Source organism: Macrosteles quadrilineatus, unplaced genomic scaffold (assembly GCF_028750875.1).
Source record: "Macrosteles quadrilineatus isolate MER2022 unplaced genomic scaffold, UCM_ALF_1.0 Scaffold_1__1_contigs__length_201487025, whole genome shotgun sequence".
Classification (NCBI taxonomy): Eukaryota; Metazoa; Arthropoda; class Insecta; order Hemiptera; family Cicadellidae; genus Macrosteles; species Macrosteles quadrilineatus.
Window position 1 is genome coordinate 175,074,646 of NW_026542594.1, and position 244,601 is coordinate 175,319,246.

Consider the following 244,601-nt stretch of genomic DNA (forward strand, 5'->3'; position numbering starts at 1 on the left):
AAATGTTTGCAGATTCTTTGATATTTTTTATGGTATAAAATTTCATTTGAACGATTCAATTGTAGTTTTCCTAATATGGATACTGTATTTAGTTTTGTATGACACATACATGCTAAAATAACCGATTGGTTAAAATCTGCAGAGAATAAAATTAATTCTCTGCTCTGTGGTTCAAATCATACTGGATTTATTGTTTAAACTACCATAGTGTAGAATGGGAGAATAAGAGAACAATTCTAACTTATCGGTAAACGGTTATCCTGTACTCAGACATGAGCTCATGTTTCCATTGTATACGATTGGTATATGTCTATTAGTTCTATTGTAGGAATATTAACTTGCACATATACCTGTATATCAATTAATAGAAGGTGCGGGATTCCTTCATTATACAATTTAAGTGTAAAAAATTATAAGGATTTTCGTAAAGGGCCCTATTTAGATTGTAACCTTTAAGATTTGTTAGTTTTCAGTATTGATTGCAATTGGCATTTGAAAGGGGGATTTTTAAGAGGTTGGCGGCCTCTTTAACCTTGCATTTGCCCGTTCACATAGACTACAGATCTGTGAGTGGAACATATCCAGCAAAGCAAGGGGTGAGCCGGTACAGTACAAAGGTGAACTGTACTGATAAAATGTTTGTGGCAGTGTCCTGGATCCGAACCCACTGCCTAGGGCCCGAAGTCCGTGGCGCTACCAACTGAGCCCTGAATTTGATCTCGAATTTGAATTTTGTAGATAGGCACCGAACAATGGTTAAAGCATTATCATAAAGCTTAATTACCTTATAGAACATGCTTGGGGATCTGAGCTTGAGCTTGACTTTGCATAATCCGGGATTTGTGAGGTTAGTGTTGCAGTGTCCGCTGAGAAGAATTCCTTTGGCCACCACCAACCGTGCCACGTATACAACGTTAAAAATAGCCACGGTAGTTCAAACATGTATATTCATATTTAATCACAATCATAAAATAACAATTTTAAAATAGTATATCCCCAAACAGTACCAATTTATCGTTTCATTAGTGCCAGTTGATGAAGATATTTTGATTCCCTTTGAACGCCCGAATTAATTCCCAATGAAAGAGGAATGTTACTTTTGAATCTAAAATTCCTGTCACATTTTAGATCTGTTCTGAATGAAGCTCGGTATCAAAACTGTTCGATTTTTTGTGATTGATTACCGTAAAGAGTCAAAAACATGTCTATACATAAACATAGTTAGGGTTTAAGTACCTTTTCATACATTGAAATCTTTCAGTAAATATACAAGTTTTTTTAAACTGCTTAGCCAGATTTAGTTAATTAGCCATATACATTATACGTTATTTACTACCAAATTAAAATTATGTAAGTTTTATCATACAACAGGTTACTCTCACCTGAGAGACATTTTATTAATAAGGGTCACCACATGGCTAACAATCCGAAGGTTATAGGCACTCACGCCTAAACCTCAAGTAGTCCCAATAATCCAGAAGCTCAAATATTATCCGCATCCTAGAGGAGGACAAATAAAAGTCCAGAAATGAAGTCGGCGAATGATTGTAAAATTAAACGTTGGGTTTTTATAATTTTAGGCGTTTTCAAAGAAAATCTATGATAACATTTTCTGTGATTTTAGATATGAATGTCTCATTTTTGCGAGAATAAGTGTAAATATTCGATTTTATATTACGGAATATATGCATACAGGGTGATTGATATAAGTGTGCCAGCTATTTTATTCGAAAGTTATAAAAGATATAACAAAATGTTAAATTGTAACTGCTTTGGATATTTATTTAAAAACTGTTGGTCAAGTTGAAAAAATAATTTTAGCCGCCATTTTTTCCAATATGGCCAACAACTTTGATTGTTTTAGAAAGTAAATGCATTTAAAAACGTTTTCATCTTCGACTTTTTTCTCTAAAGCTACTCGTTTAGGAGTTACAGCTTGAAGAAAAAATTACTTTCACTGTACATTCTGCATCATGTAGCTCCTAAACGAGTTCATTTAGAGCGAAAATGCAAAGAGTAAAAAAAATTTAAAATTGCATCTAGATTCTTAAAAGCCCATACACAACAAATTAGGGATGGACGGGTCTTGAAATTTCGAGAAATTTTCGGGAAATTTTAAATTTCGCTCTACGAGACGAGATTCTATTTGGTCGATATTTTTTCGAGACGAGATTTAAAAAAATTTTTAAATAAAAAAAAATGAATTGAAAAATTAAAAATAACGCCTACAGAAAGTCAATGCACCCGCAATACAGGAGCGTATAGATGTTGCGTTTCCTTTGTGAAGGCGTTTTTATTAAAATATTAATTTTTCAGATAGAAATATTGCTTCAATTGTTTTATAATTTTTTTTACATAGCAAATTATGAGAAGTTTTGTTAGTGTAAGCAGTGTGAGACATGTTTTACTACTGCAAACATAGCCAAAATAAGTCACTCAAAAATCATTCTAAAAATAACACAAGACTTAAAAATTATTACCTGATATGGCTACTTAACTAGTAATACTATTGTTTTAGATTTATAAATTTGATATTTTTCAAAGTTGAAATTCAAATTCAAATAGTTTATTGCCATTAAGTATACATGTCATACAATAGGCCGGGTCAATGGATATAATATACAATTCAAAGTACAATGTACAGAGTAAGGTGTAAATAGATGAACATGCTGTACTAATAAACTAATAATACTGGTTTTATATAAAGGTATTTGAGATGTATTGATAATGATGGCAATCAATACAGTACATAGTAAGTTAGGCCTTATTCATTTTGTTTTATACTGATGTTTTTATTAATGTTTTTTAATACAAGATTTTAAAAATGTTTGTCTATTTTTATTAATTTTGTATTCAACTGCCATAAATCAGTAGGTACCTATTTAAAAATGTTTAAAAAATATGGTTAAATGTGGAACGTGCATTTCCCGTTATGTATGAGAAGGGAAATCCCATCTCGAAATTTTATGAGAAATTGAAAATACCGTCTCTTCTCGAACTAAAAATCCAATCTCGTCCATCCCTACAACAAATATTGACTCCACAGGGAAGTTTGAAAATAAGTAAACTGTGTATGTTATGGTATTTTAGAATCTAGATGCTATTTTAAAACTTTTTTACTCTCTGCATTTTTGCTCTAAACGTACTCGTTTAGGAGCTACATGATGCAGAATGTACACCGCAAGTAATTTTTTCTTAATGTTATAACACGCTGGAACTCCTAAACAAGTACGGTAGCTTTAGAGAAAAATATCAAGGATAAAACGTTTTTAAATTTCATTTACTTTCTAAAACAGTCATAAAATTGAGGGTCTTCCTTAAGAAAAAATCAAGTGAGAAGGTTTGTTGATGAGTAAACGTGTGTTCAGCAATGTGTAACTGTATTAGCAAGCATCTGATGTATTGTGTGATGTTTGTCGCAAATATTCCGGCATGTAGCGCGTTGAATGGGGTAGTTTGCGTCAGAAATGCTGTGTAATAGTTTCTAAAAATATACAGTTAAAGCTATAAAACTAGTTTTCATCATACTGTCCAGAAATCATCCGTTTTTAGTTCTCGAAATCGTCGGAGAAATCATCGTTTTCAGGTAACTTCAAATAGGGGAAGAAAAACATATGGTTAATTTTTCGGTTCGCTGACCTCTAAATTTTATCCGGAAATCAACAGTTTTATTTTATATGGAAACACTACTACACAATATTTTTAGTAAACAACAGTAATGTAAACATTGATGACGACTTTTTATAACCTCACATTACGTGGTCTAATGTTATAACGATTAGAAGCTTATTTCCAAAGTATGATGAAAGTAGTTGTATATCACACGAATCAAAAGTGTATTTTTGGTACTTAATCGTATTTCCACGTTGCACCTCGTTTGTAAAACAAGATTACGTACCAAAAGAGCCACGTTTACTCCTAATGATGAAAAAACAAATTTTCTTGTAGAAGTCTTGTCGGCAAAATATAAAAACATAATCGATCATTTTTACTTAGAAAATTTACTTGATGAACCTTTTGATTATTTTATTTCACTGAAACTGTTTCTGTTTTATGGGGTCAATCGAGTAACAAATAACTAACTCTAAAGGTAATTCAAGTTCCTCAACATAAATAATAACAATAACATAACCTTAATTAATTGTTAACTTCAGCAAGTTACACCGCCGATCTTGCATAATGCATGCTGAGCGGCAGACAACAGCTCGAATGCTGTCAAAATCAGAGGAGGAGGGTCAAGTTTGTTAACTCTTGTTGGCCCCCTGATTAGAGGGAGCCTTTAAAAAATTGTACGCCACATGTTTCGTCATGCAACGTAAGGTAAGTAACCTAGAAACATATAGTGTTTTAGACTAGCTAGAAATTCCACTAGTGGTCAAATTAGATATCAAAAGACTTGGCGAGACACTTTTCTTATAACCGTAGAAATAAACGCACCTATGAGATGAAATTACTTCAAGTCTTCATTATTTATAAGAAATATGTTCAATAGACGGTTTTTTAAAGTATTTAAGTTATTTCGAAATTGTGTATCACTAATATAACGTTAACATTTCCCACTAAAGGGTAAATGTACGTCCATCGTATCTCCCCGACATCTATTGGAATTTATCAGAACTGTGACGTTTTAGTTTTAAAACACGCCACCAGGTGCACGTAAGTTACTACCGCCAGGGATTAACAACCACAGTATATACTATTATAGAATATAGACTATGGGCTACTGACTATAGACTATTGACTATTGACTGTGGACTATGGACTATAGACTATAGACTTTAGACTATTGACTATTGACTACTGTATTTACTATTGACTATTGACTATGGATAATGGACTATAGACTATAGACTTTAGACTATTGACTATTGACCATTGACTATAGACTATTGGCTACTGTATTGACTATTTTCTATTGACTATGGATAATGGACTACAGACTATAGACTTTAGACTATTGACTAATGACTATGGACTATAGACTGCAGACTATAGACTTTAGACTCTTGACTATTGACTATAAACTATTGACTATAAACTATTGACAATGGACTATGGACAATATACTTTAGACTTTAGACTATTGACTATTGACTATTGGCTATTGGCTATTGGCTACTGAATTTACTATTGACTATTGACTATGGATAATGGACTATAAACTATATACTATAGATTTTAGACTATTGACTATTGACCATTGACTATGGACTATGGACTATAGACTTAAGACTATGGACCATAGACTATTGACTATTGACTATTGATTATTGATCATGGACTATGGACTATAGACTATAGACTATAGACTATAGACCATAGACCATAGACTTTAGACTATTGACTATTGACTATAAACTTTTGACAATATACTATGGACTATGGACTATAGACTATTGACTATAGACTATAGATTATTGACTATTGACTATAGACTATAGACTATTGACTTTTGACTGTTGACTATGGACTATTGACTATTGACTATTGACTATGGGCTATGGACTATGGATTATATACTTTAGACTTTAGACTATTGACTATTGACTTTTGACTATTAACTATTGACTATAGACAATTGACTATTGACTACTATTGACTGTTGACTATTGACTATAGACCTTAGACTATTGACCATTGACTATTGACTATTGACTATAGACTATGGAGTAATAAATGCCCTGGAGTAATTTTATCCCATCGGCGCTTTTCTTTCTAAGGCTATGAGAAACATTTTTTGCCAAATATTTTGAGATCTAGTTTGACCACACCACATTAATTCATGTCACATCACTCAAGTGGAGATCTTCTTTGCAAAATGAGTTGGTTGAATTATTAACTGGAACACTAGGTGCATCAAGTGACAGGTTTTATAAACCGATAAAGCGACAAACGTCCATGAAAACGTAATTTCTTTCTAGTATTTTGACCTGATAACGCTGTGTTATCTGAATTGACGAATGAACTGCTATCTGGTGGAAACTGGTAAAGAACACTTCTGGTCTGTATTATCAACAACCGGTAAAATAATAATTACTACAATCCACAACCTCTGGTTAAATCTTTTCTTTTGGCAAAATAAAATGCAAATTGTGAAGGTTTTGTAGTAGATACACAGAACATAAGGTATTCTGTGGTTGAGGTAAACGCCCTCTTAATGAAAAGTGGAACCTTCATTGATCGGGTAACGGGTTATGGCATAATTAATTACATCCTCACGTTCGTGGCAAAGATATTGCTATCATCTCAGCATACCATTATTGTTGATTATGACGCATATACATACAAGCTGAGTGAGGCATTTTGAATGTGAGACAGAACAATACAAAATAAATATAATTGGAATATTTTGACCTCACAAATTTTAGTAAGTGACTGCTGTAATCGATTATTCCATATTTCACTCCTTGAATATTTAACGGGGATTATGCTAATGTTCTTGAGTGAAAAAAGGACTATCTAATTTTTGAATACATCAAAGACAATTTTGTATGAATTAATAATTCAGTTAAATAATAATCTAATGCACTAAAAGAGACCTTTGTACAACATTTTCCGTAGGATTCGTTGTTTAGGAGTTATAAGTGAAAAACTGAAAAAAGTGCAAAATCTTCATAGTTTTTTGACTCCCAAAACTTAAACAGACGTCAGAATCCGTCGCAAACTCACAGGACTCTTATTTGGGACCCCCAAAAGGTATTAAAACACTTTCCAGCTTTAGACGATTTTTTGGGGAGCACTCCCTATATTTGATCCAATTTGCCTGGACTATGGGCCCTAAGTCCGTGACCCTCCCAACTGAGCCACCGACTAACCTGATAGAGAATTTAAATTTATCGATGGAAAGGGTCAGTTGTGTCAGCTGTATCCACATTTTATTTTGTTTTTTTTTAAATATAATTTCCACCGGAAATATATTTTCTACATTCGTTTAAATTGTCTGGGTTATAAAAGAAAATCCTGAAATATGCTTTCTCGGGATTTCCTCTTCCGTTAAAAATAAACTTTTCTCAGCCAGCATGTTTTTAGGTTGAGCCTAAGAAAAGGCACACACGCTTTTACATTGTTTTGTAATAATATCATTGGAATGTTGAAATTCTTAACTTTGTAATAAAACATATCGCCCCAGTGAATCTGTATGTCAAAATCTGAATCTGAATCCTAACAAAGTCCACAGTAAAGATGCGATCAGTAAACTATAGTATAATTTTAATAAAATTAACTAATAGTGGTGGAGTGTTGTATTTGTGATGGAGGTTCTCCTCGTATAAAATACCTCTTTAAGATGTACAGCTTAACAGCTTGAATGATGTACAGGGTGTTTACAAAATAATGCCGGGACTTTAAACGGTCGTTGACCGGACACTATTCAAGATAATCAAATTATTTAAATTTTAAATTGAAGGGAAAAGAACAAGGTTTTTCTCATGCTTTGATATAATTCGGAATAATTTCGCCAATCTTATATGAGCGTAAAACTGGCAAAGTATGTACGCTTAGGGCGATCGGTAGATTTATCCGATGTCTTAACTGAATCTTTTTAGGCACAAAGACTCTTATTTTTTACAGAAAACACCGAGTGTTGATTTAGGTATGTTCAACTGAAGACTTCGTCGGGTAATCGATGTTTTCGGGCTTTTGGTGGAGAATTGTCAGATTTCTTCGACTATGTCTTCACTTATTTTTAGCCGGCCAGGTGAATGTCTTTTCAAAACACTACGGTGTCACGAAACTCGTTAACTGCGTCAAATTTCTTTATTATCAAGAAGATTTCAAGTTAGTTTAATTTAGCAATCGATATTAACTCTGATAACCACAGATTACACTCTGTACCTTCTGTTACGCCGTTTTTTTATAAGCCAACAAATTTGGGATGGACGGGTCTCGAAATGTCGGGAAATTTTAAATCTCGTTCTACAAGACAAGATTCTATTTTGGTCAAGATTTTTTCGAGACGAGATTGAAAAAAAATTTAAATTAAAAAATTTGCAATGACAAAAAAAGATTTTAAAAAAATGTTTACTGAAAAAAATCTTATTGAAAACTTAAAAAAAAAACGCCTGCAGAAATTCAATTCACCCGCAAAACAGGAGCGTGTTGATGTTGCGTTTCCTTTGCGAAGGCATTTTTATTTAAATATTAATTCTTTACATGGAAATATTGCTTCAATTGTTTTATAATTTTTTTTTACATAGCAAATGTTGAGAAGTTTTGTTAGTGTAAGCAGTGTGAGACATGTTTTACTACCTACTGTAAACATAGCCAAAATAAGTCACTCCAAAATCATTCTAAATACCCCCGCCACAGCAAACCTGCAGACTAAGCGAATTTCAACTTGCCTGATTACATTTTTACTCAAATATTTAAAATAATTAAGACATATTTATTCATAATTTAAATAACTTTAGATTTAATGAGTGCTTAGGGTTGCTGCTACGGGGAAGGTAAAAAGTGTTTTTTGACCATACGTCAATAGTATAAGATGAAATAAATAAATTTGCCGAATTTTATCAATATACATCCATAAACAAGTAAACTACAACAGTTTTCATTTTCTCCATAAGAATAACATAGGAATTTTTAATTACACTATTTTTGAATTTTCTCCGTTACCGTTAGGCACACAACAGCGCTTCAATATACTAAATTATTTATTTTTTAAGCTCTACAAAACGGTTTGAAAAGAAATTGCGAAATTTTTTGTTTTTAGGGTCAAAAATGGGAAAAACCCATTTTTACCCCATAAAACCCCCCATAAACCACCGTTCCCATGGTCCGATTATGCTGGTTCGCGAACTCGTTCGAATAAACGTAGGTTTACACGTTTGTACCAAATTTCATCAAAATCGGATCATTTTTGCTCGAGTTATCGTGCTAACGGACACATATATATATATATATGAATTTGAACGGATGGTGTTTTTGGCCTCTAGGGACCTCAAAACGAAAAATTAAATCGGTCCCGGGTCCAGGTCTTACCATGAGTACTACGGTAATAGCTTATTCCCTATATGGGAAATTCGCTAAAATGACACAAGACTTAAAAATTGTTATACTTAACTGGTAATACTGTTGTTTTAGATTTATAAATTTGATATTTTTCAATGTTGAAATTCAAGTTCAAATAGTTTATTGTCATTAAGTATACATGTCATACAACAGGCCAGGTCAATGGATATAATATACAATTCAACGTACAATGTACAGAGTCAGGTGTAAATAGATGAACATGCTTTAAATAAACTAATAATACTGGTTTTTATACAAAGGTATTTGAGATGTATTGATAATGATGGCAATCAATACAGTATACAGTTTATTGTTAAAATATAATTAGTTATGGATAGTAAGTATCTAGTTTAACAATTTGAACTATACACTAACTGATCACCATGTTTCCTATGCCGAAGAGTTATTTTTAATTAGTTAGGCCTTATTAATTTCTTTTATACTGATGTTTTTATTAATTTTTTTTTTATTATGTTTGTCTATTTTTATTAATTTTGTATTTAACCAGTCTGTCATAAATCAGAATGTATTTAAATATGTTTCAAAATCAGGTTAACATGTGGAACGTGCATTTCCCGTTATGTATGAGAAGGGAAATCTCATCTCGAAATTGTATGAGAAATAAAAAATCCCGTCTCTTCTCGAAGAAAAGGTCCAAACTCGTCCATCCCTACAACAAATATTGAGTCCACAGGGAAATTTGAAAATTAGTAAACTATTTAGTAATTTAGAATCTAGACTCTATTTTAAAACTATGTTACTCTTTGCATTTAAAAAAAATCTTTTGTTGGCCCCCTGATTAGAGGAGCCTTTAAAAAATTGTACGCCACATGTTTCGTCATGCAACGTAGGGAGAGATTTTCTTTTGTCAGTGAATGATATTGACTAGTTAGAAATTCCGCTAGTGGTCAAATTAGATATCAAAAGACTTGGCGAGACACTTTTCTTATAACCATGGAAATAAACGTGTCTATGGGATGAAATTACTTCAAGTCTTCATTATTTATAAGAAATAGGTTCAATAAACAGTGTTTTACAATATTTTAAGTATTTCGAAATTGTGTATCACAAATATAACGTTAACATTTCCCACTAAAGGGTAAATAAACGTCCATCGTATCTCCCCGACATCTATTGGAATTTATCAGAACTGTGACGTTTTAGTTTTAAAACACGCCACCAGGTGCGCGTAAGTTACTACCGTCAGGGAAATAAATCTGTGCACTCGGGTTTGGGCAAATATCTCTTAGATGGATTATCTGATTTTGCTGTTGCAAAAACTAAATATAAGCTAGTTTAAATATATTTTACGTGACATAAAAAACAAAATAAAAGAAAACAAACATTTTTTGCAAATACAATTTAACAAAAAAAAAACATTTTCTGTTTACCAGAAATAGTGAAATAGCCTAATTGAAAAATCTTAAAAAGTACAGGTTTTGAAGAACCTGAGTACTAAGTTTAAAATTAAATATAAAACAAACCACCGAACCAATCTTTCTGAAATTATTGTGACTTATTGGTAAGTGTATTGTTATAATTTTCATTTATTTTAAAAATTTTATTTTGATAGTTTTATGCTGCTGTTAGTTTTTAAAACGTATGCTAAACTCGTTAAGTATCGTTAGTAGTTGCATTTTAGTTTCAGCAATTTTAATGTATATTGTACGTTTCAGGTAAAAAGTATAGTGGTATTTTATAGAATGCTTGAGAAAATTATAAATATTTTAAAATTAATATAGGAAAGTGTACGATAAAACCTAAACACAGATTATAGACTATAGTGACGATTGACTATTGACTATTAAATATTGACTATTGACTATTTACTATTGGCTGTTGACTATTGACTATTGGCCATTGACTAAAGACTATAGACTATTGACCATTGACTTAAGACTATAGACTATTGACCATTGACTAAAGACTATAGACTGTAATCGAGTAACAGCTATATACTATGGACTATAGAATATAGACTATGGACTATAGACTATAGACTATTGACTATAGAATATAGACTATGGGCTATGGTCTATGGACTATAGACTTTGGACTATGGACGATGGACTATGAGCTATAGACTATAGACTATGGACTATTGACTATTGACTATTGACTATTGATTTTGGACTTTGGGCTATAGATTATAGACTTTAGACTATTGACTAGAGACTATTGACTATGGACCATAGACTATGGACTATGGACTATGTATTATATAGATCCATCCCTATTTAAATAACGGAAGGTTTAATGAGAGGGTTTGTTGATGAGTAAACGTTTGTTCAGCAATGTATAACTGTGGCAAGGAACTGAGCAAGCATCTGAAGCATACAATGTATTGTGTGATGTTTTTTGCAAACAGGCCGGCATGTAGCGCGTTGAATGGAGTAGTTTGCACCAGAAATGTTGTGTAACAGTTTCTAAAAATATATAGTTAAAGCTATAATAGTTATTTGTGTAACTAGTGGTGAAAGTGGCACTTTGCTGCACACGAGAGCAATGTTTACGCACGAGCCGCAGGTGAGTGCGGAATGATCTCGAGTGCAGCAAAGGCCTTTTTCACTCGTGTTACACATTATATTTTTCCTACAGTCACTATAAAGCATATAAATAATTAGTCTTTCAAACACTATACAACACGTTTTTAGGTTCAGCTGGCAACACAAATAGTTGTCCTAGAGAAAGTAGTACCCGCGGTCTGTATCACTCCGCTATTTTTCCTCGGTAAGAAATGTGTTCCGCGTTTTGAGAATATAGTTCCGTATGTTTTTGTAATTTGAAGTGGTTTCCGCACCTAAAAAAATGCTTTAAAGGTATATTCTTGTTTATTAAGATCGTAGGAATGTTTTAAAAACGTTTAAATGAAAAGTCCAGAAAGTTCAGAAATGCCTAAACTATAAACACGAAATGACAGGTTAAATCGTAGTTATAATAGTCAATCAGCTGCTCATAGTATTATTATCTTTAAGTGTTGCCAACCTATTTCCAAGCGTACACGGATTACGTGCATAATAGAACCACGCTGTTTTGTGTTGTTTCGTTGGAATCCTGATGTGCGGCAAAGTATAAACCGTACGGTAAAGTATAAATATGCAGCAATTAGCAGCTTTCTGTACTATAAACAGTACAAGGAAGCCAACTTTGTCGGGTGACTGTAGGAAAAACTATTTTTCATCATACTGTCCGGAAAGCAGCCATTTATAGTTCTAGAAATCGTCAGCAAATTCATCTTTTTTCAGGTAACTTCAAATAGGGGACCGAAAAAACATATGGTTCATTTTTCGGTTAGCTGACCTCAAACTTTTATCTGGAAATAAACATTTTTATTTTATATGGAAACACTATTAACTATACAGCAATTTTAGTAAACAACCTTAATGTAAACATTGATGACGACTTTTAATGACCTCACATTATGTGGTCTAATGTTATACCGATTAGAAGCTTATTTCCACATCATTCTGTGGAAATAAGCTTTATATTAAGTTTTATATCACACGAATCAAAAGTGTATTTTTGGTAATTAATCGTATTTCCACGCTCGGCTGCGTCTCGTTTGTAAAACACGATTGAGTACCTAAAGAGCCACTTTCACTCCTGGTTGAGAACTACAATTTTTCTTGTAGAAGTCTTGTCGGCAAAATATAAAAACATAATCGATAATTTTTACTTAGAAAATTTACTTGATGAACCTTTTGATTATTTTATTTCACTGAAACTGTTTCCGTTTTATGGGGGTAATCGAGTAACAAATAACTAGCTCTAAAAGTAGTTCAAGTTCCTCAACATAAATAATAACAATAACATAACCTTAATTAATTATTAACTTCAGTAAGTTACACCGCCGATCTTGCATTTACGCATGCTGAGCGGCAGACAACAGCTCGAATGCTGTCAAAATCAGAGGAGGAGGGTCAAATATATAAACTCTTGTTGGCCCCCTGATTAGAGGGAGCCTTTAAAAAATTGTACGCCACATGTTTCGTCATGCAACGTAAGGTAAGTAACCTAGAAACATAGTGTTTTAGACAAGCTAGAAATTCCGCTAGTGGTCAAATTAGATATCAAAAGACTTGGCGAGACACTTTTCTTATAACCGTAGAAATAAACGCACCTATGAGATGAAATTACTTCAAGTCTTCATTATTTATAAGAAATATGTTCAATAGACGGTTTTTTAAAGTATTTAAGTTATTTCGAAATTGTGTATCACTAATATAACGTTAACATTTCCCACTAAAGGGTAAATGTACGTCCATCGTATCTCCCCGACATCTATTGGAATTTATCAGAACTGTGACGTTTTAGTTTTAAAACACGCCACCAGGTGCACGTAAGTTACTACCGCCAGGGATTAACAACCACAGTATATACTATTATAGAATATAGACTATGGGCTACTGACTATAGACTATTGACTATTGACTGTGGACTATGGACTATAGACTATAGACTTTAGACTATTGACTATTGACTACTGTATTTACTATTGACTATTGACTATGGATAATGGACTATAGACTATAGACTTTAGACTATTGACTATTGACCATTGACTATAGACTATTGGCTACTGTATTGACTATTTTCTATTGACTATGGATAATGGACTACAGACTATAGACTTTAGACTATTGACTAATGACTATGGACTATAGACTGCAGACTATAGACTTTAGACTCTTGACTATTGACTATAAACTATTGACTATAAACTATTGACAATGGACTATGGACAATATACTTTAGACTTTAGACTATTGACTATTGACTATTGGCTATTGGCTATTGGCTACTGAATTTACTATTGACTATTGACTATGGATAATGGACTATAAACTATATACTATAGATTTTAGACTATTGACTATTGACCATTGACTATGGACTATGGACTATAGACTTAAGACTATGGACCATAGACTATTGACTATTGACTATTGATTATTGATCATGGACTATGGACTATAGACTATAGACTATAGACTATAGACCATAGACCATAGACTTTAGACTATTGACTATTGACTATAAACTTTTGACAATATACTATGGACTATGGACTATAGACTATTGACTATAGACTATAGATTATTGACTATTGACTATAGACTATAGACTATTGACTTTTGACTGTTGACTATGGACTATTGACTATTGACTATTGACTATGGGCTATGGACTATGGATTATATACTTTAGACTTTAGACTATTGACTATTGACTTTTGACTATTAACTATTGACTATAGACAATTGACTATTGACTACTATTGACTGTTGACTATTGACTATAGACCTTAGACTATTGACCATTGACTATTGACTATTGACTATAGACTATGGAGTAATAAATGCCCTGGAGTAATTTTATCCCATCGGCGCTTTTCTTTCTAAGGCTATGAGAAACATTTTTTGCCAAATATTTTGAGATCTAGTTTGACCACACCACATTAATTCATGTCACATCACTCAAGTGGAGATCTTCTTTGCAAAATGAGTTGGTTGAATTATTAACTGGAACACTAGGTGCATCAAGTGACAGGTTTTATAAACCGATAAAGCGACAAACGTCCATGAAAACGTAATTTCTTTCTAGTATTTTGACCTGATAACGCTGTGTTATCTGAATTGACGAATGAACTGCTATCTGGTGGAAACTGGTAAAGAACACTTCTGGTCTGTATTATCAACAACCGGTAAAATAATAATTACTACAATCCACAACCTCTGGTTAAATCTTTTCTTTTGGCAAAATAAAATGCAAATTGTGAAGGTTTTGTAGTAGATACACAGAACATAAGGTATTCTGTGGTTGAGGTAAACGCCCTCTTAATGAAAAGTGGAACCTTCATTGATCGGGTAACGGGTTATGGCATAATTAATTACATCCTCACGTTCGTGGCAAAGATATTGCTATCATCTCAGCATACCATTATTGTTGATTATGACGCATATACATACAAGCTGAGTGAGGCATTTTGAATGTGAGACAGAACAATACAAAATAAATATAATTGGAATATTTTGACCTCACAAATTTTAGTAAGTGACTGCTGTAATCGATTATTCCATATTTCACTCCTTGAATATTTAACGGGGATTATGCTAATGTTCTTGAGTGAAAAAAGGACTATCTAATTTTTGAATACATCAAAGACAATTTTGTATGAATTAATAATTCAGTTAAATAATAATCTAATGCACTAAAAGAGACCTTTGTACAACATTTTCCGTAGGATTCGTTGTTTAGGAGTTATAAGTGAAAAACTGAAAAAAGTGCAAAATCTTCATAGTTTTTCGACTCCCAAAACTTAAACAGACGTCAGAATCCGTCGCAAACTCACAGGACTCTTATTTGGGACCCCCAAAAGGTATTAAAACACTTTCCAGCTTTAGACGATTTTTTGGGGAGCACTCCCTATATTTGATCCAATTTGCCTGGACTATGGGCCCTAAGTCCGTGACCCTCCCAACTGAGCCACCGACTAACCTGATAGAGAATTTAAATTTATCGATGGAAAGGGTCAGTTGTGTCAGCTGTATCCACATTTTATTTTGTTTTTTTTTAAATATAATTTCCACCGGAAATATATTTTCTACATTCGTTTAAATTGTCTGGGTTATAAAAGAAAATCCTGAAATATGCTTTCTCGGGATTTCCTCTTCCGTTAAAAATAAACTTTTCTCAGCCAGCATGTTTTTAGGTTGAGCCTAAGAAAAGGCACACACGCTTTTACATTGTTTTGTAATAATATCATTGGAATGTTGAAATTCTTAACTTTGTAATAAAACATATCGCCCCAGTGAATCTGTATGTCAAAATCTGAATCTGAATCCTAACAAAGTCCACAGTAAAGATGCGATCAGTAAACTATAGTATAATTTTAATAAAATTAACTAATAGTGGTGGAGTGTTGTATTTGTGATGGAGGTTCTCCTCGTATAAAATACCTCTTTAAGATGTACAGCTTAACAGCTTGAATGATGTACAGGGTGTTTACAAAATAATGCCGGGACTTTAAACGGTCGTTGACCGGACACTATTCAAGATAATCAAATTATTTAAATTTTAAATTGAAGGGAAAAGAACAAGGTTTTTCTCATGCTTTGATATAATTCGGAATAATTTCGCCAATCTTATATGAGCGTAAAACTGGCAAAGTATGTACGCTTAGGGCGATCGGTAGATTTATCCGATGTCTTAACTGAATCTTTTTAGGCACAAAGACTCTTATTTTTTACAGAAAACACCGAGTGTTGATTTAGGTATGTTCAACTGAAGACTTCGTCGGGTAATCGATGTTTTCGGGCTTTTGGTGGAGAATTGTCAGATTTCTTCGACTATGTCTTCACTTATTTTTAGCCGGCCAGGTGAATGTCTTTTCAAAACACTACGGTGTCACGAAACTCGTTAACTGCGTCAAATTTCTTTATTATCAAGAAGATTTCAAGTTAGTTTAATTTAGCAATCGATATTAACTCTGATAACCACAGATTACACTCTGTACCTTCTGTTACGCCGTTTTTTTATAAGCCAACAAATTTGGGATGGACGGGTCTCGAAATGTCGGGAAATTTTAAATCTCGTTCTACAAGACAAGATTCTATTTTGGTCAAGATTTTTTCGAGACGAGATTGAAAAAAAATTTAAATTAAAAAATTTGCAATGACAAAAAAAGATTTTAAAAAAATGTTTACTGAAAAAAATCTTATTGAAAACTTAAAAAAAAAACGCCTGCAGAAATTCAATTCACCCGCAAAACAGGAGCGTGTTGATGTTGCGTTTCCTTTGCGAAGGCATTTTTATTTAAATATTAATTCTTTACATGGAAATATTGCTTCAATTGTTTTATAATTTTTTTTTACATAGCAAATGTTGAGAAGTTTTGTTAGTGTAAGCAGTGTGAGACATGTTTTACTACCTACTGTAAACATAGCCAAAATAAGTCACTCCAAAATCATTCTAAATACCCCCGCCACAGCAAACCTGCAGACTAAGCGAATTTCAACTTGCCTGATTACATTTTTACTCAAATATTTAAAATAATTAAGACATATTTATTCATAATTTAAATAACTTTAGATTTAATGAGTGCTTAGGGTTGCTGCTACGGGGAAGGTAAAAAGTGTTTTTTGACCATACGTCAATAGTATAAGATGAAATAAATAAATTTGCCGAATTTTATCAATATACATCCATAAACAAGTAAACTACAACAGTTTTCATTTTCTCCATAAGAATAACATAGGAATTTTTAATTACACTATTTTTGAATTTTCTCCGTTACCGTTAGGCACACAACAGCGCTTCAATATACTAAATTATTTATTTTTTAAGCTCTACAAAACGGTTTGAAAAGAAATTGCGAAATTTTTTGTTTTTAGGGTCAAAAATGGGAAAAACCCATTTTTACCCCATAAAACCCCCCATAAACCACCGTTCCCATGGTCCGATTATGCTGGTTCGCGAACTCGTTCGAATAAACGTAGGTTTACACGTTTGTACCAAATTTCATCAAAATCGGATCATTTTTGCTCGAGTTATCGTGCTAACGGACACATATATATATATATATGAATTTGAACGGATGGTGTTTTTGGCCTCTAGGGACCTCAAAACGAAAAATTAAATCGGTCCCGGGTCCAGGTCTTACCATGAGTACTACGGTAATAGCTTATTCCCTATATGGGAAATTCGCTAAAATGACACAAGACTTAAAAATTGTTATACTTAACTGGTAATACTGTTGTTTTAGATTTATAAATTTGATATTTTTCAATGTTGAAATTCAAGTTCAAATAGTTTATTGTCATTAAGTATACATGTCATACAACAGGCCAGGTCAATGGATATAATATACAATTCAACGTACAATGTACAGAGTCAGGTGTAAATAGATGAACATGCTTTAAATAAACTAATAATACTGGTTTTTATACAAAGGTATTTGAGATGTATTGATAATGATGGCAATCAATACAGTATACAGTTTATTGTTAAAATATAATTAGTTATGGATAGTAAGTATCTAGTTTAACAATTTGAACTATACACTAACTGATCACCATGTTTCCTATGCCGAAGAGTTATTTTTAATTAGTTAGGCCTTATTTATTTCTTTTATACTGATGTTTTTATTAATTTTTTTTTTATTATGTTTGTCTATTTTTATTAATTTTGTATTTAACCAGTCTGTCATAAATCAGAATGTATTTAAATATGTTTCAAAATCAGGTTAACATGTGGAACGTGCATTTCCCGTTATGTATGAGAAGGGAAATCTCATCTCGAAATTGTATGAGAAATAAAAAATCCCGTCTCTTCTCGAAGAAAAGGTCCAAACTCGTCCATCCCTACAACAAATATTGAGTCCACAGGGAAATTTGAAAATTAGTAAACTATTTAGTAATTTAGAATCTAGACTCTATTTTAAAACTATGTTACTCTTTGCATTTAAAAAAAATCTTTTGTTGGCCCCCTGATTAGAGGAGCCTTTAAAAAATTGTACGCCACATGTTTCGTCATGCAACGTAGGGAGAGATTTTCTTTTGTCAGTGAATGATATTGACTAGTTAGAAATTCCGCTAGTGGTCAAATTAGATATCAAAAGACTTGGCGAGACACTTTTCTTATAACCATGGAAATAAACGTGTCTATGGGATGAAATTACTTCAAGTCTTCATTATTTATAAGAAATAGGTTCAATAAACAGTGTTTTACAATATTTTAAGTATTTCGAAATTGTGTATCACAAATATAACGTTAACATTTCCCACTAAAGGGTAAATAAACGTCCATCGTATCTCCCCGACATCTATTGGAATTTATCAGAACTGTGACGTTTTAGTTTTAAAACACGCCACCAGGTGCGCGTAAGTTACTACCGTCAGGGAAATAAATCTGTGCACTCGGGTTTGGGCAAATATCTCTTAGATGGATTATCTGATTTTGCTGTTGCAAAAACTAAATATAAGCTAGTTTAAATATATTTTACGTGACATAAAAAACAAAATAAAAGAAAACAAACATTTTTTGCAAATACAATTTAACAAAAAAAAAACATTTTCTGTTTACCAGAAATAGTGAAATAGCCTAATTGAAAAATCTTAAAAAGTACAGGTTTTGAAGAACCTGAGTACTAAGTTTAAAATTAAATATAAAACAAACCACCGAACCAATCTTTCTGAAATTATTGTGACTTATTGGTAAGTGTATTGTTATAATTTTCATTTATTTTAAAAATTTTATTTTGATAGTTTTATGCTGCTGTTAGTTTTTAAAACGTATGCTAAACTCGTTAAGTATCGTTAGTAGTTGCATTTTAGTTTCAGCAATTTTAATGTATATTGTACGTTTCAGGTAAAAAGTATAGTGGTATTTTATAGAATGCTTGAGAAAATTATAAATATTTTAAAATTAATATAGGAAAGTGTACGATAAAACCTAAACACAGATTATAGACTATAGTGACGATTGACTATTGACTATTAAATATTGACTATTGACTATTTACTATTGGCTGTTGACTATTGACTATTGGCCATTGACTAAAGACTATAGACTATTGACCATTGACTTAAGACTATAGACTATTGACCATTGACTAAAGACTATAGACTGTAATCGAGTAACAGCTATATACTATGGACTATAGAATATAGACTATGGACTATAGACTATAGACTATTGACTATAGAATATAGACTATGGGCTATGGTCTATGGACTATAGACTTTGGACTATGGACGATGGACTATGAGCTATAGACTATAGACTATGGACTATTGACTATTGACTATTGACTATTGATTTTGGACTTTGGGCTATAGATTATAGACTTTAGACTATTGACTAGAGACTATTGACTATGGACCATAGACTATGGACTATGGACTATGTATTATATAGATCCATCCCTATTTAAATAACGGAAGGTTTAATGAGAGGGTTTGTTGATGAGTAAACGTTTGTTCAGCAATGTATAACTGTGGCAAGGAACTGAGCAAGCATCTGAAGCATACAATGTATTGTGTGATGTTTTTTGCAAACAGGCCGGCATGTAGCGCGTTGAATGGAGTAGTTTGCACCAGAAATGTTGTGTAACAGTTTCTAAAAATATATAGTTAAAGCTATAATAGTTATTTGTGTAACTAGTGGTGAAAGTGGCACTTTGCTGCACACGAGAGCAATGTTTACGCACGAGCCGCAGGTGAGTGCGGAATGATCTCGAGTGCAGCAAAGGCCTTTTTCACTCGTGTTACACATTATATTTTTCCTACAGTCACTATAAAGCATATAAATAATTAGTCTTTCAAACACTATACAACACGTTTTTAGGTTCAGCTGGCAACACAAATAGTTGTCCTAGAGAAAGTAGTACCCGCGGTCTGTATCACTCCGCTATTTTTCCTCGGTAAGAAATGTGTTCCGCGTTTTGAGAATATAGTTCCGTATGTTTTTGTAATTTGAAGTGGTTTCCGCACCTAAAAAAATGCTTTAAAGGTATATTCTTGTTTATTAAGATCGTAGGAATGTTTTAAAAACGTTTAAATGAAAAGTCCAGAAAGTTCAGAAATGCCTAAACTATAAACACGAAATGACAGGTTAAATCGTAGTTATAATAGTCAATCAGCTGCTCATAGTATTATTATCTTTAAGTGTTGCCAACCTATTTCCAAGCGTACACGGATTACGTGCATAATAGAACCACGCTGTTTTGTGTTGTTTCGTTGGAATCCTGATGTGCGGCAAAGTATAAACCGTACGGTAAAGTATAAATATGCAGCAATTAGCAGCTTTCTGTACTATAAACAGTACAAGGAAGCCAACTTTGTCGGGTGACTGTAGGAAAAACTATTTTTCATCATACTGTCCGGAAAGCAGCCATTTATAGTTCTAGAAATCGTCAGCAAATTCATCTTTTTTCAGGTAACTTCAAATAGGGGACCGAAAAAACATATGGTTCATTTTTCGGTTAGCTGACCTCAAACTTTTATCTGGAAATAAACATTTTTATTTTATATGGAAACACTATTAACTATACAGCAATTTTAGTAAACAACCTTAATGTAAACATTGATGACGACTTTTAATGACCTCACATTATGTGGTCTAATGTTATACCGATTAGAAGCTTATTTCCACATCATTCTGTGGAAATAAGCTTTATATTAAGTTTTATATCACACGAATCAAAAGTGTATTTTTGGTAATTAATCGTATTTCCACGCTCGGCTGCGTCTCGTTTGTAAAACACGATTGAGTACCTAAAGAGCCACTTTCACTCCTGGTTGAGAACTACAATTTTTCTTGTAGAAGTCTTGTCGGCAAAATATAAAAACATAATCGATAATTTTTACTTAGAAAATTTACTTGATGAACCTTTTGATTATTTTATTTCACTGAAACTGTTTCCGTTTTATGGGGGTAATCGAGTAACAAATAACTAGCTCTAAAAGTAGTTCAAGTTCCTCAACATAAATAATAACAATAACATAACCTTAATTAATTATTAACTTCAGTAAGTTACACCGCCGATCTTGCATTTACGCATGCTGAGCGGCAGACAACAGCTCGAATGCTGTCAAAATCAGAGGAGGAGGGTCAAATATATAAACTCTTGTTGGCCCCCTGATTAGAGGGAGCCTTTAAAAAATTGTACGCCACATGTTTCGTCATGCAACGTAAGGTAAGTAACCTAGAAACATAGTGTTTTAGACAAGCTAGAAATTCCGCTAGTGGTCAAATTAGATATCAAAAGACTTGGCGAGACACTTTTCTTATAACCGTAGAAATAAACGCACCTATGAGATGAAATTACTTCAAGTCTTCATTATTTATAAGAAATATGTTCAATAGACGGTTTTTTAAAGTATTTAAGTTATTTCGAAATTGTGTATCACTAATATAACGTTAACATTTCCCACTAAAGGGTAAATGTACGTCCATCGTATCTCCCCGACATCTATTGGAATTTATCAGAACTGTGACGTTTTAGTTTTAAAACACGCCACCAGGTGCACGTAAGTAGTATGTTTAATCTATGGTTACTACCTCCAGGGATTAACAACCACTGTATATACTATTATAGAATATAGACTATGGGCTACTGACTATAGACTATTGACTATTGACTGTGGACTATGGACTATAGACTATAGACTTTAGACTATTGACTACTGTATTTACTATTGACTATTGACTATGGATAATGGACTATAGACTATAGACTTTAGACTATTGACTATTGACCATTGACTATTGACCATTGACTATTGACCATTGACTATGGACTATGGACTATAGACTGCAGACTATAGACTTTAGACTCTTGACTATTGACTATAAACTATTGACTATAAACAATTGACAATGGACTATGGACAATATACTTTAGACTTTAGACTATTGACTATTGACTATTGACTATTGGCTATTGGCTACTGAATTTACTATTGACTATTGACTATGGATAATGGACTATAAACTATAGACTATAGATTTTAGACTATTGACTATTGACCATTGACTATAAACTATGGACTATAGACTTAAGACTATTGACTATTGACTATAAACTATTGACGATGGACTATGGACCATAGACTATTGACTATTGACTATTGATTATTGATCATGGACTATGGACTATAGACTATAGACTATAGACCATAGACCATAGACTTTAGAATATTGACTATTGACTATAAACTTTTGACAATATACTATGGACTATGGACTATAGACTATTGACTATAGACTATAGACTATTGACTATAGACTATAGACTATTGACTTTTGACTGTTGACTATGGACTATTGACTATTGACTATTGACTATGGGCTATGGACTATGGACTATAGACTTTAGACTATTGACTATTGACTTTTGACTATTATCTATTGACTATAGACAATTGACTATTGACTACTATTGACTATTGACTATTGACTATAGACTATGGAGTAATAAATGCCCTGGAGTAATTTTATCCCATCGGCGCTTTTCTTTCTAAGGCTATGAGAAACATTTTTTGCCAAATATTTTGAGATCTAGTTTGACCACACCACATTAATTCATGTCACATCACTCAAGTGGAGATCTTCTTTGCAAAATGAGTTGGTTGAATTATTATCTGGAACACTAGGTGCATCAAGTGAGAGGTTTTATAAACCGATAAAGCGACAAACGTCCATGAAAACGTAATTTCTTTCTAGTATTTTGACCTGATAACGCTGTGTTATCTGAATTGACGAATAAACTGCTATCTGGTGGAAACTGGTAAAGAACACTTCTGGTCTGTATTATCAACAACCGGTAAAATAATAATTACTACAATCCACAACCTCTGGTTAAATCTTTTCTTTTGGCAAAATAAAATGCAAATTGTGAAGGTTTTGTAGTAGATACACAGAACATAAGGTATTCTGTGGCTGAGGTAAACGCCCTCTTAATGAAAAGTGGAACCTTCATTGATCGGGTAACGGGTTATGGCATAATTAATTACATCCTCACGTTCGTGGCAAAGATATTGCTATCATCTCAGCATACCATTATTGTTGATTATGACGCATATACATACAAGCTGAGTGACATTATGAATGTGAGACAGAACAATACAAAATAAATATAATTGGAATATTTTGACCTCACAAATTTTAGTAAGTGACTGCTGTAATCGATTATTCCATATTTCACTCCTAGAATATTTAACGGGGATTATGCTAATGTTCTTGAGTGAAAAAAGGACTATCTAATTTTTGAATACATCAAAGACAATTTTGTATGAATTAATAATTCAGTTAAATAATAATCTAATGCACTAAAAGAGACCTTTGTACAACATTTTCCGTAGGATTCGTTGTTTAGGAGTTATAAGCGAAAAACTGAAAAAAGTGCAAAATCTTCATAGTGTTTCAAAAGGTATTAAAACACTTTCCAGCTTTAGACGATTTTTTGGGGAGCACTCCCTATATTTGATCCAATTTGCCTGGACTATGGGCCCTAAGTCCGTGACCCTCCCAACTGAGCCACCGACTCACCTGATAGAGAATTTAAATTTATCGATGGAAAGGGTCAGTTGTGTCAGCTGTATGCACATTTTATTTTGTTTTTTTTTTTTATATAATTTCCACCGGAAATATATTTTCTACATTCCTTTAAATTGTCTGGGTTATAAAAGAAAATCCTGAAATATGCTTTCTCGGGATTTCCTCTTCCGTTAAAAATAAACTTTTCTCAGCCAGCATGTTTTTAGGTTGAGCCTAAGAAAAGGCACACACGCTTTTACATTGTTTTGTAATAATATCATTGGAATGTTGAAATTCTTAACTTTGTAATAAAACATATCGCCCCAGTGAATCTGTATGTCAAAATCTGAATCTGAATCCTAACAAAGTCCACAGTAAAGATGCGATCAGTAAACTATAGTATAATTTTAATAAAATTAACTAATAGTGGTGGAGTGTTGTATTTGTGATGGAGGTTCTCCTCGTATAAAATACCTCTTTAAGATGTACAGCTTAACAGCTTGAATAGATGTACAGGGTGTTTATAAAATAATGCCGGGATTTTAAACGGTCGTTGACCGGACACTATTCAAGATAATCAAATTATTTAAATTTTAAATTGAAGGGAAAAGAACAAGGTTTTTCTCATGCTTTGATATAATTCGGAATAATTTCGCCAATCTTATATGAGCGTAAAACTGGCAAAGTATGTACGCTTAGGGCGATCGGCAGATTTATCCGATGTCTTAACTGAATCTTTTTAGGCACAAAGACTCTTATATTTTACAAATAACACCGAGTGTTGATTTAGGTATGTTCAACTGAAGACTTCGTCGGGTAATCGATGTTTTCGGGCTTTTGGTGGAGAATTGTCAGATTTCTTCGACTATGTCTTCACTTATTTTTAGCCGGCCAGGTGAATGTCTTTTCAAAACACTACGGTGTCACGAAACTCGTTAACTGCGTCAAATTTCTTTATTATCAAGAAGATTTCAAGTTAGTTTGATTTAGCAATCGATATTAACTCTGATAACCACAGATTACACTCTGTACCTTCTGTTACGCCGTTTATTTATAAGCCAACAAATTTGGGATGGACGGGTCTCGAAATGTCGGGAAATTTTAAATCTCGTTCTACAAGACAAGATTCTATTTTGGTCAAGATTTTTTCGAGACGAGATTGAAAAAAAATTTAAATTAAAAAACTTGCAATGACAAAAAAAGATAAATAAAAAAAATGTTTACTGAACAAAAATCTTATTGAAAACTTAAAAAAAAAACCGCCTGCAGAAATTCAATTCACCCGCAAAACAGGAGCGTGTTGATGTTGCGTTTCCTTTGCGAAGGCATTTTTATTTAAATATTAATTCTTTACATGGAAATATTGCTTCAATTGTTTTATAATTTTTTTTTACATAGCAAATGTTGAGAAGTTTTGTTAGTGTAAGCAGTGTGAGACATGTTTTACTACCTACTGTAAACATAGCCAAAATAAGTCACTCCAAAATCATTCTAAATACCCCCGCCACAGCAAACCTGCAGACTAAGCGAATTTCAACTTGCCTGATTACATTTTTACTCAAATATTTAAAATAATTAAGACATATTTATTCATAATTTAAATAACTTTAGATTTAATGAGTGCTTAGGGTTGCTGCTACGGGGAAGGTAAAAAGTGTTTTTTGACCATACGTCAATAGTATAAGATGAAATAAATAAATTTGCCGAATTTTATCAATATACATCCATAAACAAGTAAACTACAACAGTTTTCATTTTCTCCATAAGAATAACATAGGAATTTTTAATTACACTATTTTTGAATTTTCTCCGTTACCGTTAGGCACACAACAGCGCTTCAATATACTAAATTATTTATTTTTTAAGCTCTACAAAACGGTTTGAAAAGAAATTGCGAAATTTTTTGTTTTTAGGGTCAAAAATGGGAAAAACCCATTTTTACCCCATAAAACCCCCCATAAACCACCGTTCCCATGGTCCGATTATGCTGGTTCGCGAACTCGTTCGAATAAACGTAGGTTTACACGTTTGTACCAAATTTCATCAAAATCGGATCATTTTTGCTCGAGTTATCGTGCTAACGGACACATATATATATATATATGAATTTGAACGGATGGTGTTTTTGGCCTCTAGGGACCTCAAAACGAAAAATTAAATCGGTCCCGGGTCCAGGTCTTACCATGAGTACTACGGTAATAGCTTATTCCCTATATGGGAAATTCGCTAAAATGACACAAGACTTAAAAATTGTTATACTTAACTGGTAATACTGTTGTTTTAGATTTATAAATTTGATATTTTTCAATGTTGAAATTCAAGTTCAAATAGTTTATTGTCATTAAGTATACATGTCATACAACAGGCCAGGTCAATGGATATAATATACAATTCAACGTACAATGTACAGAGTCAGGTGTAAATAGATGAACATGCTTTAAATGAACTAATAATACTGGTTTTTATACAAATGTATTTGAGATGTAGGCCTTATTCATTTTGTTTTATACTGATGTTTTTATTATTTTTTTTTAATACAAGATTTTAAATATGTTTGTCTATTTTTATTAATTTGGTATTTAACCAGTCTGCCATAAATCAGTAGGTATTTAAAAATGTAAAAAAAAACAGGTTAAATGTGGAAAAAAAAGAAAAGCTAGAAATTCCGCTAGTGGTCAAATTAGATATCAAAAGACTTGGCGAGACACTTTTCTTATAACCGTAGAAATAAACGCACCTATGAGATGAAATTACTTCAAGTCTTCATTATTTATAAGAAATATGTTCAATAGACGGTTTTTTAAAGTATTTAAGTTATTTCGAAATTGTGTATCACTAATATAACGTTAACATTTCCCACTAAAGGGTAAATGTACGTCCATCGTATCTCCCCGACATCTATTGGAATTTATCAGAACTGTGACGTTTTAGTTTTAAAACACGCCACCAGGTGCACGTAAGTTACTACCGCCAGGGATTAACAACCACAGTATATACTATTATAGAATATAGACTATGGGCTACTGACTATAGACTATTGACTATTGACTGTGGACTATGGACTATAGACTATAGACTTTATACTATTGACTATTGACTACTGTATTTACTATTGACTATTGACTATGGATAATGGACTATATACTATAGACTTTAGACTATTGACTATTGACCATTGACTATAGACTATTGGCTACTGTATTGACTATTTTCTATTGACTATGGATAATGGACTATAGACTATAGACTTTAGACTATTGACTATTGACTATTGACCATTGACTATGGACTATGGACTATAGACTGCAGACTATGGACTTTAGACTCTTGACTATTGACTATAAACTATTGACTATAAACTATTGACAATGGACTATGGACAATATACTTTAGACTTTAGACTATTGACTATTGGCTATTGGCTATTGGCTACTGAATTTACTATTGACTATTGACTATGGATAATGGACTATAAACTATGGACTATAGATTTTAGACTATTGACTATTGACCATTAACTATGGACTATGGACTATAGACTTAAGACTATTGACTATAAACTATTGACGATGGACTATGGACCATAGACTATTGACTATTGACTATTGATTATTGATCATGGACTATGGACTATAGACTATAGACTATAGACCATAGACCATAGACTTTAGACTATTGACTATTGACTATAAACTTTTGACAATATACTATGGACTATGGACTATAGACTATTGACTATAGACTATAGACTATTGACTATTGACTATAGACTATAGACTATTGACTTTTGACTGTTGACTATGGACTACTGACTATTGACTATGGGCTATGGACTAACCAGAGGTTGTGGATTGTAGTATATTTTACCGGTTGTTGATAATACAGACCAGAAGTGTTCTTTACCAGTTTCCACCAGATAGCAGTTCATTCGTCAATTCAGATAACACAGCGTTATCAGGTCAAAATACTAGAAAAAAATTACGTTTTCATGGACGTTTGTCGCTTTATCGGTTTATAAAACCTGTCACTTGATGCACCTAGTGTTCCAGATAATAATTCAACCAACTCATTTTGCAAAGAAGATCTCCACTTGAGTGATGTGACATGAATTAATGTGGTGTGGTCAAACTAGATCTCAAAATATTTGGCAAAAAATGTTTCTCATAGCCTTAGAAAGAAAAGCGCCGATGGGATAAAATTACTCCAGGGCATTTATTACTCCATAGTCTATAGTCAATAGTCAATAGTCAATGGTCAATAGTCTAAGGTCTATAGTCAATAGTCAACAGTCAATAGTAGTCAATAGTCAATTGTCTATAGTCAATAGTTAATAGTCAAAAGTCAATAGTCAATAGTCTAAAGTCTAAAGTCTATAGTCCATAGTCCATAGCCCATAGTCAATAGTCAATAGTCCATAGTCAACAGTCAAAAGTCAATAGTCAATAGTCTATAGTCTATAGTCAATAGTCAATAGTCTATAGTCCATAGTCCATAGTATATTGTCAAAAGTTTATAGTCAATAGTCAATAGTTTAAAGTCTATGGTCTATGGTCTATAGTCTATAGTCTATAGTCCATAGTCCATGATCAATAATCAATAGTCAATAGTCAATAGTATATGGTCCATAGTCCATCGTCAATAGTTTATAGTCAATAGTCTTAAGTCTATAGTCCATAGTCCATAGTCAATGGTCAATAGTCAATAGTCTAAAATCTATAGTCCATAGTTTATAGTCCATTATCCATAGTCAATAGTCAATAGTAAATTCAGTAGCCAATAGCCAATAGCCAATAGTCAATAGTCTAAAGTCTAAAGTATATTGTCCATAGTCCATTGTCAATAGTTTATAGTCAATAGTCAAGAGTCTAAAGTCTATAGTCTGCAGTCTATAGTCCATAGTCCATAGTCAATGGCCAATAGTCAATAGTCAATAGTCTAAAGTCTATAGTCTATAGTCCATTATCCATAGTCAATAGAAAATAGTCAATACAGTAGCCAATAGTCTATAGTCAATGGTCAATAGTCAATAGTCTAAAGTCTATAGTATATAGTCCATTATCCATAGTCAATAGTCAATAGTAAATACAGTAGTCAATAGTCAATAGTCTAAAGTCTATAGTCTATAGTCCATAGTCCACAGTCAATAGTCAATAGTCTATAGTCAGTAGCCCATAGTCTATATTCTATAATAGTATATACTGTGGTTGTTAATCCCTGGCGGTAGTAACTTACGTGCACCTGGTGGCGTGTTTTAAAACTAAAACGTCACAGTTCTGATAAATTCCAATAGATGTCGGGGAGATACGATGGACGTACATTTACCCTTTAGTGGGAAATGTTAACGTTATATTAGTGATACACAATTTCGAAATAACTTAAATACTTTAAAAAACCGTCTATTGAACATATTTCTTATAAATAATGAAGACTTGAAGTAATTTCATCTCATAGGTGCGTTTATTTCTACGGTTATAAGAAAAGTGTCTCGCCAAGTCTTTTGATATCTAATTTGACCACTAGCGGAATTTCTAGCTAGTCTAAAACACTAAATCTTAAATGTTTCTAGTTTACTTACCTTACGTAGCATGACGAAACATGTGGCGTACAATTTTTTAAAGGCTCCCTCTAATCAGGGGGCCAACAAGAGTTTATATATTTGACCCTCCTCCTCTGATTTTGACAGCATTCGAGCTGTTGTCTGCCGCTCAGCATGCGTAAATGCAAGATCGGCGGTGTAACTTACTGAAGTTAATAAGCAAGTAAGTATAAGTAGTAGCAGCAAACCTAGGTACTCGTTAAACCTAATTTCAAATTTTATTGAAAATCAATTAAGACAAATGAAAATTCGCTTAGTCGCAGGTTTTCTGTGGCGGGGGTATTAGTTTTTAATACTATCACAGTAGATGGAAGAGTAAAATGTGCTGAAGAGTACAAACTTATAGTTTAGTACGAGGGTGTTTATTATACAGGGTGGTAAAAAAGTCCCAGGACAGTTAAATGTTTTAAAAAATAATGTAGATAGAGCTACAATACTTGGTACAAAGTTACAGGGCATAAAACTCTATTTTAACACATATTCAGTGATCCAATAACTCTTCAGGGGGACGGCCCACAAGGAGTTGGAAGAAAGTCTTAAAAGGAAGCATAGGTCAATATGCACATCAAATTAAAGGTCTTTTTTAGTAGAATACAATGCCGAAAACCGCACTTCAAAAGGTTGATCCTGCGCAAAATGACAGTTGTTCAAATATTCATTTAATTCACATTACTATTATACGCTTACTCCTCAGTGGGCATAGCCCTACTGTGTCCAGCTTTGTGGTATTGCTACTGTCCGATGTGTTGTCATCCTTCTGGTGTGTCAATCTGTCTAGAGTTAAGTCTGTCACATGTTAGTAGTCTTTAACCGAAGAGAAATTTCTCCGTATGATAGAGAACTCTCTGGACTAGAAGCAGTAAGATTAGTTTATAATGAATTTAATTCCTCAAAAATAGTTGAGTCAATAGAAACCAGGTTTTATATTTATTTAGTTCTTGTTAAAAATTTTATGAAACTATAAATTTAACTAAAATGTAATAATAGGCATGAAATGTTACGTCAAAACTACAATTAGGTCGATACAAAATTTTCTACTGATCGGAGAACCAATATAAGATGCATTACATTAAGAATTTTAGTACAATTTATTTATTTCATCGCAATTGTTTGGTGGCCATTTAAAAGATTAAAATCATTCTGCGAGAACAAAAACATTGAAATTTGAAAAGTTAGAGTCATTTTATCAGGTTAAATAACCTTTCCAAATAGTTTAATTTATTACCATGAAAACATTTTGGTAATTTAATTTAGCAACATTACTTCAAGTAATGATCATTACTCCAGTTGACTAGAATCGAGCACCTTATTGATTCGTTTTTAATTAGATTCAAAGACAATTCAGGTCCCTTCAATTCCCTTTATTGTAGTCCATTCGCGTTTAATTGCTTTGGGTGATTAATTAATTTTGTTTTCTAGATTAGATGTGATTAGTAAAACGTAATAGTGGATAGAAAATTCAATTATACAGTTTACATAAGTATAAGACTTACAATTATGATACAAACTTAAATTTTTGTTGTTTGAGTATTTTTCAAATGTCTTAAATTGCGTTAAAGCAATTATTTTTTATAAAATAAATTTCCAACAACTTAAACTTTTTCTATTAAAAGTCTCGAAACCACTCACATTAACTCGCGTTGATTGGAAAGACATCCATTCGCTATGGACTATGGACTGTGAACTGTGGTCTGTGGACTATGGACTGTGAACTGTGAACTGTGGACTGTGGACTATGGACTGTGAACTGTGGACTGTGGACTATAGACTATAGATTATAGACTGTTGACTGTGGATTATAGACTATAGACCATTGACTATTGACTATTGACTATTGACTATTGACTATTGACTATTGACTACTGACTATTGACATTAACCGGCAATGATTGGAAAGACGTCGATTCAATTTCCATTTGTTACACACAAACAGTACACTTGAGACAGCGACAAAAGGGGATTTATATATTGACATGAAAATGTACTCTGGTCTACTTTGTTGGTTAGATTTCTCATAATATTGTTGTGTATTTTCTCCATTAACTGACAACACCCTCCCACACTTCGGATTTTAGATGTCAGAGAAAAAGGCATTATAAAACCATTTTACGTGTCAAATAACAGTTTTCATGCCTTTTTTAATTAGTAAAAATCTAAAATAGGATTGTAGTTACCTTAATATAATCGTCATAATTAGTTCCCACACTCCGGACTGCACGCCTTTACTACTTCCTTCATCACTTCCTACGTCGCGGACCTGTTTCCCTCCATTCCCATAACATTTTAGGATTGTAGTTACCTTAATATAATCGTCATAAACAGTTCCCCCCACTCCGGACTGCTCGCCTTTACTACTTCCTTCACCATTTCCTACGTCGCGGACCTGTTTCCCTCCCTTCCAATAACATTTTTGGATTGCAGATACCGTAATCTAATCCCACACTCCACACTTCTACCCTTGACTACAATGTATCGAGTAATCTTCAGTATAATCTTTGCTCAATAGTAACAACTGATGCTTTTCCTTTTGTACTGAATTTTTAATTTGCTAGTATACTGTGTACAGACAACTTACAAGTCCTTTGTTTACTTTTCCCTTGTTATTTAGTTCAACCAACATGGTTACTTAGCAACCCATAAGACTAATGTTAAAAAAATGTGATTTTCAGTTTCATTTTTCTACGTAATTAGATTTTTGTTGGCAGTTCTAACTGCACTAAACTCGTTTTTAGGTCAGGAATAAACTATTTACAACATTTGAAGAAAATCGTCGGAGCCGTTTTCGAGATCTTGGTGCAAGCAAGCAAGCAAGCATACATACATACATACAAGCAAACATTGCTCGTATTAGAGTATAGGATATTGATTTATTTGTCAAATGTTAAAAGTTAATTGGAAAGGCTATACGTGTTTACCAAACATTTGATAGTGTGTATCGGACATTTACCGGTTGTTCATCACACAAAGCGGAAGTGTTGTTATCAGTTTCCACCAGATAGCAGCTCGGTCGTCAATCGAGATAAAACACCGTCACTTCCGGTCCAAATGCTGGAAGCACTTCCTTTTTCATGGATGGCTTTCGCTTTATCGTATTGCAAACCTGTCACTTGGTGCATCCATTGTTTAAACAAAAAGTTACCATGATTTATTTAGGAAGTAACGATATTGGGAACGATCTGTAGAAAAATGTAATAATGAAATCAGAAAGTATAATAATGAAAATATAACAATCTTTGTGATTATTTAGGTTTACAAAGAATTGCCTATCAGTTTCACTACAAATATCTCAACAAAAGTATTTTAGCAAGGGTTATAGAATGGGTTTCCTTTGATACTGACGTTAATCTTACAAGAGAACGAGATTTTTTATTGGAAATGTTTGTGTTTTAGAGCCCTTTCTTACAGCCTCCGTAGGGTAATCGACCTCAACGCATTATACCCTGGTGTTTTGGAGACAAACATCCCTTAAATTATTGCGATGATTTCAATTTCTAAATACTTTGTAAAGCTACACAAATTCACTCATTAACGTTTAATCTCTACCTTCATAATTCCTTTCAAACAAATTTAATCCCGTAAAACGTCACTTGGTATCTTTATATTGTTGTAGTTAACCTCTTAATATAGAGCCTGCCTTAGTGTACTTTGATGAGAACCAATTTTTAACAAAGGAAAACGTACAGTATGTTGAAAAACTATCATTTGAACGGTTCTTTTATATTTGTGAGTAATTTTTATTTTATTTTTGATTCAATATAAATTTATGGAAACTCTGAAATAGCCCTTGTAAGTTTAATGAGAAGTAAATATCCTTCGTAACAAATCCAATCTTATATTCTTCTTCTACATTGGATATTTATCTCTTTGAATTAATAATTCTTAAAGTGTTGTTGAGATAGAAATTAAGAAAAAAAAACTTGTTACATGAGAGATGATAGTTTTCTCTTTGCCTTAGTCTTTTACTCACTGCAGATTAACATGTAGCCTGTGCAAATTTTCTGTAAAATTAATTTTAATCACTCTGAAAACTTTGAGAAAACTTTATAAAAACAATCTAGATAATTAAGCATCAAAATGGAATAATACCCCCGCTACAGCAAACCTGACAACTAAGCGAATTTCCATTTTCCTAGGTGGATTTTCAATTAATCTATTTATTTAAAATTTAAGTTTAAAGAGTACCTTGGTTAGCTGCTATAACTAATAAAGTGTGTTTTTTTTTTATTAAAATATCAATAGCTTAGTATGAAATAAATAAATCCGGAAAGTTTGATTAAAATATATCCATAAACAAGCCAACAACAACATTTTACAATATTCTCCATAAGAAAAACAGGGGAATTTTAAATTAAAACTTTTTGAATTTTCTCCGTAACCAATCACCGTACAAAAACACTTTGATATACTAAATTATTTGTTTTTTAAGCTCTTTAAAAAGGTCTGGAGAAAAATTGATAAATTTTGTGTTTTAAGGGATAAAAATTTTAAACCCCGTTTCCATGGTCCATGCTGGTTCGCGAACTCATTCAAGTTTATCCTGCCTTACACCTTCAAACCAAATTTTATTAAAATTCTGACACAAATTACTCAAGTTATCGTCTGGACGGACACACATGTGGTGTTTTTGGCCTCTCTGGGGACATCAAAATGAAAAAGTAAATCGGTCCAGGGCCTAGGTCTTGCCATGAGACCTACGATAATAGCCACTTCCCTATAGGGAAATTCGCAAAAAGAATGTATAAAATATAACAATAACACAAGCTCGCCATAGACAGAAAAGATTGTAAAATCATAAAGAACAATTGCTAACACCTCTTGCAAATATTGACGGAAATTCGCATATTTATTATAACGCAACCGTTGGTTGAAAACCGAATACAGTGATTTCCCAATGGGTTTGGATAAATTTCAGGCCTAATTACTGCACCAACTAGTTACCTGTGGGATTATCATACATGTACAAATAGGAAAATTTACATTCACATTACAATATTGACTTTATAAAATTGTGCATTTATGTTATTTGTTTTTTTCGTTTTCTTGTTATATATAACATTTGTAAGGGGTTCCCTTTACAATTTGACAAATCTGTTACAGCTTTAACAAACTTTTGTGAATAAAACTTATTATTCATTATCTTTACTAGAACGATTTTCATGTGCATATTTAAACCAACCTAAGATTTATACCACAACTACTGTCTAATATTTGTTTTGCTTTTATTTATAATGAAGAAAATAAACATCAATACTATTTTAAACCTATCCAACAAAGTAGAGAGTGCAGTTTCATGTCAATATATAAATCCCCTTTTGTCGCTGTCTCAAGTGTACTGTTTGTGTAACAAATGGAAATGGGATGGACGTCTTTCCAATCAACGCGAGTTAATGTGAGTGGAGTCGAGACTTTTAATAATAACAAGTTGTTGAAAGGGTTCTTTCAAATTACATTAATGGTTTAGATGCACATTCATTCATGCAGGATAATTTTTAAATTAATCAAAGAAGTTTCAACTCTTTGTTGGAGGTTCATTTTTATGCAAATTCTTTATTTTTATTTCACGGTTCTATTAGGTTGTTGAAAGTTATGACAAAACAAATCTTTTTAAATATATACTCACGTATTTGAATTTTTTATTTTGGGTTGCTAATTTTGATGGTTAACGACCGCAATAATCTGTCAGATAAAGTTTCAATTCGTTTAATTAAATGATAATCTTATAATTGTTGTCACTAATCCTAAATGTTCTATCCACGATTGAGTTTTACAAAGCAAAACTTATCTTGGAAAAAAATAAACTAATTGCACTTATCTATGAGGTTATTAAACCTTGATTTTATACAATAAAGGTAGTTTAAGAGACCGAAATTATCTTTAAATTTTATTAAAATTAATCAAAAAGACATTCCGTTCCAATTAACTATAGTAGTTTTATATAACGTTTTAATGCAAAATTACATAATTAAAAACATTCTTGATAATAAATTCAACAATTCGGAAAGCTTGTTTAATCAATTAAAAGAACTCTGCCCTTTCAGACCCAAATTTATTTTCTTGTTGACTATTACTGTATTTTTATTATTTATTTTATTTTTTTTTTTACTTTTTGCATAAAGAAAAGTACTCATCTTTTAAGTTAAGAGCTATACGTATGTTGGCTCTCCAACCCATAGAAAATGTTACCGTCTTTGTTGTAGTTTGAACACTGTATACATGAGCACGTTAAATAATATCATGCAGATCCTTAGGATTTAGATCAATTCATGGTTTAAGTTGATAACTGCAACATTAGCAAAATACTTTTTAGAGGTTTGTTTATAGGCCCAATCATTTGTTGGGTCTTAATTTATTTTTCTAACTTCTTTCAGTAATAAGAGTTCTCTGATAGCATCTCAATCAAGTCAAAATTTGACTGAGAGTTTTAATATTTTTGTCCTAGATGGATGGAGCCATTACCTAAGAAAACGAGACCTTTCTAACAAAAAACGGCATAACAAAAGATACAAGCCATTGGCATTGGCTGAATTTAGCCCGACCCTTCTGGGAAGGTTTTCTTCGCTAAATCAACCACCTTCGTTACAACAATACGAATTATTAAAACTAGGACCTTACTCTTTGAATGATTATTATTAAAACACACCAAGAGGTGAGAAAAAAGTAATTTAAATTCATATAAATTTTGTTTTGAAATGTATTACCTGTATGATTTTTACGGGACTATGTTATCTGCAATTTTGATATAATTTTGTGTTCAAAAAATAGAATAGAGTAAAATGTTTACATATTGACAGTAGAAAGTTCATAGAGAGTAGAGAGAAGGGGCAAAGCTGAAGTCGAAAGTGATTAATAGCTGAAGGCAAATCTTAAGAGTCTATAGATGTAAAGGGATCTCTTGATTGTAACCTGAGGTGGTTTGAAGCAATACTCTCACTCACACTGTGTGTCACCTTTATACTAATACTATATCAAGTACTATTTATTTATACAAAAACATGTTTATGTGACAGTCCGCAGTGATAGAGTTATAAATGAAAGAAGAAGATATAAATTCAATATTAACACGATCTTTAACAGATCAATTTAAATATGATTCTTTGAGTAATAAAAGAAAGAATATTGCTCAGCAGGTTCATTTATGCAATTATTATTTCTGTATCTAAATTCAATGCTAATATTCACCCAATATCATATTATTCGCTTATAATAACAGGGCTGTCTCTTGCATACTAAAGCAAACCCATCACTTCTGCTTGTCATGGCTAACTTACTGAGTCTTAACACCAAACTTTGAAACCTATCGAAAGTTTCCATCCGTTACGTATCCCAACATATCCCGTTGAAAAAGCAAGATGATAAAATATAAACTAGGCGATATTTGGATTACTACTGTAGTTTTCAATTGATTTTTTTTTTTTATGAAAAATTCCCAATCCTATTTGCATCCTTCGTAAATATCTTAAAAAATAAATAACATATTTTTAAGCTATGCTGCACAATTAAAGGTTGCTGCAAAATTTCCAAATACTTTATATATTTAAATGGCCCTTCTTTTCCAATAGAGAATAAGAAAACCGTATTACTGTGCTTGTTTATATATTCTGATCAAGTTGGGCAATATCGTACTATAGATTACTATTAATATTAGAAAAAACCACTTTTTCTACCCTGTAGCAGTATGACTTACAGCATTCGTCAAACCTTCTTTTCTTCTTACTATTTCGTAAAAACACTGGTTTCAATTTTCTTTTAGTTGCCACTGCAGACTCTTCAAAAATAAGTGTAATTTTTAGGTTTCTTCATCAATCGAAATTTGATCTTTTTATCGCAAAGTGGTCATGTTTCTCGAAAGATATCTTCTCATATGCTTGTTCTGCATAGGTTCTTGTGACCTTTGCATACTTTTTACGGCACATATGTTAAATGTTTGAAGTACATTAATATAACTACTTTTAAGAGGGAGGTAAAACAATCCTAATTGAAAACACTGTTGATTCACACTCGAAACATAAGTCTTGGCAAATTATATTTGATCATTTATGAAACAAACTATTTAAGAATGCACTGTATATTCTTTTTATGGAAACTATTATACCTGATTTTATTTTATTTGACCTATGCCTGATTCTATTTAAAGAGGGAATACATAATATCTTTTAAAAGAACACGTTAGAGAAATATTTTACCAACAATCCAACCAGACAAGGGGAAATTCGCTTGGTTTACTGCAACTCGGTATTTTATTTTGGTAAAAGGGTTTTTCATATAATTTTTGGAAACTCTTTTTGTGAAACTCGTATTAAATATTTAATTTGGTTATCAGCTTGATGTGCATTTTTACATACTGTAGTTATATATAAGGACAAGGATTTGAAATTTGTATAACAAATAGGTGATTTTTCATTTTATGAAACATTGTAAATATAGAGGGATAATTGAATTATTATTTGTGAGATTAATTTTATTGAGTTTTAGCTGTACTATTTTCTGTCCATAAAACATCTAATGACTGTAACCGTTACATTTACCAAGGGTAAGCGATAAAGGTTATCGTCACGAAAATACCTTATGTATGGCGAGTGGATCATGAAATGGATTTAGTACATAACAGTATATAGAACCATGCTGGTGGAAGTTTTATTGAAAATTGACTGTAAGTCATAGGATTACCCCGTTAAAGAGAGTCAAAAGTGTGTACTAAGGGCATGTAACACGAAGTATATAATGTATTAAGGACACGGTGATCACCCAGGATAAGATGATTTTTACTACCAAGTGGCTGTTAAGGATAGGATTGGTCCAGTGGCACTTTATAAAACCTTTGGACACTCTTATTTTACACATCAAGCCTTAGTGCCTCTTCCTAGTTCCTTTGAAACAAGTTAAGTCCATAAAAGAATATAGCTCCTTTATTGGTGTTGTAAATCGTTTTATATTGCACTGACCCGCCTATCTTGTGTACAGTAACGAGAAACAACTTCAGCTAGTGAAAACATACAACGTTATCAAAGCAACTCTCTGAAGCTAAACTGAGCTAAACTAAACAATCTTTCGTTTGTTCCATTCGGTATTGTTCATCCCCAAATTGATTCATATAGACATACCCCCGCCGCAGCATACCTGCAGACTAAGCTAATTTCATTTTGTCTGAATTTATTTTCAATTAAATCAATTTAAACTAGGAGTACGCTCCGAAGTCACGTATGAGAATGAACGAAGACAATTCCTTGCTTACGAATAATCCTTCTTAATAGTAATGATTCTATTGTTTATCCAGAATCAGTTGCCAGCATCCAGTTTTGATTTCGCTTTAGTCCTACGTATATCAAATTAATAATTTTCACTAAAAGGGGTTTCGACTGTACTTGAGGACATTGAGGCAAGACCAAAAAAGGGGATTTTGCTTTATCATAATATGATAGCCTTGGTTGAAGGTCATAAGGCAGGTTAGAGAAAAGTATCAATAAAACAGGTAAACCAAGGTCAGAGGTTAGAACAACTTTGAACAACAGTTAAAAGGTAGGGAGACTTTGAACTTAAGTTCAAAATGCAGTTTAATTATGTGACAGAGAGTGATAAAAATCATGGTCTGAGTGTCACTTCTTTAAATAAAGTATTATGAACATAATTTTTTAACCAGATGAATTCTATGATGCACAACCAAACTGGTTCATGAACAAAATAATATATTTCAATGTATTACTGTAAAGACGAAAATTTCTTAATTCTGTTTAGAACTACAGAGTTTCTAGGCTGTAACAAATCCTACAATACTTTGATGTGTTTCATTAAAATAAAACTTTCCTACAGATTCCTTTAACTTAAGACTATATCTCCTACATCAACCATAAAAATTACAAACCAAACAACAATAAATAGTGACACTCGTTTGAAACTAATATTTTAAACTGTCATGTAATAAGGTGAACTGCATTGCGAACTGAATTTACAACGTTTATTTATAGACAGTTTTATCCTTGTAATTACAGTATATATAAATCCCAATAACTTTGTCTCTTGGAGCTCAATTATGAAATGAGGCAATAACTTTAACGCAAAAGAAACATTCCTCTTTCAGTTGAGATTAATTAAGATCTTCAAAGAAAATCTCGTTAGAAACTGTAACTGATGAAACACAGAATGAAAATCTCAATTAGACCTGACAAATGGAATACTGTAAATTAACATTAGTATTTCTTGGAATTACTGATATAATATACACGTTCAAACTTTCATGTTACTCACGGGTCGTACATGTATCTTTGTGGTAAGAGGGTCAGGTTTCAAATCCTGCCAATCACTGACATTTAAGCTGTTATTCCTTGACAGTTAAGGCAATATCATGACCCGATGATTGAGATACCCTACAAGGCTGCAGGTCCAACTTTATAGTGACAATTGGGAAAAGGAGGTAATTTAAAAGAGGAGGGCGTGATTTATTTTAGAAAGTTCACACGACTAAAGACATACAAAAGTTATCCAAACGCCTTCATTTTAAACTGCTCCAGGCTACTTAAAGGGATCATCTGTTTACTACTCAATTATTAACTGGATTTTACAGTTTTAAAATTGTAATTCGTTTTGATGTTTTTGTTATTATTTAGAACATTTTACTCCTTTTAGCATCATAGGAGGGAAAGAACATTGGCGTAATATTTAGTGATGGTGTCGTGAACAAATTAGGTCATTTAGTTTCACTGCATTATTTGTTTTCCTTTTGGTCTATCTTTTATATCTTTATAAATTACTGTAATTTGTTTCCCACCTGAGAAATATTAAAATCAATTTATTGCCGTATACAAGATATTTAAATTAATTAATTTAATTGTTAGAGGAGTCTTTGGATTGAATAAAAAAGAAAAATATTTTTGTGTTAAATAATTACTTTATTGTTTTTATACTCTGTATACGATATTTTGGTGTTATGAGACGCATTTAGTTAACAGTATAAAATTATTTAAAAACATTTGCTTTAAAAAACTCATTTCGTGTTTGTGTTTGGTTGTAAGACTGGGTTATTTCAGTCCTGGGGTGATAAAAATACCAATGTATTTGATCAATTTTAAGAACTCAGTAAAAATGTTATGTTCAATTTATACCGATTTCAGAGTTTTGCTTATTTGAAATCTGTTCAAGCAGATTTGTTGTTTCACCATTTCTGTGGCTGAACAAATATTAAGCCATTATTTAATATCGTGCCTCGAAATTCTCGTCTGTTTAATAAATTAAAAGTAGCTAATATCCAAAAATTAAATGTCCTGAACCGCGGGAGATAGGTAATGTTTGATAGTTGTTAAAACACAACACTAAGCCGGATATTCCCGCGCTTAGACGACTCCGTCCACAGTTTTGGCGGGATTTACTGGCTGTAAAACCGGAGCGTGTTTTGAGACAAAGAACGAATTTGTGCCAGGTTTGTACTTTTAATATTTGCCTGTATCCAGAACCTTAATATAATAAATATAATTTGGTAACAAGCTTGAGAAAACTCATTTCATTTACTAATCCGTAACAGTTCATCTAGATTTTTAAGAAAACCTTTCCATTTGAAAATAGTGATAATATTTCAGTTAAGCTATTAGCAGAGGATGCTTCGAGGTACTGCACAATATTTTTTAAGTTCATAATGAAAGATTTAGTTAAGCTACCGAAAAAATGAAAAAACAATATCTCGATGATAAAATAAAATCAATATGAAGGATGGGTATTACAAAAATACGAATGCAAGAATAAATAATTTTAAACGTTTGTGCTTTCCATCATTACTCAATATTATGGTTATATTTTTATATCAACATTTACCAGAAAAACAAATGTACACTAAAAATATACAGAAGCTTAATTTGTTACGTTATCAAGTAATCTACAGGTGCCGGTCACATTGAATAGTATGGGAATCCTGAAACATTATAACCCTATCAATAAATAAATGTCTCAAAGAAAATGAGACTTGGAACGAAATTAATATAATATGTGACATTAACGAATTACTCCACAGTAGTATGATGATGGTTTAAATTAAACACATTCATACATAGGTTACATTTACTATAGACACTGCATTTTTCTGACAAAATGTATTTTGTAACGTGATCGAAAAGAATTCAATTTCTCATTGTACCTATATAACATAGAATATGACAAAGATACGAATAAATCAATCATTTCATTTCATATATCCCTTTGAATTGATAGAAGCAATATCTCATGTGATATAAGAGTCCTAAATATTTCATGTTGGGAATTCCATTTATAACAAGTTTCTACTACATATCCGTGAATATCTTTACACCTCTAAATATCCAATATTACGTACGTAGCTTTATTTTCCGACAAGTCCAACTTACGATCTTATTGAAGTGTAATATTAAACCTGTGGAGATGGAGAGAAGTCACGATTAGCGAAAGCGTTTAATCTCTCTCCAAGGATTGAGAAAGTTTACCCAAGTGATGCATTATTAGGTGAGAGATCTCTTCATTTACTTGATTGTCTTCGAAACTCCTTTTTCAGGGTTGAAGATAAATAACCTTAATGTATCTTTGTCCTGTATACCTACATTGTCTATTGCCATTGAGATTTTGTTAATGGTTTTTAAATTATGTACATGCCTCAATCCCGATGCAATTACTATTTACCGGATTTATTTTTTATTTTCTTGATTTTTAATGTCTTTGACAGCATACCAAAATATCTCCGCCACAGCGATCAGCAGACTGAGGAACTTTCCGTTTTCTAATTGCAATTTAACTCCAATATATATTTAAGCATGTCAAATGTATTCCAGATTTAAATAAAATAATGGTTAACCAGTCCTTGGGTTTGCTAAATATTAACGATTGGTGTTTTTGGCCCCTTGGGTCCTCAAAACGAAAAGAAATTAAATCAGTCCCAGGTTCAGGTCTTACTATGAGACCTAAGACAATAGCTTATTCCCTATTACACAAATAATTTGCTACATAATATTGTTTTAATATTTTTTTCTTTTATTAGAAAGTGACCCAGAAAAACTTTAATCACTTTATTAACTTCTATTAAAATACCCCCGCCGCAGCAAACCTGCCGACTAAGCGAATTTCCATTTGTCTGAATTGATTTTCAGTTAAATATATTTTAATAACATTAGGTTTAATGAGTACCTAGGTTTGCTGCTACAAGGAAACTAATAAAGTGTGTTTTTGAGTAAAATATTGATAGCTTAGTACAAAATAAATAAATTTGCCAAGTTTGATCAAAATATATTCATAAACAAGCAAACTACAACATTTGACAATATTCTCCATAAGAATAACATGGGAATTTTAAATTTACAATTTTTTGAATTTTCTCCGTTACCAATAATTGAACAAAAATACTTTTATATACTAAATTATTTGTTTTTTTAAGCTCTTTAAAAAGGTCTAAAGAGAAATTGGGAAATTTTGTGTTTTGAGGGTCAAAAGTGAGAAAACCCAATTTTTACCCCATAAAACCCCCCGTAAAGCCCCGTTCCCATGGTCCGATCGTGCTGGTTCGCGAACTCATTCAAGTTTATCCCGCTTTATACCTTTGAACCAAATTTCATCAAAATCGGACAAAAATTACTCAAGTTATCGCGTTCACGGACGTATATATATATATATATATATATATATATATATATATATATATATATATATATATACAGGGTGACAAAAAAGTCTGGAAACGGCTTAATATCTTTTTAACTATATCCGTTAGAAAATTCAAACCTTTCACATCAACTTACATGTATAAAAACTACTTTTTCCAAGCATTATCATTTTTTTACCTCTACCAGGGGACGACCTTATTATTAATTATTATACCAGGAGTAGGTACAGAATCTTTAATGTAAGCATAGGTTGATATGCACATCATTTTAAAGGTCTGGTCAAGTGGAGTTCATTGCCGGAAACTTCGTCAAAAAATGTTCATCCGTTACAAAATGGCGGCTGTTCAAAGTTGTTGTGGAATATACCTGTACAGGCTTTCGTATTGGTAAATACTCGTATTAAACATTAGCTTGAGAGCTGAAATTGTATATTTAAGTCAACTAGCTCATAGACTAAGTTTATTCAATCTTCAAAACAAATTTAACCGGGTTTCAGATTTCACGGCTAATGTTGACTATGAATATTTACCAATACTAAGGCCTGTGCAGGTATATTCCGCAAGAACTTTGGACTGCCGCCATTTTGTAACGGATGAACCTTTTTTGACGAGGTTTCCGGCAATGAACTCCACTTGACCAGACCTTTAAAATGATGTGCATATCAACCTATGCTTACGTTAAAGATTCTGTACCTACTCCTCATGGGCCGTCCCCTGGTGAAGGTAAAAAAATGGTAATGCTTGAAAAAAGTAGTTTTCATACATATAAGATAATATGAAAGGTTTAAATTTTCTAACGAATTTAGTTAAAAAGATATCAAGCCGTTTCCAGACTTTTTTGTCACCCTGTATATATAAGTCTATATATATATATATATATATACATATATAAAAATATGAACGAATAGTGTTTTTGGCCTCTGGGGACATCAAAATGAAAAAGTAAATCGGTCCCGGGTCTAGGTCTTACCGTGCCACGTACGGTAATAGCTACTTCCCTATAGGGAAATTCGCTAAAAACAAGTTACTATGAAAAATATAAAAGATAAATTGCTAGTTAGCTGAAGACATGTTTTGCATAATACAACAAAGAAGTTACTAGGTGAAAACAGGAAATTTGAATAAATGTCGACGCTTTAATTATATTTTACCTCCAATCACAGCAACCTTCTCCTCTATTGGGTTTGTCGTCACCGAACTTCATAACAACATTGACTTTGACTCTGGATGTTCCGTATACAAGCTCTATCCTACATTAGATATGTCCAGTCGTTTCATACAATAACATTTGCCCTGCCACGTGATGTCTGGAAGCCCCAATCTCCCCTCAGTTCTCTTGCACTCATGCAACTATCAACATATACCCGGAACAATTAATTACCAACTGCTATTGCTGCTCTCAACTCTTAGCCCTGGAGTATATTCAGGTATTATTAAGTGACACATATTAAAAAAGTGAACGATTGAACATTCGTTAAGTGAACCGACTGTCGGTCCAGGTCCGCGTACGAGAAATACGCGATAGCTGGCCAGCAGAAGAAAACTCGTGGTCCACGTCAACCAGCTACGCTTTCTCAACGCTTCAGTTAAAAGGAAGGTACTTCATCAATCTAATTTTTATCTGTTAATAATTAGTGACAAGTTTATAATATTGCTCTTTTATAGTCCATTTGAACATTTTTTAAGTAGGCACAATCTTACTAAATCGTCCAATATCATCCTTGAAATAGCTTAGCACGTTTTGGACAGTTGTTCAGCCAGTGTTAGTTTCTGAACCGAATGTAACGCCTAGTTAGTAACTTAACTTTTACTAAGGAATTTGTTTCTTGACCTAATGTAACGCCTACTCACTCAGTTACAAAGGTTTAAAAGAGCCAAACAATCGATCCAGTTTGTACTAGTGTTTTTAAACTACTTCAAAAATGTTATCCAACATGTATTTGGGGAAATATTGATGTTGGTATAAAGTGTAATCATATCTGTCATGACATGTCTTAACCTCTACAATATGTGGTTACAATGGTTTGTTTGAAAAGCAATAACCAGTGCAACATCAATCGACGGCCACAAATTATCAAACTTACTTAATTATACCGCAGTAAATGGAAACCTCATGTGATGCGATACAAAGCATTCATGTTATGCTTCGAGATATAATCAAGACGTAATTGGATATGACAAGTCCTAGAACGCATGGCTGAGTTCACTACAACTTCAATGGAGGAGCAGCAAACTTACATCTCAATTACTTGAGTACTAGATAAAACTGTAGTAAAATTAAATTTATTGGTATACCTTAAAAGAGTCATGGTAAATTATAAAATGATCGTTTTAATTTGAAATATATTATGGCATTGGTATATTCACTTCCATCACATAACATGTGGTCGTTGATATGATTAATGTGAACCGATCGTTACAAAAGTACAATTTTAATATTTATTCACGTTATTCACGATAATGAAAAGTATACAAGTTGAATCAGACCACCCGTCCACACTCTTTAATGGTGTATCAGCCGCTTGTGTAACTCACTGACTCACTGATCAGGTATACAAATGTTTACCCACTTCTAGAATAGCTAGGGCTCTGAAACATTTTTAGATCCCTCTCGGTCCCATACCACCCGGAAAATCCAAAAAAGTTACATTTTCAAATTATAACCCTTCTAAAAGAAAAATCTTAAACCCCTCTTTTTTTAGAAAACACGTTTCTTTGAAACGGCTATAGCTCGAAAACGGTAAGAGCTAGACGATTTGAAAGGATTTTATGATCAGTAATTAAATTTTATACAAGACACTATCTGGTGTTTTCGAAAATCAAACGCCTCTATCTTGAAAAAACACCCTACTTCTAAAATGTTTAAACTGTCTTGGATTTTCGACATGTTTTTAATTAATTTTCGGAAATATATTTGTACTTTTAATCATCCCAACATTAAAAATATTCTTATAGTGTCATTTTAAAATTTTAACCCACTAAAAAGACTTTCAATGGTGGATTTTCAATACAAAATTCCGTTTTTTAACGCTTTTTGGGCCAAACCGTTGTGCACGGGTGGTCTGATTCCCCGTATAAGAGATAACATGCGTTTAACATAACTAAGTTAAATTGGAAACAGTTTTATTTTAACTAAAGTTTTTTTGCACAAAATATTTCCTACAAAATGACTTGATAATAAAAGTGTTTGAGGGAGTGTGCTTTGTGTTGTGCAGTTTTATCGTTCGATCAAAGAGACATGTTTTATCTAGGTGCAGTTTACTGTGCAGTAAATCGTGTATGCAAGCATAAAATTGTTTACAGTAACGTGTTTTATGTTTCCACCGCAGTTTTGAAGAAAGACATTTGTGGCAGCATTCAGACTAAACATGGCTGTTTCAGGTCCAAAGTTATGCAAAACTCTCTTGATTCTCTTTTGTCAATGTTTTCTCGTACATTTGCAAAATCCTTTGATAAGGAAAGTAGTCGGAGATTGTTCAGTTAATGCAATAATTACCATTAAAATACGTAGTCAGAAATAAATGACGTTTTCATATAACATATTTATATATAAATCGTGATCTTCTACACAACGGAATTACACAGCATAATTTGATTTGTATTTGCATAATCCTGTGTTTAAATGTAGCTTTTATAAACTCATTGCAATGATCAATTAGGTCGAAACATAAAAATCATCTCAAAAAATATTTTGTCTTTAACTATCGTCAACTTGTACTGGGAAGAGGCCGAATGTCGTTACCAGACACAGCACAAATGATAAAAGGTTCTTCTTGTTACGTTCTGTGATAATAATTGGAGTGTCGAAATCGCTTGCCTCAACAACTTTTAGGATGTTTACTGCTTTTGTAGTATGTCCAAAAGTAAACATACACATTATGTGCATTATGTAAAAAGTTCATTTGAAAAACAGCTTTATGAACACTGATTGGTTGGGTACCTGAGTGGTTATAGTGATCACCTAACAATCTAAAGGTTGATGGTTCGATCTTGAAAAAAGTCCGTAGCTTTTTGATGGTTCAAAACAGTACCCCACTGTTGATGATCTTGACTATTTGAATGAAATAAAATTAATTTTGCATTATTTCCCACTTTACATGTGAATAATACAAATTAACTTCAATTCAAATACATTTTTATTGGATACTTTGAAGAACTAAAAACTAATTACAGAGGTTAGTTTGCACAACATTAATTGTATTTGTGTGCCATCAAATCATGTAGTAAACACAGCGCAATCTGCCAACATGGCGAACATCAACAATATCAATACGTCTGATTGGATTGCAAGTGAATTGGTGATTTATGTTTATGGGGTGATAGGACAGAGCCAGTAATGGTTATTCCGGAAATTACTATAGGTTATGTTTATTAACAAATTTCGACGTTGTTTGTAACGCTTTCGCATTATATAACCTTTCTAATCACCAAAGACTCCATTAGCTTTATTTACTATAGTATACAAGAAACGATGTATTAGAATCGAACAGGAAAATACAAAGTTAAAAATAACTATAAGTGCAATCCGAAGTAACGTAGGATACTCATTCTATGTGAATTAAAGAAGAGGTTGTCGGTTTGTTCCTGATAAAGATGGCCCTGGTATGGAAACTTATAGCAAAGTTGTCAACATATGTTTTAAACTTTTGTTGCAAACTGTTGTGTGAACGCAGACTAGTTTAGCCTCTGTTAGTTTACCCTTGAGGCAATTTAAGCAAAGTCTGTTTAGCGTTGTTTCTGACGAAGATCATCCATTCTTCCAGCAGCAAGCCGGGCCATTTATTTTATTTTACATTCCAACGGACAGTTCCATTTTGATATTTGGGTATAATTTGTGTAATAACATACAAGATGCTAGTTATACATAATAGTTGAATGAGTAACAATGAATTAGTTAATAACCAAACAAAAATGGGAAACGGCAACAAGATGACAAAAATGACAGGGGCAAGCAACAAAACGAGTGAAAAAAACATAACAGTAACAACAAAACAAATCAATAAGATTTACAATGAATAACAACTTTTATTTAACAACTAAATGATCAAAGTCAGCTAAGTCCAATTACAAACCATCAAATCGTTACTAACGATTCTCAAGGTCGAACCTTCTATCTGAGCATTGTAACCACTTAACTATCTACTATTAGCGAATTTCCCAAATAGGGAGTCATTACCGTAAGTATCATGATAAGATAATTAGCGACCGATTAACTTTTCATATTGATGCCCCTAAAGCATTTTGAAATGACAAAATATATAGTATGATAATAATTTATAGTTCTACCAACATAAAGAGATAATCTTTTCATTTATTTCATTCATCTTTATTAAATTGTTAGCGTTCCAAAGTTAGTTCAATATCTTATCTTTTTTTTAAACGACGGGTTTAAGGAGGGGGAAATTTTCTTCAATGGTACATAGTGTACCTTTCCAGTTGGAGATTTTTGTTCTAGTCACTGTGAATTAGAAATGCGTCCGCAACAATAGGACAGAATTCCTCGACATACGTAAGCTGTGTCAGGTAAATTACATAGGGACACTGGGAGTTTTCATGTGAGAATATTTTGTGCACTCTTATATTAATTTTATGTATCGGTTGACGTCTATTTCAAGATGGGTGTGTTCGGCATAGTCAATAAAGAGTGCGCATTAACTGATTGATTTTAATTTTTTTTCCAAATAAATTGTTTTCACATAAACTATTAATTGTACTTTGATAATGCCAATGATTATTGTTCCTGATGTAAAATTAACCTTGTAACTTAAACATAAAACACGCTCAAAAACAGACTTCAAATTTTACATAGTATAAAATACTTGTAGAAACTCAATAATATTGTTAAGATGTGCAACGTCAAAATCTATAGCTTAGGAGCTTGTTGTTGCGGTAGTGGGTGAAATCTAATTAAAGCATCAATATTTAATGTAATTTCCTGTTTGCACCTTGATTACATTTAAATTACGTTAGCGACTTCTTTGTTGAATTATGTAAAACGTGTCTTCAATTAAGTAACAATTTGTCTAGTTTAGTATTTTATCACTTAAACTTCATATTATTAAATTAGTTGAAAATATCCAAGGTAATATTCAAATTAGGTTATAATTTTAAAACAAAATAAGTTAAAACCCCGTTTTTTCTCTTGTCGGTTTGATTGTTTTTAAAACCTCACGTCGTCCTTTTTAGAATCGATCTTTAATTTGAAATATTTTAAAACTGTAGCTTTATAAATTTATACCAAAGGGTAAAAAGCTGGTACTTATTGCTACTCTACGTCCCCATTAAATACCATAAACACTTGAAATACATTGTACTCAATTGTGTCATCACCACGAAGTAAGTAATAGCTATTTACCTTACAAGTGTAGTAAGAGCGTTTTTACATCACGCAGGTGAATGATGTGCAACGAGCGTAAGCGAGTTGCATAATTTACCGAAGTGATGTAAACACGCTCTTGCGTAACGTGTAACGTACAAGATTTTACCTGACCCGACAATATACAGGAGGTTACGAACAATATTTTTCATTATTTATTTCACTCATCTTCTATCAGTAACGTTCATTTACAAACAAAAGCTAGGTTAGGAAAATTCTTCAAAACATAACAATAACATTCAAGCGCACAGCTGATTTCTAGCGTTGAACGACGTTGGCTCCATAGAGGTATATTTTTTAAGCTAAGCACTCAATGTTATTTAAATGGGTTTCATTACATCACCGAGTGAGTTTTTTCAACTTTACATCACTCGAGAAGTAACGAAGTTATATACATCACGCTTGGGATAGGGAAGTTTAACATGGCGAGTTAGGTAAACGTATTTTACTTCATTTTACAAAGTGCGGCTTTGAAAGTCTGAGTAATACGTTCAAAGATTAACCATACCTACATCATGAGATTACAAGATCAGAAATGACCTTCTCGTCTTCAAACATTTCCTCTAGTTAAATGATGGGATGTAGGACTCTAAAAAGAGTTAAACCAAAAATCAATTAATGAAGAGATTTCTCAAATATGAACGCAGTACTTGTGTAAACTTACTCAATCGTCCAAGACATACTTTAAACGATTCTATTCCGGAATTCTCTCCAAAGCTAGTTTAACAGGAAGCATTTCAATAAGATCGTAAGTTAAACACGCACACCAGACTAGTAAGTATATGGTTCAGTATCAATACTTGTTATAAGTGAAATTTCCAACAAGCTATGTTCGATTGGCATATTTCACTATATTCCTTCTATCAATTCCAAAGGATATAAGGGAATGGAATTGTATGATCCGGGCCATATTTCTCGCGCCTTGCGTTTCAGAGGTGAAAATTGAAAGGGATATGGAACCCGGTACATCCAGGTTACAAAGGAGATTTTGCCAGACAAAACATACTGTAGAAAAACTATCTATGTTAGTATTTGTTGTATGCCAAATTATTTTTGAAATCCCCCCTGATCACGATGCATTAAGTGGAATTTTATTTAATCTTAGTTTCCTTATAGTATTAATTTAAAAAAATAACTTTCGTTAAGCTGATTTTCTGATGGCTTAATCTCATGGTAATCTCATGATGAATTAGATCTTAAAATTAATTCAACTAAATTAGGTTTTGTTTCACTCAATTCAAAACAAGTCCCGATCCATGGAAGGTGAAATTTGCCCTCACCATAAAGGGTTCGTATCGTATTTAAAAAAATATAAATGCCATATTTTATGCCATACAATAATAAATTAAAAAGCACACCAAATATGTTTTTATGGTTTAGGTAAATAATTAAGAATTTTTGCCTAGGTTAATTTGAATTTGTCATAACTTTCTTCTATTTTTAGAGGTTTCTGGGTAGTAGTTAACAGATTTTTTATGAAAACGTAATTTAACTTGAGCAGTTGTCTTAAGCTTGTTGCAAAATTGTATTTACTAATCTATGGTCTTGGACACAGACCAATAATGAAAGTACAAACCTTACATAACTGTGTTCTTTGTCCCAAAACACGCACCAGTTTTACAGACCGTAAATCCCGCCAAAACTACGGACGGAGTCGTTAAATGCGCGGGAATATCCGGAATTAAGTTGTTTAACAATTATCAAACATTTTACCAAACTCCCGCAGTTATACACATTCAGCTGTTTAAACATTAAAATTAGGAACTGAAAACAATTCTGAGACACGAATTGTCTTAATGTGTATTGTGCAAACTAAAATGGTTTTAGGGAATTAATTTATGGGTGTGGGTGTGTAACAATTTAAGTGTTCAATTGTTTCGTATTTTTGGGCGGGATGGAAAACGAGAAGTTTTTTCCGAAAATAAGTTCCTACCACTAACATGTTTAATTACAATTTTCAAAATCACCTAATCTATCCAATATGCTCTATATGCAATCGTTTTACTATGGTTATGTAGACCAGAGGCATTTATTAACTTTTCTATAAGTGAACGGTCCAAATTCTTGTTACAATCTAACGTCAAACTCTTTTTAGAAAGAATCATTAGTTTGTTGCCCAATGAAAATGGCATTTTGGCCACAAACTCTCATGGAACCGAACCCGGGACCTTCAGATTTGAATGCGAGCAATTGTAAACTTCGTTGCAAATATTAAAACTTTCTATTTCCTGGTTCTCGAAAGTGATTTTACTCTATGATATTTTAATTAAATATACAAAACATCAATTAAATCATTTACTTGAACTTGAAGCTCTTAAACCATTTTAAAATTTTGTTGGTGAGTTAGTATTTTTTTCATTTACCTAAACATATTTTTAACTTCCTTCAAACTCCAGGTAATCGATACAATCCATGTTTTTACCATGAGCATATCACTACATTTTATTTTAACACAGTGTCTAAAACTTCGTGCAAAAATCCACGTACTGGGAAATATTAAATTTTCATTACATAAATTAAAAAGGTAAAAATAAATGAGAATCAAATATGATCAGATACTTATTTGTAGGTTTCGAAATAAAATTGCCCAAAATGTTATGAAATTAAATTTTGAATTTCAAATGAAAATGGACTAAAAATATCTTATTCAAAAATAAAATTTTAAGGGAATTCGCTGAAAGCAAATTAGCTTCGAATGGCTATGTTTCGAAGGTTAAACAAAACTACACTAAAAATGATGGTGAATAATTAAAATAAAAATCCCAATTGCCTATAACTTGGTTGAACTTTGGTTGTAATTTTGGCGGGTATTTTGTCACTGCCCGCCAAAATGAAAACCCCGCACAGTGCCACATTTACACAGCGGGTGAGAATCCACCAGATTAACCTCCAACAACCAGCAATAACTTTTCCGTGGCAGGTAGAAGTGGAAATCCCCGGACAAATTGTTCCCTGGACAATTTATCTTCGTAAAAGTTAATTGTTGTAGATTGTGGCCGTCGTGAAAATTAACAGTCAAGGAAAACAACTCTCTTGGAACAACAATAGCTTATTTTTACGTTAAATTTAAGTTGACAAATTACCTTGCAGACATTGGTTTACGCAATATTTGGTATGTTTAGCATTTCAATTTTTCGAGTGGTTGGTCTTTCATTTTTAACATATCATTTTGAGATCAGAGTAAACTCATTAAATAATTTAATTATTGACTTGTGAGTGACTCAGCACTTCTTCACTCTTTTCATTTTTACAGCAAAATGAATTTCCTAAAAACCATCATTCATTGCCGCAGCTTAGAACGAATAGTATGAATATGCAACAGTTTGTTTGCAATATAACCAATCATATTTAGCGCATCTAAATGATCAAAAATAATAGATTAGTTTGAAAAAAATTTTAATGCATTGATTGCAATTTTAAAAACTCTTCTAACATCGCGCTCATATAAAATTTTACTCGAGTTTAAGAATGATTAATCAACTACTATTGGTATATTTATTTTATACTTTATTTACGGTTGCATAAAATTTACAACTATGCAATTAATCTCGATTAAACACTTCACAAGCAACCCAAATAAGCGTGCTTTCATTACTTAAAAATTCACATTCACGAGTTTAAGTTACATATTTACTTTTGTTAAAATCGGCTCTCTAATCCATTTGGTCAATATTTAGTCGTGGCTTGATAAATTAAATTACGTTTCCGTATTAATATTTTCTATTAAATTAAATTACATTTCAGTATAAATAGTTTCTAAACATCAGTTTTATTCATAAGTCAAAGTAGTTTGAGCAACTATCAAAACTAGTAATTTGTATACAATTATTGTGCTTTTTGACCTGTGGTGTTATATTGAACACACTAAAACGTGTAATTCTTTTTGTATTTTTTACGTTTAATTGCCTTGTTAAGTACTATAATCATCAATGACAGTAGTATTATACAGTAGTAGACACAATAGACAGTAAACAGTTATCCTGTACACGGACATGAGCTCATGGTTCCGATTGGTGTTGTCTTTTAGAGTTTAATTGTACGTAATTGAACATTGCGCATAGTCCTGTAAAGTTCAATGGGAGTTGTGGGATACCATCAAATTCCACAAGTATAAAGTTTGTTGATATGGATTTTTGTAAAAGAGTTCTCATTTACTAGGAAATATCAGTATTCGTACACATAAACTCCTTCTTATTTATTTTTGTATGGATTTATATATTTTCTTTGTCAAAAGAACATTCACACAGTGACTTTAGTCGTTGGACAGTAAAAAAAAATATGAGGAATGTTGTTAGAGAAGTTTTCTTTCCTCGTACATATTTTCACTTCTTTTAACACTGAACATTTTAAAATTAAATTTCAATCTGGTAGTGAAACAGAAAATAAATATTGTCATGCAGTTTTTAATAAAGTTCTCTAACATTAAGGAAGGTTCTGTTATGTTATGGAAGTTCTCTTGATCTAAAAGATCCCTACTTATCTACATATCTACATAATATGTGAACCAAGAACTTAATAGATACCAAACCTCCAAATCAAGCCATTATCATCAAGCTAAATTCATATGTGATTGGCTGGACTTGAACCTGGGACGCCAGAACAGACCTGTAACCACAACAACCAGATGAGACCTGTGTGCAACATTAAAACTATCAAGGAAGTTTGGACGTGTAATCATAATCAGCTGTGCTCACAAGATACAAATGTTAAAACAGAATATATTTTTCTAAATGAAGTATCAATATTCTGTTTCATTAGTTCCAGTTTATAACGAGATTTCGATTCTCTTTGAACATACAAATAAATTTCCAATGAAAGAGGAACGTTCCGTTTTCATTGAACATTCCAAATCATATTTTTTATATTAACTGTGACTTAATTATCCTATTAATAGGAAAGCATGTTTATTGAAAATATTTTTTCTCGACAGTAATAAAATAAATACTGTTGGAAGAATGCATTCAGAGCCTTTTTAGGGCAAAACATTTGTACAAAACCCGACTACATGTAATATTTTGTGAACAGATAAAATGCACATTTTCACACATATTTCCTCACTTCGTCACTTCACAAAATGGACTTTGACTCTACGTTTAACTAGAACAAAGGCAGGTTTTGTAATGCGATAACGTGAAATACATCCATGAAAAGGAAATGTTTCCAGCACTTGGACCGGAAGTGTTATCTCAATTTACGACCGAGCTGTTATCAGGTGGAAATTGATAAAACAGTCATGCGGTATGTGTGATAAGCAACCGGTAAATGTCCTTAAATGTATAATAAGCAATTACAGCCTTTCCAAGAAACTTAATGTTTGACGACTAAATGTAAATATCGAAAATGTTCGGGTTTTAGAGGTAAACGCCCTCTTAATGAGAAGTGGAGCATTTATTGATCGGGTAACGGGTTATGGCATAATTACATCCTCACGTTCGTGGCAAGGATATTGCTATCATCTCAGCATACCATTATTGTTGGTTGTGACGCATATACCAGCTGAGTGAGGCAATATAAATGTTGTACTATAGAAAGTTGATCATTCGAGAAATAAAATAAACTTTATTAGTTTAAATTATATTTAAAATCGTTAAATTTATTGCTAAGAAGATATTTAACCATGTTATTTTTTTAATATTACCTATAATTACCTAATTGAGTATAATACAATTACGTGTTAACTTTTGTAATAATGTTTTAAGTATATTATAATTACTCAAGTTGATCAGAACCAAATACCATGTTGATTAGTTTTTAATTTCATTCGAAAACAATTAAGGTCCCTTCAATTCACGTTATTGTAGATCATTATGGTTTAGTTACTTTATCGGTACATGTGCTAAGTATAACTTTTTCATCAGATGTGCTTAGTTGATTATGTTAGCTAATTATATTATAATTTAGGTTAGAAAAAGTAGGCATGCTATTACTAATTTTAGTTTAATTTTAACCAAGTTATGTTAAATATTTATACTTTTATAGTAATTAAGAAAGTGTATAGTAAGAAAATGTTATATACTTTTTAAACGCTACATTCATTTTAGACCCATCCGAATGTTTTAATATTCGTGTAGAGAATACAGCCACTGAAAATGCTTTAGTGTAGCTAGGCAAAGTTAAAATTTGCAACTCGAATTAAGAATCTAGTAGAGATATCCTTTTGAAAGGTATTTTCAAAACAAATAATTTTAAACTACTAAAAAATCTCTAACCGGATTATGATATACCGAAACCATTTCAGTTTGCTCAAGACAAATTAAGACGATCCGCATATCGGTTGTGTTTTTGGATTCCATCAAAGAAATTAAATAATATGAAAACAGGTTAATCATTTTAAACCGCGGGTGCTAAGTAAATTGTTTGATAGTTGTTAAAAGTTAACACAAAGCCGGATATTCCCGCGCATTAAACGACTCCGTCCGTTTTGGCGGGATTTACGGGCTTGTAAACCTGGCGCGTGTTTTGGTACAAAGAACTCATTTGCGCCAGGCTTATTTCTTTGGGTCTTAGTCCAGGATTTCTTTTGTAAACACACTAAGAAACCATCTGTTAAATTGTTATCAAAATTTAAGTCTGTTGATGTAGGACAAGTTAAATAATGTAAAATTCATTTAGAATATTTAAAATTAATACGGATGCTCACAAAGATTTAGAGATTGAAAAAAATCAGTACAACTTTCCATCAAGTCAACTCATCAAATCAGTTCTCCATTCCCCAAGCCTTCGCCCACTTCCCATCACATTGCCTACATGCAGTATCTCCTTTTTGGATCTTCCAGCAATTTAGGTGCAATACAGGGTGATTGATATAAGTGTGCCGGCCGTTTTATTCGAAAACTATAAGAGATATTAAAAAAAGTTAAATGGTAAGTGCTTTGGATTTCTTATTTAAAAAATTGTAGTCAAGTCAACAAAATTATTTTAGCCGCCATTTTTCCAATATGGCTGCCAACTTGGATTTTTCTTATGGAACACCCTGTATTTTATGATGTATTCTGGTAGAAAATGTAATTTTAAGACGATTTTATTCTTGTGATTTTTTTCAGAAACCTAACCGTTTCAAAGATAGTAATGTTAAAGTTTTGAAATTTCTGCATGAGAAAGAGTTTCGATAAAGGCCTAAGCAAGCATGTCAGCTGTTTTATTCGAAAACCATTCAAAATTTCACAACTTAAACCATTATTATCTTTGAAACGGTTAGGTTTATGAAAAAAGTCACAGTAATAAAGTCGTCTTAAAATTACATTTTCTACCAGAATACATCATAAAATACAGGGTGTTCCATAAGAAATATCAAAGTTGGCGGCCATATTGGAAAAATGGCAGGTAAAATATTTTTTTCGACTTAACTACAATTTTTTAAATAAAAAGTCCAAGGCACTTACCATTTAACTTTTTATGATATCTCTTATGGTTTTCGAATAAAACGGCTGGCACACTTATATTAATCACCCTGTATATAACAATCTACTACTAATTGCTATAGAAGAAAGATCCGTATGAAATATGAATGATATAATTTCCTTCCCTACATTTCTTTAAACTAATATCCCATGTGAGAATCGAGAGTTCGGAATGTTACATGTTGGGAATTCCATTGTGACAAGTCTCTTTTTTGCAACAGTGCATTTCCCAACACTTTTAAATGCCCAATATTTTAATACGTAGCTTAATTTACCGGTGACTACTTCGACATTACATTCTAATTCAAATGCTTAATATTAAACCTGCAGGGATATAATAAATAAAATAGTATTTTACTTCCTTTTAATACATGTTCCGTCTTTTAAATGTTTACAGCATAAACGTAAATATATAGTCATGTGATATAATATTTCTTATCAAAAAGTTATTTATTAAACACCTAGTAATTAACCCTAGGGTAAGAAATCTTGTGCCCGATGTAAGATTTTCCAGATTGACAGTAAGTTTACTCTTATAAAATTTAACTATTGCTTTATGATTTTTAACATCTTAACTCTTTTGATTTTCCTTAAAAAAATATATAATATACGAAATTTATGTACTTGTGTGGGGGTAGTTACATAAGTAAGTTTGTTCCTGTAAGTATTGCCAGAAACACTCACATCTGTACTATTATTGCCAACTAGTTGACCTATTTTATTTAAAAACTCTTAATAGTAAATAAGAGATGCTACCCACATTTCATACATATATTTTGAATAAAACTATTTTATTTAGTCAATGCGTACGGATACATTTAATCTGGTTCTTATTTAGACTTTACAATTTACAACATAAATCCTTTTCATAGACTTCCATGAGTTTACGAGAAAACTTTGACAAAAGAAAATCAAGGGAGTTTTGTATAACCTGGAACTGAACACAGTTATGTTCACAGTATGAATATATTTATCTCAAACATGTTTGTGGCTAGATCATCATACAACACGTAGCAATATTCATTGCGCTGTAAACTGCATCTAAATAAAATTATATATCTTCTTCAAACTACGATAAAAACAGCATAAAACAACATGACTGCGTTTCTTATAACTTAAGCAAATACAATATTTATATTTGCTTGATCGTGTAGCATCCTATTGCATTACTATTTATCTTACAAAATATTTATAAGTAAATTATTATGAAATAGTATTTAACTATGGCTGAACTACATTTAATATGAACCTAAAAAATATATTATTGTGTCGATAGTAATATTTTCCAATACAAATAATATGATATTAGTATTTTTCTATCAGATAACCTTTTACTGTGTACATTACGTTATAAAATCATCAGTTAAGACAGTGTAAAGCAATAACCTTTCCCACAACACGAGAAGGGGGTGATTATACTCGAGGCCAACCCTTAAACTAACTTTGCACTAAGTGTACAACTGGAAACATACGGTAAAATATAACTTGTAATTTTACTACACAACCGTCATAATGATAGGTTATCCGTATTAAATAAGACATCGAGAGGCAATAACCTTTCGATGTAACGTTGAGGATTTAATTATACTTGAGACTTCCTCCGAATCTTGACAGTATATAATTGAATCGATTTTTGCATTATCTCATTAAGAAAATGTTTGCAGATTCTTTGATATTTTTTTATGGTATAAAATTGCATTTGAACGTTTTAATTGACTCTGAGAATAAATATATTAATTTTGGTAAAAATTTTAGATAATTTTAAATTCTAAATACGGTAGTTTTCATAGTATGAATATAGTATTTATTTTTTTATGACATATACATAACCGAGAACCCACTGCCTTGGGCCCGAAGTCCGTGGCGCTACCAACTGAGCCCTGAATTTGATCTCGAATTTGAATTTTGTAGATAGGAACCGAACAATGGTTAAAGCATTATCATAAAGCTTAATTACCTTATAGAACATGCTTGGGGATCTGAGCTTGAGCTTGACTATGCAAAATCCGGGATTTGTGAGGTTATTGTTGCAGTGTCCGCTGAGAAGAATTCCTTTGGCCACCACCAACCGTGCCACGTATACAACGCTAAAAATAGCCACGGTAGTTCAAACATGTATATTCATGTTTTATCACAATCATAAAATACCAATGTTAAAATAGTATTTCCCCAAACAGTACCAATTTATAGTTTCATTAGTTTCATTAGTTAGTTAGTTAGTTAGTTAATGTTGATGAAGATATTTTGATTCCCTTTGAACGCCCGAATTAATTCCCAATGAAAGAGGAATTTTACTTTTGAATCTAAAATTCCTGTCACATTTTAGATCTGTTCTGAATGAAGCTCGGTATCAAAACTGTTCGAATTTTTGTGATTGATTACCGTAAATAGTCAAAAACATGTCTATACATAAACATAGTTAGGGTTTATGTACCTTTTCATACATTGAAATCTTTCTGTAAATATACAAGTTCTTTTAACTAGCCAGATAAAATTTAGTAAATTAGCCATTGTACATTAGACGTTATTTACTACCAAATTAAAATTATGTAAGTTTTATCATACAACAGGTTACTCTCACCTGAGAGACATATTATTAATAAGGGTCACCACATGGCTAACAATCCGAAGGTTATAGGCACTCACGCCTAAACCTCAAGTAGTCCCAATAATCCAGAAGCTCAAATATTATCCGCATCCTAGAGGAGGACAAATAAAAGTCCAGAAATGAAGTCGGCGAATGATTGTAAAATTAAACGTTGGGTTTTTATAATTTTTGGCGTTTTCAAAGAAAATCTATGATAACATTTTCTGTGATTTTAGATATGAATGTCTCATTTTTGCGAGAATAAGTGTAAATATTCGATTTTATATTACGGAATATATGCATACAGGGTGATGAAGTGTGCCAGCTATTTTATTCGAAAGTTATAAAAGATATAACAAAATGTTAAATTGTAACTGCCTTGGATTTTTTTTTTATTTGGTCAAGTTGAAAAAAATAATTTTAGCCGCCATTTTTCCAATACAAACTTTGATTTTCCTTATGGAAGACCCTATATTTTATAACTGTTTTAGAAAGTAAATACATTTTAAAAACGTTTGCAACCTTGACATTTTTCTCTATAGCTATTCGTTTATGAGTTACAGCTTGTTAAAACTAAGAAAAAATTACTTCCGGTGTACATTCTGCATCATGTTGCTCCTAAACGAGTTCTTTTAGAGCGAAAATGCAAGGAGTAAAAAGTTTTAAAATTGCATCTAGATTCTAAAAAGACCATAACATACACAACAAAATTACCTTTAAATCTTTGTCTACAAGACTAGATTCTATTTTGGTCAAGATTTTTTCGAAACGAGATAAAAAAATCCAATTTAAAAATTTTCAATAAAAAAGCTAAATAAAAAAGTTTTAATTGAAAAAAAATATTGAAAAATAATAAAAACACCTGCATAAAGTCAATGCACCCACAATACAGGAGCGTGTTGATGTTGCGTTTTCTTTGCGAAGGCGTTTTTATTTAAATATTAATTCTTTACCTAGAAATATTGCTTCAATTGTTTTAGAATTTTTTGACATTGCAGATGATGAGAAGTTTTGTTAGTGTAAGCAGTGTGAGACATGTTTTACTACTGTAAACATAGACAAAATAAGTAACTCCAAAATCATTCTAAAAATAACACTAGACTTTAAAATTGTCATACTTAATACTACTACTACTTGGTACTAGTAATACTATTGTTTTAGATTTATAAATTTGATAATTTTCAAAGTTGAAATTCAAATTCAAATAGTTTATTGTCATTAAGTATACATGTCATACAACAGGCAAGGTCAATGGATATAATATACAATTCAACGTACAATGTACAGAGTCAGGTATAAATAGATGAACATGCTTTAAATGAACTAATAATACTGGTTTTTATACAAATGTATTTGAGATGTAGGCCTTATTCATTTCGTTTTATACTGATGTTTTTATTAATTTTTTTTAATACAAGATTTTAAATATGTTTGTCTATTTTTATTAATTTGGTATTTAACCAGTCTGCCATAAATCAGTAGGTATTTAAAAATGTAAAAAAAAAAACAGGTTAAATGTGGAACGTGCATTTCCCGTTATATATGAGAAGGGAAATTTCATCTCGAAATTTTATGAGAAATAAAAAATCCCGTCTCTTCTCGAAGTAAAACTCCAATCTCGTCCATCCCTACAACAAATATTGACTCCACAGGGAAATTTGAAAATTAGTAAACTATTTGGTAATTTAGAATCTAGACTCTATTTTAAAACTTTGTTACTCTTTGCATTTTAAAAAAATCTTTTGTTGGCCCCCTGATTAGAGGAGCCTTTAAAAAATTGTACGCCACATGTTTCGTCATGCAACGTAGGGAGAGTTTTCTTTTGGCAGTGAATGATATTGACTAGTTAGAAATTCCGCTAGTGGTCAAATTAGATATCAAAAGACTTGGCGAGACACTTTTCTTATAACCGTAGATATAAACGTGTCTATGGGATGAAATTACTTCAAGTCATCATTATTTATAAGAAATATGTTTAATAAACAGTGTTTTACAATATTTAAAGTATTTCGAAATTGTGTATCACAAATATAACGTTAACATTTTCCACTAAATGGTAAATGTACGTCCATCGTATCTCCCCGACATCTATTGGAATTTATCAGAACTGTGACGTTTTAGTTTTAAAACACGCCACCAGGTGCGCGTAAGCTACTACCGTCAGGGAAATAAATCTGTGCACTCGGGTTTGGGCAAATATCTCTTAGATGGATTATCTGATTTTGCTGTTGCAAAAACTAAATATAAGCTAGTTTAAATATATTTTACGTGACATAAAAAACAAAATAAAAGAAAACAAACATTTTTTGCAAATACAATTTAACAAAAAAAAACATTTTCTGTTTACCAGAAATAGTTAAATAGCCTAATTGAAAAATCTTAAAAAGTACAGGTTTTGAAGAACCTGAGTACTAAGTTTAAAATTAAATATAAAACAAACCACCGAACCAATCTTTCTGAAATTATTGTGACTTATTGGTAAGTGTATTGTTATAATTTTCATTTATTTTAAAAATTTTATTTTGATAGTTTTATGCTGCTGTTAGTTTTTAAAACGTATGCTAAACTCGTTAAGTATCGTTAGTAGTTGCATTTTAGTTTCAGCAATTTTAATGTATATTGTACGTTTCAGGTAAAAAGTATAGTGGTATTTTATAGAATGCTTGAGAAAATTATAAATATTTTAAAATTAATATAGGAAAGTGTACGATAAAACCTAAACACAGATTATAGACTATAGTGACGATTGACTATTGACTATTAAATATTGACTATTGACTATTTACTATTGGCTGTTGACTATTGACTATTGACCATTGACTAAAGACTATAGACTATTGACCATTGACTTAAGACTATAGACTATTGACCATTGACTAAAGACTATAGACTGTAATCGAGTAACAGCTATATACTATGGACTATAGAATATAGACTATGGACTATAGACTATAGACTATTGACTATAGAATATAGACTATGGGCTATGGTCTATGGACTATAGACTTTGGACTATGGACGATGGACTATGAGCTATAGACTATAGACTATGGACTATTGACTATTGACTATTGATTTTGGACTTTGGGCTATAGATTATAGACTTTAGACTATTGACTAGAGACTATTGACTATGGACCATAGACTATGGACTATGGACTATGTATTATATAGATCCATCCCTATTTAAATAACGGAAGGTTTAATGAGAGGGTTTGTTGATGAGTAAACGTTTGTTCAGCAATGTATAACTGTGGCAAGTAACTGAGCAAGCATCTGAAGCATACAATGTATTGTGTGATGTTTTTTGCAAACAGGCCGGCATGTAGCGCGTTGAATGGAGTAGTTTGCACCAGAAATGTTGTGTAACAGTTTCTAAAAATATATAGTTAAAGCTATAATAGTTATTTGTGTAACTAGTGGTGAAAGTGGCACTTTGCTGCACACGAGAGCAATGTTTACGCACGAGCCGCAGGTGAGTGCGGAATGATCTCGAGTGCAGCAAAGGCCTTTTTCACTCGTGTTACACATTATATTTTTCCTACAGTCACTATAAAGCATATAAATAATTAGTCTTTCAAACACTATACAACACGTTTTTAGGTTCAGCTGGCAACACAAATAGTTGTCCTAGAGAAAGTAGTACCCGCGGTCTGTATCACTCCGCTATTTTTCCTCGGTAAGAAATGTGTTCCGCGTTTTGAGAATATAGTTCCGTATGTTTTTGTAATTTGAAGTGGTTTCCGCACCTAAAAAAATGCTTTAAAGGTATATTCTTGTTTATTAAGATCGTAGGAATGTTTTAAAAACGTTTAAATGAAAAGTCCAGAAAGTTCAGAAATGCCTAAACTATAAACACGAAATGACAGGTTAAATCGTAGTTATAATAGTCAATCAGCTGCTCATAGTATTATTATCTTTAAGTGTTGCCAACCTATTTCCAAGCGTACACGGATTACGTGCATAATAGAACCACGCTGTTTTGTGTTGTTTCGTTGGAATCCTGATGTGCGGCAAAGTATAAACCGTACAGCAAAGTATAAATATGCAGCAATTAGCAGCTTTCTGTACTATAAACAGTACAAGGAAGCCAACTTTGTCGGGTGACTGTAGGAAAAACTATTTTTCATCATACTGTCCGGAAAGCAGCCATTTTTAGTTCTAGAAATCGTCAGCAAATTCATCTTTTTTCAGGTAACTTCAAATAGGGGACCGAAAAAACATATGGTTCATTTTTCGGTTAGCTGACCTCAAACTTTTATCTGGAAATAAACATTTTTATTTTATATGGAAACACTATTAACTATACAGCAATTTTAGTAAACAACCTTAATGTAAACATTGATGACGACTTTTAATGACCTCACATTATGTGGTCTAATGTTATACCGATTAGAAGCTTATTTCCACATCATTCTGTGGAAATAAGCTTTATATTAAGTTTTATATCACACGAATCAAAAGTGTATTTTTGGTAATTAATCGTATTTCCACGCTCGGCTGCGTCTCGTTTGTAAAACACGATTGAGTACCTAAAGAGCCACTTTCACTCCTGGTTGAGAACTACAATTTTTCTTGTAGAAGTCTTGTCGGCAAAATATAAAAACATAATCGATAATTTTTACTTAGAAAATTTACTTGATGAACCTTTTGATTATTTTATTTCACTGAAACTGTTTCCGTTTTATGGGGGTAATCGAGTAACAAATAACTAGCTCTAAAAGTAGTTCAAGTTCCTCAACATAAATAATAACAATAACATAACCTTAATTAATTATTAACTTCAGTAAGTTACACCGCCGATCTTGCATTTACGCATGCTGAGCGGCAGACAACAGCTCGAATGCTGTCAAAATCAGAGGAGGAGGGTCAAATATATAAACTCTTGTTGGCCCCCTGATTAGAGGGAGCCTTTAAAAAATTGTACGCCACATGTTTCGTCATGCAACGTAAGGTAAGTAACCTAGAAACAGACACATAGTGTTTTAGGCAAGCTAGAAATTCCGCTAGTGGTCAAATTAGATATCAAAAGACTTGGCGAGACACTTTTCTTATAACCGTAGAAATAAACGCACCTATGAGATGAAATTACTTCAAGTCTTCATTATTTATAAGAAATATGTTCAATAGACGGTTTTTTAAAGTATTTAAGTTATTTCGAAATTGTGTATCACTAATATAACGTTAACATTTCCCACTAAAGGGTAAATGTACGTCCATCGTATCTCCCCGACATCTATTGGAATTTATCAGAACTGTGACGTTTTAGTTTTAAAACACGCCACCAGGTGCACGTAAGTAGTATGTTTAATCTATGGTTACTACCTCCAGGGATTAACAACCACTGTATATACTATTATAGAATATAGACTATGGGCTACTGACTATAGACTATTGACTATTGACTGTGGACTATGGACTATAGACTATAGACTTTAGACTATTGACTATTGACTACTGTATTTACTATTGACTATTGACTATGGATAATGGACTATAGACTATAGACTTTAGACTATTGACTATTGACCATTGACTATTGACCATTGACTATTGACCATTGACTATGGACTATGGACTATAGACTGCAGACTATAGACTTTAGACTCTTGACTATTGACTATAAACTATTGACTATAAACTATTGACAATGGACTATGGACAATATACTTTAGACTTTAGACTATTGACTATTGACTATTGGCTATTGGCTATTGGCTACTGAATTTACTATTGACTATTGACTATGGATAATGGACTATAAACTATAGACTACAGATTTTAGACTATTGACTATTGACCATTGACTATAAACTATGGACTATAGACTTAAGACTATTGACTATTGACTATAAACTATTGACGATGGACTATGGACCATAGACTATTGACTATTGACTATTGATTATTGATCATGGACTATGGAATATAGACTATAGACTATAGACCATAGACCATAGACTTTAGAATATTGACTATTGACTATAAACTTTTGACAATATACTATGGACTATGGACTATAGACTATTGACTATAGACTATAGACTATTGACTATAGACTATAGACTATTGACTTTTGACTGTTGACTATGGACTATTGACTATTGACTATTGACTATGGGCTATGGACTATGGACTATAGACTTTAGACTATTGACTATTGACTTTTGACTATTATCTATTGACTATAGACAATTGACTATTGACTACTATTGACTGTTGACTATTGACTATAGACCTTAGACTATTGACCATTGACTATTGACTATTGACTATAGACTATGGAGTAATAAATGCCCTGGAGAATTTTTATCCCATCGGCGCTTTTCTTTCTAAGGCTATGAGAAACATTTTTTGCCAAATATTTTGAGATCTAGTTTGACCACATCACATTAATTCATGTCACATCACTCAAGTGGAGATCTTCTTTGCAAAATGAGTTGGTTGAATTATTAACTGGAACACTAGGTGCATCAAGTGACAGGTTTTATAAACCGATAAAGCGACAAACGTCCATGAAAACGTAATTTCTTTCTAGTATTTTGACCTGATAACGCTGTGTTATCTGAATTGACGAATGAACTGCTATCTGGTGGAAACTGGTAAAGAACACTTCTGGTCTGTATTATCAACAACCGGTAAAATAATAATTACTACAATCCACAACCTCTGGTTAAATCTTTTCTTTTGGCAAAATAAAATGCAAATTGTGAAGGTTTTGTAGTAGATACACAGAACATAAGGTATTCTGTGGCTGAGGTAAACGCCCTCTTAATGAAAAGTGGAACCTTCATTGATCGGGTAACGGGTTATGGCATAATTAATTACATCCTCACGTTCGTGGCAAAGATATTGCTATCATCTCAGCATACCATTATTGTTGATTATGACGCATATACATACAAGCTGAGTGAGGCATTATGAATGTGAGACAGAACAATACAAAATAAATATAATTGGAATATTTTGACCTCACAAATTTTAGTAAGTGACTGCTGTAATCGATTATTCCATATTTCACTCCTAGAATATTTAACGGGGATTATGCTAATGTTCTTGAGTGAAAAAAGGACTATCTAATTTTTGAATACATCAAAGACAATTTTGTATGAATTAATAATTCAGTTAAATAATAATCTAATGCACTAAAAGAGACCTTTGTACAACATTTTCCGTAGGATTCTTTGTTTAGGAGTTATAAGCGAAAAACTGAAAAAAGTGCAAAATCTTCATAGTTTTTCGACTCCCAAAACTTAAACAGACGTCAGAATCCGTCGCAAACTCACAGGACTCTTATTTGGGACCCCCAAAAGGTATTAAAACACTTTCCAGCTTTAGACGATTTTTTGGGGAGCACTCCCTATATTTGATCCAATTTGCCTGGACTATGGGCCCTAAGTCCGTGACCCTCCCAACTGAGCCACCGACTCACCTGATAGAGAATTTAAATTTATCGATGGAAAGGGGCAGTTGTGTCAGCTGTATGCAAATTTTATTTTGTTTTTTTTTTTATATATATAATTTCCACCGGAAATATATTTTCTACATTCCTTTAAATTGTCTGGGTTATAAAAGAAAATCCTGAAATATGCTTTCTCGGGATTTCCTCTTCCGTTAAAAATAAACTTTTCTCAGCCAGCATGTTTTTAGGTTGAGCCTAAGAAAAGGCACACACGCTTTTACATTGTTTTGTAATAATATCATTGGAATGTTGAAATTCTTAACTTTGTAATAAAACATATCGCCCCAGTGAATCTGTATGTCAAAATCTGAATCTGAATCCTAACAAAGTCCACAGTAAAGATGCGATCAGTAAACTATAGTATAATTTTAATAAAATTAACTAATAGTGGTGGAGTGTTGTATTTGTGATGGAGGTTCTCCTCGTATAAAATACCTCTTTAAGATGTACAGCTTAACAGCTTGAATAGATGTACAGGGTGTTTATAAAATAATGCCGGGATTTTAAACGGTCGTTGACCGGACACTATTCAAGATAATCAAATTATTTAAATTTTAAATTGAAGGGAAAAGAACAAGGTTTTTCTCATGCTTCGATATAATTCGGAATAATTTCGCCAATCTTATATGAGCGTAAAACTGGCAAAGTATGTACGCTTAGGGCGATCGGCAGATTTATCTGATGTCTTAACTGAATCTTTTTAGGCACAAAGACTCTTATATTTTACAGATAACACCGAGTGTTGATTTAGGTATGTTCAACTGAAGACTTCGTCGGGTAATCGATGTTTTCGGGCTTTTGGTGGAGAATTGTCAGATTTCTTCGACTATGTCTTCACTTATTTTTAGCCGGCCAGGTGAATGTCTTTTCAAAACACTACGGTGTCACGAAACTCGTTAACTGCGTCAAATTTCTTTATTATCAAGAAGATTTCAAGTTAGTTTAATTTAGCAATCGATATTAACTCTGATAACCACAGATTACACTCTGTACCTTCTGTTACGCCGTTTATTTATAAGCCAACAAATTTGGGATGGACGGGTCTCGAAATGTCGGGAAATTTTAAATCTCGTTCTACAAGACAAGATTCTATTTTGGTCAAGATTTTTTCGAGACGAGATTGAAAAAAAATTTAAATTAAAAAATTTGCAATGACAAAAAAAAATTTTAAAAAAATGTTTACTGAAAAAAATCTTATTGAAAACTTAAAAAAAAAACGCCTGCAGAAATTCAATTCACCCGCAAAACAGGAGCGTGTTGATGTTGCGTTTCCTTTGCGAAGGCATTTTTATTTAAATATTAATTCTTTACATGGAAATATTGCTTCAATTGTTTTATAATTTTTTTTTACATAGCAAATGTTGAGAAGTTTTGTTAGTGTAAGCAGTGTGAGACATGTTTTACTACCTACTGTAAACATAGCCAAAATAAGTCACTCCAAAATCATTCTAAATACCCCCGCCACAGCAAACCTGCAGACTAAGCGAATTTCAACTTGCCTGATTACATTTTTACTCAAATATTTAAAATAATTAAGACATATTTATTCATAATTTAAATAACTTTAGATTTAATGAGTGCTTAGGGTTGCTGCTACGGGGAAGGTAAAAAGTGTTTTTTGACCATACGTCAATAGTATAAGATGAAATAAATAAATTTGCCGAATTTTATCAATATACATCCATAAACAAGTAAACTACAACAGTTTTCATTTTCTCCATAAGAATAACATAGGAATTTTTAATTACACTATTTTTGAATTTTCTCCGTTACCGTTAGGCACACAACAGCGCTTCAATATACTAAATTATTTATTTTTTAAGCTCTACAAAACGGGTTGAAAAGAAATTGCGAAATTTTTTGTTTTTAGGGTCAAAAATGGGAAAAACCCATTTTTACCCCATAAAACCCCCCATAAACCACCGTTCCCATGGTCCGATTATGCTGGTTCGCGAACTCGTTCGAATAAACGTAGGTTTACACGTTTGTACCAAATTTCATCAAAATCGGATCATTTTTGCTCGAGTTATCGTGCTAACGGACACATATATATATATATATATATATATATGAATTTGAACGGATGGTGTTTTTGGCCTCTAGGGACCTCAAAACGAAAAATTAAATCGGTCCCGGGTCCAGGTCTTACCATGAGTACTACGGTAATAGCTTATTCCCTATATGGGAAATTCGCTAAAATGACACAAGACTTAAAAATTGTTATACTTAACTGGTAATACTGTTGTTTTAGATTTATAAATTTGATATTTTTCAATGTTGAAATTCAAGTTCAAATAGTTTATTGTCATTAAGTATACATGTCATACAACAGGCCAGGTCAATGGATATAATATACAATTCAACGTACAATGTACAGAGTCAGGTGTAAATAGATGAACATGCTTTAAATGAACTAATAATACTGGTTTTTACACAAATGTATTTGAGATGTAGGCCTTATTCATTTTGTTTTATACTGATGTTTTTATTATTTTTTTTTAATACAAGATTTTAAATATGTTTGTCTATTTTTATTAATTTGGTATTTAACCAGTCTGCCATAAATCAGTAGGTATTTAAAAATGTAAAAAAAAACAGGTTAAATGTGGAACGTGCATTTCCCGTTATATATGAGAAGGGAAATTTCATCTCGAAATTTTATGAGAAATAAAAAATCCCGTCTCTTCTCGAAGTAAAACTCCAATCTCGTCCATCCCTACAACAAATATTGAGTCCACAGGGAAATTTGAAAATTAGTAAACTATTTGGTATTTTAGAATTTAGATTCAATTTTAAAACTTTTTACTCTTTGCATTTAAAAAAAAAAACTCTTGTTGGCCCCCTGATTTAGAGGGAGCCTTTAAAAAATTTTACGCCACATGTTTCGTCATGCAACGTAGGGAGAGATTTTCTATTGTCAGTGAATGATATTGACTAGTTATAAATTCCGCTAGTGGTCAAATTAGATATCAAAAGACTTGGCGAGACACTTTTCTTATAACCATGGAAATAAACGTGTCTATGGGATGAAATTACTTCAAGTCTTCATTATTTATAAGAAATAGGTTCAATAAACAGTGTTTTACAATATTTTAAGTATTTCGAAATTGTGTATCACAAATATAACGTTAATATTTCCCACTAAAGGGTAAATAAACGTCCATCGTATCTCCCCGACATCTATTGGAATTTATCAGAACTGTGACGTTTTAGTTTTAAAACACGCCACCAGGTGCGCGTAAGTTACTAACGTCAGGGAAATAAATCTGTGCACTCGGGTTTGGGCAAATATCTCTTAGATGAATTATCTGATTTTGCTGTTGCAAAAACTAAATATAAGCTAGTTTAAATATATTTTACGTGACATAAAAAACAAAATAAAAGAAAACAAACATTTTTTGCAAATACAATTTAACAAAAAAAAAACATTTTCTGTTTACCAGAAATAGTTAAATAGCCTAATTGAAAAATCTTAAAAAGTACAGGTTTTGAAGAACCTGAGTACTAAGTTTAAAATTAAATATAAAACAAACCACCGAACCAATCTTTCTGAAATTATTGTGACTTATTGGTAAGTGTATTGTTATAATTTTCATTTATTTTAAAAATTTTATTTTGATAGTTTTATGCTGCTGTTAGTTTTTAAAACGTATGCTAAACTCGTTAAGTATCGTTAGTAGTTGCATTTTAGTTTCAGCAATTTTAATGTATATTGTACGTTTCAGGTAAAAAGTATAGTGGTATTTTATAGAATGCTTGAGAAAATTATAAATATTTTAAAATTAATATAGGAAAGTGTACGATAAAACCTAAACACAGATTATAGACTATAGTGACGATTGACTATTGACTATTAAATATTGACTATTGACTATTTACTATTGGCTGTTGACTATTGACTATTGACCATTGACTAAAGACTATAGACTATTGACCATTGACTTAAGACTATAGACTATTGACCATTGACTAAAGACTATAGACTGTAATCGAGTAACAGCTATATACTATGGACTATAGAATATAGACTATGGACTATAGACTATAGACTATTGACTATAGAATATAGACTATGGGCTATGGTCTATGGACTATAGGCTTTGGACTATGGACGATGGACTATGAGCTATAGACTATAGACTATGGACTATTGACTATTGACTATTGATTTTGGATAGACTTTAGACTATTGACTAGAGACTATTGACTATGGACCATAGACTATGGACTATGGACTATGTATTATATAGATCCATCCCTATTTAAATAACGGAAGGTTTAATGAGAGGGTTTGTTGATGAGTAAACGTTTGTTCAGCAATGTATAACTGTGGCAAGTAACTGAGCAAGCATCTGAAGCATACAATGTATTGTGTGATGTTTTTTGCAAACAGGCCGGCATGTAGCGCGTTGAATGGAGTAGTTTGCACCAGAAATGTTGTGTAACAGTTTCTAAAAATATATAGTTAAAGCTATAATAGTTATTTGTGTAACTAGTGGTGAAAGTGGCACTTTGCTGCACACGAGAGCAATGTTTACGCACGAGCCGCAGGTGAGTGCGGAATGATCTCGAGTGCAGCAAAGGCCTTTTTCACTCGTGTTACACATTATATTTTTCCTACAGTCACTATAAAGCATATAAATAATTAGTCTTTCAAACACTATACAACACGTTTTTAGGTTCAGCTGGCAACACAAATAGTTGTCCTAGAGAAAGTAGTACCCGCGGTCTGTATCACTCCGCTATTTTTCCTCGGTAAGAAATGTGTTCCGCGTTTTGAGAATATAGTTCCGTATGTTTTTGTAATTTGAAGTGGTTTCCGCACCTAAAAAAATGCTTTAAAGGTATATTCTTGTTTATTAAGATCGTAGGAATGTTTTAAAAACGTTTAAATGAAAAGTCCAGAAAGTTCAGAAATGCCTAAACTATAAACACGAAATGACAGGTTAAATCGTAGTTATAATAGTCAATCAGCTGCTCATAGTATTATTATCTTTAAGTGTTGCCAACCTATTTCCAAGCGTACACGGATTACGTGCATAATAGAACCACGCTGTTTTGTGTTGTTTCGTTGGAATCCTGATGTGCGGCAAAGTATAAACCGTACAGCAAAGTATAAATATGCAGCAATTAGCAGCTTAATGTAAACATTAATGTACAACCTTAATGTAAACATTGATGACGACTTTTAATGACCTCACATTATGTGGTCTAATGTTATACCGATTAGAAGCTTATTTCCACATCATTCTGTGGAAATAAGCTTTATATTAAGTTTTATATCACACGAATCAAAAGTGTATTTTTGGTAATTAATCGTATTTCCACGCTCGGCTGCGTCTCGTTTGTAAAACACGATTGAGTACCTAAAGAGCCACTTTCACTCCTGGTTGAGAACTACAATTTTTCTTGTAGAAGTCTTGTCGGCAAAATATAAAAACATAATCGATAATTTTTACTTAGAAAATTTACTTGATGAACCTTTTGATTATTTTATTTCACTGAAACTGTTTCCGTTTTATGGGGGTAATCGAGTAACAAATAACTAGCTCTAAAAGTAGTTCAAGTTCCTCAACATAAATAATAACAATAACATAACCTTAATTAATTATTAACTTCAGTAAGTTACACCGCCGATCTTGCATTTACGCATGCTGAGCGGCAGACAACAGCTCGAATGCTGTCAAAATCAGAGGAGGAGGGTCAAATATATAAACTCTTGTTGGCCCCCTGATTAGAGGGAGCCTTTAAAAAATTGTACGCCACATGTTTCGTCATGCAACGTAAGGTAAGTAACCTAGAAACAGACACATAGTGTTTTAGACAAGCTAGAAATTCCGCTAGTGGTCAAATTAGATATCAAAAGACTTGGCGAGACACTTTTCTTATAACCGTAGAAATAAACGCACCTATGAGATGAAATTACTTCAAGTCTTCATTATTTATAAGAAATATGTTCAATAGACGGTTTTTTAAAGTATTTAAGTTATTTCGAAATTGTGTATCACTAATATAACGTTAACATTTCCCACTAAAGGGTAAATGTACGTCCATCGTATCTCCCCGACATCTATTGGAATTTATCAGAACTGTGACGTTTTAGTTTTAAAACACGCCACCAGGTGCACGTAAGTAGTATGTTTAATCTATGGTTACTACCTCCAGGGATTAACAACCACTGTATATACTATTATAGAATATAGACTATAGGCTACTGACTATAGACTATTGACTATTGACTGTGGACTATGGACTATAGACTATAGACTTTAGACTATTGACTATTGACTACTGTATTTACTATTGACTATTGACTATGGATAATGGACTATAGACTATAGACTTTAGACTATTGACTATTGACCATTGACTATTGACCATTGACTATTGACCATTGACTATGGACTATGGACTATAGACTGCAGACTATAGACTTTAGACTCTTGACTATTGACTATAAACTATTGACTATAAACTATTGACAATGGACTATGGACAATATACTTTAGACTTTAGACTATTGACTATTGACTATTGGCTATTGGCTATTGGCTACTGAATTTACTATTGACTATTGACTATGGATAATGGACTATAAACTATAGACTATAGATTTTAGACTATTGACTATTGACCATTGACTATGGACTATGGACTATAGACTTAAGACTATTGACTATTGACTATAAACTATTGACGATGGACTATGGACCATAGACTATTGACTATTGACTATTGATTATTGATCATGGACTATGGACTATAGACTATAGACTATAGACCATAGACCATAGACTTTAGACTATTGACTATTGACTATAAACTTTTGACAATATCCTATGGACTATGGACTATAGACTATTGACTATAGACTATAGACTATTGACTATAGACTATAGACTATTGACTTTTGACTGTTGACTATGGACTATTGACTATGGGCTATGGACTATGGACTATAGACTTTAGACTATTGACTATTGACTTTTGACTATTATCTATTGACTATAGACAATTGACTATTGACTACTATTGACTGTTGACTATTGACTATAGACCTTAGACTATTGACCATTGACTATTGACTATTGACTATTGACTATAGACTATGGAGTAATAAATGCCCTGGAGTAATTTTATCCCATCGGCGCTTTTCTTTCTAAGGCTATGAGAAACATTTTTGCCAAATATTTTGAGATCTAGTTTGACCACACCACATTAATTCATGTCACATCACTCAAGTGGAGATCTTCTTTGCAAAATGAGTTGGTTGAATTATTAACTGGAACACTAGGTGCATCAAGTGACAGGTTTTATAAACCGATAAAGCGACAAACGTCCATGAAAACGTAATTTCTTTCTAGTATTTTGACCTGATAACGCTGTGTTATCTGAATTGACGAATGAACTGCTATCTGGTGGAAACTGGTAAAGAACACTTCTGGTCTGTATTATCAACAACCGGTAAAATAATAATTACTACAATCCACAACCTCTAGTTAAATCTTTTCTTTTGGCAAAATAAAATGCAAATTGTGAAGGTTTTGTAGTAGATACACAGAACATAAGGTATTCTGTGGCTGAGGTAAACGCCCTCTTAATGAAAAGTGGAACCTTCATTGATCTGGTAACGGGTTATGGCATAATTAATTACATCCTCGCGTTCGTGGCAAAGATATTGCTATCATCTCAGCATACCATTATTGTTGATTATGACGCATATACATACAAGCTGAGTGAGGCATTATGAATGTGAGACAGAACAATACAAAATAAATATAATTGGAATATTTTGACCTCACAAATTTTAGTAAGTGACTGCTGTAATCGATTATTCCATATTTCACTCCTAGAATATTTAACGGGGATTATGCTAATGTTCTTGAGTGAAAAAAGGACTATCTAATTTTTGAATACATCAAAGACAATTTTGTATGAATTAATAATTCAGTTAAATAAATTCAGTAGTTTTTTACTATTCCCTTTTATTATTTTTCATAGATAGCTTGTGCTAAACTTATATTCAAAACTGCAACATTGTACCTTATTAATTTTGTTTTAAAATGTCATGCTCAGAGCGAATGGTGTTAATGATTTTTCGTATCAGATCTTTCTCTACTAAGACTGCGCTTACATTTATTTATGACTACTGTCTATATTTTAACAAAATGTTTTAAAAATCTTAGGAACGCATGTCGACACATTTTTAACACTTTTTCAGAGTTTCAACGGAAATTTATTTCTACAAGAAATGTTTAAGATACGTTTTCAGCACATATAAAATGTTTTCAAACACGAGTTCACAACAAAATCTTAAAGACCTGTAGTAAACAAAGATTAAAAAATGTTGTAAAAATCTGGTATAAACAGGATTTAAAATCACATAAAAATGTATTTGTGAAAAAACAATCTATTTGTACAAAAGTAGACATAATGTGTACTTTAAATAATACTTTTTATAATGATTGATCCACCAGCGAACATAAATTTATGATTCTACTAAAGGCTTGTTATTTGGATGCATGCTTCCAAAAATGTAATTGTAAAGTTTTTAACATTGCATTAAATCGATAGTTCATTAATAATTTTATAATGAGCTTATTGGCCTAAAGGATCTTTAACTGACACTGTGTACATTAGATCATCATAAAAAGGCACTGCTATCTGTAGGAGGTTGTCTGGGCCCCACCCACACATAAAATGTGTTAACACATGTACATCCTACTTGTAAAACAAAATATATAAATGACATCATTTTCAGTTACTTAAATTTTATTCAATCATCAAATAGCGTAGTTAAAACGTAATTTTTGTATTAATTTCTTCTTTTCAAGTGAATAATGTTGATTAGAAAATGTTTATCTTGTATCAAATACACATTGAGTCTAGAAATCAGCAAATCTAATATTACTTTCCCTGAAAACTTGCTTCATGGCAACATTGCTTATCTGACTTTTTCCAATCAAGTCAAATTCATACGGGCCATTCTTGGAAAATGCGAAAACAAATTAAATGTCTGACTAAAATGGGGAAAACAATCTTTCGTTAATTGAGTTCTATACTCAATTACTCAGTCCACGTGAGATATGAGAATTTGTCCCCCATATTATTAGCTATCTATTTTGTATGCTACCATCAAAACCAAGATTTAATCTTTCATATTTACTTGCAAGTTAAAAAACAATATTACAAGCTCTACATACAAGAATTCCAAAAATAATATTAGTAAACAAACAAATATAGGCCTAAGTAAACATTTCATTAATCTTGATAGTTCAAAAATAATAAACTTATAATTTAATTTGGAAATTATTTTTAATTTAGTTGCGAGTAAATAATAAATCATAATACTCCCCGTTTAGTTTAGTTCCCACGACAAATATAAAAATTCGTGGTTTTCAAGTACGACACAAAAACCTGGAAAAGCTACCAAGCGATTAATATGGATTATTATATAATAAATGATTATAAAAATGCCGTAGAAGCTTAAAAATGGTTTAAACTACGTTGAAATTTTCCTTTTTACTCCATTAACAAAGGGTGGGTACAAAATTGGGAAAACGTCATAAAAATACCTCGTCAAAGAACAAAGGTACAAAACGTGTTTGTAGCAGTCGCAAAATGATACAAACGTAGATACGTCTGCACAGTCAAAATCATTCGGTAAAGTGCAACGGATACATTAGGAGAACGTAATCGAATTAATTAATATATAAGACCGTACTACTTCTGGATTTATATGTTCTCTTTTAGCGAATTTCCCTATAGGGAAGTAGCTATTGCCGTAGGTGACACGGTAAGACCTAGGCCCGGGATCTAATTACTTTTTCATTTTGAAGTCCTCAGAGGCCAAATACACCATTCCCTATTTTTTTTTTCAAATCAAATCCATTCCATTCCATTAAAAAATTTTCTATATTATATACGTCCGTGAAGATAACTTGAGAATTTTACTTAAATGAGTTCGCGAACCAGTATGATCTGACCATGGGAATGGGGTTTAACGGAGGGTTTTATGGGGTAAAAATTGGGTTTTCTCATTGTTGACCCTCAAAACACTTAAGTTTTCCAATTTCTCTCTAGACCTTTTTAAAAGGCTTAGAAACAAATAATTTACTATATAAAAGTGTTTTTGTACGGTTTTTGGTAACGGAGAAAATTCAAAAATTGTAAATTTAAAATTCCCATTTTATTCTTATGGAGAATATTGAAAAATGTTGTAGTTTGCTTGTTTATGGATATATTTTTACCAAACTTCGAAAATTTATTTATTTTATACTAACCTATGCAAAATGCTCACTTTATTAGTCTCCTCGTAGCAGCAAACCTAGGTACTCGTTAAACCTAATTTTTTTACATATAAATTTTATTGAAAATCAATTAAGACAAATGAAAATTCGCTTAGTCGCAGGTTTTCTGTGGCGGGGGTATTAGTTTTTAATACTATCACAGTAGATGGAAGAGTAAAATGTGCTGAAGAGTACAAACTTATAGTTTAGTACGAGGGTGTTTATTATACAGGGTGGTAAAAAAGTCCCAGGACAGTTAAATGTTTTAAAAAATAATGTAGATAGAGCTACAATACTTGGTACAAAGTTACAGGGCATAAAACTCTATTTTAACACATATTCAGTGATCCAATAACTCTTCAGGGGGACGGCCCACAAGGAGTTGGAAGAAAGTCTTAAAAGGAAGCATAGGTCAATATGCACATCAAATTAAAGGTCTTTTTTAGTAGAATACAATGCCGAAAACCGCACTTCAAAAGGTTGATCCTGCGCAAAATGACAGTTGTTCAAATATTCATTTAATTCACATTACTATTATACGCTTACTCCTCATTGGGCATAGCCCTACTGTGTCCAGAGCTTTGTGGTATTGCTACTGTCCGATGTGTTGTCATCCTTCTGGTGTGTCAATCTGTCTAGAGTTAAGTCTGTCACATGTTAGTAGTCTTTATCCGAAGAGAAATTTCTCCGTATGATAGAGAACTCTCTGGACTAGAAGCAATAAGATTAGTTTATAATGAATTTAATTCCTCAAAAATAGTTGAGTCAATAGAAACCAGGTTTTATATTTATTTAGTTCTTGTTAAAAATTTTTAAGAAACTATAAATTCAACTAAAATGTAATAATTGGCATGAAATGTTACGTCAAAACTACAATTAGGTCGATACAAAATTTTCTACTAGTCGGAGAACCATTCAAAGAAGCATTACATTAAGAATTTTAGTACAGTTTATTTATATCATCGCAATTGTTTGGTGGCCATTTAAAAGATTAAAATCATTCTGCGAGAACAAAAACTTTGAAATTTGAAAAGTTAGAGTCATTTTATCAGGTTAAATAACCTTTCCAAATAGTTTAATTTATTACCAAGAAAACATTTTGGTAATGTAATTTAGCAACATTAAAGTAATGATCATTACTCCAGTTGATTAGAATCGAACCCCTTATTGATTCGTTTTTAATTAGATTCAAAGACAATTCAGGTCCCTTCAATTCCCTTTATTGTAGTCCATTCGCGTTTAATTGCTTTGGGTGATTAATTAATTTTGTTTTCTAGATGAGATGTGATTAGTAAAATGTAATAGTGGATAGAAAATTCAATTATACAGTTTACATAAGTATACGACTTACAATTATGATACAAACTTAAATTTTTGTTGTTTGAGTATTTTTCAAATTTCTTAAATTGCGTTAAAGCAAATTATTTTTTATAAAATAAATTTCCAACAACTTAAACTTTTTCTATTAAAAGTCTCGAAACCACTCACATTAACTCGCGTTGATTGGAAAGACATCCATTCGCTATGGACTATGGACTGTGGACTATGGACTGTGAACTGTGGTCTGTGGACTATGGACTGTGAACTGTGGACTGTGGACTATGGACTGTGAACTGTGGACTGTGGACTATAGACTATAGATTATGGACTGTTGACTGTGGATTATAGACTATAGACCATTGACTATTGACTATTGACTATTGACTATTGACTATTGACTATTGACTATTGACAATAACCGGCAATGATTGAAAAGACGTCGATTCAATTTCCATTTGTTACACACAAACAGTACACTTGAGACAGCGACAAAAGGGGATTTATATATTGACATGAAAATGTACTCTGGTCTACTTTGTTGGTTAGATTTCTCATAATATTGTTGTGTATTTTCTCCATTAACTGACAACACCCGCCCACACTTCGGATTTTAGATGTCAGAGAAAAAGGCATTATAAAACCATTTTACGTGTCAAATAACAGTTTTCATGCCTTTTTTAATTAGTAAAAATCTAAAGGTAAAGTGTTTTAAATTTAATTTTTCACAAGGGTTGCGATAGTACAAACTCCATCGAAATTTAACGAATACAAAAAATGTGTTTTATTATTTAAGTAGGTAAGTTTAATAAAATAATCTTTAAGTTAATATGTATCTTTGTTCATTATTAAAGAATATTTCTATTGGGAAATTTAAACTGAGTAAATAATATCATTTTTTGTTGGTCTATATTTTGGTGAATTTAGTACTCAGTCGGTAGTGCGGTACTGAACGTGCCACCTTTTGCTTTGCTGGATGTCCCCGAGTCCATACCACAGAGCAAAGAATAATATTCCTTGCTCTGTGGTCCATACGGACAGGCAAATGCGAAGTTGTTAAAAGAAACCACCATCCTCTTACAACAATTTTTGTTTCTGCCTGTGGAATTATTTTGTGAAAAAGATTAACATTACAACATTAAAACACGTTAAATAACAATATTCAAAGCGAGTGCTAGTACTTTTTATAGGCTTAGATTAAAGCCAAAGTTTAAATTCAGATGCCAAAATAGTTAATTTGTTGAGAGAGTACTCAAAGGTAATTATTTACTCGTAACGGAAGAATTGCCGTGGAGTTTAATTCACGTTAAATCTACATGATAATCTGACGAGAGCTGAGATAAGAGAAAATTATTAACAATGGTACTTGTAGTTGTTTTGTTTTGTCAGACATATCTCAACACCGCTTAAAAAACTACTGTAATTTGCATGTGCCCCGTCGCAATAATTGGGTTCACATAAAATGTACAGGTATAAAAAATAAACCTACGTGTCATATTAAAGCTAATGTTTTCAACTGTCTCAACAGATTCAACAACCACGACTCGTGCATAAGGTAATGTACGGTAACAAGTTCAATCATGTCACATAGACCACGTGATCCCTGATGGTTATGACGTCACACGTCGCTTATGAAACTGTTAATGCTGATGCTGATTGCATTTTCCCCAACCTGACTGAGTAGAGAAGATTAAACTTAGCATTAAATACTTAGCATTGCCTAATTGATGATTTTAATTCCGTTATAAATCTTAACTATCTACACTTCTAATGCGAAATTTATGTACACAAAAAGTATAGCTTTTGTTTTCTTCCCTCTTTAGTGAAAGGGGTGAAATAGTAGAGATAACACTATCGTTTAGTGTTAACTCCTTTATTTGTATATTTTAAGGTTTGAAGAATGGTGTGGATCACTTATAGAAGTGCATGTTTCAGTGGACACTGTAGTAAATAAAATGAATAGAGCCAAAACACACACCAGTTTTAGTGGATCGTAAATTGTGTCGACAAATTGGGCGACAACATCCTCCCTTACCGTAATTCTTATGAGATATGTACCTTTCTTGTACAGTCTGTAATGGTACTACCGCTAAGATCTACCCTAGAATCTAGAAATACAATAATATTAATTTCTTTAGTTAATAGCTAAATATAAATTATTAATAAATTTTATTTTTTCACTTGGAAAAGAATTCAGTTAGTTTGTTCAATTTAAAAATTTGCAGAAAGGCCTATGTAGTTTCAGTATTGAGTTAATGCGCAATTACTAAATTAGTAATAATTTGTAATATATTAAAATTAGTAATATATTTGATGTTTTCACTTGTAAAAGAGTTCAAATGTTTAATCACAAAATTTGCAATGTTATTTCAGTATTGAGTTCATACGCAATTACTAAATGAAGCCAATCTGTAATGATTGGAACCTGGTAACAATATCCTCATAATCCAATATTTGAACTCTGTAACAGCCAGTGTCCGGGGGATAGTACACATTGCAATTTACATACGATTAGTTCGAATACAATCATAATGTTGATTAGGGAAATTGATACTTGATTGATTTTGTAATTCTTGAAACAAAAGTTAATGTTTGTTTAATGATTTTTTCCGGGCTAGTAACGTAACTATTTCAATATATTTAAATGTCAATATTTTTCAATCATTACGGAATACAAGGTAAGCAATACAACCACTGTGCCTTTGTGGTCATTTATTCTACTTATCACTGCAACAATTCTAGGAAGCTTAACATGGGTAAACTTAAAAAAAAAACACAAACCACAAACGATTTCACGAAAATGCATAAGAAACCTTCTAGTGCGTAGAACAATATCCAATATCCCAACGTTCATGTGACTTTTCCCACCCATAAAAGTATTTCCGTGGCAGATTTCTTCTACGTGGAGTTCTTTTACTCCTGAAAAAAGGGGTTTAGTGACAGTCGATGCGTATACTTTGATATTTTAAGTCGGAAGGGAGAAAAAATTGAATTTAAAAGTGAACCAAGCGTTAAGTTAAATAATCTTCTGACTCTTTCGAAGTAGGTGGGTAGCTCAATTTCACAGGGTATCCAACGAAAATCTCCTCTTTTGGGGAAGCCCTTTGGAGGTAAGTGATAGGTAAGTTACTTTCTGGGGCAAGACTTCTGACTTATGTACTCATCAATACGAAAAATTTGATCAATATTACTTACAGTTTGTGTCCATTTTAACAAACTAGGAGATTTAATCATTGACAAAAGAAACATTAAAACAAACTAGTACCAGTACATCCTTTTTGTTACTTTCTGGGGCAAGACTTCTGACTTTTGTACTCATCAATACGAAAAATGTGATTAATATTACTTACAGTTTGTGTCCATTTTAACAAATTAGGAGATTTAATCATTGACATTGACAAAAGAAACATTAAAACAAACTAGTACCAGTACATCCTTTTAAGTCATTTCCAAAGTAAAGGTTGAAATCGATCATTCTCGAATTCTTGCCAATTAGAACGTTTCTCTAACACTGACAGAGAGCTGCTGTCAGATTGTTTTATCTCCGTTAAGCAAACTTTTGAATTATGTCCACCTGAAAAAACAGTGCTTGTGAATTCTGAGAACTTTAACGATTAAAAAGTGTGTCTTTCTAATTTGACATTTATCTCCAAACTTTTACATACAGTTGAAACTCTTATAACGTTGTTATAAATTATTTTTAGGTCAGTGGTCTAAGGAACGCAAACTTGATATAAAGTCAAACTTGAAAACCTAATGACAAATGTTGGCTGAATCGGCAGCACAATCAACAAAATAAACACCGGTTATCAAAATAAACACACAAGCACACAAATTAAATTAAACCTGAATCGACAGGAAAACAAATCAAATAGTATACACCATTTGATACTTAGAAACCATGTTTGTAAAATATAAAATAGTAGATTTAACTTACTGTTTATTATTTACAGTCCTTGTTAAATGTCAACTGTCATTTGAAAGTGTAGTGAGTATGATTATCACTGTCAAAGATAATTTATATGCACAGTAGGCTATAACATTAATAAAATATTCAACTTAACTGTAGTTGTGGATATAGGCACCTTGGGGTATACTTTTAAAGCTGAGTATTTTTTAAAGGAATAAAGATAAGGGTGGAAAACACCCAAGGGAAGGTCACTTATGTAAATGTTCCATACAAGTTTCAGGATAAAGTCAAAACCTTCTTGGCCAAGCATGAATATATGATATCAACTAAGTGGTCTACAATGTTAAAAGCCCAACCTTTCTACTGTGGTGCAATGTATACTTATTTTTAGAGAGTAGGAATAAAACTCTATGTTTATAACTATTCCTGTTGTTTTTAGTGCCTTAAATTATTCAGCTGCATAGGAACGTTATGGTATTTGGTTTTACAATACCTTTAATCAGTTTCAAATAGTAACATTCGTCGAAGTGTTAGAAGTTTTGACAAGTCATAATAGTAACATTCGTCGAAGTGTTAGACGTTTTAAAGAGCTGCCATTGTCAATCACTTCATTACAGGAATATACATTAATTTGGCTAGAATAGCTTTGTTTTCATTACGCGACAAACACATTTAACACATAACATATAAATAATTACTTTAAGTTTGATGCTACAACAATGAATTGTAACGTTGTGATTTTTTTTTATATTTTATTTTCAATTTTTACCTTTAAATCATAAAAAAAACAATTTTCATTACCTCTAAAATGTGTTTACTTAAATATATATATCAAATTTAGAAAAAATATTTATTTCATACTGTACCACTAATATTTTACTGATAAACCTCACTTTTTCTTCCTATTAGCAGCAAACCTCTGTATAAATTAAACAGGGTATAAAATCTGACATGTTTTTAAGGAAACTTTTACTTACAAATTCAAGCAGAATAATGGAAATTACCTCAGTCTGCAGGTTTGCATCGGGGATAATTTTATTTAGTTTTCCACTCACATGACAAACACAAGGTATATAAATAAGTCAGTTAAAACACAACCAATTTATTTGACAATCAGTGCGTAGCTAACAATGTGGATAAGATCCTGTTGACCAATCAACCTTCAGTCTTGGAGGTGGAAGTTTCTGTCTCTTGGAGTCGTTCATGGAGCTGTCATATTTTATTGGATGAATCGTTCATGGAAGCTTACATGCTTGCTCTTGGAGGTATCAGTCATGTTAAACTGTAATGCTCATTTTTGAAATAATTGTATAGGGAAAGCTCTTTGCTTGTTCTTGGAGAAATTGTTCATGGAAGGCTCATATGCTTTAACGCAATTTGTTCATGGGTGGCTGCTATGCTTTATCATATGAGTTATATTTAGGGAAAGCTTTCTTGCTTTAATCAAGGGAATTATTCATGGAAAAATGCTGGCTATTTTTGCTGGCTCGTGGAGGAAGTTTTTAATGTAGAAATCTTATTATGGAACAGTGTTCCAGTTGTTCTATAAAGGCATTTTAAATTTCAAGACAAATAAACCTGCTGGGAAAAACAAGCATTTATTTACAAAATGATTTTACAGTTCTATAATCAGAGTATTAAACAAATTTTTGGAATGAAATATGTTTATGAGACAGGTTAAGTAAATCTGTTAACTTATTCTTCTCCCATTTTTTACACCTTTAATTCAAGCAATTTGACTGTCCGATTTACTCATTTTTGGATGGATAACAAAGGTCGATTTGGTAAACTCCAACATTAAAAATAATGATTTTGCCTTTTGATGTCTTAAAAGAACTTTTCCTCCACAATTTTCAAAACTTATCGTTGTTATAGCATATACAATTAAACAAACAAATCACATTTTTCCAAGTAGTTAGCTATATCTCAGTAATGTGACTTTATTAACATCACTAAAAAAATGTTTTTATTGACAATATCAATCGTAAATTTTAACATTTACACCCATTCAACAAACAGTACTTAGTTTTATTTATAGAGGACAGATCGAGCAGTTACTTAGCAAATCCTAAGCAGGTCATAACCACTTAGATGTTTCACGTTATCAAAAGCCACTTGTCGAATATCCTAGAGTTCAACATACATTAATTCAATGCATTTTAGGAATAGGAATAATCATTCTAACAGTATTTAAATCTATAACATTTTATAGCAGAAAATATGTTGTATTTTGGGTGTGACTAGCAAAATAAAATTATTTAGACTTATTCATACACAACAAGTTTTAGAAAGAACACGCTAATCCTCCTCTTGAAAATATAATTTTGATGAAGTCAAAGTTCTCTAGATGACTTTGGTTAAATTTGTATTAAATGGTAATTGTTTGGGTAGCATTCAACAAATTGTGAATAAAGGTTAACTAAGTGATTCGATCAATATTTAAATGAGCCTAAGCAAATTTACAATGAAACTGTAGAAAACTACCAAAAACTCACTATTGCATTAAAACAGCGGTACTATTTTGTAAAAAAACCAGAGCAACGATAGTACAAATTGATGTCCGTACCAAATGCAACGATCATGCAACTTATGCCAAATCGACTCTACTTCACTAAATACCCTACGAGATCACTAAGCTATGCTAAACTACATAGAAAACAATACAAAATTAAGAACTAAAGTTAACAGGGAGGGTTACTATGTCAATGGAACCGTAATACTTGTAAACTGTCACGTTTTACATTATTGTAAACCATACAAATGAGGAAAATAAGTATCATAAAAAGATTATTTTATAACAATTGAAAATAAAATGGTGCTGCTAATACTGATACCAAAAATATATCACTTTTATTAGAAGAAAATAATTTTTCAGTGGTTAATGAAAAAAAAAATGAAGATCCAACTTTGATTTCAAATTAACTCATATAGTTATTTTATTCAAATTAACAATTAAACAGTTTTTAAAACGTTTTAGGAGGGGGGTTGACTTAAAGTAATTTAATTTAGCTAATGTTTTTGAAAATAGTTATTTAAAATAGACAATGGTATTTTAAACGACAACATCATAATGTGTTGACAAAAAATCAAAGTCAAAATGAGACATAAATGTTGAGATTTGTATTTAAGATTTCAAATAAATTAATCAGAGTAATTTCCTTGTTAGCCCTTACCCAATTCACATAGGTATTCAAAAGAAAAAACTACAGAAATTAATAGGTGATGCCAAGTTCAACAATTACCAATTTGTCAATTGGCCACAAATCTCCAATTAGAGGGGATCAGCAGACTTAACTCTAACATGTTCCAGTAAAACGAATCAATGTTCACAAATCCTGTCATTTTGACATTTCGTTACTGGCAAATTAGTCAGTTCTCTAGAATTTTAGACTTATTCTATTAAATTAATAATTTAATCATGTTTTTTTTTATTATTTACCTAATAACTAAAAAAAATAACTTACCAAGCACTCTATAGTAAAATAGGGATCAATTATTTTTGTTTATCTAACCAACGAGGTTGCTTGAAACGTAGGTAGGGACAAAATATAAAGAAAATATTATAACCCTACTGATCACTGTGATACTTATGAATACATTATGAATCTAACTTCACCCTCCCTTAATGAATATGGTTAACAAAAATGTTTTCAAGATGAAACCTTAGCCTGAGAACTGGAGGGGACATTTGGATATAAAGCTGTTTGTAAACAGAAATCTAACTGTACTAAATGTAACTCTTTGGACAAAGCACCATGCCTCTTACTTACTAATAGGTAGTGAAGCAACATCCCCTCCAAATCTTGGCTAGGTGAAATCGAACATTTTAATGACAAAAACATGCAATAAACTAACAACCGAGCCAAATAACCTACAAAATACGCATGCTCTGCATAAAAATTCAACACCGACTTAAACAGTATTATCAGGCAAAATATTGTACAGGTTACAAATATGGTACATCACAGACTGAATTGGTTGACGTAAAACCACGACTGTATTCGATCTTACACACCATATTTTGATTCAATAACGGCTGAATATTTCAACCTGAGCCGACGATTTCACTTTTGATTTTCTAGAAACAATAACAATAATTCAAAATAAATCATTTCAATCGTCTTAACATTCGTATAACAAACACTTTACGATACAATCAAAATTGTCACTAGTGAAACGATTGCAAAAATAAACAATTATAACTAGTAAGGGTGAACAGATTACAATAGACTAGTAGAACAATGAAAACTCGGTAAAACAAAAAGTATAGGCTAAGCTGGTAAAACTAACAGCTGGAGATATAATATGTAAACAATCATACTTGAAGATGGTTACGACATAAAATCAGTTTACAAAATAATGCTTTGCATTGAGTATTGTATTTAAATTCATTAAGCTATGCTCTATGATATTGAGTGTATAATAAGATAAGAACCACATAGGGAGGGAACAACCTAATCACTATGAATTGTTTATGAGGAACACATTGTTTTATGTAACGGTAAACAATATTCTGTATTTAGAAAACTAACATAACAAATCAGTAAATCACAAATACAATTGACAAAATAAATATGATTTGAAAAATCATGTAACTCTACTAGGCATATTGTTTAATTTTAGCTGTTTCTAGATATTACATTTTTGTGCTTGGAAACGTTTATGTCTTCAACTCACACAAAATTCTTTACAAGATGATGTATACTCATTATTGACTTTAACACACAACATGCTTGTTAAAAGTATAAAAAATAATAATGAACAGATTCCAACAATAATTAGTAACAATAATAGTATTTACGTGATAATATAAATAACTTCAAATAATTTCAACAACAATAACGGTAGAATTGTAAAACAAATAAGTAACAATTTAGTGCAAACAATGATTATTGCTCGGCAGAATCTTTCAGACTTTTCTGTTGCTTATGACAAAGTTTCATTCAACCAAACACCTAAGTATCGAACACCTTGACCAGACAGTCTGTTCAAAACTGTACAAAAATAGTTCAAGTGTCACTACGATTATCTACGGGCGGAGGTTTTGCTTCAACTCTCAGGCAACACTTGGGAAGCGGTAATCGAGGGTAAGGTGTCATTCACCGGGCTATTCTCCTTCTCCTTGTCTTCTTCTTCTTTGGCTTGGCGCTTTTCAATTTCTGCTTTGAAATTTTCAATGTCTTGTTGGCTGAAACAATTCACAGCTCTTTAATATTGAATTTTCTCCACAAAATGGAAAGTTAATATATTCTTTTAATGTTGTACTAGTTAACATGTATATTAATCGCAAATAAAATTTTAAAATATAATACAGTGAAAAATCTTAGGAAAAGAAGTTGGAAAATGGGAGTAACATGCACACAATGAACTAAGGTATCTGTTTCAAGCAGCATACGTGGTTGTCAAAGCAAAGCGGAGGTTTGAGAATGAACTGGACAGGTAACAAGTAGGAGATATGTTGATGCAATAAAACAAATATGAAAGGAAAACCTGGATAGTTGAAGGACTCCTAAAGAGGTGGAAAGGTGACAAATTCAAAGACATGAGAGTGATACGAGCTGATGAATAACACACAACTTCCAGAACAAACCTAAACAACTGCATAATTCAACCACTTTAAAGGGCAGCCAGAAAACCCTTCTACGCCAAAAAGAATTCACCCGAACATGACTTTAAATTTGCAATCAACATATCACCTGTCCTATGACGCTGTGAGGTTCTCGATAAATATTTAAATAAAGAATACTGTCTCATCTATTGTCTACATACAGGTTAGGAAGAAGCATATGCAATCGAGGTTCCAAGTACTTTCCTAGGTATAAAATCACCATAAGAGAAAGAGGAAGTAGTATTTTTGTTCCATTGGCTCACCTTATCTGTACAAAGAGTATTCCGTTGATGACATTGAGCATGTCCAGGACACTGCCCATGCTAGGAGGCTGTATCTGTATGGGAGGCAGTCCCACTCCTGGCTTGCCTGTGTAGATCTCATTCATCTTCTTCTGAAGCACGACTGCTTGATGTGTCAAGTGTCTTAGACAGTCTGACGACTCTTTTGTCTTTTCATGGTCTTCTCCAAGCTGCCAGACAGAAAGGTTAGTGTCATCAGTTGGAACTTGTTGTACGGACATGTTTTGAGGAAGGTTTAATTCCACTACTGTGCAAAGTAGGATTTGTAATGTTTAGTTAAAGTAAAATTAATAACTGTCATTAACATACTATACTGAAAAGAAAAATGAGTATGAACCAGAAAACAATGTAATGAAAACTCAAAGCCTTATGCTAATTCAAGAGTTTGTTTTTTTTTTTTGTGGGAAAGTGGAAGAGATAAACATTTTGCTAGCTCAACAAAAATATAGCTCTAGAACTTTCTACACATAAAATGGTTACATTGTGTTACCTTATGTTGTGTATCCCTAAGGATCTCAACTTAATTTTGTTTTTAATGCAACCTAGTTAAACTTTATCCCTCTTCCCCCTAACAAAACTTTTACAACAAACAGATATAGTCTAGAAGTGTTGGAAAGTATATATTTATTTATAAATTAAACATAGATCATTGTAAAATCAATTCTCAACAATACCAACATCATCACGTTCAGCTAACAAGACAAACTAACTGTGCAAAATACTTTCAAACTTACTACTTCCAAAGACTCTAACATTCGGCAGATAAAACCCAGCATAAATGAAACAATTTTCAGCTAAACCATGGTATTCTAATGTTATTGATGTTTTGCCATATTTCTCACTCATTCCTTTCTTGATGTGTGGTACATTAACTAATCTATCTGCGATATACAGTCAGTGGTGTTGTTGCACCAACATAGCTATGCTGCAAGAATCATTTGATCAAGCAAATATGAATCAACATAATCAAAACTGACTGAGAAACCAATTGACATACTGACACCAAGTTTGAGAATCATGGCACCAAAAGACTATTGAGCAGAAAATTCGAAACAGAGCCTACCAAGCTACAAGACCCACCTGTTGCTTGTAGATGGCGTACGTCTCCTTCTCGTTGTTGAGCGCCGAGCGGAAGTCTCCCATGCAGCTCTGTGTCCGAGCCACCAGATGGTAGCTCACCGCCACCTTGAGTGACTTGGTGCCATAGAACTTGATGTTGAGTGCCAACGCCTTCTCAAGGAATCTCAGAGAGAGTTCGTACTCTCCCACGGCGTGAAGGATCAAACTGATGTTGCTCTGCAAATCAACAAAATTGATAGATCTTGTTTCAATACATCTAATTGGAATAATTAGATAACTTGAGGAAAAATTAATCGAAGACTTCAAATATATGAAGGGTTTCGTATTGGGGTATTGAAGCTTTTATAATGCAGTTCACATTAAACAATTGCTACAAAACATTAAAAAAACTATATTTAAGTTTTGTCTAAAAGCCTAAAAGTATTGTAATCACCGCACAGAACACAAATCAGGAACACAAGATTTTCCCAAATGTTAACAAAATTCTCTAGAATAATTTTGCTGATCAATCCCCTATTTCTAATTCAGGTAGTTCCAACGAGTAGCACATAAACATTACTCTTTAACCCCAAAAGGTAAAAGTCATAAAGGCCACAAACTAAAATCAATGGGAAATCAAGGAGCTCCTAGAGATCCTTCTGGTACAGAGAAATCATTCAATCAAGTACCTTCTTATCACAGCTGTACACCAGCCAAGGCGGTTTTTTTCCATTTGATGGAACATTTTTAAAGTTTAACAACTGTTAATTTTACGCAACCATAAAGTGTTAAACTCAAAAATCTATTTCAAAACACTCAGTTTTAACACAGAGAAAAAATATACAGAGAATACACGCTTATGGGTTATGGGACCGTGCGCTTTCAGCTCTGGTATGGTATGTTAGGGTGAAAATATACTTGTGACGAACAAGGAAAAGCCTGAACGGTGAGCACAGTACGGAAATTCCTATCGCACAGGGTTTCACCATTTGTAGTATATGAGGGCGAGAGGAGTCTTTGCCCTTGATACCCAGCACTTGCACTAGACACCACTTTAGTGTACCATTGAATGTTTCCTCTGTCTTACTTCTGTGATTTCAACCTAACCAATACAGATGGTAACTTACATCAAGCAGAGCTATTTCGGGGTGGTTCTCGCCACACACCAGCTCTGGTATGGTATGTTAGGGCAAAAATATACTTCTGACGAGCAAGGAAGAGTCCGAACTGTGAGCACTGTACGGAAATTCCTATCGTACAGGGTTTCACCATGAGCGTAGTACATGAGTGCAAAAGGAGTCTTTGCCCTAGATACCAGCACTAGCGCTAGACACCACTTTAGTGTACCATTGAATGTTTCCGCTGTCTTACTTCTCTGTGATTTCAACCTGATCAATACAGATGTTAACTTACATCAAGCAGAGCTATCTCGGGGTGGTTCTCGCCACACACCAGCAGCGCGAGGTAGCGAGCTCGGTACAACAGCTTGAGCGCAGTGCTGATCTGACTGTTGGCAAAGCAGTATAGAGCCAGGTGGGTGTATTCAGTGATGGTGTAGGGGTGGTCGATGCCGTTGACTCGTTCTGACATTAGGACGGCTTTCTGCTGGTAGGCCATAGCCTCCGCATGGTCCCCCATGATGTAGTTCAGTCTTGCCAACATCCTCAGGCACTGCAATAACCATCGCAATAGTGTTAATTTTTAGTTTTAACTTGTTTTTAAACAATGATTTTTCAACCTGGTTTATATTCTGAATCTTGAGAATCGTTGTTCAAAAGATTATTTGGCGATTATTGTACAATTAATTTGTGCCTAGTCAAAAGAGAATTCATATCACTTCATATAATTCATAGAATCATATAATTTTAGATTTATATTCAAGAAAAGTCCTCAAATAATGGGGATAAGCTTGTACATACTAACTACCCCTAGATCTAAAAATTTTAATTTCATATAATTTAAGAAGCAGATAAAACATATTAACACTATACTTCAGATATTACGGCAGGATAACATGCTCAACTCAAACTTACTTAACTGAACACTTCTTTGATTTGAATTGAAGGGATTCTCTTTCACTACACTTAACAAAGTCTCCCAGGGAACGAAATACCGTGTGGTGTATGGCCTACCTGTACTTCTTCTCTGGTAAGCTAATAATAAATTTCAATAGCACATAGTTGAGACTAGATACCTGTGCGATCTCCGGATGCATTGCTCCGTAGACATTGTTGAGCAGGTTGAGGGCCTCACTGATCAGTTCGTAACCCTCCTTGAGGTAACCCTGCTGTATCTTGCTCTGTCCTGTCGTGTAGAAGTTGAACGCATCACTTGCCTGGCAACAAACATCCTGCTTATCAAGACTGAGAGCAGAACCACTTAAGAAGACATGAGTTCGATACATAAAATCCAAACTGAGTAATCTGGTAATTTTTAAATTAAAAAAAAACAATGTTCCTTTTTGTTTAGTAGCTGTTCTGCTTTCTACCGAGTACAATTAAGGGACGTTAACGTATTGCATGGCACAAAGAGTACCATTTATTTGTGAGCCTCACTACATTATGCGATTGAGCGATTGACTACATATCCAATATAAGATTATCTAGTGCAAGACACTGTGGTAGTAGGATTTACTCCCCAACTCCAGAAGTCGGAAGAAAAATTATCTTTAATTTTTTACCCACAGTAAACATTGGGCTACACTAGAGCTTAAATTTAGTTACAGCATAGCTAAGGAAAGTATTTTTTGTCATTCAAATAACAAGATGAAATTGTTTAGTAAAATGTTAGTCTAGTTGGCTAGACAAGAGTTGAGAAAACCTAATGTATCAGAGGAACAGAAGCTAAATAAAGGCACTTGTATATTTATTTAAAATATATGGATTTGTAAAGTTCACTGCACATGCCTTACTACTATACTCAATAGTGAATTTTTAAGAGTTTTACAACCCCTGTTCCATCTGGCAAGCAAGTGGAGAGGCGGTACTGTACAAGAATGAATTATGATAATTTTTATGTGGTAGCGGGACACACAAACCGAGATAATTCTGGCTTGTTTTTAAGGTATACCATGATACCAACTGAGCCACCAACTCACCTAGTATTTGATTAACAACCAAAAATATTCAAATATTACAATACTTAACCTGCTGAAGTACTGACATATTTAATGCTGACGTCTTTATTTTATATTATGTAGCAAAAGCATTAACTCAGACTTACTCTGGGATTGATATGTTTTACAACAGGGAAGATGTTGATGATATCTTCTTCGAAGAAGGTCAGTCTGTTTTTGGCATCGAATGAATATTCTCTAAGTAGGATCTGGATACCAGTCTTAAGGCAAAATGATCTGAAAACAAAACTGGAATGAGTAAAGAAGAAAGAGAAATGTGTTGCCAGTAAAACAGCAATCTAAAATGAATACAAAAGTATATTGTGTGAAAATAGTTCAGATCCAATTGTAACAGCTGTTTTAATCAACTATAATTTGTACAAATTTTGTAATACTGCGCATAATTAACTCTCATTGGACCATTTTTATGATCTAACTGCAGTCTCACCACAAGGTATGGCGTAACAAGATTTTACTGTATTGACAAACATAATTTTGCCAAATTTAGTCAGGTGTCGGTAAAGGTAGCAGTTCCTGATAACCTGAATGGTACAGAACTCTCTTTTTAAAGAGAGTGACAGGACATAGAATAAGAGCCAAGGAAGGAGATGGAAAAATGAGGCGAAGAGGGATTTAGAAGACACATTAATAGAACGACACAATAACGAGTGAAGATAATGTTTAGGAATATAAGATGGAGTGACTTGGAAATGAATGGAGTGGAAGGGGATAAAGTGAAATAGGCGTATTCATCCCAATTAATATTACATAATGAAAAGAAAGAAAATGGAGAACACTACTACAAATGTTGTAGGTAGGATGGAATCTACCATACTTATGGGATACGCCTATATGGCAAGTGACTAGGTGGTAGGTGTGGTTGTTATCAGTCTAAATTAAAAGGGCACAAACTGGTTGGGGGAAAGATTGTTTGTAAGTCTTAATTATTTAAACCAAATCCTTTACTATGAATGAGATAGTTTTGGCGACAACCAAAGCCATCGTAATCAAAGACAGAAGACATTTTGAGGGTCGAGGGGGGGTTTGTCAAAGTCAAGTATGGTTAGGTCTGACCAAAGTCTAGTCCTCTTTTTTGATAATTATGTGCAGTGAATCAAGCATCTCTGTTTTTAATTTGTATAATGAGGGTGAACTGAAACGGTTTGGATTGGATATTGATTTTTAAATTAAATTACGCTAGAGAATCTGAGCAACATAAAAACAGTTTGTGGTCTGATGTGTCTTTTCTAACATACTGCATGTTTAGTAAAATACCATATGTTATGTTTAATAAGTTAACTTTGTTTTTGTTTACAATCATTGTTATTTAGGATTCATTTCAGAATACACCTATTTTATTTTACACATCTTTTATTTAATATGTAACAGTTTGGCGACGAGGAAAACCAGTTTTTAATTTTTTTTACATTATATTTTTTACAATTTATTTTCTAATATGAGTGACCTAAGTAACACTGAAATTTTGACTGATTTAAAGAAGATTAGAGTAGTAGTGAAGGGTCAGTTGTCTAAGGCTGAAAGATGGCTAGCAAACCTACAAAACATGTCAAAAGAAGTAATCAAAACCAGGATAACAACAATTGAAGATTATTGGGAAAGATTTAATTCTGTACAACAATTAATAGAAGAGAAAACTGAAGAAGTTGAAATTGAGAAAGAAATAGATTACAGAGTAGAAATGGAGGACAAATATTACAAGGTAATGGATGAGTTACAAAAACGTATGGGACAGCTTGCAGAACTACAAGTGAACATTCAAAATATTGTGCCTAGTACATCAAATTTGTCTTCTCCACAACGTCGATCCACTACTTCCTCAATGATTTTCACACCATATCAGGAAAATGGATCATTCAAGAACTTCATTCGTCGATTTGAGATATTTCTATATCTACATAGCCAAGAATTGGAACCAAAGGATAAAGTGTATACAATGCTACATGCCTTAACGCCACATTTACATCAGAAGCTGTATGATTTGTGCGCTCCTGAAAGTCCTTTGGATAAAACATATGCTGAATTAGTAAGTCTTTTGGCGGATTATGTTGACCCTAAACCTAGTACTTGGGCCTTACAACACAAATTTATGACAAGAACACAAGAATCTGAAGAAACCGTAAAAATATATTCCGTTGAGCTTCAAAAGTTATCTTCAGACTGCGACTTCAACTGTAATAATTGTGGGAAATCAATTGCAAACACATTACTACGCATGCAGTTTATAAGAGGTATTAGCAATTCAGACATAAGAACAAAATTACTACAAGAAAGATCTGCTTCATCGTTTCAAGATGTAGTGAAACTTGCCTCCATCATGGAAATGGCAAAGAACGAAAGCCATATAGTAGAAGAAAACATTCATTCAAATGAGAAAATCAACAAGATAGCAGGTAGGCCTACAGAAACAAAACCACCCCATTTTTCTACTACTTGGAACAAAAAGTTAATGTCTCCATTTGAACGCCTCAAAGGTAAATGCTATCGTTGTGGATCACCTAGACACAGGGCACATCAGTGTAAATTTATCGGAGAAATATGTAAGAAATGCAACAAACAAGGGCATATTGCTAGCGTATGTTTGGGCACAAAACAAACAGAAATTCATTGTACTGAAACTGACAATACTACAGACTATTATAAGGAAGAGAAACAAGAAGTTTTTAAGATACACAACCAGAATGCCGGTAATGACAAGTTTATGGTCGAGATACTTATTGAAGGTAAACCTGTGCGGATGGAGTTAGATACTGGAGCAGCAATAAGTATTCTACCATACTCTACCTTCAAAAGTCTCAACATAAATAAAAAGATTTTCCACACAAACATAGAACTAAGGACATACTCAGGCGAAATAATCAAACCCCGGGGTGTCGTCTTTGTAGAATGCACTTACAATGATCAGGTGTTTGTTGGTAAACTCTACATAGTGAACCAACATTTTGATGCAATTTTCGGAAGAGAATGGATTAGAGAGGTCAAACTGGATTGGGCAGAACTTAAAACAGTTAGAAGCAATACTACATCTACTGCACTCGAAGATCTTTTGGATGAATTCAAAGAATTATTTGAACCAGGAGTAGGACTCATACCTCACAAAAAAGCACACTTACAGCTTGTTGAAGGGGCAAGACCTATTTTTGTGAAAGCTCGTCCAGTCCCATATGCACTAACTGAAAAAGTAGAACTCGAGTTGAATCGTCTGGAAGAAGCTGGAATCATTTCCAAAACGGACAAGTCCGATTGGGGTACTCCAATTGTACCTGTAGTGAAGCCTAATGGTAACATACGAATATGCGCTGATTACAAGGTTACATACAGTAAATAAACAAATCAAAGAAGAACATCATCCAATACCTCGGATCGAAGATATTTTTGCTCAAATGAATGGAGGACAGTTGTTCTATACTTTGGATTTAAGTAACGCTTATCTCCACTTGGAAATGGATGCTGAGAGTGCAGAAATTCAAACTTTGAGCACTCATAAAGGACAATACACAGTTAACAGACTGATGTTTGGTGTAAAAGTTGCTCCAGGGGTTTGGCAAAAGGTGATGGACGGAATCCTTCAAGACCTTCAAGGTGTTCAGTGCTTCTTCGACGATATAATAATTCAAGGAACGTCATCAAAAGAACTACTAGAAAGACTAAAGCAAGTGTTTGAGCGTTTAAGGAGTCAAAATTTGAAGTTGAACCGTGACAAGTGCAAATTTTTTCAAAAGAAAATTGAATACCTAGGACATATTATTGACGCCACTGGAATCCACAAAAGTAAGGATAAAATCACAGCAATTACAAATGCACGAAGGCCTCAAAACATACAAGAACTCCGATCTTTCCTAGGGCTTGTTAATTACTACAACCGGTTTGTAAAGAACTTGTCCACTGTTTTAAATCCTTTACATAGACTTCTAAAAAAGGGGCAGTCATTCATATGGGACAGTAAGTGTGAAGAAGGTTTCCAAAACATCAAGAAAAGAATAACAAGTGACACAGTCCTTTGTCACTTTAACCCAGACCTGCCATTGATCCTTGCAACTGACGCTTCACCTGTGGGACTTGGAGCAGTGATATCACATCGTTTCCCAGATGGAAGTGAAAAGCCTATAGCTTTTGCTTCAAGATCATTGACCAATGCTGAAAAACATTACAGCTAAATCGATAAAGAAGCCACAGGTATATACTGGGGGTTGAAGAAATTTTTTTCTTATTGCTACGGGCGTCATTTTACACTCATCACGGACCATAAACCATTAGTGTCAATCTTCAATCCCGACAAGAGCCTACTATCAATGTCAGCTACGCGACTATTCAACTACTCCCATTTTTTATCAGGATTTAACTACACAATTGAATTCAAGAGAACTGGTGATCATGGAAATGCAGATTTCCTCTCAAGATTTCCTGTGGAAGATTCAAAATTTACAAGTATTGACCAGTTTGGACATTTTCAAACAAACCAATTGAACACCATAACCATCAATCCCAAAGAACTGGCCGAAGAAACTATGAAGGACACATATCTAAAACAAATTGTGGAGGCTCTTGAGGAGGGTCAATCACTAGAGCCATTGGGATTTCAGAAGGATGCCTCTTCAAAGGGTGGAAAGTAGTCATCCCAAATTCCCTCAAGAAAAGAATTCTCAATGAACTACACTACGGGCACATTGGTATAGTAAAAACCAAAGCTTTGGCCAGAAGTTACTGCTTTTGGAGAGGAATGGATAAAGACATTGAAAACATGATTGCTGTTTGCAAGCCTTGTCGGGAGAAACAAAATTCTCCAACGAAAGAGATCAATCATCCTTGGGAACCAGCAACTCAGCCATGGGAGAGAATACATATAGATTTCATGGGCCCAACAAATGGACAACAATTTTTAATTGTTGTTGATGCCTTCTCCAAATGGGTAGAGGTAATACCTACAAAAACAGCAACTACCGATTGGACTATTAAGGAGTTGAAGAAACTTTTTAGTACTTTTGGTCTTCCAAGCCTCCTAATTTCAGACAATGGACGAAGTTTCACTTCTCTTACTTTTCAAGAGTTTCTTAAGTCATGTGGAACTCGACACAAAACGACTGCTCCGTTCCACCCATCATCTAATGGACAAGCTGAACGCTTTGTACAAACAGTGAAGAAGATGTTGAAGTCGATATTAGATGAACCTGGTACACTTGACAGTAAAATTCACAAGGCGTTAATTCAACTCCGTCAAGTACCAAACTCAACAGGAAACTCGGCATACTATCTCATGTTCAACAGACGAGTAAGAACATACCTCAGTGTTATGATACCTTCTAGAATCGAGGACTCAAAAGACAAACCTAAAGGTATAACACGCATATTTAAGGTGGGAGACCGTGTTCAAGTGAGAAACTACTACAAGGGTCAGAGAAAATGGAGTTTCGGAAAAGTTACATCAAGAGATGGAAATCTACATTACAACGTTGAACTGGAGAACGGAGTAACATGCAGACGACATGTAGATCAAATGCTGCGGTCAAGACTTTAAAGGGGGAAAATTGATGTGTCTTTTCTAACATACTGCATGTTTAGTAAAATACCATATGTTATGTTTAATAAGTTAACTTTGTTTTTGTTTACAATCATTGTTATTTAGGATTCATTTCAGAATACACCTATTTTATTTTACACATCTTTTATTTAATATGTAACATGGTCAAAACTGAGGGACATATATGTAAGTACCTGAGTAATGATATCTTCTGAAGAGAGAAGTGTTCCAAGGTGGTGTCCATTGTGTCGGTGGGCAAGTCCCAGTCGTAGTACGCCTTCAGCTCGCCCCTGATCTGTTGAAAGAGGGACTTGGGCGTCAGGTTGGCCCACTCGTTGCTGTCTGACGACAACAGATGGTTCATGCGGCCCTTGCGTTTGTTACGCCTTTTTGACGTTTTACTCTGTAACTAACGCATTCGGAAATTTAAAGATAAGTAGTATACAAAATCAAGGTTTTACACAATGTAAAATGATCCGTTGTAGTTCGTTTGACAGCTGTTTCATACACAATTTGTGTATATTAATAGGTCCAAAAACATCAAATTATGATGAAGTGCTCATATTGAGTATGTAACAGATTCACACTAACTACAAAGTGTGCTTCATTTTACAGAAGCATTGGGCCATTAAACCTTTATTTTGCTTAATTTAACAAGCTAGAGGCTATTCCACAAATTAGTATCCAATGACTACTTAGCAACACTGAGAGCTAAAATGAAGCAGCGAACTAACCTACTTAAAATGTTGCAATTCTGATGGGCTCAAAATATAAACAAAATTCTCTTATTTTACTGACTTTATGGCTGATCCCAAACAAGCATCGTCTGGTTTGTCTGCACAAAACACCGCTTTGAGCTACTGCTCCGTTAAATAAACACTAATCTCAACAATACAAGTACTTACTTCATCAGCAGCCTGTACAGGGTGTGGCATCTGACAGGAGGAGAGGAAACAGTTGAGGAAATGGCTGATGGCAGCGGACAGACACATTAACTCTGTGCTCTGCAACGTATGAAAAATATACACAATTAGATAAGCTACAAGTATTATTAGATAAAATGTATTAAAATGTTAGGGAATCTTCTTTTTGTAGGATATACACATAGCTTTGTGTACTTATTTAATACATTGATGTTTCATATGGTGTACACGCCCAAAATTATTTTACTAATTTTTAAACTCCTAGAAGTTTAAGGAAGTTTGACAGTAGCTCTAACCGCTAATCACAAATTCACAGGTAAACAGCTTTAGAGTAAATTTCTCAGTTGATTGTCATGCTCGCAAGACACATTTCCTATCTAAAATTTGTCTCTTTTGATCTGATACTGGTTTTGTTTTAATGACCGATTCAGACCGATCATAATGCAACAATATTTATTTTACCGTGTTTACTTTGTTTGAGATGTACAAGAGTATATATTTTCAGAGTATATTAGAAGTATCTCAGGTAGAATACAAATTGATAGAGGCATTAGAGTCTTTTATAAAACCCTGACATAATTTCCCAAACAAAAACATAAGACTAAGATGGGCTGGTTCAAAATGCTGAAAGAGACGGGAATTTTAAATGGAGGAAATACAAAACAATGGATTGCTGAGAGCTAAGTTTTGACACAAGTCAAGAGGCTTAAGTCAAGAAAATCTTGATTATCTGCTTTTCAGGTTTCTGATCTTCTTTCTTATCCGATGACTAAAATAAGTTAAATTTTGTGCTAGTTCTGGGAGTTACAACCGTACAGTGTACACCGTAGCAGATGCATAAAAAAACCCATTTGCCACCCCTTTTGCTACCAGTAGACAGGTAGCTATTTATTATCTCAAACTTAATAGTTAGAGTAGTGGATTTTGTATGTTTTTATCATTTCCTAGTGTTCTGGTTCTGTTCATTTTTGAAGTAATGTTTTCTCAAAAGAAAACAAACTTTTAAGTCTTGAATAGATTTGACAATGAAAAAATGTTATTAATTTGACGATGTTATAGCATAAAGTTTTCTTTTATTACTTTCCGTATTATTTGACCTTGCCACAGCCAGTTTAGGTCAGATAACAGAGATTCCACAGTACCTGCATGTACGTGGTGAAGACATGTTTGGCACTGCGTGTGATGAGCTCCGCCACAGCTATGTTGTGCAGATATTCCAGCTGGTTCACCTTACTCAGCATGTTGGCTATCTTGCCCAGGTAGCGGATGTTGATACCTCTAGTGTGCATCCCCTCGGACAGTGTCACTCCGTCCATGGGCGCTCCCGAGTGGTCCAGGCAGTCTCGTATCTGACATCAAGCACATTTAGTAAACCAAATCAAATCACATTATCTGTTATACGGTCACACAAACTTGTAATCTGGACCAGAAAGGTGAAGAGTTTGAGAGATGCCTGTAATCTGGGAAAATATCAACAAATGTAAACCAAGACTTGATATAGCTTGAAAAAATAAATACGCTAATTGATTTGTTGATTGATTTACGATTATGGTTCTGATTAGCAGACTGACTGGTTAGCATTTAGGTTAAACTCGGTTGTATTGCTCTCTAAGTTAAGTCCAGAAGGCCTGCAATTATACAGTGTAATTATTGAAGTTTCAGGGTTCTTAAGTTCGCCACCAAGGTTGCTTGCAAGGTTGTTAATAACATCTGGTTCCGAGAAATTGAGAAAATATTCTTTATAGAATGGCCAAGAAACCTGAACTCCCAAGTTATAGGGCTGTCCAGATTGCACGACTTTACTGTGAGTGTTTATAGAAATATTTTTCAAGAAATTTAATCAGCAAATAGTAAACCTTTGGACATGAGGACTAGTTGTTATTAATCAAATTATCTTTTCATCATACTGTCCGGAAAGCAGCCATTTTAGTTCGCTAAATCATCTGCAAATTCATAGTTTTGGATAATTTCAGGGAACAGAAAAAACCTATGTAAAAAAATTTTTTGCTAACCTCAACATTGTATGAAAACGCTGCTAATCACACGATATTTTAAAGTTATGTTTGTAAACAATAAAAATGTAAAATTGATGACGACTTTTTATAACCTCAAATTATGTGGTCTAGTTTTGTAACGATTAGAAGGTTATTTCCACATGATGAAAATAGTTGTTCACCACACGGAGCGAAAGTGTCGTTTCGGTACTTAATTGTATTTCCAAGAGAGGCGCACGATTGCTTATCAAAAAGAGCCACTTTCGCTCCTAGTGATGAAAACTACTATTGTCGATAGTTGACTAACACTAAACATCACTTACAAAGGTAGGTATTTGAGCAGTGACCAGGAAGTCCGCAGCATCTTTGACCAGTTGCCGCTCCTTCTTGAGTGATGATCCGTCAGGGTCGGTGTGTTTCACTCCGGGAGAGAACACGTCGGGGTTGAATCTGATGTCAAACTCAGTCTCCTTCAGCGATCCCACTGCTAGAGCCGCCTTCTTCACTATTTCTTTGGTGCTTTCTTCCACTGAAAAAATTATTTTATCTGTTGTGACATATTACAGGTAAATATAACTAAATAAACACAGCTTACCCTCAATGGCAATTGTGATTATTTTTAAGCACGACCATCTTGAGATGACTATCATTGGGTGTGCTTGGAAGTACACTTATTTAGCCATAATACTTTGATAACTTCATTAATATTGTGTCAATTTGGAAATAACATTCGACATGATGTCATCAAGAGTATTATGGATAGTTTAATCACTGAACAGAGCCTAGCCAGTTTATTTATATTTCCTACAAGACAATAGCTGAACTTTCTGTTAAGGAAAAGATTTTATTTGTTCAGAAACAGGATAATCTAAAGAGGTCAAATTATTAGACTTTTGATGAAGATAGTGACATAATCTTGTTTAATTAAGCCCAATGTTAATTTACGTGAAGGATGATGTAGAATGGGGATAAATGAAATGTGTAGCTTTGTTACGGACTAAGATCAGCTGTTTTTGTTTTTCAATTGTCCTGGAAAAAACAGCTGATTAAAAAAAATTAATTATCAAGGCGAGTATCCGATTCTGACTATTCTCAACATCAATCAACTACCTTCTGACCATTAAACGAGCACCAAGACTTTAACAGCATTATCTTATAACCACTCGGCTACAAAAAAATCCTCTGTTTTCAGAGGAATTTTGACTGCAACATTTTACTCACATTCTTGTTTTTCTCCACTGGTTATTGAGTCTGTTATGCTCTCAACAATTTTCTTAGCTTCGTCTGCTTCCATAGGATTTTCCTCTGCAACTTTTTCTACTTCTGCTCTGGTTGCCAATTTGTTGTCAATCGCCTTAATCTTCTTATCTTTTTCCTACAAAACAGTTTATAGTTGTGAAACCAATAAATATTCTCAGTTGGGAATTAATGAGAGAATGATTAAGAAAACTCTTTACTTAGTCTAAAAATATTTAAAAATTTGAAATATCCTGCAATTCAATGAAAAATGTATTTGGCAAGCTTCAAGAGAATTCTCCAATGTTTACTTAGAAAATCTTCCTGAATACTATCAATAGTCCATTGTAGCAATGTTCTTTCTACATTCACACTAAAGGCTTTTTTCATATGACGCTCATTAGTCCAGTGTTTTGATTAATCCGACACTGCTAAAGATTTGACTTATCGGATTAGAAAGTACCTACAATATTACGAGACAGAATTACACTGCTTTGTACCTTTGACTCCAGTTCCTTCTCCTGACTCCTAGCCTCTCTCTCTCTCTGTTTCTTGGCTCCCAGCTGCTGAAGATGGAACGCTGCGTACTTGATGAACATCATGTACCTAGATCTGTCAAAATAATAGTAGTTAAGAGATAATTCTAGGTAGGCCTACAAGTTATACATTAATGATTGATTGTATTCTAAAAAGATTCATTCACCAAGCCGTCACACCAGCACCAGAGACTCACTCATGCCTGCTGCACAAATAATGGATTTTATCTCTGGAGGGTAAATAAGCGCCTGAGTATTAGTCAACCTTTACACTCTTAATCAAAATTTTGCAAAACTACCATTGCTGTTGATTAGTCATAAGGTGAGACCATAGATCAAACATACTCCCTTAGTAGAGTTCTCATCCTTATGTAACGGCTGAAGCCAATTCATATTTAGTTCTATACGGTGCACAGTAGAGGATTATTTTAGAATTTGTTTCTTGTTATTTCAGACATTTAAAACCTTGTTTAACCAAATAATACGATCTAATCATAAACAATAACCCGTCCCCTAATTAATTATATAACCAAACAGTAAGCACAAATCAAGAAATAAACCCTAAAATAATAGAAACAAAATTTTATTGACACTAGCGCCCAATCCTAGACACGAAAAATGAGTTTCAAAATGTACAATGGTATGAGAAGTCCACTTGGTTGGTTAGTCTATGGTAAGACACCGTACAGTAATCTGCGACTTTAAACACCTCAGCTGAATATTTACATACAGTATGACTTTTTTGATTCATCGGTAAAACAAAGTACATAGATTAGTGTTCTACTGGTTTTAGGAGTTTCAGTATTTTTAGTACAACTTTGTCCTCAAATATATTTAGAGGTAATAGCACACTACACGTAAAACTAAAGATGGTTGAATTATTGGATTCATGGATGGGTAGAAAAAATCTCACTTACTCAACAAAAGAGTCGATGAGTTCCTGCCTCAGACAGCAAAGTTTGTGTTTGTGTTCGATGGGAAAGCCGAGAGCGGTCACTTCTCTGCTTAACTCTTCACCAGGCAGCTTCAAAAAGTTCACCTTCAACAAGACACAACCATTAACATTTTTATAAATGTTGGCGGCTTCTTTTAACCTTGCATGCCTGTTCACTTAGGCTAAGGAACGTATTCAGCAAAGCAAGAATTGTCCAAAATGTGTTTATCGGACTCATATGGTAATCCCACACTCGTATTCGTCTGACACAGGAACAACCATACTCATCCAGTAAAAACCAATTTTCTGGACAAGTAATGCACTATACTATTTCTTAACATACTCATCTCTGACATGTTGAAGACTTACGTCTGGGGGGAAGGTGCGCAACAAGTCCAGTATGTAGTGTCGGCCGTCGTTGCCGATGATGCCCTTACACTCCACACTAGAGCACAACTCCACCTCCTCCGCCTTGTCATTCACCACCTTGTGTGGAAGGATCTTGAGCTGCTGGGCGGCCTTGCTTAGCTGTAAATAAATACAGCAATATGATTCAAACAGATGGTTTGTGACTACAAAATATTATCAACGAGTCTGTGTGTGACAATAAAACACAAATGTGGGAACACTGCCAAAGATGGTGACGACCATAAACGTAAACACTGTTAGTGTCACAGATTTATGTTACTATCTGGAAATTAGCTAGGTCAAAATGGTACATCAAGTTATGATGCAAGTAATAATGGTTATCTCTGATTACGTTACAAAGAAAAATAAAAATACAGATAAGATTCATATTTTTGTAGGGGGAATTGCCTTTTCTAGGAATTGTCACCTTTTCTGGGCTACAGTAAAGGTGAAAAATCCAGCCACCGTTGCATAAAATATGAATTGGTCCTTTAGACTGGGCTCTATGGTGCTTTGTTATTAGTCAAAAGAGCTGGCTGCTTATCATTGTTATAAAATGTATAGTTTATTAGAATTTAATATATGCTAGGTGGAATTTCACTCAGTAACTTATTAAGAGTGCTCTTTACTAATGCTAAATGTGCCAACTAACTCACCAGTTCCATATATTTGGGGTGTGACAGTACAGTCTTGCCAAAGTCTATAGAGCCGTAGACCACACTCTGTTCCTGCTCCCTCTCCAGTATGCCAGGTATGATGCTCTGAGCTGTAACTCTGTAGCCCCGGTAGTCTATGACCACGGTGCCCAGAGTGTACAAGCCAGTCAGGTCTACAGCACTGTAAACTCTCACACCTTGCAGATCGTTCCTCTGAAATATTATCAACCATTTAATACATTTTACTTTATGCATTGAACAGAATCTGTATGACTAAACAACTTGTAAATAATGCAAAATTAATCTGATTGATATTTCTAAGTTATAAAAGGGCAAATGAAAACAAAGTGATTGTAAAAACTCAAAACACTAAACTACAGTATAACCTTCTTCTTACCCGCTTAGTTCAAACTGCACATGATCGCAAGAAAGGCTACCTGCATTTCACAAGTATGTGGTGCACTTTATTTGTAGCCAAGTAAACAAAATAAACTTTACCGGATTGCAAAGTCACCCTATGTCTATTGCTGTTTGGACAAACAGCTGTTATTGATGATTGAACTCCCTTCCTTTTTGTATAACACTGTGTAGTTTACCATCTTCCACACAACGTCTGGTTTTAAAGCTTCAAAGCTTGTCTATTCAATCATAGCTTTACTTTTGTTGGCCCTGACATTTTTAGTGCCCACAATTGTTCGGTCCCGAGATATCCATATTGAGATTGAATTAGCCGTAACAAGGTGTCCACCAGTTTCCTTAGACAAAAATCTGTGACTATCTGTGGTCTCATTCACTGTGGAATTGGTAGTTGAGCTATAATACAGAAAATTCCTCTGGAGGGACTTAAATGTTGCAAGTTTGAAAGGCTTCGATTTAATTTCAAACAGTGACTTTTGCAACCAACTAGTCTTATCAGTAACTTTTCGGTATGTGAGTCGGTGGCTCAGTCGGTAGCGTCGCGGACTTCGGGCTCAAGGCAGCGATGTCGTGGGTTCGGATCCTGGTCACTGCAACTAAAATTTATCAGTACAGTTCACCTTTGTACTGTACCGGCTCACTCCTTGCTTTGCTGTAAACGAGCCACGCACGGGCGCTTAGTCTATGTGGACGGGCAAATGCAAGGTTAAAAGAGGCCGCCAACCTCTTTTTTTAAAAGAAAAAAAATAAAAAAAAACTTCAGTGATTGGTCGAGACCCTCTGGGCTTGAATCGATGAACCTTACCTACGGTTGTGAACAAGTCTTACGACGCTTTAGCAGTTACTATCAATAATCTTAAAAACCCTGTTACAGGTGATTAAAAAAAATTTTATAAAGCACTGATAAAAGAGTTTTTACAAATAATAATAGTTTTTTTACTCACCGGAGCAACAAAGGCGGCAGCGTCCCCGCCAAGTTCCTTGTAGTGATCTCTCACGTCGAAGCCCAGAGAGAAAAAGATGTTGTTCCAGATGAACATCTGCATCTTGGACTCTTCGCCAGGGTTGATAGCCATCACGTTGCCGTCAATGACAGCCATCGCACCTCTGGTGGCTCCGGCCACAAAGTCACTGTGAACCTGCAACCACACGATGGATGTGAGAAGATTGGCACAATCTACAATACTTCCTTTACTAATGGATTCTTAACCAAGTTGTGTGTTTCAAACACCAGAAAAAGAGATATGTATGAGATCGACCGTGTGGAATATGGGTAATGAAGTGATAAAACAAATAAGGAAGAAAACACCAAATATCCAAGTTTGCCATCCAGTTCCATAGAACATGTATTATAAATGGCATCCTAAACACATAAGGATACACAAAACGCTCCTTGACTTTTTTAATTTGTTCTTAATATTTCCATCCTATAAATAATTATGACTACGAATACCATGAAGTAAAAAATCAAAATACCAGTGTATAATAAAAGGCATTAATTAACAGAAATAAGACAAATGTTCTTTGGCACCTACTTGAGTGTCGTGAGGACAGTTGGACACTTCCCACACACAATAAACAATAAATACAATCTTTTCAGTAATGTTGATAGCTAAATTCTCCCCAGCCATCAACTGCAAGATAATAGGAATTAAATAAAGACTCCCAAAGACGAGGTTAAAACATGAAGAAACCAATATGAGAGAGTTTTTAGAACCGATGAAGAAAATGTGCATGATAGGAAGAAGTGTAGGCAACTTTTTTGATAGTGGCAAACTCGTTCTCAGGTAAAAATGGCCACAGCATTAAGAGAAAGTAAGTAGATGAATAAACAATATTAAAATTACCAAATAGAAACCACAACTTAAATTATCTTACAAGTTCACAAACAGTTCCGTACCTTGAATATCGCCCTCTCTCTAAGCAATCTCTCTGGCAGGTTTTTGCGAGGCAGCTCCCTCGTAGTTTGTAACTCCTCGTTCCAGTCTCTCGTCTGTCCAGGGATATGTTCTTCATAACCAAGCTTGGACGAAAAGGCTACAAAAAAATATTCAAGTTAAAAGGGTTAAAATAAGTTTAAAAGGTCCTTAGGATTTACATTTTAACCTTGGCAGTTTCCCATTAAAAGTAGTACCTAAATTAGCACAATTGTACCCTTTTAGTACAAAACGTTTTGTACAAAAACGATTTTGAGCTTGTTGCATGCTCCCAAAATAAGTTTGCTCTCTGATTCTGCACTATGAATTTAATCATTGCCTGCAGCAAGGTACAAAAAAGGCAGGTTTGGGAATCTTATTTAAGTTAGGGCCCAATTTTTTTCAGCAATTTTTGGGATCTTAATATGAAAATCAGTGACTTCCAGGACTTCAGTGACCGGTAGATACCCTGTAAGCAAGTTAAGTATACAGTTAACTTACTGTCCTCAGCCCGTATGGCGTCTACGGTGTGTTCGGTGAGAGGAGAGGCCCATGCGTACACCTGGTACGGAGTCGCCACTCTCTCAAAGGGGTGGCGCTGAGTACGTTTCTTCTGTAGGATCGCAAAGTTGCGTTTGAACGCTGGACTCAGCTGACTGAGTAGTTCTATCAGAGAATGGCACAAGTGTGATGGCACTGCAGGCTTGGCATTAAACTCTTCCTCGGTACATCTGCAACAAAACGTCCAATATTTATGAATGAGAATTATTGAGTAAATATACTAGTGAGATTTGAAGGAAGGTCCTATAGCTCCGATTCTTATTAATTCTAATGCTTCTGAAGAATTTCAATTCCTATAGGTCCAATAACTAAACTGAAATAATGTTTTAGTTCAAAGAATAAAATTATTCATACAGATCCGACAGTTTTTAATTTATTTTTATTTTTACGAACTCCATAGCTATTTTCAAATATTTACTCAGGTCCGATAGAAGAAGCCAAGAACACTCTTGTGGTCTGAGAGGTGGGAGGAGCCAAACTGTGTGCAAGTACATACAAATGATATTACAGTCAACCCCAGACTATACACACTGTCGATTAACCATGATCACCAAAAAATAAATAATGTATTAATTATGCAAGTTATATACGTTATAAAACGGCAACCATGATGTTTAGCCCATCATACATTTTGTGGGTGTTTTAATTTTTGCTATTACTAAGCCTATACATGGGCTCTCCAAAAATTTAGTTTTGTGTGAAGCAAAGTCAAAAGGTAGCTACAATATATGTACCAACGTTTTATATGAGCTTTACTATGCAAAACCATACAAATTCAATGTTGGTTATTTCTTGGACATTTCAGGTTTAATTTGCATTATTCACGATTCTCGGAATCTACTCACTGGTTGAGGAAAAAGCCCCTGGTACAAGCTGTGATGTGGTAATGTTTGTCCTCTAGTGTTACAACATAGAGGTACATGAGATCACCGTGCATCTTACGATAGCCCGGGGGTGGGTTCCAGCCTGACGTCGTGAGCACCTGAAAGCAAAGAACCAATAAGTGACACAATTTCCAGAACAATTTACCTCACAATTTAGTTAAGATTTAAAACTTGTTTCATAATTTAGAACCTAAGTTTTGTATGCATTAGGAGTAGCTGAATTGTTGATAACCATTAAATATTAGAAAATAGATAGAAGAGGCCGTTACTATTTTTGAGCTCTAGATAGCTTCAAAATTAAAAAGGCCTAAATTTAGATGAATTGAGCCTTCAATACAGTAGAGTCCCGCAAACTCGGCGTAATGTGGACTGGAAGGGTGCCGAGTTTGTGAAATGCCGTGTTATGGGGAACTAGGGTTTAAAAGAAAAACAATACAATTTTTAAGCTAAAATTAACTACCTCTTTTATGTATATTTACATTTCAAGTTAGTATTAAGTCATCAGTTGTAGTACAACAAATCATTTGTACGAGCTGAGAATGATATGACTTGAGCTGGCTTGAGTCCATGTTTAACTCGGACTCAAAAAATCACTAATTTTCTGAGCCAGGTGATGGCCGAGTTATCCAGACTGCCGGGTTATCGAGTGCCGAGTTTGCGGGACTCTACTGTACTGCGATATTAATTTTTTACCGAGCCAGACTGACAAACTAGGTCACCTTTGAGTAAACTACAGCATCTTTATTAGCAGAAACAGTATTCAAAAATCAACAGATAAAAGACTAGCTTTTAGTAAAATTGCACTCTGTAAAAGGCTCATTGAATCGTATTAAATAACACCCCCGCCGCAGCAAACCTGCAGACTAAGCGAATTTCAACTTGCCTCATTACATTTTTAATAAAATATTTCCATAAATAAAACATATTTATTCCTTATAGCATTAGATTTAACGAGTGCTTAGGTTTGCTGCTACAGGGAAGGTAAAAAGTGTTTTATGACCATACGTCAATAGTATAGGATGAAATAAATAAATTTTATCAATATACGTGGGTTATCCAGAAAGTAAAGAACGTTTCGTTATGACGCCGCTAGGCGCGCGCCGATTTTGTACATTTTGGTATGTGCGTACTCGGCAACTCAGTCGGCATCCAGCCGTGACAATTGGAGCATTCTAGCGCTGCCCGTTTTTTCACAATTTCAACTTAAGATGAGCGCTGCAATAAAAAATCCCGCCAGTTAAGGGGTGCGGTCAGTGAAACCGTTTTTTGTTGGCATTAAACTTAAAATCGATAGACATTTATCGCCAAGGGTATGAAGTTTAAGGAAACAAACGTAATGATTGAAAGTTCTGAGAGAATGGTGCATTCAGATTAAAAATGGCCGATCTGACACTCATGAGTCATGACGAAGCGAAGGGCGGACGCCCGAGCATTAAGACTGATGGAACTGGTCGCTAAAGTTGATGAAAAGGTTCGCAAAAACCGCCGATTCCCGATTACGGGTCTTTCGCTTTGTTGCGTGACAATTTTAAACAACAAAGTCCGTGAAAATTGAGGAGAAGTTTCGGTTTTAAGTGTTTTCCAACAAAAACCGTATCACTGACCGCACCCCTTAACTGGCGGGATTTTTTATTGCAGGGCTCATCTTAAGTTGAAATTGTGAAAAAACGGGCAGCGCTAGAATGCTCCAATTGTCACGGCTGGATGCCGACTGAGTTGCCGAGTACGCACATACCAAAATGTACGAGATCGGCGCGTGCCTAGCGGCGTCATAACGAAACGTTCTTTACTTTCTGGATCGCCTAAGTATATCCATAAACAAGTAAACTACAACAGTTTTCTTTTTCTCCATAAGAATAACATGGGAATTTTAAATTACACTATTTTTGAATTTTCTCCGTGACCGTTAGGCATACAACAGTGCTTCAATTTACTAAATTATTTTTTTTTTTTTAAGCTCTACAAATTTATTTAGATTTGTTATAAAGTCAAACCTATTTGAGTATTTTTCAAAAATATAGTTAAATTAAATCATCAAAAGAAATCAAAATATGTCTGTAATCAAGTAGCTAACTCAAGGTATTAATTCATGCTATGCTTTATGAAAATAAATTTCATCATCGATGTGCTTTACCTTTATACATTGCGGGCCCTTCTGCTCCTTGGCGAATGGCTGGAGAGGCAGCAGGGGACGTTCACGACAGCCAGGCATGATGTAGTCTGGCGGAGTACAATCCACACTCTCTGCTCGGCTTTTCTTTTTTTCTGCACAATTAATTTCATTTTTTTAAATTGTACACTTGATGAAACTGAATAGTGTGCACAGAAAAATCTGATTGTGGTCATAACCCCAAAAGAATTTCTGGATTGCATTGTGATTTAGATCAAAGGCAAAATTTTCTGATTAATAGACATACAAAACATCATACAAAAATATACATAGGTCGGTTTTTAAAGTAGGCGGTATGTTTTACCGTTTTTTAGCAAAAACTGAAACCAAGAATTAAAAACATGTCAGTTTCGGTTTATTGGTTGGTATGGAACAATTATTCCACAATATTAGGAGATGATGATGTCGGGAGATGATAATGAAGTCCCCAAGATAAAAAAGAAAAGAATACTGTATAGGCTGTTTAAGTACAGGATCGCGTAATGACATCTTCGCGACATATCATTGGAACAATGATGATATCTTAGCGATCCTGGTAGATGCTTTCAATTTTTCCACAATTAATTGTAGGATAAGATGATGAGGTATTTGCCATCGAGGGGGATGTTCAAGATTTTGGAAAACAAAGATGATGACTTTGCCATTGCAGAGTGTTTGTGAATTTGATTCTGATGCAGGAGAAAACGAAGATGATCTTGCAACTGCGAAAGATGTTCAAAATTTGGTTGTGATATAATATTTGGTTTAGAGGATGGATCAGGATGGTGCCACGATCACGAATCATTAGTCATTATTGTAACTACTGTTAAAATATAAGTGGGTGGTTATTTATTTAATTAAAACCAAAAATAACCAACAACCAACGAATTGAAAAACATACTTAGTACAATAGATGTAGTATGATTGCTAGGTACAATTTGACATGTACCTAGAATGTCACCTTGAGTGATGATGTTGAGAAAGGACAGAGAGCTGCAGTCCACTCCGTTGTAGGCATCAGCCGGGTCTAGAGACTTGAGCAGATCACGTACATGTCTCACATGGATCCTTGCCTCTCTCATGGTGTACGGCTCTTCTACAACCTGTAACATGCTTTCTTTGCAACAACAGCTTTTTTATACAGTCCTCATTTAGCACTGTCTTAGTCCAGAACATGCAAAATTAGTGAGGACTGTAACATACCATTAGTAAAAATCTTAGCAGTTCCAACATTTGCTAAATTTTTACTAGTTTTTTACATATTTATAACATACAGTAGAACCTCTTTAATCTGAACCTTCGTGTCCGAACATCTACTAATTTGAACGCCTCATTGCTGTACTCTATTCTGTCTATTGAGTACAGTAGTTCTTTATTGTATACTGTATTTTTTTATCATTGTTAAACAAGGCAGAATCCATGATCGCAGCAAAATCACTTGTGGTAATTTTTTCACCGTCAATCACGAATACATGGTTTTTCGGTTTTTAGCAATGGCCAATAATCTAATCTTCTGCGGTGTTGTAGAAATCATCGCCTATCAGAGTAATGGAAACATCATCATTGTCTTCCGTAATCGCGGCAAAATGTAAAATATATCCTATGGTCTCTTATACTACACTCCTGCTTTTGTTTTTCAAATACTCCTCCTGAACGGATGAAGCGATCTGCACGAGATATCATCATCGTCTCCAGCGGTCAGAGGATCTTATTCGTACTCTGAAGTGCGGCAAAAGCATGAAATCACGCTCATATCGCAATTTTTTTCTATGATGACACGTTCTGCAATGGCTAATGGTAGTAAAAGCTAGTCCTATTATCTGTAAAATAGCCTAAATTTCAGAAAATATCCGACTGGCGACTATCAAAATTTTCAACTAGATCCAATTTGTGTTACGGTCTGAAATGATTCGGGTACTAAAGAGTTTTACAGTACACTCTCAGTAATCCGGCAGATATAGGACCGTGATACTCCCCAATTACTGGAACGTCATCAATAAAAACACTTAAAATGCACAAAACAATTGATTTATTACCGCTATTGTTGCGATCCCGGAAGACGAGGATAACGTTTCCGTCGATGGTGGACGTATGAGATCATCAAAATTTTCCCGCTATAGCGGAAGATCATGATAATGTTCAAGCGACGGAAAAATGTTAATGAATTCACTGTGATTGCCGAAGACCACACCCGTCAAAAGACTCCGGAATTACTGGAGTGCCAGAGTGGCGCAGTGGTGGATTTTAGAGTCTACTGTACTGTAGTTGATAAGTGTTGTTAGTTCAATAGATTGTTAAGTCTCATCGATGGACAAGCTGTCTAAGGCTTTCTCCAGCCAGGAGACTGTATTGTACAGATTCAAATCCTTTCTCATTCAAGTCTGGTGTAGAACTCATAAGCGTTCACCCGTCTGTTGCAAAGCATTTCGGAAAAGGTCCTCATATGATAAATTGAGGATGCCTCAGGTTGATGAAATTAGTGGATCCTTTGTTAGTTGCACCATAAATTTGATACTTTTTACTAATCCTTACTGTTTGTTAATTTTTTTTAGGTCTGAAAAAAATATAACGGGAACAGGACCGAAACAGATAACAATGAGTATAATTTCATTGTTGATGTTAGCCTCCGGATTACGTTGAATATGAAAATTGGTGTAAATACCTGCTTCTTGTAATCCAAATTGTTGCTTATGACGCAACTAGTTTCGACTTATCACGAAGTCATCTTCGGGCGTCCAGGGGATGTCAATTTTTGTTCGTAACCGTGACCATGTTCGTGTATGAACGTATGTGTGTATTGACGACCTTCTGATGAAGTGAATTGACATCCCCTGGACGCCCGAAGATGACTTCGTGATAAGTCTAAACTAGTTGCGTCATAAGCAACAATTTGGATTACAAGAAGCAGGTATTTACACCAATTTTCAATGAGTATAAATAAATTAATGAAAAATCCGTAGGTTTTGAACGGTTAAGACTGACATAATTATTTGATAATAGCCCTAATGCAGCACAAATAGGATTTGCAAATAAGATTCTAAGCTTGAATTCTGATATGCAAAGAAGTAAATCAAGTTTTTAAATCAAGGTTGGTACTGATCAGAATAACACAAATCAAGACAAACTCTAGTTTGTACTCTTAATTAAATGAGCTTGGCTTTATTTTCCAAAACTCAACTTTACTTGTTCAATTTATTAACAATAAAATTGAGCAAACTCAATTTTTCATGCTAAATGGTTGAGATCAGAACAAGATATAACAACTGAAATGCTCGTGGCTCCATAGAGAGTCATTTGTTAAACTATAAAAGTTTTTCACATAGTTATGATATTGATTGAAGTTAAAAATAGAACTTGGATAATATAAAAAAAAACTGCTGCAGATAACTGGATAGCAAGAGCCACCACTTAGTTCCTCTGTGCAGTTATGATAATTTCCTAATGAGATAACAAACTGCAAGGCCTTGAGCTCAGTACAGACTACAGAGTAATGCCAGAGTATTACAACATCAACAACTTCAGCAAATCTTATGACTGATGGTATACTTTGAATTGTTATTGAACTAGTAGAAACAGAAGGGAGCTGCCCAAATGTAGAATTTAGATATTTAGAAACTAAAAGTAGTGTAAGGTATGGCTTTTAGAGAAGATATTTTTTTTTCAATACAGGGAAAATTTATATTGTTTGACATAGCTACAACAAAAGGTTTAAACTAACTGTATCCGTCAAGTGATACTGGTTTGTAGTTAGTTGACTACAGCTGTTTCATGTTTATATTAACACATCTTCAGGTCAAAATGTTGCATTGATTTATTCCATAGAATAAAGGTTTAAAGTTCACAAAAATAACACATACAAGTACACGAAACATTTAACATTGATATTTATTGGCCAACACACAAATACGAAAAATGTGTAATAAACATTGGACAAGCACGGCACCGGTAGAAGGTAGGTCATGACTAGTATTACTAGTGTCATGACCTACCTTCTACCGGCGCCATACGTGTATGATGTTTATTACGCGTTTTTGTATTTCTGTGTTGGCCATTCTATGTTAAATGTTTCGTGTACGTGTATGTGTTATTTTTGTGAACTTTGAACCTTATAACGACCATTTCACTTTAAGACAGATACAGGTAATTAAAACCTTTTATTGTAAACATCAGTGATCCAGAGGCTATACCATAAAAATGACACAGCTACTCTTTTTGTAATCTAGATAGGTGAAGCTTAAGGTGAGCACCAAATCATGGCACTTACATAACATTACTTAGGAACTTAGGTTTCACTACCGCTTGTATAACATTTGTTTTTTTTTTAGTTTGTTTTGACAAAACAATCTCAAACTAAATCTATTACTTAATGATGTGACATAACATAGCCACATAGCACAATGGACCAGAGGATATCTTTCCGTTCAAATCTTCCTTTCCAAAAGTTGTTGTGTTTGTTGTGCCAAGATAAGACTCTTTCCCATTCATGCATGTTCGGTATCCAATCTACTCCTTAGTATAATTTCAACTATCCTATAGAACTATCTTTAGAACTCTAAAACTATCCAATTCTGAACAAATTATTAATTGTAATTTTATTCTGAACCCCAATAGTTATCTAATTATCCAGAACAGTACAGCTCCAACAATTGATGATTATCCGAATTGTTTACAGAAAGAATGTTAATTAAAGAATGCAGAAGCAATGAGCGAAGCAAAAATCCTGAACCTCTCGTGCGGTATCCTTAACATCATCATCGTCTCCTGTAGTCTCAGAAACATTTTTGTCTTCCATACGGCTTCAATAGATTCGGATAACAAGAGTTCTACCTTATTTTGTATTTTCAAGCCATTTTCTAGTATTGTGTGGTTCGAAAAATACCAAACACACCCAACAATACTTAACAAAAACAAAATTGTTCATCTTTCACATATAACTTCAAACCACTTTTCTCCCCTTACCTTGATTATTGATCCCTCCTTGAGACCCTCGATGTTCTTGAGTTCTGCAAAGTTGTCCAAGGTGTTTCCGTCCAGCTGGAGGGAGAAGCATGTTCTATGACACGTGTCTTCACGGTCCATCAACAGCTGATGTATCTCTTGCACTAACTCCATACTGGACACCTGCACAACACAAACACGTCACAAAAAGTACTCTGATGTTATCAATATTGGTCAAGTGGATAGAGCAAAAGGTTTGTTGTTAGTGCAAGGACTTACGGCTAAAATGATTATGGACAAGAGGAAATTCAAAATAAAGGTTTGTTTCAAGAGCGAGTACTAAAGCGAATCAATACTGGGCAATACAGGTTAGAAAAATATTTTATTGGTAGTACAAAAATGTTAAATAAGGAAATGTTTAAACTGCATTTCTAATGAGATGCTCTGGAACAGTGTGTAAAATACCTGGTTCTTCAAGTTTAAAAGGGCATTTAACCTATTTTATTTTGAGTGGATACATATTATGTTTTAACTTGTAGTAACAGTAGTTCTACTAGTTCCTAAACAATTTTTTTGGAGCAAGCTGGTCTAGTGGTTAGAGCGCAGAACTTCGGTTCCTGAGGTCCTGGGTTTAAATACTGCCAAATCACCAATGGATTTTATCTAAGTGATAATGCCGCAACTCCTATGTCTAGCCCAAAGTAATGTGAAAAACAATTCCAGGCTCGTGCCTAGTGTCCTAAGACAAACAAAAACTAGTTCCTAAACTGTCTAAGGCTTTTCAATGACCTTTCATCATAAAGATTTGTCTGCATTACAAGTTGATATGTTATAACAGCAGAAATCCTTGAATTTCAGAAACCATGAGTAAATGGATTAGAACTAGTGTTATAGTTAGTGTGAATGCCAGTGGCTTCAAGGAAATTTGAACATTTTGACAAGGATTGAACGGATCACTTTTTAAAATAAATTCCAAGCCTAACCTATACACTTACAACACAACCTTCACTAGAAAAAAATGAAAGTACAAAAAATAAACCATAGTAAATTAAGTATTATTGCATTTCAACACATTAAAATAGAGCAGTTTGTTCCAACAGACTGTAATATAGAATTTGAAGTACACCTTGTTAAAATTGTTGTAAAGAAATAGATTTTTAAAAGCTTTTTTGTTCAAAGTTTAATCCATCAATCATTACTTGAAAATAAGTCTAAAACACATTTTGTTCAAGCCATCTTAACTTGACTAAAAAGACCCTGTAAAGAAAAGTAAAAACAAAATGAAACTTATATTTTGAAAAGCTCTTAAGTGGAAGAATAGTTAAGGATGATCAAATGGGTCATGATTGATATCTTATGATTCTCCTTTGTCACTGTTTTTTAAGAACCTCGGGTTTATAATTCCATTGTCCTTAGGTCAGTTTATTTATGTAAAACATCATAGCCTATACACATTTGGGAGAACAATGTAAATTGTTAAGATATAATGAGATAAGATAAGATAATTTATTTTCCAAAAATAACAATCTTAGTGATACATAATGGCTATGGAAAACCCATACTAAGGAAAAATAATTATATGTATGGCAATTTAATAAAACTATATTTTAAGATAACAATTTGTAACAGGATATATACAAATTATTATAAAATGTTTAATTTGCTTGAAAAGAATAATAATGTACAACTTTTTAACAGTCTTTATCTCTATCTCTTTAAATTTCTTTATCTTTATAAGGGAATATAAATTAGGAATATAGACTGATGTTATTAAGAGGGTTTCACCTGCCGCCTGGTTACCACATAAACATGGTCCTACAAAAAAGAACCTTGTGGCATTATTAAAGTGATAGAGTTAAAATTAACGGTAAAATATTCACAAGATCCAAACTATGCCCTGGATGAATTGAAACTTCGTAACTGTTTCTTTAAGTATTAAAAAATTAATTTTGAAAATACTTAAATATAGTCTTTTTCACATGTGATTTTAGTTTCTAAATAGGGTAATAGTTCAACATTAATTTAATTTATCCCCATCCATTGCAAGCTCTGGTATGTTAAGAGCACAACAAGCACACAATCATCGAAAACAAATTAGTTTTATTGTTGAGAGCTTGTACCGTAGAGGCATGTTTAGCCGCCATCTTGAATTGGCCGGCTAGAACCCACTTAAGGCTTAGGTACATAGTTGGGACATTTTACAAGTTTTTGAAAAATAAAAAATAAGAAGACAATTTAATTTTTCCAATTTTTACCGAAAACATTAAATCAGAACAAATGTGAAATCCTTCACCGTTGTGCAAGATCCTGTGCAGAATTCAAAGAATGTTTTAATGATGCAGCAGGAAGCCTGACAGTCATTTTGTAACTGGAATGTTTACTTGCGGGAAGCCTAGTTCAGTCAATTAGAAAGGTTACGCTAGATTGTAGCTCTCTTGCTTGTCTGTGTGTGTGTTGTGTGTGAGTATATGTGTGTGTTTGTGTGCGTATGATAATCCTTGTCAGTGTGTTTAAAAGATAACCAAATCCCCCCACTCATAGTCAACCTGCTTTACTGTGTAAGGAATGTTTTTGATCTGTTAGGTTTTATTTTAGCAAAACCATTTAATGAAAATGCCACATTAGGCCCTAAATAAAATGTCTAATATTTTATGACAAATTGCATTACATAAATCGATTAAACTACGTAGTGTGTAATAAGTTTGACAATCTGTTTGAGTCAATTTAGAAGAACTATTTCATTCAGTGAAACCTACCACTTTTTACAAACATTTTTATATCTCAGAGCAAATGACTTCACATAAATCTATGTTGGTGTGCAAGATATCTGGTAATCTGATAGGTTTAAGCTAGTTATTTTATTTTATGCTGTAAAACTAGGTACCGGTACCACTTTTAATAATTTTTTTCATAAAACAACTTAAGGTAAACCTGCATTACTGAGGGTCTGACTTAGGGGAGGTACGATTGAGGCATTAGTTCAAAATTCCTCCATGAACAGCGCTGTAGTAGAGAGCACTTTGGCAATGAAGCACTAATCGCTGAATAGTTCTGTTCATAAAATAAAATTATAAATGCCTCAAATTCAATTTTATTATTTTTTAATTATAAAATTAAACTATCATAACCTAACCGAACTAACCAAACTTGCTGATAATAAAATACTATAACAAAAGTTTAGTAATAGAAAAAATAATTATGTTTAAAAAAAAACTAGAAATTGCTCAATTAAATTTTTATAATGACTTAATAATAAAATTAAACTGTCATAACCGAACTAAACCAACCAAACTTGCTGATAATTAAAAAATCTTGGACAAAAAGTTAATACTACCGACGGGATTCGAACCCGGGACCTTCAGCATATCAGTCCGGCACGCTAGCCTCTAGACCACCGAGGCCGATGGCTTCAGGTCGTATTGTTACGCTAATGGCGTTCCCTCAGCTAATAAGAAGCCCACAGCTGTCATCGTAGCCTCTTCTATACCTCCCCTGAGTAAATACCCATTACTGAGTAAGGAAAGTGGTTTGGGTTAGTATAGAATAAAATGTAGAACACTCGTTTATGCCATGAAACTACCAGATGTTTAGTATCAAAGCAAATTACATTATATAACTCAACATTAAGTAAGAGAGTTTTTCGATCTGTTAGATTTGATACAATTAAACATAACAATTTATTGAGATCAAGGTGCAACTGCCACTTTAAATAACATTTTAAATAGTTTTTTGTTTTTTTTACACTTCTTAGAGACATTTTGAATGACATCAGTACTAACACTTTTCTAAGGATAAGACATCCAAACCCTCAAATAAAAAAAAAATGTACAAAGTAAAGTTAGCCTTTGTAAATCTGAACTAATTAAGGCCAAGCGTCTGTATTAATGAATGTTCAGATGAATAAATTATCTTAGTACAAAGAAAGGTGGTATTATTGTGTGACTTCTGGGTTTTGGACTCTGGGACTCTTGGAATTCTGGGCATGGGTATAATTGTTACATATTACAAATAGAAAAGCTTGACTAGTGTATTTATAATTTTAAAATACCAACAGCTGATAGATGCTAGAAAATGTATTTCAGCCATTTTTGGTTGACAGTAACAATGGCAACAGCAAATAGAATCATAGCCCAATCCCCTCAGGTCTTTCCACACACTTGAAAGTTTTGATTCATTGTACTCAAAAGCCAAACAACCATGAGTTTGTTTACAATGAAGCATTCTTATCTGATCTGCACATAATTTTTGTAATCAACCCTCAAATTTGTATCCATACCAATAAATTTCACACCAATGAGGTCCGGATTAATTAAGGATTATTGTAGTCAGACAATAAAACAGCTGTGAACATTAAACATGACGTATTGATCATTTAACCAATTACCCTCCCTACCCAGGGGTCATGGAAACTTTTAAAGAGCAACGCCAAAAAACCGGGGGGGAACGAGCTGGCGTAGTGGTTAGAGCGTCCCTGAGGTCCGGGGTTCGATCCCCGCCAAGTCACCAATGGATTTTATAAGTGATAATGCCGCAACCCCTAGGTCTAGCCTGAAGTAATGTGAAAAACAATCCCAGGCTCGTGCCTAGCGTCCTAGGACAAAAAAAAACGCCAAAACCCAACCTGTATATCAAATGCCTCGGTGCCAGGGCTGACAATCTTCACCGTGAAGCCCATGTCTTGGATGAACACAACTTCAGCCTCGTCTTTCTTGTCTCCTCCCTTTTCATTGGCTTCCGTTTCGCCCTTCTCCACCTCCTCAGTTCCATTGCAGTTGCCGTTCACTTCTGTCACCCCGTTGGTTATTGGTGTTCCCCCACCTTCTTTCGTACTTTCTTTTTCTTTTTCTGGAACAAAAACGTAAAGGTTTATTTATTTATACACCTTGTAGCTTCCTTGTAAAATCTTACTCTGTATGACGCATCAGTCTTAAAGAAATGAATGGGCCAATCAATCTTTTTGGACAAATTCTTAGAAGTAAAAAACGGATAGTTGTGAAAATGATGGAAATTAAGTAAATTTATGATCTAAATTATTTTACTGATGTAAAAACATATCTTTTTGCTACACTACTGTGGAATGACCTATTTTTGTTATACATGTTTATCATTTGCAAAAATTCATCATTACATTGTTTACTACGGAAAAATAACGTTTACTATCTTTTTTTGGATTTTGCCGACGTAATTAAACAAAGATTTGTTATTGTTTTGTCAACTGTACAATTTCCATCAACCAAAACTGTACAACCAAGGTATAACTTTAAATTGAAGGCATAACCTAAAAAATGTTATGAGTTTTGTAATGTTCCTAACTGTAATAAAGAAATATCTAAGGTCTGTTTTATAAGAAAATAATTAGTCTTTGTAGTGTAGCAAAATTAACGTTTAAAGCACAAGTGAAAGTGGGTCTATACATATTCTCGACCATTTAAAGGGCTTGATAAATCTCACACTTCAAACATAGTCTCAAATATGTAATGACTCACTTCCTACTCTTGTTATGAAATATACTATTACATTATAATAATGCAAAATTAAGTTGAGTAACTGGATAAAAAATATAACTAACTGGTAAAATGTTACTGTTGAATTTGATAAAAATGTTATAGATATATTTGGATCTTAATGTTAATTGGACTGTATAGCTAATAATTTACATTTGTATCGTATGACCATAGAATGCACATTAAGAAAAAAGGGGGATAACAGGAAAAACCTTAAATTCTTTAGAAGCTTAGGTGGAAATGACCATCGTTCACTATTTTTATTCGAAGACAAAATTTACGGCGGTGGATGCCGGGACTTGTACAAATTTACAAAATATAGCATGAATATATTTAAGTTAATATTAAAAATTTAGTGGTTCACGTCAAAGTATGTTGACTCAATTGACTTTATGTGTATGGTATATTTTTTTATTAAATATCTTAGAGATAGGGAATTGTAAAAAAATGTTGTCTATTTGAAATGGACAGGGTTTGTAGCAGATATTGGATCCATTATGCTTTCACTTAGGTTTGCTTAACAAATGTCATTTAAACCTTAACAAGAAATATGAATAACTATTGTAAATATCTCATCATAAAAAATTGTATTTCATAAAATAACTCAATACTCAAAGTTGCAAATTAAAATCTTTAAATTAGAGGCTAAGTAGCAAAAAATTGATAGTAAATCAATATACCTAATAACATCAGAAACAATATTAATGGTTTTATAAGCTGTTAGTTTTCCGCTGTGTTGGTCAAAGTTCAGCCTCTTTTCCGATATCTCATTGCTACACTAAAACAAGATAAACTCATCTATATCAGAGAGGGTCAACTATTTGTTTCCTTAGTCTACTTCCACAAAAAACTAGACAACTCAGATCTCTGGCGTTTGAATTATCAACCTACACTACTGCCTACTTATCTTCTTTTCGTATTGTAGTTTGAGTAGGATATTCTTTTAAGTTTTAATAAACTAGCTAAGTAGCTGAGTTTAGTGCTCCTGTATGGAATCAAAAGTTGTAATGGTTTTCGAAATTGGAGCTATCACAGAGAAGTACGTAAGAAGTAAGTAAGATACAGAGGATAAATTCAATTGTATACTTTAGTGGTGTCTAGATCAAATTCTATTCGTTGTCCCAATCTGCTCTCCTTTTCCCCCTCGCCATCACGTACTACAGAGTTCACGCTGTGTGAAGGCCCTGTGCGCAACAACTTCTGTACAAAAAAGCTAAGTGTGGCCATTGCCGTTTGGGCTCTTCCTTGCTCGGGAACATATCAGAGCTAAAAGTGCTCGGTTGTCCCATAAGCTTGTTACCTCTATATCTTACTTCTCTGCGGGGCTATAATTTATAAGGTTAGGCGAGTAGTTATTATGTCTTCAAATCCGAAGATTGCTGGCAAAATTCAAAATGGGATCAGTTCTGGACCTAGATGCAATTTGTCTTTGGGCTGATAATAATGCTATCCAATAAATGTCAAGGATTATAATGGGTAAGCGGTGGGAGTAACTGTGAGTTTTTATGGCAAAAATCACAAAAATTGCAATAATTTGTTAAACGTAACTTTTACAGCATTGTAGGTTATGTCATTTTGTCCATTTGGGGTTGCTGTCTACTTTGTTGACAAAATAGGAATAAAAAATCAATCAATAAAAAATTCTTAGGGGTTCAAAGAGTTAAGGTTGTTATATTTCATTATCCTTACACTGGATAAACTAACAATAATGTTTAGGCCTAACCTCAATCTTAGTTCTTCACTCTATTAATTACTTCACTACTCTAGTACATTCTTTGGACTATTTACTCTTTTAATCTTGATTCTTAGGCCTACCAATAACCAACACTCAAGTCACAAATGTTCTTATAATAATGACCGGCTTATTCAATAATTTACTTGAGATTTACATAACCTAACCTAGTTTATAATCTGTTGTTACTTTCACTGTGTCATAAATGTAAACAGGTTGTTTGTGTTTAAGACCGATTGCTGTTTGTAACTACTCTGATTGGAAGGATTATGACTGTCAAACTGTTAATATAGTATCTGTCCTGTACTATATTCATCTATCAGCACTATTTAAAAATTAAATTTCCGTTTGTCTTTCTATCAGGCAAAAACCAATTGATCAAACTGGCTGGAATGTTGTACAAAAGCTACTGCTAATAACCTACTATAAATCTATCTACATGATTATCAAAATGCAGTACAGTACTATCTAGGCCTATTCACATTTTGATATCAACCAAGAACTCTGATCCTGAGCTTTTAGTGTTCTAAAATGGGGCTTTTGAAGGTAGAATTGATTGGTTTTCAGAGCAACAAAATTAAAAACCCACAACGTTTGCATTTGCTTTTATTTACAGAGTTCAATTAGACATGCTTTAATGTGTCATCTTCTTGAAAATAAATATGGTGACATCACAAGTTACCATAGGAAGTTGAGTACAGTTTCCGCACAAAAGAGTTGTGTCGCTTGTAGTTGTATTGTTCACAAATAAACTTGCAGGTGTGGAGGGGATTAACCAATCTTATTTTGAGTCGGCTCAGTAGGCCTATAAATTCTTTGCAATTTCTGGCAATTCCTTGCACTCTAAAGCACTAGCATACAACAATTTAAAAAATTTGCCTTATATATTTTTTTATGGTTCTGATAAGAATTTTGTATAAATAAGTTCTGACTTAAGTCAATCTGTAAAACAGCTGTAACTTAATATTGTTTGTGAATGAAACGCTTATTTTGACGGAACTTAGATCAATTATTTATTTAGGCGAATTGATGTTTTTAGAACTGAACACTACTGGTAAACAGAACGGAAAAATAGCTTGCCACTATTCTTTTCCTACACTTTTCCACATATCCACTCCCCTTTAAGTTTCAACTTCTTCTGCATACCATTCGTTATAGCCACAACCAAATGTTCCTCAATTGCCTTGAAGTTTGTCCACATCTTAATGTCTTGCTGAGGACGCCCAAACATTACCTTCATATCCGTAACCACTGCAAAGCACTCAACAATACTTCCAAGTGAAAACACAGTCAAAACTACTTGAGAACTTCCATAGAAACCCAGATTGCCTTCCTCGTTTGTGTCTAGACCCAATTGATTATTGAATTCTCTATACAAAACATTGGCTGACATTTTCAGGTCATATACCATTATATTCTGCTGCACTGAAAGTCCTTTTCTTTTTAAGAAATCTGGAATTTCGTCTCCTTTTAGGTGTTTGCTTTTTGTTGCTATATGCGTTAGTTGGATGTAGTCCAATGTAGAAATGATTATTTTCCTTACACCTCCATAGGTGTAGTCTGTTTGAAAAACAGATTTTTCTGGTGTGATTTTCAGAGCAATTTCTTCCTTCAAAGTTTCAATTTTCTTTGATGAAGTGTAAGAGTCTGCCAAATGACTGCTCAAGCCGTAGTAGTCACATGCTATGAAAGGTGGCAGAGCTGTTAAGTACAAGAGGTAAAGAAACATCATGTTTTAGTTTAGTCTCTGGTAGTCATAGTTAACTGACTGCAGCTGAATAGGCCTGCGTCACCTTTGGGTAGATAATTATTCTAATTGTGATCATTATTGTTCAGTAGCATTTAGTAACTACCGGTATTCACTATTCAAGCTTTTGGGTGAACAGTATTAAACAAATATTTTAAAAATTGAATAAAATAAGAAAAAAATGACACTACATTCATAATGTATGAAAGGGTTTGATTGCTGTAATCAAATAGATGTATAAATATTTTTTGCTGAGATGAAAACCGAATCAACCATCAAAAACTGTCTTTTAATGGATATACGTTTTCTTTGAAAAATACTGTAACACCCCACTATTATTGAACTGTTCAGTTCCAATGCATTGGAACAAAACAAAATTACTGCTGTTTTGCTTGAGTTTTGTACCCTAAATGGCAAACGTTCTGTAGTTTTTTCCTAGTTGTTGATCTGACTAGAAAACGTTTATTTCTTCCAAATTTTGAACAAAATAAATTTTAGTAGTAACTGTAGTTTAAATTTTAAAACCAGTTTAGGTAGTCAAATAGGTACCGTACCTACTTCAAATTGTTTAAACTGATTTTGATTTCTTTAATTTCCTTATCATATTTTTTACCAAGTAAAATTGATAATTAGAGCTAGATAGTATACTTCATCACTAGGGCAAAAAATTACTCTATTTGACCCGAGCTTAGGTTTTACTATCGAGGCAAAGCCGGGGTCGAAAATGAGGGAGGGTTAAAACGACACTTTTTGCCTGTGTGATGAACTATATTTTTCGTCATATGTGCACCATTATTTGAACAAACTATGTTCCAAAACTAAAAGAGTTTTAATTTAAAGATATCCTCTCAAAACTATTTCTAACTTGTTTTCAATTTCATTTGCTAATGGAAACAAGCAGCTGTTTAGAAAATGATTCAATCGTTTCGTCTATTATGATTAAGTTAGTGTACTGTACATTAAGTTATACTATCGATATGTCCAACTATTTACAATAAGGCAACAATTAACTAGGTACAATAGATTAAACAATCGATGCATGCAATTGTTTACAATCGAAATTTACAACTGAGTTGACAACGGCTGAGTTTTACTCCCTAACAATGCTATTTTAGACTTGCAATGCATGTATTAAAAACAGCTGGTTTTGCTGCAGTATGACAAAAAAGATTTCACAGGGTTTACTTACTCTTGGAAAAACTATTTTTGTTGCCCATTCTTATCTATTTTTTTTTTTTTTTTCAATTAAAGTTTAGAAGTAAATTTGCAATACGTTAACAACAACAAAATGCTCAGCTATCATGCTTACTATATTCAAAAACATTAAAACATATACCTTTTAAGTCTTTGTTTTCAGTATTTTCTCAAACAAAGAGTGAAAGTTTTCCCGTTTGCTAATGTTTAAGTATGGCATGTAATAGGGTTGTTTTTATCAAATTTTTTAGACATATTAATGTTCTTTGGTTAGGTTATCTGCTATTGGGTGTTTATTGTTTCTTTTTTTTTTTGTGACATTTGATGTGGTTAATTAATCACTTCTAAACACATAACAAACATCATCAGTGAAAATTAAAAATTATATGTTTTATGTTAAAAATAAAAACGGAATATGTGACATACAAATAGAAATACTCAACCCGGTAATTGATCAAAATTCATTTTTCATTTACTAAAAAATTCTCAGATAACTTAAAACTGAAAAAAAGATAACTCTCCTAGCAAACAACTGCAAAGCATAAACATAAAATGTTAACAAAACAATTCCAAACCATTACTCATGAAACAATTGAGAACCAATTAACACAATCTGTAAATAAGATGTCGGTAGTCAAAAGACAAAAGACAAATTTCTGTCATTAATCACGAGTGTGAGGTGTACTCATTGATGTTTTGAATGGAGTATAAAGGCCTTGGTGGGCCAGAAATAACAGAGCAGAGAAGTTTAAATTTGGCCGTCCACAGCACATCACCGAGTACAATGTCTCTTCTCGCCTGGGATTGATAGGCTCAGCCTACTGTATCGCGCCTGCCTACTGATGGGAAAAACCCAACAACCATTGTCGGGGCAAGAAAAACATTTAAAGACATTTAATTTATAGTTGTACGAATTATAACTATAAGTAATAAAATAGAATTGGTTTTATTTTTCTTAGGCACTAAAACGGAAACAAACTTATAAAATAGGTTCAATTTATAGTTTATATATGGAGTGGGTTTCATTTTTCTTGCTCTTGTTTAATTTACTGTTGATTCAATAAATTCTGGATTGCATGGATATTGGTCTATTTTAGAAATGGGTACGAAACTTTTTATTTTAATTTTGTATGACTGAGTGAGAGAGAGATTAATTTGGTCATGAAATATTCTAAGCAAGATGGGAATCATTAACTCAAACTTTAGGTAACATTTTTCTGTACCGGTATGAAAAATTATTAGTTTGGAAATATATAATGTAGGCCTATAGATGTATAAAAATAGGACTCAGTTAATTAAATTACAATAGACGGTACGTATTGTTTAAAGACTGAATAAATGACTATGAATATTAAAATATATTTTTATTTTTATTCTGCATTCCTAAATTTAATAGGACACAATGTTCTAATACACCTATAAAGTTTAATAAATCTACGTATGCATAGCTGAGTCAGAGAACATTACTAAATCTTTCTAATCATGTCTTATTTTGGTCAAGCATTCTTATCATTCTCATCTTCTATCTGATTACAGCCACTGGCTTTCCAACTGCTTGTAATAATAGGGTTCGAATACATTGACTTATATTAAAGACTGTAATATGTCTGTACCTAATAATACCCTTTTGGAGAATGCATTGAACTAAACACATCAAAAGTGTTGAACAGTAGTAAATGGTTAAAAATGTAATTTATCATCCTTTGCTACAGCAGGCTAATTCCTAATAATACTCCATTTACAATAAACCTTCAAGACTAATCAAAACGTCCAACAGCTTTGTATTTTTTTCATTCCAACAGCTTCAGAATAAGAAACCATAAACTGAAAGCCACACCCTGTAAGAATAACATTGGCTTAGTGAGTAGTGTACAAAGATTTACTGCTATGAACATCAGAGGGTTGCATCTTGATCTTAAAATATGATCCTGGATTCAAGAACGCCAATAAATTTATGTTTAAAAATAATATTGCCTAGCAGGCAACGTATGGCGTTGAACACTAGAACATTATGTAAAAAAATAGGTGTAAGTTACAATAAAATGTAGTATGAAAAATGGTTTGTCTTTATAAAAAAAATCACTTTTTGGTTTGTAAAATCATTTAAATATGTCTTGTGTTTTACTTATGTATTATTTATTAACCGTTGACGCAATGAAAATGAAGAAACTTTGTGTAAAATGTAGAAATACAATCATTTAGTTTACAACCACTACGCACGGGACGATGGAGTAATCTCCGAAGCGGCCTTAGTGCAATAACATACCTGTCTGGATTAGAAAGACAGTAAGCTAAACTAATATTTTATCTACTTTATTATTTTGATAAATTTTGGTTAATATCCTTGCTTCAAATAAAAAATTCTCGTTTGTAAAAGGGGAACTTAAACAGAAATATTATGTCTGTCTAGAACATATGGTTTATTTAAAGCTTATCTGTAGCCTATTTGGTTGAATAAAATTTGAATAGTGTTTTTGGCTTAACCGAGAATAACTTATTAGAACCAATAAGAGTAGAGTGGTATCCGAATAGTACTAGATTTTAGCCTACTATTTTTTTTTTTTTTTTTTTGTATCTATTAACACTGAGGTAATGACTAAGCCATTTAGGGAAACATTCTAAAATTCATTTTATCAAGAGAGATGAATATAAGCCTATACCAAAGCAAATCAAAAAATTATATTGAGCGTTTAACAACAATAAATAAAATATGTATATTTTACTTATAAGTGTTACAAAAGGTTATCATAGTTAGATAAACAGGTTTGCTATCTAAAAATTAAAACACTTCTTGCATAATCATTGACCACTATTCTAGCGTCAGGCCCAAAGTGCACCGGAACACTCACTATTTATTTGTGAGATCCAGTTTTTTGGGAATATAAAGTTATTTAGTACACAATTTAAGTCTCTAAACATAAGAGCCAGAATTTTTCAATAAACTACTTAGAAAACCCTTTACCTTTAACTGGGAATGCAGTTTGATCTATATCAGCAGGCAATTAGGCCTTATTGAGAAAATTGAGCTACCCAGAATCCTTGGAGTTAGCTAAAATTTGAAAAAAACTTAACCTCTAAGATTTCAAGGATTGGGGTTAATCTGAGAGGATTTTTTCCCAAGGGAGATTTAAGTAACTTATTGTTTTCTCACATAATCTATTCAAAATCTATTCTTTTTCACCAAAAAATTTTCGTACCCTACAGCTTCTTGTAGAGTGAAAATTAGTAAAGAGATAGATCTTTCTTCTACATATAGCCTAAACCTATCTTTTTCATTTTGGCTCAATAACTTAAGATTGGTTCACAGCATTACTACATCACAAATTGCTAAAGTACCGGTACTGGAATTTATACCTAGGTGGAGTGCAGAAGACCTGAGCCACTTTTTTTCTCCTCACTGTTACGCTAATGCTATTTGAAATATCTGCAGCTTATGGAAGCGGGGGCATGGTACTATCCTCTACGTAGCTTACGTATAGAGAGCTTTTGCCTGAGGTGGTTGTGGTTTTCGTTTAAACACAAGGTTAGTATAATACAGGGTAGTTTAATAGATTAATGTATTCAATTTTTGTTGTTTATATCGAAGCTATAAAACAGAAAAACAAACTACAACCATAGAAGGATTTATTATTAGGTAGTTAATACTACGCGAAATGTGTTCAAATTGACCACCATTAACCTGTATAGTGATATAGCAAACTTGCAGACTGAACTACAACTGTCATTGTTTTATCAGTAGGCCTAATAGCAGCAAGCTGTGATGTTGTCTTGTACAGTAATTCGTTGATTGTAGCTGGTTTCTGTGAGCGCGTTCTGGGAACACTGACCGGTACACCGGTGCGTAAAATGCGTCGTTCTGGGAGACCGGTGAGTTAACCCAGCAGACAGCTATTTCCTCTTTTTCCTCCACCGATGCAAGATTTATGCACCGGAGAAATTGTACGGTGCATAATACACTGGCGGCCTCTGATTGGTCAGTTTATTGGACAATAGTATGCAGCAACGGCAAGATAGCGGGTCCATCGAATAATGTTCTTCAGTTTTATAGGTTACTAGCTGTAACCCGCGGGCTTTGCCCCGTTTAACTTCTTAATTTTCAAGATTATCTCGTTCGCATGGCTCAATCACGTCCTGGTTGAAGTTTGTTCGCTACGCTCACTCACCTTTAGGTTGGAGCTCGTTCGCTACGCTCACTCACCTTTAGGTTGGAGCTCGTTCGCTACGCTCACTCACCTTTAGGTTGGAGCTCGTTCGCTGCGCTCACTTGCCTTCAGGTTAGCTCGTTCGCTACGCTAACTCGCCTCCAGGTTGAAGTTCGTTCGCTACGCTCACTCACCTTTTGGTTGCAAATTAGCTGTTGTCATAAATGTAAAAGAAATAATAGTGCTGCACCCTGTTGGTAATCCTTGTAACTTTAATGCTATTGAACATCATAGAACAGAACCAACTTGTTTAGTTGAAACAGCTGTTAAGATTCAATAATTCCATTTCTCATAAGTTTAACATGGGAAACTCCAGAGCCACTGGGGCGGAGCCCGAAAGGATTTTTGAAATAAGAATATGCCTATATGTTAATCGGGAATGTGAGCTATCATCATGCCAAATTTCAGCCCAATCCGACCAGTATTTTTCGAGTTTACTTTTCCCATACACACATACAGCAACCACCTCTTTTTTATAATAGTATAGATAGATATTACGTAATGAGTGAATAATTTATTCTATGAGGGGTTATAACGTAATAAGTGAATAATTTTCAAATAATTTATTCTGTGAGGTTAAGTTTGTTTGTTTGAAATATTATAAAGTAAATAGTAGGCGGATGTCTAAATTATAATCCAATGTGTACCTTAAACCGGTGACAGTTCTGGGAAACCAAGACTCTTGCCCCAGGGCGGAACTAGTGAGTAAGTCACCGGTTAATCTGCACTAGTGCACCAGTACATGTTCCCAGAACGCGCTCTGTATGTACACTTCATTCTTGATAGTCCCCCATAAGTTGAAATCTAGCGGTGTTAAATTTGGTGACCAGGGAGGACAATTAACAGCAGAGCCTCTGCGACCTCCACCAGAGTCAGGACTCTATCTTTTTTAAAGTAAAACATTTAATTGCTAAATAGGAAAATCCTTGTTCCGAGCATATCAAGGTATACCTGACCAGTGATGGTATCATCAAAGAAGAAAGGGCCAATCAAACCATGTGATGAGACGCTGCAGCAAACATTAACCCAGGGTAGATTTACAGCTTTTTCTACACGAACATGAGGATTGTCAGGGGCCCAGTAGACAAAATTGAGACCGTTAACAGTCCCGTTAAGCGTAAACTGTGCCTCATACGACCACACAAATTTATCATCAAACGCACTGTATCAGCAAGTGTACAGACAGAAACCAGCTAGCCTACAATCAATGAGTTACGTGACAACATCCAGCGTCCTGTACTGTTATTATTGATGAACCAATGATAGTTGTATTTCAGTCTGCAGTTCCGAGACATCACCTATACAGGTTGATGGTGGCCACTAACTCATTTCAAGAATATTAACTAATAATAATTGTACTATGGTTGTAGTTTGTGTTTCTGATTTAGGGCCTATAGCTTCAAATATAGGTATAGCCTACAAAAATTATTATTAGGCTATACAAGTTATTGTTGAAAAACCCTTTTATATTAAATTAAGATCAGCTAATATAATCTAACCTAACCCAACCTAGATGTTAATTTTTAAAATCACATTTTATGACAGAAAGGAAGATAGGTTAAGTACTTTATACAGATTTGTGATTGTTGCATTTTTGATATTGTTATTTTGTTGTTTTTCACCCACTATATTTCAATTAAGTGCAAAAACAGTCTGGTGGTAGCATAAATTAATGAGTCCGTTCATTATAACCTAAACTTTACCTTCCTATTCTAACCTCACTTCGAAACACTTAATATAATCTTGAATCCGCATAAAACCCGACCTACCTTCCCACATGCCTCAATAAGAGCTGATTATTTGGTTTCAAAACGAATTGATTTCATTACGAATTAAGTTGAGTAGAAACAGCTGGTTTTCTCTCTTCACTACTCAGTCCTCAGTCTAAATAGGTACCTACCATTTAGACCACACCATATTAAGTTACCATCATTACCGCTCAATGAACCTTAGATTTGTAATCTTAACCTTCGATTTACGGCCACTTATGTAGGAATCTCTCCGACACAAACTGATTGCATTTTTGGATTCAGCGTGAAAAAAACTGTAGGCCTAAGTAAACATTTAAAAATTACATCATATCCCAGTGTAGCCTATATATAGTAAATAATTGCCAATGTTTAATTTAGCTTAGTATACGGTACGGTAAACAATAAGTAAATTAAATAAAGTAACATAACTCGTGTTCTAAAAATAAACGGACTAAGTTATGCTCTTGATAGGCCGCACATAGTGGTGAAATGTGCTGAAAACTCACAAACTTCAAGAACCTGGAAACCACAAGGTAAACTTACAAAACATCACCTTTCAACTTGTACAGCCTGTCAAACTAACACTTTATCAAGAATTTGTAAAAATCAACACCTTTTTAACTGATTTATTGGTTTTTGTTCTTCCCCTCATCATCATCTAGACTCTCTTTATATGCATTTAGCCTACTCACTATTTTTTACGATAGCCCATTGGACAGTTTCCCTTATAACTTAATTTTATTTCAGGCAATGGTAAATTAAATTCCACCGAAAAAAGTGTGTTGAGAATTCATTAGTACTTTAGAGGCAGCAGAATAACTTATAAGTTAGGCTACACACACACACAGTTAGCCTAGGCTAAATAGAAATATTTAAATTGATTTTGTATACCAAACATATATTTTTGAACATGCTATTTCATGAATGCAAGGATTATTTTTAGGGTGCATTTATAAGACTTGGTAGAAATTGACTTTTGTGAGCCACTTTAACAAAGAGGACATTTGTGAGTCTGTTGCTACTTTCTGCCCGGCATAGAATAGGTGCAAGTGTTTCGTTTAAACAGTAAGCTTAAATAAAGAGTATAAACTACGACTTAGTAAGATATTTCAAACACCCTATTCATGATGAAAATCATAATCATACCGGTTACATCATCAAGGTTACAAGAGAATTTAAATTAAATGTAGCTTTGTAATGGTTCGTATTATTAACTGTACTTACTTATATTTGCCTTAGTTAATCCAATATCTATCCCACTATCGGACCCGCCATCGGAAACACCATTTTCAACAGAAGATTCTAAAGCCATAATAGTCAAATTTTCACGCACAAACGATTAGAACTACAACCCCACGGACAAATCTTTGCAGACTACGCTGCACACATGTGCTTTTTTTTGTAATCGGGGAAACAGTTCTGCCACTAGACGTTGCATCCTGGGATATCGGCAGGTACAGTAGTTTATTCCATTAACTAACAAAACAATAATAGAAACAGCCAAATCCATAAATATAACTTTAAAAACTGTCTATATATCGGTAACAGATCAAATTCTGTCCTTGAGTTAAATTTAAAATGAAAAACCTGTAAACTACATTGTTCCACTGATCCCAGGATTGCATAAACAGTGCTGCCATGTGTTGTTGGTTCAATAATATCCCAACCTCAATGAAAAGTTTGTCATACTTTTCTTATTTATTAAATATAGCTATTAAAAATAAATAATTATTAGTTTTAAAATGTCCCATAAGCTTTAGTTCAAGCTAATGAGTTTTGATCATTGTCAAAATCAGAGGCATTTCATAAAGTCTGATAGCGGATATCACATGTTTGTTATCAAATCAGCTGATTCCATTCCGCGGGAGATTCAAAAGGTGTGACACCCCGTTTGCCTTTGTAAAGTTTTGTTTTTGTATAATGCTGAGAGCGATAAATTATTAGTCTATTTTCTTCTATATATATAAAATCCAATTTATGTTTATTTGTCGTTTATGGACTCCGAATCCGCTCGACAGATTGTAATGAAACTTTCAGGCAGTATTAAGCTTTATTTAAGGATGGTTTGTGTGAAGTTTTGGTGCAGATCCGTCAAAAGGGATCTGCCCCAGTGGCTCTGGAGTTGCCCATGTTAACCTTATGAGTACTCATATTTAAATGGAATTAAAGAATCTTAACAGCTGATTCAACTAAACAATTTGATTCAGTGATGTTCAATAGCATTAAAAAGTTTTAGGTTTACCAACAGGGTGCAGCACTATTATTTTTCTTAATTTATGACAACCGCTAATTTGCAACCAAAAGGTGAGTGAGCGTAGCGAATGGACTTCAACCTGGAGGTGAGTTAGCGTAGCAAACGAGCTAACCTGAAGGCAAGTGAATGCAGTGAATGAGCTCCAACCTAAAGGTGAGTAAAGAGTAAGTGTAGCAAACAAACTTCAACCAGAACGTGATTGAGCCATGCGAACGAGCTCATCTTGAAAATGAACGAGCATTTGACATAAAACCACATTAGGACAGGAGACAGGACAACGTTTGTCGGGCCAGCTAGTTACTAGTTATAATCATTTGCATCGCAAAAGTGATGCACACAAGCAGGATTCATTACTTTAGGCCGAGTGCTATACCCATACCTCTTTTCTAGAATTGGAGCATCTCAGGTCTCATAGGTGCTCTACAACCTGATTGTAGTACTCTACAATCAGGCTACAGTTATTTATGTTCAGTAAACGTAAAGCCGGGTTTTCCTAGGCGCGTAGTAGGCGAGCGGAGAGAGGAACGCGGAGAGCAGACTCCACTTGTCTTAGGCAATTTAATGTTACTGTTTTCCTAGAAGCGGAGCGGAATGCCATGTTAATTTCAATTCCGCTCTCCACGTTCCTCTCTCCGCTCGCCGACTCCGCGCCTAGGAAAACCCAGCTTAACACTGTAAATTTTGCCTAAACGTACCATTTTGAAGAGAATAAATCTAGTAAAATTTTGATGTTTTAGTGAAGTAGTGAAGGCTTGGTAAGCTACATACAGGCAATATTTACGAGTCCGTTTTTTTAAGTAAGGGCCGGTTTAGCGTATATCCGTATTACGCCACAACAAGGCTCATCACCAGTTACTGGCATCATTTGTTAACAGAATGACACAAATTTCAGCTCTTTAGCTAGCATGGACGCTTCGCTGTGTTTTTAAAATTTGATAAACAATCAAATTTCCTGCCGCGTGCAAGGTAAGGTCAGTGACACGTTTTTTATAACAAGAAACATACCTGATGCTGACATTCATCGCCAGAGCTAGCTGAATGTTTAAGTGCTTGCCCATTCAAAAGCTTGCTGGTATGATCCTGAGAAAAGTTAGTTAGTTAGCTTTTTGATTGTTTGAAACTGGGCCCAGCTGTTCCTGATCATTGGGCTTTTAATATAATGATCCTGAATTATGAAACAGCTGATATTAGTCAGTAACAAACAAAGCTACAAAGATCATCTCACACCATTCTACATTCATATTTGGGTTAAATGATATCCCATCTCAATTGATAATGATAATGATGATGATAATAGTTCAAACACTTTGCCCTTCTTCTCCTGTATCTTTCTAATCATAAAACTTAGTATTATGTTCAAATTCAGTGTTCGAAAATACAATTTATCGCACACACAGGGCCATTTTAAAAAAGGGGCCCAAAGGCGCAAGAGGGTTTAGTTTGATGGGGACTTAAGGAAGAGACAAATTCTCCCACGAGGAAGGGGGGAGGAGTGCAATTATCGCTATAGAACTCAAGACTGCGTTCACTGTTGCACTTACTCTATGAGGTGGTTTTTTTAACCTGTCCAAACTTTGGGGTACCTCCTGCAAGTCAAATTCAGTGCAATCATTCAAAGGTTTCAAAAAGTTTCTTAGACATTTTCTACAAGCATTTGGTATGTTTGCTACTGAAGTTGGGATAATGATTGTTATAAAAACTTAGATTTTGATTGCCATCCTTCCTGGAAACCTTCTTACCCTCTCCAAAGTTGAGTTTGTGTCTGTCTGCTGCGCTATATAAATTTGATTTCAATACAACATAACTACTAATACTCCATTCACAAAATTTAGGCGGTTTTAGGGGAAGAAAACTATCCCCTCCACGTCTTGATCCCGCCATTAAAACATAGCTCAACAGCTGATATTTGTCAACCAAACGGCAATCAGCTGAAGCTGAAACATACATTAAGAAGAAAAAAATAACTTCCCCCTCACACCGCCTAAATATTGATAATTGAAGCAAATTCTCACAAGAATATTCTACTAGGATATTCTTAAGTCATGTGTCTAGGGATGGCAACAGTCAATTAATATATTGAAATAGTAAATTGTATAGCCTGGGTTCCTATGTCTAATAAAGAATTAATTTACCTGGTTGTTTTTATGTGGTATTCCCAGATTCAAGAACAGATAATTAATTATGTTGTTTATCTTTTGATTGCCAGGTTCTTGATGAAATAATAATGTGTAGCTCTATGTACATTTCGCCACAAGTGTGGCATCCTCAGGAGCTGTGTATGGTTTCTTCTCCGATCACTATCACTTAGTCACTAAAAACGCACTATCCTATTTTATTTACATTCACGGGTGATTCACATATCGTGCGTTTTTAGTGACTAAGTGATAGTGATATGAGAAGAAACCAGACACAGCTCCTGAGGATGCCACACTTGTGGCGAAATGTACATAGAGCTTAACATTATTATTTCATCAAGAACCTGGCAATCAAAAGGTAAACAACATAACTAATTACCTGGTTGTTGTCACGTTACAACCACCTGGGGTACCGTAGACCCCTAGAATATATCCGTGATAGCGAAAGTCCGAAAGATGTTCAATTTTTCACTGGGTACATCATGTGAATACGATAATGTGTTTACCATTCCTTTGCGATTGCAGAAAATGACAATTTTATCTCCTTTTCAAAGCAACCTGATTTTGATCCTAAAAATGTCAAAATTTTTTACCCAGCCCAAATTAAAAATTCTGGCTCTCAAACCCCTGGTATTATTATTAAAAATTAACACAGAATTATTTATTAGATAGTCCAATATTATCTTGATTTATTCGCCGTTCGGATCGTAGAAAACAAAGGCTCGCGTTCATCGTGTATTTCTAAACCCCTAAGCTCAGCCACTGGAGAATAGGAATAGAAGGGTGTTTTTAAAGTGAGCCGCCATGGGCCTCATAGATTCTGAATACGGCCTTGTGCGTGTGCAACACACAGGGTCAAGATAATCACTAAATCTAACACCATCAGGTAAAATAAAAAGGGCAACCACGTTAATATATTTAATAAAAATCTTTATTCCTTGTAGAATTAGTTTTTAGTTAGTAAAAATCTTTGTAAGACTAGAATTATTGTACATGAATAAGTTACAAAATATTTTCTGTACAAGCAATGTTTCAACCAGCATTTTACAAAATATCTAAGGCTAATGTTTTTTAATTGTCTTTGATTACCCCCTTTCACCCAACCCCTTATTTAGTAAAAACAAATTTATAAATTTAGTAAAACCAAATTTATACAAGTCATTTACATAAAGGCTTGCAGTCACAGGTAGTTTGTAAAATGCTGATAAAAATGAATACTCCAACCATAATACTTCATTAAATAAATATTACGAACATAAAACAAAATATTGCGTAAAATAAATTATATAAAAGCTATACCATGTTTAAACACCTAATATTGAGCTTTAAAGAGGAAGAACAGGAGAGGAGTTTTTAAACAATCAATAAATAAGAATAACATGAAACCATAAAGTTAAATGCAGTTTTGTGCTACCAAAAATACAGTTTTCACCACACTATGATGTTTTTGGCTGTATTACATACGTTAATTGGTGGCTGAAAGTTACGTTTTGCTGGCGATGCCAGCTGTCATCATAAATTGGGGACCGAGCAGGTTTTTACAGGCCGGGGCCGCAAAATCAGCTGTCCGCTTACTTACTTAAACATGAATGCATTTTAAATACACAATCAAAATCCATAGCATTGCAATAGAATTGTGTTATTGTCACCGTTGCCTAGCAACTATTTATTTTTATTTTTGCTGATTCCTCAAATTATTTCTTCACATAACCTTAAAGTTGTAGTTGTGTTGACTATCAGTGCGCATTATTATAGTGGTGAATAGTGGTAATATGGTATAGTGTGGTGAAAAATAGCGTTCGTACCACGGACCGAAATGGTTTTGCAGCTCTCGATCGATTTAAGTTCTCGACTTCGTCTCGAACTTAAAAACTATCTCGAGCCGGCAAAACCTCATTTTCGGCCCTTGGTACGAAATATACTATTTCAATTTATACTCGATTTCGTTGTACAAATTGTATATTACATAGTAGGATATTATTGTTCACAAAGGCAAAATGTTTTATAAGGTCAAACATACCATAACTGAAAGACAAGAAAATTTCAATGTACAAAACCCAAATAAATTGTATGCCTTAAAAATGTAATTTTTTGGTGTTGGATGTTTAAGTGTGTAGAATAGTTATTTCATGATCAATGATTTGAAGTGTTTTCATATTTGTTCAAAATAATTAGTTTTTTTCCAGATTTTGCATTATTATCGTGTTTATCCAACTTTCTTCAAATTGGTTAACATACAAATTGTCATCAAATAAAATCTGAGGTCAGACATATTAACTCTTCAGTAGTTTTAATGATATCTCCAGCGAGAACATTATGTTAATATTTTAGTGAATGGAGATCAGATACACTAGTACAAAAATACATACATGGGGTTTCAACAGCTTAATTGTTAGTAGGGCCTACAGTACGTAACCCCGATAAAAAGCTGTGACTTAGAAACCTTTTAAATTGAAATCAATAGCTTTTCAGTGTCTTCTGCGAATAAAAAAATTGGCATTTTCCCCTCTGTAATAGTTCAATCAATATTCAAAAAAATATTAAAATAGAGGTATGAGTTTTGGTTGGACCACAACTGGTTTCAAACCTAAAGGTCCATTTTCAGCTTGAATATCGTGCTACTAAATCCTCTTCTTACTGGTTATTTTTCTTCTGTATCACTATCACATCTTAGGCTAAAGCCCGCATCTTTCTCATTACTTCAGACTAGGCCTACAGGTTCTAAAAATAAAATCCATTGGTGATTGATGGGATTTGAACCCCTGACCTCAGGGACTGAAGCCCACGCTCCAACACTAGGTTGGCTTACTCCCCTTCTCACCGAGGTTGTAAATATTTATTTGACAACAGTGAAAATTGTATATCAACATAAAAATCTGTATTACATCAGTGGAACCCTTGATAACAAGCGTAATTTTAAAATAGCCTTGATTAAATGATGTTGCAAACCTTGATAACAAGTTGTATTTCATTATCGCCATGAGAGTATTGTTAACGAAGTTCAACTGTACTTAGCCAAATACTTATTTTATTTTTCATGTTTTGGAGTTTATGATAACTCTTCAGAACCCCAGTGATGAAGAGTATTCAACAGCATGAAGTTTGACTTCAAAATTATCATTCACAGAACTTTTTAAACTCTTTATCTTTAAAATTCCCTTTCCTTAATGAACTGTTGAAACCATGGCCTGTTAGACATTGTAGAAAAATTGTTTTCCCTCAATAAATAAATACAATTGTTGGCCGACCAAAACTAAAAATCTCAGAGGGTACCGTAGGTATTTTAACCTTTTTAAAATCATTGACTTTTTGCCCCCTGTCGTCACCATGAATATTTCTGTCTATCAATTGAATGTCATTATCCAAAACTCAACGGTACAGCTTTGTACACAAGAAATCCGCTCAAATCCAAAATCAAAATACCAACTCAGCCAACAGCTGTTAGCCTACTAAGTTATCTACTCCGGAGGTCTCTTATGCTGACTCCAGCCGTGGAAACACTTAGTGAAACGTCTTGACTCTTTGTTCTTGAGCGTGAGGAACAACTTGCGAGGTTTATCAGGCTGTTTGGCTCTCATGTGTTGGATGTAAACCTGCAAAAGTGTTATGTTAGGAGGGTAAAACAAATAATTGGAGAGGTCACAGTGAAGGTTGCCCTATTTCCCCTTTTTTGTTTGAGATAGGGTATAGAGGTCTAAGGGGAACAACCACATTTCACCTAGAACATTTTCTCATCCTAAAAGAGTGCAATTAGGTGTCTAGTTGATATTAGGCTAATAGACAGCTGCAGTGACCTATCAAAGAACAAAAACACTGACAGTATCTTTTCATCACACTGCAGCAATAACAGCCATTTTAATATTTGCGTTACAGGTCTACAGTAGCTCTTTTCTCTCTAGAACGTAAAACACTTTTTTGAGTCTAGGGAGCAAAATTCAGCTTTTGTTAATAAAGTTGTAATCTTTAATTGTAAGCAATCCCATTAATCACAAGTGTGTATCGATTGTTTTCATCAGTTATAATTTGTAATAAAAACAATGTTTATAAGAAACATTTATTTTAAATATAACTGAGTGAAAAATTTTCTTTGAAAAAAGAATGTAATATATAACAATCAAAGGTGCGATACTAAACATACCTGTGCTGACTTGTAGGCTAGCTTCACCTCCACTTCGCTGCATTTTGATCCTAACCACATGAACACGTGTTCTCCGTTGTCAAGAATCATTATGTCATCGTCTGCAAGATCATCCTATAACACAATATCCTTATTAATAATTCCTTTAAAACAGAGAAAAAGGCATACTAGGGAGATAAGGAACCTGTATACAGATTATGATGTAGTAGCAAACGTGAAAGCAAGGAGAAAAAGGTGGGCAGGATACACACTACAGAGAGAAAGGGGTTCAGTATTAAAAGAAGCAAGCATATGAAACCCAGAAAGGAGACGGCCATTAGGAAGGCCCAAAAAGAGATGGTGGGATAGTGTCTACAAGGACGTCAGAGAAGTGGGGGCAGCAGTGGAAGAGGCAGAAGATAGAGAGAGATGGAGAGCAGTTGTTGGTGTGGCCAAATCCCGCCTTGGGCATAAATGGCCATGGGAGTGAGTGAGTTTTAAAACAATGGTTCCCAGCTGGTGGTCCGCAGTCCAAAGTCGCTCCACGAGAAACTAGATGTAAAGAGTAACAAAATAATTGTTGAATAAAATTAAATTGGAAAGAAAAAAGTTTAAATAACAAATAACACATGGCAAATGTTTTTAATAGTTTAAATCAGTTTTTCAAAGTTACACTGAAATAATTGCGACAAACGCAAACTGTGTAACTTTATTTGCATTTTAAATTTCTAAAAAAAATTGTGTAAAATTTTTAGAATGACTTTGCAATGAGAACATTTTATATTTCAATTTAATGACAAAAACATAATTTTTGCTCAAGAGTTTTAAAAAGAAACATTACGTTTGTATTCTTATAACCTTGTAACGTTGTAAAAAATTAGTTTCCATCTAGCAAATGGAGGTCCGTGATACTTTCACTGTCACATTATGTGGTCCACGGATCCCAGCGAGTTGGGAACGGCTGCTTCAGAACATCTGTATTACTTTCTTGAATGGCACATGACAACATAAAAGATTTTCTAAAATATAGATACTGGTAAAGTTCTTACATAAAACGAATAGACAAAAGTTACTGATTCTGACACCACCTGCGGATATAGTAAAGAATTGGTTCATTCATGCAATAAAGTTCTTACATAAAACCCATAGACAAAAGTTACTGATTCTGACACCACCTGCGGATATAGTAAAGAATTGGTTCATTCATGCAATAAAGTTCTTACATAAAACCCATAGACAAAAGTTACTGATTCTGACACCACCTGCGGATATAGTAAAGAATTGGTTCATTCATGCAAAAAAGTTCTTACATAAAACCCATAGACAAAAGTTACTGATTCTGGCACCACCTGCGGATATAGTAAAGAATATTTTCATTCATTCAATAAAGTTCTTACATAAAACCCATAGACAAAAGTTACTGATTCTGACACCACCTGCGGATATAGTAAAGAATTTGTTCATTCATGCAATAAAGTTCTTACATAAAACCCTTAGACAAAAGTTACTGATTCTGACACCACCTGCGGATATAGTAAAGAATTGGTTCATTCATGCAATAAAATTCTTACATAAAACCCATAGACAAAAGTTACTGATTCTGACACCACCTGCGGATATAGTAAAGAATTGGTTCATTCATGCAATAAAGTTCTTACATAAAACCCATAGACAAAAGTTACTGATTCTGACACCACCTGCGGATATAGTAAAGAATTTTTTCATTCATTTAATAAAGTTCTTACATAAAACCCATAGACAAAAGTTATTGATTCTGACACCACCTGCGGATATAGTAAAGAATTGGTTCATTCATGCAATAAAGTTCTTACATAAAACCCATAGACAAAAGTTACTGATTCTGACACCGCCTGCGGATATAGTAAAGAATTTGTTTATTCATGCAATAAAGTTCTTACATAAAACCCATAGACAAAAGTTACTGATTCTGACACCACCTGCGGATATAGTAAAGAATTTGTTTATTCATGCAATAAAGTTCTTACATAAAACCCATAGACAAAAGTTACTGATTCTGACACCGCCTGCGGATATAGTAAAGAATTTGTTTATTCATGCAATAAAGTTCTTACATAAAACCCATAGACAAAAGTTACTGATTCTGACACCGCCTGCGGATATAGTAAAGAATTTGTTTATTCATGCAATAAAGTTCTTACATAAAACCCATAGACAAAAGTTACTGATTCTGACACCACCTGCGGATATAGTAAAGAATTGGTTCATTCATGCAATAAAGTTCTTACATAAAACCCATAGACAAAAGTTACTGATTCTGGCACCACCTGCGGATATAGTAAAGAATATTTTCATTCATTCAATAAAGTTCTTACATAAAACCCATAGACAAAAGTTACTGATTCTGACACCACCTGCGGATATAGTAAAGAATTTGTTCATTCATGCAATAAAATTCTTACATAAAACCCATAGACAAAAGTTACTGATTCTGACACCGCCTGCGGATATAGTAAAGAATTTGTTTATTCATGCAATAAAGTTCTTACATAAAACCCATAGACAAAAGTTACTGATTCTGACACCACCTGCGGATATAGTAAAGAATTGGTTCATTCATGCAATAAAGTTCTTACATAAAACCCATAGACAAAAGTTACTGATTCTGACACCACCTGCGGATATAGTAAAGAATTTTTTCATTCATTTAATAAAGTTCTTACATAAAACCCATAGACAAAAGTTACTGATTCTGGCACCACCTGCGGATATAGTAAAGAATATTTTCATTCATTCAATAAAGTTCTTACATAAAACCCATAGACAAAAGTTACTGATTCTGACACCACCTGCGGATATAGTAAAGAATTGGTTCATTCATGCAATAAAGTTCTTACATAAAACCCATAGACAAAAGTTACTGATTCTGACACCGCCTGCGGATATAGTAAAGAATTTGTTTATTCATGCAATAAAGTTCTTACATAAAACCCATAGACAAAAGTTACTGATTCTGACACCACCTGCGGATATAGTAAAGAATTGGTTCATTCATGCAATAAAGTTCTTACATAAAACCCATAGACAAAAGTTACTGATTCTGACACCACCTGCGGATATAGTAAAGAATTTTTTCATTCATTTAATAAAGTTCTTACATAAAACCCATAGACAAAAGTTATTGATTCTGACACCACCTGCGGATATAGTAAAGAATTGGTTCATTCATGCAATAAAGTTCTTACATAAAACCCATAGACAAAAGTTACTGATTCTGACACCGCCTGCGGATATAGTAAAGAATTTGTTTATTCATGCAATAAAGTTCTTACATAAAACCCATAGACAAAAGTTACTGATTCTGACACCACCTGCGGATATAGTAAAGAATTTGTTTATTCATGCAATAAAGTTCTTACATAAAACCCATAGACAAAAGTTACTGATTCTGACACCGCCTGCGGATATAGTAAAGAATTTGTTTATTCATGCAATAAAGTTCTTACATAAAACCCATAGACAAAAGTTACTGATTCTGACACCGCCTGCGGATATAGTAAAGAATTTGTTTATTCATGCAATAAAGTTCTTACATAAAACCCATAGACAAAAGTTACTGATTCTGACACCACCTGCGGATATAGTAAAGAATTGGTTCATTCATGCAATAAAGTTCTTACATAAAACCCATAGACAAAAGTTACTGATTCTGACACCGCCTGCGGATATAGTAAAGAATTTTTTCATTCATTCAATAAAGTTCTTACATAAAACCCATAGACAAAAGTTACTGATTCTGACACCGCCTGCGGATATAGTAAAGAATTTTTTCATTCATTCAATAAAGTTCTTACATAAAACCCATAGACAAAAGTTACTGATTCTGACACCGCCTGCGGATATAGTAAAGAATTTTTTCATTCATTCAATAAAGTTCTTACATAAAACCCATAGACAAAAGTTACTGATTCTGACACCACCTGCGGATATAGTAAAGAATTTTTTTATTCATGCAATACTATACCAACCTGACAAAAGTCTGAACATTTTTCTGAGACGGTGAAATACCCCTTCTCGTTAGAACAGCGGAAGAGTCTGGTGTAGTTCATGAAGTCTGCATCTGTTTCGTAAGGTTTACGACCTCCGAGTGCAACCCAGAAGAAGTTATCAGGCTCCTCTCCTTCGTTGAGTACTTGCAGAGTGATCCATGGCTGTGATAAAACAAGTAAGTTAATTCTACTTTTAGAATGTATATATTTTATTTATTTTTATTATGTTCAATAAATTTAATCTATTAAGGATAAAAATATTGTCATAGTTGTAAAATATGAAAACATAAGAGAAAACTACAAGTACAATAAAATATGGGTGGGTAAAAAGTTTTTACCATAGCAAGGAGTTTTGAAAATTTGATTGAAATCAGCTAATGTGAATCGCCTGATGAAATATGAATATCGAGTTATCATAAGTAATAGTTCTGAAGAAAACAGTTTTAATTATTGACAGAAGAGCTCAAGTAGTTAGTTTAAAAAATAGGAATGAGAAAAAGTAAATATAAAGACATAAGCAATTTTTTTTAATGGTGTTTGTCACTTTTAATATATTTTTTTTCTTAGTTGATGGAAATTAATTACAGGTTAAACTTGATAAAGTGAAAGATTGGTTATTAAGTAATGTTGATAAGTTTTGTAGCTAGTTACAAGGAAAATGGAAACAACATTGTAATTTCTTTGAACACTTTTTCAGGAAACAGAATGGATTAGTTTGGATTAGTAGGTTTCTGAAGTACATAAAAAGTTGAAATCGGAAACATGAGTTTGAGTAAGGGATTCACTTCGAAATTAAGTTTAAACCCGTTTTAAACCATAGTTATCGAGTAAACGCGATTTCTTTTACTACATGCATAAAAAATAAATAATGAAAGTATGTTACATATTTATTTTCAAACATGTTAAGTATGTCATATGACACAACAGTTTTAAATATTTTCATATAAGCCATAGGACCAACAAAACAGAAATGATTGGATCGTTGGAAAGCCAAAGATCAAATAATTTCTGATGCTTGAAGAATTTTCAGTAAAATAACATTTAACCTTTAAGAATATTGTAAGTTACAAAAAACAAAAATACATGAAATTTAGTAAAATCACATTTATTTTATTCCACATCACTTACACCATCAGTAGATTTTTTTTGCTGAAAAAAGTTACATAAGCATGAATAATGTAAACAAGTATTTCAAACAGCTACATCAGCACATAAATTTTAGCGAGGTAAACTAGCAAAACCTAAAACAGTCTATAGGAAACATAAAAACCTTTAAGTTCACACTACTTATTTATTTTGAACTAATAATTTGATAGAGAACGGTTAAACTAACTAAAAAACAATTACAGTTACCAACACAAATAATTGGTTTTAGTTTAAATATTAAATGATGTTATAGGTAACTACCTATGATAAGATTAAGGTTATGTTTAAAACACCTTATTGATCTAGTCTGACTTGTAAACTCTCTTCACTTTCTCTACACTTGACAAAGTTCCCCAGGGGATGAAATATTGTGTGTTTAGTCTCTCTTCTGTATATTCTATGGCCTACCTGCACTTTTCAAGGTAAGCTAGCTGCTATCCTCCTAATTCTACAATTTAAATGTTATATTATCTTAATTAAATTACCTCATAAAAAATTATATTTCAAATAAATTCTCAAACTAAACAAAGGAACCCTTCACAAAATAAATTATCTTCACAACTATAACAATTACACCTGCAAACTTATGGGTTATTAAATTATTATATAGCCAAATCTGCAAATGCTGGGATTCAAACATGGTCCTATAGCCTCTAACACCAGGTCAGTTAATACTAACTAATGTTGTCCTATGAAAATTAACTTCAATCATCTAAATCATTTTTATACCACACAAAAATTAGCAATAAATAGAAACATAGTTCCTCTCATATAATATCTCATATTAAATCTGGGACAACTTACATTATTGAACATTTCATCTGCGATTTCTTCAATGAGTCGTACATCATCAGGATTCGCTTTAGAGCCGAGCCAAACGTAAACAATACCGCTCTCTGTCTCCTCGTCACTCTCAAACGGGACCTTCAGGATATAGCTGGAAACATACAAAACATCTAAATTTAGTAGTTCAGAAAAAAATCAAAGATTAGACCTAATATACAAATTGGGTGTACAGAAACAATGATGAAAATACAACTGCTAGCTACATATAAAACTTTATACCCACCCACTTACTAGTGGTAGTTAAGATCAGAGCATAAATAAATTAAAATATCAGAAGATCAGAGGTAGTATACTTAACATGTGTTAGAACACACACCTTAAAAATTAAAAGAGTTTTTATTCAAAAAAATAGATATTTGTATATTCTTGTCAATTGAAGAGAAGTAATGTTCAGACCATTTGCTTTTTCATAAATTTTTAAATTGTAATTTTAGGTTACTACCCCTAATTATGACGCTTTTTAATCCAGAGGTAGTGGCTACCTATCTCTATCATTAACTTAAGATACTTCATGTAGATTTCATATTCTATTCTAATAATGAACAATCTTTTATGAGCGTTTCATGGTCTTTACATGTACTGATATTTTCAACGAGCTTCCTCTTAATTTAAATTGCTGTCGGCATAAACATTGTTTAAATTTTGTAAAATGAAGTATTTGTAAGCTGATACACGAATAAAAAAATACAGCAATTCAAAAATAAAACTAAAGCTAGGGAAACAACCCCCCCCCCCCCCCCCGCATCAGATCTTATTCAGATCTTGTTGCAGCGGGGTGCGGTTCTCTAGAGGACCGAGGAGTTCGTGTTGTTGTGCAAGTGGTTCTGTGAGAGAAACTTGATGTCAACACAAAGTCTAGGAAAACACTAGTCCGTATTTGTCTGCGGTTAGGTCTAAAAATGCATTGAACGCCGCACCCCGCAGCTAGGAAAAGGCACCTTAAGTTGTATGCACTTGCCTTGGTATCACTAGGCCTAAGTGTGAAACTGTTTTTCAACCACAGACGAAGGACAGGTACTCTGCTAGTATAAAAGACGTAAAAGGACATACCTAAAAATACTACAGAGAAATAAAAAAATAGGCCTTTAAAATTAACTAACAGAAGAGCGCAGGAGATGATTAGGATTTTGTCGCAATCACGGCTTCTGCTTTCTTTGATTAGTAACTATTCATTTTAAAAGGCTTAATTTATCACAGTAGAAATGTCAGAAAAAGCATAGTAAAATTATAATCCACCAATAATTTTGACATTATATTAGTGACTCACCAGAAGGCAGAGTTGAGCGAGGTTGCGTCAGGTTTGATTTGCACCAGTCTTGTACACAGCGGCCCTCCGTTGGCCCGCAGATGGTACAGCTCCACCGGTAACGGAGTGTTCTTCGGCCGAGGCTCTTTGCGCTTACCCAGGTGGATGATCATTTTGCGCTTGAAGTGTGCCAGAAACTTTAAGTTCTCTTGCTGCTGGTGCAACCTAACTACATCCAGGTTCTCGCCGAACAACTCCTTGAACTTCTTCTGCAACCTGTGAAAGGGAGAGTAAAACTTTAAACAATGATGTCTATAAATTAAGGTCTCTGTCTGCTAAGATGATTCTGCCTCAAAGAGGGGTATCAACTACCACTAGGGAGGTAAAGAATAGTGGTTAGATGTAGACTAGCTTGCTGCATAAAGTTGGAAGCTCGTATGGATACTTTATTCGATGGCCAATCAATAAACAATTTTAAGGATTGGCAGTATGGCTTACTAAAGAAAATTACAGAGATAAGGACACTGAAATATAAACCCAACAAAACACTGATATTTTGACCTATTGCAGGGACCAGGCTTGAGTAGACGATCAGATAATGAGACACCTCCAAAGATGCATTTGATTGCTGGATAAATCTTAGATTTAGACAGTAAATTAATATTGATGAAAGGGATAGTTTCTATTTGTAGATATTTAAGCTCCCACACTATAGTTTTCTTGCATAAGTATTGATTAACACTGTGACAAGCCATTGCCATAATTTGGCATCAGTATAGGTCTGTATTTTTGTTTTTAGCCAACAAGATAAAAGCCATAACTTTCCGGTGTGTTTGGCAGAATTTTGACATAGTTTGTGGGCAATAAACTGTGATTGACAGTGTTAACACATCTTTGTTCCCATTTTGTGCATCTACTAAAATATCAATGTTACTTGCTTTGCTGTGGATGTGCATTGTGCATGTACTGAATTTGAACTGAAATGTAATATTGCATAAAAAACATTATTATTGTTTTCTTTTAAGAATAGTTTCTCAATTAAATCTAGGGATGGACGGGTCCCGAAATTTCGGGAATTTTTCGGGAAAAAAATATTTCCGATTATCGGGACGGGATTACATTTGATTCGGGAATTTTTCGGGACAAGATTTAGTCTGATCGTTGGTGATTTTGCTGCTTCGCAAGTGACGATGATGCCGCTATTGCGAGAGATGTTCACGATAGCTCCTCGAACGCAGGACACAAAGTGATTTCGACGATCGCGCCGTGATCGCGGAGTCATAACGACGATCCCGCCGAGATCACGAGTCATACTGACGATCACCCCGTGACCGCGGAGTCATACCGACGATCACGACGTGACCGCGTAGTCATACCGACTATCATGCCGTGACCGCGAGTCATACCGACGATCACCTGGTGACCGCAGAGACCAACCGACGATCGCGCCGTGACCGCATAGTCATACCGACTATCATGCCGTAACCGCGAGTCATACCGACATTCATGCTGTGACCGCGAGTCATACCGACGATCATGCCGTGACCGCGAGTCATACCGACGATCACCCCGTGACCGCGAGTCATCTCGATCACAAGTCACAAGTTTCTATAGGTACCTGTAAACCCATTTTTTGGTTTTTATAGATCAGTGCCACAAACGATAAAAATTGATTTTGTTTGTCTTTTTTTGGTAACTGCAATACTCAAGACTTTCTTTTTATGCATAGAAAAAAATCCCGAAAATTGGGAAGGAAATAAAAATCCCACCCCGTCCCGAACTAAAAATTCAATCCCGTCCATCCCTAATTAAATCAAAGAAACCATAATACTTTACATCTGTTTTTAGCCTTGTCAACAATATCTCCACGCTCCTAGCTCAGTAATCCCAAATTGATATCAATTAACTGCCAAAGTTTTAATGTATTGTATTACTGAATGTCCACTATATAATAAATGAAAGAATTAAATAATTGAATATCTCCGTCAAACAACGTTGCTTGCAAACGACAAATTTTGTGAAATTGTGATTTTCAAAAAACAATTATGCAAATTACAAATGACATGCTTTACTGTGTGGGATTTTTGTTTTTGAAAATCCAAAGGTTGGCAGCACTTGCAACGATTGAATAAACGTTAAACTGACTGTGTTGTCATCGGCACAGCTAGAACGTTTGAGTGTTTTGGTTTTCTGAAAATATTCAACTTAGTTATTTGCGAACTGTTAGACGGAGCTATTCAATGATAATTAAAGTTGCATGGGAGGTGCAATCGGCTAACTCACGTGAAGGTGAACGTAAGCCAGCCCATGTTTGAGGCGTCTCTGCCTTGCCAGAAATAGACGACACATTGATGATCTTCTTCAGGAGGAGCGTCGTCTGCTTCCCCCTCCCCCTCCACCGGCACCCAGTAGCGGCAAAGGAACACATAACAGTCCTTGCTGTAGAAGTGGCCTAAGGAAGACAAAAAACTGACGTCAAGAACATAAAAGACAGAAATTGTTGACATTGCAACTGTTATGAATAGCATAAAAAATGTGTGTAAACTCAACATGAAATCGATTCGGTGTGTTTGATACCAGCCTGTTCAATCAACATAAACCAGGTGAGTTTAGCTAAGGGCCTATTAAAAACAAAATCTAAAGAAAAGTAATTGTTCTAGATCTAGTGCAGTTATGATAATTAAATTTCTTAAATTTGGTTGGTGATAAGTTAAGTACTTGTATTTTAGTAAAACCAATGGTTATCAAAGATAATCAAATAAGTGAAAAATCAAATCAAGCCATTAGTAGAGGCATACAACAACAGCTACTACGTCAGATATTTATTTAACACTCTAAATTTTAATTAAATAAACCTACTTCTTGTGTTAGAACAATTCAGTAAAATGGTATATTGAATCTGACAATATCTATTTGATCTCGCATCCAGTGTATCCACACAACCAAAAAAATAATCCCGCTTACTGGGTCAAAAGATCCCATTTAATCCCTCTTTTAAATTATGGAAAATTCCATTTTATCCTGCAAGATTTTTTTTGTTTAATCCTAAGTGTTATGTATGACATATCATGTTTGATTTTAAATAGTTGTTTAGACATCTATCTATATATATAATACGCTAAGCCGATTTTTGTAAACAGAACTCCTCCCTCATTTTTAGACCGATTTTGATGATTAAAGTGCCAAAAGAATGGTCCTGATCTGTAGTTTTGCAAAGTGTTTTTATTTTTTTGAAATCTTAATTAGTTCGGGCTGGATCTTCCATCAAAGTTGGATTTCCTCCCATAAGATTAACATGGGGGAATCTAAATATTTAATTGGAAACTTTGTCTCCACTAATTTGAGAGAACGACTGGGTGTAGAAACTTGGTAGGGGTGTCCAAATAAAGGTCTTGGTCTATAGATAAGTTATCAAAAGAAAAACGTAATAAATTCCCTTACGGCTCTGCCCCAGAAGCCTTTAAAAGATCCCTCCAAAGATGAGTTTACATTTTGACTATGTGGATAGTACTTTTTAATGAAACAGCTGTTAATTTTTAAATTGTATTCTAAACAACACTAATTTATTGAGAGTTACTGAATTGTCCAAAAGAAGTATTTGCAATGTTATTTTCTGATTTTAAAATTTATCATTATTCTAGACAGATCATCATATGTTCATGAGGTTATTGCCATCATTGGAAAAATCTTCGATTGTGTAATACAATACAAAATAATAAGTGTAGAAGTGTCTTATTAGCTTTAAATGCAACCCCACAACCGATTTCTAAAAACTATTCTAGAGGGTTATTCATTGGCACAGAAGTACGATATGAACTGACGCGTCGTGACAATGGAAAGATCAAACTTACACTGTAACGGATGAACCTCCCTTTGAAGTTAGAACGTGTTTTCTCAACAGATATTTTTCTCAAATAAAATCATAGATTAATCTTTATTACACTGATGAAATCGCGGAAGTTTTTAACTACAAAAGATCCACCAATACGATTTTAATACTATCTAAAGGTTCTTCCAAAAGAAGAGATACCAGTGAACATACTAATAATAACTCCGATGACGTACGGTATGGGATATATTTTATTCATTGAATGTTAAACCATATTTGGAAACTAACGCAATTAATATCATTATTGTTTTTACACTTATTACTCTCTAAACAATGCTAAATGCTCAAAATATGTATAATTTCACTTAATTTATCGCAGTTAGATGAATTAGCGCAAGCCTTGAAAGTAACCATCGATTTCGACGGGTTTCACCTAGTTGCTATTATATTTTGCTACAGTAGTTTAATACAATGGAGATAGTTTTTTTTTCTCTAAAATTAAGTAGAACAAAAATTAAAATAGACGTCATAGCCAAAAATGCCGTTTTATCCTGCGACTAGTTTTAATCCCGCTCATGATCTAAAAATCCATCCGGAAACACTGCATACAGCTTCTAAATCGTACACTACTTCTAATGAAGAAATCCCACGTTCAATCCTTTATAAAAAGATACATTAGTTTTACAGTTTCTTACCGACTTCTTCCTCTGGCAGCCGTACAAACTTCTTGTTGATCGTTCCCTCTAGGACAAAAGACTCCATTGCGTCCAGGTCGTCGTTCCAGTCCTCCATCAGTTGTTGTGCCTCCGTCACACTCATTGCAGGTTGTCTTGGAGTGAACAAGGCTGCCAAATCAGCCTGTCAGAAATAACATTGTATTATACTATCATTAAAATACTACTTTTTCGTTTGAACTTTTATGAAAGAGGGTTTAAAATTATAAAAGCAAATGAGCGGTATCAGCAATCTGTTCACATACTTTCTCAGATTGGCTTGTTAACAAACAGTGGGAGTAACTGTGATATTTTATAGGGAAAATCTGAAAAGTTCCAATAACTTTTGAACTGTAATTTTTACAGCAATTTGAGCTGTACCATTTTGTTTAGAATTAAAATGACCATAACATACTAAATTTTAATCAAAATCGCTAGAGCCACTCCGTTGAAAATCTGATTTTTTAAATATTCTACAAGCTTTCAAGTATGAACAAATCACCATTAAAAATTCAAATTCAAAAAAACACTAAATGATTGATAATCAATGGGAAACGTAATGTAAATTTACCTTATGGTTGCCAGGTTCTTGAGGAATTAAAAGGTTTGATGTAAGTTTTGTCACTTGCGTGTCAACCATAACTTTAACCTATTTTAAGTATTTTGTTTCTTGAAACTGGGAAAAATACACAAACTTAACACAAACTGAAAACAACAAACTTAAAAATTCACATTGTTTACCTTTGTTTCTTGTTGTTTAGCCCACTTAGTGAGGTCAGCTCCTGTCTTCTGTACAGATTCTGCTGTTCTTGTGAAGTCTACTGCGATCACCTTACAGTCAAAGATAACAATTAATAAGTGTTCTCTGTTAAAAGGTGTTCTCAGGAAAAAATATGGTTATGGAAATCAGTCATACTATTTACCATACACTATCTTGTTGCTTTTGTTTGATATTTTTTTAACTGAACAGTATTTTTTTAATTGATATATGTTTGCTAATACTAGGGTTATTTTATTTTAATAAATTCGATTAACTCATTTAATATTCTACTCAATGCATTTTTACATTTGAAACTGTACTTTACATGTTTTAATAAGATGTATTGGGAGGTTGAAGCTTACTGCTTTGAATTTAGGTTTTTCAAATGCAACAACCAGAGGTTCACTGTGGCAACAAAAGAACAAACAGGAAAGTATAGAAATAAGGAAGAAAAATAGACACCCAACTAACGCATTTGAGAAAAGAATTCCGGGCAGTTCATAGCAAAACATTCACAAAACATACAACTTCATATTTTGACCCTTCAAAAAACATACCCAGCCTTAACTCAACTCTGAACAAGACTCCCGAGAGGTACATATTACATAATATCTGAAAGTCTGTTGACTGAAACTGTGTCAAACTCTTTTCTCAGATTATTTAGATGTTTATATTTTATTGATATTTTTCCTCAAAAAGTAGCATTTTCTCAAGCCTGCTAGCTTTTCCTCCATGAAGGTGAAAAGTATTGGTAACACAATTAGTCTACAATAATCAACAGACAATTCATAATTCTGTACTCATGAAACTTCAAGCATTTGCTCACCTCGTCCCAGCCGGTGAACTTGACCTTGAAGATCTGTGTCTCCGTCCCCTCTTGCACCCTGGTGACCAGAGCGTGAGACGGACGGTCCATCATGTTGAACAACTCATGAGACAGCTTCACAGCAGCTGCTCGAACTAGCCTTGTAGACTTCTTACCAAACCTGTCACATTGGATATTGGATTGGACATAATTATTGTTTGATTAAATGATTTTTGTATACTCCATCTTATTTGTGGTGAGTGGTAAGTCTAAGATCCACTTTCAAAGAGCCTGGATCAGATAGATATTAGATATCAGTGCTTAAATATAAATCAGAATATCGTAACTTTATATCACCGCAATTGCAGGAAATATTTAGGATTATATACTACGAGGGACAGTGATTATATTCCTTATATTCCTGCAAACTCAAAGGATGTAAACAATATTGCCACTATTGAGGAAGACAATGACGACGATGTACCTACAATGACAGGTGACAATGATGATGTCTACACAATCGGAATAGTTATAATGATATTCCTGTGATTCCAAATGATGATTATGACATCTTTACAATCATAGTTGAAGATTATAATATCTTCACAGTGGTAAGTTACTAAATTGATGCCTCCGCAGTTCAGGGAGAATATAATTTTATCAGAAGATGATTGTATCCCCCCCCCCCCCCAACAATTTGACAATGATATTTCCGTGACCATGAGTGTCGATGGGGATGTCCCCATGACACGATCATCTTGTCTCTGCGACCCCGGGAAATGATCGTTTTCCCCCAAAATTGCGGGTGACATTGATGATGTATCCAAGGTATTCACGATTATAATAAATGTTACAATTTTGCTACGATAACTGGGATCAATTCCATCAGCAGCTTCCAAAAGCACGACTTAAACTCTCAGAGAGATCAAAAAGCTTAGGATCGCACTAGGATAATGTGAAGGTATTGATATTTGTTTGCAACTAGAAGAGGGAGAACTACTTACCATACAAAAAGATCAAGGTAACAATCAAGTATGTAGACATTCTTGCTCTGCAGTAGTGTATGGTCCAGCTTGTTGTGTGTCAGCTCCACCTGAGGCAGTTCTAGGTAGCCCATCCCCAGCTTCACCTGGTACAGCCGTGGTGGTGCAATCTTGTAGTCATCACTGACATGCTCCTGTACACATACAACATAACCTCAGTAACTGTCTAGTATGTAGACATTCTTGCTCTGCAGTAGTGTATGGTCCAGCTTGTTGTGTGTCAGCTCCACCTGAGGCAGTTCTAGGTAGCCCATTCCCAGCTTCACCTGGTACAGCCGTGGTGGTGCAATCTTGTAGTCATCACTGACATGCTCCTGTACACATACAACATAACCTCAGTAACTGTCTAGTATGTAGACATTCTTGCTCTGCAGTAGAGTATGGTCCAGCTTGTTGTGTGTCAGCTCCACCTGAGGGAGTTCTAGGTAGCCCATCCCCAGCTTCACCTGGTACAGCCGTGGTGGTGCAATCTTGTAGTCATCACTGACATGCTCCTGTACACATACAACATAACCTCAGTAACTGTCTAGTATGTAGACATTCTTGCTCTGCAGTAGAGTATGGTCCAGCTTGTTGTGTGTCAGCTCCACCTGAGGCAGTTCTAGGTAGCCCATCCCCAGCTTCACCTGGTACAGCCGTGGTGGTGCAATCTTGTAGTCATCACTGACATGCTCCTGTACACATACAACATAACCTCAGTAACTGTCTAGTATGTAGACATTCTTGCTCTGCAGTAGAGTATGGTCCAGCTTGTTGTGTGTCAGCTCCACCTGAGGGAGTTCTAGGTAGCCCATCCCCAGCTTCACCTGGTACAGCCGTGGTGGTGCAATCTTGTAGTCATCACTGACATGCTCCTGTACACATACAACATAACCTCAGTAACTGTCTAGTATGTAGACATTCTTGCTCTGCAGTAGTGTATGGTCCAGCTTGTTGTGTGTCAGCTCCACCTGAGGCAGTTCTAGGTAGCCCATTCCCAGCTTCACCTGGTACAGCCGTGGTGGTGCAATCTTGTAGTCATCACTGACATGCTCCTGTACACATACAACAAAACCTCAGTAACTGTCTAGTATGTAGACATTCTTGCTCTGCAGTAGAGTATGGTCCAGCTTGTTGTGTGTCAGCTCCACCTGAGGCAGTTCTAGGTAGCCCATCCCCAGCTTCACCTGGTACAGCCGTGGTGGTGCAATCTTGTAGTCATCACTGACATGCTCCTGTACACATACAATATAACCTCAGTAACTGTCTAGTATGTAGACATTCTTGCTCTGCAGCAGTGTATGGTCCAGCTTGTTGTGTGTCAGCTCCACCTGAGGCAGTTCTAGGTAGCCCATCCCCAGCTTCACCTGGTACAGCCGTGGTGGTGCAATCTTGTAGTCATCACTGACATGCTCCTGTACACATACAACATAACCTCAGTAACTGTCTAGTATGTAGACATTCTTGCTCTGCAGTAGTGTATGGTCCAGCTTGTTGTGTGTTAGCTCCACCTGAGGCAGTTCTAGGTAGCCCATTCCCAGCTTCACCTGGTACAGCCGTGGTGGTGCAATCTTGTAGTCATCACTGACATGCTCCTGTACACATACAACAAAACCTCAGTAACTGTCTAGTATGTAGACATTCTTGCTCTGCAGTAGTGTATGGTCCAGCTTGTTGTGTGTTAGCTCCACCTGAGGCAGTTCTAGGTAGCCCATTCCCAGCTTCACCTGGTACAGCCGTGGTGGTGCAATCTTGTAGTCATCACTGACATGCTCCTGTACACATACAACAAAACCTCAGTAACTGTCTAGTATGTAGACATTCTTGCTCTGCAGAAGTGTATGGTCCAGCTTGTTGTGTGTCAGCTCCACCTGAGGCAGTTCTAGGTAGCCCATCCCCAGCTTCACCTGGTACAGCCGTGGTGGTGCAATCTTGTAGTCATCACTGACATGCTCCTGTACACATACAACATAACCTCAGTAACTGTCTAGTATGTAGACATTCTTGCTCTGCAGTAGTGTATGGTCCAGCTTGTTGTGTGTCAGCTCCACCTGAGGCAGTTCTAGGTAGCCCATCCCCAGCTTAACCTGGTACAGCCGTGGTGGTGCAATCTTGTAGTCATCACTGACATGCTCCTGTACACATACAACATAACCTCAGTAACTGTCTAGTATGTAGACATTCTTGCTCTGCAGTAGTGTATGGTCCAGCTTGTTGTGTGTCAGCTCCACCTGAGGCAGTTCTAGGTAGCCCATCCCCAGCTTCACCTGGTACAGCCGTGGTGGTGCAATCTTGTAGTCATCACTGACATGCTCCTGTACACATACAACATAACCTCAGTAACTGTCTAGTATGTAGACATTCTTGCTCTGCAGTAGTGTATGGTCCAGCTTGTTGTGTGTCAGCTCCACCTGAGGCAGTTCTAGGTAGCCCATTCCCAGCTTCACCTGGTACAGCCGTGGTGGTGCAATCTTGTAGTCATCACTGACATGCTCCTGTACACATACAACATAACCTCAGTAACTGTCTAGTATGTAGACATTCTTGCTCTGCAGTAGTGTATGGTCCAGCTTGTTGTGTGTCAGCTCCACCTGAGGGAGTTCTAGGTAGCCCATCCCCAGCTTCACCTGGTACAGCCGTGGTGGTGCAATCTTGTAGTCATCACTGACATGCTCCTGTACACATACAACAAAACCTCAGTAACTGTCTAGTATGTAGACATTCTTGCTCTGCAGTAGAGTATGGTCCAGCTTGTTGTGTGTCAGCTCCACCTGAGGCAGTTCTAGGTAGCCCATCCCCAGCTTCACCTGGTACAGCCGTGGTGGTGCAATCTTGTAGTCATCACTGACATGCTCCTGTACACATACAACATAACCTCAGTAACTGTCTAGTATGTAGACATTCTTGCTCTGCAGTAGAGTATGGTCCAGCTTGTTGTGTGTCAGCTCCACCTGAGGCAGTTCTAGGTAGCCCATTCCCAGCTTCACCTGGTACAGCCGTGGTGGTGCAATCTTGTAGTCATCACTGACATGCTCCTGTACACATACAACATAACCTCAGTAACTGTCAAGTATGTAGACATTCTTGCTCTGCAGTAGTGTATGGTCCAGCTTGTTGTGTGTCAGCTCCACCTGAGGGAGTTCTAGGTAGCCCATCCCCAGCTTCACCTGGTACAGCCGTGGTGGTGCAATCTTGTAGTCATCACTGACATGCTCCTGTACACATACAACATAACCTCAGTAACTGTCTAGTATGTAGACATTCTTGCTCTGCAGTAGTGTATGGTCCAGCTTGTTGTGTGTTAGCTCCACCTGAGGCAGTTCTAGGTAGCCCATTCCCAGCTTCACCTGGTACAGCCGTGGTGGTGCAATCTTGTAGTCATCACTGACATGCTCCTGTACACATACAACATAACCTCAGTAACTGTCTAGTATGTATACATTATTAGGGGTCTGTGGGTCCTCATATTTTTGGGTCGGGTCGGATCAACAGTTGGCCCCAAGGTATCAGTTTGGGTCAGCAAAAATTTGAGAACAAATTCAGGTCGGGTTGAGCCGAGCTTTTATTTTTGTGATAGCAGAAAGGTTCTGAAATGACGTACAGTAGAACATTTATGATTTTACAGCAAGTGTGGGTGATAGTCAAAGTTTTGTCACTATTAGAGATAATGTTTTTGCTGTAACTGCAGAAGACGTTCACACTTTTGCCTTGCCCAAGATTTTCAGAATTTTGCTAGGACACCAGAAGATGTTTTTGATTTTACCGTAACCGTAAATGTTCCCGATGTTGACTGTGGAAGACTTTCACGATTTTGTAGAGACCACAGAAGAGGTTCTCGTTACTACCGTGACCACGGGAGATGTTTTTGATTTTGCCGTGATCATGGAATATTTTCACGATTTTGCCGAAACCGCAGTTGATGCTTTTGTTTTCGCCATTACCACTGAAGATTATCTCAAATTTGCCATGACTCTATGTTAGTAGGGGAGGTTTAGATTAAGTACTTTGAGTTTCTTAAATTCGGGTGATATGTAGATTATTGATTGTTGAAACTAATACTTACAATGACTGGTTCCTCTGGTTTCATGCCATCCTCCTCGCCAAGTGCTCGCCAAAAGTCACAGCTTTCGTCGTTCAGCGTTTCCATAATTATCTCTGCCTTATTCTTGCGTTCATTCTTGTTAATCTTTTCTGCCAAGAGCCTGGAAAAAGTACATAAAGGTGTCAATAGTAAAGTGTTGTAATTAATTCTTCTATTGAGTATCTGCAGCCTGACAGCTATATGATTACAATAAATGTTAACCTTACTCTTATTATTAAAAGTTAAAGTGTAGATTTTACATTCAAGCTTGATCATTCTGTGGTTGATAAGTCAAATTAAAACTTCCTTGCTAATGTCTAGGAATCTCTAATAATTAAAGATTCAACAAATTAGATTGTCATTTATAACTTTTTCGAATTACTTCTAAATTTTGTTACCTTGCTTTTGACTTGAACGTGTTTTTTGCCCTTTTGCCGTACCACATGAAGATTTTCAAGCCGGTATCAAGCAGGAAGACAAACCGAGGATCTAGAGACTCTGCACAAACCGGAACCGGCTCCAGATGGATTCCGGATGTTCCGGCACCATGGACTCGGTACAACCTTATGTTGTAAGCCTGTAACCAATGGCTAAGAGTTAGGTTGACTTCAATCAATTTTAAAATATGGAATTGGGGTTTTACTAAAGGAAAACAATTTTATCACAATAATTATAACTAGTGTAACTGTTCATATATTTAATTATCATAACCCAATTTCTGTTCACTAGTTGGCTCGTTTGACTTTCACTCACCACATCCTCCACGGTGTAGAAGCCGCTGGACGTTCGCCCTCCCTCTATGTACACGATCTCCCCGGGAAACAGTGCCAGGAACTCCTCCGACTCGTCTGCTTGTTCCTCGCGAGCTGTACGACACTCGGCTCCCAGGAAGTTGCGCAGGTTTACAGCGTGTATTGCGGCACATGCTCGCTTGTCCAGCTGTTTGTGAAACAAATAAATTAATATGATATATGACATCACTTAGGGTGTATAGTAAAAAAAAATGATTGTTGAACTAACGATGATCTTTACAAAATATTTCATTTCTGATTGCATTCGTCCCCCTAGTGAAGCCGAAATCATTTCCCTAAAATCGGGTATCAACATTTGGTGTCTCATGTACTAGTTAGCAATCTGGGAAATTCATGCAGTCTGCTAGGGTAGCTGTAGGGGGAAGGACATTTTTGTCAACCATGGCAATTAATAAAGGGGAAAGTAAACACAATTTTCATCCTGTTTCTTGTACTTGATACTAATATTTACAAAACATTTCCGCTAGTTTCTAGTTCGAAATACACTTTCACATTACTCCAGGCTAGGCCTAGAGGTTGCGGCATTATCACTTAGGCAAAATCTATTAGTGATTGGTGTGATTGAGCCGGAGTCCGGTGCTCTACCACTAGACCAGCTCGCTTCCCTATTTACAATACAGTTCAACCACATTATGTTTACCGCCTTTGAGTCACATTTTACATAACCCGGACTACTTTGCGATAAATAAACAAAAAAATTAGTTTAATATGCATTTTGACAGTGCAGTTGCTGTATATGAGTAAGAGTGCGTAAGGTGTGGTAATGTTACTGCCGTTTTTCCGCAGTTACCAAAACGCACCGACGGTTGACTGTAACGCTCCATGCAGGTTTGGTGAGTCATTGTACTTGATTTATTAATTTACTGTTATGTGTAAATATTTTTAATTTTTGTTAGGTGTAAATAAAAGTATTTTTCACTGTAGTTGAAACTGTTATTGTTACTATATTTTGATTTTTTCTGCTCTTTCTCGTGCTAACAGGGATTTTTGCTTTGTCGAATTGGCCTCGGTTGGTCCGACTTAACTAGATTGTACTGTTTAATAGAACATTTCTAAGACCATCACTTTTGTACAGTAACGTTTTTTAGACTAGGTTGGCAGCACCTACCGTAGCTTTCTCGCCGATCCAAAAGTAAATGTGCCACTGCAGATTTTCAGATTCATCCTCTGACGTTTTGAGGACAATGTAGCAATCACCCTCGTAGAACTTGCCATGAGCAACCTAGAAAAATTACAACTTTTTTATACTCTATGATATTATATAGCAAAGGCTAATCAAGAAGTAATGAATTGTACAGTAAATAGTCATAATCATATTTATTTACAATCATTTTCAATACAAACAGTAAGTCATAGCTTGACACAGCATAATTAAAACTCAAAATGTAATTAGCTTAATTTATATTTTAGCTCATTTGATAAATTATTCTTCTAGTGAATAGAATGGATCACAATATTAGCTGGAGAAAAGAGATTTTTAATAGCAATAACAAGGTGTGGTAAGTAATGCAAATAAAGAAGAGTTTACTATTTTGCAGACATAATGTAGTAATGAGATGTATCCAGTCAATTTGCACCACTCCTTCAGACAAGACACTGATGACTTCTTGAAATGCACAAATGAGAATGAGTCTACTGTATACAACTGTGAGTTTTCATTTTCAAATAGTTATTTAGCTTATGGACTACTTTATTATACTTAAAATGGTATATGATACCTGCATATAGTAATCCTTTATTGCTATTTATACAAATAGTTTCGGTTCTTCTGAACCATAAAAAATTAACTGTGTTCAAGACAAACAATTAACTTGGATCTCTAAGAGAGCAACCAGAAACTGAATAAACGATTTACGATAAGTCTGGAGTCTACAAAATAAATTGTAATGACTGCACTAACTACTATATCGGCCAGACTTCACGCTCATTTAAGAAAAGATTCAAAGAACATTTGTCCAGAAATACAGCAGCTCCCCAAACATAACATTTTTCAGAACATCTAGTTTTAAATAACCACAACTATTCAGATATCAATCATAATATGGATGTTTTACATTACTGCTGTACCGTTTAACCAGAAACACATTGGAAAAGTTTTAAATGTACAGAGCAGTTAAAACCGACCATCGGAACGATTTGAACGATAAACTTTTCTTCCAATCCAACTATATTTATAATACAGCTATTAGGATACTGGAGGGGAACAATGAATGAATAAGCATGAAGCTGTGATAAGAAGAGAGAGACAGACATCATTGACCACCTAGACCGCCAGTCTAGACTTTACTTAAGCCTGATGAAGGTATTTGTAAATGTTCCTTTGTGTGTTTCGTTTATATTTGTAACCGTATATTTATTCTATGTTTTCGTGTCTCGTATAGGTTTTATTTATTGAACTCTGTTAAAGACCTTCAAATGAAGTTATCACCTGACGCCTTGAGTCCTAATGATGGTTCAGAAGAACAGAAACTAGTTGCCAGAACAGCAACAAAGGATTACTATATGCAGGTATTGTAAACCATTTAGTGTAAGTTTTCATTACCTCCTCTACTTGATTGGGTAGAAAGTTTTCTATTTCCCAGATGGTCAACCCAGGCATCTGACCAGCATCCTCATCAAACAATTCAGAATAATTGATGGGTGGCTTTTCCAAAGCTTCATCCCATCGCTTCGGCCTGCGTAGAAAAAACACATTATACATATTGTTACTTGATAATAAAATTAGTGTGTTTATTGATATCAGAAAACCGTTAGATATGATGAGTTAGATTATGATCTACTCTAACTAAAAACTGTAAAACCATGAGTACTATGACTTTGAATAAAACGTGTACTCATTCTATGGTAAAAGTTCAGTTTTATCGAATTTCCCATATTATAACCGTATGTCACATGGCATGACCTAGCCACGGGACCAATTTACTCATTTTTGGTCCCCATAGGTAAAAAACACCATCCATTCAAATTATAATACAGTAGACTCCCTCTTATCTGGACACCTTTTAACCGGACATTGGTTTAACCGGACTACACTCAGCGGAAATGGCATCTCTTTAACCGGACAATTTTTATCAGCACATCGGTTTAACCGGACTAGATCGGCAGGAAGTGGGCGGTACTCAAACGACCGTTCTCGTGGGAAAGATTTGAGACCCGTGATCACGTGTCTAAACACAATGCTCTCAAGTCAAATACCCATTTAAACGGTCCGTTTTTTAACGAGTTTTTAAGGACGTTGATTTATCCGGAAAACCCATTATCTGGACTGGCGTTGGTCTGGAGGAGTCCACTGTATATGTATGTCTGTTAGCACAAAAACTGGAGTAAAAATTATTAAATTTTGATGAAATCTGTTGCAAGTTTAGAAAATGATTCTTTACATGAAAAAAGAAAAAATAGTCATATTTATTACTATGTGCATGTAAAAAATATAAGAGTGAATTTTACGTCACACCACGCTAAAAACGCAGTTGCGTCATTCTATGTTTTTATTCTCAACTTTCAAAATATTGTTACATCACAGTAATAAAACAAACTATATATCAAAATAAATGTTAGAATTTCCTGTGTAAAATCATACCAGAAGCAATATCTAATACAAATACAGTAATGTTTTCTTTTGAAACTTAGCAGTCAATAAAATTGATGCTAAAACGACAAGTGACTAGTCGTTTGCCAGTTGAGGAAATAGTTTTAGAGACTAGGCAATAGTCGTTTGCCAGATGCAGGGTTAACTGATTTTCTTGAAACATTACTTTTACTTTAACTAAGTAAAATATCCAAATATTTTGATGGAACGAGTAAAATTACTTACTTGAGTGATTCTGCTTTCACTTCTTCAAGAGTTTTCTGTTTATTCTTTTCTTTTGCAATGTCTTTCATTCCCTGTAAACAAACATGTGGTGTTTTTTAATAATGATTTATTTGTAACAGTCAAATAGATAAGGAAAAATAATTTTAAATTAGATAACTAAAAAACATAGTTGTATTCATTGGATTGTCATTTTATTATTCTTTACTGATTAGAGACTATAAGAGTCCTAATGTCATACCTCCTACTACTCTTCCTTCGGAGAAAAAGACCCTGCAGTTTTAAAAACATTGACTTGTGTTGCTAATTAGGTCACTAGTGTCTCTGTGTTGCATAGTTGGCATTTAATTATTCTTTACTGATTTGAGACAATAAGGATCCTAATGTCATATACCACATAGATACCTGCAAACCTTATTTTATGGTACTACAGTGTTTTATGATTTTCAGAACAGTGAAAGGGTCGGATTATCTGAGGAGCTTAAGCCGGGTTTTCCTAGGCGCGTAGTCGGCCAGCGGAGAGAGGAGCGCGGAGAGCGGACTCAGCTTGTCTTAGGTAATTTAATGTTACTGTTTTCCTAGCAGCGGAGCGGAATGCCATGTTAATTTCAATTCCGCTCTCCGTTGTCCGCTCTCCGCTGGCCGACTCCGTGTCTAGGAAAACCCAGCTTAAAATGTCCAGATTAATTGCTCAGCTGAAATTTATTGATTAAGCTTGATTGCGGAAGACAATGATAAGGCACCCGTGACCGCAGGAGACGTTTAATATTTTGCCACGATTGCGGAGGATGAGGATAAATGTTTCCATGACCACGGTGACGTACGATGATAAATCATTTACAAAGAAAACACCTCAATATAATATTCTTATTTCTTTGCCAAAAGACTGTTTCTTATATAGATAAAATATTATATAGTCAGATGTTTTTAAATTGTTTTTGGTTAAAAACAAATAAGAGTTTTAGTTGTTGTTTCAATGTAATAAAGAAGATGGTTTTTGTTAACACTTATTTTGTCATTTTTTTTAATGTTTAATCGTCCGTGATATCAAATCAATTGAATCACGTATATTGACGATATCAATTGGCGACCGTGACAGGACTTTTTATTAAGAAATGACAAAATTAGGAGTTGAAGATTTGACAACTGAAATGCTAGAGAAAGGCCTGGAAGAAAGTGAGGAGAAGGAGACAGGAAGCAAAGCCTACGAGCTTCGACCACGGGTAGGACGAAATACCCAGTTGGTAGAACAAATATCACAACCTGACCCGGTGAGTACTCTACTGTCCAAAATTTCAGAGAAACTAGATATCCAATCTAAAAAAACTTGACACACAGTCGGCAGATATTAATAGTAAAATGTCATCATTTATGGAACAAATTTCTCACAACTATTCAAAATTAGACAAAAGAATTGAATCATTGGAGTCAGATGTTGTCGTGACCATTGATAAAATTACAAAATTAGAAACAAATTTCGATGGTAACTCTGATAAATTAAATGAATTGGAAACTAAAATTGATTACATGGAAACTAAATTTCACAATAAAATTCAAGCTATCGGAACACAGATATCCTCACAGGAAAAGACAATTACTTGGAATAATCCAGAATACCAACCATCATTCATGCCTGCTGTGGATCCCAAAATTATAAAAGACAGCTTACCGGAATTTCACGGCAGGTTAGAGGAATGTCCCACAGCGTTTTTAGCTACTAGCGAGTCTTTGTTAAAACGGACGTGTATACCGTCAGAAATATATCTGCAGATTGTGAGCCAACAGTTGAGAGGCAGGTACTTGGTGGCAAAACATTAAGGGTCTAAGTCTAGAATGGGACACATTCAAACATGAGTTTATGCAGAGATTTAATTCAGAGGCTGTCAAAGCATTAATCACTAAGAAATTCTTGACGGATGTTCAACCTAGTGGCATGAGAGCTGGGGCATTTGTTATTCAAAAGTTACAGTTGTTTAAGAGAATGAATGATGGTGGGAGTATTGACGAGAGTGTTACTTATATTATGGAACTTTTACATGATAAGATTAGGTCTCTAGTTAAGGTAGCTCAACCAAAATCATTTGACGAACTCAGGAGTATAGTAGCAAAGCTAGACGAAGAGGTAAGCTTTTATCCCTCAAAAACCAGAACTTCGAACCCTGATAACTCCTTTAAATGTTATCAATGTGGGCAAACTGGGCATGTGAAGGCCCGTTGTCCGGAAAACTAGACCAGAACCGTTCTAATAGGGGCGAGAATGGTTCTAGAAGAGTTTCTAAGTCCCAAAACTACCAGTCAGAAAAAACTTATATTGGTCAAATTTCTAGTGAGAGTGTGGGTAATCCCCGTCCGGCAATTTGTATACAGATTGGTGACAAATATTATACTGCAGCCCTTGATACTCAGGCATCACATTCGTTTATTGGCATGACGGTGGCTAAATTGTTAAAACCTGTTTGTCCAGACGGTGTAACTGCTGTCAAAGGTGCGGTACAAGATATAAATTACAAAATCGAAGGATTTACTTTTCTTGAAGCCAAATGTTCTCAAGAATCTATTCACATTCCGGTAAAAGTGATTAAGGATTTAATCCCGGAAATCATACTAGGGCATGATTTCCTTGTTAAATACGGTGTGTTGATAGATTACACAGCAAATGAAATATTTTTTGACATTAAAAATAGAGTTAGATTGGGATGGTTAGAGGACAAACACTTTGATTTGGGAACAGAATTAGAAAACAACGTTTTGGATGAACTGAAAACGGGAATTTTGGATCTTAATCAAAGAACAGACTTGATTAATTTACTCAGTATCTTTCCAGAGGTAATTACAGACAGAATTGGGTTCACTACTTCGGTAAAACATATGATCTCTTGTAAAGATAAAACACCTGTCAAACAGAAACCTTACCCTCTTAACCCTGACAAACGGAAGTTTGTTATAGAAAAAGTAAAGGAAATGGAAAATCAAGGACTAATTGAACCGTCATCTTCAGGATGGGCTTCACCAATAGTATTACCCAAAAAGAAGAACGGAGACTACAGACTTTGTGTGGATTTACGTCAAGTCAACAATAAAACTATTGCTGATGCTTACCCAATGCCTGATCTACGACATCTGATTAAGCAAGTTAGTGGGGCCAAAGTATTTAGCACTTTAGATTTGAATTCTGGCTATTGGCAAGTAGAAGTAGAAGAATCATCTCGGCCTATGACAGCTTTTTCAACACCAAGGGGACTATATCAATTCCGTGTTATGCCCTTTGGATTGAAAAATGCCCCAGCAACATTCATGCGTCTGATGGACAAAGTTTTGTCAGGTTATGTTGGTGAATTTTGTCAAGTTTATTTGGACGATATACTAGTTTACAGCAAAACATTTTCTGATCACTTGGAACATTTGGCTAGAGTATTAGAAAGATTGAAAATTCATGGACTTACCTGTCAGGTGAAGAAATGTCACTTTACGTCCAACTCAGTAGAATATTTGGGTCATGTGTTAACAGACAAAGGATTAGAGAGGCAAACTGAGAAAAACAAGGCTATTGAAGAGTACGAAAGACCTGGTACGAAGCGTAAAGTTTGACAGTTTTTGGGCCTTTGCGGTTGGTACAGTTGTTTTGTACCTCATTTTGAATCCAAGGTTTCACCTCTAACTGACCTTCTTCATCAAAATAAACCTTTTAAATGGACCGAGACGGAAGAGAAAGCCTTCAGGGAGATAAAGAGATCCATCTGTGACTCTCCGGGATTAGCTTATTTGGACCCCAGTCGGGAAATATGCTTACAGACAGATGCCAGTAATGTAGGTCTTGGGGCTGTTCTCTTTCAAGAGCGGATAGAAGGAGGCAAGGATATCATTGAATATGCAAGCAGGAAACTTTCCCTTTCTGAGAAAAACTATTGTACAGCTGAAAAGGAAGCTCTAGCGGTAGTGTGGGCAGTAGGAAAATTCAGGGGGTATCTCGAGGGAAGAAAATTTAAATTATTCACTGATAATTCATCGCTACAGTGGTTAAACAAAGTATCTGGGACCAAGTCAAAACTGATGCGATGGTCTTTAATGTTGGCTGATTTTGACTTTGAAATAAATCACGTCCCAGGAGAGTTAAATCAAGCCGCTGATAGCTTGTCAAGAAACCCGGTAGACAGTGGTGAGATATCCAAAGAATTCATGGAGAGGGAAGTTCCAGTCCCAATGAAGTTAAGACAGATTGAGCCTGTTCTTATGGTGGCACAACGGGAAAATTGTGACATTGACTTGGAATTGGTAAAGAAATGGCAGAATGAAGATGCAGCTTGTAGTAGAATGAAATCCTAGATAACCAAACGTTACACTCATTCTGAAGCTGTCCCATTCCAGTTCAAGACATGCTATGAGAACCTTCGCTTGGAAGACAGTTTACTTATGTACAAATCTCATCTATCAGAATCTTCTCCTGTGATTGTAGTTCCGAAGTCTCAGGCTATAAGGATTCTAGAGAAGTACCACGACAGCCCTGAAGCTGGCCATCCAGGACAAGACGAGACCTACACTTCGATTCGGCGTCGTTTCTTCTGGGTAAATATGCATCGGGACATCAAGAACTACGTCCAATCCTGCACTATCTGTGCCTGTACCAAGGCTAACAACCAAAAAGCTAGTACAAGCATGAGAGGACGTCGGCCACACCAGCCGTGGGAGGTTGTTGCTCTAGATCTTATGGGACCATATCCCAGAACATCTCGAGGGAAGACTGGAATTTTGGTGGTGACAGACCTTTTTACCAGGTGGGTCGAAGCATTTGCCGTTCCTGAAGCTACGTCGGGAAGAATTCTACAGATCCTACGAACAGATGTCTTTAGTCGTTATGGTTATCCACGATGTCTTCTCACAGATAATGGCAGTCCGTTCACGTCAAAACAATGGTTACGGAATCTAAATGAATGGGCTATTGAACACTGGACAACGCCAATCTACCACCCTCAGGCAAATCCTACTGAACGGAGAAATCAGGAGCTTAAGAAGCTGTTTAGGATTCATTTGTTTGACAAAGAACATACCAAATGGGATCAACACTTGCATGAGTCTCTCCTTGCCATCAGACAGCGAGTGAATCGCGTCACAGGCTTCTCCCCAGCAGAACTTTTTCTTGGTCGGGAAATAAAAAGAACTGGGGATTGGAACTTCATGCATGAAAACTCTCCTGAAACTATGAATTTGACTGCATGGCATGAAGAAAACGTGAAACAAATCAAACATATGAATCGACAAGCTGAAGAAAGTTCGAGGAGGGAAGCTGAGAGAAACGATGTACCTGAAGAGCAGGACCTGAAACCGGGTACGTTGGTTCTTCGGCGAAACCATCCCTTGAGTAGTAAGCTTAAAAATGTGCATGCAGGGATGGCACGGAAATGGCTTGGACCTTTTAATGATAAGGCACCCGTGACCGCAGGAGACGTTTATTATTTTGCCACGATTGCGGAGGATGAGGATAAATGTTTCCATGACCACGGAAAACGATGATGATGTTTCCGTGATCGTGGGGGATAAACAAGAATTTTGCCGTGATTGCGGGAGATGATGATGGTCTCCACACAATCAGAACCAATAGTAACGATATTACTGCGATAACATTGTTACCAAAAGGCGATGGCACGGATTAAGTGAGGAGTCGGACTAGCCGAGGTCGGATTAGCGAGGTTCTAATGTACTACATAAAAACTAAAAACATTTAGGTATCAATTTACTTTAAGTATTTTCGCCTGATCAGAGTCTGCCTCTTCATGATCCCTTCGTCCTCTTCTGAGTCTCAGTTTTCTGGCAATAGGATCTTTGCTGGCTCCTGAAATGTTAAACGTTATTGTAAACTTTGTTTACAAAAGTATATAAATAGGATAAAATTACATATTCAAAAGATAATACTTTTCAAAGATTGTAGGAAGGAATATAGCATACAATTACAAAGTATATTTTTCTTAATTTTTTTCTGCATATTTACAAAAATAATATTTTATAAACTAGTGGATTGAAAACTTTACTTACACAGCTTATACCAAAACTATAAAAATCAAATAAATTCTTATTTTAACTACCTAATACCTTTCTAGGTTAAAAGTGCTGCCAGTGAAAATGAAATATTTTAATCGATTTTTTGTGTATAGAGTAAATTTAGTGTTTCTGGATTAGACTCTTTCCCATTCAGGTAGACCCCCACATAAAAAAAAATTAAAAATATCTACGACATTAGTGTAAACTTATAATCAGTGTACCAGAAGAGATCTTTCATTACCAGTAAAATAAAAGGAACACATATTATGCTTAAAAAAATATTCATCTTTAAGTCATTAAAAACTAAAAGTAAAATACAAGTTTAAAATTGTCTCCGTCCACAACTGACCAGTGACAGGCGCCGGGGCAGGTACTGCAGCGCCGGCTAGTCTCAGCTGGTTCTGCAGAGAGAAGTCAATGTTGTAGAACTCGACGCCGGCGCCTCGCTGGGCCTCCACAGGCTTGGGCGGCATCACCAGGTCGTTGTTGTCCTTCAACTCCAGAGTCTGCAGTTCGCTCAACAGGTGAACTGTGTCTGGCAGAGTGATCAGACGGTTGCCACTGAGGATCAGCTTCTTGAGGGACCCGCACCTGCGACAGGGAACTAGTGAGTGAGAGGGAATTGTTTTAGCGAAGAAGTAATGAGTGAACGCTGAGTGAGAAATCATACAGAGGCTTTAAAAATGGCTTAAAACTTAGTTTCCACTTTTTTTGCAAAATTCCAGGAATGTGAATGCAGCAGCAAGACTCAGTTATATATGATAATCTGTTATAACATTTTTGGAACCCACAGGGCACAAAAATTGTGGTGACCAAGTTCTTTTGCGCAATTTTAAAATTTTGTGAAGGAGTTCCATGTAATTATTTATTGTAAAACAACTATTTTCACAGATTTTGTTGTTGACTTTCCCATCAGTTCAACAGCCACACTAGGCCTAACACTAATCCTGATTGTGAAAATTTATTCGGATATTTTTAAAGTTTATTCTCTACTGTCTCACACAGTCTTCACTCATTCCTCCTTTGTCGTAAACATCACAAATCTGGCCATAAATTTCAATTTGCTTTTGATTTGTTTACAACAAAAACTGATCAAAGAGCCCATCTCACAACTGGCGGGATTTGCAACAACAGAGCTAATTCTAACACTCTACTGCAGACAAAGTACGAGAAATATGATGTATACGTTCCCGTAACTGGATGCATATTGAATGTAGAATACTGAGAAGAAGTAATGGGTTGTGAAGACAAGACACAGTTGGGGTACACAAGTCTAGTGGGAAAAGAGTAATGTTTGACTACAATGATTGACTGTCAAGACTTCGACGAGTCTATTCAAGACGAGTCCTTCTTTGTTCGGGCGAATTCATGTTCCAGCACTGACACAGAGCTCCTTGTCATCAACGCAGCGGTTGCCCACTGCATGGTTATAGAAAGCCAAAAGATTTGTATACTCAGCGACTCTAAAAGTGCATTGCAACTACTCAAGCAATATAAACCCTCAAGCTACTACCACAGAATTCAAGAAATCTTTCATCTCCTGAATTTGTCCACAGACAAGGAGATTTGTTTCCAATGGATACCAGGTCATTGCGGACTGCAAGGAAATGAGAAAGCTGATATAATTGCGAAGGCAGCCACCAACATGCACCCTATACCATCTAAGGAACTAACACTTACCAGCTGCATAGCCGCATCTCAAAGATTCTTAACACAAAAATGGGTAGAGAAGTGGAAAGATGAACCAACTGGTCGCCATCTGTATGACCTGCTCAAGGAACCCAACAATACAGACATTTACAAAAACTTACCAAGATCTGTGTCAACATTTGCCTCAAGAGCTAGAACAGGGCATATTGTAACCCAATCATATCTCTTTCGCTTCCAACTCGCTGAGTCACCCCTGTGTCTGGTATGTCAAACGGAAGAAGAAACGTTGCAACACATCCTCCTTCATTGCACTCGCAAGTTGGATATCAGAGATGAGCTGAGGAAGAGACTCCAACCTGACTGTACTCTTGGACGAATCCTAACTGATCCCACCTACTGGAGACTGGCCAACCTTGTATATGAGAGACACCGTGCGGTCGGCATTACCTGAAGCTGGATGCACGTACCAAGAAGTAAGAAGTAAGAAGTAAGTATGATTGACTGTCAACATTTCTGACCTGGTGTTGCATTTTTTGTTGGAGAACTTTCAACAATAACACCTACCCCACATAGGTGCAAAACTAGTGAAATCAAGCCCCCAATTGTAGGAGTGCTGGATACCACCTCATGCTGTTGTTGTATTTAAAATGTTCAAATTATATCTACCAAAAAGTTTGTACCAATACTTTAGAAGTTGTGTGGGGCGAGTATTGATTCCCCACAAAAATTCCTTTAAAATTCAATTGGCGGGCAGTCTGCAGTGGTGGACATTATATTTGACAAAGACAATCCTTTACTGTGAATGGTAGTTCCAAGGTATAATACACTTGCATAAAAGTATTAAATTAAGATTTACAGCCTCAGAATAGCTTAGTCACTTTCAATCATACAAATAAGTTAGATCCTTACTACACAATTTGCTCACGTTTTGGGGTGTGATAGGTCATGGAGGCTAGGGAAACCCTAATCCCACAAATCTTTCCTCTGGTAGTGCTGCTCCCTAGGTGAGCTGTAGTAGAACTATGTCTCCAAACATTGCCACACAGGAAACTGCTTATGGCCTTACTATTGATTGGAATGGAATTTAAATACCGTGATTTCCCACAGTTAAAACGTTCCCTACCGATTGCCGCACTCCTCTGTTTCTGAATAATGAGTACATTTTGTAGCTAATTTGTTAACACATTGTTTATCATGACCCACATAACGGCAGAAGATTTGTCTTTATTACTAAGAATTAAAATATCTAGGAAAATTACACAGCATTGTGAGCTAGCAGTGAGTAGCAGTCTACCATACACATACAAATTGAATACCTTTCTTTAAACGCTAACTTAAATATCCAAGCATACCTGCACAGTCCCTCAGGGATCATTTCCAAATGGTTGTTTGCTGCGGAGAAGACTTCTAAGTTTACTAGTTTTCCAATTCCTGATGGAATACCCTCAAAGTCCAGCTGGTTGTTGTTCAAGTAGAGCCGACGAAGTGACGTCAGCTTGCACAGAGATGCAGGCAAGCTTGTCAGCTGATTGCAGCATAGATTCAGCGTCTCCAGCTGTTGCCAGACCTCTGTATGCAGCAATCAGCTGGTTTAGTCATCAGTCAAAGAGAGTTTACATACAATTAATTAAAGCTAGACTTTAAGAGAATTTAAAATAAATCCCTTAATAGCAAACCCCAATATGATTTACTAAAGCCATTTTTTCAAACATCCCTACCATTTCTCATGCAAACAAATTATCATTCCAATGTAAACATATTTTACATTTACCTTCCCAATATTCCTATACAACTCTTAAAAATTTAGAAATTTCTATTGTTGTTATTTGTTGAATTCCCAATGAACGCCTATCAACCAAAATCTGGGCTGATATAATTAGGAGATTTTAGGTTTGTTGGGGGGACAAGGAAGAGAAAAATTCTGCCACAAGGTATGTGGAGAGGGGCTCTGTTTTATTATATATCAACCCATTGCCCATCACATGAAAACCGCAGGCCTGACCAATATTGTCAGGTATTCTGATTCTCCCAAATCTGTCTCTCTTCTCATCTATCATGTCATACTTTTAATTATTCATTACTTTATTTACCTATTATTATTTCTATAGCCCACAACTCTTAAATGTATTGTTAGTGTATTTGATGTTCCTGTTCAGGGGGAAGAGTGGACCTTTGGTCTAACTCAGGGCAGGTAAAATAAAGAATTTTTCATTTGTCATTGTCCTCAATGACTCACTGCCCATATATTATATTATCATTAAATCTACTTACTTTCATAATTTTACTATTGACTTTTCTAGATGTTCATCTACAGGAAACCATAATTGCGGTGGATGCGGTAACACAAAATACAAATGCCCAAAATGATGATATCAAAGATTTTAAAATGAAATTTTATTATTCTACTTAAAATTTGAAATACCTACCAAGAGCCATGGCCAACTCAGTAATACAGTTACTACTCAAGTTTAGTCTCCGTAGTGTTGGTAGTGTGTAAAGAGCATCAGGTACCTGAAAACGTTCAAACATAACCTTAAAATACTACATTTATAGCAAAGTGAAATTGTAACATAGGCAACAGATTACACAAAGTGGAATTTTTTTTCCTAGGCCGCTAGGCACGAGCCCTGAATTGTTTTTCACATTACTTCAGGCTAGACCTAGGGGTTGCAGCATTATCGCTTAGACAAAACCCCCAAGAACAGAAGTCCCACACTCTAACCACTAGACCAGCTTGGTCCCCGCACAAATTGGCGTTAAGAAAATATGTTATCACTGCCAAGAATGTACGACCTCAACAGATTCCCATGAACTCTGATTTATAGCAGGAAAAAAACTTATAATTTGGTTAAAACCCTTAAACGGTTGCAAATTAGCAACCCTGATCACTGATGCTTAATCAATAACAGCTACACAAGGCATCTCATTCCATCCTTCAACCATATAAATTTTAATACATAAAACATTGAGTTGCCGTCTTAACAAAGAGTCATTAGAAGAAATGTTATACCTTAGGAAGGTTGTTGAAGCTGAGGTCCAGATCCTGCAGGTTTGTCAACATCTCAAGACTAGCAGGCAAGTTTGCCAGTGTCCTCTGAGTGTTTCTCATGTGCAAAGTTTCCAACCCTACCAGGCTGGGCAACTGTCTGTCAAATAAATACCAAAGTTACCTATTGTACACTTATTATAGAACCAAACAATAAGACAAGTCACATAACTTTTTAGGATTTGATAAACAAAACCGATAGAATAGTCAGCGGACCCCAAAAGAGAGTAATAATCCCAGGGAAAATAACAAATATGAGAACAAATTAAGAATATTAGGATGTGAAAAGATTTATGAATATCAGAAGAGATTCTCAAATATTAAAAAACCATTTTTAGAACATGGATTCACTGTTACACTTCCTTTGGCAGCAAAATCCTAGGCTAGGAAGTATATATTGATAATCTAACTAACTGAGGTTCTACCATTTGACTGACTTACGGATACTGAAGTATTGATCCCTTCTTTAACCACCAGCCAATTTATTATTCAAATAAAATAGTTGAGTGAGCCACTCACAGATCCATAGTTCTATTTTATCCCTTAGTTTGATAGGTTGATATGACATAAAATATCATTTAGTTTGTCCTTAAAGATTGGGTTAATGGGTTGGTTAAAAAAAAAAATAGCCTATTCAAGAGAAATCAGGAATCTGCATGGGCACACTGTCGGTGACTGGACTGAACTAGGCTACATTAATTTGTTTTTAAAACTGGCTGCACCTACAACATAGGTATGTTTCCAGTAGACTCCCTCTTATCCGGACTCCTCGGGACCGATGCCAGTCCGGATAGCTGGTTTTCTGTTTAAACCGAAGTCCCCAAAAACTCGTTAAAACAGACCATTTGAATCCATACTGTATGAGCCAATAATGATTATAATGTATTTAGACACGTGATCACTGGTCTCAAATCTTTCCCACGAGAACAGTTGTTTCAGTACCTCCCACTTCCTGCCGATCTAGTCCGGTTAATGAGATGTCATTTCCGCCGAGTGTAGTCCGGTTAAACCGATGTCCGGTTAAAAGGTGTCCGGATAAAAGTGAGTTTCTGTACTGTTGTATCCATAGTAAAAAGTTCTACTTTACCCATAACCAAAATGGAAATATTAACCTAATAATTTAATATTCCTAGCAGGCATTGAATTAGGCTTATCGAATATTGCATTTCTAAAAAGGCTATGTATGTTTCCGATTCTATTTTTTTGTGGAGAACACATTTCAACCTAAATAATACCACACATGAGTGTAATACCACAATCCCAAGCCCGTTCATACATACACCCATAATGGTCTATGTTATGTACATATGTTTGTATCAAAATGTTTCTTTTCCGGCTGTTTAACGCAGCTGCTACATCAAACTAGCCAAGATACAATCAAACCTAGTGCAAAGGGGCGCTGATTATGGTCTAAAGGCATTCTCAGCAAAGACTATGGAAAGATGTGAACATTTACCTCAGTTGGAAGTGTCCCAGTGGGTTATAGTTGAGTATCAATGTTTGAAGGTTGGCAAGCCTGCGCATCTGAGGTGGTAGAGTCTCTAGCTGGTTGTGACTCAGGTCCAGGAACAGAAGATCCGTCAGGTTGACAAACAGAGTGTTTGGGATTGCCGTAATGCTGTAAACAACACCCAAAAGTTCAATTTTTTTTTGTGAGTGAATCGTAAATTCCTTGACTGAGAACATATAACAAAACTTGATAATACATTTTCTTTAGACTCTTGTACAGATTTGTTTGGTTTGTACTTCAGATGGTTCTAACCTCTGCGCAGATAATTTAAAACAATCTGCTTTATCCATAGCCACAAATAAAAAATGTAATTGATGACCCGAGTTGTTTAAGGTACAGTGGAACCTCGATCAAGACCTTCAATAACAAGTCACCCTTGATAGCGAGTGTCTTTTTCAAATCCCCTTGGATTCATTTTATCCGTCGTAATCACATGTTATTGCAAACCTTGATAACAAATCGAAATCATATTTAATAATCCTCACGAGAGTCTTGCTATCGAGGTTCTACTGTACTTACAGGCATTATTGCTGCATTATCAATTGTGGTAAGTAGTAGAGCGTCGATTGTACAAAGCTTGGTAATCCGAAACGTCGGTTAACCAAAAAGCAAATCACCGGTATTGCTGTGATTGAGGCGGCGATTACCAGAGTCACTGAGACCGTCACCAGCCCAAACTGAAATAGTTTTTCTTGATTACCGATTACCGTTATTCCATTAAGTATTGGCAATGGCAAAACAACTTACATGTGTAATGCCTATGAAGATTGATAAAACAAACCCAAAACTGTAGTCAAGTAGTTATAGTCCTCACTTACAAATCAGAAGGTTGCTTGTTGAAACCTGAAAAAAAGTTTTTAGACGGTTTCTAGATTTTGCTGTCCTTAGTTATTGGGCTCTTAATAAGTAAATAAATGGTACTGACTGGAGAAACTTAGTCAGTAAAACATATTTTCAACACTCATCCTTCACCCATCTTTACTAGCTCAAAATATGCACTCTGTTGAGTAAGAGACGTACAAATATAACTTACCGGTAATCTAAAAATAAACAGAACAAACTCACTTGTTGTGACTGAGGTTAAGCACCAGTAGGCTCCGTGCATGTTCCAAACCCTGAGGAACCTCTTTGAGTACGTTATGGCTCAAGTCGAGCGTCGTCAAATCTTCCAGGTGGAACAGCTCGGCTGGTATTCCTGAGCTTTTGACTCGGTTGTAGCGAATGTTTAGGGTGCGGAGTGAGGACAGTTCGGTGAGTTCTCCAAACAACTTTTCCAGAGCATTGTGTGACAGGGAAAGGTGCTCCTTGAAACAGAGAATTGCTACTTCAGAAAGAGATTACAAACACTTCTAAGAGATGGTTTAGCTCTTAGTGTTGGATAAAAGAAATTTTAAAATGCATTGAAAAATTTGTTTGGATGTGCGTAGCTCACCCATTTCAGATGAATCTAGGCCTATACTATGAAATGAATGTTTTACTGAAGGTCAAAATTATAAGGAATTTAGGGGTCGACTATGCCGTAAAGTGACTAATAGTTATCTAGTCTATTTACTTACAAGTTTCATCAAGTTCCCTAGCTCTTCAGGAATTTGATTCAGGCTGGATCTGTCCAACTTGAGCCATTGGACGCCAGACATAAGTCGTACAGAATGAGGAAACCTTCCATCCTGAAACAATATTTATTGATTAGCTACGTTAAAAGCTCATCTAGGCTAAATTTTTAGAGCCTCCAATTTCGGAATAAGTTTTTCAAAATTATGTAAACTCAGCTGGACTTCTCTCAACAGCTGACAAATTAACAAGAATTAATCATTAGGTGGTTAGATTTAAGCCCTAGATAACAGGGATGAGCATCAACAGCTGATGTTTTATGTAGGAACATTGAGGTTTTACTATCGGTGTTCGATGGTTTTTTACCTTGATAGTAGGCTACCAATGTTTCTGTCGGACATCAATGTTTTTGCCAACACTGTAGAGATTGAAGTTTTTTTTAAACTGGACTGTTTGGTTTTGATGGGAATTTATAGGCCCCAATGTTGGTCTTCTTAAAAAAAATAGGCAGAATAGGGGTTTTTTTATCCATTGAGACTCCAAAATTGTTGTGAACTGGACTACACTTAAGCAAGAGTGGAAGGAGGGTGGAGAGAACTTTACATTGTTCATGTTCTTATTCTTAAATCTACCAAAAACCAATTTTTTTGTATTCAATTTCAGTGGCAGCACTTCCGACCCTGCACTAGCCACAGACTATAGCCTAATCAATCAGACCGATATTTCGTCCTGCAAAAACAACAGAGTTTGAACTGCCAATGTAGAACGTCTCGCTAAGTAGCTAGGTTATAGGTTATAAGTTATGTTAATTAACTGAGGCAGAAAGCAGACACAAAATCAAAATAAAATTCAATTATCGATGTTTTTGTGACGATGTTAATATATGTATAGATCGATAGTTGATAGCGGATCAACCTATTGCTCATCCCTACTAAGTTAGATAATTTTATACCGGTAATTAACTCAATAGAAAAACGCAGACAGTTTTTTTTCCCTAATGTAGGCTAGGCCTATATCAAAAGATTTAAGTACTTCACAATATTTTTTAATGTAGACAGACACAAGCTAAAAAACTTGAACTCAACCATGTCTTACTTACACTTGAGGATTAACCTATTGGTCCGTTTTAACTGTCAAGTACCGTAACTTAACATTATGACTATGAAATAATACTGTAAATTGTGTACGGTACACCGACAGAAGAGTTAAAGCCTATTAGTCCATTAAGGCTAACTTTTACAAAATTTAAAGATTTGGGTGCAGTTCCGCTGAGAACCTGTAAACGATTAGGCCTATCGATGTCGATTTCAATATAGGGATTATGGTTTGGTGCGATATAGGATACATTACTTAGGCTATTTTAAACTTAGCTTCTAAAAAAAAATTTTCCCTAGAGACATTGAATTGAGTTCTAAAGGCTATGAACTGTTTACGTTTAAAGACATACAATTAAGTAAGTTAATGGTCTGTTAATGTTTTTATTGGTGTTTAATAAGTTAAATAAAATTGCGTAAGCGTATAAATATTCATTCAAAAACTAAACATATTTTATGGACGTTAACAAAACAAACATAAACAAAACTTATTGATATGATTACTGCATTGTAAAAATGTATCGGTTCTTTCATTTTCAGTTGTACAAACTTAGGATAAAACTAAGGAAAATAGAAATCTTTACACTCTGCGGAACTGCAACCGAAGATTCTATGAATAAGTTAGGCGTTAGCCTTAGAGTGAACTTTTGAGGTTACCACCATTTTAACCAAACAACCAGTGTACCTACCTAGGCCTAAATATTTAAAAAGTGTTTATTTAGACCTAGGGCTAAGCGTGACCTGAACTTATTATATATTCAGATAAAACCATTAGTATTCCACTAAAAAAAGGCCCTAGGACTTCAGGCATTCTTAAATTTCATAAAGTTGGTGTCCAAATATTACAACCTGTAGCTGCTACAGTATTAAGATTTACTCACACTAAAATCATTTCGACTGAAATCTACGCCCCTGACAAATGGTAAAACTCCTGTATTTGCCATTGCTACGCAATTAAATCAACACTAGGACACTAAAAAAACATAGTAATTTTTAATAGCACTTCACATAACTAAAAATTAAAACATAACCTCAAATAAATTATCTCTAAAACAGAAACAGTCTGAGTCACTTGACTGTGACAGATTGAGATTGGGTTTGATTTGGTTGGGTACCGTCAACGTCAAGGGAGAATGGGTTTTAAAATCTCATGGAGGCAATGATTTTGTAACTTATCGTCATACTATAACGTCATACCACAAAAAACAATGCCGATTGACGTTTTAAAAGTTTATAATCCATCCCAATCTCATTTTACCTATTTTTTAGTTATGGTGATAAGATATTTACTTCTATGTGCTCTGCTTCTTCGCTGAAAACTGCGCATTGTGCATACCTTCAAACGTGTTTACCTTTTTAGAATTAATTAACAAATTAATTAACAGATTTACAGAGAAGTAACTGGCACGTTAATGCCCTCTTCCTGATCATGAATTCCAATGTTAAGTCACATTCACATCTTGGTTGGTATCCAGAAGGACACACTATCTACCTCCAATAAACGTTAGGCTGCTTCTGCTGGATATTGGAGACGAGCTTATTTTCCACCGTATATAAGGCTCTAATGGCAATCTTCTATAAATATGCCTCATCGTCAATTGCTTAAAATACCTACTTTGTATGGTTTTAGTTTAGATGAAAAGTATTAAAATATTAAAGTTTCTGCTGGCCCGTCCAGAACTTAGAACCATAGACAAATAGAATAGAACCATAGACTAAGCAACAAAGGAGTATGATTTATCTATGATAGAACCCACTCGACTTAGTTTAAGAGGAGATACATATACAAATACACGAAACCGACAATCGCAAACAATCGGAAACTGGACCCAGCTGTTCCTGATCATTGGGCTTTAAATAAATTATCCTGACTAATAAAATCGCTGATCTTAGTCAGTAACAAAACTACTCAAGTCATCACACACCATTCTACACTCATCCTTCACTCATTTTTGGGTAAAAATACGCACACAGGTGGCGTCCCTGTCTCAATGATTGATAATTTATTTAAAAAAATTTATAATCGTTATTGCCTGATAAGTATCCTCGCAGGGGAGCTCCTCACCTCCACTTACCCTCAGTTGGTCCAAGGATTAGATTTTTTGTCGACGTCTATATTTGGCCACTGATTAATAAAAACTACTGATTAATAAAACACTGATTAAAAGTGCAATAATTAGACTTCTTTTCTAGTCCAACTTATTGTCAAGCTGATATAGTTTTCGAATTTATCAATTACTAGCAGAGCACCCGTCCTTCGTACGGGGTTGGCATATAAGTATAAATTGCTATTGCAGTTATACTCAAGCTTTGCCTTTGCAATGAGGAACAATTTGCTTCTTTAAATTTACAGTTTACTATAGTATTACACATCTACCATAGCCATAATGTTCTACCAATACCTAAACAATAAAGAGAACATTATCAAAAATTCGCAAAATATCACAAATGATTCATGAAATTAAAAACCTAAAAACATAACTGTAAACAATCCTACTTTGACTGTTCTCATTGCGTATTACAGTTTTTTGTTGCTGTTTAGTTAAAATTAGCTGTTTTCATAAATGCAAAAAAATAATAGTGCTACACTCTGTTGGTAAATGTTAAAACTGTTTAATGCTTTTCATATCATAGAACCAACTTTTTTAGTTGAAACAGCTGACAAAATACTTTAATTCCCTTTAAATATGAAAACTCATAAGGTTAACATGGGGAACCTCAGAGCCACTGGGGCGAAGCCCGAAAGGATTTTTGAGATAAGAATATGCCTATATGTTAATCGGGAATGTGAGCTATCATCATGCCAAATTTCAGCCCAATCCGTCCAGTAGTTAATGCGTGATTGAACTTCAAACAAACACACAAACTTTCACATTTATAATATTATAAGATATAAGATAAGATAAGTACCGCATCTTAATAAGATACATGAAAAGTTTGTTCCCTAACGGCGTTTTTATTTCAAGAGCTACCCCCACATAACATACATCAAAACATGCGCCTAGGGTGTGCAGATTTACAAACTGCCTTTTACATTTTCAAATAAAAATCGTAATACTCGAGAGAATTAAGAGTCGTGATTGAATGACGATTGGTATCTATCTGTGCTTCTTCCGAAGCCAGTATTTTAAATAACTTTTAAATAAGAACGATCGTTGGTTTCATAATATGAACAGCAGGCTAATTTGAAACAATCAACTAAAATACCGTAATTAGATCCAGATTTGAAACAAAGTTAAAATACCTCGACAAGTAATAAGTTTGCTGTAGTTTATTTAGACAATTAGCTTTACATAGCCTAAAATTTACAAATGTCTTTAATCTTAGCATATTTCATCAATTTAATACTTTATCTACCCAATTGAGGATTTGGTTGATTTTAAGCTTTTATGGTATATAGCTTGGTTAAGTTTAAAGCTACTGGTGCTATGTGGAAGACAAAAGTATTTCTTAGATTTGATCTGCACGAATTTGCATACCTATATAATTAACTTATTTATCAAGTTTGAAAAAAACGATTTATTTACATGAGGATTATTCAACACGAAATAATTCAAAATTTATTCTAAACAAAACAGTTTCTATTTTTTAATCTTCTTTATTAAATAATAAATATCTTAAAGACTTTTTACAACAGAATATTACGTGATAGTTGAACTGTATTTAATATTTTGAAAATATGAAATTGTGTTTATACAGAACAGTTTTATACCAAATGATTGGTATATGAAGTGTGTAAGCTGTCAAAAAAATATATAAAAAAATGGCTGGGTGGCTCAGTTGGAGAGTGCTCACCTACCTAACAATAAAAAGTTCACCGGTTCGATCCTGAGAAAAGTCAGTAGTTTTTTATGGCTCAAAACTGGACCCAGCTGTTCCTGATCATTGGGCTTTTAATAATGATCCTGAGTGAAGAAACAGTTGATCTTAGTCAGTAACAAAGCTACACAGATCATATCACACCATTCTACACTCATATGTGGGTTAAAGTTGGTGTACTATTTAAACCATCTCAATTATATATATTTGATAATTCAGTGATATTATATATTCTATTCAATATCACACTTTTCTATAACTTCTTGTCATTGTTGTCACTATGTACTAAAAATGTTTAATTTTAAATTCAACAATATTTTCACTCATATATTTTTGTCAAAGCTTGCTCAAATCCTATTTTTGCCTTAGCTTTTTCCGGGTCAGAGGTAAAAGAGTCGTTGATAACACGATGTTTATTTACCAGTATGACTAATGTTTATGTTACCAAGAACGCTGATGTGTTGGAAGGGGGTGGTGGGGGAAAGTTGATGGAGGGGTGTGGCAGAACTGCGTCCGTTTTGTAATTCCCTCTCTCTATCCATCCAGTGTCAGTTAACACTTCGACGGAAATTCAACTCAACAGGTGTGCCAACTAACTGCCAAGGTAACAACAATGCATTCTCTGCTATCTTGATTAAGCGGTTGTTCAATAATTAGCTGTAATTGATGACGTATTGGTTTCGTATTTTTATTGATGAATAAAATGTCTATGCTCTGATTTACCAAAGTGTTCTTACACAAACGTCAAGGCACATAAAATGCTAATAAAAAAATTGTTTTTGTAATTGTAAAACTAATAAGAAATACTATTTTATTAATTTCTGTTTAAGAAAGTTTTATTGAAAAATAGAACAGTTTTTTACTAAAATATCGGTCTGTCAAGAAAATTATGTATAATGTATAGTTTTGTTATAAAAAAAGTAACGCCGGTAATAAATTTAGCGCCCACATTTTTCACATAGGTAATACGTAATTAATTATTTTAACTATTTCCGTGAACACATCGTTAGGTATGTCGAAACAACTTATAACAAATGCATACAGATAAGTGTGATTTTGCAAATAAATGAGTATACTGTATATTTTAAATTTAACTTGAACATAAAACCAACTGATTACCCACCGTTAAACAACATAATCGAGGAATTCACCAATTAACTCATTATCGTAAAACTGAGTAAATAAACGGGTGTTTTAAATTTGTAGTACGTGCGGACAAGTGTTAAAATTTGAAGTCTTATATTTACAAGTTTGTTTGTAGCGGATTATAAATATAGATTGACAGGACCTATCCAAAGTTTAAACGTGTGCGTTAAATGTTAAATATTTATGTATAGATCGCTGGATAGATAATCAGTTCAGGCCTACGTTTGTTTTGGCATAGTTTATTTTTAGTTATCACCCATATTGCAATGTGTAAACTATGTAATTTTACACATACCAGTTGAAAATACATCCTATGAGTAAATAAATGTCTGTTTGGCATAAACATATATTTTTAATATTACATTTTAGGACATAATGTATTTTTATTCAGTTGTGTCATATGTGAGTCATCACACCGACCGGTCTGGTCTTCGACCTTGAACTCAACTTTCTCGTGTTTACAATACCACCTGGCATTTCCCCTCGAGGGATCTTCATCCCGAATGTGGGAAATTCTTTATACCTGCGGGATAAACTTGATATAATAAAAGATTCGAACTCAGCAGTTTCAGTGCAATGTCTAAAAATTAAAATTGCAACTTTATTTTATGTATGTATTATTTTAAAAGTACCTACCCGTCCTTCGTACGGGGTTGGCATAAGTGACACGTGTTTGCAGTTATACTCGTGCTTTGAGTTTGCAATTGGGAAGAACACGGTTTTGGAACTTTTGGTTCTTAAAATTCAAGTTTTATTGAGAGGTATTTTTGATTGAATATGAGATACGTCGTGTTATACTAGAAGTATAGAATAAATAAACACATAATTTCATCTAAATATTTATTTTAGATATTTCAAGAAGTACTTATTGCAGTCCGTTTCACTTATAGTTGTAGTATTCGTGTTTAGTAACCTATTATCCTCCTTACATTAAATTAGCATTTAAATCTACAGGAATATAAATTTAAAACATTATAAAATCGTAAGAGTTTTTTTTTTGTTTAATTGGTTGTTTTAAATCGAAGTAAAACATATAAACAATGTTTAAAATAAGAATTTCAGTTGTTGCAACAAAACTGTAGAGTATGCATACAATTTACAATCCATTTAAAGCGAATCTTAATCTTTGGTTCCGTATGTTTCACAAACGAGATAATTTTAAGATAGACGTATGTCTCAGGTAAGTTGTCCTTCAAAATTCTGCGTCCACCAATGTTTATTGGTGTCAGCTATTTGAATCCATTGTTTAACAGTTAGTTGAAAAATGTAAAAGAAGTAGATAATGAAATTCCCTATTTATTTCTTGTAGTTATTTGCATAACTATTTGTGAGTAAAATTATTTATTCCATACAAAAAGTGAAGGAAACTTATCCGATGAAATGACAAAATCCAAAACAATTAACGTGAGAAACTTTACTTCACAATCTCATTGATCTACAGTCGCTCTACAGTCGTCCATCGTTCTGTGCTTTGTGCTGGTGCTCTAGCTAGAATCTAGGTGTTCTGTGAAGACCAGGGTCCGATGGTCCGATCCTTGGTGACCCTGACCGCAATTAGAGCCACGGGACAAAGGAAGTGGAAGTTGTGGCCAACCGTGACTGGAGGGAGTCTGCTCACGCATCACACAGAGTAATAAACTACGCACGCGTAGTCTCCATAGAGGAATAACGGCTGGAGTTTGCATTATAGTGCAAAGAGATTGAAAATCTACCAACAATTGTATTGCTAAATCTTTACCTTCAAGATGGAGATTTTTTGAATGTTTTCTGCGTCGGACGGATATGCGTGATTAATGGGAATATAAACATTAGACAAATTTGGAACTGTCAAATTTCAATAAATATACTGACAATGAAACCACTTAATAAATAGGAAGATCCTTATTCAAATTATGCATAAAACCACCAAGAACTAGTCACGTTAGCACCAGATGTTCATACACGCCTCCCTCCAAAAAGACGTTCGATTCCCGCCAATCCCGCCCCAAACGTACGGTTTAGTGATTACCGTACTGTGTTACATGTGGCTTGGAAGGAAATTCCACAATCTGATTGGAGATATTATGTTACGTTTATTAAAGACCTTCGGGTGGAAAATGGGAGCAGAATTAAAAATTCAACTCTTGAAAAAGGTGTCATTATAAAATAACTGTTTTTGTGATTGTTGTTATTCAATGTGAGATATTATCACCATCAAGTACCATTGTTCTATGGCGATTCATAAAAATATATCTGGAATTGTTTGATGTCAGCCATGATATAATGGTTGTTGTGGCACGGGTGATGCGCCAATGTTATGGAATGGTAAAAATAACTAGAACACAATTCACAATAAACACTGTTTATTGAAAACTATAAAGTGGATATGACAATAGTGTGCTGTATAATTGAAAGTAATGCACTGATTACTATATTCGGAACATTAACTATGAAGCGATACGCGGAGGGTTCTGCCTCTCACGTCAGGAACGCTTTCACAGAATGGATAGCAGGGGCCTGGGGTTATCCATTGTATGTGATGCTACGGAAACTTTACTCGAACGTCTCGACAATGTGTACTGGCCCCAAACACAACCCTCGCCCTAGGGACGAAATCGCAATTCAAGGGACAGCTAGGGAGGGTCGACCGTATTGTCCCTTACAGAAGGGCGGTCTCAACTGTTTTTCTAGAAGCGACTAGTGGTCCTAGCCGAGCGAATTTATTTGATACTTAAAAATGCTGGACAAAATGTGAATCATGACAATTGTAACTATTTTTATTTTTTAGTAGGCCTAACATAAATATAACGAAACGAAACACAATATATAAAATATACACAGTCACTCTCCTCAACAAAAGTAGTTGAGGTCAACAAAAAAACTGGACCAAATTCCCAAGCTCAAGATTTGTTCAGGCAAAAAGTCTGAAATCCTACAGTGGTAGCAAAACGGGAGTGCCGATGGAGACCAGGTCAAGTCCCCTCAAACGCACGCACCCCCACAGGTCTCCATCGGCACTCCCGTTTTGCTACCACGCACTTGACAGCTCTTGCAGTTATAATGGAGAAGGTTGGCGGTTGCATATACAAATGGATAATATCTCTTCAGGTCAAGGAATCAGATCTAACGCAAAACTTTGGTACTGGAATTTACAAATCAAATACTGTAGTGGAATAAACTTAGTAAGTTTGGCTAAAATATATTTAGTTGTTAATGTGTGATAAATGTTAGAAAGTTTGCATTGAAGTCGATCCCAAAGAGCTTCGCTCAATAATTTGTCATGGAGATGTTTGTTTTTTGTTTCCGAAGTTTTTGTTCGAAGATAAAGAACTACTGACGGATGACAAATAGACCTAGTTAAAATGTCCAACGATCTTATCTCGGAAGTTCTTCAAGTGTGTTATCAATAGATCTCCAATCCGAATATGTCAACAGCTTGAAGTGAATCATCTGTTGACGCCATAGAGCACATGGTTGACGCGATTAACATTTTAGCTAATTCAAAGTCTGCTAAGTTAATTATTTTTTAAACAGAGTACTTTGATGAATTTTAATTTTGTCTCTTCAATCTTCAACTAAGATCATTCCTCTCAACCTTTAACATAAAGGCATCATGTTTTGAGTAGACCTAAAAGATTAAAGCGGAATTCAACGCTTCATTGTAATGTGTTGTCGGAATTTTTAGTGTTTTTAAATAAATGCGAACAATACATATGGCTGTGGCGGTATTCTGACACGAGTAGTGTGCAGTGTGCCGTACATGGTCTGGCAGTCTGGCAGCAGCGATATAGGAGGCCGTGACATTATTACATGTGTGACGTCACCAGTCGGCCTCCGTAGGCCATGCTGGTTCATCAACATCAACATTTCGGTAGTCGATGTATACCGCAATAAGAAAGAAATTGTGTGTACTGCTGGCAAAAAGCTCACCATAATACATCAAGGTACAATCGCCGGGTAACTAATATAAACAACACATATCGACTGTGAAGATACCTACATTTAGGGGTCGTTGAAAAGATTTTATAACTAGGTGGCGTTCGCAGAGGCATCCACAAAATTGAGCGGAGTCATCAAGGGTTTATATTATATTGTTTTTGCAGTAATACCAGTCGTTTTTAATGCATGCGTTGCGGGTCTAAAGTAGCATTTTTACTCTTTAGGAAGTAAAAATAGTTTTTATCCTCTATGGAGTAAACTCAGTTGTAAATTACTATTATAAACGATTGCATGTATCGAAATATGTATCGATTCGTGCTTCGTAATTATTTTAACCTACAGTCTACAGTCTCTTCCCATAGTGTTTTAGCATTGCAGATACATTAATCCATTCCCACACTCAACACGCTCACCTTTACTACTTCCCTCACCACCCCCTACGTCGTGTACCTATTTCCCTCTCTTCCCATAGCATTTTAGGATTGCAGATACATTAATGTAATTGCCAAAACAGTTCCCACACTCTCCACTGCAAGCCTTTACTACTTCCTTCACCATTTCCTACGTCATAGACTTGTTTCCTTCCCTTTTCATAGCATTTTTGGATTAAAGATACATCAATCTAACTGCCATAGACGGTTTTCACACTATGCTCATACTTTACTACTTTCTAAGCCATTTCCTACATCGTGGACCTGTTTTCATCACTTTCCATAGCAATTTAGTATTTTAGATACATTAATCTAATTGCCACAAACATTTCCCACACTCCGCACTGCTAGCCTTTACTACTTCTTTCACCATTTTCTATGTCGTGGGGATGCTTCCATCCCTTCTCATAGCATTTCAGCATTGCAGATACAATGCTATACGAAAACTAGTGTTGCTCGAACGACTCGATTCAGCACCTTCTGGTCTGCACCTTCTGGTGCAGCGATTCTGGTCTGCATTAATCTAACCGCTACAAACGGTTTCCAGTTCCCACACTCCACACTGCTCACCTTACTACTTCCTTCACCTCTTCTTACGTCGCGGACATGTTTCCCTCTCTTCCCATAGAATTTTAAGATTGTAGATACCTCAATCTAATCGTCATAAACAGATCCCACTCTCCGGACAGCTCACCTTGACTATTTCCTTCACCACTTCATACGTCTCGGACCTTTTCTCTCCCTTCCCATAACATTTTAGGATTGCAGATCCCATAATCTAATCGTCATAAAAAATTCCCACACTCCAGACTGCTCGCATTTACTACTTCCTTTACCACTTCCTACGTCACGGACCTGTTTACCTCCCTTCCCATAGCATTTTATGATTGCAGATTCATTAATCTAATCGTCATAAACAGTTCCAACACTCCGGACTGCTCGCCTTTACTACTTTCATCGCCACTTCCTAAGCCACGGACCTGTTTCCCTCCCTTTCCATAGCATTTTATGATTGCAGATACCTTAATCTAATCGTCAAAAACAGGTCCCACACTCCGGACAGCTCGCCTGGACTACTTCCTTAATCACTTCCTACGTCGCGGACCCGTTTTCCTCCCTTCCCATAGCATTTTATGTTTGTTGATAACTGATATCTAATCGTCATGAACAGTTCCCACATTCCAGACTGCTCGCCTTTACTACTTCCTTCACCACTTCTACGTCACGGACCTGTTTACCTCCCTTCCCATAGCATTTAAGGATTGCAGATACCTTGATCTAATCGTCATAAACAGTTCCCACACTCCGGACAGCTCGCCTTTACTACTTCCTTCACCACTTCCTACGTCACGGACCTGTTTACCTCCCTTCCCATAGCATTTAAGGATTGCAGATACCTTGATCTAATCGTCATAAACAGTTCCACACTCCGGGCAGCTTGCCTTGACTACTTCCTTCACCACTTCCTACGTCGTGGACCTGTTTTCCTCCCTTCCCACAGCATTTTATGATTGCAGATACCTTAATCTAATTGTCATAAACAGTTCCCACACTCCGGACAGCTCGCCTTGACTACTTCCTTCATCACTTCCTACGTCGCGGACATGTATCTCTCCCTTCCCATAGCATCATAGGATTGCAAATACCTTAATCTAATGGTCATAAACAGTTCTCACACTCCGGACTGCTCGCATTTACTACTTCCTTCACCACTTCCTACGTCACGGACCTGTTTACCTCCCTTCTCATAGCATTTTATGATTGCAGATACCTTAATCTAATCGTCATAAACAGTTCCCACACTCCAGACAGCTTGCCTTGACTACTTCCTTCATCACTTCCTACGTCGCGGACCCGTTATCCTCCCTTCCCATAGCATTTTATGATTGCAGATACCTTAATCTAATCGTCATAAACAGTTCCCACACTCCGGACTGCTCGTCTTTACTACTTCCTTCACCACTTCCTACGGCACGGACTTGTTTTCCTCCCTTCCCATAGCATCATAGGATTGCAAATACCTTAATATAATGGTCATAAGCAGATCCCACACTCCGGACAGCTCGCCTTGACTACTTCCTTCATCACTTCCTACGTCGCGGACCCGTTTTCCTCCCTTCGCTTATAGTTTTTGGAATGCAGATACCTAAATCTAATCGTCATAAACAGTTTCCACACTCCAGACTGCTTACCTTTAGTACTTCCTTTAGCACTTCCTACGTCACGGACCTTAAGCTAGTGTCGTCATTTGATTATATTTATGATTCATACAGTTTCTGTTCTAATATCTGTGGAATAATGCTATCAGCTATTTCTTTATCTACTGCATTCAAAATTCAACAGCTGATCATATGTCTTTGTTTATGTGTCAAATACTGCTTCCATAAGGATTACATTGAAACTTTGAGACCCAGTGGGGCGGATTCCTGAGAGTTATTTTTAACGCCATATAGATGTTGGCACTCACCGATATGGTCTTTATCACCATCCAAAATTTGAAAACGATTGATTCAGCCGTCTAGGAGGAGTTTGCGTATTACGAAATGCAATAAAGTCGACGTATAAGAGCTTCGCTCGCTTCGCTCGCTCCGCTCAACAATAAGGATTGGTACATCTAATTGTGTCGGTTCAATATTATCAATTATCAATTATCAATTATTTAAGATGGGGACGCCACTATGTGCGTATTTTAACCCAAATATGAGTGAAGGATGAGTGTAGGATGAGTGGCGCGATCTTGTAGTCTTGTTAGTGACTAAGGCCCCCATTTTATTCCAGGACCAACACAGAAAGGGGTCTATTCAAGCTTTCGCTTCCATGATCGATTATCGCAAACTGTAAATAAGCTAAAAGAGTTGTTAATGATCAACATTACGGGCTACTTGACAAAGTCAAAGTACTTCTCAATGAATAAAAAAAATGCTCACCTTCTGCAATTGTAACTAAAGAACAACGTATAAGTTAGAGAACATATCCCAAAATACAAAAAATAATTAGTAGCCATCAGTGCATTTATTTGGGGAGCGAGCTGGCGTAGTGGTTAGAGCGCGGGACTTCCCTGAGGTCCCGGGTTCGATCCCCGCCAAGTCACAAATGGATTTTATCCAAGTGATAATGCCGCAACCACTAGGTCTAGCCTGAAGTAATGTGAAAGACAATCCCAGGCTCGTGCCTAGCCGCCTAGGACAAAAAAGTGCATTTAAAACCAACTGGACATGAAAAAAGTTACATTGTTCAAAATTTATAAAAGGAAAAAATGTCTTTTGTAATTTTCAAAGCCAATGCTGATATGAACAATATTGTACGATTGAGATGCAAATATCTGGCAGAGAGATTCCTAAGTCATTCATTAAATCGCAACAATCAAAGCAATTATTCATTGAGCACTTAGCACAATGTTTCAGCGACCTTTTGAAGTTACATTCATGTTGCGATGTAGTTGACATGAACATACTGTTAATTTTCTCATTAATATTCTTGTCGTATTAACATTCCACTACGCGTGCCATATCGTGCATAGTAACGCATGTGTTCGCATATTTCATTGAGCTGGCGCTCGTACGGTTTTATTCTCGGAGATGACAACATAAACATTTCTATTTCGAGCGCGTCAGCGTTTAAATGACCAACTGGACCAGAGTCGAGACTGGACAGTCACACGACCCGTTGAATATATGAACTGGTGACTTTTGATTACATTGATTTCAAAATCGTTAGTGCAGTAGAATTTGTTTACACGAAAATTTAATTTTATAGAACGACCTAAACGTAGCTATTGAAAGTGGGTATTTATGGCATTGGTCAGCCTTTAAATTGAATTACCACGACAAAAAACGCACACTGTTTACAATTGCACTAATCAACTTTGTTTACAATGAAACAAGAGAAAATGAATATCGTAGACATAGGATGACACATAAACAATAAGAGCACCACAGGAAATTTTCAAAGGGGTCAACCCGATATCTTGTTCTAGGGGTTGGTCAAAAGAACCTCCCCTTTTGTAGTTGGTCGTGCATTAGTTGCGCCAAAGAGTTCCTTAATTGCACCAAGCCCTCAAAGGGTCCAAACATGATCCTTAGTTGCGCCAAGCTCAAGCCCGGTAGGGATGAGTTGCCGGCAGAAGGAATGTATTTGGGTGTCATCCTAACCTATCCTAACCTAACTTAACGTAATCTAGCTCAACCTAACATACTCAATCATACGGTCAAATTTCAAAGTGAGCCGCCACTTAGTGGAGTTAATGACTGTTTTCATCCCGTAACTGAATGAAAAGTAAATTAATTTTGTTAAACTAAGGGTTACAAATTGAGCTTTGTTTTCAAAATCAATGGTGGCAATGTAACTATTTTATACCACGTTATACTATATTTTATACTACGTTAATCTCTTCTGCGTCCTTTCCTTGTTCCGAAGCACGAGTGTGCAACATGAATTATAAATAAGTCATATGATTTTAAATGGAAATTCCTGTTAGCCGTACGGTCTATTTTATGTCGTCTTAATCATCGAACGAAGATAATGTTCTTATGGTTCACAAGTTCAAATGTAATGATAACTTCAGTCAGAGAGGGGGGTATGATTGAGCTGTGAATCACAAATCAGCTGTTAACATTTCAAACATGGCCGCTGGCGCTAGAATGCAGGTATGCAACTTCCACGTCTCTTATCTTATCAACAACTATCTGTAATTTTGCAAGTACTCTTTTGATTAATAATTGGTAAAGTACATCTATAAAAGACAAACCAGCATGAAATAATATATATTTCCTGCAAATTTACATTCAACATTTACAATTGACACATACATGTTTCCGGATTGATATCAAAAACTCCATTTAAATGTAGATGTATTCCATTTTTTTTTTCAACTAAAGTTTTCTGGGTTATTTCTGTTAGTTCATGCATTGTTTGTTTCTGAAAAGGGGAATCTCATAAAGCGGAAAAATATTCCATTTCGCCATCCAAATTCAGGGCTATAGATCTCTAGCCCTGATCTAAACTGACAGTATATTTGTTGTTTTTTCGAGTGTTTTAGGGGCTCGGGGGGGATTTGTGAAGCATAATTTTACTTATGACTTCTTCTACGAATATAATTAATTGTATGGGTTTCTTTTGCGATAAAAACACATCCATAATTGTATCACACCCAATGAATGTTTTCCGATAGTTATACGAGATAATTGAATCCTGCTATTTATGTTAATTAGGTTACACTTGAAATTGCTAAAAATTCTACATATCTACAAATCAGACAACGTTATCCCCATAACATATTTTACTAACTTTTAAAACTCGATATTAAACGTTGAAACTTGACGTTATAGGTTGTTTGTCAGAAGCTTGAGACACGCCGTTGGCGCCAATGTAACATTAAACTTCCTGGAATCGATAAACGGAAGACTCTTAAGAGACAACGCCCCTGGGTGGGATAGTGGTCTTAAAACAGAGCGTAGTAGAGAATGAAATTTACTTTGGGGGCCTGAAGATGTAAATAACTAACAGTTGTTTGTAAAAGATAAAAGGCTACCTGTAAGAAAGGAAAAAATGACTTATCGTGATGGGTCTAAATATACTACTGCATAGGATAGCATTTTTGCTGTAGGTACATAGTTGATAATTATGTTGTAACATTGTAGGATGTGATTAATAAATTTCATGTTACTCAATGATTAATGTAAGAGAAGAATAGGTTTGTTAAAGCTAACAGTAACACTTTCTAAACCATTGATTATAACTCCATTTAAATTGAATCAGCTGTTTAGCAGAGTTAAATTAGTCAAAATATTAACAGCAGACGTAAAATTTAGGGGTTTCCTTTTGGTGACCAATCAATATTTTACTTTTAAACTCCCTAGTCCCTACCTAAATATACGTCTGGCCAAAGCTTTAATGGTCTGTTGATTATATGTCATAGGAAGAAAAAGATATAAATTATGCTTCCATGGCAGAGTTTTTAAATTGTTAATACCAGAATGTATTAGGTATATGTAGGTACACATCTAAGCAGGCATACGTCTACAACCACTTCTTAATTATTAGTTATTTTTCGTTAGGTTGCCCTTGAAAGTAATTAAGAAACTAGAAACATTTCCTAAAAGTATCTTAGGTAAAGTACCACTTTACACACTTCTCAGGTTACATCTATGTTGTAGGATGTGTAGAGGGGAGGACGACTATTAACAATGCTGTGTTTACCGAGTTATTTTCGAGCATATTTGACCCGACTGTACATGTAACGCTAGGTACAGTCACTACACATTATGACAAGCAGTCGCTTAATCATGTTAACGGGCGTTGATCAATGATTCATCCAAGAATCTAAGAACTAGTTTAGGTGGAGATGTATTAGATAGCTGTTATCTGTCGCATCAGAAACAATTCATCCCTATTCATGCTTCTTGGCAATTTAGAGTGAGTGATTGTCAACGGAATGCAAAAATAAATCGCCAAATTGATTCCGAGGAACATCAAAAGGTATGGTTCAATCTTGGAACCACTTGATTACTGCTGCTTAGTTTATATTCCTCTATGTTTATTACTTACTCCATGGCACTTCAGCCCTTCTCTTAAGTGTCGGTACAATTAGCTTGGACAATGCTTAGTCATCCCTATACTGCACAGTACACTCTCTATCCTTCCTCAACCCTTATCCGGCTGCAAGTTGCAATCGACCAAGCCTCCTCAAAGATATCCTGCAAATCTTGCCATTTTAAAAGCCCCTCCGATGGTCCCAGCCTACAGATTACTTTAGGAACCCTATGATTCTCTATTTCTCTATCCTCATAACATGACCCATTCTATGTATCTCTTCCTTCAGGCTCAAGGCTCCATTCTGCTGCACTGCACCACAATATTCTTCTCAAAACAAAGATTTCTCAGTTAGAATATTGACTTTTCCATGTGTCTTTTATGCCTAACGTGTAGTAGAGTAACTTATTCTTTATTTTACTCCTTCACTTACATATTTCAAACCAAAATTATCCTCTCTGGTTAGGTCATCCAGTACATAATCTTACGTCCCCACTCATTCGTGTCCTTTCAGCTCCTTGAAATATTCCATCAACGCATCCTTCACTAACGTTTTTGTTATCTATATTGTTCCCTTCTTTTCAGTATCTGATTGAAAACCCTCACCAGACTCTCCAAAAACCCGCTAGATAAATGTTTATATTCCCTAGATCCCTCTCACCTTTTCCTATTCCTCATGCTTTTAATGATCAAATTTTCTTCCACATTTTCATTTGCCTGTAGATTTCTTGTTGCCAATACGTTTCCTCTTTTAATTCTATGTTTTTTTTTGTGTTTTTGCAGATGTCTCACACAGTAACGGTGACTCGGACTACGACGTCCACCACGACGTCAGCCATCATCCTCAACACTGGCTACTGCAAAACAGCTCCAGGCCTCCTCAAGATTGCAGAAGTTGTGAGTAATGTTATGTATAAATTAAAATGTCTGCCATGTCTGAAAACTGAGGAAATATAATCTGGTTCGATCCTGAAGAATTTTATCATAGGAAAATTGTCACTATTACTGCTGATCGGCTGGTTTAAACTCTACAAGAATGTTTTACCAAGAACAAACTATTTTCGTTGAATGTGTTGAATTTTACGTGAACGTGTGGTGTTTATTATGTTTATGGTTTTGTCAGATTATTCAAGCTGTGGGTAGTAGTAGAATAAATTAACCAGTTATTCAAAATAATTAGCTGTAATTAGTTACGTCTAAAGCTCACGCATAAGTGTATGCTGTACAGTACGGTAACTTATTTTAAAAAAGACAACAATATATACTCGGAACTTTTTGAAACCGTGTTCTATAAACCCATTTTCTGCAGAAAATACATCCAAAAAACTATCGTACGTTTTTGACACTTTTGAGCCAAAATGAGACAAATCCAAATATTCTCACTCCATGGCTCTATCAGCTGGTTACTGTGTTGTTGTGTTGTGGAGGCAGCTGTCTGTGACCCAGATCTGAAGAGGCACGCCATTGGACGACCTCCAAACATCAACCTCGGGTCTCGCAGTGATGTCATCCCATCCTGCGACTCCAAGGAAACTTGACAGTTTGGGATTTTATGTAGAAAGTGAAATGCCAAATATTCATACTAAGCCTACAGAGTGTATACAAAATCCCTAGACACGATTTCGTAAATATAAGGTCAAATCCATAAAAAAATCGTGGGTCTAAAATGCCTAGTTTTCTGTCTGTCTGTATTATATTTTTACATAAATCCGTAACTTTTGAAGCATTAAAACGATTGGCTTCAAACTTAATATAGAGGTAGGGTCTAAAATCTCAATGGCATTTCATTTCTTAAGTAAAACGTAAATTCGATAAATTATCTCGAATTATATTTTCTGATTGTACGCCACGTTGAAATGGGTTAGGTTTGGTTTATATCCTATGTGAACATTCTGTGACATTCCAAAATTTACTCTTTGAACCTTAATCAACACAAGACCTGCTCACACACTCTTAAAGTAACAAATACAGATTTGCATTAGTCATGATCATGTCAAACATAATATATCTTTACGTCTAAAATGAAAATAAAACAATTGTGCTTCAAACTAGATTTACGAGTGCCAAGCTTCTTCGAGCGACACATTCACGGACACTGTAGCAACACTTGGCCAAGAGTATTTTTTTACTTGCCTTTTGAAGCGGATGACCAAGTCCGGCTCCAGCTGAAGGGATTAAAAAGTGTAATGCCGTTGTAATGGAAGTGTCTCGGAATGACGTTGAGTGAGATGGCATTATGTGAATTGTAACGTAGTGTATATGAATGAGTAGGTGAAGATTGATATTGGCACATTTTGAAGATGCACATTTTACTTCTTCGTCAACTTAAACCAATCCCTAGTTGGAGTCGGAACATAGCTTATCTTTCTCTTACGTCTTGTCTGCAAGAAAGTCATGACTCTGCATCATGGCCGACCTCAGCTGATAACTTATCAAAGCGGAAACGCACAGCAAGTCATCAGCTGATAGTGCGAATAGTGTATGCCACAGAGTAACGAGAAAAACAACAGATAAACTAAGATATGTGAAGCAGTGTAGCAGTGTCGCATAACTTTAACTGTGTATATTTGAATGCTTTGGTAGCAATTTAGTTAGTATTGTATTGCAAAGTATCCTGAACCAAACTACTCAATTAATACAACCGAAAAAGTATTTCATTTGTATTTACATATTATATTTTCTCCCCAGTAGATTTAAAAGTGTTTGCTGATATATTTGAAAAATAACTTTTTGAGGCATAGATTTTTATATTATTATTAAAAGGTTTGATTTATATTTATATGAATATTAAACTAATTCATCGATTTGAGCCTTCCAATGTTTATGTACGTATGTACACAGACAAGGGAAACAAAGGGAAACACTTTTATTTCCTTAGTCAATGGTATGTATATTCAATGTTTTATAGTAAAATCAAAAAGTGGGCACATTGATAACTATTCTTAATTAAACGTAAACGAATTTCCTAAACATCTAAGAGAACTATTCGGCCATTTCACAGTATTTATGATGTAGAAAATTATTTAAGAAATAGCCAATAAACTACTGAATGTATGTGTACATAGCAATTCAATAATACTAGCTGACCTAGCATGGAAAAGGGAATTTCCTGCATATAAAAAATACATAAAAACCCGAAAAATTAAATGGTATTTTAGTGTTTTCAAATGTTGGAACTTTATTTTTCAAAATCCATTCTATTCTTAGAACAACAATCGTTGATTAATGTTCACAGATGCTTAAGGTTATTTAATAACAACCATCGATGAATCGTCATAATTTATTGAATTTTGCATTGGTTTGTGATATAATACAGAAACATTAAAATGTAAAAGGTTTAGATCATAAACAAAATAAATTACGTCACTGACCCGAAAGTAAACATGTTTTTTTTTATTAATAATTCAAATAAATAAATAAAAAATACCTCCTGTTACAGCTGTTACTGCAAAAAAAAAAAATACCTTCGGGTCAGTGACGTCATTTGTTTATGTTTGTGATCCATACGGTTTCTGTTCTAATTCGTGTGTGCAGTAGCTGAAAAGCTTTGATTGTAAAACAGGTGATGAATGTGAGAGGAAAAGACTGATAACGGGGTGGAGGGGTTGAAAGGTCATTGACCTGTGCACGTGGACAACCCAACCTGCCCCAGTTTTGAAATGGGTCAACATTGGATGCGTCCAGAAATACGCTCTAGCTGGGACTGAATAAACCATTGTAAACAGAACACCAGCAGCCGATAACGCTAACATAATCTAACTGTTGACTATTGTTTAAATTGTTCCAAACTTTGAAAAACTATTACATTGAAAGTTAACAAAAATAAATGTTTTTAGCATCCGATTTTGGAAAGATCTTAGCCCACAGTTTTTAATTTACATGTCCTCCTGTTATTTACATTTTTTCAAACCAAGTCAAACACATTTAGAACAGTACAATAACAATGTTGCTGTAAAATAGTTTACAGTATTTTTTTATTAAATCAACACATTTGTAATTTAAAAGTACCTAATAACGCCTGTAATTGGACACTCCAACCGATATCAATCACTATTACAATCTTTTAGTCATAAGTGTAAATAAATTATTACAAGTGTTATTTACAAGACATATTTTTTGTACTTTCAGGTAATTTAATAACCCTACGATCCTGATAAATAAGTTACAGTATTTATTATTGTTATCAACACGGAATAAAAAATCAACGAATAATGCAGTTTACTCTAAATACAAATTACAAGTTTTCAAATCTTGATTCTTCTAAATACACTGGTTCCTTTACAATATCAAACTATGAAAGAGTTCTACGCATTAAAATTTACCTCACTAAAATCGCCTTGAGAGTCATGCAATTTTAGGTTTGATTTCATTGTGTTAATGAATCCTTAATTACAGTAAGTTAAATAGGTCAGCTGTAAGTATAAATGTGGGAAGGCTATAAATTAACCACCACTAAAAATATGTCCAGGGACTGACTGAGCATGCAACAGCTGTTTGTGGTTCACTGACATGTCAGCTGTTGATTGCTTTAGCCTATTGTTTAGAATTAATAGAGGTGAATGACACTTTTTTCCACCCAATACAAGATTTTTAATTTAAAAATTAATTCCATCAGTTTTAACTATTTAGTTTGAGGTTTATATATTTCAAATATTTTTGGTCTGTTGAAATTTACATTTTTTAACAAGAGAAGTTTTTTTGTATAAATAATAATTGTTTATTGTGTTACAATTATTGTGATTGTGTACAGATTACAATTTACAATATATAAAGTATTTGAGCCCTGAAACAGCTAAACAGAAGCCTATTTTGTTTTCACCAGCAAACCAGCTTTTTCATTGGGTACATCCTGTAAAAAATATGATTGTCTGTTGTCTAGCAATATTAATATATTGGAATGATGTTCCATCCAATATATTGGAATATATATCCAATATATTGGAATCTGTGTGGTACCTTGATTTTGCAAGTAGAAATCAGTAGAGCTTAGGAACATTTTTTTAGCAATACCTGTTATAATAGAAGTGTTTTTATGTTAGGACGGATGTGAGAAGCAACCTGTAAGGATGGATGATTTTGTTTCTGATTAGTAATCTGTTAGAATGGAATGTTTTCAGTAGCAATCTGTGGGGATGGAATTTTTTTGAATAGTAATCTGTTAATGGCACAATTGTTATAAGCAAACTGTTAGAAATGAACTTTGATTAGCAATCTGTGGGGATGGGGATGGTATGTTTTTGTGAGATACAATCTGTTGGGGTTTTGAGTTTTTTGTGAGACTATCATTCCATTAGAAACTACCAATTTGTTAATAGTCTTTTTAGAAAAATCACTTTAATTTTTCATATTATTTTATTCAAATACTAGTTCTGCCCAGTCAGTAAGTTTCCTTATTTAATTGTGTCATTAATAGCTAAATTGATGAAATATGATTGTTCTATCAAATATACCCATGGATAAAAAGATGAACAGTTTCTACAATGATATTGACATTCCTTCAGGGTGTGCATGAAAAAATATGGTCTTCAAAATATGCATAATTGTTGGTGCACCCATTTGTATTTTTTTTATCATGAAATACAGTAATGCAAATACAACCCTCCCCCCTTATGTACACCCCCTAACTTTTAATACACATGACAAGGGATTTTATGGATGGATTACCTTTTGTACACAATTTTAAACAGGAGCTACTTGGCTACATAAAAACCTCTTAATAACATTAGTTTTTTTTTCTTTCCGCATTTCGTTCTAAACTTTGTGATCTGTTTGGAAGTTATTTCGTTGCCAGATTTCGTTCTCACTGCGTAATCTCGTTCAGTTTTAATTCGGTAAGTGAACTTTTATTCTATTTATTTGCAATACATTAACAGATTATTAATTTTATACTTTTGATTATGCTCTTATAATCTCTTTACAATAGTTTGGAACAAACTTTGTGACAATGATACTTATTTTCTAACTAATATAAAAAACTTGATGCTTATCTTCTGCCTAATCTAAATTATTGGTCAAAGCGTCTAAATTCTCTAAAAAACTAACTCAATAAGTATAAACTTAAAATACATAGTTTTCAAAACTAAATAACACTTTTTGGAAAAAAAATTTTTACTAAACAAATATTTTGTCTAACGACTAAATTACCTATCCAAGCCATTGTAGCGCCTGTTTAAAATTTCTTGACCCAATTGAAAACTGGGAATTTTTTACTTCATGTTAAACCTGTAGATATTTTCATCCCAACTTTAGCATGTTTTTTGCATGTCGGACCCAAGAAATTTCCCAAGTAAATAGTTCCAAGTAAATCCCAAGTAATATAGTTTTATAAGTGAAGCAAAGTTCTCTTGCACTTTTGAAAGAAAAATAATTATTTATGTTTAATGTTGATAAAGCAATCAATATGAATCTATGGATAATATTATAACAAATAGCTTCTTGGTTTTTTTAAACATATATTATAGCAAAAAAGTTCAATACTGTATAATAGACTTATTTAGTTTTATTAATTTGCTGCCAATATTTTGTAGAATAGTAGAAGGTTGTACTTTGGTTAGGTTGGGTTAGAAATGCTGTTAGGTTATAGTCAGGTTAGTTTTATCGGTAAGGAACACTTTTAGTTTATGTTGGGAACAGTGTTAGGTTGGATTATTATTAGGTTAGGAATACTTAGGTTATGTTGAAGTTAGGTTCTGCTAGGTTGGAAGTTAAAAAATATTGAAGACACATTTTTTTCAGATTATCGGACTGGTCATCTTCATCCTGATGAACATCTACTCCGACTACTTCTACTTGTACTCGCGAGGGTTCACGGAGCACATGTACCTGTTCCTCGTAGTGTTCGCCTGTCTCGTCTCCAGCACTTGTCTCTTCCTCTCGTGTTTATTCTCTCTCTCAACCTCCTCCATCATCTCCAAGACTCTCTACGTGAGTATTCACGGAACTTGATTGATAAGAAGGGAGAACAGTGATAAACAGAAAGAAGTTGGTTGAGTTGTTTGATTTTGGATATCGTTTTGCCTTGTTAACAATGTTAATTCACATATTTACTAAGTACAGTAGACTCTATTTTCTTTGGATTAATTTAATTTAGATTTTTGATGGTTTGGAAGGTCACTTGCACATGTCACACACCACTTTACACTTTATCCATAAATAAACAAGCCGTTCATTAGCGCTAATCGTAAAATATTTGTTCTGTATTTTCTTCATTCTTTTTGAGAAGTCAACTTCACAACACAACACATAAGTATCTTTTTACACCCAAACCAACTCTCAAATTATCTACAGTGGTGGTTTTAGGACCTTGTCAAGGGGGAGCTACCGGGGGTTTGGAATAAAAGAAGTTTGTGGGTACATCCCTGGAAAGTTTGGTATTTTTAAAGCTGTTTGGTTACTTTCTAAAGCTATTTAAAATTTAGATCACTATCCAAAAACCTTCGTTACGTTTTCAGAATGAAATATATGTTTTCTTTTTTTTTTGTCCAGAGTCCAACGGGTTGCTCTCCCTTAGAACCGTCAATGAGCACATAGTCAATGAATGTATTCTTACCATACCGTTTTTACTAAAGAATTTGTTTTGTTGGTCACATATTACACGAAGAAGTGCTTCAATGGCACACTGCCTTAAATTTAGCTCTGTGAGCGGGAGATATTTTTTACAACTACAAATATTATATTACTTATTTTTAATAATAATTATTTGAATGTTTTAATTTTTTTTACCTCACAGGACAAACATTTTTTGGGATACAGGTAACTAAAAAACAGTGTTTAACAATATATTTCCTACTTTATCAGTTGCTTGACCTGTTTTTCTGTTACAGGAGTTCACCTACCATGGAGTAGCTTTCTTGTTGTATCTCGTCACAATGATCCTGTACTTTGTGAAGGACAGGAACAATAGGAACACCCATCACCCCAACTCCACTGTCGGGGTGAGTAGGATCACAGAGAAGTGAGGTACAGAGGAAACACGCTTATGGGACAACCGTATGCTTTCAGCCCTGGTATGTTAGGGTGGAAAAATACCTATGACAGGCAAGGAGGCTATGGCCAAACGGCGAGCACTTTGAGAAAATTCCTATCCCCCAGGGCACAGGGTCTTCCTCCACTAAAGAGAGCGTTCTAGTACATGATGGCGAGAGGAGCAGTACAGGACTTTTCCCTAGACACCAGCAATAGTGCTAGACACATTTTAAGTGTATCATGGGGTGTATCCTCTGTTCCTTACTTCTTTGTGGCATGATTATGATAGAAAGTACAAAACATACGCTCGCCAAAAAATCAAAATCTTGAAACAATTACTCAATTTTTTTAAAGTTTTGGCTGTCAATCTTATACGAGGAAGTAATTAACATGCTTTTAGAGATCATACAGGGCCGTACTTATAGTAAATAATAAATAAGTTTTTAGTTTTGGAACTTTATTATGTTATGAGATATTGTTGTTTATTATTATATGTAAAAGTTAGGTTGAAAATTTAAATTAGTTCCATGAATTAGTCACGGAAAGTAGGTAAAAAACTTAAGGAATCAGTTGACCTGGGGCCCATTTCATAATAAACTACAAGTTACAAGTTACAGCTTGTAACTTGTAATTTCCATTAGATTTGCATTGGGCGATCAGCTGATTTACTAATAATATTAGTTTGTACTTTATTATGAAATGGGCCCCTGGAGATCCACTTTCTTTAGACTCTTGTTGGATAATTGTTCTAAATTGAAACAAGTGTACATGAAAACTATGTTTTAATGTAAATCATAAGTGGTGTGTAAAAATTAAATCTGCTTATATTTTAATGTCTAACTTGATAAATGATACAACAGAATCTCTCACAACCATTGGCTTTGAGACTTGAATTTTTAACTATGAAGTAAACAAAACTTTAAAAGTCCAAATAATTATAAATTTCAAATTCTTTTGGAAAACAAAATTAATGTTGTAAACACTGAAATTTTTTGAAAAGATTTGGAAAAACCCAGGTTTCTTTGGATTGTTGCATGGATATTAGAATAGAAGTACGGGTTATAAACATAAACAAATGACATTACTGGCCCAAAAGTAAACATGTTTTAATTATATTTCAATGGAAATGTCGAAAAACTTCCAAACCAGCTGTTACGGCTATTAGTATAGACATTCAGGCCAGTGGCATCTGTTTCTATCCTATGATCCATATACCGTTTCTGTTCTAATATTTGTGGATTGTTGTAAATTTTGGTTTAAAACACATGTTGTAAACCCCGGTGTAAACATATAACGTAACTAAATATGTTGTTGCTTTAAAAGTTAGAATATCTTGTTTAAGTAATTTTGGTTAAGAATTTTCCTAACTATCTCAAATGTTTTTTCCAGGTTCTGGGATTGATCATGGTGGTTTTGTACCTTGCCAGCACGATCCTTGCTTACCGATCCTACAGAGGACCTTAAACAAATCATCCATCCATCCAAAATCAAAACTGCAACTTCTTTTATAGAATACCAAACTTCTAAAATAATTTGTCATCACAAATTTAATATTATTTTTGAGAATTTTTATTTACTGAAAATTAGTTTAATTTGAATTATTTTTTAACATGCAAAATTCATTACATACCGGTACTTTTAAATGATAGTCCCTATTCTTGGTATTGTTTACTATATAACAAGAAATATTAAGCATCAAAATACACTCATTAAAATTTAGAAATATACTTATTGTCTTTAGTATTTTTTATTGTATTAGAAATATACTTTTCATGTCTTAAGCTTATTTACGTGGATAATTAATCAACAAGGGTGTAAGTGTAGTCTTTGACTAGGATCATTCAGAATACCCTTGAGAGATTAACGACCTATTTTGGTTATTATTTTTGTCTCATAAAACTTAGTTTATATTTTAATATATTGTAATTTTAAAGTGCTTAATGTGTATAGTATTTAAGATCTGATTATTTATAATGATAATTTTATATTAAGGTAATGTCCTAAAGGATTTTTAATTGTACTTATAAAAATACACTGTTATTGGCACAATGTATTTTTTTACCAAGATTTCTTAGTATCACAGTTGCGTCATAATCCTAATTATTAATAAATTATTCCTAATAAATATATATTTTTTACAGGAGAACAATTGTTCATCAAACACAACTGATTTGTTCTCAAATCAAATCAAAATTTGTTAAAAATGTCTTCCTATTTTACTTATATTTATTGCTTGATAACTGCCAAATGTTCCAATGAAGGACGCATTTATGCCTTAGATAAAAATTTACGAGGTATAATGTATAAAGTCCTAAGTATTAAGTCTAACAACTTGAATATATCTATAAACTGTAGTATATTTCTTTTCATACATTTAAAAAATTTTAGGAGGTATAAAAGTAGGCAGAGTATTTAATCAATCACACTTTAGAAAATATTTTTTATGTATTTAAAAATTAGTCATGCTAATACTAATAATTTATAGATGTTAACTACATATATTTTCTTTCATTATATTAATGTAAGTCTATTGAAAAAAAAAATCTATTTAAATAATTACTTTATGTGCATCAACTACACTGTAGAATAATTAAATATCTAACTTTAATATACATATTGTTATAAAAAGGTTTTGAGCTTTAGATGTAGTGTCACAACTCATATGTGTATTACTGATTAATAATCATTCACAATAAAAATGCATTGCATATATATTTTTTTAATTTATTTTTTCATTTAATATACCTATTGTACAGCTATTAACAATACGTACAACTTTGCATGACCATGAGATAGGTTTGTGTTCTTTTAAGAGCATAAGTTGTTCAATGTGAGTGGGTGACTTGTACAATGGGTTAATTAATTTTAAGATGACATAACATTTTACGTTAAGCAATTGAAAATCAGATCCTTGGATTTTTTAAAGAGAATTCCAGTTTAGAGATTGATTTGCCTTCCAAAAAGAGAACCATACTTTTTGTTTACTAACTGAACTCTGAAAAATGAGGACGCTTGATGAATGACCAATTATATTGTGTCTGAAAAGAATTGAACTCTGACTTCCATGAACTGAAGTCACCTATTCAAACAACAATATCAACGCTTCGCTTGGATCAGCTGTAGAGGAAGCAATCAAAATAATCAAAATCTAAACTTTTCTGTTTGGCCTTTTTTTTTTTTTTTTTTTTTTTTCTTTTAACCTTGCATTTGCCCGTCCACATAGACTAAGCGCCCGTGCGTGGATCGTTAACAGCAAAGCAAGGAGTGAGCCGGTACAGTACAAAGGTGAACTGTACTGATAAAATGTTATCGGCAGTGACCAGGATCCGAACCCACGACATCGCTGCCTTGGGACCGAAGTCCGCGACGCTACCGACTGAGCCACCGACTCACTAAACTTGGCTCACTTTCCTTGGGGAATGAATATTAGTCTGATGACAGTATATCATATACCTTAGATTTACCTACTTGATGAGTCACTTACTCACACAATCGTTGTATCAACATAAATTTTAGCTACAGAGTGCTAAGGTGCTAAGGGAGGGCTTCTTTTAATGACAGTATTTTTTACTTCAACAGTATGTCAAAATGGACATTTATTCTATACGTTCACAAAATATAGGTGGGTTGAGAGGAAGCGATTCCAACCCCTCCTCCTCACCCTAACTTTAAAAGAACAACTGACAGCTGATATATAAATTACGCTAAAAGTGATGGGGGAACCCAAGAAAGCTTACTAGCGTCTCAGGTGAAACTGAAAACTGAAACTGATGAGAACCTCTTCTGCGAAGGAGTCTTAACCTAACCTAACCAACCAAACTTGCTGATAATATAAAACAGATATAAGATAAAAATTGAATGAAAGTTTACTAATCGAAAAAGATAGTTTTGTTTATAAAAGAAAATTATAAATTTCTCAAATTCTAACAAAAGATGTACAGTTAAGAAGTAATCACATTCTAAGCAAAATTTTTGACAAAAAGGTTAGTGTCACCAAAGGGATTTGATCTGGAAACCTCATGGACACCAACCCAATACTTTATCTACTTTGCCACGAACACCAATGGCTGCAGTTCGTATCGTTGCGGTAATGGTGTTACCTCAAGAGAAGAGAGTGACGTCACGCTCCCCACTCCTTCGCTTAAGAGGTTCTCATCGGTTTCTGACCAGGAATACAAGCGGCTATAAGAAAGCTTCCCCTTAAACCGCCTAAATTTTTTGGAGGGAGTATAGTCTCTCATTGTTTTATTTATGTTATTCACAGATTAAGTATACATTAAAATTAAAAAAACCATTAGAAGTTCTCTCTACTATCCTTATTTCTCCAAGGCTTAGCATTACGTCAATGTGTGTTTGTGGCTATTGCCTTTGTAACTTTGTGGCCTGAAATCCTTTATATTTTGTAAAATAAATTACTTTAAGTCAAGTGTTTACTTTTATTTTTCACCCCAGTGTTGTGACGTTGATTTATTGTTTATTTCACTCTTTCAATCTTTAACTTGATTATTTTACTAATGGTCTACACCTGTTTTGGATAACTTTAATTAGTCTCTTTTTTGTCTAGCAAACAAATTATTACAGTTAAAGTTGGACAACAATTTGAAGCAACAATGACAGCCTTAGGCGGGTTACACACCGGTGTCGCGGATATGATGTCGCCGATATTTTTCGTGTCCGCGACATGCCCCTCGAAAACCAACCTATGTTATCTTATGGAGCTTTACACACCAGTGTCGCGGACACGTTGTCTGCGACTCGTGTCGCAGACGCGTGTCTCGAGCGAACCAACCGGTCGGTGTTTGGACAGACATGTCTCGTGTCTCTTGGGCCCGCGCATGCGCAGAACACGTTTCTAGTAGTTTCGGCGCTGTCACTTGGTCTTGGTACTTCTGTTTTGTTTTGTGAGTTGAGTGGTGGGTTTACTCGAGTGGTGGTTATATTATACTAGAGTCAATGTGAATTGACTGGACAACTGATTATCCTTCCAATAAGGATATGTCTAGAACGCTCTTCTCATATTTACTCTTCGTCGTCGTCTTCGTCTCCGTAGCATCAGCAGCAACAACACACCATCTTCTTCAGAGGATGACATTATTGAAACTGATGAAAAACTGAACTGATTCCCTCTCATGTCGCCAGCACGTGTCCCTTCTCCCATGGTTGCATTTTATTACATGTCGCAGACATCATGTCCGCGACATCAGAAATATCGGCGACATAATATCCGCGACACCGGTGTGTAACCCGCCTTATAGTGATAGCATTGAATAAATTTATTCAATTATCAATTGTTGAGATTGGGGTGCCACCTGGCTGCGTATTTTATTTTAACGCAAAAATATTTGTGTAGAATGGTGTGAGATGATCTGTCTAGCATTGTTACGGACTAAGACCAGCTGTTATTAGCCAGGATAATTTATTTACAGCTCAATAATCAGGTACAACTGGGTCCAGTTTCGAACCATCAAAAAGCTACTGACTTTTCTCAGGATCGAACTTTTGATTGTTATGCGAGCACTACAACCACTCAGCTAGTTTATCCAGCCAGTTCATGGCGAAAGCACATAAAAAGTGCATTTATGCTTTCTTGGAATAGAACCCACATAGTTAATGTCTGTGAGTAGGTTTTCTACTTTACTGAAGGAATGACTTTTAAAAACTTTTAATGTGAAATTCATAACAAACTTTTAGGCAGTTCTTTCTTCAACAAAACATGAAAAACTCTCGCCAACATTGAAGTGGAAGGTATCTTAAATCTTTGACTATTGATACAACTAGACATTCTACTCCCGTTGCTGCAGTTTCATCAACTACCTCAGCAACAGGAAATAAGGTAGAAAATAGAAGGTACTACAGGTCTCTGTGACTGGCTCAGACAACTATGTTGTTTTTTAATGAAAGGTTAGCTACAGCTGGTCCATATAGAGGCTGGGTTGTCTAATTCAGTATCTAGAAGTCAATGCATGGATACAAACAAATTATTTCCTGATGGGGTTTGAATATGAGACTGGTGTCTTGAGTTCTATTTGTATAGAAAGGCCAATTTAACTTTTGCTGGATTTGCTTCTTTACAACATCAGCTCATAATAATGTTTTTGTGTACAGTATTATTTGTGTCCCCCCGTGTATATCAATGTACTTACAGTATACGGGGTTTTTTAAATTACGTACACTCATCAGTATCCACGCTATTGGTTTTTTTACATTTTGTAAGGGAACAGGCTGCTGACTAAGATCATCCTACTCGTCAGGAGCATTTTTCAAAAGCCAAAAATCACACAACTAACAACTCGGAAGTTATAATAACATGAAGATGTTCGGAAGTGTCAATATTTCACATTTGTCTCGTTTGTTCCAGCTGCTAGGCCTGGCTCTGTTCATTCTCATCACTGTCTACTCCGACGAGTTCCGTCTCTTCTTCCATTCCTCCATCACGAGCCATCTCTACCTTTATCTCGTCTCCTTCGCTTGTTTCTTCGGCAGCTTCTGTCTTCTTGCTGCCTGTCTCTTCTCACTTGGAACCTCTTCAATCATCGCAAAGACACTGTTTGTAAGTACAGTATTGTGTTACATATTGCTTTTACAGCAGTGATTATAAAAAAATTAAAAAGTCCAACCAAATGGATGAAGTTTGAATTAAATCTGGAACAACTCTCAAACAAAATTGGATTTAAACCTTAATATAGAATTTTGGGTGTTTGGGCAATTGTTAAGAAAACAAGTTACACTTCCTTCTAGGAGCATGACTGATGTTTTCTCCTAATGTTTAATTCACTGGTTGATTTCCTACAAATTGTAAGGGTCCATGTAGTGTACGACATAGAATAGTAAAGGATTACTTCATGTTTCCGCGCTTGGCTTTGTCGCAGTTGTAAACCACTATCACGCCCTGAAATGAATTACTTTCAAGACTATTAGTTAAATGTACATATCACTCAATTACAACTGATGATTCAGAGCAAATCATTAGTAATGAATTTCACGATAATTTATCTATTTTTGAGCCTGGAAACAATAAACAGAATTTTTTTATTAACGACCTACTATGCAGATATTCAGGAAAGAAACATTTTCAATAGAATACAACTGTTGGTACTAATGGAAGTTTTTTTGTTCCTTTACAGGAGTTTATTTTCCACGGCATAGCGTTTCTGCTGTACTTGGCCACCCTAATTCTATACTTTGTCCAAGGACGCAGGAATGACGAACACCCTTACGCTACAGCTGGGGTATGTATTCAAATGTTATCTCCCTAAATCCAATCCATCCATGCAACTAGCTTGTGTCCATTCATCCAAAAATTGTACTACAGGGTTATTCTAAATGATGGACCCATTTTTTATGCTTTATAATTTTTATACTATTAAACTTATCGCTATAAAATACACATCAAACGAAAAAGCAACTCAAAGAGTTTATGCCTTCCAAAGACACATCATTTAACAATATCGATCCAACAGAACTGTAGATTTAATTGTACAAAGTTAAAAAGTATTCTCCAACTTTTTTTACCACTAGAAATTTGGAGGTTACTTGACGTTTTTGCAAATAACTTTTAAATGGTGAGGAAATCGACCAAAGTGGAAGGTAATATTCCGAAAGAAAATAAAATTTCCTACAATCTAATATTATGCATTTTTTGAAAATACTCAAGAAAAGTACCAAAAACTGCCTCAAAATAAAAAAAAAATTAAAATCCCCATCTTCAATTGTAGACAATAAACATAGCAAACATTAAATTTCACACTTTTTTATTTTAAGCCAAATTTAGGCTACATTTATTGCGCATTTCCAAGATATGCATAATAGTAGATTGTAGGAAATTTTATTCTCTTTCGGAATATTACCTTCCACTTTGGTCGATTTCCTCACCATTTAATAGTTATTTGCAAAAACGTAAAGTAACCTCCAAATTTCTAGTGGTAAAAAAGTTGGAGATTACTTTTTAACTTTGTACAATTAAATCTAAAGTTCTGTTGGATCGATATTGTTAAATGATGTGTCTTTGGAAGGCATAAACTCTTTGAGTTGCTTTTTCGTTTGATGTGTATTTTATAGCGGTAAGTTTAATAGTATAAAAATTATAAAGCGTTAAAAATGGGTCCTTCATTTAGAATAACCCTGTATAATAGAGAAGTAAGATACAGAGGAAACACTCAATGGTACACTTAAGTGGTGTCTAGGGCAAAGTCCAACACCACTTCCCTCACCCTCACACATTGTCCCTCACCCTTGCAATGCTCATGGTAGAGGAAGACCCTGTGCAATAGGAATTTCCGCGCAGTGTTTGCTGCTTGAGATCTTCCTCGCTTGTCACAAGTAGATTCACAGCACATAGGCCTACTAGAGTTGAAAGTGCACGGTCGTCCCATAAGCTTCAGAAATCTTGTCTCCTCTATACCTTACAATGGTATTCCTCTATGGTACAATCCACCTCATCCATCCACCTATCTGCCCATCTTTCCTTTCCATTACTTCATAGAAAAGTATTGACTACTAGTTTGGTAATGTAAATCCAAGCGTACTTAGAGACTCGCCACCAGCATTATCTTAGTACTGTTGTCTTACCACATTTCAGCTTTTAAATATTGTATGTATTATAAATACATTTAAGATTAAAAACCAAACATAATATTTAATTACCCCCTATAATATTAGGCAGGAGATCCACTCTGAAATTTTGGGGGGATTCCCCCCTTTGGGACCGCTACTCCATATATCTGTGCGAGTACTCTGATAAAATTTCACACCCAACCGACCATAAAAAACCTTGGTTTTTGTATCTACGCCTGAGAAGGTATGTTTTGTCTGTGGATATGTTGGGGCCAAGACTCGAATCTATCACTCAGACACCAAAATCAGAGATGTGAAATATTAAACCAACAACACTCAACTTTTATAAAACATCTCCAGTTAATTTAAGATAGTATCTAAATTGATTTATAACAATTTTATGAAAAATATCCAGGAAAACAATCGTCTGGAGTCATAAACATAGATTGAAACAACAACATTTAAATAATACAATTTATGTTTGGAAACTGTTGTTTGTAAAATCATATTAAATTACTAATGAACGTGTGTTGTATTTTCTCCAGATTCTGGGAGTGGTTCTTTCGCTGTTGTACCTTGCCAGCACAATTTTGGCTTATCGTTCGTACAGAGGCGTCTAAACATTGAACAATCAACCACTAACCATCATCACTATCTTCATCAGACATTTTATTGTTTTGCACATGTTTTCTCTATAAGTCTTTTTATATGTTGTGTAATCATAAATGGTGAAACTTTGGTGAAATTTTTGAACCAGCCAAGATTTATGCCAGTCAAGTATTTATTTTTATAGTTTATTTTTACAAAAAAAAAATGTATAACAGAGTTGATATGGAAAGTCATAGAATATAGTTATTTTTAAATAGATCTGAATCCTTATACTAGCACTTATGTAACCTTTGGAAGCTAATTCTTGACTTTAAGATGGTTCTTAAAAATGTAGCTTAAATACAAGGTACTTAAGTTTTTTATTAGTTTTTGTTTATCATCTATGTAATGTTAATTGTTATTGGACACGTTATTTTTTAAATTTAGCTGTAAGTTATTTTGTTTTCTTTAACACTATTTGTTGTGAATTAAAATTTTTGTTAGTGCTTGTGTATGCCTTTCTAGTGTTTTCTAGTTGTATTGTTTGGTGCGGTTTATTATTTACTCAAATTCCCATTTTATATTGAAATGTTCTTAAGTCTTGCTCATTCAAATAGAACAAAAACCTAACATAACTTTAGGTTAAAAAACAAAGAAAAAGGTGGAATAAAAATGAAAATCAGACATTCATTTATAAAGCACAAGGGTTATAGTTTGTCTGGGATATTTAATCAATGCAGTAAGGTTAAAACATTATGCAATGTTTGTAAGTCAGTTAGATTAACTATTTTACTATAGTTCGGCCGCTTAGAAAACGACCTGCGCGCTAATGCTAATGCAAACCAATGCTGGAAGAGGTCGCTTTCTACGCGGCCGAACTATAGTAAATTTCAATGAGTGAACACAATATTACCCAAAATAACATAAAACGTGATTAATGACTTCAAACTACAAAGGCATACATAAGGTATAATTTACTGTTGATTGTTTAGCAAACGTTTTGCTTGGGTAAGCTTATTGTCATTGTTGCCAATCGTACATCAAATAACAAAATATAAGTGCTGTGAATTATTTTAACATGACATTTATTTAAATAAGACTGTTTACGCCACCATAAAATCTCTAACTAACGGAGAGAGGATATTGTTGTAAGATACCATACACCATCCCAACAAAAATATAATATTTTTCAAATCCAGGCACCAAAATCAAATAGTGTAGGAAAATTGAGACAAAAAAAACTAGGTACGTCAATATTAAGAAGTCTTCTTCACACATTTATTTTAAGTAAAGAGATACAGTAGCAAAAATTATGAAAAAAGCAAAGGATTGGTATTTGATGCTTGCATTAAAAAATTGGTGCTAAATTTTGCATTTAGAATAGAATATTTAGAATTATATACCTTCTATTTTTAACACTGACTGCTACTCTACTGCCATTGTTGTAATAATAAACATACTGAGAAAAAGCCTATGTCCGTTAATTTACTTGTTTGTTTCCTTTGATGATCTGAAACTTGTGGTAAAACATGTAACTATAAAAAAAAATGTATGCTAGAGGGGAAAATACAAGCACGCAGTGATTCTAAAATTGTATATAATACAAAATATACAGTTAGACACATTTATATACATATACAATCAATTCACAAAATCGTTAATACTTACAGTGAGTTTTAAAATTAATCAAACTATCCATGTTGTACAGTACTTAGCTTGAAGTTTGGCCCACGGGGCATTTTTGGCAAAGCCCTTACGTCACATATCTCTGTGCGTAGTTAACTTCTGTAGGAGCTCTCGATTGGTCAAGTATTAATGATCTGAAACTCCACATTATTTCAATTGTAATTGTTTTTATTGCTAATCTGAACCATAAGATCTAATAATAAGACAAAGAATTGCTGTCTATTATTCTATTGTTCTATTAGTCTATTGTTGTCTATTGCTGAGATTTTTAGAAAAATTTATTATTTATTGGTAGGTAGTAAAGAACTTTTATCCAATAAATCTTCAAACTAGTCCAAATTTGTTTAACCATTTTAAGATGTTAGATATGTATATGCTCGCTAGCCTTTCATAGGATTTTCAAGAGATTTAAAAAAAGTCATTAAGAGTTGATAAGAGTTTTGGTTACTATTAAGAGTAAAATGGGAGCCAGGAATGTATAAATTAAGACATGGGTTTACAGCAAAAAAGCAAGATGGTTTGGGCATGTAAGAAGAATGCAAGAGAGAATTCCTAAGAAAAAAGAGTTGAGGAAGGAAGGAGGCAGAGGAAGGAAGGAGGCAGAGGAAGACTAAGAAGAAGGTGGATAAATAAGATGAAAACGGATGTGAAGAAGAAAGGAGACTGATGGCATATAGAAGAAGCAGGGGAACTGTGAAGGGATAGAAAAAGATGGAAGAGGCCTCAGAGACAATACCTAGATTTGTAAATAACTGAAACAGGAGAAATGTATGTATATGTTGGTGGGCTAATAGATTAAAACTTACAGAAAAGTCAATTTGCTCATAATCTGAAGGTTCTCTATGTACATGATACGCAAATTCTTCTTCACCTCATGGCTGACTTGTAGATAAGCTGTGGTTGATGAGATCTCGTTGTTCAGTCAGAAACGAGGTGATGATGCCGTCGATAGGCTCGACACTTCTCGCCACTTGTCTCTTCATTGCTAGTTTGAAATCTTCCTTAGCGCCCTTATCAACTCCTCTCGTTGAAATGCGCCTGTGGCTGGACAAAGTTTGTGAAATTGAAATGAGTAAATGCTGATAGGTAATTAAAATAATACACAACACCCAGAGGTTTTTGACAGATTCAAATCTTGTACAGAGACGGTTTAACTTGATAAGATTGAGCGTTTTCAAAACTTTGTATAGTCCAATAAGGGCAGCTAAAATATTAGACACAGAGCAGTTCTTGGCAAATGCATGGCATGAAGCAAAACACTTTAATTAGGCTATTTTCACAACAACCACGGGGGATCTGAGGGTTGTAAAATAAACACTAGGGAAGAGAATGATTCAGAAATTTGTACAAAGTTGTGTTTAAAAAGTCATAATTTTAAGCACTTTAATGGTGGCTCTTCCTCGTTGATATTACAACGCTTTTTAACACATAAATGCTAGTCTTCATGTTTCTGTTGATTGATTGTTGATTCCTTCTATCAAAAACCTAATCGTTCTTCATCAATGCGTCAAATGACGATTACGATACTAAATTTTGAAATAACTTGTTAATTTTCAGAGGAGTTTACATTCAGATAGTTTATTGTGTGTGTAGTGATTTGTCGCTTAACACTTAATGTATACATTTATATATTTTAAGCTACAGGGTGAGAGTATCTATCTATCTATATATTAATAGGCAAGCATGTTTCTTTAAAACCATTTTTCTCAGCTCATGTGCATCACAGAGAAAATCTACGCATACCGTTAGAAAGATATTTTCCTGTAGAAGTGCAGAATCCCTTTGACAACTAAAATAGGCTCAAATATAAGCACAAAAAATGAATTTGGAATTTAAAAAAATTAACATGGGCTTTATGGGGTGCCATGCTGGTAACAAAATAACAACGAAATATAAACAGAAAATCAAAACAAATAGAAGAAAATCCAATCACATGTTTTATTTACAGCGTGGAGTGAAAATAGAGAAGCCTGTTCTACCTCTACATTCCATCCCCATGTTAACGTTGTCTCCAGTTTTGTAATTAAATTTGTCGTAGTTGATGTGAGCCACCAACAGATTGCGCTGATCTAAATGATTAATTTCTGTTGAATACACAATGTTTTTTACTAAGTCAAACTGTTTGAATGACTTATTATGAGCTATAGCAACTCTTATGACCCATCAACTTTGTCAGCAACAAAAAATAAGGTAGACAATAGAATTTAAGAAACGCATTCGTTGACTTGCTCACACAACTACATGTTTTTTAATTAAAAAATGGCGACAGCTGGTCTATATAGATGGAATGTCTACTTCAGTATCCAATAGTCAATTTGTGTACATCACATGTTTTTGGTCGAGTTTTCGACCACTAGACGACCACTAGTACAATTAAATAAGAAGATCTATGAAGTTTTATTACTGACTACGATCAGCTGTTTCTTCAGTAAGCACCACTGGACCCCTACGATCAAGGATGGCTTGAATTGATCATTATGCAAGCACACTTACCACTGAGAAGACACTAAAATAGTAAACAACTTGCTACTTCATATATTATACTATTCCGTTAAAATACTATCCCATCTAGGTCAAAAGTTAAAAGAATCAAACTGTTCTCCACCATATTATTTGTTGTGTTGACAGCACTTACTTGAGCATCTGGTTGGAGGAGGGAGGCAGAATGTCAAGAGATACATTCTCTGTGGAGAGCAACATAAAGTCATCCACGATGTCTGGTAGTACAATGTACTTGGTGAACAAAGCATACGTGAAGCTACCTGGACACACATAATACTAATGAGCTTAAAGGATGAAATTTACCTCTCCTGGCTTTTGGTGTAAATATTTGTTGTGCTCCTGATGGAGGTAAAACACATTTGTTTATATGGTACATCTCAACTTTAAGCCTAACATTTAGCATGAAAGGGGTTGATGTATAATTAGTAAATATTAATATTAGTTTTAATATATTTGACCTATCAGATTAAACATTTACTGTAGCTTTTTAATTTAAATTTTCGTGAGCAAAGCCATCACAGGTTTACTAGTACCTTTGACTATTAATACAACAACTAGACATTCCATCCCCATGTTAAAGTTGTTGCCAGGTTTTTAATAAAATTTGTCTTAGTTGATGTGAGCCACCTACAGATTTCGCTGATCTAAATTACAGTAGACTCCCTCTTATCCGGACTCCTTGGGACCGAGGCCTGTCCGGATAACAAGTTTTCCGGTTAAACCGACGTCCCCAAAAACTCGTTAAAACGGACTGTTTACTGTGATATTCGACTTAAATTTAGGAGAGCATTGTATTAAGACACGTTATCACTGGTCTCAAATCATTCCCACGAGAACAGACGTTTCAGTACTGCCCACTTCCTGCCGATCTAGTCCCGTTAAACCAATGTGCTGATAAAAATTGTCCGGTTAAAGAGATGTCATTTCCGCCGAGTGTAGTCCGGTTAAACCGATGTCCGGTTAAAAGGTGTCCGGATAAGAGGGAGTCTACTGTACTGATTTCTGCCGATTACATGACGGTTTTTACCAAGTCAAACTGATGGAATGACTTATTATGAGCTATAGCTATAGCAACTGTGATCCAGCAACTATGTCAGTAACGAAAAATAAGGTACAAAATAGAGTTTTAGACACTAGCACAATCTGTGACTGGCTCACACAACTACATTCTTTTTTAGTAAAAAATTGCCGACAGCTGATCCATATAGATGGGATGTCTTCTTCTGTATCCAATAGTCAATGCTAGTAATAAATATTTAAGACAGCTATGACACCAGCAGTATACATACTCCTGATCCTGATCCTCTTGATGACCTCAGCCTGCAGAGCTTCGTGTTGAGGCCAGTCCAGTTGCATCAGCACCAACATGTGACCCATGGCGAGGTCACACTCCATGGAGATGGTCACCAGGTTCCTCTGACAAACACAGTATTTACCAACACAAGTGAAGGAACAAGAACATCTTCCTTGAAGTCGCAAGACAACTGTTATAGGGCTTTAACTTCATTGGATTATTGTGAGTGGCCACAAACGCTTTTTGATATATTATACACAACAGATTTTCTGTGGCAGCTCTAACATAATACAGAAAATCAATCAGGAGATTTTTCAATCATCCATATTATTTTACATATATTGTTTGGAAACAGTTTGGAACTTCATTTAAGGGGGATAGCAGCTAGTATACCTTAGAGATAACACAGGTAGGCCATAGAACACAGAGAAGACATGTAAAACACAATATTTCGTCCAAGGGGACTTCGTCTAGTGCATAGAGAGTTTCTGGCGCACACCGCTGGGAGCGCCGTGTAGTTACGTAGCATGTACGTTGTAACTACATTGCGCTCACAGCAGTGTGCGCCAGAACTTATGGTAACACCAGCACGGCTGACAGTCTATATTTAATTCTTTTTGTCTGTGATAGAGTTCAACCATTTTGTGAACTCTCTTTCCCTACACTTGAAAAAGTCCTGGGTACAAAATATTGTGTGATTTTTGTCTCGTCTGTGTTCTATGGCCTGTATTTCTTCTAAGGTAGCGAGCTGCTATCTCCCTTTATTCTGCAATTCAAAATCCTGTCCTAGAGCCTTTTTTAAAACATAACTGAAACTTATTTTAACTTGAAAACATTATTTTAAGGGGAGAAAGGTCTCTTCTTCCTACCTTACCTTCTTGGACTAAGCCTAGGAATGCCTCTACTGAGTTGCCCTTCATAACCAAGTCTACATTACACAATTTCTTAGGGTAAACTTACTACTGGTACTCCATTCACAAACTATAGGCTGTTGTAGGGGAAGCAATCCCCCCCTCCACCTTACCCTACCTTTGAAACAACAGCTAGACAGGGGTAATAAGCTCAAAGCATCCATCAGCTGTAACGACCATTTAGAAAAAAGTAGTGGGGGAACCAAGAAAAACTTCCCTTAAACCACCTAAATTTTGTGAACGGACTAGAAAACTTGTAATGCTTATAAAATAGTAACAAGCACATGTACGTATGGACACTCACCCGCAATGCTTGTATGAGCAGTTTGCAGCAATACTGCAGAACAGGCAGTCGTCTCAAAGGTAGGAAGTGAAGATGCCTCTTCTTGCCGTCCCGCAGCCCCGCAGTAGACAGTGTGCCGGGGGGAGAGTGGGGCGGCCAGTGAGAGTTGGCTGAGAGGATGTTGTCCAGCATCTTCTGTGGTGACAAAGTGGCATTACATCACTTTCAACAGCTTGTTATTTTTGTTGGTGAATTATTTTGTTGGTATATTTTTAACTACAATACTGATTGTGATCTTGAATATACAACTAGTATTATGTCACTTCACAATGATGTAAACAATTTGTTTCTACCTTTATGTATGCATTGAAATGGGATCTAGATTTCAGGTAGGTTATTTGGGAAAATTCTATTCCAAAAGCCAAAAATAAGGCCTGCAAAAGGTCACAGTGGTGTAGTGTGGTGGGAACAGCGTCCCCATTCAGCTTTTCCCAAAAACCATATGTTAATAGGTGACCCAAGTTCTTTTTCTAAACAATGGTAAGCATTCCCTTCCACTCTAGAAAATTTACGACTACACCACCGATCATACCAAAATCTTACCAAATACCAAAAACCATATAACTAAAACAGAACAGACGATAATTTGACCATTTGTACTTGGCTCGGGAATACATCAAGGAAGAAGAAATACAGTATACACAGTATATACAGTACAGTATAACTGAATAATATAAAAAATAACCCAGGTAGTTTAATAGTACGTAAACAGTTAAAAAACTACACATTAAACTTGATAGTTTGCCTTCTAAAGGGTGATGACTTTTTTCAATACGGCTAATCTATTTTTTCTGATGAAGCCTTTCTTAGCAGCCAGGAAAGGAGTACTTTCTAAGGTAATATGTATATCTATCATCTCTCTCTCAATGTAAAAAAATATTTACGCTTTTTCTCGTTCTCTATAAAACTAATTTTTTTTTTAGTTTTTAAAAATGATGACCTAGATGATGTTTCATCTGTATTAATATTACTATTAAGAGATGTTTTGTTCCCATAAAGTTCAGGCTACAGTAAGTCAATGACACTCACACTATATTGCCCAAGGAAGAAGTGGGTGGATGCTAGTCGCAGGCTGGTCTTGCGTGATGTCTCGTGTGAGTTTAACATCCGCAAACACTCCTCGTGACTACCCTGGTACAGAGTCACGTCTTGGAGGAAACCTGAGATCCACGGCTCCAGTCCGAGGGTCTGAGTCAACTTGGCGAACTCTGAAAATTACACTAAGATCAAACGCTTTTCAAGGAGAGCAGTCAAATTTGGATTTCACACTCTCATTTGCCACTTACCTCTCTCCAGATAGTCACAGCTGTACAGTAGTTGCCAGCACTGGTAGGCGAACATGAAGTTGGCAATAACAGATGACTGGGCAGTGTCGCCAACCGTCCAGTGTGTGTTGGTGAGATCTTCTGGGTCGAGTTTACGCATCTTAGCGGGCGGACCATCGGCTCCTACAGCTGCTGGGTCAGATGCCACAACCCCCTCCACTAACACCATCGAACTGCCTGACACTGTAAAACAGGCCAACATTCATTATTCAAGCAAACTGTGAAAGGTCAAGTTATCTGAACAATTTACAGAGACACACAGGGCCGTTGGTGAAAAACTTGATTTGCACGAGGTAGAACTGCAAGTACTATACCAGTCAGCCATTAGTTGGACCACCAAGCTCAAACAAACTCATCAAACAAGGATTTTTGGTGGGGCTGCAGACTTTAGTAAATCTAGGCCCTATCTCCCTATCAACATTGAGTTACACAACTCCTAATATAATGTTAACATTTATTTCTACAAACCAGGATCCAAAGCTGTGCAGTAATCATGAAGGCAGTACAAAAACAGTAGAATGGTACAATATAACAGCTGTTGTCCACTTTTAGGCTGGTCCACATATTGACGTCGGAAAAGGACAATCTTTTGCCAGACCAACTCTTTGTTTCTGAAAAATAAATCATAGAAATTAACCATCAATAAATATAACATAACCGATTTAATCTCAAAGTACAGGAGTTTTAGTTTAATACTTTTGCAGTTTGTTAGTTTCGTACTTACCTTTTCTAGTCGTAACTCCTGTACTTAATTAAGAATAGTAGATTAAGTAGATAGTTGTGAGAATGTAGTTTAATAAAATATGTCACAGAATTACATAATACTGATTATATTAAACTAAGTCCAGGTCAATATTAAATTCAATCCAAAATCAGCATCAGCTGCTAAAGATTAGCTGAAAACATGGCTTGAGGAAGAAATCAAAACCTCGTTTGAAAAAAATTGTAGCAAGTCAAAACACACTTGCGACTATCTAATATGTTAGGTCCAGCAGTATTCTTGAAACTTAAACTATTGACAATTTTTCGGCAGATAAAATTAATTATAAGAAACAAAAAACTTGACTGTTTGATACAACCTGATAGTCCTGAATGGATCACTAATAAAACTATCCACCTTAAGCTATTTCTCAGCCATAGATATTAATTAATGTACATTATACACTGTAAAAATTAGTTTACTCCAGGTCTCCCAAGAGTAGCTATATGTGAAACACATCAAAATAGGCTTCATGTTATCTAAGGCCCTTATTACACCAGCTAACTGGCTACTCAGTCTGTCATGGGGCATTGATTCTTATGGATGTTATTACTCGAAGGTAGCCAGCGACGTAGCAACATTTTATCGACCGACTGGCTACCAAGCCCCATCGCCACAACGGTCGCCACTGGCTGTAAATCTAGAACTGGCTGTAAATCTAGAAAAATTCTGGCAACTAGGTTTGGTATCCAGTGTGTCGCCAGCTACTGTCACTGGTAACGTCACAAGGCTACCTCGTGTAATAAGGCTGAAATAGGACGAGGCTCTTGTTATACTCATATTAATAGGGTGTAACGTAAATGTTATTAGACACAAACACTAACTTACATGGGCAAACTGAATACGTCGCTCAATTCCCAGTTGAGTTTTCTTCCGACCATTTCCAAGACGAGGAACAGGTTACCCCACGGCTCTTCTATAATACATTCAGAGGCTGGCAAATCCTAAAAACATTCAGTTTAAAGATGATAACTTTTTTATTAACATGAATACTTAATTGAAACAACATTTAAGAAACTATTTTACCTGCAGCCGTTTTTTAAAGTAGCCGTTTCAGTTCAGTTCCTAGAATTGAAAAGTTTCACATAACAGTATTGTTTACTTTCATAACAGCATAGTTTTACTCATAACAACACGGGTAACGGACCAATGAGGTTCAAGGATTGAGAGAGAAGAAGTAAAATTGTAACTATTCGAACTTCAACTAATCAGCTGTTCAAGCCAATTTAATTGTTGAGTGGTGCAATTAGTGTTTGGTACAATGTTTCGTTGCATCACTGACAGTGTCAATGAGAGGTTATAAACTAAAACATAACCTCTCTTAGAAGTTATAAGTAGTGATTTTTAGTAATTAAAACACTGTCGTAGGTAAAGTAGTGTAAGCAAATCGCGTAAATAGTGTTAACGTAATCGTTTTGTAAACTTTTATAGAGTAAACAAACTATGATAAAGTAAGGAAGGAAGAGATTGGAAGAGTGTTAAAAGCAGCTTATGGAGAAGGATGGAAAAAATAAAACTAATGCATAAATAAATCATGTAAAAATTAATGTAAAAAGGAAGATTTTTTAGAAAAACTGAGTTAAAAGCAATGGATGGAAGAGGAAGACATGGAAGAGGGTGGGTGGATAAAGGTGAAGAGAAAGGTGGAGAAAAAAGTGAGAAAGAGGAACTGTGGGGAGAGAGGAGGGTATCGTGAAGGCTAGTAGACAAACGGATACAAAATTAACTGGAAAAATGTATTGGATATGATAGTATTTGGTCTACTGTCTACTTCAATGCTATGGGTATTTTTCTATTTGTTTTCTTAGGTGGGGAATGGTTTAAAACCCTGTTATTGTTACTGTCTAACTTCAAACCTGTTGTTATAAAGTATCATAGATAATAGCCATGACCTTCAAAGCGAGCTAATAAGAGTGGATGTACCTATAAGGTATATTAGTCAAGACTCAAGATCGCTTATTTTATTTTACTAACACTTTTTGGCACAGTTAAATTTACAAGGTTGTAGCCAGCATTTTGTAACTGTAAAATGTATAGATAAGCTTGTAATATTGTAAGTTTCCTAACAGTATTAAGTACCGGTATTGAAATAAAAAAAATATATCTAGCTTTAGAGGTGTGCGGATAGTGAAATTTCATTTCGGATCGGATTCGGATCGGATATTGGGAGGTTCGGATTCGGATATTTTCGGATTCGGATAGTTCGCGGTTAATAATAAGCTGCATATGCATTTTTAACCTATAAAGCATACACTGTAAAGCTGTGTAAATAAACTTAAATGAAAATTTTGAATTACAGAGTTTCAAATTAGCCACGTCCACAGTTTTCTCTCCCTTGAAAATCACAATTCACAACATTATTTTCAAAAGTTGGTTGCTTGAATTAAGTACACTAGCAGCCGAAATCTTCACACAACACTTTAGCTCAGCAGGACTGATGTCAAAATGTTTGGGCTTGTTTACTTGAGGTTATGTTTTATGTTGTTTCCTGGTTCTCACAAGACAAGGATTTCTATCTCAAGTTTATTTTCACATTGTATTTCCTTACGTTTTTGGAACGGATTATTGGCCTTAAGTGGCATTTTGCCAAGTATAGAAAACATCACTAATGCACTAAGCTGGGCTCTAGATTTGATGTTGTGGGAAGTTAATTAGGGCAATTAGGCTTTAAAACTCTGTAAAATGTGTGTATCCCTGAATTTATAAATTTCATTCAAAACTTATTCACTGCCAAACATAATTCAGTAGAACCTTGATGAACCGAGAATTACACTAGCCTACAGCTTCATTACCCCAAGTAAAATACCAAGATTGAATAGTATAATCTTAGTTTGTTAAAAATGGATTGTATATTCAACAATTATTGCAGTCCATTATGTTATGCAGTATAGTCCAAAATTATTGTTTTTGATTTTTAACATAACAGTTCATTTGAAAAAATTAAAGTTGAAGCAGCCCAATGTCAAGTCACGATTGTGCAATAGTTTTTTACAAGCTTTCTTCAGATCACTGGGGAGGGGAGGGTCTGATAAGCCATCTATTGTCTACCCCCAAGATGGTTCAACCCTCATTAGTGCCGCTCGGCTGCACTCAGTGGGGAACCCAATACCATAAATCAATCTTTTAAATGAATAAAAATATTTGGTATAATTGTTTTATTGATATTCACCTTGAAGTTTCAATAAATTTTGTGTAAAATTTGACAAAAATCGGCCAATTTATTAATACAGTACCAATAAAGTACATTGGTAATTAAATAATAGGTATAAATTAACCGATTTTCTTCAAGTTTTACCCCCCGCTGTGCGCTATGTCACAACAGCTGATAACGACATGGGTGATAAGTAACCATGGCAACTAGGCAACTTGTTGAATGCGTGATGAAGGGAAACCCAAGAAATAGAAGAACAAAGAGAAAGTATAATACGTTGTTATCTTTATACCCTTTTTACAATTGCTGTTATTGTTATTATCTTTATGTAAGATTTTATGATTTTGTTTTATATGTTTATAAAATAATTCTTTTTAACCACGGGAATATCGATTTATAGTTTATCGACGTGCTTCTCTTCTGAAACAGCAATACCGGGTCAGCATAGTAAAGGTCAATGACCTTAAATATCATGATTGTGCAATATTATATTTTGATGTTGAAATTCAAATTATGACAAAAGTTTGTAAATTTCCCCTGGTCCCTATCACTTAATCATTCAATATACACAATCAATGCTAAATAATCGTGGTTAGTTCTAATTTTATTTTTGATTATTCATAGTTTCTACACAATAAGACAATACAAAGTCAAACCGGGCAATGAATAGGTACCCGAAAAACAATCTGTCCTGTGATTGGAATACCACTCGCCAGTCCTTTAGATTTAGGGAAGTAGTGCTGGTCTATATATAGCTTCAAGGTCGTAGCCCACCCCTTCCCCCCTCACGGCCTACTCGACTCACTGACTCACTGTTGCTAGTTGCTACCCGTTACCCGGACTTCTTTCGAGGTCAATGCCCAACCCCTCCCACCCTCCTATTGTGTTGCCTTCTATTGTTTCTATTCTGACTTTTTTCGGGAAACATTAAATCTATTGTTTACGTAACAGCACAGAAGTAGGCTAGATTTTTATACTCTAAAACAGTACTGTAAAAAAAAAACTATTACGCATAGCACCCCTAGTATCAGGAGACAAGCACGAGTTGACCATAGTAGTTCTTTTCTGTTTTATGTCTGTTCGTTCCAGACGAATCTAATCGTTAAGCAAAGCAGCCGATAACGACGTTGATGACGACTATAACCTAGACATCGGTATTGCATCATACCCATACGGCTTCTTTGTCCTTTGCTGTTATGTCCGTTGGAAACGTATTGCTGTAATTTTGTCCTGGGAAACTAATGATGGTTATGACGATTTAGTTCTTCTGTCCAAAACATCAAAATGTGTTGTCTATCCGAAAAAGTCGGATATATAACGGATAGTGTCGGATATCAAATTTATGCTCGGTTCGGATACGGATATCCACCTAATGTTGGACAATATATATTATTACACAACACTTAGTTTGTTTAGTTAACACTTAGTTTGGTTTGAACACTTAGTTTGCTTGGTTTTAACGTTGTGTTATGTTTGTCGGATACGGATATCCGAACCGAACCGAATCCGACCCGATTTTTCGGATATCCGCACACCTCTACTAGCTATAAAGGAAACTAAATATGACCACTAATCGCCCTTCAAAATTAGTAATATATTGAGTTGGTTTAGAATAGGGGAAATGACCATTAAATTGACAAAGATAGGAGTCGGCGTTTTGGATGTGTCAGAGCGATCCCTACTACAATTTAACTTAATTCGTACTAAAATTCAACTGATAATTGTAGTTTGCCCTGAAGATGGGTTGGTGCCACCTTAAAACTTCCGCCACTATCTTTGCCAAATCAACATCGCAGACATCTACCGAAAACTAGGATTAAATGTATAATATTTGGGCAAATTTCCTTTTTGTAACCCACAAAATCTGATAAGCTACTTTAAGAGAACTGAACCAACCTGAATTGCTTTACTCTTGTTCATGACATAGCAGAGGTAGAACTCTATGGACTTATGCAGCAGCTTAAACAGCTGTTTGGTGGGAAGTTCCATAGAAGCAGACCCGAGCAGAGGCAGGAGATCACAGACTGAAAACAGACAGGTGGATTAGATATCAGGATTGTATTAACTTGATAATCCCCAGAAATCATCAATTGATTTAATTATGCTATTTATACCATGTTTTAAATGTTGTAACATTTTTTGTGGGTATACAAAAGTAAGAGTAGGTGAAAGTAGCTTAATTCCAAATTTGAGGTACAACTTAAAGTAACCTACCCATCCCGTAGTTTCCACCAAACTGACCACTAATTACTTTGGGTGGGCCTCTCCTTACCTTCAGTGCTGCCTCCTAGAAAATAACGCTATAAACCGCTCAAATTTTAATTAGACAGAAGAGTCTACCTCACTACCGAGTACCAAAAAGGTACAACCCCTCATAACTGACTCCTTGGAATAATATCTGATCTTAGACCCCGTTAAAAGCTAAACATATCTATAGAAGTGTGCGAGCAGCTACAAGCTCAAAAGATCAAAGGCTATGTCAGAAAATCAAGCTTGAGTCAATCTTTTACGATCGCGATTATATCACAGGATTCATCTGCAAAGATCGTGCAAGTGAAAAATTCACGCTTTACAGGATGTCCACAGAAAATTTGTCATTAATTTCCATGACTATCCATGACCATTTACCATTGATTTCCATGACTCACAACCTTTACTCGAAAATTATAATATAACATACACACACAAATAATCCATCATAGGGGATTTCCATGCCTTTCCATGACTATCCCTGACTTTCCAGAATGTGGACACCCTTTTTCACCATGATAGCGAATGAGGATGATTACTTTTCAGTGATTATGGGAGACTATGATCATATTTCCACAACCACAAGAGATGTTTGATTTTTTTTTAGACCCCAGAGACATGATAATGTCCAAACGATTGTGGAAGACGTAGACGTCCAAGATTCTGCTGCGATCAGGGAAGACAACGATGATGACCTATCAACTGCAAACAATGTTCTGGGTTTTACCGTGACCGTGGAAAACAATAATTATTTTGCCATGACTGCTGGAGGTGTTATGGATTTTTCTGCAATGGCAAAATAAAAATAAATTGAGAAATCAAATAATATACTTTTGTACTTGTAAAAAGGTTTTTTTTCTCAACCTGATATTCCCACCTTTTATCCGTTCTGACTATGTCCCGGTCCCGTCATGTTCAGACAAGAAGAATAACTGGATATGAGGGTTTCTATTGTACTGTTAAATCTCATGACTTAGCAAAGTAATTCAATGCCTGTCCCTCAGGTTACAGCATTCGTCGGGTAAAGTTTCCAGAAAGTTTTTCTGTCTACCTTACTCAAACCTTCCTTGCTCCCAAATGCTCCCAAATGGTGATAATGAAACAATTATTGAATGGAGTTAATTTTTGTTTCTAGTGGTTTTTTCCCATTCTGGTTTCATCCTACTAACCCAACAACAACTTTTAAAACCTAGGCCCTAGCACCCAACTAATTAATCGACGTCTATTAATTGTCTATTCATAAAGACACAACTGTTTTGCATTAATTATTACACAACTTGCAAAGTTGTAGACTGAACTCACCTAATAACTTACGATAACAGTTAATAGCTTGTTCGTGTTCGTGTTTTTCGGCTGAGACTAGAAGATCTACCAGGCGTGCCTGAAATAAAACAGCTTCTACAACATGTTTGGTTCTCAAATACTCGTCATAGGCGATGAATAATTATTAAGGATCTGTTATGTGGTCTTGTGTGGTTTTGTCAATTTACACTTTGAATACAGAAAGTTGTACACCAGAACGAAAATTGTGTTACATTATGACAATTTTTAAGACATTAGGCTATACAATTAAATTAACAGTTTGCCTAGAATATAAATTAAAGTGGTTTAAATACATTACATATTGATAATCCAAATGGTTGTGTTGTTGTGTTACAACTAGTTTCGGCTCACAATGGAGCCAACTTCAGGTTTTTCCAAGGACATTGTTGCTTCTTCTGAAGGTCATCAAACTTCTTCGGGAGTTTACGTCTAGACTAAACTACTGTCGGTCGCGTTGTTAAAGCTAGGCCTAGTCATGCGTGTTGTGTGTTTTAAATGTGATCCATGTTTTGTAAATATTTATGAACTTTGACGACTTGCAGAAGAAGTGACAATGTCCTTGCAAAAACCAGAAGAAGGCTCCATTGTGAGTCGAAACTAGTTGCGTAACAATTTGGATTATCAACATTACAGGTATTTAAGCCACTTCAATTGTATCTTGATAAACCCAGAGGCTACCCGTTCAAAAAATATATTTAAAGTTTTGTTTTTGTGCAGTAACATTGGTTCAAATTGACTTGAACTTTTCAGTATGGCATCGGGTGAAGAGCCATAACACCCAGAGGGTTAATCCTTTAAAGGATTTAATGCTAATTGGATTATTTTTTATTTATCTGTTTCTACGTCAGTGGTTTGAATGATTGGGTGAAGTACGTTACCCCATGCTGAGAAATGGTGACAGGAAACTTGGTCAACAACAACAACATGAGACGACAGTGCTCCATGGTATCCTCACTATGATCAGCTGTGACTAACAACATGTTGCGTTGAACTTCTGTAAAATGTAAACAATCAGTGGTTAGTTGCATCATTGACTATGGTTGCATGTAGTATGTAACCATTTGTTGTGTGTGTATAAACCATATGTTTATACATTTTATATAATGGAATTCCTCCGCAAAAAAACATTGTCAACGACATATTTTGTGAATTTGAACACTGCATGGGATATTTCGCTTTTTAAATACATAGGTTGGCAGCACTTACAAGCAATTGACTGTGCGGGATTGTGCTGTTGACACAGCCAGAACGTTATTGTGTTTTTTCGAGGAATATTTACTTTTGTCACTTACAGCGTGGTCGAGGGTGCTATTCAATTCATGTCCAAACTCTGGTTACTAGATTTAACGTTGACTTTCAGTGAGATAGCATTATTAATTGACGTCCTAATGACAAATGGCATCTCAGTACAGAACCGACCATGCAATTAATAGGCAGGATTTCATATTATAGTTAATTTTCCAATAGGGAAGTAGTTTTAGCGAATTTCCCTATAGGGAAGTAGCTATTACCGTAGGTCTCATGGTAAGACCTAAGCCCGGGACCGATTTACTTTTTCATTTTGATGTCCCCAGAGGCCAAAAACACCATTTGTTCAAATTTTTATATATCTATATATAGAGATATATATATATATATATATATATATACTTTTGTGCCCACCCGGTTTGGCAGTCAGTGCGCTGGTAATTTACTCGGTGTGGCAGTCACCCGCCCGAAAGCCAGTCAGCTCTCCCATAAGCCAGTCAGGTATGGCTTCCCGTGCACTTTATACGTATGAAAACAGCAAACCGGTGCTGCTGCCTGTGTCGATAAGCGTAACTGCAATACCAATGCGGAGACTGTCTCATCGTGTGTTCTATCGTGGAGTAGTGTAGCCAGTACGGCACCCTACCCTACTTTGTAGCGGTAAAACCCAGCGGTCTGTAACCTTCGTTTACTCCTTGTTACTATTTGTGTTGGGATAGTGATTAACTACGTGTTAATGTTTAAACATGTTCATACTCCAAATAAATATGATGCACCTCTAATAAGGATCGTCGAATATTAATTAATTATAATTGGTTGAATCTTGATCCTACCCGTTCATCATCTCATATTTTAAGTTATTTTGATTTTTTTTACCTTCAGTTGAAATTTTAGTCAACTTCTCCTTTATACAATATTTTTTATCCTAGTATTTACAGTGTTTCCACGGACCGGGAACTATACGGATTTTCTTTATCTCGAGAAATATACGTGAATCTTGTCCGAGATACTGGAACTGTTTTTTACGCAATTGCGTAACGCGAAGGAGTAACTATTACATATGACAACGATATTATTCTATCTGATAAGAATAACCATGAAACTACACTCGAAAGATAAAATATTTTTATAATAATTTCAATTTTACAAACAAACTATTACAGGAATTATATTTTGGGACGGATGAATGATAAGGAAGCAACAAAAAGTGGTCACGAGTGCAAATACGGGGGGGAGGGGGGTACAATATAACGAACGCCAGAAACGATTATTTGTTTACTTTTCAGATTCCTTATCAAATCTCTCTCTCTCTCTCTCTCTCTCTCTCTCTCTAACAATGTACAGATTGTGGACTTTACGATTTAAGTTTTCCTGCAATTATTTCAGTTCAATCCCATACCTATCCTTATGGTTTCCTATCTATTATTTTTCAAAATAAATAGTAAAGCAGGTTAAACTATTTTTTATTTTATTTTCTTGAAACCAAACACTCTTTACCATCCCGTATTCTGCAGAGTCAAATGTTTAACACTGTGTTTATAAAAATTGAATGGCCACACAATTTTGTGTTTTATTTTTTTTTACTAATAGTAACTGGGATATTTATATATGCCAATAAGTGCTGCAAGCTGTAATAAATGCTGCTGATTAATATCAAAATAAGTTATAATTTATTTTGTATAATACATCGGTCATTGAATACAAACCATAATGGGTTTTCTATTTGTAACTTTAACTTGCAAATACAGTAGAACCTCGCTTAACTGGAGTCGCATCATCATGATGCCTATATATTATATAACCTCACAAATCCCAAGAAAATGTTTTATTAACTGTGTTTTTCAGTCTAATATTTCGATATGAACGATATATTTAACTATTTACGGTAATTTTTATGTGCAGTAGGTTCCCAATTATTGAAATATTACAGATCATTTAACAAAAATAAGATGGAAGCAAAACGGAGAAATACCGATCAGTAGCGTCAAGGTCAAGCTATACGCTCGCACCTACACACTGACAATCTTGCACTGACACTGACATACTGACAATCGTCTGCTTCTGTCTGCTGTCACAACACTACAATATTTTGTGGTTGGGTCGTTGGGTGATTAGTAACCATGACAACTTGTGGATGTAGAGAAACCAAAGAAAGAATATTATTTAATATTTTTATCCCCATACTTCTGTTCTGAAACATCATGTAGTAGTAGCCTAGGATGACTACGGTATCAGTAGTCTTCTAGTCTACATTTTCATTTTGTTTTGTTCTTTACGTGATTTATTGCTGTACAGTAAGCAAGTTTTGTTTTGTTTGAGTAAGCATACGGTGTAGTTTTTATTAGTAAACCAAGGTTAATGACTTCACATATCACGGTTGCGCAATACCTATTGTATTTTGACTATGTAAAATGCAAATTTATAACCACGTTAACGTCCATTTATATAGTGTCCCGGAACGGCATTGTTCCTGAGTAAGAAACATATAAATATCATATTTAAATTATCCAGAAGTCCTTAGTTACTCACACGGGGAAAAAAAGTTTTAGGCCTAAATCATTTGAAACCTGTACATTACATATTTTTGGTCGAGTTTTCGACCACTGGACGACCACTAGTTAAAGTTAATTGTATTACAACAATCTTTATAGTAAGCAATATAAGCTTGAATCGGACTTATCTGCCTTCAGCTAATCCATCATATGATAGTACGTTAGAGAGTATGCCCATGCTGAAGTTTTACTTATACTTGAAGAATGACTTAATTTAGTACCAAGAAATAAATCGCACCCCTTACATACACTGTGCTGTTTTAATGCTGTGTAGTTGATTGCTACTGTATTAACCTGTGATCGCATATTAATTCATTCATTAAGAACGTATTTAAAAAAATACTACTTTTATTTTTTTTTAAATTTCTATGATTTATTTACAATAACAGAAATGTGTAAGATTAAAATAAAGTAATGTGTTGCATTGTCCATTTAAAGTTACATCATAGTAAATTGAAATTCCACTGAAACTTAAACAATAAAAGCCGAAATTAGTTATAAAGAAAACACGAGTTTCCTTTATATTGCTTTTACAATCGAAATATACATACTGAGCCACGGCTCGGTCCCCCGGTACTTTTCATTTTAAATATTCAAATAAAGTCGATTATTTTTAATGTTTTATGAAACGTGACATAGCAAATTTCCACGGAACTTTTTTTGTCGGCTACTACTTTATTTTATTTTTTGGTCAGGTTAGTTTAAAAACAGTGGATTCTGTATACAAAAAGTGAAATGTTCTAAATCATATTTTTTTATTTTTGGCTTATGTACGTAATTTAAATTGTACGAGAGGGGCTTCCCACCGCGCCGGATTGCGCCGTGCGGGCATATTTTGATCCAGTGGCGGGTGTTTGGTGTTTTGAATAAGAATACTGAATTGCTCGTTTTAAGATCGTATCATTACAAATCCTATAATTTTAAGATTTGCTTACACTTACGAGAAATGCATTTTCCATTTTTACATTTCTCAGGTACAAATTTTATGAAATAACGTACATTATTGCGTTGTTTGACAAGTAGCTGGGGACCGAGCTTTGTTCGGGAAACTTTACACTTTGAGAGTATTCCTTGGTCAATGTAATGCTATCCCAAAAATAATAATTTGCGGTATTTTTTTTCTTGACATTTAACTTCTATTCAAATAATAATATCATAGTTTACTGAAATGATGAGATAGAAGAGTTTTTAAAAATTTGTTTGGTTCCCCTAAATGGCCGAAACTATAGAAATTACCCAGTATTTTTCACGCTGAATTCAAAGAAGGCTATTAGTAGTATGAAAATCTTCCCACCTTCCTTCCTTTGAATCATTAGTCACTGCAAGAACTTGGACTCGCTCAAAACCAGAACCGAAACGTTTAATTTACCCTCAATTTTTAAAATGTAATAAGTTACAATTTTCTGGAAACTCAGGACACTTTCTGACTGAAAATAATTACGGTTGATCCTTGTTGGTGAGTACCAAAAAGGAACCTTAGGTATAAACATGGTTGTATATCCAAGTTTGGTTGTCCTTGATATTGCACTATTTCATTGACACTGACAAATTAGGGCTAGACTGCACTATAAGTTAATTGGGAGTTTATTTGATATCTAGTCCTAAGCTTATAGCCATCTTAAGGCAAACATAACCAAAACCTTACCACAGACATATAAATATAAGTGATATAAATATAAACACTCATCCTCTGTAGGCCTAAAGCTACCTATCTATATTTTTTTGGGTTAGGATTAGTACTTTTTTGAGAGAGTGTCATTATGTACTGAGCACACTTAGATGATATAGGGTATCAGTGATTTATGAAATTATTTATTTATAAAAAGCAACCTAACGGAGTTACCTTAATGATGCACCCAGTATTTAATACAAAAATTAAAGCTTATGCCTATGTATATTAGTTTTAAAACAGAGTAGAATAAGGCACCTATAATCTAGATTAGGCATTGATTAGTGTTTATAAACTAAACATGGATGAACCACTAAGTCAAGCTACTAATCCAGTTGTTCAGGCTAGGCTAAACTGAACTCTGAAAGCATCCATCTCAAAACGGCCACAACTTAAGAACAGATCCTAGAATTTGATTTATTTTAAACTTTATTTTTCTGAAATAGATAGCTAAACTGTCCAGTGCAATCATCCCACACTGCAAATAGCAACACTCAAACTTAGTTAGGTAAGCTAGTGGTAGGTTACAACTAATTATTATCCCTGTGACCGATTCAGTGTAACATCTGACATCAGTCAGAATCAGACGACATTATTGACAACGACACTCGTCGTGTCGTTTCTTTCATTTACGGTATAATATAGTATAAAACATCTACCATATCCATAACAATGTTCTACCACTGCACCTAAACAGCAGAAAAAAGCAAATCACCAAATTCAAATCACCAAGATTCGCACAATATAACAAATTATTTATAAATTAAAAACAGTATATCTTCTGTGCCAGTAGTTAATGCGTGATTGAACTTCAAACACACAAACTTTCACATTTATAATATTAGTAAGATAAGATGTATTAATTAAATATTAATTACTAGCTGTGTGCCCGTTCTACGCACGGGGATCCTCTAGTGGTCAGTTGAAACCTTCCTAAATAAAGAAAAACTATTGGTTTGCATATTTTCAGATATGCTAGCCAAACTATTATATACAAACAAATACAGTATCTGACAGTTTCAAGTAAAAAAAAAAAAAATGCGTAATAGATCTATGAGGGGTACACTTCCATATCTGTTGGCACAAACAACTAAATTAGTAATATTGATTATTCGATTGTTTAATTCCATATATCGTTTGGTTAGTTAGGTTAGGTTAACCTTACCTAACTAACCAAACGATATATAGTTAAAATACTATACCTCAACCTCGCCATTAAACATTCAGGTTGGAAATTTCACTATCAAAGGTGCTCTTGGCCTGTCCGTACGGAACACTGAGTTATATGCACTACCAACTTATGAATAATTGTTTAGGCCTACGAACCCAAGAGATGGATAATTGGTCTGTTGGACGTATGGTCCAGCGAGCAGCACATAGCGTTGAGAAGACACATTAGAAATACGATTTGAGCATAATCCGTAAACCTCTGTTACAATCACCCACTGCAGTTGTCTCTAAACACTTTACACAACCACCATTGAAGTGCCGTCAACGAGTTGAAACCTTATATGTAAGCTATTGGTAACGCTTATGTAAAAAATGTAAGTTTCCCAGGCATATAGAACACTGAGTCAAAGTCTTTTCCCCGGTTATAAACCCAAAACTCGATAGAAATTCTATACACAAAGAAGCTCTATTTTCATTTACGGTTACCCTACACATTATTGCACTTGCGATTAATTAAATCCGTTATGTAAGGAAAAACGGTTTTAATCCAACTTGGTTTGGATTTTCTTTTGAAACTTGATCTGAAATGATTGCGGTATTTGTAAACAATATTCAATTTAAACATATCAGTGACTGCTAGAGAAAAATGATCTTGATCCGAACAGCTGTTCGCTATTTCATATGATGATTATGTGATAAACATTGTGAGAAAACTTGACAAAAATCGCACAAAATTGGGTTTTAAACGTCCGTAAGTTTTTTTTACAAAGTAGCGAGGCCATATTTTAATAGCTAAAGACACTTTCGCCAATCCAGTGAATACATTAAAATGATTCGAGGATCTTGATAGGTACTCTCGTTTTCAGGAGAAGGCCGCGTAAAATGGCCTTTGGACCGTGACAGACGGAAGATAGACAACAACGGAATTGAGATAATAATTGATGATTCAGATAATAACGGAATTGAGATGAAACTTTTTTCGGATTCTTGAATGTTTAAAACGTAAAAATAATCTAAAAGTTGATGATTCTGAGCAATGTACAGACAAAACTCTAATTTTATTTATATAGATTAGTACCTGTGGTGATTTTTATTAGAAATTTATTGAAGTAAATAAACAGCAAAGTTAAAAACCATCTGACCAGTGTTTTTATTTAAAAAGTACGTAGGCCTATTTGATTGGCTTTGTTTTCTGAACTAAAATATCTATTTCCTGATCTATTTTTAGTTCCTGTTTTCGAAACATAATTTGGCAAAACAATTATTTATTCATTAAACAACTTGATCGAAAAATAATTTCTAAACATTGGAGGACAATTAAAAAACTTTTGAATTCTAATAAACCTAGCTGCCGTACCTGTGTTTTACATCGGAGAGGATTTTGAAGAGAAAAAGTTTGATACACGTCACATATTTCAAATCCCACTCCAAACACGTAATGTTAATACGTTTACTTCCTTAAATTAAGAATGTCACAATCTCCAATTAACAGGCCCGTAGCAAAAGTTAAAAGTTTCACAAATCGAATCGTTTCTACCTTTTGGACCGCAAAATCAAAGAACTTTATTGACAGCATTTAAAGCTGACTTCGTTAAACATTCTGTTATCTACATTCTTCAAAAATGTAAACATTGTGAAACTTTGGTATCCCATGGGGCGTAACTCAAAGAAAACACGTTAAATGTAATCGGTATATTTGTTAACCAGGTACAGGGCTACCTCTTGAATTGATATAGATAATAAATCGAAAAATAAAGAAATATAAGTTGATTGATTATTGGCTCTTACAAAAGGGTAAACAATCAAGGAACATGATTTAATTAAGTAACCACACATCACTGAGTCTATATCTTCATTCTTTCTTGTAAAAATCGCTTTGATTGTGGCTATATAAAATAGGGAAGTAATATTTCACTGTACAACGAGCTCAAAAAGCTCGAGAACCAGCAATAAGATGGAAATAACCGGCAGAACCTTTAACCATCCACTGGCTCGCTAGTCGCTACCCCAGGTCGGTCGGTAGCCGGGTAGCCCATCAATGGAACCCGTTAGGCTCGCCCCTACCTCTCGCCACAAAAGAGACAAGAATTTTGCCTTGTTCCACACGCCTTTGATTGTTTGAGGCGGGAAAACTATTTGTGTGCTACGGCCCGCGCAACACAGGATATTGTTTTCGTATTAGTTGGCCTTTTTCCAAGATGACCGTGACCGTTAACTTATTTTATGGACTCCCTTGGAGAATAATTCAAAACTACAAAGAACATTTCTAATCCCACAGTATACTAGCTATTTAAATTATAAACACTTTGGTGTTTGAAAAATATTTTTGGACGATAAATTTTGCAGCTTTTTGAAATCATCCAAGATGGCCGCTTGCCTCCAAGGACTCAACAATAGGCCTAATTGTGCGACTATAAAGCAATAACTTCCCACCTTACGCTTGCGAATTAGTACGGTACATATTTGTATCCACAGTTGCCAGGACGACTATTAAGACGACCAAAGATTACATTGACATTTAGGTATTTAATCTGTAGAATAGTAATTGTTAAGTAATCTGGAAGACAACTAATTAAAATGAAGTGCGAAAGATGGGTTATGAGAGTGCTCAATGCCTGAAGCATAATCCATTTGTTTGAGGTGCGGATTTTCAAGCTTGTAGAACAAATAAATATCACAAAGTAGAAGGGCAGGGGTGAAAGTGACTGAAGTGACGGGATACCCGGGTGGATTTTCAGTGACTGGATTCCAGTGGTATGCGGTAAAATATATAGTGACTGGCTTAGCAGCACAAATTTTACGTGACTGGCTTTCCCATGCAAATGCGGTGGTGACTGCATTAGCATAGCATTTTTTACGTAATTATATTTTAGTATTTTTAAGAAAAAAAGAGATATATACGTTCAGATATGTCTAGGCTTAAGATATTTACCAACATATATTATATATATATCATAGTCTTGAAATATATTGGGGGGTGCAACTGACTGACTTCCAGTGTATATTTTATGTGACTGGCTTCCCGGGCGCGGCCGTGTATATATATATATATATATATATATATATATGTGTCCATCCGCACGATAACTTGAGTAATTTTTGTCCGATTTTGATAAAATTTGGTTTGAAGGTGTAAGGCGGGATAAACTTGAATGAGTTCGCGAACCAGCATGATCGGACTATGGGAACGGGGGTTTATGGGGGGTTTTATGGGGTAAAAATAGGTTTTTCCCATTTTTGTCCCTAAAAACACAAAATTTCACAATTTCTTTTTAAACCATTTTGTAGAGCTTAAAAAAACAAATAATTTAGTATATTGAAGCGTTATTATGCGCCTAATTGTTACGGAGAAAATTCAAAAAAAATTGTAATTTTAAAATTCCCATGTTATTCTTATGGAGAATAAGTCGACTGTTGCAGTTTGCTTGTTTATGAACATATTTTGATCGATTTTGGAAAATACTTTTATTTCTTACTAAACTATTATCATTTTATAAAAAAATCTTTTTTACCCTCCCTGTTGCAGCAAACCTAAGGTACTTGTTAAACTAATTATATTTAAATAGGAAATAAATGTGCTATTTTTATGGAGGCATTTTAGTGTAAATCCAATCAGGTCAATGGAAATTCGCTTGGTCTGCAGGTTTGCTGCGGCGGGGGTATTTAATGTAGTAACCCAATCATGGTAAAACTAGTGAGGTCTGAAGTGTATGTATTTTGTTTGAGACTCCAGGGGCCTGTTTCATAATAAACTACATGTAACTTGTAACATGTGATTTCCATTAATTAGCATTGGGAGATCAGCTGATTTACTAATAATTTTAGTTTGTAGTTTATTTGTGAAACAGGCCCCAAAAGCCGAGAAAATCTTTTGCAGGTAAATAAATACAATCCGGAAAATTCTCAGATCTCAAGTCTACTAGTAACTACTGTATGTCAAAATAAATAGTTTTGTTTTACATTCTGATTAAATAACACACAACAATACAGTTAGTCTAAAATTAGACTTGCTTTTGCTTTAATTCTCTCAAGAGTTGATTTGAAGGTTACTTTTTTAACTTCCAATAGTTTACTAAGACAAATTTATGATATCATCGACATCTACCTGAAGGTAAATTGTTGAACATGTTGACGAAGAATTGCTGATTCTCGTCAGGATGCTCAGTTCGCAACGCAGCAACAATCAGTTGAATCTCACTCCACAGTCTTTCATTGGTAGGGAACTGACAAAACCTAGATAAAATAGATTCTTGATTACAAAACCGTATGGGAAATAATTCTGCATAATGATTACCTTCTTTAGTCTACAATATTTCTTTTAAGTCTATGATTCTAAAATAAAATTATAACTTACATATTTTAGGCAGGTTTGATATGTGTTTAGTGTCTGGTTATCTTGCTACAACATTTTCATTTATATTAAAAACATTTTGAGCTATTCTAACCAAAATACTGAATAAAAGTAACGTTTTCTTAAGGCAGGTTTGATATGTGTTTAGTGTCTGGTTATCTTGCTACAACATTTTCATTTATATTAAAAACATTTTGAGCTATTCTAACCAAAATACTGAATAAAAGTAACGTTTTCTTACGCTAAAACAATGTTCTCAAAGAGGCCAATATAGCATTGGCTAGCGGCAAATGAACGTATTTAGGCCTTTTCTAAATAACAGACTGGCTTAACATGTTGCCAAACACTAACACACACAAATCCACAACAAACACTAAAAAAACCATCTGTTGTAATAAGATAGTCCATTTTTTTATTTTTCCATTTCATTTTATTATTTTTTTTTTTTTTTACTAGGCTGAAACATCCAAGAAATTCCAAGATTTCAAACTATAATTCATTAGCAAAGATAGCAGTTGGGCCCTACAAATTCTTACTGCATTACAATAACTACTGTAACTATGAGCATATTTTATGTTATACATATGAGAGTATTCATTTGCAAGAATTAAATACCGTAAATAATTTAATGAATATTAGTTAGGCTACTGGAATCTGAAACTTACAAATTGTTCAGACATTTGGCAGCTTCTCTGCAGTTCTTTGCCCCTTTTTCGATCTCATATGCTTCAAACTGTAAAACATAGCTGTGATTAAATTGAAAGGTTACCTATACAAAATTCCTCATAAGGATTATAGCCTATACCTTCAGTATTTAAGGTTGGAAATACAAAATATGAAAGACAAAAATCCATCAGTTTTACTATTGGTCAAGGAAGAAAATGTCCTTGGGATTATTAAAAAAATATATTTTGTTTGATAAAGTTTATGTCAATCCCCCTTACTTGAATGTTGCGTAAAACGTAAAACCTTGTAATCGCTTTTCAAAAGATTTAAATTTCAAAATTAAAATAAATGGTAGGCCTTGGCTATTTCAAAGTGAGATGTAGTGTGTTAAGTTATATTTTTTTCTAAATTTCATCATATTATAACTAGGCTAGTTAAACTCAAAAATTTAATGTAGACTAGTTTCATTTACAAATACCCAAAGATATGATGCTTTTCTAAGAGAACACATGGCCAGACCTAGCCACTCCTGGAATCTTGAGAGAACAGTGATATTATGATAAAAACTTTAAAGGGCTGAAAAAAATAAATAAGTCTTAGAGATAGGACAGTAAAAGATACTTTGGTATTATCTGGAGGCCACCCTATTCAGCGCCCTGCGGCGATTATGTTAGGTTGGGTTATCATAAATGGAAAGAACATACGTTAATTGACTTACTGTCCAAATTTGACATGATTACAATTAGCGGCCTTTGAGTTCTGCCTCCCGGAAGGCAGCGATGTCGGCGAGGATTGAGTTGAATGCGTTGCCGCCTCTAGCAGCCACACTAGATACAGGCGTGCTCCGGTCAACAACCACACCTTAGCTACTTGGAGTGGATTTGGCGAGCAAAAGTATGACTCATCTGGTATTGTTTGATTCATAATGAAACGAGGACAGTCCTACAAACATTAACCCAACCTAACATAACCACCGCAGCATGCTGTATAAAGGTGGCCTCCGGATAATACCAAAGTACCCAATAAAAATTGGTATAGGTTAGTTCTTCATCTATAAAAGAACAAGCTTGCTAAGTTTCATAACAATCTGAGACCATGGGTGTTAAAATGTTTTTTTACTGGTTGTTTTTACATGGAAAGGCCCAAATAAGTTATTTGATATTAACTTTCAAGCATCATAATAACAACTAAAATATGCTCACTATGGCAGAGAATTGTTTCTTTATAAAGCTAGTCAAAGTTGGATATGCCAACCAGTTAAGTTAAACTGAATAATACAGATGTGGGCTTAGCCGATTCTTATGATATGTGCGAGGAGTGATGGGCTATGTAACTTACTTTACTTTGTAGTTTTACTTTACCTGAATATCAAAGTTATTTTTAAATAATGTTGTAGCTGTTAGTAACCATGCTTTAGACATGTGTTTATCATTCTCCAAATACTTTTTTGCCATTGATATCAGGTACTTTTCTGGGGTGATTTCCATCTTAACCATCCTGAAAAAATAATAGGTCTAAGTTACTTCAGTGGAAACAGTAGCCTAAATAAAACAGGAGCGGAGGAGTGTAACACATAAACTCCCTACAGCTTTGATTTTTTAGTCCATCATATTATCAAAAATAAAAGTGTCAATTTAATTGATAACCTTACTTAACTATAATAAACCAATAAAAAACAAAACTCCCAGAACTTATCCTTTAAAGTTCCCATGTTATTCTTAAATGGAGAAAATGTTTGCAAAGAAGAGTTTTGTTCAAAGTGGGGAAATCATACAACACAGTACCTACCTATGGCATGATTCCATGATACAATTAGGGTTTAGACCGGAGCCATACCACTCGACCTGCTCATTGAAGAAAGGATTAGGATTTTAGAGGACAAGATAGGACAAGTTACATCAATACAAAGCAATCTACATCAGAAAGCAATAGTGCCAGAAGAGAGAGACGTTAGATGGCAAATAAGCTGGAGCAGAGTGAGGAATAAAGGTAAACGTTCGGATACATATGCCAAACATCAGAAAGAGACTGGAACAAGATTGGGAGATGAGCCATTATGAAACGCAGTTTGTCACAGGACATGAAAAATGTCAAGGCGAATTTTTGGAGATTTAACCTGGTGGAAGGGTGGAAGAGGAAGTATGTAGATGGGGAAAAATAAAGACCGCGAGTAGCCTAATAAAGTTATGAATTGTCCACTTCAGGAGGCAAATAGGAGAACAGGGAGAAGTCTTGGATAGGAAAGGTCTAGAGATGAGAAAATAAAACTTTATGAGGGACAAGAAAACAATTGAGACGTTTAGGAAAGTAGCTAGGGAAATAGGAAGAACTAGGGTTAGGCTACATACAGGATTTTTATATGAAAAAAGAAACAAACAAAACCTAAGAAAGAAAAGGAATGAAAACTTCCCCATTAAGTTAAGAGGGAGAGGAAAGGTTGGAGTGAATCCCAATGATCCCTATCGCTCAGGGCGGTAGAAGGAAGGGAGTCGTGCTGTTAGGTCTTTTGGACATATAATGTGTCTGGACGAGGATTGAAAGTGGCTGAAGCCTAAGAAGAAAGAATATTTTCAAGGGGAATTGGCCTGGCTAATAAGTCCCAGACTTAAGCCAGGGGTGGTGGTGGAAACGAGGGGCTTTGGTTTATCATTTAGGTTATCGTCGATTAATCAAAAGAGAATCTTTTAACTTACTGACTTTCACAACAAAAAATGCAAAAACTGCACCTAAACTGAGATCTGAATTAGACCTTTTACCATATCACATTAAACAACAAAACCAAGAAACGCCAAATAAAAAGATCAATATAAATTCTTCTCCTACTTAGGCATATGTCTAGATTGTGCACGATTCTGTGCGCCAAGTACGCTAGTTTATTTTATTCTTTAATCTATGGACATTTGTTCAATCCCCAGTATTTCCATCAAGATTTTTAGTGTTTGAACCAATTTCCTTTCAAAGCTTTCATGTCCTCAATTATAAAATGTACACTATTACCTTAAAAATTTAATAGGGTACAAGACAAGACCATTTCATAAATCGTCAATTAATTAATTAATACCAATGTAGAAATTACTTCTGTGATGCAAAAAATAAATCAATTATCAAATAATTAAATAATCAAACATTTATCAATGCTAACAGAAAATCATTACACTGACAGAAAATTTGTAAACATAAACAACCCCTATGGTCAGGTCAGTGGTAACTTCAGTGCTTCAGGCTTCAGCCTACACAATTCGTTCAATTCAATACACAATAATCTTTATAGGTAGTTGAATAACCAATACTCACTTTCCAGAATACGGATAATCGTAAAAAAATTTACGAAATTTCTAGGTAAAAATAAATCAAAGCATTAAAAAGAAAATACATACTCTTGATGTTAGTTTTGACTTTTGAGGTTAAAGCTTTGTTCTGTTTTTTTTTAAATTTTTTTGCTGGGTTCTTGTTCTTCTGATCATATCTGTTAAACAATAAGTTGGCTTTTACAAACTATGCAACTATGCTGTTTTTATTTAATGGTATTTTGTTGTAATAACTGTATATATTTTTTTATGATAAAAGGTTTATCGAAAATAAAATTATACAGAAACATTAAACTGGTATAATTAACAATGGTAAATCTGACATGAATGATAACTCAAGGGTGTGTGTTTTATCTATCATGGTACACAACATTAATAATAATTCTGTCGTTCATACAGTACCCGACCCCTTTTCATAGTGGCGTCCCCATCTTAACTAATTGATAATTGATAATTGATAATTGATAATTGATAATTGATAATTGTACTGTATCAGAATCAGAGTATCTTGAAAACTCAAGAGCAAGACTGATTCACGCTTGTAAATTAGTAGTTTTCGTTGAGCTGTGAGTAATTTATTTGTACATTATTAGAACAAATACACGAAAAATTTCCTTTTCGGACAACACCCTTATATATAGGTGAACAAGTTAAGGAGTAAATGTCATGGAAAATAAATATGTAGACGCAACTACACAAAATCAATTCTTTAAATTCTTAAAACATTTATAATATTGATTGTAGAACTATTCAAATTGATAAAGTCAATCATCCATTTCCTATAAATCAAAATAATTATTTTAATATTCTCCCTTTCAAACTATGAAGTTTAAGATATGTTTTTTTGGATACCGTAGCTGTTTCCATTTTGTTTGTTTGGAACTCATTTTTTTAAGTTCCTACAATTCAGGCAACTAATTTAGGTTTTCTAATAAAAAATTGAATAATTACGTGTTACTTTTTTTACTTTCCCTCCCTACGTTTTTGACCTATTTGATTTTCCCAAAAACCCCCATAAAAATAACAGAAAAATCTGTTTTTTACAGAAACACCCCGCGATTAGTTAGTTTAACTCTTTTGATGCTAGAATTTTTTTGTAATTTTTACAACTACAATTATTTACTTATTTTGTACAAAAAGTGCTAGGCTTATGCCATGGGGGCAAAGTCTAGTGTGCGTGAAAAAAGAGGTAAAAATAAAATTTTTCATCTCAAAAGTGCTAATAAGGAACAATATATTGAGCCCCTCGGATGTATCGAGCCTCGATCGTATGAGGAATCAAAAGAAACCATCGCTGATTTGAAACAACAACCGAGTCAACCGATATGCCCTTTTAAACTTACACGATTAAAAGTCGCGACGAATATTGTCTCTTAGCACTTTTTGGATGATACGCGAACAACGAACAACAAAATCGTTCCATAGTACTTTTCAAGAAAAAGACGCACAGCGATATATCGTTGCATATTATATCACTGAAAGAGTTAAGGGTTATGGCCCTTTCAACTCCTAACAAAACGTAAAATCCCCATTAAAAATTACCACTGTATATATAGTTACTCCCACTGCTTACCAAAAGGATGTCGGCAAGCTAATGGGAGAAAGTACGTGTCAGATTTCTGTTACCGTTTTCAAGATTTTGGCTTGAGTAAACTAGCAGAGCCTCACTTAAGGAAAAAATTAAAATATATACAGTAAGGCAAATGCAAGCCAACCTTAAATAATACTAGCTGCTATACCCGTGCTTCGCAACGGGGAAAATCAGTTTCATAATCATTTAAATAGATTTACAATAAAAAATCTATCATAAAGTTTAAGATTAAATTAACCTACCAAATAGTTGTGTAAAATATTTTATTTAATTTTTTTGGCTCAGCTGTCTGAAATTTTAAATTGGCATTTGTCAGTTCTGGTTGTTTACATTTAAATGTCAAAGCAAAGGTAAACATTGTGAATTTTCTCGTTCTTCCATGGAGACCACGAATGATTTTTCTAGTTTTCGTGATGGAGACTAATTATTAATATTTACTTTTGAAAACCTCACCTTAAAACTTTGGACATCCGAGGGTTATAGCCCAAGAGGAACTTAGAGAAGTGAATAGGCCTATGACATTCCTAGATATGTGGAATGTGGACCATCTTAGTGTTTAATTTTGGCTATATGGTTTAGTATTTTAGTCTTGACAGCTGCCCAGACAGACACCACTTCAATTTTATAAAAGTAATAAGATAGATAGTATTCGATGAGTACAGCAGTACTCCCTTAAATGGTAATTTTCAAAAATTCTCCCTTACTGATACTATTAGATTTTATTTTTAACCATTTTAAAATAAAACAGTTTTTACAATAATTATAAAACTATAATGGTTTTATTATAATTGAAGGTCATTGTGCTCTTCTGTTGAAACGTAGAAGACATTTTAATAAAATATAAGGGAAGAGTACTGTATATGCGGAGATGCAAACAAACCAATAACTAAAAAAATGCTTAATTATTACACAACAAACTTGTTAATTCACCCTGCGAGATACCCATATAGATTGTAAAAACGTCATTACGTCAATTGCAGACTTATAAGGCGATTAATCAAAAGAGCCTGGATGAAAAGATTAAGAGCTTATAAGAAGCAAGAGATACCTATGTGTTATTCTAGCACTTGAAAATATATATTTCAACATACAAATTAACTAGTGTGGCATCTCTTCATAGTAAAACATACAATTTTAATTGGATTTATTTTTTTTATAATTGGTAATA

At 34.5% G+C, this 244,601-nt stretch overlaps 4 protein-coding genes across 10 annotated transcripts; 1 reads left to right on the forward strand and 3 right to left on the reverse strand.

Moving 5' to 3' along the window:
* Positions 1-83,677: 83,677 nt before the first annotated feature.
* Positions 83,678-133,268, reverse strand: LOC128990246 (clustered mitochondria protein homolog). 2 transcript variants are annotated; one of them, XM_054412567.1, is made up of 24 exons: positions 133,118-133,268; positions 120,385-120,608; positions 115,785-115,946; positions 111,787-111,928; positions 110,811-110,941; positions 108,638-108,774; positions 107,733-107,962; positions 107,216-107,352; positions 106,260-106,454; positions 104,899-105,111; positions 104,204-104,362; positions 103,818-103,939; positions 102,865-102,976; positions 102,350-102,503; positions 101,452-101,657; positions 100,277-100,483; positions 99,117-99,215; positions 98,406-98,620; positions 92,783-92,912; positions 91,755-91,895; positions 90,974-91,231; positions 89,582-89,797; positions 88,463-88,671; positions 83,678-87,779 (listed from the first exon to the last, which is right to left on the reverse strand). In XM_054412567.1, the coding sequence occupies exons 1-24, from the start codon at positions 133,203-133,205 to the stop codon at positions 87,641-87,643; spliced, it is 4,026 nt and encodes a 1,341-aa protein (XP_054268542.1). In that variant the 5' UTR covers positions 133,206-133,268; the 3' UTR covers positions 83,678-87,640. The 2 variants fall into 2 exon arrangements, with proteins under 2 accessions (XP_054268542.1, XP_054268532.1); XM_054412557.1 differs by having other exon boundaries at positions 111,775-111,928.
* Positions 133,269-137,214: 3,946 nt separating this feature from the next.
* LOC128990259 (protein flightless-1) lies at positions 137,215-179,426 on the reverse strand. Its single transcript, XM_054412576.1, has 25 exons — positions 179,264-179,426; positions 177,294-177,404; positions 176,803-177,041; positions 175,684-175,845; positions 174,192-174,327; positions 173,608-173,692; positions 172,534-172,750; positions 169,881-170,122; positions 169,231-169,325; positions 163,502-163,572; positions 162,230-162,362; positions 160,796-160,909; positions 159,629-159,814; positions 159,274-159,452; positions 158,858-158,996; positions 154,777-154,949; positions 153,794-153,953; positions 152,949-153,038; positions 152,190-152,352; positions 149,949-150,117; positions 147,687-147,941; positions 146,378-146,510; positions 144,407-144,589; positions 140,421-140,534; positions 137,215-139,875 (listed from the first exon to the last, which is right to left on the reverse strand). The coding sequence occupies exons 1-25, from the start codon at positions 179,324-179,326 to the stop codon at positions 139,741-139,743; spliced, it is 3,747 nt and encodes a 1,248-aa protein (XP_054268551.1). The 5' UTR covers positions 179,327-179,426; the 3' UTR covers positions 137,215-139,740.
* Positions 179,427-182,701: 3,275 nt separating this feature from the next.
* Positions 182,702-212,824, forward strand: LOC128990269 (CKLF-like MARVEL transmembrane domain-containing protein 8). Of its 3 annotated transcripts, none has more exons than XM_054412604.1 (5): positions 182,702-182,805; positions 195,011-195,124; positions 208,551-208,742; positions 209,317-209,421; positions 211,291-212,824. In XM_054412604.1, the coding sequence occupies exons 2-5, from the start codon at positions 195,011-195,013 to the stop codon at positions 211,363-211,365; spliced, it is 486 nt and encodes a 161-aa protein (XP_054268579.1). In that variant the 5' UTR covers positions 182,702-182,805; the 3' UTR covers positions 211,366-212,824. The 3 variants fall into 3 exon arrangements, with proteins under 3 accessions (XP_054268579.1, XP_054268563.1, XP_054268571.1); XM_054412588.1 differs by lacking the exons at positions 208,551-208,742; positions 209,317-209,421; positions 211,291-212,824 and adding exons at positions 200,963-201,151; positions 202,051-202,161; positions 203,582-204,930; XM_054412596.1 differs by lacking the exons at positions 182,702-182,805; positions 208,551-208,742; positions 209,317-209,421; positions 211,291-212,824 and adding exons at positions 187,894-187,897; positions 200,963-201,151; positions 202,051-202,161; positions 203,582-204,930 and having other exon boundaries at positions 195,009-195,124.
* A 171-nt stretch (positions 212,825-212,995) lies between these two features.
* Positions 212,996-241,945, reverse strand: LOC128983227 (integrator complex subunit 10). Of its 4 annotated transcripts, none has more exons than XR_008489820.1 (16): positions 241,912-241,945; positions 239,896-240,031; positions 238,534-238,601; positions 237,623-237,750; positions 227,757-227,872; positions 226,858-226,936; positions 225,202-225,329; positions 220,983-221,098; positions 219,863-220,005; positions 219,356-219,577; positions 219,099-219,277; positions 218,031-218,204; positions 216,811-216,937; positions 215,655-215,781; positions 213,826-214,063; positions 212,996-213,153 (listed from the first exon to the last, which is right to left on the reverse strand). XR_008489820.1 is itself a non-coding variant. In XM_054402450.1 (16 exons), exons 1-15 carry the CDS (start codon positions 240,337-240,339, stop codon positions 213,892-213,894), a joined length of 1,932 nt encoding a protein of 643 aa, XP_054258425.1. In that variant the 5' UTR covers positions 240,340-240,430; the 3' UTR covers positions 212,996-213,153; position 213,891. The 4 variants fall into 4 exon arrangements, 1 of the variants encoding a protein (XP_054258425.1); XR_008489821.1 differs by lacking the exon at positions 241,912-241,945 and adding an exon at positions 241,829-241,908; XR_008489819.1 differs by lacking the exon at positions 241,912-241,945 and adding an exon at positions 240,323-240,430.
* Between the last annotated feature and the right edge of the window lie 2,656 nt (positions 241,946-244,601).

Coding starts and splice junctions, on each gene's coding strand:
- LOC128990246 (XM_054412557.1), bottom strand. CDS start 133,205: ATGGCTTTAGAATCTTCTGTTGAAAATGGTGTTTCCGATGGCGGGTCC. Junction 100,484..101,451: donor CTGCTCAAATACCTACCTTT/GTAAGTGATGTT, acceptor GCTTGATGTCAG/ATACGAGACTGCCTGGACCA. Junction 89,798..90,973: donor CCGAGATAGCTCTGCTTGAT/GTAAGTTAACAT, acceptor GTTGATTTGCAG/AGCAACATCAGTTTGATCCT.
- LOC128990259 (XM_054412576.1), bottom strand. CDS start 179,326: ATGGCAAATACAGGAGTTTTACCATTTGTCAGGGGCGTAGATTTCAGT. Junction 162,363..163,501: donor GTGAAAGCAGAATCACTCAA/GTAAGTAATTTT, acceptor TTTTCTACGCAG/GCCGAAGCGATGGGATGAAG. Junction 153,954..154,776: donor TACCTTGATCTTTTTGTATG/GTAAGTAGTTCT, acceptor CCAATGTGACAG/GTTTGGTAAGAAGTCTACAA.
- LOC128990269 (XM_054412588.1), top strand. CDS start 195,011: ATGTCTCACACAGTAACGGTGACTCGGACTACGACGTCCACCACGACG. Junction 195,125..200,962: donor TCCTCAAGATTGCAGAAGTT/GTGAGTAATGTT, acceptor CATTTTTTTCAG/ATTATCGGACTGGTCATCTT. Junction 201,152..202,050: donor TCATCTCCAAGACTCTCTAC/GTGAGTATTCAC, acceptor TTTCTGTTACAG/GAGTTCACCTACCATGGAGT.
- LOC128983227 (XM_054402450.1), bottom strand. Junction 226,937..227,756: donor TCACCATTTCTCAGCATGGG/GTAACGTACTTC, acceptor GTTTTATTTCAG/GCACGCCTGGTAGATCTTCT. Junction 225,330..226,857: donor CTGTTATCGTAAGTTATTAG/GTGAGTTCAGTC, acceptor GTCTGTTTTCAG/TCTGTGATCTCCTGCCTCTG.